Source organism: Dichotomopilus funicola (assembly GCF_033296635.1).
Source record: "Dichotomopilus funicola strain CBS 141.50 unplaced genomic scaffold C8A04scaffold_23, whole genome shotgun sequence".
Lineage (NCBI taxonomy): Eukaryota > Fungi > Ascomycota > Sordariomycetes > Sordariales > Chaetomiaceae > Dichotomopilus > Dichotomopilus funicola.
Window position 1 is genome coordinate 1 of NW_026944044.1, and position 223,794 is coordinate 223,794.

The window sequence follows — 223,794 nt, forward strand, 5'->3', positions numbered from 1 at the left end:
TGTTGAGGGTGGATGAAGAAGGACGCGTTATGCCAAGACTTTAGTGTCCCGCTCGCTGATATGTCCCGCTCGCTGATAAAGTACGTTAATCCTAGCCCTCCTTGAAAAAGGCCGAGGAGTCAGCCTTCTTTTTGTAGTGGGGCTAGGTTTTTTTGAGCTAACCATCGAGCCAGCCCACTTTTTACAGCAGGGCCAGGTTTTTTTAAGAGAGCCTTCAATCTAGAAATTGAAGATTGAATTGAAGATTGAATTACTTTCAGCAGCTTATAGGCAATATAGAAGTTAATGTGCAGCACTGCTCGGCTGGAGGTGATGCAATGCGATCGGGCGGTTGGTGGGGAGAAGAGAACAGTGGCGGTGCAGGATTGAGGTACATTCGATTTTGAAATTGTCTTTGCAATGCAATGGCTTGGAAAAAAAATGAATCTAACGTGAGTGTAGTAGGGCGATAACGGTTTTGACGGGATTCATTGACTGAACCTCTGTACCTGGTTACTAGGAAACATTTATCTATTAGCTTGTCGCTATCAAACTTCTTAGTTAACCCTATATTTTGCTTACTCACTTAGATATATACTACCTCAACTCTTACTTTTTTTCTTTTGATTTAATATACCAGGTGTGACGAATCGTCTCTCAACCACACTCTGAAAGGGTTCACTGAAAGTATGACGTAAGGGTTGTGACTCGGCGAAGCCAAAAGGTTCACAACAAGATAGGGATCTGGTCTCAATGTTCACGGCGCAGTGCAAGTGGCAATGAACAAGTTGTAACTATTGCTTACTGAGGAAGTCCCAGACTCCCTCAACGAGTGACTAGCTGACTATCGATATACTTGACAACTTCTTTGTTCCTGATGTCCCTTTGTTCCTGGATCTCGTGGCTCTCATCGAGATCCCGTCGAGCCTGTTGGCTCTCAACCTTTCTTTATCGATCCTGGTGTTGGCTCTCGTGGATCTCGAAGAGATCCCATCGAGCCTCTCCTGATTGGCTACAAGATGGTTGGTTGGCAGTGCATCCCGCGCCCCACCTGCATGTGCCACGGGCCGCCTTCCGCGGCCCAGTCCGTAACAATTGCTTACTGGAGAGCTCCTAGAGTCCTCTAGAATGAGTGACTATATACTGCTTGTCTAGAGAATATCCTGAAGTACCTTGTACCGTGATCGTAGTGATCTCACTGCGATTCCTGCGATCATTGTTCGGTGTTGCTGGTGAGCGCAGTGATCGCACCGCGACTCTTGCGATCACCTCTGTGCTTGTTCCTGATTGGTCTATGCCAGTGGGTCCGTGCGTCAGACTTGTGTGTTGGCTGTCGCCCGCGTCAGCTTGTGACAATAACTAAGAGTAGAGAGATATAATGCTAGGTTTTTACCTTGACGATTTCCTATACGATTGGGGTCGACTCTAGGTCTGAAACCGTGCGCTGGCTGTGCCTATGCCGAGTCATCAAAGCAGTCATCCAAGCAATCTTGAATCTACTCCTTTCTTTTAAAAACTCGAAAACCCACGATGCGAGTCCCAGAGCCCCGACGCAACCCCCCAAGTTCGAGTTTACGATAGAATACCAAGAACCAACAGAAACGGACCCGCAATGCCAGTCTGCTTCACCTGCCGAACGGTGCTCCGACGCCAGATCGACGTCCTCCGAACATTGCGACAACGCCGACCACAGTCGACCAAGAACGATCTAGTCGGCAACTCGAAAGGCGGAGAACAGGTCCCGACGCCGAACAATGTCCCGACGCTCAACTTCTGGCAAAGGCTGGGGCCGTTTACCAGAGTCGCCCAGGCGTATGCCCGCGCGCAGCGCAAAAGGCCCTACGTGACACAGATCTGCACCTCGCTGTTCATCTACCTATGTTCTGACAGTACGTTCGCCCTCCATGGAGTCTCGGGGGCGTTACGCGAACAATTCCACGGTTCGAGAGTTCTAGGACACTGACAGGTCGCAGTTTCGGCGCAGAGTATGGGGGGGAAGGACTACGATCCCACACGAACCGGTCGTTCATTGCTCATCGGCTCAATATCGTCGATTCCGAGCTACCACTGGTAAGCGATATAATACACTCGTTTAGGGACCGATTATCCTGAGAACTAACCGACCCTCTTTACGCAGGTTCGTCTGGCTTTCCGAAAACTTCAACTACCAATCCCGCCTATTATCGCTCGCAACGAAGGTCGTCGTCAACCAGATCTGCTTCACCCCGACGTTCAACACATACTTCTTTGGCATGCAAGCCTTCTTGTCCGGCGCGACGCTTCCCGAGACGTGGGAGCGCATCACCAAGACCGTCCCAGTCAGCTGTCTCAATTCGTGTAAGCTATGGCCGGCTGTCACGGCATTTATGTTCGCCTTCGTCCCCCTCGAGTATCGGCCGCTATTTGGCGGGGGGATTGCCGTTGGGTGGCAGACGTATCTCAACTATCTCAACCGTCGCGCCGAGCAAAGCATGGAAAGGCAAGCGCGGGAATTGGAGGATACCCTTGTAGAGGAAGTCACGGCTTCAACCTAATGGCGCTCAGTTTTGCTAGATTTTAGACGAGCAGGTTTGCGATAGACTCTGGTTAGCGATTGCGATTTTGGTAGATGGTTCCCGCGTGGGATGACGTTCATGGAAAGTTATAAGATTCTTTCTATAGAGCTAGAATGGAAGAATGGGCCCCAAGTTGGCTTGGCATTCCCGCTCACTTTGTGAGCGCACTCAGTTGTTCCTGGCATCGCTCTTTCCTGTTGTGGCTTCAGGTTCGACATGGCTGCAGTTGCCTGTTGATTACAAGGACTCCGTTTTGTTACTATTAATTCAAGATGGAACGCCCCAAATACTTGAGGAAAGAGCAACCAACCGTGCTCCAGGCAAACTTTCATTTAGCCCAAGTACGGATCCGGTCAGTGCCCTCTCTTCCTGTCCTCCTGTCCCTCGTTCACCTACCTACCTTAGAGACACTCTACAATGGCAAATATTTGGACCCAACAAGTCCTACCGGGTTGCGTTCAACTCTTGTTCGACTTTTTGCACTTTCTTTTTCTTTGCGCCATTATCGCTATCTCACACCGTCCCGAAACCCCGGACATCGTGGGACCGCTTAGGGATCTCGTGCGAGAGATCGGGGAGAGCATGCAATCGATCAGGGAGGGATCACAATCGCTCATCAGGGTCGGTGAAGCTGTGCACCGTGTGGCCGAGCGCAGCGTCAAGTTCGAGGTTGCTGTTGCAGCCCTCGCTATCGTCTTGGGGTCCCGTAACTCTCCACAACCTCCGGCAGGGCCTTAAAGGCGCCACAGTTTTTGAGAGGTCGGGAGGCGCGTTTGTCTCCGTTCATCACGGCCTCGGGCCGGCACACACCGCGGGGCCAATTTTACAGGGGTATTGCCCCACCAACGCCTTTCTTGCGGCTGAAGGTCTGCACAGCTCAAACCTTAAACTCTGCGCCAATTCCACAATTTACACCACACGACAAATCACGACCACATCCTCCCCGGAGCCATTGTTTGCTGGCTGCCCCCGGCTGCCGGTCCTAACATGGCGGGTTCATATCTCAGGGCCCGAAGCAGCCTCGCAAGCGCTGTGCGGCCCTTTACGCGCCCACAACCGCGACTCCAAAGCCGTGTCCCACAGCGATTCGCCTCGACGACTTCCTCAACAAAACGTCCTCCGTCTACAACCCGCAACGTCTTAGCCACAACCCTTCTGGGGACGACCGCTGTGCTCGCATACTACTATGGAACCGACACCCGCGCGTCCTTCCATCAATGGCTTGTCCCGCCCCTGATTCGCGTGTTCTTTCCCGATGCCGAGGACGCCCATCACGCCGGCACCGCGGCCCTCAAAACCCTCTACTCATTCGGCCTCCACCCCCGCGAGCGGCCCTCCCCAGCCGACGGCGATATTAGCCCCACGCCAGGGTCCAATCCCCTTGCGGTTACCGTCTTCGGCACCACCTTGGTCAACCCCATCGGCATCTCCGCGGGCCTTGACAAAGACGCCGAGATCCCGGATCCCCTTTTTGCGCTCGGGCCGGGCGTTGTCGAGGTTGGCGGGTGCACTCCCTTCCCACAAGACGGTAACCCTCGGCCTCGCGTGTTCCGCATCCCTGCCATCGATGGCCTGATCAACCGCTACGGGCTCAACTCGCGCGGCGCAGACGCTATGGCTGCCCGTCTACGCGAGCGCCTGCGAACATTCGGCCGGGGCCTAGGGTTAACGGAGCACGAGATTCTGGCGGAAGAGAGCGGTGTCCCGACGGGTAGTCTGCAGCCCGGCCGCCTGCTGTGCGTACAGATTGCTAAGAACAAGAAGACGGACGAGAAGGACATGAACGCCGTCATCCAAGACCACGTGTATTGCGTGGAGCGGCTAGCGCCTTACGCCGACGTGTTGGTGGTCAACGTTAGCAGTCCTAACACGCCTGGACTGCGAGACCTCCAGGCAGCCGAACCCCTGGCACGACTCCTCGGGGCTGTGGTAGAAACGGCACAACAAACCCGCCGTCACGTAAAACCCCGCGTGATGGTCAAGGTCTCGCCAGACGAAGATGACGACACCCAAATGGAAGGCGTGGTGCAAGCCGTGTGGTCGAGCGGGGTGGACGGAGTCATTGTGGGCAACACCACGCGGCGAAGGACGGGACTTGTCAAGCAAGGTGTAAAGCTGAGCGGCCAGGAACAGAACACGTTGATCGAGGACGGTGGGTTCTCCGGCCCAGCCATGTTTGACCGCACGCTCAGCCTTGTTGGGAGATACCGCAAGATGCTGGACAGCTACTCGCTAAAGACGGCTGCCGTGGGGGATGGGTCCTCGTCACAAAAGGTTATCTTTGCGACCGGGGGTATCACCAACGGGGAACAGGTACTGAAGGTGTTGAATGCGGGTGCGAGCGTGGCAATGGTCTACACTGGGCTTGTGTATGGGGGCTCGGGCACAATTACGCGGATTAAGAAGGAGATGCGGGAGAAGCTCGCGGTAAAGGAGACATGATATGTAAGTGGTGTGATACCAATGTTGCTATTCTTTACAAAAGGGGGGGCTTCATGGTTCGAGGGAGATGAAAAAAGGTGCGCCAGAACCATGGTCGCGGTTCATCAACAGGGATATGGCGTTTGTTCATTTTCCACCAGTGCGAGGGTACTAGACCTGAGTAAGCCCTTTGGGTTGCTTAGGTGCTTCAATCAAACGGTTGAACCCCGACAGTGTGTTTGAGCCAAGCTATGTGAGACTAATTTTTGTGCGACCTCGGATATGTAATTATGCTGCCAACGATCACTCCTCCGATGCGCCTTGTCCTGCACATGACCATTTCAGTGCTTCTAACCATGGCGTCCGGAGCCCTCACTTGCAATATTCCCAAACTCTAGCACGTAAACACGGCCGGGCCGGGGATAGTGTACGCGGTAGCTATAAGTTCATACGTCAACATCTGGATCCTTACACCTGACTCCGAACAGCCAAAAGGAAGGAATAAGCAGAGTAAAAGAAGTAAAAGACTCACCCTTATAGGCATCATACGTAATACCCGCATCACTCCCCTTATACGCGCCAGGGAAGGATACCAACGACGAGGGGACCGTCGATCCCCCGCCCGTGACCTCCAGCTGGTGGCAGCCTGGGTAGAACTGGGCGCCGGGGTATTCGTAGGCGGAGTGCAGCGCGATGATCTCGTGGCGGACTAGGTAGTAGCCGGGCTTCAGGCAGGAAGGGATGGTGTAGGTGTAGGCTGAGGGGGCGGTCATGAGGGGGGTCTTGGGGGTGTTAGTGATTTGGTTTTTTAGTATTGAGGGTTAAGGGGGTAAAGGGGCTAGAAGCGTGAAAGGGAAGGGTAGGGGGAACGTACGTCGGCCCAGGTGTTGGAGGTACCGTCACGGCCGCCTTCTTTGACCTTGAACCAGACCGCTCTAGATAGAAGATAACACCGTGTTAGCAACCACAGAAACAGAAATACAAAAACGATACATAAGAAAGGCAAAAAAACATACGCCTCCCCAGGCGACCAGTCCTGACATCCCCCGTCAGGACACCGCGCCATATACGTCAGCACGGGACCAACGTGACTCTCGGGCCACAGAGTCCAGTTGAGCGTCACGTCGGACCCGGCGGCCGCAGGTGCGTGCAGTGCGGCTGGCTCCGCGCCTTGGTTGCATTGCACGTCGATTGAGTCGACGTCGACCATGGGGCCGTTGCCGGGGATCGAGCGGGAGATGCGGTCGGGCTGGACAGAGGTTAGTATTGTGAATAACTATGGGGGTGGGTTGATTTGGGGGTTACCTTGTCATCGCCCATGTAGGGGTCTACGTAGGGCTATTTGACAAACGGGTGTGGATGGTTAGTGATGGAGTTAAGTTACTAGCGTGGAAGTTGATTGCGGGTGTCCCTGATGCCGCTGTGTAGGCAAACCAGCAGGTCGGTAGCGAGTGGTTAGAAACGAACCTGGTAAAACTATAACCGTTGTGTTAATATCGGACCTGCAGTGACACGGGACGAGCCGGTCGGAAACGGAGAAGCATACCTGGTAGTTCTTCCCGCCAATGACGGCGGAATCAACATAGCCGTGGGCAGCCACGAGAGTGGCCGAGGCCAGGATGGTTGCGATGGTCTTCATGGTGAGTATCAACTTAGATGTGTTGCTTAGGGGTTTGCTTAACCAACGTGAAAACAAGTCGTCTCGTCTTTAAATATCAAACTCGCTTTCGGTTCTGCAAGCGTATTTATATTTATCTCCTGGTATACACGTTTACCCTGGCCTGCTAAGCCATTTGATCTTGATCCCCCGAGGGCCCGAAAACCCGATTCCATGTCTTGGAGGGCGGAACGTCGCGGCCCCGGGTTCTCCATTCGCGGATTGTCTCCGTAAACCCTGCTCGCAGTCTTCGGGAATATTTCCCGATCCCCGCAACGCAACTCCTTTTCAACTGCATACTGCAACATCCGCATGCCCGAATGCTCTCCCGGACGAGGGTTGCTGTAACAGGCAAGTCATCCTCACGGGGTCTAAACTTCAAAGCCACAAGGGCGCGCGTGGTCTTGACTTCTGGGGAACGTGTGATCAGCGAACCCCCAGAAAATCAAAAAGAAATAAAAAGAACCGCCAAATTTCTGGCACATGGGATTTGGGAGCCGCACTAAACAGCATGGAGCATCTGGTTCCGAAGTCCCTTCGAAACCGGGTTGCTCTGTGGGGGTTGACCCACCAATTGACGGTGAATATGGCCTGGTTAGAGACTTGGCGGTTTCGAAGCTCGGTCGGTCGAGGGCCGAGATGAATTCAAAAAGAGACAGTAGAGTTGGGGAGAGTAAAACAGATGATCCGGAATTTAGTGATTGAAATGGTAGCAAAGTTGGAAAAGGTGCGAACAAACGCGGAGGCAATAAAAGGTGAAGCAAGTTGGTTGAACCCGCAAAATGGACCTCGATATTCCATTGACAAACTTGCAAGTCCGATCCTCCACTTTGAGATGTTAACTCTAACCCGATGCCATCTTATCTTCGATTCCCCAAAGCAACTAGAATTAGATCGACAAACTTGACCTCGAATTTCGAAAACATAACCCCATCCATCTCCCATTGTTGCTGCAGGAAGACGGGCCCAGTTTCTCGCCGTTCGTGTAGTACCCCTCCAAGTCTGCCTAATTTTGGTAAGAGGGTTAATTATAGTACATTCAAATATGTTATCTTCCAACACTACTACTGACGGGGACCGTTCCTCTCAGCTGATCGCGCTCAGTCTCTGAGTCTCACGTTAAGTAGTTCAGTTATTTGCGACGTATCCCCAGCCGAGATCCAACGCAGTACATTTCCAAGTGATTAACGATGATGTATATTCAAATGGGAGATCTAAATAAACCAGGCTTCATATCCAAAATTCCACCCAAGGAAACCATTCCCTTGCCCAATATTTATGTGAGTGGGGAGCCCAACCAACATGAGATAGAACAAAACACCAACCGACCCTCCAAGCCGCTCATCAAATGAACCCCAACTCCCCTGGAACCTTCCACATCCCCAACACCCCCGGATACCACGCGGACTCATGACGAGGTTAGATAGACTTACCATGCAACCTCCCCACACTCTCCGGCGTCAATGCCGCTTTATGTCTCCTCGTAGCCAAAATATCCTCCCTAAACAACCACCCCAACGCCATCGTAGCGCCCGGCCCAAGCAACACTGCACTCACCAATCCCAGCCCGACCACCTTAAACCACCCTTCCCGCAACATGCCCGCGGCGCTCAGATCCCAGAACAAGTACGCCAACCACACCAGAGATGAACCGAATCCGCCCGCCCAGTCCCACCGCAGGAACTGGTCCGCGAACGCAAACAGGTCCGGTGCGCTCTGCGGAAGGCCCGAGGGAATCATCGCCTGGAACCCGAAGCTGGCCAGCGTCCACCACCACACGCCGGCAGACGCGATGCCAGCCACGCGCAGGTAGTATTTCATGACGGGGATGTCCTTGCGGAGGTTGTGCAGCTTGTCTTGGTCCATCGTGTCCTTGAAGAGGAGAGCCGAGAAGACCTTCTTTCCGAGGGCCATCCAGATCGGGTATAGCTGCCAGACAAAGAGGATTGATTGGCGGAAGGTGAAGTCAGGCCAGACGAGCATGGCGTAGACCGGGAAAAGATAAAAGAGGGCTACGGCGGGAAGCGAGGCGAAACTGGTGCGGGTGTTGGTCAGGCGCTGGTCGAGGGCGGCGTACTTCTCGATGGGGGAGATGACGTAGTGCAGGAAACACCAGATTGGGGCTATGAGGCCGATGCCGAAAAGTTGACCCAGGAGAGCGAAGAGAGCAGGCCTAGGTCTAGTGTTAGTAAGGAATCTGAAAGGAGAACACGAAAAAGGGGGGAGAAAGAGAATGTCGGGCTTACCATTCCAGAATGGTGAGCATATTCGCCCGCCTGGCTGCCTCAAAGTACCAGATAGTCAACAGCACCATGCCGTCGGTCAGGAACGAAATCACCTGCTGCCGGGCACCCGCATCGATGTCATAGAGAGCCGAGAAGAAAAAGGTGTTGACCAAGGCCACAAAGTCGTCAAACCCCTTGAGACCATAAAACGACCTAATCACGGGAATCTCAACATTAGAATCGGGCAGCTTCAACACCCCGCCATCGCGCAGGGCAGCGGCCCATTCCAAGGCCGGTTCAACGTTCATAATAATAAACGCGGCAACACAGATACCCAGGAGGGACAGCGCCAGCACGGCGCGCTTGAGCCGGCTCTCGCGCATCCCGTCGCCTTGGGTAGGGTTGAAAGGCGTGGTGGAGGTGAGCGAAGCCATGGGAAGCGGGAGGTAATCGAGTTTGACGGCGCCGATGATGGTGTTAATCATGAGGTCGGGGACGAATTCCGAGAAATGAGGCAGCAGGAAGGTCACAAACCACCGGTTCAGGCCGTGCATGTTCTGCGCACGGGCGAGGAAACCGGACGCGTCGACTACGGCGTTCGCACGGTTCTCCCGCTCCTTTTGGTATGCAACCAGCATGGTCTCAACCTGTTCGAGACTCGGCAAGGGCCGTTGGCGATCACGCGTCAAGTCAGCGAGCTGCTTGATGCCGTTGGCGAGTGAGGCCACGCTCTCGATCGCGGCATTGCCGCCAACACCAAGATTGGGAGTCGATTTATGGATGCTGTCGCCAGCACACACGATCCGGCCCCAGTGCCAGAGCCGGAACTTGGCCTCTTCGACAGCGACCAAACGGGCCGTCACAGTCTTCTCCCAAAGGTCAGGCAGGGTCAGCGGGTGCTCCCCGCCGATCAGCACAATGTCGCTGTGCCGCTTCACAAAGTCGTCCGCATCGGCCTGAGTGTACCGCGGGATGTCATCGAGGTGATATGTACGAGGGAGACGCTCTTGGGCGAACCAGTAGACTTTTCCGCCTTCGGAAGCGATGGTGAGCGCGCAACGGCCAGGGCTGTACGAAGTGTTCGCATCGCCGGCCTTAATGGCGGGGTGGTCAACGCCGTGACAGATGCCAAAGAGACAGTTGTACTCGGCGATCATACCTGCCGGTGCAGATGTGTAAGCTGACCTGAAACATGGAAGAACGACAGGTTCCCGTCTATGCACTAAAGGCATCTGAAAATGCAGTAGAATCACTACTTACACTTGCGGTCTGCCTCCACGAGCTTAGGCTGCGTGGGCTCGGCCAGCTCCCAGATCTTGCTGCGGGTCTTGCTGAAAACGCCGTCGGCACCTACGAGCAGATGCCCGGAGTAGCTGGTGCCGTCTGCACAGCGGACCTGCACACCGTCGGCATCCTGCTGGATATCAACGATATTCTTGTTTACGTGGAGCTTGCTCGGGTCCTTGAGAGTCTCGTGGAGCACACGGAGTAAGTTCTGGCGCTCACCCCATCCGGGAGGGTATCCGGTCCTAGAAAGCGAGTTAATCCTGTGAAGCCATAGTGTCTTTAAGAAATCATCTCAACCCTGAATATTCCGGGATCAAACGTACCGGGCATCGAGAAGCTGGGGGCTACGGTCCGGCTTGCTTATGGGATTCCCCTTGCCGTCTCGGTTCTGGAACACACGAAGAACTTCCTACAATCGGGGGCGGTTTAGAGTTTATCTTTTTTGGGTACAATCCTGGGCCAGTCTCACCGTGAGTTTGTTGACGTTTTCCCACGCGCCAAGTTGGTCGAGAATCTACTGCGCTGTTAGGCAAGCTGGAACAGAGACAAGCGATGGCAACATGAAATAAAAGGCGGGGACAGTGGGAAAAGGGCATAAGAAGGAGGCCTCACCCGTGCACCGTTCGGGAATATCCCAATGGAGGCCCCAACCTGGGGCGCAATCTCGTCACGTCGTTCCAGCAGGACATAGTCAACATTGGCTTGCTACAACATACAGTCGACGATTAACAACACAATTCATGCAGGTTTTTTTCGTCTTTTGAGACAGGATCTTCGCACACAAAAGACGCGGCATTACAGACGCGCGTCTATGGAACAGAAGATGGCCCAGTTGTGATGAGCTGGAAAAAAAAATCCCGAAATCGGTCGCACCTCGAGGGCATTCGCCAGCGTCAGCCCAGCAACACCTCCGCCGGCGATCACGACGCGGAAGCCGTCGCTTGCGTCCCCACTCATGATGTACAGGTCGCGTCTGTTTTCTTCGTCTTGGCTGCGTTCCTTTGGACCCGAGGGAACGGGTCGACCGCCCAACAGATTAGCGCCGGTGCAACGCGTTTACGTCAGACGCGCGCGGACGCAAGGTTCGTATGCAACGGTGTCGTTATTGAACCCCCAATTGATCGATCGCGGGGGCGTTATGCGCGTGTGGGTGGGTGGAAACTCGAAGCGGGGTGCAATGGTGGAAGGGGGTAGGACGCGATGATTTTCGGAGTTGAGTGTGTTTGGGTCCAAAGCCGCGCGGGTTGGGGGGAGGGGAGGTTGAAATGCAGGCACAAATCTGGAAGTCCCAACAGGCAGCAAAAAATGCAAGCGAGCCGGGGAAGCGACGATGGGAAGACGCCCCCCTGTGAGCCGGGGCGGACAGGGCTTAAAAACTGCGAATCTGATGACACGCGTCAATAAGACCCGGCGAGAAGAACGTGGGAATGCCGGGACTTCCAGTCAGCTTTGGGATCATGATTGACCAATCCCAATCCTACCCAGAATCGGCCGAATTGTCGCAAGCGAGCGAGTGCGAGCAAAGTTGCGAGGAAGTCAGCCAAGCAGCGGGAGCCACGCAGGGCTGATGGGGTCTGTGCAGGCCTTGCTTGGTCGGGTATCTCGCTGAGTGCTCCTCGGACTCGCAGGCGCCCCGAACCGCGGAGTGGTTCGCTGGGCCGATTGCTACCTACACATAAACAGCGATGAAATGCAAGGGGCGCGGTGCGAGCTGCATTCTGCCGGGATACACCTTGAACAGCAAGATCCAAGCTAGATCTAGGGATAATGCTATGGTAACTGGAGGGTACTAGAACAATACTAACTTTATGGCTATGCCATCGTCAATGCAGTTTTGGAATCCTGAGGGAGGCTAGCGACCACCATACTGTGTGCTCCGTGATGTCGGAATGTCGGCGCTCCGAGAGGAAGAACCAGTCCAATGGAGCGAGCACCGAGTCCACCAACCTTCCGACGCGGGTCAGGGGTCAGGTGCGTGCCGCGACCGGAGAAGACGACGGTATGACTTTCCGCTAGGTCAGCCCACTCCGGAAGCTATCTACCCAGACGGCGCGGACGCTATGCCCCAGACACCGGGTTCGGAAAACCACGGCTGCCTTGATCAACGTGACTCCGAAGGCCGGGGCCCGGGACAAGTCGAAGCGAAATCATTCAACATTGTAAATCTACCGAATTATCAAGATAGACGTTGAAGAGCCACCTATGTACAGCCGGGTCGGCTGCAAAAGCCCCATTCCCAGGCCAGTGACATGACAGGGATACTTCCGAATCCAAAAGATCGAGGGAGGAAAAACTTCCGAAAGAGGCAAGTGGGCTCGCAGCCTGAAGTCCCTGAACAATGACATGTAAATGAGCTATACGTCACGCAGCAAAATCATGTCGCAAGGGATGGTGATTTCGAGGTATTCTTCAAGATATTTTTTACGGCGGACTATTCTGGGCCTCATGATTGGTCCTTGGAGTCTCTTCCGATGAATGGCCCTGGAAGCACCAAACCCGGGTCCCTCCGGCGTAATTATCAGTGGTAAAAAAATATCAGATTCCAAGCCCCGTTAACTTGAGAAATTTTGCAATGGGCGTTCGCGTTGTCTGAAAGGGATGGCTAGCTGCTGACAGGTCATGATGATGTTCACGCCAGAACTGTAGTAGCAAATGAAGATTAGGTAGATCAAAATGGAGCTTACTTCCCTTAGACTTGTTAGGCGCCCGATTTGTGGAAGAAAGGGAGGACTGCCGGGGCAGTTTCTCATTGGCACGAAGTCTCGGTCCTGTATGAGCCCTCGGGGGACTCGCTTCCCGCATCAAGCCAACCAAGTTAGGAAATTGGGATAAATGGCGGCCACGTCGGCCTGAAAGGCTGCATAGATTCGCATTCTGGATTCTGATTTTTGTGCGCATTCCACGAGGGAAGAAACAAATGGAATCCCTGGAAAGGCCGGAACGTGGTAAAGCTTGGAAGGCAAAGGGGGGCGATAGGGATGGGGAACTCGGGGGGGGTGGCCAGAGTGGGCCGCCGTGCCTAGCATAAAAGAGCGAAAACAATGGGGGCCATGGAGCTACTTTATGCGGAGAGGGATTTGGGTTTTTTTTTGGGGGGGGGGCAGTGAAAGACTGCTGGGAACCGACAAGAATCCCACAGCGCGGGCTCCGGCTGCCGACATGGTGAGCGGGGCAATCCAGGACTCGGTTATGCCGTGAAAGATATTTACAATGAATACAATTATCCTGGACACTGGGGTGAGACTATAGGGGATGACCGGTATTGCTTAAGGGACGGACGTGACCATTAAATACGACGAGGAGATGGAGATCGCGTGCGGTGGTCAGTCGTAGAAGCATTTTCCTGATCCCTATCACTTAATTCGACCCGAAACTCTGGACTCCAAGCATTTGCTCTGTCCATTGCCAGCCACCCTTGTCCACGGCAACGGCGCTTCTCCCCGGCCCTCGCCCCGCTGTGCCCTTGACCCCGTGACAATCTTACGCTCTATCCTCCTCTCATTCTCGAACCCCAACGTCCAAAACCACGCCCCCGCGTCGCGTGGCACGACGGCCGACGGCCTCCACCCCGTGCTAAACGGAGCCGACACATCATTGAAATCAACCAACCGACCCCCGCGCCAATTGTCCGGCTTATACGCCTCCATCACAAACCCTATGGCGTAGAAAAAGTCCAGATGCCCTTGGCCGACGGCGAGATCCTGCGGCGTATCTGGTACCAGCTCGTATACGAGTGCCCAGTGCTATTTGACGTCCGTGTCGACGTAGTCTAAGACAGGGGAGGGGGGGGGGGGGGCTGATGGGGGGGTTGGCGTCCCGGTGTACAGTCGTCCAGCCATAGCATTCCGTAAGCGCGGGGACGGGTGGCATCGGTATAGGGTTATCGGGTAGTAGGGTTTGGAGTGGCGAGTTACGGGCTTCGTCGCTGAAGCTACGTAGGTTGGCGACGATGTCATGCACGGTTTTTGGCCGTCGTAGGATAGGAAGCGGCCGGTCTACGTCGGCGGTGGTGATGAGCCACTTGAGCTTCTCCAGCAGGGCGACATTGTGGCATTCGTCCTCGAACGGCCACTCGTCCTGGATGAAGCCGTCGCCGTTGGGCCGGGGGCGAGGTTCGGGGCGCCGTGCCCGCCAGAACTGGAACTTGTCAGTGTCGGGGTTCGGTGGGCAGGAGAGGGGGAGGCTTGCAATTTTGAGGGCTACCGGGTCACCGACGCCGATGGTGACTTTGAATACGAGCCCTGCTATTCCGTGGCCGAGATAATTGAGCCATGTAATCTCGGCGCCGTGTCTCGGGAACCGCCGCAGTTTCGGTTTCCTCAAGTCGCGCCAGGCCGAGGACGGCGCGCCTTCTTGAATCTCATTTTCAACGGGTGGCAAGTCCGCAGAGTTTATGTTCTCAAACGCCAAGCTCGCCATGCTGGCAAATGAAGGGGGTTTACCTAGGTACCTATGTTGCTATGTAAACATGGAGATATGGCATGAGGGTAGTGGAGCACGCAAATGCCAGTGGAGTGCAGTCATCGTGATGTATATGTGGGGCGTCTTCCTCTTTCACACGGCAACGCTTAAACCATGCGCTCCCGCATATATTTTCGTTTGTTTCTCTTTACACTACTAGAACAACAGTTGAATGCATCTCTAGTTTGCATCACCAACCTCTGCACCGTTGCATCAAGCCTATTTCGGAAGGGTGGTTGAATTGCTGCATCAGGTACACCATCACATTCGTCGCGGCTGGTGCCCTTGGGCGCGTCAACTGATAGGCTCTGATGTTGATCTTCGCCCACCCAAACCATTATAACCATGCAATTAAAACAGGTGTTTGCACCGCCTCCCAGATCCGACGACGATGGCACACGATCCAGCACCCATGGTAATCTAAACCCGAAGCTGGTCCACTTCCGCCACCCTGCCTATCCCGACGCGGAACCGGACCTGTTACGTTTTAGCGCCCTCGACGGCGGGGACGGTTCCGACGGTATCGACTACGATCTCGCTCTCACATCATGTTGCATTGTGACCGGAAACACATCTGCAACGGGATGGCTGGCGGTCAGGGTTTCCTCGAGCGATGACGATAAACCGTTGTTCCATCGCGTCGACCGCCCAGGAGACGGCATCCTCCGCCATCTCGAATATCACTTTTGCGTCGGCGAGCTCGACCCGACGACTTGCAAGTGTTGCCTCCCTATTCTACGCCCATCTAGCGATGGTTAGAGTCAACAGGCTAACCTTTTCCCGCAGACAAGTACCCTGTAGTCCCGTCTTTCGACCACTGGCGACTCCCGCACGGCCAACTCCCATCGCCGTGGAAAGATCTTCGACTTGATTCATCTACAACACACCCACATGTCCATTTCAAGTGCAAGGTCGCTGCACTGGCTCGCGACAGCACGTGCCGCATTTCGGGATACTGCGATGCTGTAGTGGCCGCGCACCTTATACCTTTGAATAACGGGCAGTGGTTCCAGTCCAATAGGATGCAACAGTACTGCTCTCTCCCTGCAGACCTCCACCCTATCAACGACGAAGGAACCTTGTCCTCCTTCGCCGTGACCTCCACCACCTCCTTGATACGCGCCGCTTCACCTTTGTGGCCAAGTCGGTCTTCGCCCAGCCGTTATCGTCACCCGCTGCCTGCATGCCCACCGCCCAGCTCGCCCTCCACGTCATGCTTCCCTCGGGGTCCGACCAACTCCCAGGCCTGTATCACAACCGCGCGCTCCAAGAACCAGTTCGGGGCATCGCGGTCGAGTTCCTGTTCGCGCGTTTCGCGTGGACCCTCTTCACCGACGAACACATGCCCTTCCTCAAAGGATTTGTCGAGCACACTGTGCTGCTATACAACCTGAGCGAGGACCGGGTTGAAGAGGAGAAGTTGCATAGCGCCGAGATCCGTATGCAAGCCAAGCTGTTCGGGTCCTACTCGTCCAGCCGCAGCGTCAGCCCCCGGAAGCGGCCACGGTCGTCCCAGCCGTCGTCGTCCCAGCCGTCGTCGTCTGAGCACCGGCTGCCGCAAACGGATGCCGAGGCCTCCGAGACCGGGAGTTGCGGTGTGCCGCCCTTTAAACTACGGCGGTCGACCGACGGCGGCAGTGACGCCGAGGATTGGGACGATATAACCGAGGCCCCGAGGCTGGGTGGGCCATAGTCGTCCCGCTCCAGGGTCTCAAAACTCCGCTTTCTGCGCCGTCCCAGAGTCCACGGCTCCTCACTCCGCCCATCGCCATCGCTATGTCCATCGCCATCACTATATCCACCGCCATCGCTGGCGACGTCGGATGCTACTAGTGTTGCTCCTCCGCACAGCGAGCTGCCTCAGCAGGAGCTGCCGTTTTCTAACCGGTATGTCAGTGGTGGGCCGCCTGAGCCTTGTAGTAAGCGACCACGACGCAGTTTATAATAAACAAGAAGCGTCAATATCGAGCAAGGAAAAGGTCATGCAAAAAGAGGTTTTCTTAACTTTTTCCTCTATAACCCTCTTCACATGGTATACCATAGTGAAGTATACTAGGTTAAGATTCATGACGACAAGGCAAACGTCATGAAAAGCAAAAAGATTAATGACGATGAACAACTAATTATAAAAAAGGTCAAGAAAAGGGGAAGGAAAATGAATGATATGAAAGTAGGAAGAGAGAAAAGTGAGAAAGATCTTTCCCATTTCTCCGATTTCCTCCTTACCCAAACACGAACTTACTGAATAAAAAACAACGCCGGGAAACAATGCCGAAAATAAAACATGTAAAATAATGCTTAACTGCCTATCTACCTTCAGACCACCTTCCAGAGTCTCCCCAAACCCAAGCCATCACTCACCCCTTTCCAGATCAAGCTTTGCCACCCTTCTCCATCTTCACACCCCCCTCCTCACCCTCCCCCCGACCCCTCTTCTTCTGCTCCCTCTCCAAGCCCCCAAGCCACACCTCTAACTTCTTCATCTCCCCCTTCGGCAACCCCCGTTTCCACCCCGCCTGATAATCTACCACCCCCAACTGAACACCCTCGCCCCCGGCACGCTCCGTAACCGACGTAGCAAGAGCCATCACCAGCTGTGCGACATCTTGGGTCCTGACTCTGACGCTGCCGCTATTATTCGTCCCGACCTGCTGAGTTTCACTCTCCTCCCAGCTAAACGTCTGGGTGGTATTGCTTTTGCTATCACCACCACTGGTACCAGGCACAGTCTCAGGAAGCGTCACATCAAACCTCACCCAAGCCGCAGGCAGTGCGTCAGCTATGGCCTGTTTCCACGCTTCAGTGACGGGGGGAGATATCCAAGACTGCGCAGACACAATCGGACTTGTTCTTGTTGTCGGTATCACAGGGACAGGCTTTGCGGCAGGCATTGTAGACGGCACGTTTAGCTAGCGGCGCAAGAAGGGCGAGACGGATGGGTGGGAGGACGGGTTGCTGTGACTGTTGGGAGGATGAGGACGAGGATGGTGTTGCTTTTGTTGTTGACTTGGGTGAGCGGCCGAGCGAGGTGAGTTGTTGAGCGTTGGTGATGTGTTTCGTGTCTTGTGGGTCGGGGACGTTGAATAAGACCCATTGCCGGCACTGGAACACAGATTGTGGGAGGTTGTCGGGTTCTTGCGGCATTGTGGTGTTGTGGTATGAGTAATTACTGGAATGGTATGGGTGGATGTTGGAATGAGTGGGAGAAGAGAGGGATGGTTACCTTGGGGGTAATTTTTCTTTAAATAGGTAGTCAGAGACGATGCAATGGTAGTTACGTGGATGTTGCGTGTTGATTCCTTAGTTAGGTAGGTAGTGATTCAAAGGGAGAGAAAGCAATCCCCGTCAAGGGTAACCTCACGTTAAAGGGGCAAAAGGTCCTTGTTTTTCTCATTTGTGACTTGTGTTTGCTGAAAAAGCTATGAACGAACGTAAACAAGCGACGACTACCCAGGCTAGCCAAGTATCCAAAAAGCTTTGAAGAAATCCTATCTTTTATCTCAACGCTCCCAGGCCTAGCAAGGCGCTCGACTACTGCAACAGTCTTCCCACCCCGCTCCCATTACCATTACGTTGATACCCCACTCGATTTTCTTCCCATTTCCCAGATTCCCTTCCCCGAGACTCACGCAGATCACATCCGCCCCTCCGCTCGATCTCACGCAAGCTCAACGATCCCCCAGCCATCCTTGAACCCCTCCCGGGCCACCTCATAGCAAACGCCAGCCGGGACTGTAGAGTGGCCTTCCACTCCTCCGAAAACCCCCCCAACTTATCGTCATCCTCCCCCCCATACACCACCTCAAAATGCAGCTCCCTGCACCGTCCCACCCGCTCCATCCGCGTTCTCACGTCCGTCGTGATGTCCACGACCCACTGCAAAATCTCCCGCGGGCTCAGCTCAAACCCCTTCTCGAAGTGCCACCCATAATCCCGACATCTCTCCGCCGCCGGCCCCGGATCGGCAATTACCGAATGGGCGCGGGGAAAGGATAGATCAAAAATCATGTGTCCGACCAGCGGGGCGTGGGCGGCGAGGGCTTGGCGCCATTTTCCACCGATGGCGGAGAAGGAGTATGGGTGGTCTGGGTTGAGAAAGGGGTGTGAGTAGTCCGGATCGACAAAGGACCGTGAGTATCCCTTGCCGAGGGGTAGGATGCTGTTGGTTGGGGTGAGGATCGTGAAGGGGGCGAGGGGGTAGAGGAGGGATAGTTGGAGGGCGATGGGGGGTTGTGGGCATGGTGGTGGTGGTGGTGGCGTCATTTTGGAGGAGTTGTCGTTGACAGCTCGCTCGCCTGCGAGGGGGTGGAGAAGGGAGTTGGTGATGCCGTCGATGGGGGCGACCGCGGGGAGCTCGAGCTGGGCGGGACTCGAGATTAGCTGTAGTATGTCGGTGGGATCCATTTTGAAGAGATGTTTGTGGTTGTAGTGGGTGAGATTGGTGGTGAGATAGATGGCTGGACTTGTTTGGTAGTTAAATAAATATGGATGGGAGTGAAGAGATGCAACGAAAGATGGAGGACCTGCCAATTCTAAGAAGGTTGCTATTGCCTTAAATACAGCGGCATAACAAGAAAGAACGGCTTGGATGCACAGATAGGTGTGGTTACCGCACCTAGATGATGTGTAAACATGTAAGTATTACTTGGGTGAGGTTACCTACTCATAGTGATGCACCGTGACGTTTTTATGCGCTCTATTGGTGAGTTAGGACGTCAGTCAGTACACGAATCACTAGCATCACACCTGTCCGTTCCTGATATGGCTGTTCAATGAACAATTTTGTGTCTATCTACAACCGTCTAATCCTCCACGCTACTCATCACTGACACCATCTATCCATCATCCAATTCGGCACCCCCCTCTGAACTTCGTGCCGAGCGTCACTAAGGCCCCCTAGTTCTTAATCTCAAAAGCCAACACCCGCTCACTAACAGCCGCAGCCTTAGACCCCTTCTTAAAGGCCGCATCCAGCTCAGCCACAACCACGCTCGGCACGCCAGCCGAGATGTTGAACTCACGGTGAGCGCCCAGGGCGTCATCCCAGAGGCCGATGCGGTCGGCATACGCAACTTCCTCGTAAGCCGGCTTCAGGGGCCCGCTGAGGTCGCGCTTGCCGAACTTGTACCACATGCCACCCGACAGCGGTTCGTCGTTGCAGTTGACGCACTGCGTGGGGTCGCCGCCGCCGGAGTTGCAGGAGACAGAGCATTGGCCGGTCGGGCCGGTAAAAGCGGCGACCTAACAGGGGGTTGTTGATTAGCTTTGTGTGTAATTTCTAAGGGGGAAATAGGGGGAAGGGAAATCGGTTAAGAACTCACCACAGCCGGCACGCCCTCGGTGATGAGGCTGGTACCCTCAACGGAGTAGATCGGGCTGTCGTACACGCAGCACTTGTCGGCAACGATGTCGGAGCAGGAGGCATACGACTGGCCGTGGTCGCAGTTGTCCTCGAAGATGCTGTAGAACAGGTTGATGTTGACCGCGTTGGCGAGGGGCAGGAGGCCCAGGGCGGTAGTGGCGATGGTGCGGAACTGCATTTTCGGACGTTTGGCTGAGACCGGAGGTGTTGTTGGTGGTGTTGACTTGATGCTGAAGACTGGATGAAGCTGTTGGTGTTGAGATGAAGCGGTTTGAGGGCTCTCATCGTCCTCTTAATATAGGCCTCGACGGCCCCGTTGTCTTTCCGCCCTTATCCGGCTGACGCCGCTACTGGCGCCGCTAACAGCCGGACATGGCGATGTCGGTGACTCTGTGGTTGGGTTTGGACTTGGCGGTCCGCTGAATACGCTCGCTGCGGAGTGTCCGGACTCCGGACCGAGAATGTTGCCATCTTGACACCAGGTGACAACCTACACTATGTCAAAGGAACGGTGAAAAAAATCAGCTAGTCACCAGCCGACGGTAGATACGCGCAACATGGTTGAGTCCTTGAACTGGTCCCGGTGCTCACCCATTCATGTTGTTGCTTACTGTGTCCCTGGTAGTGAGTCCGCTCGAATGAACGACGATCAACGTTTTCCCAGACCTACTACGCTCTCTAGCCCGTGTAACGAAATCGCGTATACGCAGTACCATGTCAATGTGATGCACCCACCAATCGCAGAATCCCGCCTTTATGCTGACTCATTTGAGCGCGAATACGCAGTCGCTGGGATGGGCTCATGCAAGGTCACAGGTCTCGGACGTAAGATACAAGGGTTAGGTAATGACGCGCAGGTCAGAGTCGTCAGGGGCACAACGAAGATATCTGTACCTACATCACATCATGAGAGCGTATTTCAAGTCTGACAAGTCTGGCCAAACATTTAGCAACGCACATGTCAATCTTTTCAAGGACCCTTGGACCCTTCCTTCCAGAAGCAGTAATTAGATTAGTCATCAGATTGTTGGGACATCGGAATTGTTGATCTTATCTGAGGAACAGCTTCACAGCCCATCATTCTCACCCCAATTCACGATCCTCTTCAACCTCAATTAAGGCTCCAAATTCTCCAACCCAGCCCCAATCCCCTCACAAATCACTTCGTGTCCCTCGCCCAATCCCACCTGCTTCCCACCCCACTGCAACACCCTCATCGTCGGCTCGTCCTCCTCCACAGCCTTCCACTCCCCAACCCTCTCCACCTCCTCCAGCGTCTCCTGATACGCCGGCCCACGCGCACGCAACCAGTCCGCACGCGGATTCGGATCCCCCCACCGCGCAAACGCCGCCCAGTGGTCAACGACCAACTTCATGAACGTCGCGTCGAGGCCATCGCGCTCCGGCATGCCCGCGCGCAGCACCGTGCCGAAGACATACACCTGCTCACCAGCATGGCACTTGTAGTACTCGTCGTGGGTCGGGTCGCCGTAGGGGTATTCGGAGGTGGTGGAGTTGTCGCGGATCGGCGGGTCGCACCAGGGCTGGGTGTAGCCGCGCGGGGAGTAGGTGCGGTTGAACTCGAAGAAGTAGGTTTGTTGGAAGGCGTGGTGCTTGGCTGCGGAGTAGGCTTTGGCGTAGGTGTTGCAGGTGAAGAGCCAGTGAGTGGAGAGGTGGACGGTTGCGTCGAAGATGGTTGCTGGGGAGGCGGTTTCGTTGAAGAGGGAGAGGGGGAAGCCCGGTAAGGGGTGGTCGTTGGAGATGTTGAGGTAGTCGTGGGTGGAGATGTTGGCCACGACGCCGAAGACTGCGGCCGCGACCGCGTCGATGTATTCGATGAAGGTCACGTTGTCCGGAGGGTAGGCTGCCGGGGGAAAGTAAACGCCGGTCTCGTCGCGGTTCACGCCAAGGAGGACGGATACATCGGTTGCGAGGCTGTCTGCGCTTGAGTTGACGACCAGTCGGTGGTTGGTAAGGTAGGTGCCGTCCACCACGAAGCCGCTGATATGTTGTTAGAAAGCGAGTCAAGGAAAGTAAGGGGGGAAGAAGAACAAGGATAAGAAAAAAAGGCAGGACACATACTTGGCGTTTGTCGGTAGCGAGACGAGGTCAAACCCGCTCAGCTTGCTCAAGCACTCGATCTCGTCCTCGGCGTCCTCGCACCCCGCGTCCTTCAGCACCTTCTTGGTCGCCACCTCATAGTTGTGCTCGAGAGTATCATAGTACGGCAACCCGATCCCCCCCGCAGGATCCGCCCCGGGCCACCCATCCGGCGACGACTGCAGCGCGGCCCGCTTGAACAACCCCTTCGCCTTGGCCACGCCCAGCAAGATGTGCGTGCTCGCAGCGCCGGCGGACTCGCCAAACACCGTGACCTGCTCCGGATCTCCGCCAAAGTACCGGATGTACTTGTTCACCCACTCCAGCGCCGCCACCATGTCGGAGAGCGCGTAGTTGCCGTTGTGCACACCGTCGTTGAAGTTGAGGAACCCGATCGACCCGACGCGGTAATTGACCGATACCACGACTACATCGCCGCGCGCCGCGAGGTTGGTACCGTCGGTGTTGGTGTTCTTACCTGACCCGGACGTGAACCCGCCGCCGTAGATATACAGCATCACGGGCTTCAGCTTCGTGGTGCCTTCTTGCTTCTTGCCCATCAACCCTTTCTCCCCAGGGCCAGACGGTGGGAGATACGGCGTCCACACGTTCGCGAACAAACAGTCCTCACTGCTCCCACTCGTCACCTCCCCAATCGGCTGCGAACAGTCCGCGCCGGCCTTCGTCGCATTCACCACCTCGCCTTTCTTGCCCCCATCAAAATCCGCCACATGCGAGTACGTAAACCGCGCCGGCGTGTCGGCAAACCGGATCCCGCGAAATTTCCACACGTGATAGTCACGATACCCCGTCAGCACCTTGCTGCCTACCGTCTGCTGCACATGCCACGTCGCCGCGTTGTCATCCAGGGAGGAGCTCGACACGGGCGCGGTGTGCGAGCAGAGGATCGGCAGGTGTTTCGCGCAGTCGACATCGTCGTGGACCTTGCCCGCGCCGTCAACCGCGCGGCAAGTTGCATGCCGTTTATCGCAAGACCCGGCGGTCGATGAGGCGATCCAGTACAGCTGGTCCTCGGGAAAGACGTCCTGGTAGGTTTGGTAGTTGAGAGCGCTTTGAAGGACAGACTTGAAGTCGGTCGTGTCTGGATTCCAGGGGACTTCGGACAGGCGTGTGCAGCTGTCGCTGCCGGCTTGGAAAGGGCCTGGGTGGTTGACGAGGATCGCGCCCGATCCGTCGTTTTCGGCGCCTGTGATTTGCGTTGTTGTCAGTTCGTGTGTTCGCTCGGGAATTCATCTCTGCGCCATGAAGGCTTTGGACCTTATACTCACCGCTCAGATCAGTCCCGGCCAAAATAGTCACGTCGCCCGCATTGTACAATTCCTCCTTCGCCGAAACTCCAACGCCCAAGACCGCCCCAGCCACGAGGGCCGAGAGACATCCAAAGTGACCCAGAGCCATTGCAGCTTCACAATTACCTACAGAAGCTCAGGAGAGGTAAGGCCAAGCGAGAGAACATTAAAAGAAAGCAAAGGACGGGATTGTCGTCGTATTTAATCACAGCTTCCCCTCGCGTACCCTGCGTAGTGTAGCATTCCTCGCTTCCAAAAAGTTCCCCCAGACTTCCCCAATCGTTCGATGGCTGCAGAACTGCAGGACTGCAGGACTCCAAAAAGTACCCTGCTTTCCCCTCGCTTCCTTCGGCGCGCCTAGGTTACATGGCGGCGCCCAGAAAATAATCCTCCCGAGCCTGCCGTGGCGGTGCGCAAAAGCTAAAGCGTGCAAGCGTTGCACTTTTGATATTAGCCGGGAACGGGTTCCTGGGTTCCGTGTCATTGGCGTTGACCTTTTTGGGGTTCGGCTAGGCGGACTCTTGGGAATTTGGTGGCAGGGGGTCTGGATCGATGGGCTGGATCTTGGATCATATGACTGCACTATTGTCTGGAAGGATCGCGAAAAGGACGTTCTTTAGTTGTCGAAGGATTGGGTCTATATAGCTTCGTACCACTTCATGTATGCGCGGCTCGGCCGTCACTCGGACGAGGTGCATCCCATTCTGAGAATGGAAAGCTTAGCGTGGTTACTTCCCCCAATAGCTCGTTACGCTAGGTTAACACTGTTTTCAAGTTTTCAACTGACAACAGGCCGTAACGGGATTAGGGGACGAATTGAAATTACTTTACACCGATTAATACACCGGCCGGCGTTGCTCAGGGTGCCGAAACCGGAACTGATAATTTCCAAAGGGGAATTCGGGAGACTGTAGAGTACTTTGGCCGGCCTCGAAAGCAGCTTATTCCACACAACGGAAACTTTCAGCCCCCTCTGTCGGAAATCTGCTCAAGAGGATTAAAAATTGATTACGTTACCCCCTTGACTCCGTCATAGGTGACAAGTCCTCTAGAAGAACAGCTTTTTGTTGTACATACCCCGAAGTTGAGCTCGGCAATATCCATGTTACCCCAGTAGTGTGTGACCCTGAGCCGCTGCTGAGCGAGGAACCATTGCGTGAGTGTAGCCGGAAAGTTTAACTGTATCATATAGTCAAGTATGGCACCAGCCAATGGATGGTTAGTGAAACATCCTCGATGTTATTCCGCGTTTAAGTTGAGGTTGTAAGTGTCTTCTTGCTTTTTTCTTTATGCAGAAGAGTTTGGCATTTATATACATTTTCCCATGCAACATCTTGTCCTACGCCCAGCTAGTTCCCTCTGCCAAACTATCAATCATTCAGTTTCCGGGAACGCCTCGGCCGCGCGCTGCGGGAGTCTCGGTGTATTGACGCCACTCATCCCTGCAGGCCTCGCAGAGCTTGACGCCACCAAATTCGTTGATCGTGCTAGCGCCGTAGTTCCGTCTGTACTCGCACTTGTCGCACTCCCGCTTAACATCCTGTTGAAGGGGCTCAGCTAGCCCCGGGTAGAGTAAGTAGCTTTCTCTGGAAATGACGTTGTCAAACCTGGCCTACTGCTCGTCAAAGGTTTCCCTAGCGTCAACTCGGTACCCTACAAATCCATGAAATTAGTGAGGTCCACAGGCTAAGAATAGAGGAGCAATGGAAGTAAGTACTCACAGAGTTTGTAGTACTCCCGTGCGTCATTCACCACTTCCTCCGTCTCGGGACGTCCAAGCTCCATCCCATTCTCAACATAACGATACCGCCGCATGGTCATATGCATTGGCCCTCCAAAGAACCGAACGTGATTCAGAGCCACAAGATGGCGGGGTGATTTTCCCCAAGCGGAATCAATCGACCAGAGGACCTCCCTCGCCCGTCCGTAGGTATTGACTTGCAGCTTCGGGTCGAGGTAAGCAAACGTGTTGTGTATCTCTCCCTCAGAGCGGTGTTTGAAGAAGGCGACGGCGTCGTACAGCGTTACGCAGATTTCACTCAGCACTTGGAGCTGCGCCTCGTCGAACCATACGTCGTCGGTATCGTTCGAAGAGAGCGCCGCGGCGAGTCCGAAGCGAATGAGGGCGTCGCCGTCGCGGGCGCGGAACCAAATTCTGGGTGAATGGACGAGATGGTTCACGTACCGGCGGAAGAGCTCATCATCTCATCTGGTGCATTTATTCTCTCATGTTAGCCGACGAAACCATTTTACCTGCTGCGCTGGGTAAGGACGAAGCCTACCTTCCTGATGACTTGGCAGAAGTGATCACCAAATACGTGCGGTACTCACGTTTGCTCTCATCGGCCCCCGGTCGGTTTATGCGTATGGTATCGAGAAGCTCGTCGACATCGTAGCCGAGGATCTTGTTCGTCGCCGTGATATCGGTGAGCTCGCCGTTGTATTCGGAGATGATGCCGATTGCCGACAGACGAACATAACAGCAAAACCGCGTCCAGTTCGTGTACTGGGGGATCACGACCCTGCTGTACTCCCATGCTGTGTTCAGCACTTCCTCTCTCATTCGTTGACTCAGACCGGGTATGTTGATGAGGTCAATTGAGAATTCCTTGGGGAAAAACCAGGTGTCCTGGTGTCTCTGCTTTGGCGTGGGGGTCCCTTGGTGCTCAGCGGAGTCATGAACCCTAGGGACAGACGCTACGCCGTTAGCATTCATGGCTGTATCGAAGCGATGGAGTTGATCTTTAGAATTATACAGCAAAGTGGCTTGATCTAACAACGAAATCCATGAGAGATCATCGATTTCTTAAAGTTACTTATACAAGTAAACGTGGTCCGGGCCAAATGCTCCGTGATGGCGGTATTCCCGGTGACCCGGTGACTCGGTCTCACCTCGACACTTCGGAGTTACAACCAAGTCAAACATCCTCCCCTTCAGCCAGCCTCAAACCCACACCGCTTCCAATCAGTGCAACTTCAACCCACTACATCTCCATCAACCTTTACCCAAATCACCCCTTTTTCTATATGTGACCTTGGCTAATGTACGATGGGTTCTACCGATCAAGATTTTCAAGATACGGTTGTACGGGACCGTCCCGGCTGCTCCTCGATCCGAAAAACCTGCCAAGGAATTCGGCATATACGACCCACACATGTCCGATCCAGAGCCACCTTGAAGATCACCAAACCCGCTTAATTGGCGCCTAATCGCTTCGGATCCTGAGGTATCTCGGGATCTCGGTCACAGCTCTCGGCGCTTGGGTCGTGGGTCACATGTATTATGTACCCCTACACTGACGAATCCCACCGATCACATCATACGGGCACCAACAGCGCTAGCTGGTCCCAGGTTAGGTACTTGGCGTAAGTTGGGGGGTTGTGTCACCGAAAATTGGTGCAATACGGGTATCGGATCGCGTGAGGCTTAAGTAGGGCATCGAGTGAGAAGGAGGGTATCGAGGTTTAAGGCAAGCATCGGGTTGCAAGGTAACGTCTAGGTAGTAACCAATAGTAAAAGCAGGCTATGATCTAGAGATAGCTAACAACTACCAACCTTCGCTTCATACCTACTAGGGTAGGTCGGAGGCAGTGGCAGCCAGGAATACTTTGACCACGGCCGCCTCTGGCTGTAAGTCTAGCACCTACAGTCGTCGCTGGTGATCGATGCATTAACTCCCAGCCAGCGTGCTCTCAGTGGCAGATCCATATTAGAACTGGAAAGCCCCTTATTCAGATTGATCGATCAAACTAGCCAATCTATGGGAGAAAATAATTCCGATTTCTCTTACAGTCTTCCTTCTGAAAGTTGAAACCTCCAGCACGTGCCCAAGCCTTTGATCAAACCAGTCACCCGAGCACCAAAGCCCCGAAATGGCCGACCAGGACTCTGTGAGGTCCCTGGTCCAATGTGTTGTTACACTGGGTATACATTGCCATTCTTGGAACATAGAGCGACGGACTTCACGGAGAATCTATTGGCAGATACCTGGGGCGTAAGCTGAGGTTCTTCCTTGCTGGGACTCGTAGCTCGTCGTAGACAATTGTAATAGATATCTCGTGCTTTGAGACGACATCTCGGGACCCCCGCCGCTGGATATATTTACATTCAGCATGTCAGTCAACGCCGTCAGACAAAACTCTATGATTCACGCACAATGACTGCTGCTGCAGGACACCTTGAGCCATCTTTGCCACAGCCTTCCATACAGGCCCGTATCTTTGACAGCCTTTGGAATCGAACTTGCAAATCGTCCAATGATCTGAATCAGCCACACCGACGGCAACTTCATTTGGTACGTTCAATCGAGCCGATTCTTGGTCGACGACCTGTCATGTGTCAGCTGCGGCCGAGTTTGCGTTTGTTTGCCCGAAATCGCTTACCAGAGAATTTCCCGTCTTTTCTGTCTCATAAAAGGTTCGAATGCGTAAATGAACGGCCCTCCGGACGAAGGCGTTGGAAATCTCGCTCCTCTCGATCGAGTCTCTCTTGAGAGCGTCGAGGAACCTGGTATTGCCCGCCAGACCCAGCGAGGTGTGTTTGCCGACGCGGGCGGGAAAGCTTGCCCACATCGCGAGGTTTGCGCCACGGTGTGGAACCGCGAAGAACACAATCCCTCGAATATTCTCGAGCAAATCTCTGTACATGTCGTCCCTCTCCCATGCGAGAATCATGAGCTAGAACTGATTAGAGAGTATTACTACCAGGAGTGCGTATGCTTTACCTTTTTTACCACCAAGCCTCCAAGGCCGTGAGCCAGGAATATTATGGGTCTCTGTTGCTCATAGCTTTGCATCCTCTTGCCGTCCAGTCTGTCGAGTAGCATCATGGACTGGTCACTGATGCCTCCCACCGACTTGGTGAAGGTGGTATTGGCATTGTACCCGAAGGACATGATCCTTGGACGTATCTCCAACTCACGAAGCTGGGCTGGGAGGAAGTCCCTGAGCCATACTTGGCCGTTATCGTGCTGCCATGTCCGAATCCAATGGCCACCCAGGCCGTGCACTGCAACAATGCTGTGTGGCAGAGGTTAGTCATGATTCGTGGGGCCAAGAAGCAAGGGGCCTAACTCTATATTGTAATTTTCTGATGATAATTCTTTGTCAAGAACGAAAAGACCCGACCGCTCTGAAGCCTTTAATTACACGATCTGATTAGACCCAAACAATAACTAGTAGGATTCGGTTTACAACGTACCTCGGGTGGTTGGTTCATATCTCCATTCCCTTCGTCTGCCATGACTTCCGAGTCTCGACCTTGAGATCGGATGCTACCAAACTCGATCTAGAATAAAACTGTCCCTCACTTGGCTCAGAAACAAGATATCTTGGGTGCAAAATGGGAGGGAACCGAGTATCCTCTGATGGTGGTGATGGTGGCCGTGTTGTGATCAAAGTGCTGAGCGGTCTGCCCATCTGATGCAGACCCCGGCCAGGCCTCCAGGGTGTGTTTCAAGGCTGCAAACCACAGCCATGGAACCTCAATCCCCCACGCCCCATATTTTCGTCCCGTCGAAATGAAAGCCCACGATTGAGTTAACCCTGTGTTCGATACCCGGTTAGGGTTAGGGTTATAGGTTTTCCTCTTCTATAGTTAGTACTCTCGAGCCCCCTTACATACATTCCTAAACAATACCCTTTTCTTTTTGTTATCACTTTTTGAGGGCAGCGTTACACACACTGTTGGGCTCCCGGTCCGTATTATGGGGTTCGCGAACCCTCAGGGGCTTGAGGTTCTGTAAACTAATATTAGCTACCTACCTACGTAAAGAGCCTTGGTTCAACCCCGCAGTCGATGCAGAAGAAGCAGAGCACTGCCTATCAGTGCTACCATGCATCTAACCGACGCGTGCATGGTTCCAGCTCGGCTCCAATGGGGGACGCCACCACAGCACAGGTGAGGCAGACGGGCTGCACTACCTACGTTACCTAGCATGCCCAGCAGACCCAGCAAGGCCAGAACGAAGCTTCGACGGTCGACCGCAGTTAGTTCGCCCCTGACGTTTTCATTGGGGGGGTAAACAAAGTAGAATGGACGACGCCTTTTTGGCGTCCGTCGGTCGCCGCCTCCGTTTACAGTCCTTCCGGAGTTAATTACAGTCCCTCCGGAGCCGGCAGGGGCCCCGATTAGAAAACACGAATGGGTTTTGGGCCACCAAAACCTCGGGCGAGCTCTGGCTCGGGCTCGCTGAGTCATCAATTGGGGTTGTCAAGCCACTCCTTCTAGGCGGCGCGTCAACGCAATTGACCAACGACAACGAAAGAGGATTTTCTTTAACTACTCGCTCATGGAGCGCTCCTGAATCTTCCTAAACCTCGGTACATACCTGGCTTGACCAAGATCGCCGAGGTCATTAGTGACCATGTTCCTAGCCACGGTACCTCCCAACCACCTCCGCAGCGAAAGCATTTCTGGCGACGACTCAATTGTTCGGAATTTTCGAATATCTGCGTTGCTGGCTCCATCGACTTAGATCTCCAGCCGGAAAACACCATGCCGCTTCTCCAATTACCGCCCGAGATTCTCCTTCACATCCTCCGCTACCTCGGCTCTCAATTTTTCGCTCATGATACGCGACGCTTAACGATTTCCCGGGGCTGGTACCACTTAGCATGGACAGTCTTTCTTCGAGACGTGCGCCTCACGCCTGAATCACTGGAGACATTTACTCAAAACGACTTAATCCTCCAACGAAGTTCCCCGCACATGGTTAGCGTAGACATCAGTCTGCCTTTGCGTCCTAAACGGGACCTTTCCCCGTCGCCGCCAGCGGATGACGACGAAATTGACGGCCCTTTTCTCCACCTGGATTCCTCCTTGGCCAAATTCGCTACCATTCTACCGGGATGTTCAGGCATTCGATCGCTCAACATTCACACTCACGTCTATATCTCTCCCGAACACTTTGGAAACGTGGCATCCCTGAACGCCCTACGCGTGACTAACCTTCTTTCTCCGCCACATCTCACATCCCTGGATCTTGATACCGCTGCCTGCCGCCTGGAATCACAACCCGACAGCAACGTTCACGTTTGCAACGTCATAAGTGCCTTACTTCCTTCTTTGCGGCGTCTACGCTGCAGAATGGAACACATCTGTGAAGAGATCTTGCAACTTCCATCGGCCGGCTCAGCTACCCTCGAGGAAGTTATTATTAACATGAGCATATTCCGATACCACGACGACGACATCATCGCGTCTCGATTTTCAAAATCGTGCGGCGCTGCTGTGAGAGCCGTTACGAGCCTAAGAATTGCCCTAGAAACCCAGGCAGTAACGTTAGCCGCTCGGATCCCGAATCCTCGAATGGTGAGAATTATCTCACATAAGGGGCCCTTCCTTGAGGTCTATGCCTTTGACGCAATTACGAAGACACGGCTTCAATTGGAAAATAATCTGGAGTGGGATGCAGACGGGGAACTGCTAGACGAGGGCAATGAGACCGAGGACAGCGAGAGTGACCTGTTTGCGGATGACTCTCCAATCGAACCTGTGTTTAACCCCTATTCTTGAATATATTTACTTCTGATGGTCAAGGGTCCCGTTCAACGGATGGCTTTCAAGATATACTCGGACGGTGTTCGAGCGATGAAACATGGAGGAGCGAGAACTATGATTGCTTACCCACAACAGTCCAGGACACTTGGCCATGGCACCGACTAACACAATTCCGTCTCCCCATACGCATCAACCAGTTGCGTCCACGAAACATGGATTCCGTAAATCAACTTGGCCACCATCCGGCCGTCCCAAAGTGCCCGATATGGTCGGCTATATGTGCACCGATGTGTGATCTCCGCGCGCCTAGTGCCGAAGAGATCCGAGAAGGTCGACTGCGGGATCTGTTCACCCTCATCACCCTGCCTTGAGTTTTCCAGCAGGCGTAACTGTTCGCGTACAAGTTCCCTGAAGGCAACGATGCTGGTATTCACTTCGGCTAGGCCAGCCGGAAAGGTGATGAATTCAGGAGACACAGCCAAGCGCTCGAGCGGGACGGTTTGCGCCCCGCTCCAGTCGATGACGCCTGTCAGATTGTAGTCGTCGTCAAACAGTATATCACCGTAGTGCAGGTCAAGATGACAGAGAGGGAAGGGTCCCCTCAAACGCGGTTCGATAATGATGTGAGACACCGCGGTTTTCAGCACCCAGCAAGCTGCCAGCCATTCCTTGTCCTGGTAATGGCTCTGTAGTGCCTGCCTGTTATCCTCTTGTCGTTCAGCATAGAACCACTAGAGGGAGGTTTTGGGAGCCGCCTCGTCGAGACTGAGGGGGATAACTTCCACCGGTCCATTCCCATCGTCACCGCTCCAAAGCCGGCCAAGTCGTTCAAATGCCAGCCGCGCGTGGAGCTGGAACAAAACTCCTGCCAACTGCTTGGCCACTTTTGGGAGATGCTCAAGAGGTACTTGCTTCGCAATCGGCCCCCCTAGGATTCGGCCGGGAAGGGCCTCCATGAGGACGTAAGGGTACCCAACCTCGTTAGACGGGGAAACATCGTATGCGTGAACGGTGGGCACGGGGATTGTCGTCCGTTCCTTGATCACTCGCATGGTTGTGATGTCGCTCAATAAATCCGCGGTATTGTCCTCGGCCTCAGATGCATCGATGGTGACATGTTGGATCCTTGCAATCCAGTAGACAGAATCTGAGAATGCGACCTCAAATATGACGTTATTGAATCCATGCGCAAAAGCGGAGGGATCGATTATGCAGGTGAGGTTGGAATCTGTTATTGCCTTGTCTTGGAGACGGGCTGCGAGAGCGACCTTTTCGAGGTGCCGGAAGTTTGCACGAGAGAGAACGGCTTGGATCTGATCGTCAAGTACCCCAGGCTGCAGCGCGCTGGATCCAAGCCAATGGGCACTTGGGCGTTCGTTTGGCATGATGTTTTCATTGATAAACCGTATTCTGAGGGTGAGCAGAGTGGTTCGGCCGCAGTCAGTTGTCTCAAGGAGTCGGAATGGAGCACAGAAGATCAAATAAGGAGGTCTGCTTCGGTGGACTCCGGGTGAGCGTGACGCGACCCACCTGACGTTGTTGGAACTCTGTCACGAACGCAACTCGGGCGTTGGTATGTTCTATTGGCTGGAACCACCAAGTTGTTGGCGCCGCCGAACAGCACCCACAACAGCCAACATCCAACACCGTCACACCACAACGCGGTCACTGTAGTGAGGAACGCGTTTGGATTGCGTTGTGATATCGTCGTGTCTTGCATCGATAACGAACTCTTTGCATAATGTCGCTTGCATTTTCCACGGTCTAGACGAAGGTGGTCAGGCCATGATGTTTTGATTCTACAGGTATCTGTTGGCCTTCAGAAACAGTCAGCCGATTCTGAGAGCAAAACACCACAAAATGCACCTAAGGAACTATCATCTTGACGAGTCGCCTACCTCCTCCCAAACATAGATCGAACGTTTCTCTGGGTTTCTCTGGCTTGAGGCATCTTGCGTCCAGAAGCGCGGCCACAGGATAATCATCGACTGCCCGGGATAGAAGGATGTTATTAAATAAGGTGAGCCAAGTAGTTAGTTGCATTTTTCAGACTCCAATACGTACCCTATCAGCCGGAGGTGAGTTTATCGGTCAACGGGCATCAGCTCCGGCTTGTATATTCACGTCCTCACCGATGGTAACCACACTACGAGGCAATTCCTCTACTATCGCTTCGTTCGGAGCTACACGAATGGCCCCATAGCCAGCTTTCAAAACGTTCACTAATCATTGAGTAGCTCGGTCCCCGTACTCTTCTTGATTCTTGTCCCACCTATTCATACTTCTTAGTTAACGTCCGCTAACGTTGACGTTAAAGCTAACATGGTCAAAAGGAAGGATGGATGTCTCAAGTTGTTCGCGCCGCAGAGTGCCAACTTCTCGGCCTAGCGGCACAAAGATGTCCCGGAAACTAGACGAACTTGATGCTCGCAGTGAAGGAGATTCGGCAAAGCGAACTCGTTCAAACTTTAATTACCCCCACCGTCGTTGGGCAGCCCCCCCGTCGCGACGTTCAAAATAGGGTAGTGTTGATTCCAGACCACGTTGTTCTGTCTCACATGGTTATCAGGGATTCGACGCTAACGTGAGCACAGGCGGATAACAGGTCGGTTTACGGGCGACCAGGGGAGGCCTTCCTTGGGGTTCAGGGAAGGGCGATCTTTTGTTCCATGTTGAAACGGCTGCGAAGGGGATGATAGCTGAATGGCAGTGCGACAAAAGGCGGAACGCAATGCGGAATGCAATGTTGATTGAAGAGAGCGTAACGGCTTTAGAGTTGGGAAAAGTTGCGCGCAACACTAGAAACGGAAAAGATTCGAGGGTCGACCTGGAGTTAAATCATCCCCAACTAGTGGACACCTCAACCACCTAGCAAACTCATGTAACTTGAACTCAGCTCTTCTTCCTTTTCGTCAAGAGATGCATTAGGTAGAAACTCGAGTGGAGAGCACGAGTTGACGAGCATGTCGAAATGTCGATGGGGTCCGGCCGGGACTCGGGTTCCGTTCTGGGTTGCCAAGGCCGTTGGCCAAGGCCGTCGTCCGCCCAAATCGGGTTTCCCTTTGCCCGGGCGCTCAGGGGTTGGGGGTGAGAGAAGGGCCGGAATTCGCCCACCACGCTAGCAAAATTTCCCCTGGTGTTCCTCTCTACCTGCGCCCTGTGACGCCTTTCCTTCTTTCCCTTCAGGAAGGAAGGTCAACGGCGATTTCCGGTCGCACGGCCTTTTTGTGAGTGCGAATTGGTGATTTCGGTCGGGTCTGTGGCGCGCGGGAGCTAAGGGTTGGTGGCTTGCCAATTTTTGGACACACGAGCTCTTCGTGGTGGTGAGACCTCTTCGTGGTTCGGAAATTCTTTGGCGGGAGAATTTGACAACATTGACAGCGTTAAGGTGACACCATTCCACTGCGTGACAACCCCCGATAATCCGGAGCGGGCCGCCGATCCTCAGTGGAGCTCCAAACCGAAATCAGCGGCTCGTGTTTACTCGTGTCAACCCTGGAGTGCGCAGTTGAGGGCATCTGGAAGCGCCGAGTGGAAGGCGCGACCCTGGCCTAGCAGCACGGCGAACTTGCCTGGAAAGGCCAAACGGTGGCCCAAGCTCTGCGGGGTCGGCCATTATTCTTTCCCAATCCCAATTCCTGCGCACTTCCTAGTGTACAACGTTAACTTGGGCTTGTCCTGGCACCGCATTTTTCATGGTTCGAGGTGGTTCGTTCACGATGCCCACAGTGGCCAAAGGCAGGCTAGTTTAGCTTGCGGACCTGCATCGACCTCGGGCGGTCGACCGGAGCTTTAGCCTAAAACATCTTATGCCGTTGGCGATCCTGCGCAGGCTGGTTTCCCACGATTCCGTTGTTCCAACTGGTCCGGGCCGTGATGGACCACGGCTGGTGCACGCGAGCTGCTGTTCCAACGTGCAGCTTCCGGACATGCTCGGCTTGGTGTTGGTGGCTGTGGGTGGAATTCGTCCCTTTTCGGTAGAGTTTCTTTTCTTCTTCCCTTGAGCCGCACATGTAACGCTGCAGTGCAGCTTCAAAGTTGTTTTCGAAAGGGCTCCATCGTTCCCGTCGCCCCTCTCGCGATCTTCCCATTGCCCCCTTTGTGCTCCACTGCCCGAGATAGGGGGCAAAAACGGCCACCGAACCACGCAATCACAGCGCAAGATAGAGAAGAAGGTTTTCCACGACCGCTCTACACTAGCCCCTTAGCCGGCACGTGGCCAAGGTCAATCCAAGTTCCGACTTGATATCCCGAGACTACCCTACCTTACTTGCCTAACCCCGAACCTTATGACCCTTCTGGCCGGTGGTGACCTTATGTCAAACTAAAACCGCCCCGATCCCCTCCATTCCGGTTTCCGATCTGTTCACCTTGTAACTCTTGCCGTCATTACTCTTTTCCTACGAAATAATCAATCCCCACGATCCTCACTCAGACAACCCGAGCATTGTCGGCCACTATCAGCCACCTGTCTCACTTTCCCCGGATCCGCGCCCCCTCGCCGTTAGCTCGCTCATTCGCCGAGGACATCTTTTCCCGCTGGGAACCCCGGCCTGTATATCTATCTGCAGCACCGCGAAGGATCATGTCGAGGTAGCCACCTCATTGGATCGGTCTTGGCACGAAGTACAACTACATCCACTCATACACACATTGAAGGAGTCCTTCATCAACAACTACAACACACAAAATATGGGCCAAAAACAGTCGGCTGTTGAGGTATTCCTTCCCTTCACCTCCCACACCTCTCCTCCACTCCCAAACTAACCACCCCCAGGCCACCTTCTTCTGCCCCACAACCAATAACTCACTTGCCGACCCCCTAGCTCCCTGCACCCACTGCGAAGCCCTCCACGACATCATCTGGCAATCCGTCTACATCTGCCCCAACACAGGCTACCGCATCGACCGCGACCGGGCGCCCTCAGCCGCCCGCCCAGACCGTGAATGCCCTTCCTGTTTCCAGAGCCACCAGCCGGCGACGAAGAGGGTGTATATCTGCCCTGTGACGGGGGCCACGATCCCCCATCCGCGGGATACGGGCGGGAAGTGTGAGAAGTGTGGGAGGAGTCATGAGGATAATTCGACGCCTGTGGGGAGTAGGGAGGCGGTGGGGAGTATGGGGAGTTTGAGGAGTGGGAGGAGTGGGAGGAGTTGAGGGGCGTTTTGTGATCTTTGAGGAAAAGGCGGGGGGTGGGAGCAAAGGGGGTTTTGACGGGGGAATGGGGAAATGGGAGGCAAAGGAAAGGAGGAGGTAATAATTCTGGTGTTTGGTGGATGAGACTTGCGTGGAAAGGCGCTACTTAGTGGTGACGAGGGGTCATGCTGCGAGTTCACTAGGAGGTCGGCATCGGGTTGGAACTTTGGTTTATGCAAGTGATGCCCCGAAATGAGGAAGGCGACTGGGAAGTACGAGGGGGGAGTTCACAGGCGAACCTTTTACTCTCGAAAAGCCATGGGTTGGTGCACCGGGACCGGCCGAGAGCGGAGCGGGACTGGATCTTTTCGGGACAACGGTTGATGATACCCTTTGAGCATTATCATAATTACAGACTAGCAAGGAGCATAGCCAGGCAATGGAAATCTACGTTTTAATTAATTCTTGGGGCTGTCGTTTCAGCAGTTACGGTGAAGGTTGCAAATCGCTGCGTGTCATGCGATGGGACAGGGTTAAGAGGGCCCGAGGCGGGTAGAATTCCTCTCACCTGAAAAAGAACTTCCCACACCTTCCTTCCCTCCACCAACACACCACACCATATAAGCCCGCTTCTCACTCCTCCAGTCACCAGCTCCTCCTAATAGAGATCGAACCACCGGGTTCAGCTCAGCGGCATTGGGAGGAGGGTCTCGCCAACCCGTCGTAAATCGAAGTGGCCCCGGGTTCGATTCCCGGGGCCAGCGAAGAAAAATCTTTCACCGGACAGATTTTCGTAACCACCAACCGCTATCCCTCCGGATGGGGATAGGCGCTTGATGTGTGAGCTTTTTGTGGTTTTTTTTCTTTCTCTCCCAATTTCCTTGCTTTTGTAGCCAATCGATTTGCTCTCCTTTGTTGGGGAAAGATTGTGCCTGCGATGGGATTAAGTGCTGTAGGTTAATGGAAATGGTAGTCGGCATGGGAGTTTGGTCATTTTGACGACAGTTAGACTTAATTACTGACTTAGGCGATGTTGTTCAGACGTAGTAACGTCGATTCAGCGCAACTCCGCCGCCCAACTTTCATCTCGACTTCACGCAGGTCCAGAATCCAAGTTCCTTGATTCCCGAAGTAGTGTTAATTAAATATTACTTCAAGCCACTGCGGTTGGGAAACACGGGCCTGAGGTTATTAGCCTGTCGGGCCGCTTTCTGTGCGCCGCAACCAACTCACCGAGAACACGGGAACGTTTGCAGCCTCCAAATTGCCCCCTCGCAGGATCTTGTTTACCCAGAAATTGCGGCTGCCAACCAATACTCCCGCTGCCATGGTTGGCTTGCATGTCATGCATCCCTCACAACTCACTGTTAATATCCTCACTCAACACCACGGGTTCTCAGCCGCTTCACATGGGAACTGTCAAGGACTTAAAACGCAGATCGAGACTTACTTGGGAACGATTGACAGGTTGTAAATGCATGTTTGCAGTTCGAGCGGAAGGAATCATAGTCCGAAAGTGATTAAGGCCCGCCCCATGATGTCTGACGGCGATCACCTAACTGTCAGACATGGGTTGCCGTTCAACTTGGTTGAGCCGTTCATGGAGAGGGTGGTAAACTCAGGGCGATCATCCCGTAGCTTGGAAACCTGGAATCCGTGTACGGGGTATATATCACTTTACAAGCGATCATAACACAGCCCGGACCTCCTCATCTTCTCATGCCCCTGACCAACTGCTCCTGAGCGCACCATGATTTTCCCCGAACACCATCAAACCATGGCCACTTCCCTACTCACCAACATCCTCTTCCTCCTCGCGATATCCCACCCAGTCACCGCAGCCTGCACGCGCACCGTAACCGCCGCAGAAGGCGACACCTGTGCCACTCTCGCCTCCCAAGCCGGCATCACAGTCACCGAGTTCCTCAAGCAAAACCCCGACGTCAAAACCTGTTCCTCCCTCGTCCCCGGAACAGAGTACTGCGTCGAAGGCACCGTTGATGACACCACCACCTCTACCGGAATACCCACCGCCACGGCGACAGACGGAGGTTCGCCGGCGCCGTCTGATCCTCTGGAAGTTAGTAAAGACGGGAACTGTGGGGATGGGTTTACCTGTGAAGGGTCGACGTATGGGAATTGTTGTTCGGTGAATGGGTATTGTGGGAGTTCGGCGGATTACTGTGGGGAGGGGTGTCAGGTTGGGTTTGGAACTTGTGGTGATGATGGGGGGGAAGATCCCCCGACTGGGTCGGTGACTATCACTGTTACTGAGACTCAAACGGAGACGGAGACTACGACTATTATTAGCACTACTGCTCCGGGGTCGATACCCGCCACTGCGACTGCGACCGAGACAGAAACGGAAACAGAAACACAGACAGCAACGGTGACGGAAACAGAAACGGACACCATACCTGGAACAGCCACAGAAACCAGCACTGCCATCATCACCAGTATCCGCACCAGTACCAGCGTGGCAACAATCACCAGTATCGATACGATCACGGACATCGTCACATCCACAGAAGTAGTTACGTCGGGTTGTGAGACTGAGCCACCGACACAAACGACGTCTAGTCCGCCCGAGGAAACGACTACGCCACCGGCAACAGGACCGTCGTTGCCTTTGACGCCGGATGATTGTCAGTTGTTATTATTCTCAGATACCTAGACCGTGTGGTTGATTCGGAAGGTTGCTGACTAGTGATACATGAGTAATTGTCCAGGCGCGAATCTTGATGTGATTGGTAGCACAGACACTTGCGAGACGATGGCATCACGAAATGGGATCTCGGTGCAGGAGTTGTAAGTAAGGGGCCGATTTTACTGTTTGCTTGCTTCTCGTCATTACACACCTTCTCGGATCCTTATGGCCATTTCCTTGACAGCTTTCTGCTTTTTTATTCTTCCCCTCAGTTAAACTTCCCTGTATCTCAATCAACTAATAAACCAAACCCAAACAGCTATGATCTCAACCCGGCAGTTTCGGGCAGTGGACTCGACCTGGGCGACCTCTGCTCACCAGATCTCATTGACCTGGTGTTGATTGGGCTATGCAAGATTGGCTGTGATTCGTTATGGCAGGGGTATTCTGCGTGTGTTGGAAAGTGAAGTCATAGTTGTGCTAGTGACGGGGTAAGTCGGGAAGCCAGGGGCTCAGGGGTCAAATGTTGGAGTTGGTCAATATTGAATTTTGTGTTTTACCACTTTGCCTCGATAAACCCGCTATCATGCACATTAGGGCACAGTACGATGAGGCTGTGTACTGGAATCTTCACGGAAGTTTATCAAACCGTTGGGCATTTATCCAGACGCGAAATGAATCGTGTTACCGTCTAGCTGACACTCAACATACAACACTTGGACTAATACATCCACTCGAGACACGCCACTAAGTCAAGCCTTCGTCACGTACACCTCCAGCCCAGACTGAACCACAAAGAACGACGCATTCTCCGTCAACGGACGGCCCGGGTGCACCAGCTCAAACCGATAATCACGCAACAATCTCGGGACAACCTTGTTGATCTCCAGCAGCGCCAGGTTACGGCCAAGACACAAGTGACTCCCCCCACCAAACTAGTTATTCCCCCGTCGTTAGCAGCTTGAATGGGATACTGAGGGTAAGGGAGGGGACAAAAAACAAGACGCTGGAACTAACTTACGTGCACCATATACCTCTCCATCCTCTTCGCCCGCTCCTCACTTTCCAACCACCGCTCCGGCCGAAACTCGCCCGCATCCACCCCAAACGTCTCCCTATCCCGATGCACCACCCACCCGTTACACGCGACCGACGTGCCACCCGGGAAGAATTCCCCGTCCAACTCGGCGCCCTCGGGTGGGACGAGCCGGGTCATGTTGAGCCCCACAGCCGGTCGCAGGCGCATAGCTTCTTTGAGACAGGCTTGGAGGTAGGGCAGACCCTGTGACTGGGTCCAGGTCAAGTTACCCGTAGCCGGGATGGTGCCTGTGGTTACGGCGGTTTGGATCTCGTGGGTTAGGGCTTGGTAGATCTGGGGGGAAGAGAAGATGTGCCAGAAGAAGGATTGCATGGTCGAGGCTGTCGAGTCAGAGCCGGCGAAGCTGGAGCGTATTATTAGTTTTGGCTGTTCAGATTCTCCATGGAATGGGTGACAATGATGAGATGGGTGAGATGAAACTAATGACTTACATCGCACCATGAGCCACAGCAAAGACATCCCCCTCCCCAAACTTCTGCGGATCCTTCAAATGGCCCAAAATCAAACTCGCCATCAAATCCCTTCTCCCATCCCCCGTCCTCAACAACCCCCCATCACTATCCTTTCCAAACGGCTGCCTCCTCACCAACTCCTCCCGCGCCATCCTCGTGATCAGCGCATTCTTGTTACTCAACCACGGCACCAACCGCCACAACGGGTTCCTCCGCAGCAGGTAATCCAACTCCGGAATCTGGCCCACGAGCCCATTATACGTCTGCGACTGATCAATCGCCCGGATCGCCCCGTCCACATCGCGTCCTTCACGGAGGAACCCAAATGTCCGGCTGAAGCCTACTTCGCCGAGCACATCAAACGCGAAATAGTGCAGGTATTCCCCGAGGTTGAACACCGCCCGCCTCTTTTGTTGCCCAGGAAGACCTCCCTGAGATCCCGGAGAAGAAATATACCCCTCCTTAATCTTCCCCATCAACACATCGACCGTATCATCAATAAACGGACTCAACTGCTGCATCGCCGCCATCGCATACGGCCCATTCGCCACCCGTTTCTTCACCGCATGCACATCCTCCCTGGTCTCGGTAAAAATATCCGGATTCTCCGGCGGCGGGAACACCCAATAAAACGGCGTTTTCACAAACCCTTTCCCCGCGCTCAGCAGCACGCGTGCGGCCTCGGGAGAGGACACGGATACCTCGTTCGGGGCGATGCGGATGACCCGGCTGTTGTATTTCCGGTGGAGCGCGATGTAGTGGTGGTGGCTGCGGCCGGAGGCCGTGGAGGCTGCTTTCCAGAGGCGGGTGATGGAGGCGAGGGCTGGGCCGGGGTATTTGCGGAGGGGGGAGAGGTAGCGGCGGAGGAGGGCGCGGAGAAGGAGGGTGGTGAGGAGGAGGAGGGGCCAGTGGGTTGTTAGGAGGGTGAGGGTGAGGGTGAAGAGGGATTGGGAGTTGGCGGCGGTTAGGGGGTTGGTGGTGGTTGGGGTTGTTTTGGTTTGTCCGAGGACGCCCATGGTGGGCAACAGCTAGGTAGGTATGTTTGTGTTTGTGTTTTGGGTTACTGCTTGTGTCGGTGTTGATGATGTATGGTGAGGTGTGTCACAGTTGTTGTTCGTCTAGACAACCGAGAGCGTTGGAGCTTGGTGAAGCCTATGATAAGGGATTGAGCCCAAAGCCCGAGACACAACTGTAGAAGATGGCCACGTTCAGGAGATGACAAGTTATACCGGCCGAAGATCGGGCTGAAAGCATGTTGGGGTCTGCCCCGCGGTTCTTAAAGCAGCGGACGAACCCCAAAGACCATGTACCCTCCACAATGATCAATCTCCCGATTCAGCTTTCACTCGCAACACCCCGATAACAGCGACGCACGCTACACGGCTGACCAATCCAGGCTTCGTACATACATACCCGGGCTACATCTGCCGGCTCAGTCCGGGCGGGCGTATGCCAAGGCGCGGCTAGACATCCCAGTGGTTGGACGACGACGGATGGATGATCAGAAGCACCAATCCACACAGTTCGGGTGGTAGCCTGCCAGCGTGTGATCAGAGGATCGAAAGATGGTGACAGAATTGCATCCGATGCGGGCCTGATTTGATGGTGAGCTTTAGCGAGGATCAACCCCAATCGCACAGTATGCCTCCAAGGGCTAGATGTCGAGATAAGGTATGGAAAGACAGGAAACGTCATCGTCAAAATAACCTTGTTGGCTGTTGATGCGCTGTTATCACCAAACAACTCTCCTTTACCCGCTGAGTCTTGTGAACATTAAAGTCCCGTTGCCACGGAATGATTAAAATGACCGAGACTCCATACTTCTCCAAGAGAAGCGAACAAGCAAGCTACCAAGCTACCTGAACCAGGTCCCCGCGCGGCTCGGTACATAATCAACTGTCAATGAAAATGAACCGACAAGGGAAAGCCCATTAGGCTCGGAGAATATTCCCGTGCCTGTCAGATCAAATGCGACTGCGGGGATCCGGAAACGGGATGTGCGGGTTATGTATGTGGTCCCTTTCGGCAATTGTTCGTCCACCCCCAGACTCGGAAGGTTATGGGGGTATCGAGTGGCGCATCTTCAGTTACATGTATGCAGGATCCAACTTGATGTTCCATAACTGCGTTTGAGAAGTCTGTGGGAACTCCTGTTGAAGAAGTATTTCTGAACATGGGAGTCTGTCTTATACTTCGTAATTGACATATTCCCTAAAATGTAGGTCTCACGACACACAGTCTTTAACTGTTTTTGATGAATATTACCCCAAGGATGATTCCGGATGTTGGAAGACGGTACCCGATTGAGCGGAAGACTTTCCCCACGCCCATGCTGCTCCTTCTCCGTGCACGGTGTGGGGTCAGCTGGGGAACAGAGGAACTCGACCTAAGACAAGAAAAATATCCCGAAGGTCTCCAAGAAATAAACGCAGAATTAATTGACAGTGGAATGGATCTAATCTAGCACGATGTAGGCCCCAAAATACCATCTTCAGAATACACACCACTTGGCAACAAGAACTGCTTGTCCACGTGACTGCCGGCTTGCCTTTTTCCTCTGTTCCAGACTCCAAAACTCCAAGCATGATGCAAAGATGAAGACCGTCGCCTAACAGCACGACGGTCCCAACCCTGTCTCCATATGTAATATCCCTCCGGTAGTCTTCAAGGTGTAATATTATCTTCAAGCCTCAACCTTGCGCGCCGCCGCCTTCTTCTGCTTCTTCAACTTCGCCTTGCGCTCCGCAATCTCCTTGTCCAATTTGTCGTCATTGCTCTCCGGCACCGCCTTCTTCGCCTTCTTCGTCGGCCGGTCCTCCTTCACAAGCACCTTCTCCGTCTCGTCCGCCGCCACCGGCTCTGACTCTCCACCCAGTGACTTGCGCTTCCGCCCAACGTTGGGTTTCTCTCCAATCGCCTTCTGGTTCTTCCCCGGAAGCGCACTGCCCGGCTGCTGACCCTCGGCCACTACCTTGGAATCATCCAGCCACAACTCATCCGTCTGGTACACGGGCAGCGCAGCCGTGGAGGGGCCCTTGATGTACACGTTGCGCACGTTCTGCCACTTCTGCGGGACAAACCGCTCGACCAGTTCACGCGCCACGGTATCGACATTCTCCGCAATCTTTTCCGGTTCCCAGCTAGCATACCCAACCTTAACAGCCGTGTTGGTCGTCGGACTGAGATGCACCAGCGCAGCGCCAATCGCCTTCTCCACCTCCGCCACGATCTGCGGGATCGGCCGGGCATTGACATTTTCCACCGGGTCGCGCTTCGCCTTCTTGCCCTTGGGCGCCGGCACCCGCTTGCCGTCGACTTTATCCCGCGCCGCCATCAGGACCACGGGGATCGGCCGCTTGACGGTCGTCTTGTAGAAGCTCTTGCCGAGAGCCTTGGGGAGGCGGTTGATGATGCGGTCGTCGGCGAGGAAAACGTCGTGTTCGGCGAATAGCTTGCGCTGCGCCTCGTAGGCCTTGAATTTGGCCCGGAGATGGCTGATGTCGATTACCCGCCCGATCTTGGCCCGTAGCTCCTCCGGGAACTCGTCAGCTACCGCATTCTTGTACCACCGCTGGGGGTCGGCTGTTATTAGGCAGACGCTAAGCTCTTCGCCGGTGTTGAGGGGGTTATGAAGCACAATTTTCCCTGGCTGTAGGCCTGGTGGTTGTCAGCGCATTGTCCTGGTTAAACAAACGATCGACAGCGGGGCGCAAGGAGGAAACGTGTTCCGGCGAGACTCAATTGCTCGAAATTGAACGTACGATGCGAGTCATGGATGTGCTTCTTGGTAGTAAGAGTAAGCCAGATGGGTGTCTCAGCAATTGTGGACTCCTCGGTCGCGAGCAGGTTCTGCTTGCCGTCTTCACGAGGTTCCGCGGCGGACTTCTTGATGTGCGCAACAAGCGCTTTGCTAGCTTTGAGCGTCTGATCCGGGTTAAACGGGATCGAGGCGTCAGCCGTCGTCGCCAGTGCTGTTGACTTTGCCATTGCTGCCCGTGTCTGTTGGTTGTGTGTTGACGACTTGTCCCCGTTTGACGATGTCGATGGGCCGGCGCAAACCAAGATCACAAGTCGGCGGCTATTTTTTGGCTTGGGCGTCCGTCCAAGAAATTTTGGGCTTATCCGGATAACGTGTTTTTCCGGGTAGGCGATAAGGCAGGACCCCTGTCACTTACTGGAAGCGGAAGGTGGGGCTCCATCCAGATGCCCGATCGTTACAACAACACCGCCTTTGTCTGTCCCAACAGCATGAACTTGGTTTGCGTCGTCAAATAAGAAAGGGACACACCAACTTATGAGATTATCCACGGAACCATCCACAGTATTCTCAAACAATTCATTTGATACACCATCAATATAGCAATATGAACATCAGAAGTACCCTCCCGTCTCAATTCGTCCCAGGTATCATCTTTCCGTTCCGTCATCCTTTTCGGTTGTCCTCCATGTCTTGAGCTAGCTAGCCTTCCTCCCACCCGACTCCTGGAAAGACACCCACCCCGGGGAATACGACCAAACGGAAAAAAAAAGAGGAAAGAATTGTACAGACAAACGTACGCCTTGCGCTATGCACCTCCTCCCAAAGCAAACAACCAGCGGATAGAGAGGCTCAGGGGGGTGCGCCAGATTAGTGGAGGGGGCAAGTGACATGCCTCTCATCCAACGAAAAATGTCCGACGGGGACAAAGGTCCCTCCGAGCGTAGCGCCAAGCTAAGCAGACGCAGAGAAATATTAAATAGAAATATACATCCGGTGAGTGAAGCAGAGAAGGGCCACTGATGACGGGTTGAGCTGTGATGATCAGGGAGTCTTGGGGCGCTTCCAATAATATTGCTGCAGACACCGGGTTATTAGCCACCAAGGAACTTTCTAGGAACAATGTTGGAAACCGATCGACGCAACTTACCTTGTGCTGCTTCCGGCAGTTCCTCAAGCTCGGCTTACGGAGTCCATCAGTCACCGCCAGACGTCGGTTCTCATCCGTGTCCAACTCGGGAGTGTAGTAATATTCACTCTCAAGCGGCTTGCCCGCCGCGTCCTTGCCCTGACGCCGAATGATACCCACACAAGGAGTTGACTCGATAATGAGGCGCAGCTGGTCCTTGTTAACCGCCTTACGCTCCTCGGTCGGCAGGTTGTTCAGGATGCTAGTCAGTGGCGTCGACGACAAACGCGAGAAGGCGAGCTGGTTGACCAGATGGTTGGTGATGGCAGAGATCACCTCGGCGCTGAGGCCGGTCAACGAAGCAGTGGGCGGCTCTGGCTGAGCACCGGCCACGGAATTGCCGTCCGCCAGACCCAGAGGGGACGGGGCGGGAAGCGGGGACGATTCGAGGACGCCGGCTAGAGCGGTGCGAGCAGTGGAAGCCTTCCGAGGGGTGGCTGCAGCGAACGATGGGAGCCGACCGGGGATGCTCGGACCGAATGGGCCGAACGAGTGCATGACGGGATCGTTCTCCCCATCCGGGTCGTTCTCGTCTTCGGACTGCGGGTCGCTCAGGTCACTGGAAAAGCTCTCGGCCACCTGGGTCATAAAGCTGGCAGCCGCCATCGACTTGTGCGGCTGTGGCGACTTCTCATCCGCGCTCGCGTCCTCATAGATCTGTACCGGCACATCGTCCTCTTCATCACCCCGCGGCATCAAACTGTCAAGGCTGGCGTTCGAGGTTGAAAGATTGGCGGGCGTGGGAGATTCTGGGCTGCCGAGACGCGCAATCCGCCTCAGCGGACTACCGTGCAGCTCGGAGTCCGCCCTTACGGCCCTACGCGGAGACTCGTCCCATGTGGAGTCGCTCAGATGGCCCGACACATCTTGATCCTTCTGCAGGCGCGGCCATCGCACACACACCCTAGCGTCCTGAACATCAACCATGAGCTCAGCACCCTCCGTCTCCGACGTGAACGAATCGCCCTTGGCCAATTCCCATGTCTGCCCCTGGCAGTGCAACTTCAACCCGTTCCAACCATTGCAAATGATCTCAATCTTGTTGGGCTCCAGTGGGTTAGTCGCCGCGACATATCGGGCCTTGACGTGGACTCTGCTGATCAAACGGTTGGCCGAAAGTTGGTAATGGGACGAGCTGCTGGAACGGCCCATCAGGACCTGCTCGCCGTTCTCCTTAAGCTCGACGGACGGGACGCTGGAAAGGGGGGCCCGTTCTGAGAGAGTCGATTGTCTTCGTTGGGGAGCAGGCCGCGATTTAGGGCGCGGCGGGCTGGACGAGAAGATGGTGCTCGAAGGAACCGGAGTCGGATACTTGAGGAAGGCTTGCGAGCCTGCATGTCTCTTGGACGGCCGAGGAAGACCCGGTGACGAGGACAGAGGTTCGAAAGCTGGGAGAAGTGAGGGGGCAGGACGCTTGACACCCGCCACGATCGGCAGCGCGGGCTCCATCGCCCTGGTGTTTGAGGATGGGGAAGAGTCCATATTGCTGTCTTTTCACACCTTGATCATGACAATTGCCGCTTAACTGGATGCTAAAGAGGCCGCTAAAACTTTGAGGGGTGCACGTCGATAGTGTCGGCGCGGTGGTCACGTCGAAACGCGTCAAATACCACCTTCTGAGCTCGAAACGACGAAACCCGCGCTTTACGTGTGAGGCTCAGAAGTGCCGATGGAGGTAGAACAGAAGCTCAAACTTGAAGAAGTTACAATGCGTGACCTAAGGAAGAAGGAAAAAGATTGGGTGGTTAAGTTCTGGGCGGAGGTGGTCACGTCGGAAGAGACCTTGGGTGTGTGCCGGGGTGGTGGGGATTTTGGCATTTAAAGATGTGGTCGTGTCTGCGGGACCGTGCCGTGGCCGAGCCTGTTGCAGACGCGATTTTGTTAAGGAGGGCTGTTTCTGACGCGTTTTGGCGTGTCCAGGCCCACTGGGCAGCGCGTCTTCCTGCTGCAGCTGTGGGGTTTACAGCGTAAAATACCGTTTTTACAGCTCCACGCGACACCCAGCCGCCAGAATTTCACGTTCTTCATGTTTAACCCTAACCCTTGGGTTACACTTAGTTCCAACACGCGAGGGCAACCCCGGACTTTCCCATCTCGATAAACGCGCCGGGCTCGTCCAATGACGCCGAAGGGGGGCGATGCCGTTTCTGCAGCAATCTATCTCGCACTCCTTTCGTGGAAGTTATGAAGACTGCATCAGCAAACCCAAAACCATACAACCCAGATCCCGGATGGTAGAAATCTAGATGGCTCGGCCTCCGCCGACTACAACTCATGGATCCCTTGGGGAGATCAGTTCCTCCGCGGAGCTGTTCAACTCTCACCACCAAAGTTTCGTCGCCACCTGCCGCGGCCTCCGCGGTTTGGCCCCGATCTTGACATTTTAGCTGAAGTCTCGCTGTCAAACATATTCCAAGTGCCTCCAGACGGCAAACATATGTGTCTTATTCGCCATGATGGAACGGAACGCTTTGACAGCTCGCCCCTCAACTCAAGCTGAGGTAGGGAACCCGTTCCGATCTAGACCATCATGACTCGGCTTCTAGGGAGAGGCCACGCTGCGCACCATCTGTCGTCACACGGGCCTCATCCGCTGCCTCCGCTCCGTCCTCCGCTCATTCTCTCCGGTTGACTACCATAAAAAGCCCTCCTACCTTTACCCAATGCCATTCCAGCCTTTCGAGTAATAGAGTCGTATTAAAAAGGAAACTTCATCTTCAGCCGTTGCGCTTTTGCTTCATTGCCCCAAAACGCCTCTACGGGCCGCCCAATAGCTTCCGGAGGTCAAATCGCCGCCGTTGTGCTCTCGCCGTCCTGCCGCGACCACCACCCCTCTCCAACACATTGTCAACGGCAACAGCAACAACAGCAACAACCCTCTCCCACCCATTTCAACTCCAGCTTCCCGAGTCACACTCCCTGTCATGTGCACCTCTTGGAACGAGTTAGCCACCTGTGGCCGACACTGCGCTATCCGCGGCGTCCGTTTCGACCCCTGTGATATCAGGCAACGACCAGGCGGGGCACCTTGCCGGAAGCTCGAAATACGCTCCTTCAAGGGGACGAAGGTCTGCCGCTGCAGAGAGGGGTACCCCCCGGACAAGAGCATGCCTGCAGGCGTGATCAAGACCATCCCACTCCCAAGTCTTGTGAGAGACCAGGGAAGAAGTTTGATTAGTACACAGCGAGATAGTGTGAGTTTGCCACTCTTTGCTGCGGCGCGGATGTTACTTTCTTTTGAGTGATTTTAATCTTTAAGACAGTTGCTAACGAGGTGTTTGTGTGCTCGTAGGGCAAGTTCCTGGAACCTAGCAGGAGCAAGAGTAGTTCGATGGACGGCCGGTCGGTGCATAAGGAGGGTCCATTGAAACGCTTAGTTCGAGGGCATAAAGGATAGCTCGATTATAAGAGAAGATTTGTTGCTACAGGATTCTTCCAGGTTCCTATGTGGCCAATAGCTCGAAGCAAAGTTCCGTCGTTGCATGTCGGGCCAAAGTCTATTGGGGAAATTATCTCCTATCAAAGAATAAACCATCGTCAACATCGAAATGCTCCATACGTGTAAAAGGGGGCATCATGATTGTTCTGTGTCCACGACCCAACGCCTGAGTCCAGCTCAACTCCTCTATCAACCCACGGCCGGCGCCGATATTCGTCCCCTGGTGAGGCCACGCCGGATCGGTTTCCCTCCCCCAGCAAGCCTTCAACCTTTCATCAACCTGCTCGTTTCAACCCATTTATTTTTTGTCGCCCTTGCAAAAGTTGTTCTTAACCTTCTTTTTCTTCCGCTTCAACTCGCCGCAGTTCTTGTCCGGCGATGCAAGCCTCTCCTTACAATATTTTACCTTGGCCCCAACCTCAGTCGTGTGCCCACGACTACAGTTGGCGCAGATGTAGTCATAAAAGGTGCACATGGTTACGGTTGGAGATAGTCTGCCCCTCCATTAGTCGTTAACATAGTCGTGATGGGTGGTGTCTCGAACAACAAGGCGTCGAATAGTTGGTAAGTGTCAAATGAGGAGGGTGGGTAGATGGTCTTCACTTACTTTTGGGCTTCCTAGGGGTATGCTCGGACTGTCAGAACAGGTAAAGCTCTTCAAGGATGGAATCACCGAGGGTGGAATGACAAGCAAGTGCGAAGTTCCAAGAGCCAAGATTTTATAACGACGAGACGAGGTTGCTCGATTTATCACCTTCATGCCAACCTCCTCGATGGACTTCATCCGATTGTGATTCTTCAGTCCTAGCCTCTGTCGTGGGTTGCCCCCACCTCACATTTGGCCAGGCCAAGGGTCTTCAAAACCGACCTTGTTGTTGCTCCAAGACATTTGGGAGTTTAGATATCACACTAGGAACGGCTCAGATAGTTCACCGCTTCTAGAGCCATCACACGAAAATATCATCGAACCTCCAAAACATACCTCCAGCAATGTCCTCATAGTAGACCTCAAGAAAGGAAAATGGATTATGAGTGCGCATCTGATGTCCGATTTGGTCGGTAAGCAGCAACAAGGGCAACAACCTGGGCCAGAGGGCGCAGTTTGGGCCGGCCGATTTTATATGCGAGTCTGACGCTCTGCCCGACGCATGATTCACAATCTTTTCTCGGAACCGAATCAGCGCAGCCCAAGCATCTAGGACATCTCGGGAAGCTAGTTAATCCCAAAGCGCAACAACACCGGGAACAGGACCAAAAGTGCTGTTGATGTGTCCTCGTGGAAGGTGATGAGGAGGGTGGCGGTGTGTTAAGCATGTACTCTAGTTAATAACAGTTTTGGCTGCTGGAGTAGGTACCGTACTATCGCTTACACACAGTAAGCGCTAAAGCTCCGCAGTCTCGCTGAACAACGTAGTGGTTCCATGGCAGGCCGTAGGTATACTATGTACGAGGCCGATTAGAGCCTGGAAATGGCCAGATTGCAGTGCGAAGCTGCCGTCGCCTCGGTTCACAGAATGTCCGGAAAGAAGACAACGGGAACCGGCACACCCGCGAATTTCTCGTCCCACTTCCGAGGAGAATATATCCGTCGAATTGAACATGCTTTGCCGAAGAAAAGACAAGGAGGAATAATTGAAGAAAACATGTACACTACATACAAACCCCTGATTTAGGACACATCGAATGTGCCGTTGCAACCGAGTCTCGATCAGCACAATACTCCTATTTTCCGCATGGCACGCCGGCAATGCTGTTTCCAACAGATATTACGACTCCAGAGTTCCATTAATTACGGGAACAACGTTCCTTGTAGAAAGGCTTCAATTTGCGCACGCTCTTTGGCTGCATGATAACCATGGGAACCTTCAACAACGCCAACTAGAACTAGTACCTGACCAGATCAACGGCTCCCCAACTCTGTTGAACATCAAGTCCGAGAAACAGATATATCCACCCATCTGACAAATATCCCATAGACCCAACCTAGGTCGTGTTTCTCGCGGCCATACCCCCAAACCGTTGACAAATAATAACCCAGGACGCCTTTGCGGCCCAAATCCACCAGCCCAGAACGATCCCTCACGCCTAGTCCCATATGACAGAATAGTTGTGGCGCTATAAAGAAAAAAAAGAAAAAGGGAAACGAAATGCAGGACGACGTGGTACTGTACACCCGAGTCATGTGCATCACTCATCAAAGATCCTGGTCACCGCCGTCATCCTCAACAACCGTCGCTGGGCGCGGGTCCGAACGGCCACGGCGCAAGTTGAACGGTCCGAAGAAGTCGCCAAATGCCTCCTTCAACAACTCAGTTGAGAGCTGCATGTGGTCGCCAGGCGCGGTGCGGAACTTGAGCCCACCCTTGCGGTCGAGCGTGCGCAGGCCAATCCAGTCCTCCGAGTACAACTTGCGCGCGCGCAGCGGAGTGCTTTCGGTGCCGTTGACTTCCTCAAACCAGGCAGTCTCCTTGGGGATCACCGTGGTGTCGTCTTCGAACATGTACATGACAAAGTTGTCAAGCTGAGCGAGGTTCTTCTTGTACTCGGGGTTCTTGTCGGGACGCTCGTTGTTGATGTCGGCGAGAAAGTTGGAGTGCTCGAGGTACTGCTCGTATTCCTCCGGGTTGCGGTAGTACTGCGCCGGCACAAGCGAGCTCTGGACTCGGTCACTCCAGGCATCCCCGCGCAGAACGGCCATGGCGAAGCGGCATATCCAGTCGGTCGGGGCGCATTCGCGGAAACTGGTGATCCCGTTGTGCTGCGAGCCGAAAGTAATCAAACTACGCACCGGAGGGTTGTTGCAGCGCTCGACGTATGCGCGGAGGAACTGGCCGCCTTGGGAAAAACCAACGGCGTCGATTGCGGGAGCGGTTGAGAGGATCGGGTGTGAGGCGAGGTCGGAACAGACTTTGTCGACTTGCTCGGTCACGTTTCCAACGAAGGAGAGGTAGCGGTCGCGGGAACCATCCTCATCCATGCGGATGGGGTACACGAGGGTCCCGGAATTAACTTCGTCAATGATCTCGGCGACATCGCGCATTCCATCGGCATTGAAGGCGTCGCCCAGGCCTAGGGGAGGCAAGAAATTAGTGGGTGTTAATTCCTGAGCTGCCCGAAGAATGTGTTCTTACCATGCCAGACAACCACCGGGAGCGGAGTATCGTCGTCGTCGTCGTCGCCACCCTCGAAGCGGCGCTCGAGGGGTTTCGCAATCGAGGCCACGATAAGCGACCCGAAAACGAGTCGGCGCAACTGGGTAGCGATCGCCATTTGATATTTGTTGAGAATTCAATACAGACAGAGGAGTTCGTAAACGTAACTTAAGGCAAACGAATTAACGAAAAATGGCTGATAGTTCCAACTTCTTGTATGACGATACTTCGGTGCTCGGAGACTGTGGTGTGGGAGGTTTCGTTTCAGGAAGCTGGAAAGGTTGCCTGCCGGAGCGGCTGAGGCGTCATGTCACAACCGAGCTCCCCACCTCCATGTACGCTATCATTGGCTGAAATTGCCCCACAAGGCGCGTCCCAAGTGCTCTTTCTCGCAACATCTCTCGAAGGCAAGCTTGCTTGACACGTTCCCTTTCCCAAGGCCGTTCCTAGCGGAATTTGCCAACAATAGCAAATGCAGGTATTGACCCCTCGCGAAGGTAAGGCGATTTCGCACTACGCAAAATACCGGGCGTCATGATGATATTAGGTTTAAAAATTATGTTTCAAGACGGGGCTGAGATCTTTCTGTGATTATAATTTACCTTCTGAAGCTCGACTACGACAGGCAGTCTCCAGTCATATTCTATAACAAAACATTGCCAGCTAACTCATCTTGCGGGTTTCCCGTATTTTGATCTTAGGCATTGCTCCGACCCTGAACAGAGTCTTGCAGGAAAGACGGCCCGCAAGGGACTTTTGCCTTGATTCTGGTTAGGCTGTTGTGAGATCGAGCAACCTCACCGGTGACAATACCCATAGGGTTTAAAAGGAGAGGACGAACATCGTACACCGAGTCAGCCACTGGGTCCACATTATCGCAGGTCCCGCGACAAAACCACAGACGTTCCCGGTCGCAAGTACCTCGCTCGCAAACAGCGGAGTATTGCCGTTGACCGCCGCTCCGCCCAGGTATTAACCCTATGCCAGCATTAGGGGCAGGGACAAGCCTCCATAGCAATGGCCGTTTGGCCAAACATTGCGATACTGAAGATAAACAACCCGGGATGAGTAGATAACCCACGTATTGTTCGTAGATAGTTCCTGTAAGCGCAAGAAACGTGTTCGTTAAATTTCCTTCCTCAAGCTAGTTTCTTCTGTCTCTCCTCTTCGCGCAACACACGTTCCAAATGCTTCATCCCTATCATACGGTACATGACCACATCCAACACCCACTCACCCAGCCAAGTCGAGAACCACGCCTTGCCCGCCCACCCACCAGCCCAGAACCAATCCGGCCGTCCAAACCACGAGCGCAACACCAAGGGCCACTCAGGCGCCAACGCCTTCGCCACCAGTTTCCGGGCATACTCATCCGTACCAACCGTCGCGTTATTCTGCGAGAACGTCAACCGGCGCTCAAAAACATCCTTGACGCGCTGGTAGATGCTGTTCTCAGGCAGCGTGCGATGCGTTTTGCTCGCGATCTGGCTGCGCACCGTACCCGTCATGGCAACCATGACGCGGACGCCAAACGGCTTGAGTTCGAGGCGCAATGTGCGCGAGTAGGCGGTGACGGCGCCCTTAGTGGCACAGTAGGCGGAACCGAAGACGTAGGGGGTGATGGCAGCTAGGGAGGCGATGTTGATGATCAAGCCCTTTGCGGCGATCAGTTGGTCGGAGAAGGCTGCGCACATGGCCATCACGCCGAACACATTGGTCTCGAAGGTCTCGCGCACGTCCGGAATGGAGAGGTCAGTCGCGGGGTGGGTGTGAGTACGGCCGCTGGAGTTAAGCGTGAGTTGTAATGTTTACTGAGAAGGTGGGGTTGAGGTGATTGGAGGGGGTGGGCATACGCGTTGTTGACGAGAAAGTCTAGCTTTCCGCCAGTGATCCCAGCCACTTCTTCATGGCACGCCTTGATACTCTCCTCCTTGGTGACGTCGAGGGTGAGGGTGGTCATGCCGAGGGCAGCCATCTCGGTGAGGACAGCTGGGTTGCGAGCCGTGGCGATGACATGGACGCCTGTGAAAGTTTATTAGCAACGGAGGCCAAAGCTAGGAGAAATGAAACTCACCCTTGGTGTGGAACGCCAAACAAATGGCATGACCAATTCCGCCCGGTGTACAGCTAAAGAGGAAAGAAGCTCGTGTTAATATCAAGCGCTAATCGGCGATGACCTGACAGGCGCAATAGGAGACAGACGTACCCGGTAATAAGCGCGGTCTTCTGGCCTGGTTTCGGGCCCATCTCGATTTCAAGTTAAATGACTCGAAAATGCGAAGAAAACGAGTAAAAATGTAGAAGGGCTTGAAACTCAACAAGGCGCCCTTTAGATACTGTCTGTTCAACTTGATGTTGGCAAAGGGCGGGAAAGATTCGAGTGACGTTCGAAGTCTAGCACCCCACCTCAAATTCACATGCCTCGGCTCTTGATTGGCATCCCCCTCATGTTACACGAGTAGACCCCGTCTACTCTGCTTACAAAATAACTACGGGACTCGAACTATTTGGAATGGTACCTGGGGATCTCGAATCTTGTTCCTTTTTACGTCGAATCTTCATTTAATGGAAGTCTGGGCCGCGCTTGGCCCTATCTCCAGCATTGGGTGTCATCAACCACACTGTCGAAGAAAAGGCACCTAAGCCTTGGCAGCAATGAGGCACGTAAGGGTTAGGGTTACTTTTCAGATAAGCGAGTTCCCCCCCAAGAGCTGGGCTTCATGCGTCCGTTGTTTCCCAATTCAGAACGATGATACAAACGACGCGCAACACAGATATCCGCGGTTTTGTGTCACATCCCCAAAAGTAAACGGGGCATTGCCCTCCCAAAAAATACAGGACGCGTCTTCGGCTCTGTTGGTTCCCGGCTGGCCTTTTTTAGTTCGCAACCCACCATCTTTTTTTCTTCCTCTATTCCCGCCCCGGATCACCACCCGCCCGAAATCCCAGGTGTTGGTGATGGTGTGACGAAGAGCTCCGGCCGGTTGGCGCATTGTGGATACCTACCTACCCGGGAAACTCAGCTGCGTGGAGGTGGGACGGGTGAAGGTGGTGATAGGGTTGGATAGGAGCTGCAGAGCTGCCGGAAAGCTGCCTTTCCAAGCCTCACCTCGCCTCGCCTCACCTCGCCAAGAAGGATGATGCTGCTCAGCCCACCCCCACCACCACCGAACATGCGATCTCACTCCATTCCCAGGGAGGGCCGGAAAAGGCCATTTCCGCCGATACTCCACGGGCAGACGGGTTCCTGGCATGGCCGTGCAGAAGCGGAAAGACAAGAATTCCGGCGCATGATTGGTGTTCATCTCGTGATTTTCTGCCCCATTCAGCGGACATCACAGCCGCACCGCGCGGCAGAGGTAACTCATGTGGTTGGGGTGGTTGTGTTGGTGACGGTTTGAAACTTTTGACGGCTGATCTACTCGCAATTCTTCTACCCCTCTCGGCATCTTTGCGGCACCGCGATGAGGAGGATCAAAACTCACCGAGATAGGTAGGTCGTTGGAGCAGGCGGACGGGTGGTTAGGTGGGAGGGTGCGCGCAATTGAGGTTCGAATGGTTCGTGAGCGTATGCATGAGTTTCCAGGTTGCCGGGAAGAATTCCAGATTCAAGTGGGTTGCAAGCAGGCCAGTTGCAGTGGAGTTGACAGGGGCCTGCAGACGCACTATTGTATTCGTAACGGTAAAGGCCCACAAGCTCTAACCATGCTTCAGTTTCAATTCGAAGTTGAATCGACTCAACCTGACTGTCGGGTGTTGTAAAACCGCTTATCACCCCGTTGAAATATGAAGTTTGTTTCTTTTTGACCAGTCCCGCAAGACATCTCACCCGCTGCAGCGGGATGCGGAACATCGGGGATAAACCACGAGTTGGGCCGGACTGTTGGCAACCGGCAGCGGAGTCCAGCGCAGGACAGGGGCACTCCGCTGCGCTGTGCTGTTTTTGGACCTGTCGAAGGTTGTGATACACTGTGCCGCAGGTGCTCAGTGTTCCTTCAACCCCAGGTCCCAACCAAGTCCAATGAGAATACACCTCAGGGCTCTGCGGGTCTGCAGGCATCAATTGACGAGCAACGGCGAGCCCAGGCCGTCGTTTTTCTTTCTCTGTTTTGTTGCCCTTTGGAGGTCGGGCCGTTCTAGTTTCGTTAACGAGAAGAAGCGCGGGACATACGCCGGGCCAACAAGATACGATCAAGGAGGGTGGGGGAGAGTAAAAAGGACGGGCGAGATCCAATGCGCCTTGCATCAACCCCGCCTCATGAGCATTGAACGGGCTCAACAACATCCGGATTTTTTGAGTGCTAAGTTTCAATTTGTGGCATTTGCTTTGCCTCTCCCAAGAGGAAGGATGATGATGACGATGACGGCGATGAGAGTGTGCGCTGCCGCAAAATAAAGTAAATGCATTAAGTGTATCGAATCCCAATGGCCGGCTGTGCTGTTCGTAGAGCACGGCGTATTGCAATAAAGATCTAACATGCCCTGGGGGCCACTTACACAAGATCGAGTTTCTGACACGATGCGATCTGCCCCCATACGGTTCTTCCATTCTGGAACTCCCCCAACCAGCCGACTGACTGACCGGGGGGTTGGTTCGCTGCGGTGTCCCTCGTTCATCGGCGTTCGCCCGCTTGGCGAGATGTCAGCTCCAACTGCAGTCGGCGGCGGCACGGCACCGCTCGCAGCACTCACCTCCATATTTACGCCTCCCTGTCCCACTTCTTCCTGGCTCCTGACGACCACCCGGTCGTTTTCGCAGTACCCACCATTCCCAACAGCTGGCCCCGCGTGGTGCGGCCCACCCTCGTGGAGGACCAACATCGCCGGAGCTGGCTTCCATTACTACTCCCCCGCCATCTGCCCATACGGCTTTGTCGTCGGTCCCGATTGCGGTATCACCAAGACCCGGACGGACGAAGGGTTTCCGACGATCGCGCCAGGAGAGACGGCCGTGTATTGCGTGCCTAGCGGCTTGACCTGTACCACCGACCTCACTGACTACCGCGGGGGCGTATGGGGTGTCGCGACTGCTACTGTATCGTCCAGCACAACCACATACACCCTCGGGCCAGCCATTCAGATTCGATGGGCTAGCACAGACCTGTCTGTACTTGAGACGCATCCCCTTACACCAGGTCTCGGGCCTCAACCTCCTCCTAGGACAGATTCACCCGAGACACAGTCCACTACCACCGCCACCGCCGCCATCATCCCCGTGATGGGAGAAACCACCACCTCCTCCGGTCCGGCCACCCAAACCACCGGGAACGTAGGGACTCGAGCCGGGCCAGCGGCAGATGGAGGGGCCGAGCCGAAAAGCTCGGCCACGCCAACCGACTTTGACGACTACTCGAACTCGTTCACACATATCTTTGAGAGCATAGGGCCGACCGGAAACACTCAGCCCACCAATTCGGCTGACGACAACACCAGCGGCGGCATTGGCTCGCTCAATCGGACCAACAGTATCATCGTGATCGTCGTGGTAACCGTGGTCGCAGGCATCATCCTCTGGATCGGCGCCTTTCTGCTCGTTCGACGGTACAAGAAAAAAGCCGCACAACGCAACGGTAACCGCTCCCCGCGCTCGACCAAGGAAGGATACGAAACCAGCCTCGAAAATGGCTACCGCGATCGGCCCCAGCGCCGACACACGCGAGCGGAATCCGGAGCGCCACGATCTCTCGTAAGTCCCGTGTCAGAGCTAGACGCGGCACCCTCCCCACCCCTCATCTCGCCCGCGATCGGGAGCACCCCCAACCCAGCCGAGCTTGAAGGCGACGTCAGCCTCCAGCCACCGCCCAAGACGTGGGTGCATCAGCGACTCTGGCCACGCAGCCCGTCTCAGCAACACCTACTTCACTCTGCAGCCGCCGCGCCCTTGTCCTCGCCACGGTCGACACAATCGACCTCGACCCGGTCGGCGCGCCGCACGGTACGCGAGTCGTTTGGCGAAAAAGTCAACGATCCCGCCGCGGCGCTGGGCAGGTTGCGGATCCCGATCCCGTTGTCCATCGGGCGGCCGTCGCCGACGTCGGCTAGCCCGAGCGCGCGTAGCTTCTGGAGGATGCCATCGCGCAGTCCGCGGCATCCAACGGCTGCTGCGGGTATAAGTACGCCGCCGAGCACGGCTGGATTGACGGGTTTGCCGGGCGCTGTTGCAGCTGCGAGATTGAGCGCGCAATTGCCTGGTACTGGGACGTCGCCGAGACCGAGTCCAGGGCTTCCGAAGAGCCGGCGGAATAGTGTGGCCAACGCTCGTGCATCGAGGGCGAGCACACCGGGGCGGGGGAAGCCCGGGTGGCAAGGCGATTCCGAGGGCGCGCAGGTGTGATGCGACGCGGTGATGCGACAACGGGAAGGGGTCTGGAGAGGGAGCGAAGGTGGTGAAAGTTGATGGATGATGGATGTTGGAGGGTGACAGCACGATTTGCCCCTCTCTCTGCGCGATTGGTGGTGTAACCCGGGCGGGCTTGGCGCTAAATTACAGGGCATGGTTGAGTGCCCCGCAGCCGGCCAGAACACTCGACACCGGGCGTTCATGCGCGATGAGATCTTTGATATTGTCCCGTCGTCGACATCATCATCAAGTCTTATCGCCCGAGACGGGACAGCTATTCAGCCTGAGATCCCCTCCAATGGATTTAAGCCTGCCCCTCGCCGTTACTTGGGTGTATCAACCCCAACAACCGCACCTTCCACCTCTTCAAACGAAGCAACCCGCACTGCTACCTTATACACCAACGCCGAGCACTTATACAAACCTGGAATCCACACAACACCAACCTAAATTCTCCCTTTTAAATCATCACCTACCATCACCTACCATCACCATGCCCTCTCACCAATCCACCCGCCCAGGCGACGCCATGGCCGATCTCGCCAACTCACTCCTCCACTCTCCCAAAGACACCCGCTCCCCCACTGCCACTCAACAAACCACCACCTCCCAAAGCTCCTCTACCTCTTCTCAAGATAACAACAACACCAAATCCGCCGACCGCGGAATGTCCAGCACAAACAACTGGAAACCCGCCCTCGACCGGCGTCAGAGCTGGGACGCCCAGGAGTACAAACACGATGTGTTGTCTCGGCAGTATGGCCTGGGAGAAGGTGGTGAGAGACAACAGCGGGAGGGCGCTGAGGGAGGGGTGAGGAAGAGGTTTAGTGAGGTGTAAACGCCTATCCCACCCCACCTCTACCAGACGTCTCCTTGCAAAAGGGACCTCTTTTCATTTTTGTGTTTTTATCTTTATTGTTCGTTCCTGTTGTTTCGCTACGTCGTTTCTTACGCTTCTTGCTTGTTTTATTTTCACTTCTTTCTCCAATGTATTATTTCCTAGAGCTTTTTACACCCTTACCTACACCTCATCCCACACCAACGTTTCTTAAACAACTCTCGTCACACCGACCCATGTCATACTTTGCTGCAGGGCAAATTTCTCTCATTTCCAGAATCCTTTTTTCTTTCTCCAAAGATACTTCTCCAAAGATACCACACCATACATACCACATCTGTGCATTGGCGGATGGACGATGCAACTTCGATTTTCCATATGTTGGGTTAAGTCTACCTACGCTAAGGATAGCGATTTCATACGTTAGGCACATGGATACAGGATGGAAGGGTTACGGAACACGGATACTGTCCTTGAGGACCGGGTCAAAATAGGACAGAGGGGGCAGGAGTCTTGGTGGATAAATACGATCTTTACTATGATACCACAGAATGAGAGAAACACAATTAGCTGCTCAATACAGAGTCCCGGCCGGAATCGATTTCGGTCGAGCTGAGTAAAACAAGTATCAAATTCACACACCATAGGAGCTTAAGACGGTGCAAGTCAAGGTTAGTTGTCATATTGGCTAGTACTCCACACCCTACTCGCTCGGAGAAAAGCTACTTGAGGAAGAGTACCCAGGAGCCACCAGAAACGCGAACTCAACACGGAACAACTTGGGGTACCTAGAAAAAAAGAAACCGAAGCCAAATGCTCCTACCAGCCCCATCCGGGTATGAATGTCCCATATGCTCCCGTCGTGCAATCTGATTCGGGCCGTCATGTGTGAAAACGAGAGTGTGACGCCAGAATACCTCCTGTCCGGAACCTGAGTCGAAAAAGAAAGAACGCCATCCTCCAAATCCTTGATGTGTGAACCATGTGAGGGGAAACAAAACGAAAGTGAAAAGCAAGAACAACCCTGGGGGTGTCATGACGCCATGTCCCAACCGACCGAACCGACCGAATGTCCGTAATGAAAAAGACTCCGCTGCAATGGTACCTTCGTATACGCCCACCGTTGAACTCCGAACCGTTACCGTAGAACAAGCCCAAAAAGGAATCAGGACAGACTCAAGGAAAATAGGAAAATGAAGAGGCAAAATAGGAAAAACACAAGCCGCCGTCACCGAGTGAAACCCGAGACCTTAGAAACCCTTTGGCCCTTTCCCGTCCGCACCCCCGTTGCGAAAGTACTCACTGACCACTCCAACCGAGTACGCACTTCCCGCCAGCCCAGCCGCCCCGATCGCCACTTTCTTGGGGAAGCTGATCTTGCTCTTCTTGTTCTTTACATTAGCAGCCGAAGCACTCTCCGTCCGCGAAGTATTCTGTCGCAGACTGGCCGGTGCAGCCTGCACGTCGTCGGTGTTGCTTGTCCCTGGGAGGTTATAGTTCACAAACCCCGTAGGACTCGCAAACCGACTGGCCGCAACGGTGTAGTTACCACCCGTCATGTCGATTGGGTTGACTGCTGCACCGGCCGCGGCTCCTGAATCTTCGACTGATGTGTTCTCAGATCCCGGCACCGCATCGCGCACCTTGCGGAAAATGAGGACATCCCCGCTTCCGGCCACAATTTCGAAACCTTGCGCTTGGAGCGGCGCAAAGTGTGAAAAGAACTTGGCTGGGTGGGAAATTCGGAGGAGAATGTCAGCAAGGGAGAGCGGTGCGCTGGTGTCAGCGACGACGGACGTGGTCTCGGCAGACTCGATGCGTTGCATGGTAGGATCCCAGGCGAGAACTTTGTAGATGGATGGTTCTTGGGGCGAAGAAACAGATGAGGAGGGGGGAGTGGTAGTCGGTGACGTGATTTCAGTGACCCGCTCAAGAGCAGATTGTACGGTACCAGACGACGTCTCTTTTTGTTCCGAAGACAAGAGAGTTGCGTCCAAGTTGGCATCGGTGGTCCCGGCGGTCCACGATTTGGTGAAGTCCTCGGGGAAATCCCGTACATAGTTGCCAGTCAGACCGCCCTGCGGTTGGCCACTGCTGCTGCCGGCCTTGATGCTGTCGTCAGAGCTTGCGCCTGAGACATCACCGGATTCAACTGCAGCGCGGGCCATCAACTCGTCCACCTGCTGGCGGAACGCCGACTTTTCCTCGGCAAGAGTCTCAACATTTTCAACAGGGTCAATCTTTTCTGGGGCATGGTCAGTGGTTTTGCTGGACCGTGCCTCGTCAGGCAGCGGCCGGGTTTCTGCGTCCTCGTAGGTGAAGGCCTCGTGGTTAGCCAGGTCTTGGGTCTCGTCGGTGACGGCGGTGTATTTGCCATCAGGCTCGGGGCTGCGAATGGGTCCTTGAGAAGTCTTAGTGTCGGCCGGCTTAACGGGGGGTTCGTTCGTTGGAGCGTACTTTCCATCCGGCTCATGGCTGCGGAACACTTTGTAGGTAGCAAGCTCACTCAAGGCGGGCTTCTGCTGGACATAGGCAGCGGCATACTTGCCGTCGGGCTCATGGCTGCGGAACGCCCGAGCATACTTGGAGAGCTCGCTCGCGTCGGGCTTCTCTTGCACATAGCTTGCGGCGTACTTGCCATCGGGTTCATGGCTACGAAACGCGCGAGCGTACGACGAGAGCTCCTTTGCATCCGGCTTCTCCTCGACGTAGGCGGCAGCATACTTGCCATCAGGCTCGTGGCTGCGGAACGCTTTGTATCCCGCAAGTTCTTTCGGATCGGGCTTCGCTTGCACATATGCGGCCGCGTACTTGCCATCAGGTTCGTGACTGCGGAACGCGCCGTATTTGGACAGTTCCGCCTTCTTGGGCTTCTCCTGCACGTAAGAGAGCGCGTACAGGCCATCAGGCTCGTGGGCAAGGAAGGGCTTGCGGTATTTGGCAAGTTCAGCCGCGTCGTATTGGTAGGGCTGAACGTGGTTCAGTGCAGCGTAGAGGCCGTCGGGCTCGTGCGCCATGACGGGCTGGCTGTAGAACTCAATCTCGGCCGCGTCTGGGGCGTCTGTGTAGGCTGCCGCAAACATGCTGGTTGGTTCATGGGTGCGCATCGCGAGGTGCTTGCCGAGATCCTGATTCTTCGGGGCAGATTCCATCTCGCGCTTGTACTTGCCATCGGGCTCATGGCTCCGGAAAGCGGTGTACTTGTTCAACTCCTTGGGGTCGACAGGAGCTTCGGCCTCGCCCATTGCCTTGTACTTGCCGTCCGGTTCATGGCTGCGGACGGGTCCATACTTCTTCAGTTCCTCAGGGTCGACCGTCTCTTCGGGCTGTTCTTTGTACTTGCCATCAGGCTCATGGCTGCGGACCGGCTTGTACTTTTTGAGCTCCTCGGGGTCCACAGTGGTCTCCGGCTGCTCCTTGTACTTGCCGTCGGGCTCGTGACTCCGGACCGGCTTGTACTTGCTGAGCTCCTCGGGGTCAGCGGGAGGGTCGGACGCTAGCTTGTACTTGCCATCGGGCTCATGCGCCCGAACAGCACCGTACTTGCTGAGTTCTTCCGCGTTGGCCGGAGGCTCGGGCAAGTCTTTGTATTTGCCATCAGGCTCGTGCGCTCGCACGGCGCCATATTTGCTGAGTTCCTCAGGGTTCGCCACAGTCTCCTCTTGAGCCTTGTACTTGCCATCCGGTTCGTGGGCCCGGAAAGCGCCGTACTTGCCAAGGTCGGTGTATTCTTCAATCGCAGGCTCTGGACGCTGCGCTGTCTTGGAGAGGCGAAGGGCGGCATACCCGGCGGCTGAGGTAGCGGATGCGGAGGTGATGGCGTCGCTACGGTGCCATCGAACCTCTTTGTGCTCCCAGCTAAGGGTGTCCTGGAAGCTCGAGTCCGGCTTGCCGTAGTGGTTGACAATCGGTGACTGCTCGGAACTCGCCCAGAGATGGTCCAAGTCGTACTTCTTGAGTTCCGCTTCTGTTGGCGGGCCATGGGAGAAGAATGGGGTTTGTGTCTGCTCGCCGACTTTGGGCACCCTGCGGTTCGTGATTGGGTCGATGGACGAGTCGACATCGCTGGCTGATTGGGTGGATTTGACGTTTTCCCTAGGCGACTGGAATTGCTTGTTACCGAATAGGAGGTGTTCAAGTGGAGCTCTCTCCACGTCTTCGATGTTCCGGCCGGGGCGAATACCAGTCGGGTTATCTGGGGTCTTTTTCGGGGAGGCATCGGTGTTAATGAAGCGACCCGCGGCCTGGCTCGGTTGGCGGCCAGAAGACCAGTAATTGCCGGCGACCTTCTTCACAACGTTTTTGGCGCCTTCGGCCAACGACGTCTTGTACAAGTTCTCGCAGTACTTGTACCCACGAGAGTGATGGCGGGCGTAGACGTAGGGCTCGAAGTAGGAAGACAGACGACCAAACTTGTAAGTCCGGATCTGCTGGCAGGAATGTTGAGGGATGGCACCAGTCCCAGCGGAGCTGAGCAGGGCCGGGTTGATTGGTTTGGAACCGCGCCCGCGGCGGGCGAAGTTGGAGGCGACGGTCAATGACATGGTGATAAAGGCGTTAAGTGGGCGGGCTAGAGCGCTGGTGGCATGCTATTGGTGATGCGGTAGACTACCTGGGGGTCTGCACCGTCGTCGTTAGTGGGAAATGATAAAATGCAAACGCCCGCGAAAAAAATCCTGATGCATCCGAGTCATCAATGGAAGTGCCGCCTAGTTATGCAGTTATGCAACCATGGCATCAGGCATTATCGCACGTTCTACACGTGGGAATCGATCATCCGTGAGGCGACTTACATGAACGAAGCCTCTATTGGCCCGGGCCGACGTCATGGAGGAGCGTGCGCTCGAAAAGGATGGAGATGGGAGGAGTGAAGAATAGGTGTGATACAGGTGTGGAAACCCGCTCAAAAACGACGATTGTTGGAGTAGAGCTGTGGGAAGTATTTTGGAGGTTTGGGCGGGAAGGACCATGGTCTTAAAACGGGCAGCAACAGCGTTTCGAGGGGAGAAAGCGGCCGAGGACGACCGATCGTGGGACCTTCAGGCTGGAGATGCCATGCCTGGAGATGATCGACTCCCCGCGCATGCAGTGGGCCGTGTGTGGACGCTCGCTGGCAGGGCCGTTTTTGCCGGTCACTGTTTCTGATTCGACGGTTGCGGCTAACACGGCCTGCTTGACCCGGCGGCTTGTGGACCCCTTTGGGCCAGCAGCCACTGACGTCGCAGAGCAGCAACAAGGAAACCTGCGGGGTTGCGCCGAAACCCTGGCTGCTTCGGGCGGGGACCATCGCTTTCACAGGCCCGCGAGGGAGGCTCACGATAGCATCGTTTCGGGTCAAACTGGTCACAACGTGTCCGCCCACGCAGGCCTTGATCAACGACGCCAAAATGGTGCTATCAGACCGAGAGGAAACCCTGAGGGCTCTATTTTCTGCGCTGTTTCCCAAGCCTGCTTTTTTCTGCTTGCGATCCCAGCAACACCGTGTTCATTCCCATTTGCGCACCACACGCGACACAACCTACCCGCCGTTTAGACGCTGCGCCGGTACCCCACCCAGCGATAGGGGAGCACAAACCGCCAGTCATACACAGAAGCATTTCATGTTGGAACGCCTCTTGTTGCTTCCTCCTGAAGAATTGAATGAAGCTTATCCGTCCTCTTTTTGTTTCCGCTTCCTCCGCCCCAAGGCTCGCTTCCCGTCAGAGCATCATGAAAGAAGCGGGTGAGGCCAAGACAGTGAATGCAAGCCGCTCACCCTGGCCTTTGATTTCGCCAGGGGCAGCAGCCGGCGCCCCACCTATGATGTCATTTTGATTGCGCCCCCAAGCCGACGACGATCGATTCTCACTTCCTCAGTCCAAATGTGCTCGGCCCGGGATTCTCCGGTCGTCGATCTTTGGTGAGCTGCTCTTCCTGCTCTGTGGCCGGCCACCGAAGCTGACCGATTCCCCGATTGTTTCGGATTGTGGCCGTTTTGGCCCATCCGCTGCGCAGCGTACATGGTAGTTACCATTCATGTGGGGGGCATACCGAAGTCCCTGTTAACGCAGCAAAGCCATCGCTTTTCTTCAACGCCCATGTGCCATCGTGTTTATTCATAAAGCCACGTGTGGTTTGTGCGCTTTTCCATTTCGAGTTTCGCCCGCCTGTTTGTGCCCCGCATCACGTGTGTGGGGCTCTTGGGCTGTTTTGGGAGGATTTTGCCCTGCCCCGCCAAAAATGCGTTTCCGGATCAGTCACGCCGGGACGCAGGGAGCTTGTTGCGGGAGCTCAGGCTACCGTCTCAACGGCAAGGCTGAATGGAGGCATCCGCCAGGCTACCGTGAAGCTTTTATTTTCTATTTTGAAGAGCATCCGGATTGCTAATAGCCACACGATAACAAAGCCTGGACAATTCCAGTCCTTAATTGCATCAATGCTGACAGGTTTCCCACCTGTTTGTGGGTGCTCTCTTTCTGTTGACGATACCGAGCTTGTATGCTCACTCGGATGACCTCGACTCTAGAACTCACCTTCGAGTCCCGATCGTTCACGTCCACCCGAATACCTAGGCGGCTCGAAGCTACGACTCGCTGGTCGCCATGTTTCCAGGGAGTAAAAAGGGTGGGCGCGGAGCTGGGTTCGGCGGTTTCTCAAGCTCGTCCACAACACTGTCATATCTAACTCCTCCGCCCGACTTTTCTTCGGTCCCTCAGGAGGTGGTTGTACCCTTCAAGAACTTGCTGAAGAAGGATAGTACAACGAAGGAAAAAGCGCTCCAAGAAATCGTTGCATATGTTCAGAGTGTTGGGTCCAAGGGCCAGATGGTAGAAGATCAAGTCATCGACATATATGTTCGTGAATGCCAGCATGGTAGATTCATACTATGGCTCGTTAACTAGAATCTAGGTTGAACTCTACCCTCGCCTATCGATCGACGACTCTGCGCGCGTCCGAGAACTCTCCCACCAACTCTTATTCGATCTCTTGAACACGGCGAAGAAGCGACTAGCCAAGAAACTGCCGACGTTTGTGGGACCATGGCTAGCTGGGACATTTGACCGCGATAAGCGGGTGTCACGCGTTGCTTCGGATGCGCTAGCTTCGTTCTTGCCGACGCCCGAGAAAGAGGAGGCTTTTTGGAAAGCAGTACAGGCAAAGGCTCTGGAATTTGCAACGGAAGCCATTCATGAAACACCGGGGACTCTGAGTGACGAACGATCCACCACAAAAGAGGACTTGGACGCAAAGTACTATCGGGTGGTTGGCGCCAGCGTTTCGTTAGCGCTAAATTTGATCCGAAAAGGCGATGTTGAAACGCTTCACGATGGATTAACGAATTACCTCGCGGTGGATGCACTATGGACTATACCAAAGGCAGAGGATTCCTTCGTCAGGAGGGCGTTTTACCAGTTCATCGTTGCCGTTCTCGAGACGGACTCCGAGTTGCTTCAACCACGGCTGCAATCCGCTGGGAAATCCCTGGTTGCAGACAGCATAAAGAAAAGCCAAACCGGATCAGCGGTGGACCTGTTGGGGGCGTTGACTGCTCTGACCAGTCGCTTTCCACAAGTATGGGGAACCCAGAAACACCCACTGCAGCGCCTACAACAGTTCGTCTCCCAAGGCTCGCAAGGTGGTGCGGAAGAGTACTGGCGGTCATTGGATCAGCTCCTTCGATCCATTCCGGAAAAGACGCCTTCACCTGAGGTTGTGGCCTCCTTTCTGAGCTCCATGCGCAAAGGAATTGTGGACAGACTCGAGACCCGAGGCAGCCGACAGCAAGCATTTCGATCCTATTCCCAAGTACTCCATAGCTTTCTCGCCCATTCCCCGATATCTACTACCTTTCTCGAGGAGAATCTGTCCAACCTTACACGGCAATACCTCCACCCGGTTTCCGATACATCCCTACCATCACTACAGCGCCCGGAACCCATTGCCGAGGCATGGATGGTTGTGGCTCGACACTCCGATGACGAAACGCAAGGAGCGGTCTCCAACGAATGGCAGAAGTTGGGAGACGAGTTCGTCTCTCGCATGTCCAACTCGTTGCCCGAGGTGTCAGAAGGCTACAGGAAATCACAGCTGGCTATTGCTTCTGAAGGGGAACGTTGGTTTCCCCTAGCAGCGGCCATCCTTTCACGGGACGATGGAAACATTGCGTCATTTGTGCATGCGATGAAAACTTCATCCGGTACTGTTTTGAACGGTGCTGCGGACCTGTTGGCCAGGAGGAACTTCAAGCCCTTTGGTGCAGCCTCGGTTGTTCAGTCTGCGTTCCGGCACTGCCCTCGCCTGTGTGCTGACAATAATCTCCTACCGTCCCTTCTTCCACCCGACGATGGCGAGGTTTATGACAAGCTCACTGCTTCACCGTCCTTGCCATACATTGTTTCGGACCTCTGCAACGTATTGGGGGAAAAAGAGCCTCAATTTGGCAAGACGTGGGAGTCACTCGCAGTAGCAGCTCTCAAGATTCCAGACCCATCTTCTGCGATATCTGCCGTTCGGGTGCTGATTGGTGTCCCTTCTGTAGCACCCTATGCTCAGCAGCTCGCCTCGCTCCAAAGCTTCCTGGTGGCCGCCTGGAAGGAGTTTGCCAATACTGAAGATCACCCCGCTCTGCGCGACCTTTGTGACGCCACTCTATCCTATGACGCCCTAACCAAAGAGTCTCTTGAAGCCGTCGCGACCGTTATCATTTCAGCACTTGAGGATCCGGACACCACGACGCCCGCTCTCGTTGCTCTCGAGGTGATCGTGAAGAAACGGCCCGATCTTCTTCCAGCAAACGAGGACTTGCACGTGCGCCTGGTCACCAGTCTCCTTTCCCTGACTGAACTTTCGGACGCTGGACTCTCAAGCAAGGCTCAGAGTTTAAGAACTCTCGTTGACCAGCAACCCACCGGACAAAATCCCGTCGCGAGGATACTCGAGAATCATCTCGGCGAAGCACGTACGGCCTCACTTGAGGTTGATACTCTTGTTCAGCAGGCGCTAGCGGCTATCCAAACTGGGGATGTTCCAGTGGAGGATATTTTCCCCAGTTCCACGGTGTGGATGGAAGAGCTATCGTGCTTTCTCGCCCACGCGCCAAATCCATCGCTTGCGCTGACAAGTAGCATGGGAGGCACCTACTTTCTTGTCCAGGGGAGTCCAGGGGCCAAACCGCCGTCACCCACCAGGGATAGCAGCGGGCGTTCAATACCAGCGAGGATGGCATTGTTCACCGCCAAGCTTCTCTCGTCTGGTGTTCAACTGTCGTCTCTGCCATCCGAGTTTCAGTTGGAGCTTGTCTATCTACTTTCCTTGACGGAGTCGCTAGTCGGCGACCAACTAGCCCTCGCCCACAGCGGCGGCTTGTGGAGTGACGGCCTTGCGTCCGAGGCAGATTCCCAAGAGTTCTGCGAACTTAGCTCGGCGGCCGTTCGGACAATCGTGACAGAATGCGGGAACTGGGCAGATTGGAGCATGTCTGGCGAATCTCTTGTTGAACGCCTTATCAACTTCATGCTGCACCAGTCTGTTGGCTTCAGCCCTGCTGCGTTCTATACCGCAAAGGCTTTGAGTTCACTTCTGCAGCTTCTTGTTCAAATCCACGGGGCCGCGCCAACCGTTCTCGAAGACTGGTTAGTCAAACTAGGTGTCACTAGGGCTACACCTAAGACTACCCTCCTAACGGCCGCGTTCCTTACCGGGTTTGGTGAACTCCTCGCTTCTTCCAAAGCGACCGCGATGCTGTGTGCTCGGCTGATTAGTGAGATCCCGGGCTTCCGCGGCATTTCGGACCAGGAAGCCAAGGCTCTCCCATCGTTGGTCCTGTTGAACCTCTGCCTTGATGTTTATGACGTCGGTGCGGTCCCGGTCGAGCCGCGGAAGCAGGTCCTTGCGCTCCAGCAGTTCACCAGATGGGTCGACTCCCCAGAAAACGTGGGCTATCAGGCAGCTGCCGAGACTTGCAAGGCCATCACCCGGGTCTTGCCGTCCACCAAGGCAACATATGGGGAGTATTGGGAGCAGGCCGTTGAATACTGCATTTGGCTATGGAAACGGGCGCCTGAGGATCGGCCCGACCACCGGCTTCCGTACCTCTATGCCTCCTTGAAGCTAATGCACGCGCTTCACGCGACAGAGGAACCGAGTGATGATCTCGAGGAAGCTCTAGCCAACCATCGGGCGGCCGAGACCGATGGACTGCTCTCATTACTTGGTGTATCCCATGAAGGCGCCGCAAGCCAGCCCAGTCGCCTTGTCGACGCACTCCTGGCCCGTGCCATCACCAAGCTGTCAGATGTGCGGTTGGATGACCTCGGCGATGTCTACGAGTCTGTGGCCTCGGACTCGCGCGAGATCCAGAGGGCAGCGTTCGGGTTGTTACACCACGCACTGCCCGCCGCGCAGGAGGATATCAACCTCGCGGTGATAATGGACAAGAAAGGTGGGCGCGCCCTAACCACTAGCTAATGTTGTCTTATTGATGCTAACATTCACTAGCTGCTAACCTTCCGGACGAGCTGCTGTCTCTACTCCTAAATGCTCCGAACCCAGACGATTACACGGATGAGGATCTAGCACAATTCCCAGTCACCATCCGTTCATACTTGTTGGCGTGGCATCTCGTGTTCGATGCCTACAGCAAGGCATCCTTCCGCGTCCGCAGCGACTATACCGACAACCTCAAGGGCGGTCAGCACCTCGATCCCCTACTCCGGTTCCTTTCCGATGTCCTCGGCCATGCTCTCGCGCGGGCGCTGGATTTGGACAAGGAAGGTTTCACATCGGAGCACATCCGCTCTTACAGCATCGACCTCGCCGACTCGGAGCCAGCAGAGCGTGATATGAACTGGCTGTTGATCCACCTTTTCTACCTGATCCTCAAATACATCCCTGGCCTCTTCAAAATGTGGTACCTAAACTGCCCGTCCAAGCAAACCAAAAACACCATCCAGTCGTGGATGCAACGTTTCTTCTCGCCCCTCATCATCACGGACGCGCTTAACGAGGTGGTCGAGTGGGCGTCCAAACAGGAGGCAGGCGACGGCGACACGGAAGAGGTCATTGTAAGAGTCAGCAAGATGTCCCGCGAGATCACTGCTGGGTATCCGGTTGATGATGATGCCGCTACGATCTCCCTTCACGTTCCCAAGTCCTACCCGCTTGATCCGGTCGACGTGACCAGCGTCAAGCGAGTCGCCGTGAAGGAAGACAAGTGGCAGTCCTGGCTCAAGGCTACGAAGGCCGTCATCATGTTTGGTGTAAGTGCCCCTGTCTTTGTTCCTCTGTAAATGACCACGCCATGCTGACCGCTTCGCATACAGAACTGTAGTCTTGTCGACGGACTGATGGCCTTCCGCCGCAACATCTCCCTCGCACTCAAGGGCCAGGAGGAGTGTGCCATTTGCTACTCGATCATCGCTCAGGACAAGACACTACCGGACAAGAAGTGTGGCACCTGCAACCACTTCTTCCACCGTGTCTGTCTGTACAAGTGGTTCCAGAACAGCGGGCGAAACACTTGCCCGCTGTGCCGGAATGCGATCGATTACCTGGGGTCAGATACGAAGAGGCGGCGGCCGGAGCATGAGTAGCCGGGGACGTATGGATAGAGGGTTTTGGGCATGGCGGGTCCCAGTTCATTATTGTATAGTTACAAATAAAGCACACTAGATACCGGGCTCACAGCCTTGTTACTGTGTGAATCTGTTGATCTCCTTCTTTCTTGTTCCCGCATCTCGCTGAGTAACACATCTGAGTTCCGCCACTGACCACACCCCCCGTCCTTAATATTTGCCCTGCACAAACCAAGAAAAATTGACTTTTCTTTTGGTGGAGAGCCCAAATTCCCGAGCAACAACGACATCGAAAAATTAGAAACCCGGACCCGACTTCCACCCTCTTCCATATTGTATTGCCGTCCAAGTCACCACTCGACTCCATGCAACACAATGAAGCGCAAAAGATCCCAATCCAGCCAGAGCCAACACGAAAGTGTGCGGGTTGACCACTCTCAGTCTACAGTCCTCAACTGGATCACCCGTCACCGAATTGACCTGACCAAAAAGCCGAACCAGCGGGACATTATGCCGCGGCAGTACGTCTGGATATCCTTGCCTGGGGTTCCTACCTACGAAGGGAAGAAGGGCGAGGAGCAGAGAAAGGATAAGGTTCAGGAGGGGGGTGAGGATTATTATGAAGATTGGGGCGATGATGAGGGCGATGAAGGAGAGGAACAAGATGTCTACGAAGAGGATGTCCGTGGAGTAGATGTTCGCGGAGAAGATGACGACGACGAAGACTACGAATACGTCGGAGACGACGAAGAAGACGAAGACGACAACGTATACGAAGACATCGACGAAGACGAAGTCAACTATGTAGTCAACTACGAAGACAACAACGAAAACGACGAAGAGGACGAGGACTACAACGAAGACGAAGACGAAAACGGCAATGAAGATGACGGCGAAGACGAAAACAGCGACGACAACGAAGCGCAGCAACGCGGAAAAAAGCCCGACCACAACAGCACCAAACCCTCTGGCCCGGTCCAGGTTTACGATCTCCCCCGACCCGAAAACGCGGCCCAGCCGGCGGACATCACCCAGGTCCACCGTCGCCTCGTCAGTACCTACCTCCGCGTCTTCCTGCTGTCCACGCCCAACACACCATACCTGCGATGGGAGTTCTGCTTACCCCAGCACGATCACTCGGTGCTCATCCAGCTGTGGACACTCCTCCGGTTAGACAAGGGCTTACTCGAAGAATTTGCAGACCAGTCGTTTGAGAAGACCTGGCAGGTGAGGCAGCCCGTGTTTGTGGAAAGATATAATGGGTTGTATTTTGGGAAGTGGGCGCATGAGTTGTCTACGGCGCCGAGGAAGGCGACGGCATTGTTTGTTCAGATGTTTGGAGTTTTGTACGTGTGCAGTTCCTTACTACTAATTATTCGTGGTTTGTTGATGCAGTTGCTAACACAAGTCATCTACCTCCCCATTAGGAACCTCAACCCCTGCCGCTGCTGCGATGAGAACTACCGACGAGCTACCACAACGCTACGTTTTTACAAAAACGGACAGGGCGAAAACAAGTCGCTCCACGTCACGTGGCCGTTTTTCGGCTGCGTATCCTATGAATCGGCCGACAACGGTCGTTGTGGGAACTGCTGGTGGTTGGGCAGGCGGTGCTCGTGGACTGACGTGAATGAGGGACACCCCCAGTGGGACGCCAAAGCGAAGGGAGACAGAGATGAACCAAAGGTTGCGGATAAGTTGCAGGGTGGTGAGATGTCGCGGCTTGTGCCGATGATGTTTGATGGTGCGTTCGAACGTATGTAGAGATGGCGTGGAGCAGGCGTGGACTTTGTAAGGACTTAGTTGGTGAGATACACCTGAAATGGTTCTAGCTATGTAAAATACCCCTTTGTTAGATAAACTACCTGCTCTTGTTTCAGGCATCAAGGCGATATTTTGTCGTTGTGTGGTAGTCAAGATCGTTTTACAAACGAAGGGCGAGAGTGTCCTCGCAGGCTTCACTGATCCATCCCCTACACCTCCGAAAAGAAGAAGAAAAAAAGCACAAAGCAGGAACCAGTTGTGTTTCCACTAGGCCATGGCACAAGGATTAAGAATCATGACGCATGCCGGATATTCGACCATTCTAGCCCATCTAGCAGCCTTGAGAATTCAACAACTTAACAACAAAGAAGAGCCTAGGCTCAAACGAGTCAGCATGGGGGTGGCAAGCAATATATACCAGCCCAAGGAAGCACTCAAACCCGGCATTCCGGTTTCCAACCCAACCCCCTCGCGATGCATAAACTGTCAAACACGGCGCGCTTCAACGCATTGTCCAAGGCATCTCATACCCTGCCGTCTCAAAACCCTCTTTTTGCGGATCCCAAGGGGGTGGAAACTCGAGCTCAACTCTGCCGCTGGGTGGAGTCTTGGCATCCTCAAGTTGCCGTTTTAGGCAAGATCCCCACGCACAGGCGCCCTTTTGCTGCTGTGGGCCGCCGTGGACTGCCGTGTAAGTGATGGGGTTACCCCTGAAACCCAGGCGCGATGAAACTCGCAGCGCAACAAGTGTCCCGGAAAGCTGGAACACCTTCGACTTCGATACTTCACAGCCCCTCGGTTAGAACCCTGCTGGGCTCAACGGTTGCGATGTGATGTCAAGTACTTGGCCTGCTGCTTTGTTTTTGGTTTTCAGGCTCTATGCGCGGTCGATCAGACGAGACAAGCAGGTCTTGACTTTTTTCGCTTCCTCTCTTTCTCACTCACTCTCTTCGGCGTTTCCCCCGTGTTGGGTGTTTTCCTTCCCTTTCTTCCCTTTCCCACCTTTAGCCAGGTCAAGATGCCTTCGACCTGAAAGGCTTTTCGCACTTTGGCAACGGCCAACCCTTTTCTGCTATTTTGTTCACTTATCACTTTTAATCATCCTTCGTTATCAAGTTCGCGACGATGCTGGTCATCCGCGTTCTTTGGCTGCAGGCCGCCCTGGTGGCAGCCCAGCTCCTTGATTTAGGAGGAGGAGGAGGAGATGCCGGCGGTGACGATACCAAGACGTCGGCCGTTGAAGGAAGCCGCCCAGCAGAGACGACCGCCGCGGGAGGAGGAGGTCTGCTGGGTGGGATAGTCGGTGGTGTGGCCGATGCCGCAAGTGACATATTGGACCCCGTCGTCGGACCAACCGGATTGTTGGGCGAAAATGATGCTTCAGCGGCCGCACCTACTTCCGCGGAAGCTGAAAACCCTCCAGCTGCGACCTCCACCGAGAAAGCCGCCGATCCAGAGCCCACACCGGCGCAGAGCGAGGACACCGCAGCCCCAGCGACAACCCCAGAGCCTGAACCCAAGCCTACTTCGACGGCCGCAGCGGAGCCAACTCTAGAGCCGACATCTCGGGAACCACCAGCCCAAGAAACTGAGAAGGCACCGCCGGCAGACGACCAACAGCAACAGTCTACCCCAACGGCCAACCCAGCTCCGGCGGAAGAGACGGCTGCACCGCCGGCAACATCGGCAGCGGAAGCCCCAGTGCCGACATCCGGCAACAACAACAATAACGACAACGGTAACAACGGCAACAATGGAAATAACGGAAACAACAACAACGGCAACAACGGTAACAGCGGCAACAACAACAACGCCGGCGTAGTCCCACTCCCCATCCCGGCCGCTTCCACAGCCGCTGTCTCCTCAGCCGCAGCAGCACCAGCCAAGCCTACGTCCCAGGCAAACCAACAAGCCAGCTCTGTCCGTCCCGTATCCACCCTCGTGACCTCAGCCGGCCGAACCTTCGTCTCCGTGTTCGTCCCACCCTCGCCCACCGGCGGCCGCCTAGGCGCCATCAACAACCAAGAAGGCAACAACGCGGCCGCCGGGCCTTCCTCCAACACGGGAACCGACACCTTCCAGCAGTTCCCCTCGTCATCCGCCGCGTCGGATACCGACAACAGCAACAACAACGGCGGTGACCCAGCTAACACAGACACCACCAACCCCAACGACACGTTGCAAGACAGCAGCGGCAACGCCATTGCCAACCCACTCACCCCGAACAACGGCGCCGGAGCCGGAAACGGCATCGGCTCCGATACCTCAGCCACATCCATGCCCCTGCAAACCAAGATCGGCATCGGCGTCGGCATTGGCGCCGGCGCGGTCGTGCTAGCCGTGATTACCACGCTGATCCTCTGGAAGCGACGGATGAGACGCCGTCGGCACGGTGGATCGTCGTCTGCGGCCATGACCGGGGATAGCGAGCACGGGTTAGGTGGTAGGGCGGGCACGCCGGAGGAAAAGGCCAAGATGGATTTTGAGAGTGAGCATGATGTGGCGTTTGATTTCGGGGGATTTTTTAGGCAGAGGAGTGCTGCGGCTGCTGTTGGGGCTGGGGCTGCGGGGAGGAAGGGTTCGGCGGGTAGTGCTGGTGGTGGTGGTAGTGTTGCTCATTCGCCGAATCCTTCTTCTGTGACTTCTGTGACGGGGGAGATGGTCGGGTCGCCTGTGGGAGGGTCGCCAGTGGCCGGGCCGGCGAAGAAGTTGGCGGTTGTCAACGGTGATGATGATCGGTTGCCTGCTTTTGAGTTGCCGCAGCCGCAGCAAGCCCAGCCACGACAGATCATTGCGGAGCTTGACGGAGGTGAGGTTCCGCAGTATCGTGGGGTTCTTGGTGTCGGGCGGTAGAAGGGTTGGGTGTGGGCGTTCGATTATTTGGTTCTCCTGAACCGGTCTACTACGCCACGAATATAGGTAAGGTGGAGGGATAAACGGAAAGCAGAGCGGGTTGGAATGAGTTTGACAACAAACGTTATTGACGGGACATGGTGGGAGGCAGAATTTATGCCGTGACGGAGAGTAACACTGTATTTCTTTCTTGTCAGCCATTCATCGATATTTAATTCTGTACGAATCTCAGTTTGGAAACTTGCATGCATTTTCAGAAAACAGACACCCCACCTTCAAGTGCCACACGCCCTCAACACTGCCTCTCGTACCGCCTGGTCTATTCCATCGTTGGCAGCTAGAAACTTCTCCGCCTCCTTCCCTATCGCCTCTCGCGGAACATCCCCAAGCCTAGACATCTGCCCCTTTGTCCCACCCAACAGCCAGTTGCGGTTCGAAAGCCACGCAGCAAGACCCTCGGTAAAGCACGCTTCAATGATGAGATACTGCCAGCTGACATCCGGGTCCGAATGCACATGCCTCATGACCTGGGCCAACGACCCACGCTCGGGATGGTCATGGCCGGCGATAAGTGAGGCAAGATGCATCCGGACCAAGTGTCGGTCGACAATGAGGCTTGGGGATGGGTGCAGATACTGCACAGCAAAGGTCGATAAATCTATATCACTCGGGAGTTGGGACACTGGCTCGATGGGCGAGTCCGGTTCGGTGGCCAAGAATCGTGGTAACCGAAAGGCTAGTTGTAGCGGGAGGATCCTGGCAGACGTCCAACCGATAAGACTAAAACTGTCAGCTTCGTCATCACGCCCGGTAAGTAATTTAAAGAGCCGTACAAGACTTACCCTGTGATGTTGTAGTCCGAGTCCACGATAATGTTACGGGCAGCGAGATCCTCATGTGAGATGGCGTAGATGGGGGGCTCGAACTCAAGGCTCCTATGGACCGCATGCTGCAGCAATGCACGGTGCTCGAGACAGTCGATAATAGTAATGGAAGGCTCTTTACCATCCACAACGCGCATAATCTTCCGATCTACAGTTTGACATAAGCACTCGTAAGTTGAAGATCCCACGGCTACAGATAGCACGAGTATTAGCCCAGGGAAACATAATAATTAGTGGTCAAAAGCTACATACATGCAACTTTGGTACATTCGGCCAACTCTAACTGGATATTGACCACTTGACGCATAATCTTTTCTCTGCACTGAGGCTCTGACGGTGATGTATCGGTCCACTCAAGAGCTGTGCCAGGAATCCAGCTGAGCACCAGGTAAGGGGCCTTGATTGGATTGTTATGCCCAACATCGTGATGTATGAGTTTGGGAGACCTTTGAAAACCAGATTCGTGGAGCACGGTAAACGTCGTCGCTTGTGATTGCGCAAGGGATGCCACCGAGTCAGCCGTCGAACTCGTGTCATCTTGGGCGAAAACATGAAATGCCCAGGCGACCTCATCGGGAAATCTCAAGGCGTATATCAGAGAGCCGCCCCCCATAAATGGCCTCACGTCGGTACCGAAACAAAGACTTGGCCAAGTTCTATCGTTACGGAGGGCTGAGGCGAGCGCTAAGATATCACCAGGCGAGTAGGACGAAGGCGACATGGTAATGCGGGCCGTCTGTGTTGATTAATTTTACCTGGGTAGTTAATTGCCCACAAACCTCTCGGTCACATCGGTCGCATAACGATCCGTTTAAGATCCCATAGAAACGAGAGATCAGATGAGCAATAAAAACATATTGGCGCTTGGATTCAATAACGCCACCAGAAGCAGAAGTATCTGAATTTCAATGTAAAAAATGGCGAAAAGGAAGAACCGTAGATTTGGCGAAACATGTTGGGAAAAACTAAGTTCATCGCCGATCGAGCAGGAACAAAAACAGCGCTTAAACAACGGTTACATTTTGCCTAGAGCCCCCGCTCTTCCATCGTCGTGGGCTCGACCGGCATCCATTGGGTTGATGCCCGAACGATGGTGGGCGATTTCAGATCGGGGGATCGAAATCGAGATTTGGGGGAGCTTCGAGAACGGAAGCGATCAGTTCAAACAGCAAGAACAGCTGCCGAGCCAGAGCTGCCAAGTGGCTTCAGCTGTCACTCGCGTAAATTATTGATTGGCCAAGGTCCTGATAGCAATCTGCCACGTGAAGAATGCTCAAACCACCGTGCGGAAAATTAGTTGACTTTCCCCTTTCAACATCACAGACAGTCCACGTCGCGCTCCTTGCCCATTGCACTTACAGCTTACACGCGCGCATCCAAAACGGGAATTCAGGATTCAAAGGACGATCCCGGGCTAAGATGTCTCAACCAGACCATCGGCTGCAAATGCAGCAGATGCAATACACGATGCACGCGGTGCCTCAACAACAACACCAACAGCAAACACGGCCAGCCCAGGGTGCGCGTCGCTCTCAAATGCAGCAGCAGCCGTCACAACACCAAGCCCAATATCAACAACCATCGCAAGTGCCCACCCAGCAACAGCAACAACAGCCTCAACAGCAACAGCCCCAGCAACAACAACAAATGGTTCCACAACAACATCAACAACCCCAACAGCAACAGCAACAGCAGGAACAACAGCCGCGCCCCAACTTCCAAATGGCCCTGCAACCCCCGCCTCAGGACCGACTGTACAACACCTGGGACGACCTGCGCGAGGACGTCAAGTCCTTCACCCGGGCCCAGGGCTACGCCATGGTCGTAATCTCATCTCTCAACCGGGACGCCAACGGCCAGTACCGGCGCTACAACATGTGCTGTTCCAAAGGCGGCAAAACCTACGCCTCTCACAGCCGGGGCCTCCGCACCACCCGGTCAACCAAAACCGGCTGCCCCATGCGCCTCAAAGCAATCCAAGAAAAAGCCTACCCCTTCAACGACAAATGGCACGTGATCGTGCAATGCGGCGAGCACAACCACGAGCCCTTCACCGGCGGATCGGGCGCCCCCGTGCCGGCCCAGTTTCGCAAGATCGAGAACGACGGCATGCGCTGGCTGATGATTATGCAGCGCGAGGCGCAATGCAACCTGCGGCAGCTGACTATTGGTCTGCGCATCTCCTTTGGCGACAAGTACCAGTATGTCAAGAAGAGCGACGTCCGCAACCAACTGGCCAAGATCAAGCGCGAGGAGGACCGTAAGGCCGCTGCTGAGGCTGCTGCCCTGGGCTTGCCTGCCGATGCTACGTACACTATCTTGCCGCAGGCGCACTTGCCGCCGCCTCCGCCTGCGCCGGAACAGCCGATTGAGCGGATGCCCCAGCTGCCGCCGGATATGCAGGTGCCTGATCCGGATTTGGAGTCGGATGATGATATTGATGAGATGTGAGGGGAGTTGGGAGTTGTAAGATTGTTAAGCTATGCGTTGTTGCCACGGCCTAGATGTATAGGCCCAAGGGCTTTAACCGTGTACGGAGTGGGGGTGAAGATTGTCCTGTTGTTGACAAGGCCGCCGTCTTGAAGTTACGTTTTGAGCCGTCTTATTTGTTCTAAAAGTTACTTCTTAATACACAAGGTGCGCGTCAGCAGGCGTTGGCATCAACGGTTACTTTTCTGACTTCCTTGGGTGGCTAGGCTGGGGCTTTTACTTCGGGCATGATCTGATGTTACCGGAAATGGTCCGTGGCGTAATGTAGTGCGTACTCGAGTCAACCCACGTAAAGAATGAATCAAGTTGTTTCGAAATGAATCAAGGAAAAAGCCTTGGTAATGGATGCCCACTACGTCCCAAATACCTAAGGCTAGTAGGATACGTCAGTTAGCGAATGTAGGCAAGGAAAATAAGAAAAGATAAGCCACAAGCAGAGGTATAGTAAAGACGACCCGAGAAACCGTAACCCAAGAGACACCCGATATCCAACACCAACAAGAGGAACGCTCCCCAACCGCCCCCAACCCAACACAAGTTAACCGCTGCCAACCCAGGCCGCAACAGGGAGACAACCAAGTCCCCTCTTCTTTTCTTCTTAACGGTCCATCACAAGGAAAGGTGTTAACCATCAATACCAACTCCTCCGACATCCCCCTTCCCCCCATCCAACCTCCCATCTAAGAATTAATACCCTCCCCCTATCCCCTCCTCGCCCTCCTCCTCATCCACCTCCAACCCCTTTCACCCCATCCATACCAACCACCGCCACCCGACCACCCGTCCCCCTCCCCTCACAGCTCTTCGCATGCCGCTTACGGTTATCCTTGCGCATCAACCGCCCACACAACTCACACGCCACCTCCTCGGCCCAGTACGCCCGGTTGGCGCGTGCTTCGGGGAGGTCGGAGTGGGCGGCGCGTACGTGTCGCGCCAGCCCCTTGAACTGGGCGGCGCCCTTGAAGCTGGTACAGAAGGGGCATTTGTCTGGGCGCGTGTGGTTGCGCATGTGTTTCCTGTTGTGTTTGAAAGAGCAGTGGTTAGTTATTTTGTGCTTTAACGCTGGCTTGGAATTTTATATGGGCTTTTGAGGGTCGTGGTTTAGGAAAGGGGGTTTGGTTAAGAAAAGGGGTAGCTAGAGGAACTGGGTATGGTGCGTCGGGATTTGTAGAACATGGTCAGGGGTAAATGTGCCAAACCAAAAGCATAACATACCGAAGCTTGCATTCAAGAAGAAAAACCTTCTTCTTGCTCTTGCAACCGGGATATGTGCAGCGGAACTCCTTCGGGCGGGTAGTTGGGGAGTGGTCGCTCTCCTGGGCAGAAATGGGTGTCTCCGGGGGACCCGGCTCGGGCGTAGAAATCGTAGGAGCCACAGAACTAGGACTCAAAGGATCGGCGAAGGAAGTAGTCGAATAATCAGAAGGCGGAGGCGTCATGATGCCGGCGCTCGCAGAAAAAGGCGAAGAAAAAGACTGTGAGGAGCTGTCGGAGTTGTCGACATCGTTGAAATCGCCAAAAGGAAGGAAATCCTGGGTGAGGCCAACAGCCCCGCCGGGCGCTTGTTGCTGCTCGAGCACAAGCTGAGAGAAGTCGTCTGCAAAGGAAGGGCTGGCTGGAGCAGGCTCAAAACTCGTGAAACTGCTGAAATTGCTGCTTTCCAGAGCACTACCGGGCATACTGCCATGCGTGTTGGGAGGACCCTATAGGGTCCAGGCGTAACAGCCCTGACGGGGAGCTACACACGCAACGGCTTCATGAGCGGAAATGTCTGGGACACAGCTGCTTGGGCCATCAAAACTAGTGGACGCAAATTCGAGCGAGTTGGTGGGTTCGCCACCACTGAACAAGAGCGCTTGTTGGTGGTCAAAGACCGAAAAGTCCTCGAGGAGCGGGATTTGCGGCCAGTCAGCGCTCGAGTCAGAGGTGGGAAGGTCCATTCCACGTCGTTCTGCGGCGTCGGGCGTGGGTGTCTGGAGTCTCAACTGCTGCGGGTTGACCGTGAGACTGTCCTCAGTGCCGTAGGCCGCAGTGCAGTTAAATTGATGGGTCTCCGACAAATCCGACACTTGGCTGGGTTGCGCAAGGCCAGGTGCGCTGTCGGTATAAAACCACATCGGGGGACCCAGACCCTCCACCTCCCCGTAAGACGGCGCGGGACCAATCCCGGTACCATCGTTCCCATCGTCGTCCCTCTGCCACATCGACCCCCGCGCATCTGACGGGCTGCTTTTCGCTCCTCCGTCAGCTTTGCCCGTGATCCCGCCGTCGGGAAGCCGGTAGGTGATCTGTTGGGCTTGACTTACATGGGGAGTTCCATGACCTCGGGTACCTAGCTGGCTAGGACTCTGCGATAGAGCCCGCGAGACACCAGGTGACGAAGCGAGGGCCAGTCAAACCGGGATCCCGGGGGGCCGGTTCCCAATTCGGGTCGAGACAAACTAGCTAATCTTTCTCCACTCAGAGGGTGAACACCAGATCGCCGCCGGTGCGACGACGGTTCTCGTGGGACTTGTGAACGTGAACGCCGAAGGGGCTGGATGGAGCAAGGGGGGCCAAGAAGCAACCGAGCAAGCGAACAAGGGCGGGCAAGCAGCTCGGGCGTGCGGCGAGAGGACACACGCACTGGCCACAGCGGCAATTCTCACCCTAATATCCTAGACCCGTTCGAGTGTCGTGCGGTGGTGTCCAGTCCGCAGACGGGCACGGGAAGGGGTGCCGCTGGGGAGAGATGCGGCAGATGCCTTGAGGTTCGCGGACAACCTCCCACAAACACCAGCAGGCGAAGCAGTAAAGGGTTGCCAAGAGCTGTAGTGAGGCCTGCCATACCCGCTTTTTGAGGACTACCATCGTCCGCCCAACACAAGGGTCCCATTGGTTGATGAGACCCTCACCCCCCCTTTCGTCACCAACCAGAGCTCGGAGGCTGTCAAGGTGGGCCGCGAGGCAGTCTGGCTGGGCTCTTCAAAAACCGAAACATGCCGTCTGTTGGAACACGTTGGAACTGGAAAGACGTTGAGTCTGCCTCCCGTTTGGTTTGAGGACGTTATCGGGGGCTGATCCAGCATGGCCGGCCGCAGTTTATTCGAAAGCCTCGTCTGCCTCTTTGGCTGATCCGCTGGCCGTGTAACCAGTCATGCATTCGAGAGGCTTATTTGGGCAGAAGCCAAACACGGAGGCAGTCGGACTATGATGTCGAAAAGGGTGGGCCTCTGTTTGAAAGATGGTTTCTTATAAACCCGCCTCGCGAGTCGATATCCATGGGTGAGGGGAACCCTAGGGTCCGCAACCTTGGTCCTTTCTCAATTCGACTCTCAAGGTTCAATCAAACCCCTCAGATAGCGCGGCAGCTAAGCGCAATTTTCCCCGCTTTGGCGCTTCCACTCCCAGCTTCGACCAATTCACGTCCGCGACGATGTCGGCGACAAATGACGCCGACGGGTTCGACCCAGCTTTCTTATCACCGAGCTTGCGAAAACGATTTTATGAGCCAATCATCTTGCTGGATGTTCTGGGGTCCATCTACAGGAACAATGTCGTCGATGCACCGGACCTTGAAAGCGACTGGGGCAAACCCCAGCAGCAACAGTACTTTGTTTTCCTAAACAAACTGGCTCAGATTTGCGACAGCCAAAAGGGAGATTTGGGCAAAACCTGTACCGCCATCGTGATCCTCGACTCCGGTACCCTCGAATACCGCTTGGCGTCCAATCGGCGGGATGAGCACGAACTAAACACGGCCCGGGACTACCTGAAAGGCATTCTCAATGACCTTCGAAACGTTTCCGATTCCGAAATCAACCAGGCCAAGGCGAAGAGAGCCATCTTCTCCAAGATTCTGCAGAAAGTTCTTGCGTTCAACCGCCCCCGCCTGGAACATTACCTCAGGAAGCTGCTCTCTAAGTTACAGTTTTGCATTGATTATGCTGCCGACGACGAAGCCGAAGAAGGTAGGCAAAATCGAGCCCCATAAAGGTTGCTGTTGACCCCCCGATTTGAGAATGACATGTTGACTTGCCGCTTTGAATAATAGGCGGTCATGTTAGTCAGGCGCTCGAGCAACTGCGGCCACGCATTGAGGCAGCATTGACTTCCCTCCCATCGAGGGGTGATGAGTGTAAGTCCTGGGACCCGGGTTGAAACCGCGATATGAAGTCACCGTGCATCTCGAGAGAGGCTTTTCCTGACAGAGACCTAGTTGCCCGGCACGTCGAACCCCTGCTGCGCACCATCAACAAATCTTACGGATCCCCCCTCGATGGCTACATGAAGCGGAGACCCCAAGACGCAGATAGCCCCTGGAACGATGTCCGCCACGCGCTAGGTCGACTCCTGTCATACTTCATCGCCATCAGGGTTATCATTGTTGCGCGCTCGAATTGGCCACGGCTCTTTGAGGACTTCGAAGTCACCACCATCCCTTCTACCGAGCCACTGGACGACCCGCCTGATGTCCGACGCACCGCAAAGGGCATACTGCAGCGCATGTCCAATAAGAGCAACCTCGAGTTGTACATGTCTCACGCAAAGACGCTGGAAGATCAAAGCATCAACAAACTCATCTCCAAGCGTGTGCGCCCCGACCGATTCCAGCCAATTGTACACGCCGAGACCAATCTGTTAGCCTCGGTGTTGAGATCGCAGGCGATGCCAGATCGTGATGGGCCGCTTCGCTTCTTCAACCAGGCCGAATTCGGCATGTACATTGGGGCATCGAAGCCGAGCTGCAAACTGTGTAAGCTATACTTCGATGCACATCCGTCCGGAGTAAAGTGTCGCGACACGCACGGCAACCTGTACCCCAATTGGCGAGCACCTGACCTGGACGGTGCCCGTTTCGAAAAGGACCGGAATCAAATCCTCGAACGCATGGTCAAAGACATGCGGAATCAGGTCGACAGCGCCCTTCACAGCCATTCCTACCCCGGTCGCCGAAACGACTCCCGTGACACGCCGACAAACCCGTTATCGGATACGGTAATGGAGGTCCACTTCTTCAGCGAGATTGACGACGTGGCCAGTCGAATGGGAAACTTGAGCGTGGCATCAGTACGAGCAGGTAGCGGAACTAGCAGTGTCAGCGGACTTCTCAGAGCTCAGGCCCAGGGCCTCGACTCGGCGTCGACAACAGGGCAAGCCGACGACGACCACGATGGCTCTCGTGAGACGACACCCCAACCAGTGACCCCGAAGCGCGGGGTGGCCGTGGACAACGTTGATGGCGATAGCGATGAGGAGGAGGATGATGATGATGATGACGACGACGACGATGACGATGACCCCGACAACGAAAAGGGCGGCGCGCTGCTCTAGGTGTGATACTAGCACATGGTGATGGAAGTATCTTGCGATTTTTTTCGACTTGTCCCCGTCGCGAGACAGGCAGGTGGCACCCTATGTAATATAAATCAGTTTTTGGAAATTCCTACCAAGGAAGGAGCATTCCCCGCCCAACAATTCCAGCTGATAAGTGATCCTACTGTTGCAAGTGAAGTATTGAATGAACCATGGGTGTCACCCAAACCCCCTTTCAAACATCTGGTCTAATTGTCTAATTAATTAGTTGGTATCTTATTTGTGGCCCTGTCGCAAGCCAACTTGGGAATTACCCAACCGACCTTCACATCCCATTCGGCCGCCTACTTCCCATGGCCCAACGCATCGACCACTTGCCGCAACCACCACACGTGTATTCTGATATCATTCGTCAGCTCCGGGTGGAAGCTGGTCCCAAAGACATTCCCCTGCCTCACGGCGACGATATCTCCTTTCTCTGCTTCCCCTCCCTGCTCCAGCCGTGCTTGTTGTCCCTCTGCCCGGAACACACCCAGAACCTCCACCTTCGATCCTTTTGACCCATCAACCTCTCCCTCAGTAATGATCTTCTCCACGATAGGTGCCCGGATAAACACCGCTCTGAACGGGTCGTCTTTCCCACTGTCTCCGAGGAAGCTCAAATCCAACCCGGCCACAAAGCTCTGCATCTGCGTGCCGTAACGGTTGCGGAGCACCCGAACGTTCAGACCCCCTATCAGTTCCTGTCCGCCCTGCTTCGTTGCCGCTGCTTCCTCTGCTAACATGACCAAACCGGCGCAAGTACCCCAGACCGGTTTGTGTTGGACCCTATTGTACCCCGCGAGTCAGCATTGTATTCAACCGTCGCAAGAGGAGAAAGGTGCGAGGGCGTGGAAGAAGTAATTAGAAAATGTTTATGGAACATACTTGACAAACGTTCGCAGCGGCTCGAGCAAGCCTAGTCTGCTGGCGACAATGGCCATGGTAGTGGATTCGCCGCCGGGTAGTATGAGGGCATCGCATTGGGCGAGCTGTGGTGGTGTGCGCACCTCATTGAAGGTGAATTGGAGGTTATCGGCGGACTGGATATGGGCAGAAGCCTTGCGGAGGAGGTTGAGATGCTCGACAACGCCGCCTTGGAGGGCGAGCACTCCAACGGCAATGGGTTTGTTGACCATCGTGGGCTTCCGGGGGGGAAGTAGTGGGGAGGTGTGTTTGCGTGTGTGCAAGATGCAGGAAGTTCCAAGATCAGGAGGGCCGTTGGCGTTTGCAGGGCCTCCCTTATCGTGTGCCGGGATAGATAACAGCGTGGGTGTCCGTCAAGGTGTTGCCTGCGGGTTCACCAAAACAGTCACACAAGCTGTTGGTGGTCGATGGTCATCACGGCCGCCGTTCGTCGGGATCTCAGGGCAGGAATGTCACTCGGAATCTTGCGGCTACGGGCGGCATAATGACCAATTGAATGATAAAATGCCTCGCCACGGAATGTGTTTTGCAACGACATCGGCGCGCCCGGGCGGGAAAGCGGTTAACGAAGAGGAGAAAAATACGCGTTTGCCCCGCGGTTTCGAAATTCACACTGTGCTTAACCCCTCCAACGTTGCAGCAGCAGTGGAAATAAAGTTAGGACCGGCTAGGGTCTTTGTGATCGCCCCGATAGCACACCTTCCCCAAAGGTGTGACTGAGTGAAGGAACGGCTTACTGCCGGCTGATCCGGCGGTCTTGTTAAGGGCGTCCAAAATAACCTTGGAGAGGTGATGAGAGAGATAACCCGGTCCCGAGTCCAGGTGCAATTAATTGTATAGCTATGGATCGGAATTGAGAACCCATCCCTCAATGGCGCAACCCGCGGCCCCCCGCCATCGCAGAGAAAAGCAAACCCCCCTGCCACACCTCCATGCCCGCGGACCACGGGCTCTCGTCTTCTGAAGTTGTGCTTGCCGAGCCGCCAAGCGTCAGCCCTCGCCGCCGTTCCTGGTGAAGCTCCGGTTCGGAGGCGGGGCGCGCGCAGGGGTGATCCCACTGAACACCGGGGTTTAAGATCGCACCGTGAGAGAAATACTGTGCAATTGCCCCTCCATCTCATTCCACATCTGTGAGAATCTTCGAGGGGGCCAACCAAATGACTGACTCACGCAATTCCCTTTCAGATGTGAATGGATTTAGTCATATCCAGACTTCTGGATCAATACTTCTCCGGGACCTTAGTTCTCTGCTCCATCTCACATCCCCGCGATACCCCAGACGACCTCACCCTTGAGAAGCCAGAAAACATTAAAACTCCAAGTTTCTCCAGTCATTCTTAGCAAAAAAACGTCAGTTTTGCCTATCAGAGGGAATAGAAGAGAAAACTGACCAAAGCAAAAAAGAAATCAGCAAAAATGGCCACCAACCTTCACCCTACCACAAACGGCACCACCAACGATGACTTCACTGTCAAGGCCGGTCTCGCCCAGATGCTGAAGGGCGGCGTGATTATGGACGTCACAACCGCCGCCGAGGCCCGCATCGCCGAGGAGGCCGGTGCCGTCGCTGTCATGGCTCTGGAGCGGATCCCGTCCGACATCCGCAAGATGGGTGGCGTGGCGCGCATGTCGAACCCCGAGATGATCCAGGACATCCAAAAGGCCGTGACCATTCCCGTTATGGCCAAGGCCCGCATCGGCCATGTGGTCGAGTGCCAGATCCTCGAGGCCCTCGACGTGGACTACATCGACGAGAGCGAGGTGCTCACCCCGGCTGACGACCAATTCCACGTCCAGAAGTCTGACTTCAAGATCCCCTTTGTCTGCGGCTGCCGCAACCTCGGCGAGGCCCTCCGCCGCATCAAGGAAGGCGCCGCCATGATCCGCACCAAGGGCGAGGCCGGAACCGGCGACATTGTCGAGGCCGTCAAGCACATCCGCACCGTCAACGCCGACATTGCCCGCGCCAAGGCCGCTCTCGCCGCCGGCGGAGACCTGGCCATCTCCGCCCTCGCCCGTGAGATCGGCGCCGATGTCGCCCTACTCAAGCAGACCGCCGAGCTTGGTCGTCTCCCCGTTGTCAACTTTGCTGCTGGGGGAGTGGCTACCCCAGCCGACGCCGCACTGATGATGCACCTTGGCTGTGACGGTGTGTTCGTTGGCAGCGGCATCTTCAAGGACGCCGAGACACCTGAGCATGCGGCTAAGCGTGCCCGTGCTATCGTCAAGGCTACCGCCCAGTACACTGACGGGAAGGCGCTTATAGCGGCCAGCATCGAGCACGGCGAGGCTATGCGGGGTATTAGCAACGCTGGCCTCAAGCCCGAGGAGAAGATGGCTGGTCGGGGTTGGTAAGGGCTGCACGAAGAGTTGGGCAATGGAGTTGAGTCGGTTGTCATTTGCCAGAAGGGGACCAGGCGTTATTTTCTGGGGTTATAAAAACTGGAGGCTTGCTTGAAACCATTCACCACGGGTAGCATAGGCGCTTTTATAAAGATCGAGCCTTAGAGATACGACGAGTTCCTGTTCCACACAGAACTCTGTCTCGGCTGGCAACACCGTTTACGGACACAACTGCTTGTTTTCTCGATTTCTTGCGGATGATTTGATGAATTGTATACCACGATCCAAGTGTACCTATTTTCCCAATCGTGTTTCGGCCCGGAGTACATTCGAGGCTAACCCATGATAATAACTCGATGCCACCCGCCCACGGACGCCTCGCATTTAACGCCAATAATTCGCAGGTCTGGTGCCAGATTCGACGGCACGCCGGTCATCATTCTCCCCGCGAAGTCACGAAATCGATCTGGCCGTCACCTGTCTGGCCAAGCTCTCCGTCCTTTCCGAAGCCCCGTCGCTTCGTAACCACGGGTAAGGGCCGCTGTTGTACCCTTCTCCAACATCCTCATTCGTATCGGGCCCCCTTCTGTTCCCAACCGGTAATACTTCCTTCCCAGCACCTTCTCCTATCGACCGCTGTCGATGATGGATGCCCCCCGACGTAACACCCCCTGTGCCGTGATACGCAACCCCTGAACCCGTCTGGCGCCCAGGTACGTCCCTGTCCCCGGCCACAGGCCCCATCTCGATAATAGCATCAGTCCCAGTTGTCAAGTGCGCCTCTTGTCGCCCCGAATACAACGGCCGTGTCGGCCTCGAGCCGATCGTGGGCGGGGAATGGTGATTGTTGGCACCAGAACTAGTTCCTTCCCCGGAGCTCGCATCGAGGCTCCGCAGGGCGAAGAAGTTTGGGAAAATCTTAGCGGCGAGCGGTTTTAGGGTCATGGCGCAGGAGACGGCGATGGCGGTGTGTACTTCGATGGCAGTCCAGTAGGTCAAGGAGCTGCTTGCGTGGGTGAAGTCCGGGTTGACGTGGCTCTTGGCGTCGATGAGGATGACGAGGCGGATTAGAGAAACGAGGCAGACACTGGTTGATGGAAAGTGGTGTTAGTTTAGTTGTGAACGGGTGCTTCCTCTGAAATCTGTGGGCACTTACAAAAATCCGACCGCGAAAATGCACATCACGATGAGCTTTTGACGCTGCGGAAGTTTAAGGGGCAGAACGATTGGGACGGGAAGGAGAAAAATTAACACGTCGGTTACAATGATGATGCTGATGGAGCCGATGCGTTAGTGTTGTTTTCGGCAACAGAGCTTTTTATGGGAGGAAGGGGAGACGAACTATGTATTTACCCACCATGTCTTGTCATTATGGCAAAACGTAGGCACGATGGATAAATCCCAAGTTGCTTGTAGCGGGATGCAGAAGGTGAGTGTGATGGAGACGGCCCATAGGTTGGTTATCACGACAAAAATGAGGACGGCGTAACAAGCTCGGCGGGCCCATGTAAGGGTAAAGATGTTGAGATAGAGCAGGCAGATGGAAACCTTGGTCAAGCCCATAGAGAGGACATAGAAGAGCAGTGAGAACCACCATCCCTGTTTCCGTGACAATGGTTAGCCATGTTATCGGGCTGAGTAGAACAAGTACTATCTAATAGCGGGATTTGGGTCTACCTCCATCCGGTGAGGCCAATGAGCCCAGAAGTCTATGTCGTCTATGTCATAGGTGTGTCGGCCAAGGTCATATCGAACCTCTTGTGTAGGGTGAGTAAGTATCTCGATTTGCAAAGGGAGTCGAGTAAATAACTACAGGGCAAAAGCTCACGCTGAACATAGCTGCCGCACATTCCTGCAGCCGCTAACTATCCGCCAAAGGGTTAGAATATCGAGCTGTATGTACCTGCGGGTGTGAAATGGCCTACGAGTGACAATAAGATACACCAATCGGCTGCCCCCAGCTTATGAACGATCTTCACCCGCGTCCAGAACCTCATCATCACGAAGATGGAGGCAATCGTCCAAGTCGTCCATGTTGCTACCAGAATGTTGGGACCGGTGTTGTCGTGGGGCAAGCTAGCCGCCGAAGAACCATGGTCGGGCCCTCCTGGCGCTGCTGGACTCATGAGGATTGGTGTGGCATCGGGACTTTAATGTTTTGCTTAGAACCCGCCTTCCACCTTGATTTGGTTGGCGGCCGCCTTTGCCGTCAGTAAATGTCGGTGGAAAAGGGGGAACCGTGACCAAGGCGGCATTGGGCTGCCGTGTGGTGGCCGTCGTGGGGTGTCGCCGATGTGGTCTGATAGTGCTTGACAGCCGCGCGTGGTCGTTTCAACGTTAAATGAACAATACGTGCTCGAGAGCAAGCCCTCAAAAGAAGAAAATCCCAGGACCGGGCGATCCGGTGGGTACTATGTAGAGCGGTCGTTGGGGAATCTCGCATGGGACGATGACCTCGCATTCGAGTCCCCAGTCGGTGTGGCTGTCGGATGCTCATCCGGTGTGCTCCACTTCGGAATAGCTGCATCAAGTGGCTCACATCGCGTAACAGACCGGCCCGGAAAGGTCTTAACTCCCTTTTGAGGGATACCTGATCGAGATTTGGGACCGCGCAGCAATTGCTTTGTTGCTCTCCCATTCCATTCGGCTAACCGAGGTTTGGTGGGCGTGCATCTCTCTACATATCATCTTTTGAAAACACGGCGGAGCTGTTTCTCAAAGTTCGACACCCCATTCTTGTAAGGAGTCCCGCCGCGCAACGTGACATCCCATGACGAAACAATTGCAGGGCAGTGATGGTCTTGGCCGCCTTGTTGCCGGCGAGCCAAGCCATCGTCGCGGTTTCTTTTTTGGACAACGCCGCGGGAACAAGGCGGGGGGGCGCGTGGGAGATCATTTGGTTTCGGCGATCTCCCTCTGAAGCGGAGGGGTCTTATTGATAGGATTTGGGGGAACCGGTGAAAGAGCCCACAATGCATCGGGCCTGATTCGGTTTGACCTTGCCTCCTTGGGGCTTCGTCTCGGAGTTTTCTTAGCCGGGCGTCTTTTGTTGCGCACCGTGAGGTCATCGTGTTCGTGTCACACCCTTTTCTCAGCAGCTTCTCCAGCGGAATGCCATCTCGGGCCGTCGCACTAGCGTTGCAGCCGTCAACGTCCGTCCATCAGGATATTGGGTCCTTGGCACGGTTCCGGGCCCGGCGTTAACTCGTTCGTTAGTTAGCGCACATGTCTCGGGCAATGAACCTCCCTTTGTGGACGCTGAAACCCTAAAACAGTCACATCGAGGGATTGTGAGAAGCTTCACACCAACCAAGCGGTGTTTTGTGGTGTTGATATTTTCCGGCGTCTCGCGCTTGGCGGGCAATTGCCCCTTACCACGCCTCGATTGAAGCGAGGATGGCGTTGCGTGAATTCCATCTCGGAGCTTGGCTAGTGTAGACATCTCGTCGGTCCGGCATCAACTGCAAGACAGAACCACCTAGTGTGGAGGTTCATTGCCCGGCTGAACTTTATCCGAGACGCGGTCGCGGTTTTGTAGCGTGACTCCCGTCCCGCTCCAGCATTTGTTGCAAGCCCCACTAAAATTTCCAGCGCCGCGGGGCATTTGCAGGTCGCTCTGATCCCGCTTTGACTGGTAACTAACATTGACAAAAGCTGTGCAGCTTGACAACCTGAAAATAAACCTCCCTCAAGAGACTGATTTCAGCGAGTTGTTAAAAGTTGTTCAAGTAATAACTTTGCCCCCTACTGGCGTTTACTTTTGCGTCAATTGCGTCAATTGGAACAGTTAACCGATACCACGGCCGATACCATGTCGGCAAACCCTCGAGGCCCTTCAGACGACGACGACCCCATCGTTGCAAAATACTCCGTCTTCGTCAAACCCTCCCTCACCGAGCACCGGAATCTTGTTGTGCTACAATATGTAAACAAGACCGCCCAAGATCCGGCTCAGGTACGCGTGCCGCGCATCGCCGAGCTGCGTATGAAACCAAGCACCGGGATGTACGAGGTCGACATACCACTGGACACGACCGAAGCATACGACAAGAACAAGGGCGTAGCGTGGGGCACATCACTTCAGAAGTCAATGGAGGCCAAGAAAGGAGGCAGTCTGGGCTTAGCGGGGGGCTTCAACATTGTGCCGACTTCGTCCACTGCCCGCGGCCGTCGAGGGGTTGCCGGCCATAACGACGACGAAGGGCCATTGACCTGGGCTGAGGCGACGAGACAAGACAAGGTCCTACGCACACAAACATTTGGAGGCGGACAGAGTGCAGAGGAGGAGAATACCCGCCATATGATTGGTGTTTTTCAAGGGAGTAAGTCAGCGGGCCTCTCGCTTTCATCCACCCGCCCAACTTTACTAACCGAATAACCTTTCCCACCCAGAAAACCTCCACCTCACCCCTGTCTCCTCAACCATCCACCTCCGCCCCGTCCCACACCACATCGACGCTTCCACCGAGCAAGAACGCCTCTCCCGCGCACCCACAGCAGCGGCGGCCGCTGCCGCCGCCGCCGCCGCCAATGGAGCTGACAAACCGGGTGCCTCTGCCGGCCGAGCCATCCACATGACCATTAAATCCGCTATGGATGCTGACGGCGGCGTCGCGACGGAAACCATGGCCGACCGCCTGCGCAACGTGCAGACCGAGACCTGGCAGCGCATGGAGTGGGTGCATGATGAGGCCGAGATGGCCTGGGAGGCGTACAACGAGTGCCTGTTGCTTCGGTCGACAGGCGGTGATGCTGCCGGTTCATCTGAAACGGGGCCAGCTGGGAAGGGCAAGGAGGTAGCCGGTGCTGGTACTAGTGGTGTTCAAGAGAGAGCCACAGGAAACAGCCTCGATGAAAGCAGCGCGGCGGATTTGGTGGACAAGGTGTCCAGGCTGCGGACAGACTGGGAAGAGCAGGAACTGCTACAGGCTGTCAGCAAAGCGGGTTCTGCTGCCGGCGAAAAGGGCGGTCGCAATGACGAGAAGTCGGTGGGCGTGAAAGGCGAGACGGCAGCCGGGCGGGTACAGCCAGCGTCGGAGGCACAGAGAGTGTCGAGTGAGCGCCCAGGAAGAGCCACCGGAGCGAATGCCCCCACAGCGAGTTCCGCTGGCCCAAGGAAGTCGACACGAAGGGGTGCGACGAAGGGCACGGCGATGGAGATAGACTAGCCGGCAACTATGGCTTGCAAAGGGAAGTGTCAAAGCCGGCATCGCTCAGTGTTTAGCACATTGTCATATCAGTAATTAAAGCAAACACAAATCCTATGCTATAATGGCGGCTGTCATTTGACGAATCTTGCTGCTATTTCGCGCACAATGTTGTACGCTGAAAATCATTGTGTCCATTTTTGCTATGTGCCCGTATATCGACGGGTAAACCAGAAACGATGTAAGCCATATATCTCATGCACCTCGGTATCTCTGCCAGCTGTCCCCTAGTGTCTGCGTCCTTTACCCATCAATGAGGGTTCCACCCATAAATATGTTCATAATACATCACCAGCCATCTTTCCATGTGCCTTCAATGTAATTATAATTTTATCGCCCGCTTGCTTTTTGATGCGACCCCCGTAATCATCCACCGCCCTTTACTGGAGCAATTCCACATCTAGGCCGATCGAGCGCATGAACAAATTGACGTTCTGGAGGCGCTGAGCGGCGAGATCCTGGGGAAGTGTCTTGGACAGGGCGACGGTATCCATCACGCGGTCCTTGACGGCCAGAACAAGCCTCTGCTGTTGGTCAGGGCTGGCGCCAATACCAAGAGCGGCGAGAAGTTGCCAGACGTAAATGTCGTCGCTGGTTGTGACAGGGCCGGGGAAGGTGTGTGGGAGCGAAGGCTCGATGAGATCAAAGAACTGGGTGTGAGTCACGTCCCTAGAAAGCTGTCAATAAAGCGGTGGTCGCGGCTGGGATGGGGGGAGGGGGGCTCACCAAGAGTGCCATGCTTGTTCGCTGCCGCCACCACCATGCTTGATAATCTCGGCCCGGCTCAAGATCATGGTGAGCATAGAAGCACCAACTCGGCTCTTGGCAATCACATCGACATTGCGGCTGCAGACCAATCCCAGCATGCCGGCCACAAGGTCCAGATCAAGCTCGTTCAGGATGTTAAACAGAGTAGACATGACTGCGACTATGAAGAGCTCGACGTTCTCACGCATAGCTGCATTCGGTTGCGGGGAATCCGGCGTCACTTGGGCGCCGCGTACGACGTCCAAGCTATCCAAGTTGACGAGAATGAGAGTCAAGATTGTTGTCCGCTGCTCGTGGGTGAGATGACGCGAGACACGCTGCATCGCCTTCATACCCTTGGTGTATGACAACAGAATAATGAAGGGGTGGACCACACCGTTGTCGGGATGGTCGTGGATCCGGAGGCTTTCCCAGAGCTGGTTGTTGAGAATTTGCGCTTCGCTGTTCCAGGCGACGAAAGTTTGGATGGCTTCGGTGTCCGCATCGTTGGCGGGGGGCGGGGGCATAACCCTGTCGTGGTCCTCCATCTTCATCAGAGTGGTGTAGATGCTTTCAATGGAGCGGAGGTCGCTCTTCCTGTCGCCCACATGGTCGATGTGCCTGTGGGCACTGCTGGGGCGGTGGGCCTCGGTAGGGTTCTCTGCCCGCTTGATATTCAACAGCGGCTTTGGGGTCTTAGCATTGCTAAAGGAAATCTTGCCCAGGCTACCTTCAATCACAAGCTGCTTGTTCTTGGGCTTGTTCTTGGCAGCCTCTACAGCTCGCTGGACCTGTTGCTCCATGCGCTGCATGTGATTCTCTGGGCCGCGGTGGTGACGGCGCATGCCACCCTGGCGGCTACCAGTCTGGTAAAGATACGTCTGGGCAAAATTGTTGAGTGGTTGGTTGGGGTTCTGGCGTTGGCTACCCTGGATCTGGCTGTGGACTTGGTAGTAAAAGTCTTCAGTTAAGGACTCATCAGTGCCATGCTCGTTAGGATTGCCGGTGGCGGCCACGAGTTGTTGAAGCTGGATCCTGGTCACAAAGCTCTTGTCCTGGGGAGTCATGATACCGTTATCGCGGGACATGAGAAAGATCTTGTGGTTGCGCTTGGCTCGTTTCGCTTCCTGGTCCAAGTAGGCCGCTTTCTCTTCCTCGTTGAGCTGAGACAATTGTGACGGGTGGGTGATAATTTGCGGCTGTTGCGAGAAGGAGCCCTGCTGCCTGTGAATCGGATGTCCTGGGTAGCTTCCGTGAGGAGACTGTTGGTGCATCCCGACCCTCGCGGCGTCTCCCGAAAGGCGGTTGGGGTTTTGCAAAATCTGAGTAGGGTGGATAGGCCCCGATGGCTGTTGCCGCGCGTGGGCGGCAGGTTGAGTCGGAGGTTGCGGGGAAGCAGCTGGTTTCGACGTGGGCCGTTGAAGAATGGTGATGGGATGACCATGCCCAGCAGGAGCGCCTTGATCATGTCCAGTAGTATCAGCGTGTTGGGCGGGCTGGCCATGTTGAGCGAACTGGTACGCCTGATCGTAATGCATCGGAGGCACTTGGGTTTGGGAGCCCGAAGGGACAGCAGCCACCGGCGGCGCCGGGGAGGGCGTGGCCTGCTGTGAGGTCTTCTTAGCCTGAGCCCTCATCTGTGCCTCCACCTCCTCCAAGCTGAGGATCTTTCGAGCTGGAGCAGCCGCCATAGGTGCCGGTGAGGCAGAAGGAACAGCCGCTTGCGTCTGCTTCTTGGGTGCCACGCCCCAGAGGGCCGCGTCGACCTGAAGCTCAGCAACGGGCTCGCTGCTATACTTCTCATAACCGGTGCGAGCCGGCTTGGAGGGCGGCAACTGGGAGTAGTGCCCATAGGAAGATGATCCGGGCGCGTGGTGCTGGAAAGCAGCGGGCGCGGCGGCCTGGGGCACCGTTTGTGAGGACCGGGCCGTGGGTTGCTGGCGAGTAAAACGGACATGCTCCTCTTCAATGGCGTTCGCGACCTTGGCGGTAGTATTGAAGAAATCGAAATCTTTGCCAACGGGCTTGGACTCGAAAACCGTGGTGTCGCCAAACGTATCGTCATTGAACGCGTCGCCAGTTTCGTCTAGTTGGTCGCCCAAGCCGTCGTATGTGTCCTCGAACTCTAGAGCATCGCCTTCATCCTCGCGATTCGAGAGCCCGGCAAACGGATTGTGAGCTTGCGAGAAGCCCGTCGCCGCCGGGTTATGGCGACTGGTGTCGAAGCCAAAAAACGACATGATTACGGATTTGTCTCAGCCGTTGTGTTGTGTACGGATGCGTTACTTCTCAACTTGTCAGCCGAAATTTTGTCGACAATTTCTTGCCGCAAAGTAGCTGCGGCTCGTGGTTTCTGTGGGAAGGAGGGGCGGGGTGGCGCCGCAGGCGCGCGGGTCCCAAATGGTGGGAAAAGATTTTGTACTGACAATGCGGTGCGTAAAAATATTAAAACAGCTGAGTTGATTAATGGGCATAGTGATTTGGCCCAAGGTTGTTTCGCAGTGCGGGCGGGTATGCGATTGAATGCGGGGAACGCCGAGGCCAACACGCACAGAATATTGATAGAATGGAAAGGCGACTTCGGAGCCACGGTACAGAGTATCGTGCAATGCGTTTTCACTGGTAAAGATATAGCAAAGCAAAGGGCCGCGTAAACGCTAAAGCGGCGGCCCAAATGAGGCCGGCTTTGAAGCTGAAGGTTTGGGGAATGGGTCGGGCTCGCCGGCGTGAAACCGAAGCTCGCTCAAGTCGTTCGGAGTGGTGCAAAGGGACGAATAATCCGACAGACCAATCGGCGTGTGTACTGAGGACGAGGCCGACATTGATGGGTGTGAGGCGCACGGACAACCCCATACAAATTAATGTCATTTGAGGCCGCCTTAACAGTACCTCAGAAATGTATTTCTGTACCTCGCCAATCCTCCACTTTAACTAGGATTCTTCACGATCTAATGTGACCGCTGCTTCAACTCCATGGGCAATGGGTATAGAGCTAATTCTAGGACCTGTGATTGTTGTGGAAGCTGACTGCTGAACGGCCCCGGACTTTAATGATGAAGCTGAAAATGGGTACTTGCTCTGAGGAGGATGGCCATGGTGCCTTTATTTGCAGCACCTGAGAGGACAACAACCAAGGATTGAACACCATTACTTCGTAGAGATCAACAATATCCTTCATTTTCTCAGCATCGCCATGACTACTATGCCTGACTTGGAAAATATAATTCAATGGAAGTGGTTGGTAACCGGGCATCCGGTCAACTTGAGTCGTCATTGTGTAGGTGGCCTTGGGTTCCCGTTCTCGTTTACCAGCAGCAAAATATTAACTAGTCCCAGTGGTAACCTGAACGTTGGGTACCCACATTCGAACGCAGTTGGAGACCAAACCGCGGGACCCGCACCGACCTAACCCAGTACTGGGAATTTGGCCGCTTTGGGGGACGGCCCCTGAGTGATGAGATCAAAGGTGGAACGATAACGTTAGATAGGTCGTCAAAATGAAGTCGGATGGTCGCATGCAAAAAGTTGCAGAATGCATTGTCTGTTCATGATCCCTTCTGACGCAAAGGATGATAAAGGATTGACCACCAGCCCTTTGAAATGGTCGTGCTGAACAAGTCTAGGCTATGGCCCATCCATATTCGGCATGCGAACTTATCGCTCCATGCGCGCGGCCATTCCGCACTTCCATACGCTGGGGCAGTGGGAGGGGGATGGGCCTAAAACACGGGCGTCCGTAATACGAGCTTGTCCCATGGCTGACGTATGCGACAAAGTCCCACCCTAATTTGTCTCACTCTCGAATAGCCTTGTGGGCTGTTAATCTGGTACAAAGTTCGCCAAGTCGAAACCACTGGGCGCTGTGCCCCAAATCCAAGGATCATTCAGCAAGTTCCTTCAGCGACAACCCGGCGACCAACCGTTGCACTGCCCGCGGCTGGCCATTTCTCGACTTCTCGAACTTTGACGGACGTTCCGCCCTGCAGGAACATTTGTTCCCAAACCCCGACGGTTTTTCAACTTATAGCACGACTAAGGGAGATTGGTTGTTGCAAAGTCGACCGGAGAATGAATTCGGAGATCCGGTCTTGAGCCCCCCACCATTACCTTTGCTGCCGACTTTTGGTCTCGGTGGCCTGCCACAAACTCGATTCGCCCTTGTGGCGCCCAAAACTTGCGACGGAAGGTTGAACAGGCCGACTTCCTGGGCCACGCTGGCATCTCGTCTTCAACCACCAAACATTTTGCATCATGGCCGCCGGGAGCGCGCGCTATGTGCGCTACATTTTAGTGGCCTTTTTCGTAAGTTTTCGCCCCTCACGCTTCCAGGTTTTGCGCATCGTGATGTTTTGAACTGTGTTCCTGATCCCACCTAACGGATTCCTTAGATCCTAGCAGTGTTTTACTTCGTGTCAAACTCGACGGATGTCACCACACCTCTCAGGACCCATCTTCCGGGGGTAAACAAACCAGCCGATGGCGGCGGCAACAACGGCGGCGGCAGCAGCGAGGCGAGCGAGCCGAAACCGCCAGCATCGAACGACGTCAAAGCCAAGATTAACTACGACCCTGCCCAGTTTCCTATGGCAATGACGCCTAATGACCCGGGCTGGAATGACCTTGCGGGCATCAGGGACGGTCCGCGAATGAATGCTACGTTTGTTACCTTGGCTCGGAATTCAGACGTATGGGAAATTGCGAAATCCATTCGACAAGTCGAAGATCGCTTCAACCGCCGGTACAACTACGATTGGGTCTTCCTGAACGACAAGCCGTTCGACGACAACTTCAAGAGGGTTACCACCTCTCTCGTTTCCGGCAAGACGCACTATGGCCTGATTCCCGAAGAGCACTGGTCCTTCCCGGAATGGATTGACCAGGACAAGGCAGCGAAGGTCCGGCAGGACATGAAGGAGGCCAAAATTATTTACGGCGACAGCATTAGCTACCGTCACATGTGCCGCTTTGAATCCGGGTTCTTCTTCCGTCAGGAGCTCATGCTGAACTACGAGTACTACTGGCGCGTTGAACCGAGTGTTGAGCTCTATTGCGACGTCCATTACGACCCCTTCCGCGTCATGGCTGAGAACAACAAGAAATACAGCTTCACCATCAGTTTGTACGAGTATTACGAAACCATTCCAACGCTGTGGGACAGCGTCAAGAAGTTTATGAAGAATCACCCAGAGCACATCGCTGCGGACAACTCGATGGGGTTCCTCAGTGATGATGGTGGCGAGACCTACAACAAATGCCATTTTGTACGTCCTTCCACCCTATACTCCTTTTTACTACCCTTGACCCAGAACTACGTTTCTAACAATCAATGCAGTGGTCCAACTTTGAGATTGGCAATCTCAACTGGCTCCGATCCAAAGCCTACACGGATTTCTTTAACAGCTTGGACCGTGATGGGGGTTTCTTTTACGAGCGTTGGGGCGATGCTCCCGTCCACTCCATTGCGGCCGGGCTGATGCTGCCGAAGGACGAAATCCACTTCTTCAACGACATTGCGTATTACCATGTACCGTTTACGCACTGTCCGACGGGCGAGAAGCTGCGCACCGAGCTCAAGTGCCATTGTGACCCTGGTGAGAACTTCGACTGGGCTGGATATTCTTGTAAGTCTTGGACTCCGTTTCTCGCCTTGGTCAATAAATATGCTGATTTGATCCATCATAGGCACCTCCAAATATTTCGAAATCAACAATCTTGAGAAGCCCGAGGGATGGGATACGGAGGGCAAAGACTGATCGGGGAAACAGTAACCAACTTTAAGGGGAAGCTAAGGGATTATATGTCGCGTTTTATGCGTTTGCAAGCTTCTCGGTCATCTCATCCTTATCGGAAATGTGATTTCCTTGCTGCTTCGTGGAATTTGGGGTTTAAAGGGCAACATACACGAAATCTTTTTCACTATGGGTTAAGGAGGGCGTCACGGGACTACAACTGAATATTAGACACTTCGGTATTCATTTCGGGCAGGTAGCGGACGGGGCGGTCTAAGTTGCTGATTTCGGGTACTTCGAGCGAGGTTGATCCCGCAGGCTGCTTTTTACCTTGTCGCACATCTTTTCTATCAATGTCCCAATGCTGATGATCGTAGTAAGCTAGTGGTGGTTGTACACGTGTTTACCTGCAGTTATTGATCGTTTTCAGACGACTTAGACTTTGACTTTGCTCTAACGCTAATACCACTGGCCGCTTCAGGTTTAAAAGTATGAATGAATCACCACTAGGAGAACAAGAACGAGAGAAGGGCCACGGTTCAAGTTTTTGTCTGAAAGCTACAAGAATATGGTACAAAACCGCTCATTGGTGGCGGCCGGTAGTCACAGAAGCGCTGGCGCGTGGTCTATCAGATATCTCTCTATTCTGTCCCTCAACGCCGTTGTTATGAAACCGATCCTTACTCGCACAGCCACTCAGCGTCTTAGCCAACAGAAGCCTTCTTTGGCTTCTTTGTCCCGTATTTACTCCGGCTAGTCATCCGGCTACCAACACCACCCTATATTGCTCAGGTCAGCTTCCACATCCCTGCCCCTAACGGACCTCGTCTGCAGGGCCGGGTTGCAACTCACCAGGTCCAATGCTCCGCGCACCAAGTGGTAACGCACACCGGGGCAATCTTGACTCCGCCCGCCACGCACTAGCACGACACTGTGCTGTTGGATGTTGTGACCTTCCCCGGGGATGTATGCCGTGATGACCTTGCCGGTAGACAGGCGCACACGTGCCGTCTTTCGTTCACCCGAATTGGGCTTCTTGGGCTTGGTAATTCCCACCTTGACACAAACACCCTTAAGCGCGGGGGCGTTTATTGCTGACAATGCTGGGGAGACAGCGTGGCGAGCTCGTTGTTCCTTCCGACAACCCTAAATGGAGCGAAGAGAAGCGAGTTAGAGGTCAATTTTTTGATGGTAGAGTCCCGTTTCGTCGCGCGACTTATTCTACTGTGAATCGGGTGGAAAGCAAGGCGTACTCGGATTACTTGGTTGAGAGTCGCGCTCTGTGATGGAGTCGTCGAGAACTTTCGGGAGATGGGAATCCCGGGGGCGGCGGGCTTTGGGATTGTTGGCCGTAGTGCTGGCCGCAGCACTAAATCGCGGAAGAAATTTGTTGCCATGGCGCGCTTCGGTTCCTCGCACACAACGGTGCCTTATCCCACATTCAGGAGTTTGTCGTCGCCGTTTGCGTCCCGGCGCCGAGACGTTGAAATCGAGGTTTGGACCCGCAACCCACAAGAATTGGGTGGGGCAGCTTTACTTTTTATATCACGTGTATCACCACGTGAATTGGGCGGCAATTGTCGGGTTAGTGGAGACCGGCCTCAGCTTGTCTCTTTGTCAAAGCCGGTCACATGGCTTTGTTTTGCCCCTCCATCCCCTGCCCCGACGCGGCAACCCAGTGTGGGGAAGCTTGTCGCAGGCCGGAGCGGAGTGGGTCGGTAACCTCGGCTCCCCTCCGGGGGCCGTCGAAAAGCGCGGGAATGGCCCTTTTTCTTCTCTTGCGATGTCTGCTTCACCTCTGTCAACCACGTAACGGAAGTTTTTGGCCCATTTGTTACCCATAAACTCGTCCCAAGTTGTATTGGCTAGCTTTCTACTGCCAAGTTCCAACCTATACACATAGACAACGATCCCAACCAACGACCCCGCCGAGACTCCGTCGACCGTTACTTTCAAGATGAAGTCGTTTGTGAGAGCTCTCCGTCCCGCGGTGCGGAGGAGCCAGACCGTTATCGCTCCCCAGATACGACGTCCGTTTCTCGCGCAGTGGTGAGTTGACGCTCGGGCAAGGAAATAGGACGATGGCAAGGGCTCACGCAGCTCTCATACAACGTAGACATGCTAACCAACGGCTTGGCTTGTTGGCTTTCTAGTGCCCGTCCTCTCTCCACAACTGCACCACGCCGAGACGCCAGCCTAGCCGATGTTGCCCCAACGCCTATCACACACTTCTCCGAAGTCGAGACGGCCATGGCCGAGACCGTACAAAAGTTCGCAACCGACGTGATCCTGCCCAAGGTGCGCGACATGGATGAGGCCGAGCAGATGGACTCTACGGTCGTAGAACAGCTTTTTGAGCAGGGCTTGATGGGCGTGGAGATTCCTGAGGAGTATGGCGGCGCCGGCATGAACTTCACGGCCGCTATCGTTGGCATCGAGGAGCTGGCCCGTGTGGACCCCTCCGTATCCGTCATGGTCGACGTGCACAACACCCTCGTCAACACGGCAGTGATCAAGTGGGGCAGCCAAGCACTGAAGAAGAAGTATCTCCCCCGCCTTGCCACCAACACCGTGGGCTCGTTCTGTTTGTCGGAGCCCGTCAGCGGGTCCGACGCATTTGCCCTCGCGACCAAGGCCACTGAAACAGAAAATGGGTTTAAGATCAACGGGGGCAAGATGTGGATCACCAACAGCATGGAGGCGGAATTCTTCATTGTGTTTGCCAACCTTGACCCAAGCAAGGGTTACAAGGGCATCACGGCCTTCGTGGTGGACAAGGGCACTAAGGGCTTTAGCATCGCTAAGAAAGAAAAGAAGCTGGGTATCAAGGCCAGCAGCACGTGTGTACTCAACTTTGACGATGTCGAGGTACCCAAAGAGAATCTGCTTGGCGAGCGGGGCCAGGGTTACAAGTACGCTATCTCGCTGCTGAACGAGGGCCGCATCGGTATCGGCGCGCAAATGACGGGTCTTGCGCTCGGCGCGTGGGAGAACGCGGTCAAGTACGTCTGGAACGACCGCAAGCAGTTTGGTCAGCTCGTCGGCGAATTTCAGGGGATGCAACACCAAATTGCCCAGTCGTACACCGAGATTGCCGCAGCCCGTGCCCTCGTGTACAATGCCGCCCGCAAGAAGGAGGCAGGCGAGAACTTCGTCATGGATGCTGCTATGGCAAAGCTATACGCCTCACAGGTTGCTGGCCGTGTAAGCGGTCTGGCGGTAGAGTGGATGGGCGGCATGGGCTTCGTCCGTGAGGGCCTGGCAGAGAAATTCTGGCGCGACAGCAAGATTGGTGCCATTTACGAGGGGACGAGCAACATCCAGTAAGTACTATGCCTTCTTGTGATGAATTTAGGGAAGACACTAACGATTTAAAGACTCAATACCATTGCCAAGACGCTACAAAAGGAATACACTGCTTGATCTGGGTGCATGAAACACAGATTTATTTTTTCTGACACGGAGTTGGGCATGGCGAGAGGAACTAAACCGGCTATTTGGATAGGTTCTTTTTCATAGATCACAAAGAGCAATGTTTCAGTCTTAAAATCCTTTTTTTGCTTCCCTATATCTCGGCTTATTTCTGACGCTGATAGTTGCTCGGTTTATTAAACTCCGGCAATCCTGGTTGTTTGGCCGCTTCGGTTTAAACCCGGCCGGTCCGGGCAATCTTGTTGAGGGAATCGGAGCTTTAAGCACAGTGATCTCCGTGAGGGTAAGCTGAGATCGCAGCACACTGCTCAAGGCGCATTCTTTCGGCCTGGAACCCGGGCCGAGGGTTTTTGCGTCGTTGTCTTTAATTTTTTTTAAAAAAAGAAACGCTTATGAGAGTGGCTTCACAGTAAACCGGGGCCAAAGAGTGGGGAAAGTCCTAAGAAGATGAGCGCAGTCCTACGTCTAATGGGATTCGAGGGATTAGACAACAGAAACGCTTCTTCAAGACAAACTGTGAGACAAACAGGCCCGGAAAGCGGGGAGGGACATCGAATAGGGCCAGCCTTTGCTCATGCATGACATGGATCGGCCGCGACTCTGCCGTTATTGTGTCCGTCAAGCGTGGGCAATAGTTAACTCGTGTCGCCTCGCCCAAACACCAGGCTGTAATTGACAATTACGGTAAGGTACCTCTTGTATCGGTTAGGTAACATTGTGACGTGGTGTTGTTCGCCCGGTTCCCGTCCTTCACATTACCACCTGCATACAGTTGCCCGCACGGAGCTCGCGCATCAGGCAAGACAGTGTTGAGTTGGAGATTTTGAAGTGAGTGACCATGCGAAAAGTAGCGTATCTCATCCGGCTTTCTCCGCGGTCATTGGGATTGCCCGGGCCACCAAAATGTCCAAATGTCTGTGCACTTGACTGCTCCGCATCGCTGGTTCATGAGAGAGCACGAGAGTTTGCGACTCACAAATTACCCCGCAGACCATAACGCACACCCCGGCCCTCGCAAGTCCTTGCCATTGAGTTTGGTAACATCCAAACCCAACCGCCTCATTCAACGCAGCAAAAAACTGGAAAAAAGGTTCTCCGGTGGAGGTGGAGGCTAAAACTAAGCGTATACCCACCTCGATCACAACGGGATAATGCCCAACGCTCCATTTGCAGGTTGTGTGTTGCTCTCGGTTGTTTGTGTTGCTGCCCTCTTGTTTTAAGACCCAGTTCCTGGTGAGTTCAGTCATGCATACCCTGTCCCGCTGTTGTGGTCCTCCAAGGCAGCAACCCCAGCAGCAGCAAAGCATCCCCCACCCAACCTAGCCGCTGCATCTCAAAGCAACTGACTTCCAAGTCCGAATAGGGCGCTGGATCAAACTTCCTTATCGAACCATCCCCGCCCTCCACTACGAAACTAAGGTACCGCGGCCCCTCCCCATCCGCATCGGCGAGGGCTGTGAGCAACATTTGCGAAACACAAAACCCCGCCATAATTCGTCGCTGACGACATCCCGCGGCTGCTTGCAACACTCCGCGAGCAACTGCACCACCTATCGCTATTACCCACTCTCGCGCGACCCATATCTCGCCCGGTCTGACACGCGAGCAGCGTGTTTTCTACTCCCGAATTCGCCAGGAGGCGGGAGAAAAAGGAGCACAGCGAAAGCAAATAGAGAAACCAAGCTCCTCTCCTCAACCGACAACCCCACCCGTTCCTCTGCGCCCCGTTGCGCAGCCCAACCGCCAACATGAACAACGACGAGAAAATCTTGGATATCACCAAGAAGATTGAGCGCGAGAAGGCTTTGATCAACGCTGCGAATTTGATGCGTCAGCAGACCAACAATGAGGCCGTCCGATCCAAACTCGATACCCAAATGCGTGAGGGGCGCCGCAATCTCGAATTTTTCGAGGAGAGGCTCCGCGAGCTGCAAATGCGCCGTCTCGGGAACTCCGTCGACAACATGTCTCTGGGCGGTTCGACACTTGGGTCATTCAAGAGCGGAGAGCATGGCGGTAATGAGGGCGGACCGCCCGCGCCCCCGCCAAAAGACGCCTATGGACAGTTTAGCCAGGGCGATCTGATGCCGCCGCGGGGACCATTCCCCGGCCAGCCTCCGAACTCGGGAATACCGAAAACTCGCCCAAACTTCACAAAGCTCGGTATGGAGCATGATAAAGGTCCCAAACGTAACACTCAAGCTAATGTGGCCATGCCTAGACCTTATCAAATTCGACACGCCGTACCTTGGCCCCCGTATTCAGCTTATGCTCTCGCAGATTCAGTTTAAGCTCAATGTTGAGGAACAATACCTCAAGGGTATTGAGAAGATGGTGCAACTTTATCAGATGGAGGGCGATAAAAAGAGCCGAGCCGATGCTGCCGCCCGTCGGATCGAGAGCGGCCAGAAGATTGTGCTGCTCAAGCAGGCTTTGAAGAGATACGAAGAGTTGCACATCGATATGGACGCCGACTCACCAGATGGTAATGTTCTCAACAGAACGCAATCCCGTTGTTAATTTGCTAATTTGAAGTCAATAGATGACAGCATCAACTTACCGAACTTGAGAAAGCCGCTGACAGGTCAGCTTTCGGTCCGGATCCTGTCCGTCAAGGACGTTGACCATGCGCCACTCAGCCGATTTTCGCGTGCCCCCGAGACGTTTGTGACCATCAAAGTTGAAGACAACGTGGTGGCCAGAACCAGAGCGTCACGTAACGACCGATGGGAAACTGAATTCCACAACATCTTTGTCGACAAGGCCAACGAGGTGGAGCTGACAGTTTACGACAAACCTGGCGAGCATGCCTTGCCTATTGGGTTCCTGTGGGTGAGGATCTCCGATATCGTGGAGGAGCTCCGCCGAAAAAGGATCGAAGCGGAAACGAACAGCACTGGGTGGGTGTCCGCCGACCGTTTGGGCACAGGAGGCCCTGGTGGCCCTCCGCCACAGTTTCCTCTGGGCGCGCAAAGCCCCCAGTTTTCCGGACCGCCAACTTCCCCAGGGCAGCAGATGCCACCCTTTGCTCCCCAACCGCCGCCTAATGTTCCTGCCGTGTCCCAGCCGATCGATGCCTGGTTCAACCTGGAGCCGACGGGACAGGTCCAGTTGAGCCTTAACTTCGTCAAGGAGAACAAAGTGGCTGGGCAAATGGATGCTGGTCTTAACCGCAAGGGTGCCGTCCGTCAGCGTAAGGAGGAAGTACACGAAATGTACGGCCACAAATTCGTCCAGCGCCAATTCTACAACATCATGCGCTGCGCGCTTTGCGGCGACTTCCTCAAGTACTCAGCCGGCATGCAGTGTGAGGACTGCAAGTACACATGCCACACTAAGTGCTACACCAGTGTCGTCACCAAGTGTATTAGCAAGAGCAATGCTGAGACGGATCCCGACGAGGAGAAGATCAACCATCGCATTCCCCACCGTTTCCAGCCCTTCTCGAACCTTACGGCCAACTGGTGCTGCCACTGCGGCTATATGCTTCCCATTGGTAGCAAGAAGAACTCTAGAAAGTGTGCCGGTATGTCAATGATCCGTGTTTCTTCTTTTCCTCGAGATACCTTACCCCACAATACTAACGATATCTCTCAGAATGTGCCCTTACCGCACACGCGGCTTGCGTGCACCTCGTTCCTGATTTCTGCGGCATGTCAATGGCTGTAGCAAACCAAATTTTAGAAGGCATCAGGTCGACAAAGAAGACCCGCCAAGAAAAGGCGTCTTCCATGAGCGAGAGAAATCTAAGAGCTGGAAGCAAAGCCACCACGAGTAGTGGTCAATCGGCCGCATCATACTCGCCGTCCCATCATAGCTCTCAGGTCGCTTCTCCCGAGGCTACCGAGGCGGCCAAACTGATGTACAACCAAACCTCTCCACAGCGTCCCGGGTCTGACAGGCCTTCGACGTCCTCTACTACGGCTTCAGCGGCGGCTGCAGCAGCCATGTCCCCCAAGCAAGCATCTTCTCCACAGCAGGTGGGCCAGATTCCCGATTTCGGTCCAGGGCACTACGGAGCTCCGGAAGGCTATGGGCGGCCTGCGCAACAGCAGGAACCTCAATATGGCGCTCCGCCGCAACAGCAACTTCCGTACGGCCAACCGCAGCAACGGAAATATAACCCGGCAGACTACGCCAATATTGGTGTTCATCCAGGGCAGCCGCCCGCACAAGCTCGCCCGACGCAGCAACAGGTTGCGCAGCAACAATATGCCCAACAACAACAGATGTACCAGCAGCAGCAGCAGCAGCAACAACAACAGCAGCAGCAGCAGCAGCAACAGCAACCGCCGCAGCAACAACTTCAGCCAGCGGCGGTGCCGAAACCTCAAGCTGGCACTGAACCGGTCGACTCACAGGTATCTGTTGTTTCCGGGATACCGGCCCCGACCAAGAAGCCGCTTCCATCCGCCACCGATCCCGGAACGGGTCAGCGTATTGGTCTCGACCACTTCAACTTCCTTGCTGTTCTGGGCAAGGGTAACTTTGGTAAGGTCATGCTTGCGGAAACCAAGCGCTCTCGGCGACTGTATGCCATCAAGGTGCTCAAGAAAGAGTTCATTATCGAAAACGACGAAGTTGAAAGCATTAAGTCGGAGAAGCGCGTCTTCTTGATCGCTAACCGGGAGCGCCATCCGTTCTTGACGAACCTCCATGCGTGCTTCCAGACAGAAACACGCGTCTACTTCGTCATGGAGTACATCAGCGGTGGTGACCTGATGCTACATATTCAGCGTGGGCAGTTTGGTACCAAACGTGCCCAGTTTTACGCCGCCGAGGTGTGCCTGGCACTCAAGTACTTCCACGAGAACGGCGTCATCTACCGTGATCTGAAGCTCGACAATATTCTCCTGACGCTCGATGGCCACCTTAAGATCGCCGATTACGGTCTATGCAAGGAGGACATGTGGTACGGCTCGACCACCAGCACCTTCTGCGGCACGCCAGAGTTCATGGCTCCCGAGGTACGTATTGAGACGAAAATGTTGCCCACGCTCGACGGAAGGTCAAAATATCACTAACCAAGCTCTTTACAGATTCTGCTCGACAAGAAATACGGTCGTGCCGTCGACTGGTGGGCCTTTGGTGTCTTAATCTACCAGATGCTCCTGCAGCAATCTCCATTCCGTGGCGAGGATGAGGACGAGATCTACGACGCCATCTTGGCCGACGAGCCGCTGTACCCGATCCACATGCCCCGTGACAGCGTCTCGATCCTGCAGAAGCTGCTCACGCGTGAGCCGGACCAACGCCTGGGGAGCGGGCCGACTGATGCTCAAGAGGTCATGTCCCAGCCCTTCTTCCGCAACATCAACTGGGATGATATCTACCATAAGCGGGTCGCACCGCCGTTCCAGCCGCAGATCAAGAGTGCGACGGATACGAGCAACTTTGATAGCGAGTTCACGAGTGTCACACCGGTGTTGACGCCGGTGCAGTCCGGTAAGTCTTTTTGTTTTCTTTTCTTTCTTTGCTCCTCGTCTGCCGTGCTGGTTGAAAAATGTCGGGATACCCGCTAATACGTTTACTTGTTGTAGTGCTCTCCCAAGCAATGCAGGAAGAGTTCCGTGGCTTCTCATACACGGCGGATTTCGAGTAGTGTGGCACGAGTAGACGAGGTTTTGGGTGTGTCTGAGTCCAAACACGGTCAAAAACGTGCGTTCAGTTTATATTTAGCCCTCGACCCAGTGACGCCCGATTTGGGGGCGCAACAGAGGCGGAAGCTGGCCAGAAGACCGGGACGTTGCCTTACTTTTCAGCCTTGCTTGCGGGTGTGATGAAAAAGATAGTTTTGAAGCATTTTCGACCGGTCAGTGGATGTACATGAGCGGTCGACGGGGTAAAGCATGGACGGAGACATGAAGTTTATTTACGAACTTCCTGTTTCGTCTTATATTTTTCTCCTTTTTCTCTTGTACTGTGTGTGGCATGCCGCGGGGGAGACGACGGCTGGGCAATACCAACCTGAATGTTTTGATTTGTGGTGGGCCGCTTCCTTTACCTAGGGTATACGTAATGCAAAGAATACGTTCGAGATTTAGTCTCAGTTCGGTCCGAGTTCGGTTTGAGTTCACGTTCACAATTCGGTGCCTCAAGGTAGCGATAGAAGTCTGTTTTATCAACTTCAGTCATGGTGTTGAAGATCTATCTAACTGCAGCCGAACTCAACTGGCCTTTTTTCCCAGAGTGCCTAGATACTTTTACAAGTCTACAAAAGTTCAAATATGCAGGTAATATATACAAGTAGCGCGCTGCACGCTATGCTGAGCTGAGGGTCTGACGATAGAAAAGATGGATGGATGCAAGACCTCACAGATTCCTAAACAAGGAAACAGTCAAGATCAACGCCACGGTAGCGCCCGCTGCCGCCCCCTGAACAGCGATGAGCGTCGCATCTCGCATCCGCAGGTCTATCCTGCGGTCACTGGACAAATCCAGCGCAGCCTCCCGAATCAACTCCGGTTCCTCCCAGAACTCGTGGAGAGTTTCCTTCCAGTTCTTCCTCGGCCAGGTAAACCGGCCAGTTTCAGCAGGTGCGGGAGCCGAGGAGACGCCACTCTGCGCGGCCGCCGCAGTAGTAGCTTCCGCCGTCGACGCCGTGGCTTGCTCCCGCGCCAGCCTCGCCTCCCGTTCCCGCTGATCCTGTTGCCGTTCCCGCTCCCGCGCCTGCTCCCACTCCTTCAACCCGCTCGCCTCCAGCGCGGTGCGCACCTCGCCCAGCTCCCGCCGCACTTCCTCCAGCGCCCGCTTCTCGCTCTCCGCCACACCGTTAATCAGCCTCCGTCGGCGCCACGGCTCGGCAACAAACTGCAGCACGAGGAAAAGCAAGACATTAACGCCCATCAGACCCCACGTACCCCACGTCGACTGCCGTCGGATCCGGTCACTCCAGATCTGCTCTTCATGGTACCGCTTCAGGATCCCCGCATTGAGCCCTGCGCCCAGGCGTGACTCGTCCGACTCAGCCTCCGTCAACTCCGCCGCCGCCGCCGCCACGCGGGTCTCCAGCTCGTGGTCGGAGCGGTACAGCGTGGTGAAGCGCTCCAGATCGGCCGGGTTCCAGGTATCCTTCCGGGCCAGTAGGGCGGTGACTTCGCGCTGGGTGGAAGCGCGGTGGGAGGTCAGGGACTTGTAGTCGTGGCGGGCGGTGCGGAGACGTTGTTGGGCGGCGGCTAGGTCGACTTCGAGCTGGCTGTTTTGGCGTTTGATCTCTTCGATGGCGGAGTAGCCGGTTAGGTCGTTGATCTTTTGGGTGGCGTTGAGGGCACGGGATTGGAGGTTGTCCATGAAGGTGCTGAAGCCGGCGGAGGCGGGGTGACGGTGGGTTTCGGAGAAGGAAGGGAGGGAGGGGTCGTCTTGGGCAGGTGGTTTTGGTGCTTCTTCTTGTTGTTGTTGTCGTGGCGGGGGGGGTTTGGTATCCGGCTCGGTTGGTGGTTTTGGCTCGGGGGAGGGCTTCGTGGGGGTTGGGGTTCCGTTGGACGGAGGGGCGGAAGGTTGCGGGTCAGGTTTGGGCCGTGACCGTTCTGGACGTTGCCCTAGTGGGGGTGGAAGCGGGGATGATGATGATGGTGTTGAATGCGGAACATCTTTCGTAACATTCGACGCGGGTTCTGGTTTATTGACTTCTTCCCGTCTCTGTTCATTCTGTTCTTTCTGTTCTGGAAGCGGGGACGAGGGCGAGGGCGGTTGTCGTGGGGGAGGAGGGGTGGTCGAAAAGAGCCGCAACCGGTTGAAGCCGGACCGAGGGTCGTTCACGATGCGGCACCGCAGACATGTTGGAGGGCGGGCGAGGAAAGGTTTCGGCGTCCCTACGGCGGCCAATTGATCGAAAATTGGAAGCCGGCGCATAGGGCGCGCAGCCAGGCGCAAAGCTGTGTGGGCGGACATGGGACAGGACGGTGCGCCCGGCGGGCTAAGGCGGGGGAGGGTTGGGCTTCGGTCGAGGTCGGACGAAGTTGGGAGAATGCTCAGGGAAGAAGCCCGCTCGGCCCGCATGGCGCTCCCTCACCGCCCGCCACCAAACAACGTTCACTTAACCCTAACCCTTACTTACGTCTTGTTTACCGTGTAAAGGGGGGAAGAAGAATTCGAGAGAGTTCAACTGTACAACCTACAAATAAGAAGGGGTTGAAACCGCATAGTTAGTAATAGTCAAAATATATATTCAATATGGATGGATAGGCTGTATTTATAAAATACCCTAGCTTCGGCGGTCTATGTAGTCGACGAGCAGTTTTAACTGGATAACATCACAAACTGTTTAATATTTACTCGGGGATCTTAGAAATAACCAGGTCCGGAATCATTGGGTTGCACACCCAATTGAGGCGCCGGTGGCTTTATTACTAGATCATATATTAAGGAGGTTTAGATCCCACTAATTAATGTTTACTTTACATCCACCTTGATCCTTTGGTTAGATGTCTACGACGAATTCGTCCCGTCCCAAACATTTCAGTGAGTTCGAAGTCCGATACCTAGAGACATCGAATCCGTAAAGTCACTATATCAGCGGGGAAAGGGAAAATCTCAGGAGTCCCGGGGCACGGATATACCCAGTCACAGCACCACCGTTACATGTTTTAAACATCGGAGGAAGGAAAATGGTTGATGCATTACTGAGAGAATATCATGAGCACAGATCAAAGACACTAGGTAAGCATCGTCACTGCCAGTAGAGTGACTATTAAGAATGAATCACACCTATCTGCCAGTCTTTTTCTTTATTTCATGGGGAGTTATTTATCGTATGTCATACCTCCCGCACCAAGCCTGGTTGGAGAATCAATCCGAGGTTCCAAGGTGTCGTATGGTTCCGATGACTTACGGAGTTGCCGTTTCCGGCAACTGCGCAACCTCGGCCGTATCGCACCAACACCGCACACGCAAAGAATTGATAATCAAGCTTGATGGACGTATGCAAGAAGTCACGAGCCAGCCATGACCGTGGTGATTTAATCACATTATAATCACATTGAGATGGCTTTTCCTACAAGAGCACATGCAGGAGGCGTGCCACCTCTTTCGAAGGCTTCCAATCTTCTGTTCAAAAGTTGTGCCGGACCGACACGATACGACAACAAGTCATAGATAACAACTTTTGTGCTCGGTATTTTCTATTCCCTTTGTTTGGAACTGGCCGGGGGTTCTGACGCTTAGAAGTCCTCACCGACGCTGGATCTATCAAATCATGGAAAGTAGAGAGCGTTTAAAGAATGGGTATGCTTCATCTCTGCCTTTACTATGTCTTGCTGGCCTCACAGCGGGACTTAACGACGTCCCCCACATTGCTGCTGCCAGTGTTGTAACGTCGATAGAGAGGTAACTCTAATTATACTTCCACTGATGCTTGTCTCCTCCTCCATGCCTGCTGACTAGAACTAGTGACACACTCGGTACGATACGCACCACTGTTCCCTTCCTTCTCGGAACGATCCTCGCCGTCGCCTTTCTCAACCCCCTTCCTCGAGCCTATCAATACCGCCCTTCCACCCAGCTCTCACTATCAAATCTTCTCATTGCCTTGGTTCACACCTCAAAGCTGTTCTTCCCGCAGCTATGGGATTTGAGCGACGCTTTTACTATCATGGAACATATGTTGTTAGGTATTAGCAAGGTCTTGAACCTGGCGTTCGCCTTTGCTTTGTGTCACGGTGGGACAGCATCAATCAACGTCACATACGCAGCCACGGCTTTAGGCGTAGCCTTCCGGATAACCACGTTGGGGCTCGAAAAAGGGGGATTTGTCTCCCCGGTAATCAGCAACTGGTTCTTGGTTATAACACCACTCCTCTCGGCCACTGGCCTCGTTTTATCCACCACAAGACTCCAGGATACAGACAGAGACGGGGAACGCGAAGCCCATAACCACTCAAAACAAATCACCAAGGGCGGACTCGACCGCGGAAACATACATCACTGCCATCCTTTACCGTCGCCACCCACAACTGACTTTACCAACCCCCTGCCCGCCGTTTTCACACTCGCCCACCAGGCGACCGTACCCCTGATCATCTCGCTCTTACGTCAGTCGTTCACTCCGGTCTCCCAACACACAGTTGCTGACAACCCACCAACCGACGAGATACCCACCCTCCGTGTGTTAATCGCCGCCTCTCTATGGATTGGTCTCGCCTTTGGTTATGCTCTTGCTCCTGTATTGTCGTTGTCCGTCAGAGGAGGGAGGTATCGCGGTGCTGGGAATGTTCAGCGTCAGGGAGGGGAGAGGCTGCGTGAAAGCGGGAGTGTGGATGAGTGGGGATGGCCTCGACCGTTAACGATCGCTTTTGGCGTCATCTTCTGTATGCTCACGCTATCTCCGGCTTCACTTTGGACGTCGTATCTCACGGGTTGGAAGGATAATGCCGTGAGGGTCCCCACACTGGTCATCAGCGGGCTGGTTGGGATAATGGTGGGGTTACTTTACCCCTCGGCTGGTTCGTCTATGGCTGGAGTGGTTAATAATGGGATGTTAATGCCGGAGCAACATGATTTGGGGTCGGCTGGGGTTATCGTCACGTTTAGGACGGCGGGTGCTGTGTTTGGGCTCATGGTGGTGCAGTTGGCTGAGTGTCTGGATGTCCCAATCTTGCTGCGGTTGGCTGTCGCCGCCTCGTGTTGGGGAATGGTGGTGTGCTAGCGGGCGTTGATGACGAGCGATGGCCTAGGGGCGGCTTCTCTTTGTTAAGTATCCGTTCTTGAATAGTGGGAGGGCGTCAGGAGAAATGAAGCGATCTGCGCGCGGTGAAAGTTCTCAAATTGCCAAAGTTCTCTCTATCGTCTATCGCTCTATTTTCGTGACGTAGGCCCTATTCCAACGGACCTGCGTGGGTATCCTTATCTACTTCCTGCCCGTGGCGGCCTCCTTGACCGTCAACTTGCCGGCCACGATTTCCTTGACCGTGTTGTGGATGTCAGAGAAATCGTTGAAGGTGGTGAATACAACTTCCTCCTTCTCGCAGTAGGTGACAAGATCTAGTTGAGGGTCAGTTTGAGAGCCTTCGTTAAGAAAGAATAGAGAACATACCGCGACCGGACTTCGCGAACAACAAATCAGTCTCCTTAGCGGCCGAAAGGTCAGAAACACCATCACCGGCATAGAAGAGAACCGGCCTCTCCTCGGCCGGGAGCCGAGCGTAGGGGCGGATCTCGAGAGACTTATCGTGGCCGAAGCCGCTACAAAGATGTCAGTAAACTGGTCATCAGTTGTAGCCATAACACCCCATAAACAAGACCTTACCTGTCGTCATGGAAGACAATTTGCCACCCGCCTTCCTCGTTGATGCTCTTCCCGTCCCGCGGCGCAACATCGTTGCTCACAATCTGCAGCGTGTCCACGGCCTCCTCGCCAAGCAGATGAGCAAGCAAGGCACGAATGACAGGAGTCATGCCACCGCTGAGCACAACAATGGGCACATTGTTCTCGCTAGCCCACTCGAAGAAGGCTTTGAAGCCTGGGTCGAGGGTGATGTTCTGACGGAGGATGTCGATACACTCGTTGAAGGGAGTCTTGACGCTGTCGAGCATGTCCCGGAACGAGTCGCGGAAGTCGCGGCGGCCGTACAAGACGTCGGCGTTGCCCTCCTTGCGCAAGGCGGTCCCGAATCCGAGGTTGTCGGTCATGTAGTCATTGCTGTCTTGGACAGTGATAGTGCCGTCAAAGTCGGTAAAAAAGATGAACTTGGGGTTCGTCTTGAGCGCCGGAAGCGCAATGGGCAATGCTGATCCCATCTTGCCTGTTCTGTGAAGTTACGGAGGTGAGAGGGGTTGTGAGGTGAGTAAGTCCGGCAGGCGTGAGGTGGTAAGTGACCGTCAAGAGTCTGAGTTGAGGGTTGAATGTGAATAAGGGCCACGGGTGGGGTAGCAGAGACGAAATACACTTCTACTCGCAGATTTAGGCGGGTCGCGTCAGAGTCAGTTCTCTTTGTTCTCTAACAATACTGCGAAATCCGCTTGGCGTATGAGCAGACACGCTCGTGGGCGAAGGAGAGAGGGCGAACACGGCGTTCGGCCCCGCTACGAGTCCTGCACTGCGCGGCCGATCAATACTGACCGCACGTTTCGGCACCCGCTGAGCCGATTTGAGGGGCGTTTTGCAGCGGGGTCCCGGCGAGGATTGCGGCCGGTGTCGGCAGGGAGCGCCGGCTCGCAATGAGAACTAGTAGAACGAGGTCACGGTCGACATCTTTATTAAGCGCGGAACCTTGGTGCCGTAGCGTTTTCTCCGATTGATCATTGAGGTGCCGCGCTCCTGTAAAATATACGGACAGGACGCCTTATGTTCTCCCCACATAATGCCCCCTGATTAGAGCTGCGTTCATCTGTACAGTCCCTAAGGCACCTTGGCTGCTTTCTTGCTGCACACCCGCTAGATTGCGGACCAGATACATGCAGTCCCTGAGGTGGGCTTCTATCGCGTGGGGTGAATTTGCCCCACCACGGAAACTTTAAATTTCAAGCACTTCTTCTAGTGGGGTGAAATCTAGCTCTGCAAGCTTCGAGACTTTTCGAACCACCCGCGTTGCCGCCAGCAATACCTCGCACTCGAGATAGCTATGGGTAAACCAAGACGAGCCGCTGTTCTTGCGGCCGCACAGGAGTCGACCACGCCCCCCGACGAGTTGACTGAGACCCAATTCGTCGCGCGAATCGTCAGGGCCGAGGGCAACAGCCTCTACACTTGCGAGCTGCCCAACGGCAAGACCGCCACCTTAGAACTCGAGCCAAAGTTCCGTAACACCATCTTTGTCAGGCGCGGCGGATATGTGTTGGTGGACCTCGCGTCAGCAGAGGAACGATTAAAGACCAGCAAGGTCATGGGTGAAATCATCAACATCGTGCGCGACGAGAAGGCGTGGCGTAAGCAGCCGTACTGGTAGGTTGGCCCTCTTTAGCCGTGGATCAGGCGGTGGCTGACCGTGATGTTTGATGTATGCAGGCCGAAGAACTTCGTCAAAAACACGTTCGGCGAAGACGAGGACGACAATTCGACCGTTGGTAAACTGCCACCTAGTGACTCAGACGAGGAGTGATCTACTGCGTAGGTGTGCTGGGTCGATTGCAAGAATTGGATCAGCAGCCGACACGCATTATTCACATTATCGCTTGGCCGCCTCGTCCTTAGCTGCACCCCTCTTCGGCCCCGCGTCATCGCGAGTACCGTGCCAAATGAAGGCCACCGTAACAGCGAGAACTCCCACGACAACGCCTGAGCTCACCGACGTGCTCGGGTACACGTTCCACGCCCATTCCTGGGCCGCCCAGAGGGCGTATAGCAGGACGGGGTGAGCGCCGCTGCGCCAAAGAAGGAACGGGGTCGACCAGGCGAGATAGGCGTAGAATTGGTAGTGGAGAGACCGCGCAAAGAGGAGGCCGATGACGTTGGAGGATAGAATAATCGTCATAATAAACCGAGGCGTGATATCCCGGGCAACCACGCGCTGTTCCTGTTCCGTGAAGGGAGATTTGCCGAGGGTCATGGGGATCGCCAATTGTGTCAACGACTTGTTCGCGGGTTTCAGCCACCGGCTAGTCAAGAACACCGCCAGGACCACAACGTGCAGGCCCAAGAGCGCCAGTGAAAACCAGCGGCTGAGAAACACATCTTCGCCCACAAATCGCCAGTTGACCGTCCACTTGAAGAAAAACTGCCTCGACAGCTCAAACGCACGGCTCAAGTAACCCCAAGGGTTCTTCGACAAAAACGGCACAGCAGTAAGGACCTGCACCAGCCCCATTGTCACCGCAAGCCGTAAACTCGTCGCAAACCCCGCACCGAACAGTAGGACCACACCCGCAGCCGGCAATACCAACAGCAGCGACATCTTAACACCTAGTCCCAATGTATATGCCAATGCCCCGGCCGTCCATGACTTCCGCTGCCAGAAGAACACCGCCGCCCACAGAAACAACGCCGCAAAGCAGTCGTTAAAACACCTTAGCACAAACACACTATGCAGTCGCTTCGACAGCACCAACAGTGGAAGGACATATGGCGGCACGCCTGCCTTCCGGTAGCAGGCCATGACCACGGCCAAAGCAGTCATATAAACACCGGCAAACAATCGTTGTGCCAGCAGGATGTTGAGGCCCTCATCGGTGAGGTGGTAGAGCGCACGGTAGACAAGGACGTGCGCAGCTGGGTAGACTAAGGGGCCGGTGTCGCCGCGGATGAGAGGGTAATCGCGTTCCCCCGAGACAATTTGCCCGATCTGCTGCATGTAGGCTTTCCAGTCGATTTCGGTGTCTTTCAGGGAGCGAGAGGTTAGTTTCTCGAGGGTGTGGATATGGGGAAGCTAGGTGTGCATACAGGGTATCTTCCAGATAATTACGGCGCACAGCAGCGCGTCGGCGAGGAAGAGTAGGGGAGGGATGAGGCTGGAGAGCGCATGGCGACCGTTGAGGATGTCGAAGACAAAGTGGGTTGCGCGGGCCGCAATTGGGGGGTCTGGGTTCGTCATGATGTCGCCGTCGACATCGAGCGTGGCCGCTCGAGAATCGAGATGTTACGACAAGAGTTTGGGCTTTGTGTTGAGGACGCGTTGCCATTGGGAGTCGCTCCGGCAGCGTGGCTCTCAGGCTTCGGGGTGTGAATGGGCCGTGCACCGCCTGGAATACGCTAAAGATTCAGCGCACAGTTACTCCTGTAAATTACCGGACGGCGGTTCCTTTCGAATTTTTTCCCATGGCCGCTTACATGTCAGAACCCCTTCCACTTTCCATCTCCAATTTGAGCGTGGTCGTCAGCATGCTTCGATTACCTAGGTACATGTACATAAGCTGCGAACTTTTCTCCGATGTCATAACCTCCATATCAGAGCTTTGATTCCCTCTTTCGCCTCTCGACAACTTCGTCCACCAGCTCGACCACCCTCTCCGCACATCCATAGCTCCCCTGATAACCCCATCCGGCGTGTCCATAATTATGTACCACCCACGTCCTACCAATCTTCTCCTTCTCAAGCCTCACTCCGCCCTCTCTCCAGGGCCGTAACCCAACTCCATGCCGGATCACATCCAACGCCTCGATGCCCTTACCCCCGGTCAACTCCGGATGCACTTCCACCGCTCGCTTCATAATCCGTATCGCGATATTCGGATCCGGATTCGCCTCCCAGTTACCCTTCATGTAGGTACCGCCCAACACTGTGCCGCCGCCCGCAGCCCGCTGCATGATGTACAGGATTTCCTCCTCGCCATCATCAGTCCCGCTCGCTGTCGGCATCAAGCCACCCGCCTGGTTGCGCACCACGACAATCTGGCCCCGCGCTGGTATCACTTTGGCGTCCATCACCCCGCCCAAACGGCATGCTAACAACCCGGACGCATTCACCACCACATCCGCCTTTCCGCCCTCGCCGTGAGCCGACATCCCTGCGGCCTCGTTCACATGGTTCAGCGTAGCTCGTTTGAACTTGACGCCTAGTTTCACGCATTGGCCGACAAGCCAGGAGAGGTATACAGGGGTGTTGATGCAGACAGAAGTAAACTCGCAGGCCGAGTGGATCCCGGACGGCAGTTCACTCGCGGGGAGTTCGCGGAAGTCATCCATGAGGTCGGCATACCAGGGGGATTGCTGGAAGAGCCCGTCCGAGAGCGCGACCTTTAACCCAGAGGAAACGTCGGCCTGCCGGCGTAGCACGCGGGCAGCTAGGGGTGGTGTCAGTCCCGGGCCTCACTCAACGCAGAAGGAGTGAGTCAAGGAGAAGGGGTTGACTGACTCTGAAAGTGTAGCCCCGCTTCCGGAACCTCGGCCGCCAGCCGGCGGAGTTCGGGCCAAGTGCGTCGTTCCCAGCGGCTGTCTTTTTCAGAGTTCATTCTACCGGGTAAACATCCATTAGTTAATGACACGCGGATCGCTTCCATAGCCATTGAAGGTAGTAGCTTACGGCAGGACGTTGGCGCCAGCCCATGGAGAGGTGTACTCGATGTCATAGTCGCCAGGCATGTGCTTGGCAATGACAGTCACATTGTTTCCCTCTTCCTTCGCCAGGAGCAGAGCACAGGTGAGACCGCTCACACCAGCACTGTTGAGGGGTTAGCAACGGCCTTGAGATCACGGGGCGCAGAGCGATGGGCGTGCCGGTGCTTTGTTTGCTTACCCCAGAACCACTATGTTTGGCATCTTGACCTCGGCCTGCTCTAAAAAAACGTAATGATTTAAGGAGCTGTCGGGTAACAGGTGGGGGGAAATGGGGAGTCCCTAAAATGGACCGCCGAGGGAATTATATAGGACAGGAATTGGTCAGAGATAACAGCTGGCGGTTGTCAACAGAGAAGAAATGGGTCAACTCGTCCTCGAATTACACCGAAGACTAGGGGGCTCGGCGTTGAGTTATTGGCGGAGGTCACCCCGCACACCGCTGCCGACAGCAGCCGCACAGCCCTTGATCAGAAACAGCCTTCTTTCTGCTCTCCAAGATACAACTTTTACCTCGTTTATTGTGCTGATTGCTCCTGTTACCCTATGTTTTGAGGATCCTCTTCGATGAAGTCAAGTGCTTTGAGAGAGACTAAGTCGCCTAACGAGCCGCCTTATGGAGGATAGGAGGGGTGAAGCTCCCTGGGCCCACAGCCTTCACTTTCAGGGCGTAAAGCCGTTTATTAGATAACGGGACTCCGAAATGGTTTCCGGGATTGAGTACGTTACATGACACCGGAGAGTCAACGACAAAACGTTTGTGCCACGAGGATTGAGAGAAAGGTACGAAGTTACATTCACACATTGATAAACCTCATATCAGCAACTTGTAGTATCCTCATTTCAAGGGCCGCTGGTCTAGTGGTATGATTCTCGCTTAGGGTTCACCCTACAGCTTCTGTTGCGAGAGGTCCCGGGTTCAATCCCCGGGTGGCCCCCATTTTTTCCCCTTTCAACTATCCTCATCCATCCCTCTTTACCTGTATTTTTGCTTCGACGCATTTGACATGGGGAACCGTTATCTGAGTCGTATCATTTACTACATTGTTCAATGGCCAGGATAATTGCACGTTACGCCCCTGTTGCCTGCTTTATTTACTTTTCTTAACTCCGACATTCGTATCTTCGTCAGGCACCGTGAGCTAACAAGCACGATTTTAACGCGTGTTTTTCCAAGGGAGCCTTGCGGCGTCTGAGAATACCCTTTTCTAAACAGCGGACCCGAAATAAAGGATGTTTTGATCTCACTTGTTAAAAGTGCCAGGCAATTAATTGTATGACGCTGGACTTGCTTGCGCCACCAGGGTAAATTGGAATATTGAGTTGTTTGACCTGACTGTATTTCCGTTTTGGTATCGACAATGAAAATGAATGCCTGCACAAAAACCTTGCTATCCTCCTCTATAATTAGCAGCCGCATACCGACTGGCGATGTAAGCCCCATCCATTATAGTCTTTACGCCGACTTCGGCTCCTCGGTGTTCTCAGTCTCGCTCTCGTTCTTGCTTTCGTTGTCGGCAGCTGGTGCAGCAGCGGACACAGCAGCCTCTTCCGGGTTATACTTCTTAATAAGGTTCAGTACCCGGGCGGGGTTGGCACCGACGAACTCGTCCACCTTCTCGCCGTTCTCAAAGAAAAAGAAGGTCGGCATAGCGCGGATTCCGAGTTCTTGGGCAAGGTCGGGGAGCTGGTCAACATCGAACTTGGCAAAGAGCGTCTTGTCTTTGAACTCGGGGTTTTCGGACCAACTGTGTGATGACGCGGTGTTAGTCTGCTTGTAACCATAACGATTTGGGGGTGGGGTAGTGGTGGTGAGCGGGGAGGATGTGGGTGGGAGGACGAACTTGGCCATCTGGGGCGCAATAGCCCTGCAAGGACCGCACCATGTCGCGAAGGCGTCGAGGATGACGACCGGGTTCTTCTGAATCGTCTCTTTGAACTGCTCGTGCCTGCAACAGAAAACGTATTAGCCCGTGTCTACAGGTGTAGGGGTAAAAGGTAGCACCAAGTGAATGTCCGGGGCCCCCCATCAATAGCTGAGAGGAACTAGGAGAAGGACAAGGCGGGACTTACGAAGTAATGTTGAAGATGGCCATCTTGGGCGAGCTGGCTGTGAACTGTCTCGTGGTGTTTCTTGTCACTGTTGGTGGAATTCCTCGAAAGGTCCTGAAGGCGGGGCGAAGTAGTCTGGTATTCATTGGGAGCGTGGGATGTTTGCGCCGGGCGGAAGTGAGGGTTTATGAGGGCCGATTCTGCAGAGGTCGCGGGGTGGATTCCAGCGAATGATGTAATCCAGGGCCCTCAGATTTGTCACTGGGCCGATGGCGCGACCCACGGTTCTTCCGACTTCATGAACCAACGAGACCGCATGTGGAAACCTCGATTACACAACGAGGTAGTGTAAATGCACGTCGATCTGGGTGACAAGTCAAGCTATATTCGGACTCAAAATTTACGTATAGAAACAAGATAATCTGATTCCTTCCCCAGTATTTTCTTCTCCGGCTTTCGTTGATATTCCCCACCTCCAACCCGCCGATTTAAACCCTAACCCCGCTCCCCTGATGCTTGCCTCATGTGCGCGTTTCGCTTTCCTCGACGGTCTCAATCCCGTATACACAACCCCGAAACGCCGAGGGATCAGTAATCTGTACCTAATCCTCAACCAACCATTTCACGGCTCACCAATGTTATCACGTTCTTGATGACCAATTTTGACAGTCTTTTCGTTTCACAGGCCCCTGGGTAAAATCGGCACAAAAGTCTTGAACACGACTAGACGGGATCTAACTAGCACCAACTCAAGTTAAGTAAACACCACATTCTCGCAGGCCTCCCCACTATCACACTTCTCATACAAACTCAAACGCGCATCACCGCCGCAAATCTCACCCTCGTCACCCGTGCACCGGAAGTTGCAGCCCTCCAGGCTAGCCAGTGTTGTCGCGGGCCAGCGCGTCGCGACCACTGCCTTACCACACCAGCACTCGCGGCTCCATTCGGTGCCCGCGTACTTGAACCCGCCCGCCGTACAAAACGCCGCGCACGCGGCATTGGTGTTGGTATCTGTCGACGTGGACGCGTCGGGGAGTGTGCGGAAAGCGCCGTCAGTCGTCCAGCGTTCCTCGGGCGCGCAGCCGACGAAACGGAAGCCGGAGGAGGTGAGGTCAACGAACGGAGCGCTGCTGGGGGTACTAGTTGCGGTGGAAGTCCTGGTGGAGGTCGTTGTGGTGGAAGTTGCTGGGATAGTGGAGGTGGAGAGTGTGGTGCTGGTTTGAGGAGGGAGGTCGGTCGTGGGAATCACCACGAGAGTGACTTTGATGCACTCGCGGTTGGGGTCGACCACTGGCTATGGGGTTAATACGGCTTCTTTTGGTGGAAGGATCAACAAGGGAGGCAAGGGGAGCGCATACGTGTGTTGCCCGGCGGGTAGTACCGGAACTCGTGGCTCTCTTCAAATGAAGAACGAACACAGATGTGGCCGCCCGTGGGCTGATCTTGCCAGGTCACGAACCGAAGCTCAATCTGAAGCGCGTCTGTGTCTGGGTTGCAGGCGTAGGTCGGCTTGAAGATGGCTCGTGGGTCACCTCGGCCAGTCATGAACATCTTCGTGGTGTGGTCGATCTCCGAGAACTTGGTAACTTATGTGAGCTGGCCATTGTACTACGACTAGACCCGGAACGGGTGGGAACAGAACACACCTCCCCACCGATCACGGCGCGCACCCCATCCGGGACATGGTTGATGACGCCGTCGACAAGCGTCAGGTCGTAGGTAGGCACACCGACGGGCCCGATGAAGAGATGACGATCACCGCCACCAGCTTCAAACAGGTTCATATACTTGTTGTGGACTTCAGGCCGGGTGGCATTCTGGACCTGAGCTCGGAACGGGTACGCAATGTTGTTATCAAGAGGGTCTGTTGGGATGGTGCAAGCTGAAGCCGTAACAGCGCTGGCAAGCAGCGCCGGGATGATCTTGCGATTCATGATGCTGGCGTTACCGAAATGACAACTCGAAGTCGCGCGAGAGAGGGTATATTTTAAAAGTCTCCCGCGAGCGTTGAACCACCGAACCAACCGGCCGCGCTCTTTATAGCTTCATTCCCCCTCCCTCGCTTTCCGCCCCATGGGTCCAACGCATCCTGCGTCCGAAAACAAACCATCACGGATCCATCGAAAAAAAGGTTTCACTGCAGCCTCCCAATATTCCCTTACCCCCCGGGCGCGGGCCGCCCAGGCTCGGCCCAGAACCGAGCTGAAGCGGCAGGTTCGATCGCGCCCAGTGCCTCACTGGCTGCTAGTTGTCGCCCAAGAACTTGGCTCCCACCCTGCTAACGAGCTTCCGGAAATATGGTTAGCTTGGGGGTGACGGTGGCTTCCACAATGCCGCAGGGCTGGAAACTTTTTCCGCCGTTTGCTTGCGGTTGCTTCTCTTAAAAACTCCGGTATACGAATATACTATGACTTCATAGTATGCCTCTTTTTTTAGCAGCCGAGAGCTCTCGTCGAAAACGTTATCAACACCCACCGTTTTCGGCCACGAACTCGAGACTCGACGCAGAAAATCGCAGGAACGTGCAGCGTCGCACAGGCAACTTCCGCCCAGACAGCACACATCAGCCGCACCTTGGTCCTCGTATCCATGACCGTCTCGGGTGATCGGCGTATATTTTGCCGGATTCGTCCGGTATGCAGGAAGCTGCAGAATGTTCTTTGGCAGCAGGGCTCCAGGGGTTTGAGTCTGGGCCCTGAGACAAAGGCCGCCGCGCAATGCTCGCCTGTTGGGGCGCGCAAACGGTGGCTACTGGGGGGTTGGGGGTGAGAAATACCCGCTGAAAAAGGAAAGTACATTCCTACGAAAAAGTCGCGGGAAAGAAGAGGTAACATCCATATGGGCTACTAAGAAGAAACAATCGCGGGAGGGGAGGCGGGAAAAACCGAGTATCTTCCTGCAAAAAGACGAGAAGTTTTGATCCTTAGTTATTCTTCATCTTTTCACGGCCGTCTTCCCGGCGCTGATGAAAGAAGAGTGCCCTCAGAGATACACCTCCTACATGGCAAATTAAGCCTCGTTGGATGGAATAATCTAGAGTATTATAGGTATTGTATAAAATCACACCGAAACTAAACTTATGGGAAACAACTCATCCCCGTTCGAACTGAAAGTTACATGATTAAATGGAAACCCGATGTCCTTTGAGGTCTACCGGACAACTTCGGTTTTTCGCAGGCCAAGCTAGTCACATATTCTACAACTAGGAGAAGGTAGAAGATGAAGGCTTGGGTTTGGTGCTTTGCCTCCCAACGTTTGGTCTCTCTCACCAGGCTTGAATTTCCCCAGTATACGCGACAAACTTCCCACCCCACTTCTCTCTCGTTGCTGTCGTCAACACCTTGAACAATCCGTTAATGGAATCCTCTAGCTCAACCCAAGGCTCGCTAAACCCGAAGTTCCCGAACACCTCGGCGGCCCGCCAGCCCATGTCGGTCTTGGTCCATCCCGGGTCGAGGATAATGCTAGTGAGCCACTCGTCTTCGCCGTGGATACGCACGCCGTACCAATTGAGCATGCACTTGGAGCCAGCATATGAGGCGCTGGGAACGGGAGGTTGATTGCTATGAGTAATAGCCAAGGCCTAAGTCAGCATATCTCTTCGAGTTTCAAGACCTCTCTCCATCTTTCACCGTTCTAGAAGCAAGATCGACGGCCAAACTTACCCTAGCGAGCCCCCAGACGACCCCATGGGAGCGAAAATCGGGTTCTTAGACTTTTGGAGCAAGTCTCGCGTTGCCTGGTACAGAGCAATGACACCCAACACATTCACCCTCACATGCTCCTCAATGACAGCCAGCTTCACATCCTTGACCAGCGGCCAGTCACGCGAGATGCCTGCGTTTGCGACCACTGTGTCCAGATGGTCAACACCGTGCTTGGACTGGAGCTCGTCGACGACAGCTGCTGCGCTCGCTTCTTCACCCGCATCATACCGGATCGTGATGAGCGTGCTCCCGGTCCCGCGGGTGAGGTTGGCTAGGGACTGGGAAGTGGGGTGCTCGGGATTGCGCACGGCGGCTATGACGGTCTGGTGTCCTGGTTAAGATATGAAGTGGGCATTTGTTTACCGTTAACGCGACTGTCTACTCACGTGGTGTGGTTGGGCTAGGAATCGGCCGACTAGACCTTCCCCAATACCCCGGTTGCCGCCAGTGATGAGGACGACGGTGGAAGTCATGTTGTCGATTGTATGTTGAACGCGGCGGGGGGAAGAAAGCAGTTGTGAGAAGTCGAGGGCCGATGGGAATGATGAGAAGAACGGCCGGCGCCTTAATGGGGTAAATGGTATGTTATTTATACATCCCTCAACCGGAATTCAGGCATATGAGGGGTTTGGTCCAGGGCGAGAGGTTCAACGACGTAATGCCGGCCAAACATCATCCGTCACGGTTGGGGTTGTACTTGCCATACCTCCCTCATCTACTTACTACATTTCGGTTCACTTGATTCGGCGACAAGCTTCAGGCATGCTGACAAACGGGTTCGGACTTGGGTGGCTCGGACTCTCTTCAATCCCGACATGAAAATGGTTGAGTTGGTGAGGTTATCACCCCCACCTACAAGCTACGCTCCTGGTTAAACCTTGAGCCCCAACACAATTCACCCTGGTTTGTTTCGTTGGGTCTTGAGTCCACCACATGAGAACTAAAATCCGAATTATTTACAGGCAAACCACTGCCTTCCATTTGGTGAGCTTGATGTGTGAGTATTGATGAGAAAAGGACAGAAAAGAGGTTATCATCAAATCTTCCGCCTCCTATGAATCATCACACACATCTTCACATCATCCTACAGACTTAATTACTCCTCTCTCCATCTCACAAACTCGGTCTCCAAATGCTTTTTCAACTCTGCGAATTTATTCCCAAACACTCTCCCACACCTCCAGCACACCAACTCCCGTCCTAAGTTGGCATTCTGATACCTTGTCTCACGGCGTGCGTCGTCTGCGGCCAGCGGCTGGTCGGCAAGCGGCACAAGAAATGGGGTCGTGAAACTGTTGTAGTGCTTGCGATGGCGCATCCGGTCCGAGTGCATGTCTCGCGACACGATATGCACGTGTAGATGGGCCATCGATGGGTGCGCGTGTGTGCCAACTAGGATCTCGCTTTCATAGTCCCGGCCCGGGGGTAGCGGGAGCTCCTCGATGGGTTTTGCCTCGCCGGTGTCGTCGTCGCCGGCGCTGACGTCATTCAGATGGTTCAACGCCGCGTCACGGGCCCGGTTGGTGGCTGAGAAGGACCCTAATCGGCGGGAGAGTTCGGCGGTGGCCAGGCGTACACCGACGGCGGCCTCCTCGCGCATCATAGCTAGGAACTCCTTGTCCATAAAGGCTGTGTGCGGGTGGAGGAGGTAATGCGCGGGGGAGCGCGGGAGCAGGAGAAGATGCACTGTTGCCTTGGGGAAAGCGTCCTTGATCAGGACTGTGTTGGTTGTCACGCGGAGAACCTCGTTCGGGAAGCGTTCGGGATGGTCGATGTACTCGACTAGAGCACCGCGCCAACGGCCGCGGATGACTTGGGAGGCCTTGTTCGCGAGAGATTGGGGTTGTTGTGATACTGGAGCTTTTGGTTTCGGCGCCATCAACTCAGTGAAAGCGTTCCGCGTTGAAGCTGTCTTTGATTTTGAAGGTGGATTTTCCGTTGATGTCGAATTCTCTGATTTCGCCTGTGCTGGATGGTATGTTTTAGGGCTCAATGTCTCGGGCTGGACCTCCTCGTCCATGTCGTCCGCTGAATCTGCCATGCTGGGGAACTTGTTACAGAACTTGCTTTGACGAGAAATCAATGCGAGTAAACGCGCGCGGTATAATTTTGATCGAGCTGTTGTATTCGTTATCATTAAAGAAAATGCACCGACTTTTGTTTGTGTCGCTCGTTTCCGGGTCGTTTGTGAGTTGGGAAACCTGGGATTGAAAAGTCCAAGTTTGGAGGTTCGAGCGGCAGCCTAGAACCCGCCAGTGTAATGACACACCAGTGCCTAGCGATCGGGCACTTGCACCCGGTCAACTCACTCTTGGTTTCAGCACTTCCACATTTTATCACTTCAATGGAGTTGACAGTCGAGGATTGAGGTGGCGTCGAAACCTTTACATTTTACACCAAGAGAATCATTTACCCAACTAATTCCCCCAGGGAAAAAATTGGTTTATCTTCGAAACTATGTCTTTCCACTTCAGATTCAATGTACATACACCTTGCCTGATATCGACCTTACCAGTTCTCCTATAATTTATTCCACCTTCAAAATTTTCTTCACATACTGAATTTGCGCAGCCGTGAGACCTCTCTGAGCGCCTTGCACAGTCATAAACTCCATAAATGCCTTCCTTTGATCCATCGGTACCGCACCGCTTACCTCCCACACACGTGTCGCAAACTCGCTGTTGAGAAGCCACATAATATCCCCAAAATCGTTGGACTCGCCGCCGCCACGGGATGTGAAGGCGGCCATCTTAGCTTTGAGGAGGTGCTTGACGTCGAGGAGGCGGTACTTCCGAGGACCGCGTTCAGTTTGGCCATCGACCTCCTCGGAGGCATCGAGAACGTTCTTCGGGGCACCGAGTGATGCTTAGTAGTGGAGGAAGGCGGTATGTCAACATTTTGATAGACTCTGGCTGACAGTTTACATGAGAGACCTGAAAAGTACACACCTTCACTGATCAAGTCCACGCACACCGGGACTTCGGCCAACCCAGCGTGAAACTGTCCGCCAACACGGACAAAAACCCGCATGACACCTGATACCGGGCCTTGGGGAATTCGTACTCTAGACGGCCGAGGATCAAAAAAAGATCAGCAACTCGTCCGTTCAATCGCAAAATGATCATCAGTCAAGCATCAAAAGGGCCGTTTCCATCTTACCGAGGGTCAGTAACCAGCGCCGCCCGCAGCTTCTGCATCGTGGTGGCCACCGCTAGATCTACGTCTAGCGTCAACCGCGGGCTGCCACGCAGCCGCAGCGAGAACCCTCCCATCAAGGCATAGTCGATTTCATGGCTGGACAGAAGCTGAATGATGTAATCCGCACCATACACAATATGGCCCGCCGTGGCCTTGCGGCTTTGTTTCTCGAGAACATGGAGCTGCTGATGGGTGTATGAGCTGGGCGTGTCGACCGACGATGGTGTGGTTGGCACGTTGGGACCACGGGGCTGGAGAGTAGGGGCTCTCCTGTTCGGAAGGGTCTGTAATGTTGGGGCTGTACCGCGTCTTGCGGCGGCTGATGTTGAAGCGGATGTGGTAGCGCGTGATGAGGAAGTTGATGCTGCACTAGAGGCTGTGGGTAGAGTCGAAGCTGTAGTTGTTGTAGTGTTAGTCGTGGTAGACTTTTGGACGGCAGCTTTAGATGTTGTCTCAATTTTTGTAGTCGCGGTAGCAGATGTATTATTGGTCTGGGTTGTCGCCGTTGTTCGGGTTCGGGTGGTTTGTGCTGGTTGTCTGTCTTGATCATCCGTGGACGCTGCTTTCTTCGCCGTTGATTTAGTTTTTGGCAGCGGGTCTTCCGTAGACGGCTTCTTTTTCACGGTGACCTTTACTTTTGGCTGTTCCTCTTCTGGAGTTGACTCCCTGGATTTGGATTTCTTAGATTTAACTGTCGACATCGTGTCTTCTAGCCCCGACGGGAAGGTTATGAACAACTATTGAAATGTTAACGTGCACCCTAACTTTTCTCATGGTGTTTTACCTATCTCGTTGTCTCAAGACGGGTATGTATCACTGACCTACCGGTCACTCTTCAGATAGTGTTTCGATAGTTGACTTAGTTCACGATTCTGTCGGCTGTTCTTAACGTATAACTTATCCGCCTTGAACTGATAAGCCCAGTCGAACTGTAAACCGATGATTTGTACCACACTATTGCCGATGACCGGTATAAATGAGAGGCGAGAGATCCCTAAACCGGAAGGATAATATCACCCGCGATATGATGGCGAGGTTAGTAGTCTACACCTAAGTGGATGTATACAAATATAAGATGTAGTAATTTGGTGAAGTTATTGACGTCTCTTATTCACAACAGCTAGATACGACGCTGATGGGACGGCCATTATATTCCCCATTGGCCGTCCGCATCGGCTAAGTCCGTGGTCGGCTTAGAATCCTTAATGTTCCAAGTTCCAGCATACAGTAATGGCCTTAGACAAGACCCCGCCGCGGATTTAAGCTTTGGTTGTTATGTTGGAAGAAAACCATACAGTCGGTAATTTGCAAGTTCTTGTCAGCGTGGTGCTGACATCAAATCCTTTGTGGCCGAGACAAAAAAGCGGTAATCATCACGGTCTTCGGCCGTCAGACCAATAATCCATTTTTTTCTCCCGTGACCCTCAGGTTCCCCGGTAACTACCCACATTGTTGTCACGTAGTTCATCACCCGTTTCCAGATTCTTAACACACGAGGGGCGCGGTGGATGAGAAGGATCCGGCCTGGACCAAAACTGGGACTTGGCGGCCATGCAGCTCAACCCAGAGGATGATGACAGTGGGGCGAGGGCCGCTGACTTGTTGGTTTCGATTAGCGCGATGCTGCTTGGAGAGGGTGCTGATATTTGCTATCATTGTATCCCATCCCAACCCCGGCTTTTGAAACGCTCGCCCGCCGAGAACTTTCTAGTTCCTGGGCCCCAGTCTAAGTCAACCTTGAATCCATGATCCATCCACCATCATGGAACCCTTTACCACCCATGACTTAGAGAAATGGCGAGAACAATGGAATACCGAGATGTCTCATCTGCCCAAAGATTTGCAACAGCCGTTCCCAGATCCAAGCCAGTTCAAAACCGCAACTCATATGCGTAACATCATTGAACTCCTCGAACAACACGACATCGCTTGCTGCATCGTTGGTATCAAGGCTCTGTGTTATTACGGCGCTGGAAGACTTTGCGAGGTACGAATGAAGCGTTAGCTCGTCCCAGCTAGAACTCGTTTGTAGGCCAATGATTAACAACATTTTGTTTCCATGAAGACCATTGAATTCTGTGTTCCCACCCAACAACTCGAAGCGGCCAACTCCATTTTCTCCAACGGCCCGGCAAGTCAAAACTACACACCATGGCGAGGATTCAACCCCGTTGCGGAAGCTAGACTTCGTTGCTCTCTCTATCACACCTTCCCTCGCTACCGTCTCAATTCAGAAGATGATGGCGCTCTCTTTGACTTCTACCTCGTTCCCTCCGTCGACTGGCGATTTGAATGCATCCCCGAGAACTTCGAGTACAGCGCCCAGTGCCGGTTACCCTACCCGAAGCTCCAACTTTTTGCTCAGTCCCTCCTAGAGAGACAAAATATGAGCGACATCCAAGACCTAGTTGACGGCATGGACCTCACCGAAGAATGGGGCAACGAACACCTTTTCGGCAACGAAACTAGCCCTGGCGCAAAAGATGACTACGCCCATTGGGTATCCAACAAGAACGCACAAATCCGCGCTGCCTTGCCCGACGCGGTCAAAAACGATCCACTGACCACTATCTTGGGCACCTCACTGTACGAGCTTGGAGATGGTCCGATTAATTTCCGCGAGAACTTCAACCACCTCGCCCGGACGCGGCAAGAACGGATTGGACCGGAATACCCACCGGGTACCTTTGTTACGAAGTTTAGAGCGAAAGGGTCGCCGGATCCGAGGACGGAAATCAGATTTGACGTGTAGCGGGAGAAAGATAATCCATGATAAAGGCAATAGTTACATAATTACCGCCATAACTCGACACGTGAAACGTTGCTTATTAAAATTGACTGCGGAGATTATTGAGTCGTGCAAGTAGACAGTAATTATAGTCTACACATATTCTATTAAACCCTTTACATCTTTAAGTGATGAAGAAAAACGTCGGGGATCAGTAAAGTTCGTTATGGCCTTCCGACCCTCGGGTTATGCACGTTTCTATGTATTTTAAGCCCTCCAAACCCCTTCATACCCGAGTCAGTCCAGTCATATCGGCCATTCTCCCCATCACACCATGTTAAAGGACCAAAGGAAAAACAACCGCCCATCGAGGCCACCGGCCGCGAGTACTAGCTCCCATCCCTTGGTATCAACCCATAACGCGCCAAGGAAACGGAAAGGGAAAACAGCCTGCCCAGATCATTGCCCTCTCGTGATAAACGTAAAGGCCATTAAAGAGGGGGAAAAACACAAGAATACAAAGGGAAAACAAAAGAGACGATCTGGGCGGTAGTAATGGAGGTGAACGGATCCGTGGGCAAAGGGGCACGTGGGTAATTATATCCCACCCCGGTGCCCCATGACCAAAAGTTGATCGATGTCTGATTCGGATTCAAGAGAGGATAGGGTAGGCTTGTGGCTGATCTTAGAGACTGGGTGTGTTTGTGATGTTTTGACCTTTTTTTTCCTTTTTTTTTTCTTTTTTTTTTTGGCCCGGGTGTTAGGCCGAGAAGGATAGGAAATGGAGTGTAATGAGCGAATGAAGGTCGGTTTGAATGCCCGTTGGCGGGCTAAAAGTTGTTAGGAAATGTGCAAACGAGTGTCAAGTCTCAGGATCGATCAGCCAACAAAACCCCCCTTCCATATCAGATTTCCTTTCCATGGTCGTTCACTTCGTTGCCGGAGCCCATTATGCATCCATTCCGGAGTGCAAGGTTGCCGTCTTCGCGTCGACTGAGGAACGAGGCGAAATTGAGAGCAGCCGTGCGCTCCCGGCGCTGATGCGCCGAGCGTGCGCCTTCCCATAGTCGATGCTTGTCGCCCGCTGAAGCCCAACATTGTCGCTGGCGTCGCTCTCGCCCTCTGTGCCCTCTACACCTTCTTCATCAAACGATCGGAGCAAGCCCTCACGACTCTTGATTCGATCGAAAGCCTGAGAGCGTACAACTGTGGGTTGCTGACCTTCGACGCTGCCCCAGTGGGGCACTTCTTCGCCCCAGTCACTCGATGGTCGGGCCTCTCCAGTAGATTTACGATTTAACGCGGAGCGGTCGCCGTGTGGAGGGGCAAGGCGCGAAAGGTAGTCATCGTTGGCGATGTACACATCGTCGTTGGGATTCTCGCTAATCGGAAGATTGCTGTGGTCCGACTCGGGAGTTCGACGGGATGATTGCAAACTAGGTCCGTGCTCCATGATCCCCGAGGACTTGCGCTTCTTTCCTAGTCCGCCACCGAACCACGATCCCTCAGAATCGATAGAGGCTAGCGACATCGCTTGGGGCTCGGGAGAAATTCCCGGGCCAGTCGTGTGGCTCAGGGTGGATGGTGTCTGCTGCATTCTATCTTCGGAAGGCGACTCAGAGATATGCGAGTCGTGTTTCGGTCTGAATGTCGATGGTGACGATGCTGCCGTTTCTGCAACCGGGGGAATGTCGGTGCGGATTACCGCGGGGGCCGGATGGGTTTCGGCTTCCGGCGACTGTACACGGGATGCTGGAGGGGAGATGGGGAACTCTGGAAGATCCTCACGGAAGCGTGACATAGTTCTCTTGGGGACCCCGGCTCCAAGATGAAGCGGAGTCGGGGTTATGGTAAGTGCGGGAGTTGGGCTTGTTTGCATCGAATCCCGAGAGGTATTGGAGAATGAGGGCGGGCCTCTTGAGTGCCGTCTTCTTTTGCTAGCCCATCTGAACAAAGAGGTCCACGCCCGCGGGCTTTTGGTAATACTTCCATCCAAGGGTTTTGATGGTTGTTCCGACCAGTCCGTCCTGGTCGTGGATTGTTGCGGGGACTTGGATCGTGAGAACTTCCGGCGTAACGACCCCTTAGATACAGGGGTCGCCAAAACTGGGGTGTCCTCGTTAATGTCGGGCAGGGTTTCCAACGGCGGTAACGGGTGGCTGTCGACTCGGTGGAATGTAGCCACAGGGCCTGGTCGGTCGGTCGCTTCGCACGGTTCCAAGTTGTCGCCGTCGAGCTCCGCCGACTCGCCGTTGTATTCCGGTGAAGGGGTATTTCGGATTCTCGAGGATGTGACAACGGCAGAAGCTGGGTCAACGCCGAGGCCGGCAGTTTCCCGACCGAAAACCCCGCGTTCAAGGTTCGGGGGCGACTCTCGTCCATGCTTAATCGCCTCAGCCTCTACGGCTTTCTGCTTCTCGGCGCGCCTCGCAAGCCTTTGTTCTAATTTCTCTTGTTCCAGCTGCTTTCTCCGGGCCCGTCGTCGTTGATCCCGCTCCATCAACTCACGCAAGTCGCTGGCACTGAGGTCGTCGGCAAGGTTGTCGACCCGCTTGTGCGCCTTCAACGTTGCCTCGGGGATTGGTTCAGTTAACCTCGTCTGGAATTGAGACGGGCTTCGGGCTACACCTGTGCTTCCCTGTACATGGGGTCCGGCTCGCGGGTTGGTCGTGTAGCGCAATGTTGGCCGTGGCGAAAGAGATTCGAAGGCGGAAACCTTATACGAGATGTAATCTGAATCCGAGGAAAGGGCAGAATCGATGGATTCGGCGAGCGGTAACGAGATATCTGATGACCGATTGTACCTCTCGAGCTCAGAACCCTTGACATCGCCGCCGCCGAACCCAGGTCGGTACCGTTTCGTATCTTTTCTCATCGGCCGGCCAGCCGTCCAATCTTCAGCAGCGGGGCGAACGGGTGCGAAAGCGCTCATTGCCTTGATCTCGGCTTCACGTTGACGATCATCCCTCCGGCGTTTCTTGCTCGACAGCTTCCGCAACGGGCGGTCCCCATCCTTCTTGCCATGAAGCGTCGGAACTCGCCACAGCATGTTGTCTCTCACGGCGTCCACGCCATATTCATCAATTCGGGTGTCGTTCCCAGCGTCTGGCATTGGTGTGTCTCCGTCACGCTGCCCCCCAATAATCCGTTTCCTTCCAACCTGTACGGAATCCTCGCGCCCAGGGGAGAAGCTGTATGCGCGAGGCCGCCGGTAGAGTTTGTTTGATCCCGTTCGTTGTCTTTTGCTCGATTGCCGTTCTGGTGCGTGGCCGTTGGGGTTGACGGCGATGGCTGGTGCGGTTTGGGTTCGGGAAGTCAGAAATTCGGCGACACCACCTGTCGCGCCGCGCTCATCGTTGTCGGTGGTGGTAGCCCGGCCGCGTTTTCGGCGGGTGCCGCGCCGAAACGGCCACAATGGCATTATGGCACTGGCGATGGCGGTATCACAGGCGCTGGAATGTCGAATCTGTTGTGCCGTAGTTAAGGGCGTTGTAATGACTGAAGCAATCGGTGCTTGGCGTGAAACGGCGGATATTCATTCTGAATGTAACCAGAGGAGGAACGCATCGACGAAAGTTGGTCCGCGACTTTCAGTTTCGGTGGAAAGAGCGGAAGTTTCTATAGCATGCTTCACGCGACCGTGGTGTTGAGAGCTACACGCCAAAACTGTCCTGCTTCTGTCTGCTCAAGTCGAGGAGGGTCGAAGGTGGCGAAATGCGGCGAGCAAGCGACAGGCCGAGTCGAGAGGAGTTGAGCGCTTGGTGGTCTTGGGGGCGAAACTAAGGCAGTTGATGAATCCAGGCGAATCGGACCCTGGATCTGTCGAGCGGGGGAGGGGTTCTCTGAATGCGCCTCGCCAGAAAAGCTAAGATCACCAAAGTGCTCGTTGCCAGTGGGGGGAATGTCTGAGATGGATGTCTCAGAGAAGGGCCCACGTAATAGTTATTTGAAGGCCTGTGCAGCAAGCAAACCCTTGGAAGAAATGGGAAGTCGATTTTGCAAGGGAGCAAGCAAGGTACCCGGCCTTTCCCTGGTCGAGACCCCCTGCTCTCCGGGATAAAAACGGAGTCCGGCAGTTTGCTCCAAAATGTGCTTTCAAACGGAGGACACTCAGAGCCTCAAAGAATTGTTCACCGCGGAACGATCGAAACCGACTTGGAGCCGGCTGCCGTAACTCGGTACGTACTCCTATCCGTAATCGTTGCCAAATGAGGACAAGCACATTCCGTTCTGCCTCCCGTTTCCTGAGCCAGCCACAGTTGAAACAGTGGGGTCGATGATGCTTCACCCCTGGTCGAATCAAGTCCTGCACATTCTCGGGTTTGCCCCACCCAACGGCTTTCGATTTGCCGCTCAGCCCAGTTCAGGTTGTCACCCTCCCATGCAACGCAACGACCCTGTTCGCAAGAGGCTCGACCGATCTTCCGATGTAAAAGTTTTGCGCCAGCCCGAAAGCCGAGAAGCCAGCAAAAGCTCCAGGCGCATGACCACGATGAAGAATGGGCTAGTGTGTGTGGTTTCAACACTGGATGACAAGAAGTGTCAAGTGTCCTGCTTCGATGTGCATTGGCTTTGCGCTATTTTCCTAGGCACATGGTTTCGCAATGCTCGTATCCGCCCCATTCGCCAGCGACTGAATGGGCTGCTGCACGGGAGCCAGACGAGGGATGAGAAGGGGGTCGGCGGGCCCAAACTCCTCGTTCGAGGGGGTCTTCGTGAGAGCCGGGGGAGCGAACGAACCATTTCATCGCGAAGGCCGTCGTGCTCCTCTCACGTCCAAAAGCTGCCCTTCCGCCAGGGATTAATACTGGTTACCTTTGTCGTAGATAGGTATCGGCCGGAAAGGGAGCTGCAGGGATTTCAATTTGAGCACGCATTGAATCCTTCGTCCATCCAAGTGGCTCAAAACCCAAGTCTTCTCCTAGAGACAGGCACAATTTAGGTTGGACTCCTGCACTTGCTTCGACTCCTCGTTTGACACGTGTTTGCGCGCGCTGAAGCCGATAACCCATCCCCATTGCCCCGTTGCAGCCCGTGCATTTCGCCGTAGGTAGCCAAGTTTCGACGGGTTCGATCCGTCTGGACGACGGTGTCCAACTTCCATGCCCCCCACACCATTAACTTTTCTCCAAGTTTGACGAAGGACACAAAGTTTTGAGAAGAGTAGAGGGCCGCATAAAGAGAAAATTGGCAGTGTGATTCGAGATATTTAACTCGGTAGGCTGCTCCCCATTTTCCTACAGCCCGTGTACGAAGAGTGTAATGGCGATGACGAGGTGTCAATGCACCCGGCTGGGCAGAAACTCTCCTCAGAGAGATCCTAAACCTTGTTTTGCTGACTCGACGGATGATCTGCATCCATTTTTGTCCCTTCCATGGCCAAACCGTCGTCCTCGTCGTCGTCCTCGTCGTCGTCGGGCCCAAAGCAGCAATGTTCCAGGTTTGGTAAGCCCAGTTCGAATCCCTGACCCCGGGAGTGGCCCGGACGGTCCGGCTCGTGCCACAACCGTTGAGCTTGGAAGCTCAAAGCGGACAAGCCACAACACCCGATCGTCAGCGGGACTCTGTTCCTCTCGATGACGAAAATCTTAATGACGCCTACGTCTGCTAACGGGGGGCAGGTATTCCTCGGAGTTTCGATCGCAGCATCACTCACAAAGCCTCTTCGCTTCTCAACTGAGCCCAGTTGATGTCGTGCTTGTGGCACGCCTGCGCCATCCCCAGGAGGTATAATAGGCTTAAATTATTTTGTTTGCCTGCGCTGCGGAGCCTCGTACGCCATCCGCCCGCAGCAGAGGAGTAAGTGCCGGCATCATGCTGTACCTTTCTTCTAGAGGCCATCTGTTTCCAAAAACGAGAAAAGTTGGGATTTCCGTGGTACAAGGCAGGAGACACAGCAGGTAGGGTCCGACAACATGGAGCATGTGCAAGCACGAACAACGGGTTTAACGCACGGCTCTAGCTAGAAAACGGTGGGTTCGGCCGAGTTCAATAAAGGCGGAAGCACACACGATGGCTAGGTATGGCGTAGATGGTTTTAATTTGCGTGTGAGTCGATGCGCTATACGCTTTAAACCCCAGGCTTAGGATCGTAAGGGTGTGGTCATCCGGGCCGTCCAGTCAGCAGTTATTCTTCAACCATCCCACCTTTTTAACTCCATCTGCTGCAACATAATGCGGGAGGGGGTAAAGAAAAGAAATACGATCGGAATTATCATTATTGAGGTCCCGGGCGTCAGGCAAAACGTGAGAAATGGGAGGTTGAAGCATGTTCCTATGCTTGCCGCATTGTGTCAATGTGCTTGGTGCGGAGAGTAAACACACCCTTAGAGTGGATTCCTTCGTCGAGTTCATGTCGCGGCCTGCGGATGTTTTTCAGCTTGGATGTCACGCAGCGGACAAACCAAAATATGCAAATAGCGGGACTTTGATCGACGCCAAGCAATGCCTGTTTCTCGAGCAACCCACCCCACCATTGTCAACATCGCACACTCCAAAGTCTGGTCGCATTTACCGACCACACCACGCGACACGACCAACACCGAACCATTTCAGTCGCAAATTTTGTCCACGAGAGGCCATACACGATGTCCTATAACCCACGAATGTCCATCATGCCGCCGGCGCAGCAACAGTCGCGGTCGCGCAAGAAGGAGGAGGAAGCGGCCTACGCGAACATGCGACTCCCTGATCGCGAAATTGTCGGCTGCATCAACGAACTCGGCATCCCGTTCACCCTCGCCGACCTCCAGAAGCCGAATCCAATACAAGTGCAGATGATTTTCGAGTGGTTCGGCGAGCTACTTATGAACAAAACACGACAGACGGTAGATCCTGCTATGCGCGCAGCAGCCGAAGACCTCTGTGGTGACTTCGGTGACTCGCTGATGCCGCCCGATACGCGCAATCTGATGGGATTCTTTGTGGCTCTGCGCCGCCTAATGCTGGACTGCGGCGTCAACGACTTCAATTTCCTAGATCTGTACAAGCCGACCCATGACCGCCTTGTCAAGATCTTTAGTTATGTGATCAACTTCGTGCGCTTCCGCGAGAGTCAAACGAGCGTCATCGACGAGCATTGCAACCGCGCCGAGAACGCCAAAGCGCGTATTGAGCAGTTGTATGCCGAGAATCAAAGCATGGAAGCGCAGTTGGATGAGATGCGCGCCAATCGAAGGCAGATGGAGGCTCTGGTGGCGGAAAAGACGCGACGCAACGAGGACCTCAAGAAGAAGTTGTTAGATCTTCGGCGCAACCAGGAGAAAGTGGCCGCGCGGTTGGAGGAGGCGAAAACAAAGAAGGGAGAGCTTGCGGTCGAATTGGAAGAAAAGACGGCCACAAAACTAGCGTTTAAGCAAGACAGTGCCAAACTACGCCCATACACACTACAGAGCCCCTCGGGCCTGCAATCTAGCCTCACGGAACTCAGCAATACGCTCACAAACGACAAGTCTCACATCGACTCCCTTGATCGCCGCGCTCGTGCGCTACAAACATCCACCGACTCCTTCGCAGTTGTATGCACCGACGTGGCGTCGTGTATCAAGCTTCTAGAGGAGATCGCTGTGGAGCTATCCAAGGAGGAGGAAGACAACGCCAAGAACGCAAAACAACGAGATGCGCTTACGGAGCGTGGTGCTAACGTTCGCGAGGTCGAACGAACCGAGGCACTGCTACAGCGACAATTGTCTAAGTGGATCGAGCGGACGGAGACGCTGCGGGCCCAGAGCCAGGACAAGGCACAGCGGGCCAAAGAAAAGATGGAGGAGCTACGGGATATCCACAAGACGCTCAATGAAGAACGGTCTGAGAAGGGCAAGGATATTGAGCGGAGGAGGGTGCGGATCGAGCAGATTGAGAAGAAGGTTTGTTGTCACTGCATGGGTAGCCCTGAAGGTGCGCTGGTTTCTGACATAATTACAGATGCTCGATCTTAAAGAAAACATCGAAAACGAAGTTCACGCCGCGCACGACGAATACCTCAAGATGGAGGCTCATATCAAGCTATATATCACCGAGATGGAGCAAGCTGTTTGAGCGGCGTCTCATGATCATTTTCCTATGTCGAAATAACGTTGTCATAACATTTGTTATTGGGTAATACGGCCGGTTTGGGATTTTCACACATGGATACCACGGTGGGACAAGCGGGTTTTGGCGTTGGAAGGGGCGTTGAGACTGATTTGGCATAGGGGCTTGTTATCGACCAAAAGAGGGACATGTCGGATCAATCACGAACACAAATACAGTTGTCCAAGGACTACATCCTCCTACTGCAGCCATTCAAATGACCGCCGGCCGCCTCGCTTTACCATCACATACTCACCTAAGCATCTAGGAATCTCCCACATGGCTACTGTCCCATGGCCCCTCCCGAAAGCGAAACCACCTCCCCAGCACCCTCCGCACATCGACAGTCTTCTCCGCCCACCCCGTTCTCCCTTTGCCATCCCTTTCCCCCACGGCACCGCCTGCTCTTCTCTCGAGGCCACCCAAAACAGGGACCCGCTCTGTCAACAACACCTTCATCCTTCCCGCGCTTGGACTCGGCGACATGCCACTCTCCACTGCTATTGCATCCTCCACATCTACACCTTCCTGGCCCTTATCACCCTCCTCCTTTTCCACCCCAGATTTCTTTAATGACCCTACCAACCCCTTCCCGGTTTCCACGCCCCGTTCCTCAATAACCACAACGCCAATCCCTTCCCTTCGACCCGCTTCCACCAGTACCGCGCTGCTTGCGCCAAGGCCTTGGATAGACCACTCGCTGGTATGCCGGTGCAAAGCGATGAAGTTATAAATGAGAAGATGCGGACCGTTCTGAGGGGAGGAACTGGTCCCTGGTGCCCGCGCTGCAGTGGGAGTACGGCCGGAATTTGCTAGGGGAGGGGGTGGTACGACCTTGTTCGTACGCTTCTGGGTAGCAGAGGAGGTAGCAGGGGGGACGCTTAAGGAAAAGACGGAGAGGAAGGCTCGCAAGTGTGATACGGTCGGGATGAACACGGTGCGTATGTGGCGGGTCGTGTAGAGTTGTGCGAGGTGGGGTATCAGGAGGGGGTGTGGTTCCGCGGCGGCTAAGGTTTGGTCTCCTTCTGCTTCTTCTTCTCGCTTTGGCCTTGTTTCTGCCACGTTTGGTGTTTCTGGGGACACCGATGGGGGCACAGCAACACGGCGTGAGAGGGGCTCAGTGCCGGTGTCTAAGGCGGTATGTGACGAGGTAGTGGGCTGTTTCGCAACTGTAGGCCCATGTGGTTTGCCTGTGATGCGCTGTTGTTGATGTTGCAAAAGGTCGTGGGACAGAGAGGCCAGAAAATCGGCCTTGTTACCACAGATTATGAGAGTTGTTGGGTAGCTGCATTTGTCGATGATAAATTGGAGCAGTTCTGATGGTAAAGCAGGGGAAAGGAAGAGGGGTTCCATAAGTACGAATAGTTTGGGTAACTTGACAAAAGGGCCTGGTGAGACAACAGGGGGATCGTGGAGAAGTGTAACTCTTCTTATTCTTGTCCTTTTTCGAGTTGATTGGGGTTACATCTGTATGCAATGCTCTCCATGTCTGCATGCACGAGAAACGCTGGCTGCATTCCGGATCTGGTCCTCGACTTCAAGCTCCAAGAAGTTGCCGATCGATCGAGGCATTCGCACCGGACCGACCCGCCCCCAGTATCTGCCCCGCTTGCCCGTTTGTGGGGGTTAGTTGCATAAGTACACTATTACAGATCCGCACAGTACCCCGCCGCCGCTTGGCAGAGAGCTCCCAGCGCAGCTCACGTCACTGCTCGGCGGCCCTGTCAGGCAATCACCCACATGAGGTCCCTGAAAGGTCCCTAGCATTTGCGAACAACCAGACGACGCAAGCTCGACGGAGCTCCCAACCGCGCAACGCTAAGCGCGCGACATGGAGTCGATAGCGAGGATCTCGACACTGCTCGAGAATGGTGTGTACCTCACCACGCCGAAGTTCACCTCATTTCAAACTAACCGCGCCCCTCTGCAGCCCGGGAACTCACCCTCGACGCTGCCTCGGCTGCTCGGAGCTCACGCAGCACATCCCGACCGCTCGACCGCAATCAAGTCAAGAAGTTGTTGGATAGCCGCAATGATCGAGAGGTCCTCGACGGGTTGCGGCGCGTCATCTCAGTGGGTTGACCTCCTCTGGGCCTACTCGTGTCTCTGCTGTTTCGGCTGACATCAACTGTTAGATGATGTACCGCAACCAAAAAACACTACCCCTATTCTCCTCCGTCGTGAAGAACGTTGCGTCACCGAACCTCGAGATCAAAAAACTCGTTTACATCTACCTCATCCACCATGCCGAAGAGGAACCCGACCTTGCCCTCTTGTCCATCAACACTATTCAAAAGTCCCTGTCTGACACGAACCCCCAAGTACGGGCGCTAGCCCTGCGGACTATGTCCGGTATCCGAGTTCCTGTCATCAGTCAAATCGTATCTCTCGCGATCCGAAAGGGGGCTGGCGATATGAGCCCCTACGTTCGACGGGCCGCAGCCCTGGCTATCCCGAAGTGCTACCGACTCGATCCCTCGCAGCGACCGCAACTACTCGAGTATCTAGCGACCCTACTTGGAGACAAACAGTACTACGTGGCGGGCGCAGCGGTGACGGCATTTATGACTATTTGCCCGGACAGAATCGACATGATACACAAGCACTACCGAAGTCTAGTCAAGATGGTGGTGGACATGGACGAGTGGAGTCAGTTGACGACCTTGCGTCTGATGTCCATCTACGCACGGAAATGTTTTCCACGGAGGACAAGACTGACGGGAAGCAAAGAGAAAACGAACAGTCTTCAAGACTTTTATGGCGAGGGGACCGGGGACGGTTCTGGAGGCGGGGAGCCAGTGGTTGTCCTGGACCCCGACTTGGAACTGCTTCTCAATAGCATCAAGCCTCTTCTACAATCACGCAACTCAGGCGTCGTTGTGGCGGTTGCAAAATGCTACTCCACTATCGGGACACCAGCCTACATGAAAACAGCAATCGGCCCCCTGATTGCTCTTCTCCGTGGCGCCCAAGATATTCAACAAGTGGCTCTGTTCAACATTGTCTCCATTTGCTTGACTTGCCCAGCGGACTTTGTTAAATACGCTACCCACTTTCTCGTCCGTGCAACCGACTCGCAACCAGTCTGGGAGCTCAAACTGGAGATGCTCACGCTCATCTTCCCTCACGCCCCAACCCATATCAAGAGCCTTATTCTCAACGAATTGGAACACTTCAGTCGGGGTTCAGATAAGACACTAGTGCGTGAGGCTGTTAGATCGATTGGACGTTGCGCACAAACAGACAGTGATACCGCCCCAAGATGCCTACGTCTCCTACTTGGCCAGATCACGAGCCTGGACGGTACCCTAGCGGCCGAGAGTTTGACCGTCATCCGCCATCTTATCCAACAAGATCCGACCGCACACGTTGCTACCGTTGTTCGGCTTGCCAAGAATCTCGACTCGGCCACGGACCCCCAAGCACGCGCCACTATTATCTGGCTTGTTGGGGAGTTCTCAGGTCTCAATGGAGAGGACAACATCGCCGCTGATGTCCTTCGCATTCTTATCAAGGACTTCGCCTCTGAATCTGAGCTCGCCAAACGCCAGATCGTCCTTCTCGGTGCCAAGGTTTACTTACACTACCTCAACCGGCAAATCGAGGAATCTCAATCGCAATCTGAGCATCAGCCTGAATCCCAAACTGAACTCCTATCCGAGGGACAGGAACCCTTCCAATCACCCACCACTGCCCGCGGCCCCAAGCTTCTCGAAGAAGATGACCACCCGCTCGCCAAACTCTGGCGATACCTCCTGCTCCTCGTACGATACGATACATCCTACGACCTCCGCGACCGTACCCGCCTGTACAAATCCCTACTATCAGTGCCCCAACTCGCCACGCTAATGCTCCTCGCCCCGAAGCCGGCTCCACAAGCTCCCAGCCCATCCGAAACAAGAAAGGGATACACCCTAGGTTCTGCAGCGCTGGTGCTCGCTGGAGGTGGCGGCTTGCACGGACTGCGAGGGTATGAGGACTTGCCAGGATGGGTAGAGGATGGGAAGGAACCGGATCCGAGCCTGAGAGATGTGGAGGGGGCTGGGCCAGCAGAGAGGTATGGTGAAAAGAGGGTGGTGCCTGCCGCGGAGGCGTTGGATGCTGCTGCGGCCGCTTCGAGGTCTGGGTCTGGCGCTAGGTCGTCACCTGCTACGGTTGGAGGTGGGATAGGAACCCGGCATGCAAATGGGTTGGGAGAGAAGACGTTGGATGATTGGTTAGCGGAAGAGGAGGCGGAGAGTGAGGAAGAGGAAGATGAGGAGGAGGAAGAGGATGACGAAGAGGAGGAAGAGGAGGAATCTGGGGAAGAGGAAGAAGAAGAAAGTGAAGAAGAAGAAGAAGATGATGATGGTGATGATGACGACGATGATGAGGAAGAAGAGAGCGATGAGGAGTCGGAAGAGGATGCCAGGCTTATGCGTCCTTCATGACCAGCAAGTTGACGATTTAAATATAAAGGACAAGAAATGCCAAAGTAATTCCACCTGACTGACAAGTCCCCCTCGCCCTCCATGTTTGCGTATCATTGCTGCTTTCGACGATCAGTTGGCGAGGGACAACCCCTTGATCGACACTTGAGACTTTCTCAATGCTGACTTGAGAGAAAAAAGTCATGGCAGCTCGAAGGAAGAAAACACCGCACTTCATTAACTTTTTGAATGAACGATATGTGTCTAAGCAGATTGCTTCGCTTATGTACTTCGAGCCTACACAATAAGGGCTATCCGAACAATGCTGCCCCGTTCTGTAAACCGGGAGCGTATCTCCTAATCCTAATCCCGCGCTATTAAACCCCAGAACTTCGATTTTCGTTCAAAACGCCTGTCTATCGAGTGATCCTTCCTTCGATACTTGTGTAAAATGCTGGGTGCGGTGTAAGAAGCTGTATTATGTACCCGCTAAGCGCCGAAAACAGATGACACCTAAAAGACTTGGATCACCATCGCCGACTACAAACTCCATGTTAATTATCAAATATAGATGTGCCAGAGAGGAAGAATGTGCTTACCCAAACGCCGCCGCCACCTTGGGCCGCTTGATGGGTCGTTTCGGCGCTGGCTTCGGCTTCGGTGCCAATTTTGACTCTGGTTCGGGGGAATCCCTCGAGAGCCCCAACAAACCCGCCTCCAGAGCCGTGAGCGGCGATTCACTCCGACTGCGGTTACTCCTTTCCGGGGTTGATACTCGACTGCGGCCACGCACAGGGCTATTATACCGACTCCGGCTCCGGCTGCCGCTCGGGCTCCGAGATCGAGACGGCGATCTACGCTTCCGGCGTGGTCGGTCCGCCCCCTGACGACCTCGCTTCTCGTCCTGATACCGGGAAGTGCTTCTATCGAGGGATTGCCCGCTATGGTAGCCGCTGTCGTGGCGCTGGTCTGCATAACTCATTCTCTCGTCTCGTGGTGGAGGGGAGTATTTTCCGTCGTTGTATGCTCCAGAATTCCGGCGCTCATTCGTGTTTCGCAGGCTCGTTTCACCCGCTTGTGGTGACCAGGGATCACCCTCCAAATTGAACTGCACCGGAGACCGACTGCGACGAGGAGGGGACACGGGTCGGTCATGGCTGTCATATGGCGTGTCTTTCTGTTGCTGAGACCACCGACGGCTCCGTTTGGGATCTCTCCCGTCTTTGCTGGGCTCTGAGTTGACGTCCAATGATCGTTTTCGAGGCCGTCTCCCGTTTCTATCATATTCGCTGTTCCGAGCATGACTCGAATCACGCTGTTGACGGCCTTGTGACCGGCGAGGCTGGGACTGGTCGTTGTGATTATTTGTCCGTCTTTGTTCCAGCGAGACCCTCCTTGCATTGACCGCGGATTGGTCAATCTTGAACTTGGGCGGCATTTTGAGCGCCGAGGGCGAAGGGGGCGGATCTGAGGCATCGTAACTGAAGTATTGGTGTTCGTAGCCGGAGAAAGAACGGCTGACCATCCCCGAGAAGTGCTTGAATACGGGGTCATCTTTGAGCGTAGCCCAAGAGGGATGCTCTCGGATCGACCGCACAAATTCCTTCTGGTTATCTTCGCGGAACCAATCCGACTTGACGCAAGTGGCATTATAAGCTGGCGGTATCGTCGGGTCTTCGTTGTATTCGGCTCGAAGAGGGATCCCCACGGGATCCGCTGGGGTTGTCTGGATCTCTGGGAACACCAGCTTGAGTTCTTCTTCTGTTTGGCGATCTAGCTTGCCCTCTTGATCCGCCTCTGGGTCGCTCGTGGCTTTCTTCGGCCGCTCTGAATTCTTGATCGGTTCGGCATTGGCGTCCACTTTTGGCTTAACTTCCTCACCTCGCCTAGAGTTTCCCTCGCGGTCCTGACGCCCTCGTCGCTCATTGCGCGACTTGCCTTTTCCATGCCGCTCACCACGCCTCTCACCATGCCGCTCGTTGTGCCGCTCGCCGTATCGCTCGCCATGCCGGTCGTTCACATCTCGGTTCTGTTCACGCTGCTGGTGGGAGCGTTTCGAGCCGTTGTTCTTTTGGTGCTTCCCGCGATGAGTCCCTAGCGGCGTTTGGTTGGCAGACGGTGGAGGCGGATGAGCCGGCCCAGCTGCGGGTGGCGGAGTCCAGCCGGGTGGTGGAGCGTACTGAGGAGTAGGAGGGGGGTAGGGATGTGGCTGGCCTGGAGGAGTGTACTGGTACGCACCCGGGGGTGGCGGCGGTGCAGGCGGGTAATGCGGGATATAAGACGCCCCTGCCGGTGGTGGTGGTGGCAGTGGTGGTGGTGATGGTCCATATTGATGCGGAGGATACGTGCCTGGGGGGTACGAAGATGGAGCTGGGACCGGAGGTGGAGTTGCCGCAGGCGGAGGGGGGGCGCCATTGGGGTAGTAGTTTGGGGCAGGCGGGTATGGCGGCGGATAGGAAAGTTCCTGCCGATAAGGAGCTTGGTGAGGATAGTGAGGTGCCGGCGGCGGCGGCGGAGGAGGTGGTGGTGGTGGTCCTGGGTACTGGCCATATTGCGGCGGCGGAGGGGGATGTTGGTATGTTCCCGGATAGGGGTTTGGCGGGTAGCTAGGTTGTGTGTAGCTGTGGGCTGGAGGGCCTGGGGGCGGAGGTGGAGGAAGGCCAGGAGGGTACGAAGGGGGTGGAGGAGTACCATACGGGACGTGATGCGTGGGCTGGGCCGAAGGGGGCGGGTGGTAGTGAGTTACAATGGGGCCTTTCTTCTCCTTCGATGAGCTGACCCGTCGCTCATGACTGCCATGTTCCTTACGCTCTTGCCATTGTTGTAGACCCCTGCCATGAGTTAGACGGCCGAAAACGCAGGCACAGAGTGAGTGGCAGAGTCTTTGCAGACGCTCTATAACTTACACGGGCACATCTCGGGTGGGCTCTGGGCATGCAAAGGCCCAATGGCCCTTGATGCCGCAGTTATAGCAACTCGGCTCTTGGGCAGTAGCTGACTGGCCCGGGGCTTTTGACTCCATGGCGGTTGGAAGACGGAAGCCAAGGGAAACGGCGAGTTATGAATGATATGGGGTGAAGGTATGTCAGAAGCACCCAGAAAGTAAACTCGAAAAATAAACCTCGAGTTGACGAGCGTCGTGTCGCATCAGCAGCGAGATGGCGGCGATGACCTTGATGGAGACGTTGAAACAGGAAGCCAGGTAAGCGACACTGGGTGGGCCGGCAATTGGTCTATGGGGACCCTGTGTCGGTCGTTGTATGAGTGCCAGCCCACGATCGTAAAAGCAGGGCTCTCATCCAACACCAGTGAGTGTCGTGAAGATATCAAAAGACCCCTGCTTCGAACCGACGAACCGGAGCCGGGCCGCGTCGGCGATTGACAAAGAGGCGCGACCCGTTTTCGGCCCAGCAAGAGCGAGCGATTGGAAGATTCCGACGACAAACCCGCCTGCACTTCGAGTCCTCCGCTTCTAGGGTCGAGGAGATGAACGCTATTGTAACATATGGGCGGGAGATGACGGGGCGGAATAAAGAAACGGAACTCGGCCTCGGACGGTGTGGTCGCGTGGTGAAGGCCTGAACGGGTGAGGTGAAGGGTGGATCGGTCAGATCTCAGTTGAGCCCAAAATTCGGGTTGAGATTCCGCCGGTCGTTCAGCCGCGATCAGAATGTCGCTGCGGCTTGATGCGGGGCCAGCCGCCCCGGAAGTCACGTGAATAAAGAAAGCAAAATGCCCATTGTCCATTGTCCTTATCAACTGCATTCTATTCAACAATGGGCGTTGGTGTCAGGTTGGGACTTTGACACCATCAATCCACAGGGGTACCAAGAAATTACAATACCAGCCCGAGGATCCAACCGCTACGATAGCAAGGCATGAATAACACAGACAACAAGGGTACTAGACACCCCAATCGAATACGTTCCTCAGGCGACAAAAGTATGTAGACAGAGTGTGCCCGTGGAAGATCAAGATCCTACACGCCACTGTGAAGTGCAAGAAACAGATGGAAATCCGCCCATACGTGATGTTCTAAAAAGAATATCAAACTGAAGGACGCTCATAACGCGGTGGCAGAGAAATGAATCCAGCGAGCCAATGCAACAAGGAGAAAACGCCACCAAAGCCCAGCCAGGTACGACGAGGTTTCGGCCTGATGTGAAGCGACGACTAGCGTCCTCGATGGAACCGACGCCTAATTCGGCGTCTTGAACGGGGGTGCTATAAGGAATACCAGAACGAAACCGAGGAGAGGGGAGGAAACTGCCTCTGGTCGGATCTCAACACTGCGATCACAAACCGAAACGAGGCTAGAAACGAGGTAGTTACCACTCCAGAGCCTTGTGGGAGTAGCTGGGGCCGACAGCCACAGACTTTTCATCCCTGCACATATCTTGATTTGGGAAGAGAAATCCACAAAGTCAAGCGGCGGGCTCTTCGTGCAAATGTCGACGGAACAAAGGGTGGCAGAAATGGGAAGATGAGGGAGAAACTGTCGAGAGGCGGCAAAGTGGGAAGAGCGCTGCTTTTGAGCCTTCCCATTCCATGTGGGGAACTTCAAGCACGTGCGGCGCGTGTGCCGGCGCTTGGCGGAGGCCCCCTCGAAAAAGGCGGCAGACCAGGTCCCGCCCTGGATAACTTACTTTGCTACAAAAGTGAAAAAAGACAAAAAGAAAAAACCAAAAAAAAAATTGAAAGAAGACAAAAAAGAATAAATCAATCAAAATTTACCAAGATTTGATCGAATGTTAATGGATTGGACTTGATCTATCTGTTTGAGTGTGCCGCTTTTTTTGGCCACAGCGAGGCCCCTCAGTGGAAGAATCGCCTGCCGAAGTTAGTCCGGCCCAACCACAAGGGATTGAAGCGTTGAAAGCAACGCTGCAGAGCGACAGCCAGGCCGACTCGACAGGACGGGAGTGCTGACCAGGAGCGCGCCCCTCGACGACCACCACCCAGGCTCTCCGTCCGCCAACCACCCGTCGAGGCTTACCATCCTTCGATCTCCTCCTTAGCCTGACATCAAGGAAAATATCACTTTTATTCGACCGATGCTGTAATGCCCGCTAAGACAACAGTGCCAGGCCCTTTTTACTCTATGTGACGCCCAACCCTGGCGAATATGTTGATTCGCAGACTTCCACTCCCCACCGTTGGCATCGCTCAAACCGGGAGTCGCAGTCCTCCCCTTTGCGGATCTTGATCATATCTACCCACTCTTTCTTTCCTTCCACCACGTCTAACTACTTTCAAAGATGCCGGGCCTCCCTTGTGAGTAGCCCCAGGGGCATCTGCGCAACCGCGCCCCGCGCCGCTCATGCGCCGGAAGCAGACGAGCATAGCTGACACCTTTTGGCCTAGCTTCCGTGGACCTTGACGAGTGCATCTCTCGCCTCTATAAAAAAGAGCTTCTTGCAGAATCAGTAATCGAAGCGATATGCGCCAAGACAAAGGAGCTGTTGATGCGCGAGAGCAATGTCGTCCACGTTCGCGCGCCTGTCACTGTCGTGGGCGATATCCACGGGCAGTTTTACGATTTAATAGAAATATTCAAGATCGGCGGCTGGTGTCCGGACACCAATTATTTATTTCTCGGTTAGTAACTTTGTTTGGCTCGAAGACAAATTCATCCCAAATCCTTGGAAACCCCAAATTAATAACGGCTTTTCTCCAGGCGACTATGTCGACCGAGGCATGTTCAGCGTCGAAACCATTTCCCTCCTCGTCTGTCTTAAGTTGAGATACCCAAACCGCGTACATCTGATTCGGGGGAACCACGAGTCACGGGGCGTTACCCAATCATACGGCTTTTATACCGAGTGCTCTCGCAAATATGGGAATGCCAATGTCTGGCACTACTTTACGGATATGTTCGACTTTTTGACTCTGAGCGTGGTTATCAACGACCAAATCTTCTGTGTCCATGGAGGTATGGTCACCTTCATCCCTCCCTCTCCCACTGTATTCCCGGGGCCAAACTAACCCAGCTCTCCCCTTACAGGCCTCTCACCCTCCATCCACTCCATCGATCAGATCAAAATCATCGACCGCTTCCGTGAGATTCCACACGAAGGCCCCATGGCCGATTTAGTCTGGTCAGACCCAGACCCAGAGCGCGATGAGTTCTCCCTTTCGCCCCGCGGCGCAGGTTATACGTTCGGGGCGCAAGTCGTGAAGAAATTCCTCGCGGTCAACAACATGAACCATATTTTGCGCGCGCATCAACTCTGTCAGGAAGGCTTCCAGGTGCTGTACGACGATCGGCTGAGCACAGTATGGAGCGCCCCGAATTACTGCTACCGCTGTGGAAACATGGCTAGCGTCCTCGAAGTCAGTGACACAGGCGAGCGCTTCTTCAACGTGTTTTCCGCGGCGCCCGAGAATGACCAAGTCAAGGACGCGCAGATGAACGGAGGTGGCGGGGATAAGGGTAATGATCCAGGCGCGTTGCCGGACTACTTCTTGTAGGTGGTTACCTATCTGGGTGGCTCGGCCCGAGACGAAACCGTGACGGAAGCGATCTTTAGCCAGGTATGGAGAAGGCAACCATATAATAGAAGCGGTGCAAATTGTTGGAGTTAGATGGGTGTTTGTTCCAGTTCTTGGAACCATAGATTATGATACCAAAACATGTCTCCAATTTTGATTTCTCTCTTTGAATCCCATTCACCTAGAATCTGCACCGTATGCCACCGCACTACCTCCATCTATCATCTCTCCTACAGCACTAGTTTTGCTCGAAATTTTGATAAACTAGCTATGGTAAATGTGTGACTTCAAAGAACGCACGCCACATGCCGAGCTTTACGAAATCACTAGAATCGAGGCTAATCGGGACCTTCCGGGCCCATAGCAAACACGGGTAATTTCGGGTTACTTGGGTAGTTTCGCGGCCCATTAAGCTGTAACTACTTAGCCCAACCTCGATTTCCCTGTCCCTATTCCTTGTCTGGCTTTTACATTTATGACGCCCAGAAATACATTACTGACAACGGCAACACAACTTCTCCCCATTGATCTCTATCCCCAAGACCCAACGAAGGTCCCTCTTTTGAGACCCATTCCTCCCAGCTGCTTTCCCTCAAGACCTAGGTATCTGATAGAAAGACCGGAAACTCGGACCAGACTGAACATGCGTCTGCGAAAAGATGCCAGGGTACAACTGGCCGCGGCCTCTTTTCGCAGGTTGGCCGCATATGTCGGTTGGGACCAGGATGTTGCACGCGGAGGAAATGGCGGGTAGTGGATAGGTCCAAGGGCTTGATCACCAGTCCTTGTCGATCTCAAAGGCCCAGTCGAACTCCAAATGGGTCTTCTTGTCGTCGTCGACAAAGCTAGAGCTGGCGGTGTAGCTTCCACGGGCGGCCCAGCCTGAGGGGGCGGTCTCCTCTTGGACTAGAAAATCGGTTTAGTCAGTCTCGGTAAATCAAGTTAAAAGTAACATGTTTGTTAGCCGGGCGTAGTTACATTTCTTGCTGTAGATGGGTTGTTTGGCGGTGTTGGGAGCATAACTGCCCTAGACAAGATGTTAACGAATTATCTTGAGTTTTTCTCTTTGTCTCTTCCGACGTGTCATGTTGCGAGTTAACTTACAATCATTTCGCTAGACTTGCCAACACGGATGCCCTTGCGCTTGACGGCCTGGACGTAGTGCAGACCGCTGAGAATCTCGTGCTGGACCTTGAACTGGGCGGTCATGGTGAAGCTGGCACCTTCCTTGATCTTGAACGGATGCTTCTTGAGGGTCTCAACACTGCCCGGGGCAGAGAGGTCAATGACGACGGGGGCTCGGCCAGGGGAATCCATGGTGAGCGACTGGATGATGCACACACGCGGGTCATTGGGGTCCGAAAGGTCGTCGGCAGCCAGGCCGAGCGACTCCTTGTAGCGCTGGAGGGACTCGTCGCCCTCATCTGACACGCAACCGCTGTTAGTGCCATTCGAATCTTCTTCCTCGTCCCCATCGTCCTTGGGGACGTTGAATGGGTAGGGTGAGCGGCAGCGGGGCGGCCCGGCGGACCGGGTGCCACCCTGTGACGCGGCATTGGCCCTGAAAGCCACCATGTCGGGCTCAATGAAGCTGATCTTGCGGCCGGAACTCATGGTGTTTCAAGCCTGGTAACCCGGTTCCGTGCAGTTGGACGGCGGTTGCGGGGCAGCGGGGACAAGGATGTGAAGACGAGGGTAAAGAATGTGATAGGTGATAGGTGCGCCAGTTCAAAGGAGTGTGTTCACGATCTGATATCGCGTGGTTGGCTTAAGGGCAGAACAGAGGATGAAGAAAAAGAGGCAAGGAGAAGAAGATGGGCAGGCAGGAATTGGTTTGCAGCCAAGTGTGGCAGGAAAGCTAGGCCGTGCTTTGGAAAAAAAAATGAACAACGCTTCCCGATAAGAAGAACGCATTGTGACTTGGGATGAAGTTGTGATAACCCTCCACCGGAGGGAAGGAGGGCAAGCGAGAAAGAGTGCGCATCACCGGCCATTTCCTGCTACATCGTCTCTAATCACCAGGCGGACCACGCAGCACTTGTCTGACCGCAATCGGCGCAAGGTCCTATTTCTGACGGCGATAAACCCTTAAAAAGACAGAGATGGACAGAGAGAAAGAAATTTGTAGCAAGGTTTGGTTCTGTAACTTACCCATTTTCTGGTATTCAGCCAAGGTCTGCTTGGGTTGGGAGAGCTTGTAGCCGGCCGTGTTCTCCGGCAGCATATCATCTTCTTGAGGGGCCATCGTGGGCGGTATTGGATCGGTACAGTGCCGTTGATTCTAGAAGCAGAACACTCAAAGTTGAAATTAGGGTTGCTGATGGCGACCGCAGGTGACAACACGAGGGATGAAGCTTATTTATTTGGGCGGTGATGGGCGATGAGGGGTGGTTAATGGAGGGGTCTTTGGGCCATCACCCCCTGGCCAACCAGCGGCGCGGTTGGTGGGGTTCTGGCCGGGCCGGCCCACCCTTGATTCAGTCTCGGCTGTGCATCATTGGACCGTCGCAGATCTGGAACATCGCCAGCGAAAAGGGGGAGCTTGAGCAGAGCGGTGTTCGCCAACGCTGGCCCCAGCGGCGAGACACTTGTGAACTTCCCTCTCCCAGCCCCCGCCGCCCCAAGGCCCGCTCAAACAGTCGGTCGCCGACTTTGAAACAGACGAATGGGCATCTTCAACGTTCCCAACTCCAAACTTCCAGGGTCCGATCGGTGTGTTTAGACTCTGAGAACTGGGCCGAAAGTCGACCGCAACGTGTGCAAAAGGCGGCCCCTCAAGTAGTGTGGTGATGGTAACAAAGCTGCATCATTCAGGGAATAAGGTCTGATATTCGCCGCGGAGGGCTTACTCTGGGGGCTCTAGAAAAGGTTGTGAGCACGCACTATTCATACAACCAGTATACATAGTAACTAGTACGCGCACGGCAATATCCTTGATATTCGCGGTGTCTCTCGACGGGAGAAAATCCGGGACAACAACCGGACCTGCGAGGGTCGGGGTTCGGTTTTAGGCCTTCCTCCTCGTTTGGTGGCGGACCGTCTCCAGGTGGGCACAGAGGAACCCGAATTGGTTCACCGCTGATTTCCAAAAGAGGTTTGTTGTTCGAGGAAAGCGAACCTATCCGGGACGACTGTTTTTCCGTCCTCAAAGGGAGCTGGGCTTCCATCCATGTTGCGGATACATGAACCAAGCTTTTCAGGAACCAGGACAACCCTCGACAAGTGAGCATGGGAACGGCCATGGAAACACATGTTCCCCGGACTGCATTCGTACTGCACCCGACTATAACGAGAGGGAGCGCCGACAAGGCTTGGGGACCACCGAACCCGAGGCCCCCCTTGATGGTGGGAAGACGTGGCAGCCAAAGCACCACCAGGCCGGCCAGCTGGTGCCCAATCAACAGACAAATACAGCACACAGTAGGAACGTCGGGAGAAGTGACGGATGGTCGTCCGCCGCGGAGCGCGGCTAACGGGAAGCAAACTTGGAACCGTGAGTTCACCAGCTGGACCATCGGAAACAACATTGTCTGTATCAAACTTGGCGTTGCAGCCCCGGAAACTAACGTTAAGTGTGCGGGAGACGGTGCTCCATTCACGACCCAAGAACAACCTGAGTTCCTTCTGGCAGTTGTGATCTGCCCCCGCCCCCTTCCCTTGAAGAAGCCAGCCTGCGGGTGACAGCCTGACGGGTCCTGAACTTTCCCCCTTCTTTGGAGGTGTGGAGCAGAAAATGATGAGCTTCGCTGCCCAATCGGTGGCTCGCGGCCGACCACCCCGCTGACAGTTGTGGTCCGTGCCCTTCCGCCCAACACGCGAGCGAGCTGGGGACCCAGCGTTCCCCACAACTCGAGTCGCGCGCGTTGCTGAGCTCCTCATTGGGACACCAGGGCCCCTACCACGGAAGCCCCAGATTCCTTCTCTCAATCTGTCAACCCCCCAGAACAGATTGCAGATTGCGCCCTCGCCCCAGGACAAAATCATCAATCGCATCGCGAGTTTTGCGGGCATCGGTGTCGCCTGCGCTGCTGTTGTAACTTTCTATCGTTCGTCTTCCACACGACGCATATTTATCTAAGACTTATTACATCACTCTTTTGCCCTCCGCTGCGCTTTTCACGGCCATTGCTCGCGACAACGACCTAGCACGAAGGCCCCTGCGGCTCTGCGCAAAAGATTTCTCTCGTCGCGCTCCCCCTCGCGAGAAATCTTCCCAAGAACGCGTTTTTCGAAGCAATCGATTCGCGCAACCGGATTCCGTTTCAAAAACCCCCATCATATAAAATAAATTATCGTCAATCACCATGGCGCCGACCAGATTACTCCCAGAACGCCACAACCCTCTTTTGACTGAGGATGTGCCGAGTCGTACGTTGCAGTTACCCCATCATGTCGTCACAGGCTGCCCCGGAAATCCAACTTGAATTAACTGACCTCTTGCAATAGATAGTGAGCTAGTTAGCCGCCGTCGCCTTGGGCAGACTCAGTTGACAGCGCGTATGGTTACTGCCGTTCCTGCCACGGAGCTTGACACGTCGGCTCTCGGCGCGTTCGACTATGCGCACCTGCGCGCTCCGCTGCCCAAAGGCATCGTGTCTGGCATCTTTAAATCATCACCCCCGAGCTACTTCTTGATGCGCCGCAGCCAGGATGGCTTCGTGTCGGCCACCGGCATGTTCAAGGCCACATTCCCGTATGCGGCGCAAGAGGAAGAAGAGGCAGAGCGGAAATACATCAAGTCGCTCTCCTCGACGAGCCACGAAGAGACGGCCGGCAACGTCTGGATTCCGCCTGAGCAGGCTCTCCTCCTTGCTGAGGAGTACAAGATTGTGCCATGGGTCCTCGCATTGCTCGACCCGGCCGACATCGCGCCCACTGCCAACACAGACAGCGGCCCGCCCAAGAACATCAGTGCGCCGCCCAAGTTCTTCTCCGGCCAGCCGACCCTTGTACCGCCCACCCCCCGTCGCAGCCGCCGCTCCGCGAGCCCGACCAAGTCTGTCGCCAGCAAGCGCGCAACCGCTAGCCCACGGAAGCGCCGCACAGCGCCATCCCAGGCGTCTGTCGTGACCGAAAGCTTCACAAGCACCACCGATTCCCTTGCGCCCACTCTCGTCAACGGCGAAACCCCGTACGAATCGCAGGTGTCGACTGTTTCTACCTCAAGGATCACCAAGATTGGTGAGACGTCCGAGGCTGACCTCAAGATTGAGTCGATCGAGAAAGAGCCCGCCGTCGTCCTCGCGCCTGTCGAGGAGGAGCCAAAGATCAAGGTTCACATCGACCAGGACCTCAAGCTAGACAAGGATGGCGAGGAAGTAAAACACACCAAGGTCGAAGTAGAGGTGCCTCTTCTCGGAGAACTCCCGTCGCCGGACGATGCCGCCAAGATGGTTGCTGATGCCAAGGCTATGGTTGAAGCTGCTGTCAAGGCAGAGAACGAAGCCAACGCTGGTGCGGCTTCGAGCAGCAAGGGCAAGCGGAAAGCCGACGACATCGCTCAGGATGAAGACGGCGAAGAGAATACGGAGGAGGCCGCTGAGCCCCCCAGGGCCAAGAAGGTCAAGACGGAGGCCGAGATTCGCAAAGAGAAGATTCGGAAGCGGGCTTACTTTGGCCTTACCGCCACGGTTGCTGTCGGAGCTATTGGGTAAGTGGATTTATTGACCCAACCTTCTCCTGGGAGCGATTCAGGAACCAAGATGTTGACGTTTTGTTTGCAGCGCACTCGTCCCGATACTTACGCCGTATGTTATGAACGTTCTATAATCACTTGACGATACTCGTCGTGTCACCTTCCGGACGATGACGGTCATAACTGGCTATGTGCTCGGAGGGCCCGCGGCTTCCCCGGTTTTTACCCTCACCAGTCTTGAGAAAACAGCATCGGTATGGGATGGGTGGATTTTTCCCAATTTTGCACATGCTTTTTGTGTTTTATTCTTATATTTTTGTCCCTTTTCCATGCACATACCCCTCACGGTGGCGCCCCGCGGCGTTGCCGCTATCCAGACATACAGAGAAGGAAACATCAGCAACAGGCGGGGTGCTGAAAATGAAGAAGAGCCTCTCTCGTTGAAGGAAAACTCGAAGTCGGCTAACGGTAGTTATTATTTCTTGTCACATCGAGGATTGGCGTGTCGGGATAGTGAGAGATGTGGTTCGGGGGTTGGGGAACGGGCAGGGCGTTTCCGGTGATCAGATAATCCCAAATTATCCCCTTTGTAATGAACGGATCTGGGTCTTGCCAATCTTGAATGGCGACTTTTCAAGTTGTAATGCATCTCTAAACTACAAACGAAACATACTGTGATGCCATGACTGCCTCTTCGGATAGGTCGCTCATTCCTTCCACCACATGGCTATGAACGCAATTTAGGGTTAGGGATGGTAAATTACAACCTGACATGGTCTTTTTTCCCGTCTCGGGACAGCGCGTGAGCCCGGCAAGCCACCAAGCCCAATTAGGCTCATTTCCCTCGCCCACAAAACCCTTTCTTTTCCTCCTGCCGTTTGGCTCTCGTTTTCCCTTCCTCTCTTTTTTTTCTTGCCCGAACGGAAGGCTTTTCTTTACCACTGTGTTTCCGATGGAAACCAAACCTACTTTATACCCCCCTTAGTTTCCGGGGAACAAGGAAGAAGGGACGGGAGCTCCCGCCCCATCCCTCCGCAAAGTTCTTTCCACCCAATTTGTTTTTTACCCAATTGTGTCCTTGAGTGGATGATTATCATGCTCTCCGCATGCGTCCCTCGTCCGGTGACCCGCGGGGTGGTCCTTGTTTGGTCCCGCTACGCCCGGCAATGTGCGGCTTTCGGGGGAATCCCTCGGTAAACCCACCCCGCCCGCTTTCTGTCCCCCAGATCCCCAGATCCGGGTCGACAGCGCCAATGCCTTAGTGTCCTGCCGTGCGGCTCATCATCTTGACACCGATCACCGGGGGTAATAACCACTGCATTGGCAACAAGCACGATCGAACGAAACATGAAGAGCGCTGCCAGACTGTGTCAGAATGTTTACCGGCCGCGGCTGTGCAGGGCGTTCTCGTCCTCACCGCGGCGGCTGGATAACTATGCCTTCATTGGCTTAGGTCAGATGGTATGTTCATGTCGCCAGTTCAAGAATTCTTACGTAGAGTTAGGCTAATTGTATGTCGTGTTTGTGCTGTAGGGATACCAGATGGCACGCAACCTTCAAGCCAAGCTACCACCAACTGACACCGTCCGTGTGTTTGACATCAACAAGGCCGCTGTGGATAAATTGGTGCATGAGATGAAAACGCAGCAGGCCGGTGGTGCGGTTGGCGTAGCAGCTACGGATGCTGGCAATGCGGCTAAAGATGCGGTATGTTTTGAGCCTTTCTCTCTGTTTTTTTCTTCCCATGCTATGCTTTCTTTCGCTCGGTCGGTTTTTATGATGAGTTTGTTTAATCAATGACTCTGTTCTAAGTTGGGCCGGCTTGCCGACCTTCTCATGATTCTTGTTATACAACAAAAGCCAATCCTCTGAGAAACCACCGAGTGTCATGTCAAGTGTGGATGAGATGAGTGGTGAGAACTCTGAACTGACCGACCTCGGTAGGACACAGTAATCACCTGCCTACCGGAGCCGAAGCACGTCAAGGCAACATATGGTGATATTCTCTCCACGGTTGCCAAGTCGCAAAACGGACAGCCTTCCCCTCGGTCACAGCCGCGGTTATTCATCGACTGCTCGACGATTGATCCTACCTCGTCGCGCGCGGTCGCCGAGACCGTTTCTGCCGCGTTCCCTGGCGGTAGTGGCCACTTTGTCGACGCTCCCATGTCAGGCGGCGTTGTCGGGGCCACGGCGGGAACCCTCACCTTCATGCTCGGGGCGCAAGAGAACCTCTTCCCCCGGATCGAGCCGATCCTTCTACGGATGGGCAAACGCGTCCTTCATTGCGGGCCTCAGGGCGCGGGGCTCTCTGCCAAGCTCGCCAACAATTACCTCCTCGCGATCGAAAACATTGCGACCGCGGAAGCCATGAATCTCGGCGTCAAGTGGGGTCTTGACCCCAAGGTCCTCGCCAGTGTGATTAATGTCAGTACGGGCAAATGTTGGCCAAGCGAGGTCAACAACCCCGTACCGGGCGTGGTCGAAGCTGCGCCGGCGGGTCGGGACTACGCGGGCGGGTTTGGCATCGGCTTGATGAGGAAGGACCTACGGCTCGCGATACTCGCGGCCAAGGAGGCGGGCGCTGAGCTACCCTTGGCAGAGAAGGCATCGCGTGTGTATGAGGACGCCGAGGCGGAAGAAAGGTGTAAAGGCCGTGACTTTTCTGTCGTGTACCGGTGGTTGGGCGGGAAGGAGTAAGGTAGAGGCGCGCCTCACTAGCATTTAAATACATACTGCATCTCTGCAATATTTTCCATGTGCCGCGCCTCACACTCGCCTCAACCCTCCCGTCCCGTGTGCCGTTATCTGGGGAGGATGGACTGTACCAGGTCCTCTCCCCCTCTCCATCCACACCCTGCCGGTCGAGCACGCAAATGCAACCTTTCTCGGCGGGCAGGCCGCGATTGGTGGCTTTGTGTGGGCGCTCCTCAAAAGCCGTTACAGTTTTCCCTGTGCGCGTAGCATTGCATTTCGGATTTCCGAGACCGAGCAAATCGCTTGTGAAAAGTTCCCCAGTCCTACAAGTACGACCGCGCACCACATTGTTAGATGAGAGCAATTGATTTGATGAGGGGGCTCGGGGGGCACTGGGGGGTTCTCTTTCGCTGTTTTCTTTCCCGGCCATGCGCGCTGCGTCGGAGCATATCCTAAGAGCCAGGGGCAGTGAGTGATTCATGTAAGTGGAATTTGCGAACAACGGCACAAACAAAAACCTGCAGCACCTACGGATACATATGGTAACCCGTTCCTCTGTCGTTGCTCACCACGCGCTCTTCTCTCTGTCTGCGGGAGTTGGTGGTAGTTGTTTGTTATCTGTATTTGCCAACCGGTAAACTTGGTACAACCCTGGGGTGTGTGCTTATTCGGGATCGGATGCGGCAAAACGACGTTGCAACCTCCCACACACCTGGGCTTCCTCACCTTTCGGGCTTCTCGGAACCCGTCCTCTTGGAATCGAATCATTGTCCGTCGCCGAGATGGATTGACGGATGACATGTGTCGTTGTCAATGGGAACTTTTCGGATGACTGGTCGAGAGAGAAGTCTTGTCGTTCTTTTTCTTTCTTCTAGCTAATGCGGGAGGGCTTGGCGGGAGTTACATTGGATCGGGGATGACTTGAACTCTGCATCCTGTGGTGTGGGAGATGGATGCTAGGCCCTGTTGGCGTTGCATTGTGATAAACGGAAAGAAGGCGAAGTTTTCCGTGATGGGAGGAAGCAAGGGAGGAGGATGCCGGCGTTAAGAACCGGCTTGTGACCCCCCGCCATGGGGGACTGGGGGTGATTTTGTTCTTGTCGGCATTCGAATTCTCCAAGTAGTGTTTTTGGTTGTTTCTTCCGTTTCCCAGTTTGATCAGTTCTGTACTCACATCCGAGTCAGAACTCGTCCGACGACACACACGCCGCTTGCGGTCGGTCTGTTCTGGGGTTAAAACGGTGTCCTTTTGAACTCCGCCAAAGGACCAGTTCAACGATCCCGACATCAGAAGGCAAGAAACCGACAAAATGGGCATCGACCCGTCCATGTTCCCACCGGACTGGGACCAGGACGATATCGAAGACGCACTCGCCAATCACTACTACACTTGCACACAAGTCACCACCGATTGCCCCGTTGAGAACACTACTCTGGGATACTATCCAAACCGTGGGATCAACATTTTCTTTACTATTGGGTTTGCGTTTGCGACGGCGGCCGCGTTGAGTTTGGGAATCAAGAAAAGGACGTGGAGCTACTCGGGATTTATCGCGGCTGGGTGCGCGCTGGAACTCGCCGGTGGGTGGTGTTATTTTCTCCTATCCTCCCCAACGGCATCCCCAGCAATATGGGGACCAGAAGGATAAAGTGGACGGCAGGGCTAGACGCCTTTCTCACCGTGACGGGAGATGGGAACAAACAGTCGCAAAGGCTAACCAACACCAGGCTACGGTGCCCGTATTCCGCTGACTGACAACCCGTGGAACAACCATGCCTTCGAGACCCAGATCGTCGCTATCATCCTCGCCCCGACCCTTCTCTGCATCTCCGTCTACCTCACCCTCAAACATGTCTGCCTGGCTCTTAACCCGGCCTTGTCACGTGTCCGGCCTCGCCTGTACCCATTCATCTTCGTGCCCATGGACGTCTCTTGCCTCCTGGTCCAAGCTATTGGCGGATCGTTGGCTGCCAGCGGAGCGCGGACCAACTACGTGATGACACAGCACGGGAACAGATGTATTATTGCCGGTATTGTATTGCAAGTGGTGGTGTTGGGATTCTTTGGGATCACCGCGGGGGATTACTTGGTCAGGGTCAAGAAGTGGTGAGTCTTTTGGTTCATTCAGAGAAGGGATTTCTTTAGGCTTGATGGAAGACCACAGCAGACTGACAGGCTGAATAGGGTCAACTCACCCGAGGCCACCCCAGAGGCGCTCGCCATCTGGAAGGACAAGAAGTTCCGCCTGTTCGTGTATGCCGTTGGGGGAGCCTACACTGGTATCCTCATCCGGTGTATCTACCGGTAAGAATAGCTCCTTGTTCAACAAATCAGGGGGGATGCTAACGGGCTCACAGTATCGCCGAAATGGCTGGCGGTTGGGGCAACTATATCATGCAGGACGAACCCTCGTTTGTGGTGCTAGAAGGATTGTAAGCCTACCTACACTCCCTCCCTTTTCCTATTTGCCATTATCTCTCCCGAACAACGTACTCACTGAATCCAAAGCATGGTTCTTATCGCCGGCGTCCTCCTCGCAATTTCCAATCCCGGTTATTTGTTTCCACAAATGGCCGCCAACAAGTCCGCTTCCAACACAACCGACGATAGCGCCCAGAGCGCTGACAACGGTGATGCTGAGAAGCAGGCGCAGCCGGAGGGTCTTGGAACCCGCCGTCAAACGACGAGTGGGGATGAGTCCGCTTTTAGTGAAGGGTAGCTAAAAGAGCGGGCCCCGTCATCAGCGGTTGCAGTCAAGGGGAGTGAGACCGCTTAAAAGGCGACTTTGGCCTGGTTGGGAGATTTGATTGGGGGGTAAAACAAAAGGAAACACAAGCCCCAGACTCCACGATGTTCTAGGATAGGATTTAGGAAACGGATTTGTCGGCAATACTGACACTTGGATAAAACTCCTTTATTCCGTAATAGTTGACCCTTTGTTTCCCAGATGCTCAGGGGCATAGAGTTGGTCAAGTCCCACAATAATATCTATTCTTGTCTGGCGTTTTTCACCAAGCCATTTCATGCCTTGATGATATTTGACACCAGGGCCACTGACTACACGCATTGGGGTGTGAACAGGTATTGCTAACCTAGGTACCCTTAGGTCATACCATACCTCCATTTTCCACATTCTAGGGCTACTTAGATACTATCACTCAATGTTGGGACGAAAGGAAACACTGTAAGTTCATACTCCGTACTAACTAGATGGCACCAGAATTTGCATACCAATGTGAAACAGCTGGGCACATCTTTATATGATTATATCACACCTTTTTAATCATAGAGTGTTCCTACGTTATCAGGCGTGCTCAGCATCCGCCCTGGGATGGGGACACACGAACGCGAGAACACCATGCGCGAGTGGAGTCCCGATAGCGCCAGATTCGACGTCCTGGTGTTGAACTCCTCTATCTCTAGTTCAGGATTGAACTGTCATCTGTGCTGCTCGACCGGCATAGCCATCGGGTTTGTCAGGAACGCAGTGACACACGTGCAGATCATGGGTCAACGTCTTTTTTTTCTTGGTATTCTGGAGATTCCTGAAAATTTTACATTGTGATCTTTGTGTATATTATCCGAAATAAAACAAGAGAGAAAGAGGCAGGACAGAAATCAAAATGGGACAGAAGACAAGAGAACTCTTAGATGTCGCCGTTCGATTCGCACCCTTTCAAGGCTCGAGCAGGATCTCATCACACATGGCCCTTCCTTGGACAGTGACGTCTGAGCATTGTCGGATTTAGGTGTTTTGTTAAATATGGGTTTCATAGTTTCTCTTTGTTGACGCTGACAACTTGGTGCGTTATTGTGAATTTAGATATCTACAACAACAAACACAGAAACTCACGGAAGTATCATTTTGTCGCATCTCCAGCCGCATAACTAGCCGCATACCGCATCGCGACTAAGGGGTGATAGGGTTCACAACTATTTCTTGGGCCCACGAGGAAGCCATTATGGAAAACACAAACACAAAACCACGAAAGCCACGAGCATCAGTCACCTCAAACAGCCCACCACCCATTCTCTCAACCACAAACAACGCTCGGAACAGATTCACAGCAACACGCAGTCACTGACAGAATGCAAGTCTTTTCCGCCTTTGTTCAACGTATTTCGCAACGAGGGTTTGAACGCTAACATTTCCACCCTCATTAGGCCGAAAGTTTCGATCAGGCACCTTCTTTGCTGTTGGCGATGCCCCAGAGACAGCCATCACGACGCTGACCCCAACGCCAGTGATCGTGCTAATAGCAGCGAAATACCCAACCCCGCCGCTACCGTGAACACCATCACCGCGAGCGCCACAGCCAACAGTACTGCTGGCTTGACTCACACCAGCAACACAACCAACGCTAGAGTCCCTCCTCAGGGGCCCGTTCCCGGCCCCCTACCCGGAATCCGCCCTCACTTCTCAACCGAACAATTCCATCGGCAGTTCTGGTCCGCCCAGCCCGATCCCCGTGGCCCGCTGCCGGCTGATCTGCTCCCGCTTATCTACCACAGCAACAGCACGGGCAGCCACATCGCAGCCCCTTACCACCACTTCTCTCGCCGCGACCATCACCGCCCTCATGCTCATCACACTGGCGCACAGGACCAGCACGCTGGAATGCACCGCCGCGTTCGGTCCGCGAACATCGCCAACCATATCCCGGTCCAGCCGCCCACGATGCTGCACCGACGCAGCGGGGACCGGGATCCCGCTGCGGGGTCGGCCGTGACTTCGCCCCAGCTTCGCAATGTGCAAAATACTCGTCGAACCCACGTCCCCAACCGCTCACTTCCGTCAAGGGGCCGACCGAGCCAGCACGGTCTGATTGCCGATAGTTGGTCCAGGGAGGAGGGCTGCTCTGACGGCAGGCGTCTTCATGCTGAGGAGAATGGGGGCGGGAGCAGGGAAGAGGACAAGAGTTGTGAGGACAAGGATGAGGAGCGACATGCGACGGAACAGGTGGGGACTGGAGACTTTGGGGCTGTTGCTGAGACTGGGAAGGTTAGGGAAGAAGAGGTGAAATATGAGGAGCGGGATGAAGATGGGACGGGAGGAGAGCTTACAGATTAGAACGTTGAAGATGTGATTAGGGAAGGAAGTTCCGAGCGGGGGAAGTCTAAGGATACTTTAGGGGGTAGTGGAGAGGAGAGAGTTGGAGACAGACAGATCATAGTCGCCGTGAGGGGGCTTCACAAACTAGGAAAGGTCAAGATACCTGACCAAAAAATAGACTACAAGACTACGAAAGATGACGGGAACGGGTGGAAAGCCCGTTGGTGTTACAAGATTAAGGTAATAATACGGTGAACTAATATCGGACTAACGGCATTTGGAGAATTCGAGAACCGGTCATGAGACGGGATTCAATACGCTCTTCTTGCTGTAGGTGCTGGTTTCCTCCTTCTAGTCTCATTTATTTTACTTTAAATTACCTGAACCTTATAACATCACCGCATACCTAGTATGCGGCGCTACTGCATGTCATGCTCAACAAATCGTGTTGCGTTGTTTTCAAAAAAATTAGTATCACACTCCAAATACTTTGTATTTTCAATTTGCCAATAATTAAACGGTGGGAAGTACCAGATATGCATTCTCTCCCTGTCAAGTCGAGATTGAGGGATTGGCACCAGATGTCCCGCGGAATAAGAATGCTGGGACCGTGCAATTGCCAACGCAACAACATGGATGACATCCCCGATTGGGTGCCTTTTTCAACAATTTCGGTCGGGTTCTAGTGTACTTCATATGCCTCGCTTATTTCCAACCTCCCCTTTTTCTAGTTTGTCCAACATACGAAGTACCCTGTACTCCGTACCTCTTAGCCGATGGCTTGGCTCCTGGGCTTCCCAAATCCTCACCGATACTGGACAGCCCTTATGACTTTGGCTTCTCGATCAAAATTTCAGAACCTGTAACTATCTATTTCGAACCGATGGAAAGGGATTGGTTGGCTGCTGGTGGCTTCGTTTGGGATGGCTTCAAGTACCTCTTCACCGCTCCTTTTTACCTTGATCAAGAAGAGAGATTCCGGTATTTTTGTGATAAACTGGGGTATCCGCCTTTTTGACTGATCCTGTCAACGCCCTTTCTTGCATGAGATCGATGCACGATGGAAGATCGGAATCCCCCCTGAGTGTTTTGGTTTTGCCGTTTTAGGTGGTAGTCCCGGCAATGAGCCGTGTGGGTGGGAGGTTGCTCAGGGCACTTGTTGAGGAATGCTTGAATGGTGATTGGCTAGTCCCCTTTAACTCAGGGCGGTTTCTGGCCCGAGCTCCCGCGTCAGGCCGGATTCACCGCCAAGCATCTCTCGGCTCGATCGCTGCCCGACCCCGGCCCGCCTCGATTCCCACACGGACCACTGCAGCTGGGGAGTTCCCCATTCTCGCTGGCCACTCCCTGGCTTCCAGGTTGTTGTTGGCAGCTTCCCGCTCCGGGCACCCCACGGTTGCGCTCCACGATCCGGCGACTCTCACTGGAGCTGACGCTTCTTGCCAACCTCGTGCATTTCGGTCACCTTCGCTTCATGGACGGGTGGTAGTTTTTTTACTTCTTTTTTTCTCACTCTTTTTCTAGCTTTTCGGCTTTCCTCCCAACCTTGCGTGCCGTCCTTTTGCATCGCACTCAACAAACGACGGTTCGACCGTTCCTGCCCGTCGCCGAGCCAAGTCCCCTCTCCCCCCCGGCCCCGGTTCCGTTTGTTTGTTTCCCCCACCAAAAAACAGCGACACCGTTGTCGCAGGCTGCTGTGCGCATCCCACGAGAATCTCGCGACTACCCGACCGCGTGCCTTACATTCCTCCCGATCTCAACGTCAGCTACAAGCCCTACTAGCTGCCCGATCGAACGCCCACCGCCGCACCGGCCGAACCCGTCTCACCGTCTTCTTGACGATTATACCTGCTCCGACGAGGCTGTTGATCCGCGCCGCTGACCTTTCCCCTCTATCTGATTACCCCGCCACTTGGACACCTTCGACAAGTTAGGCCACACAACACACGTGCGAGCTCCGACGACTCGCCACGACCGCGAATTGCATTTTCCGGTGCACCTTTGTCCTATCGCAATGATTACGATCAATTGAATCGACCACCATGGTTCGAGTCACGGAGGAGTTGGCGATTTCGCCAGAACATGTCACTCTCTACTACGCATGCGACCCCCTGTTGGGCCACCTCCCCATCCTCATCTTCCACGGACCTTCGACCACCGCCAACTATACGCACAATAGCTCGCGGATACAGGTCCATATTTACAGCCCGGCCGGCTACCAGTCCTTTCCGCGCATCACCGTCTCGCCCAACTCGCCATTTTACAGCGTCGTTTCGCACCTCCCGCGGGAGTTCCAAGGGGATGAGATTTGCAGGGGCTTGGCCTTCGGCCTTTTCAAATATTTTACTGAGCTGCCCGAGGTAGTCAAGAATCATTTGAAGAACCAATACCCCGTCACCCGAGCTCGACGACCAGGATCGGCCCCCGCGCTCTTCGGTGAGCAACATGCTGCCGACCTCGCCAAAGCCGCTGTCCAGGGCGACAACACAGCCGATGCGATCGGGACATTAGAATATGCATTACGGACACAGCACTTGAGTGGCGTCGATATCGACCTTGTCATGCCACCCGGTTCTATTGTGCCCCTGGAGAATGCCGATTTCGACGAGATGTTTGAGGATGAGGACGATCTGATGGACCCCACGTTACGACAATACGCCGGGTACGCCCCCTTGGTAAAGCTGTTCGGAGAGCCTTCGTTCCTCCCGACTTCTAAGCTACGACGAGCACCCTCACGTCCGACCTCACTCAACCGCAGCAAATCGTTCTCGAAAAATCAAAAGGTGGAACTACGCATGATGATGGGCGAATTGGTCGATACGGAGGAACGTTACGTGGCGAAGCTCAATGAGCTTGTCAACAATATCGCCCAGGACTTTCGTCAGAAGGCAAAGGAGCGCCCAGCTAGCAGCACAAGCCCGTGTGAGGAGGATTTGGAGAAGCTGTTCCCCAAATCGGCGGATAGCATTCTCGAGCACAACTCGGCATTTATGAAAGAGCTTAGGCGAATCATGGACGAGACCGAAGACGACGCCGTGCGGGACATCGAAGTCCCATTCCCCGGCGCCAGGCTGGGTGGTGCCAGCAAGCTCCGGGACCCCAGCGGTGCTGTGGCCATGGCGAAAGCCTTTTTGGAGTGGTTTCCTAAATTTACCGATTGTTATCAGGACTATATCCGTGCCAGCCAGAATTTCCCTCAGCTTCTCAATACGTTTCTCGACAGCCAATCGACTTTCCGGCAACGGGTCGTTCAGACGGGCGAGCAGACTATCCGTTCGCTGCTCATTGAACCTGTGCAGAGGCTTCCTCGGTATAGCTTATTCATCGACCAGATTGTCGCCTGCTTACCGATGACCCATCCGGCACTGCAGCTCCTTTTACGCTCGAGGGATATTATCACGAATATCTGTTCCATGGATGACCCGCTCCCGGACAAGCCTCATGTCACAAACCGTCTTCGTTCTATGGTTGAAAGCTGGCCGGCGGATCTTGAGCCTCAGGGACGTCTAATCTCAGCTGTTGACTTTGTCGAGCTCGCCGCGCCGTATGTTTCTCTATCAGACAATCAAGACGTGCCGGACCGATGGGGCATTCTTCTTTTGTTCTCGGACTGTCTTGCCATCCTTCAGAAGAGGGCAAGTTCGGGGCTCACAGGCCGAGACTTTCTCCGCGAGATCGACAAACCATCACCCGCCGGCTTACTCGCCTCCATGACGAATGCCGCCGGGGGCCAGGGAACTTGGGAATTCTCGTTCGCAGGTTGGCACCATCTTGCAGATGTTCGTTTTACGGAGTCATCGGACAATCAGCTTATTTGGATGACCTCCACTCAGGAGCTGAAGGGAGCCCCAACGGGTGAGCATTTCACTAGCAAGGCCATTACTTCTCGGTGTTTCCTTCTCCAGGAACATTACGAAGGGAGGGCCAACAAATGCACGGAGGAGGTTCTCAGAGCTCGCATCGAGGGCCGCTTTTCGGAGAAGGAGAGGGAAGACCCTACTTGGACACTTCGGTCCGTCAGGATGCAAGATAACAATTTTGCCCTGCACGCCGCTGTCTTTCAGGAGGGCGCTCAGCAGCTTATTGAGGGCCGCCGCGAACCGGCACCGATTCGTATCGTGCTGGACAACGACAAAGGTACCAAGGGAGCGCCTGTCGGCCATTACGGTGTTGAAGTTGTCGTCGAGGTGAGAACCGCTGCAGACATGCGGAGGATTTCGATGAACACGTTGGGGTTGAACGGGAGGAGATTTACGGACGACGTCGCGCTGGAAGACTTTCTTCCCACCCTATCACGGAGGATAGTCCAGTTACTCAGCTCCCAGTTCAGCGTCGCAAACCTACGGCTTGCTCCTGCCCTGGTCTCGTACTACACCAAAATATTGCGCGCCATGAACGTCTCGGCCAAGGTTGAGAAGAACACCCGATCGTTCCTGTCGTCTTCACCGGTCAAGATGCTCTCGAACCTTTTGGTCGGATCCACTCCATCATCGAGCTCCACGTCTGTCGACAATGTGGGTATAAACGGGTCAAGGCACAAGCGGACGCGCTCCAACAGCACGAGAGATGCGGGCGTGATGACAGGGTCAATCAATGACAGGGAGATCCCTCGCCTAACGGTGAACATAGAAGAAGAAGAGCCGCCAGAAAACCCATTGGTCCGCCTCGAACAAACCTTTACTGGGTATGTGGCAAATATGCAGGCGCGGAAGGGCTACTTCATTGGGCGTACTTTGCTCAACCGGTCTATGGCGGACGAGCTTCAAATCAACGATCTCTACAACCGTTTGATTGAGTTTCCTTACGATCTGGAATCAGCGTCCGAGTTGGGGACAGAAGTCATTTTTGCGGCGTTCGAGAAGTTTATCCGCATCGCCTGGCGCGAGCAAATTGGGCCAGTCATGACCATGCAGCACCTCAACGCCCTGCAAGTACGGGCCTCCAAAAAGGTTGTGGGAGACTTTGCCGATTTTGTCCGCTTTCTCTTCAGCGATATGGCTCCCCAGAATCGCCGGGCTTTCACTGCGATTATGAAGCTCCTTGCCGACCTGCTGGACGGCTGCAGCAACGATGGCGATAGGGGTGCCCTGACGCTCGCTTTCGCGGAACTACTCATAGATGAAGGGAACCCATCGGATTACATCAATCTATTGGATCGCATTGTGGAGGATTGCGACCGCATCTTTGAGAAGGCGGATGCTCCGGACCCGACCGGGTTGCTTAGCACGTTCCCCTATGAGTCGCTGACGCCTAGCAACCGGAGCCAAAAGTCTTTCACGGGATCCATGACTTCCAACACCTCATCGCTTCGCCGGAAGTTCGGCTTTGATACACTTTTGCGGCAGAACAGCAGGACAGAGAGTGACCGCCCATCCGTTTGGCGCTCACTAAGCAAGCACAACAAACACGCTAGCATCGACAACGGTAGTCTTTCTAAGGCGAGTAGGTCAAAATCGGTAGATATGGGCGCCAATTACACACTCCCGAATCGTCTGCGCCGCCCCGGCTCTCGGGATCGACCGCCAGTGGCAGGTGCATTTGATGATATTGGGCATCGCCCAGCGAGCTCACACCGGCTCGAAACCATTGGTGAGCCGGAGGTTGTCGAGACTAGCGGTGAAACCAAGTCTCTCAAGAAGAAGCGGCGGAGCTCACTCTCTGACCTCAAGTCCCTCATGGCGTCCGCAAACCTGGAGGAGGAGGAAGAACCACCCCTGATGCCCCTGAGCGTCAACACGCAACAAACGGCTGAAAAGTTCAACTCAGCCCCACGCGGCCCGTCGCCTTCCAAAATCCCCATCAGCCCAACATCCCAGCTACAACAAAGCTTCCGTTCCTCGAAACAAAAAGAAAACACCGCCGACCTTTTCCAACCACCTACAGACCCCCCTGAAGACATTGAGAAGCCCACCCCGTCGAGACCGCGTGCTAAAACCATGACTATCTCACAAATTCCGACTCTCAAACCGCCCTCGTCGCGCATCCCCGCACCCCCAATACCCGAATCACCCACTCGCCCATCAAGTAGCCCGGGCAAGTCAAGCAGCGCTGCCACAGCTACCACTGGCCAAAAGCTCCGCCTCCAGTCCCCTCAGAAACTCCGCGAGCGCCTCCAAACGGAAAAGAAAGCTGTCGACGAAGTCGACTCGGCCCTCCGGTCCGAACTCTCCCGCATCACCGAGGACATGGCGCGCGTCAACTCGGGCGCCCTCCCCCGCTCCAACACCAGTGACATCCGCAAGCTTTCGGCCGCCGTCAAGGCCCTGGAAGAGCGTGTGCCGGAAGTCTTGCACGAACTGGACGTGCGCCACGCGCTCATGCAACAAGATATGGATGCCACGCTCAAGGCGACAGAGGCCAAAGTCAAAGCGATCGACCAGCTGTATAAGGAGGCTACGGCGGAGAATGAGCTGCTGTATGAGAAGTTCAATTCGGAGCTCGGCAAGATTGTGAAGGCCGTCAAGGGCAAGGGGAGGGAGGACAAAGAGGAGTTGGTGGTGAAATTGAGGGAGTCGAGTGATGAGGCGGCCAGAGCGAAGAAGGAGAATGCGAGGTTGAGAAGGGAGATGGTTAGCTTGAGGATGTTGTTGAAAGGAGCCACCACACCTGGGAGTAGTGTGAGCAATGCTGTTGGTGGTGGTGGTGGTGGTAGCGGGAGTGGCGGAAACGGCCTCGTGAATGGGGGAAGTAGTATAGGGAGTGGTGGGGAAGGGAATTAGGTGATCGTTGGCGTGCTTGGGTGGGGATTGTTTGGCTGGAATCTTTTGAGGCGTTGAGCCATGGATTGGGCGGTTTGTCGCTTCATGTTGGTTGGGTCGGGACAGGGCAGGACAGGGCAGGTCGGTTGGTTCGATTCGATTCGGCTTGTTAAAGGATATTATGGATGGATGCTGTTCCGATATTGGCGGATTCATGGTGGGTGGGGGGTCTATGGTTGACGGCTTATGGTTGACGTCTGATGGTTGATGGTTAATGAGTTTTGTGTTTGGTTTACGGCCTTGTCTATCTCCGGAAAATGGGGCGGCAGACAGACCAGTGTATGGTATCAAAACGTTCAGCCTTTGATGGTTATGATGTTTAAACTTGCATAGCTACAGCATGGATGCTGGCATGATTCCAGTTTTTTTTTTCACCCGCTTTGCATCATGCGTCTGGGGTATTTGTTTACTTTACACAATGCTTTCTCGACTGTGGGTATCATAGATGCTGAAATAAAATCCTTTCGTGGAGATAGGAGGGTTTAAACGGGCTGCGTCGACCCAGGAGTCCCTGTTTCCTGCTCTAGCGCTGCCGCTTTCTTCCTTAGGGTCTCTTTTACCTTGCTCTCCTCTACCCAGCACTCGAAGAACAACGGCCCGGCCTCCACAGTCCGGACTGGCCGGGTTCGGACTTCACGTAGCCCATCTTTCGCCTTGCTCTGGGGTTGGAGATTTGGTTCTGATGGGATCCATGCTTGGGGGTGCTGTGTGGCGTGTTAAGGAAGAGAACTTTAACGGGAGTCAAGAAAAAAGGTGCTTCGAGGGACAAAAGCGACACTTACCCCGATCGGTGCTCTCCCTTCCTCACCCAACTCCACCGCCACAGTAAACGTACACCCATCCACGGCTGCCTTCCCATCCCCCCCGTTCCCACTACCATTCCTACCACCATCACCACGAACAGCCGGCAAAACCGGCCCCATCCCCTCAGCCACACTCGCCATCCTCCTCAGCGCCCCACGCAATTGCTCGTCCAAATCCGGCCACTGCAGCGTCGGGTTGAGCGGGTCCTCAGCCAGGTGCCGCTCACGGGCTTCTTCGTGTCGTGAGTCGCGCGCCAGCACGCGGGCAAAGTCCTGCATGGCGCGGGCGGTGTCGGCTGTGGTGGGGTTGGGGTTGGTAGAGTCGAGGACGGGCCAGGCGGGGAAGTGGGAGGTGTCGATTAGCCAGCGCTCGAGGACTGTGCCGGGGGGTGGGTAGGGGTTGGTTTGGTTCTTGGGTTTGGTTTTGTCCTCCTCATTGGCCTTGGGGGTGCGGGTTCGAGGCTGGGAGGGGGTGAATGGGGAAGGGGATGAAGTTGGATGATGATGAGAGGACAGTGGGGTGATGGGTTCTGGGGGGGAGTGGATGACGATGGCGACGCGGGAGACGTGGCCGGAGGAGAGCTGGGCGCTCACCGCTTCGACGGCGTCGCGGATCCAGGCGCAGACTTTGGGATGGCGGTTTTGGTGGACGGGGAGGTTGAAGGCTTTGGTGGAGAGGAAGGTTGAGGGGGGGTAGATTCCGCGGTAGTAGAGGATGTTGTGGATGGCGACGGTGAGGAAGGAGTTGAAGGAGGTGAGGAGGATGTGGGCGTGGTCGAGGGAGAGGGAGTCCTCCTCCGGGTCGAATTCTGGTTCTAATGACATTATCGTGGTTTATGGTGAGATTGTATGAAACATTGATGGACAGACAAGGCAACAGAGGAGTTGCAGGCTGCACCTCGTTGAGGTTTCAGTAACGTACGTGTAACTATCCTGTATGTTACGCGTAGTGTATTGTTCTCTCCAAATTTGGCGGGCATTGTCACGTGTTGCCAAGGATTCCAAGTTCACAATACGGAGTACGGAGTAAACAAGCGACAATAAGACTACACAGTAAAGAGGATCCTTATAATGACATTGAGAAGGCCATTAAAGTGGCGGCTCGCAACGTAAATTGACAGAAACAGACTTGGATTTAACCCGAAATAAAATTGGTAAGAAGATGGATAATTGGCGGAACAGACCTTGGGCGGGAAAATAATATATTTGGACAGTTGCCATTAGACACCACCGTAATAGACCTCCAGTGGGAAGGAGCTCCCCAGACAATGCCTAGTCGGTCAGGTACGCGCCTGTGTCGGCCATTGACTCAACGCGGTTGCCCCCTCTCAACCATAGCCATGGAGCGCACCTCGATCACGTCGTTACCATCGGAGCTCCTTTGTCAAATAATCCATCACCTACTCACAGTTGAGGCATTCGGCTCCGTCGCAGCTCTCGGCCAATGCGGCCGTCGACTGTATAACTGCGCGCTGCCTCTCTTGTACAAGGATGTGAGCCGTGTCCACCCACCTGTCGGCCAAAATGCCCTGATTTGGGCTGCTGAAAACGACGAAATCGACACCTTGACGGCGCTGCTTGAGTACGGAGTCGATCCCAACGCTCGATTCCGGTCCAGTCTCCCAGAATGCGCCCGCCAGGGGGTCTTCTCTGCCCAAAACCTTGGCCGCCGCTTGTTGCCGAGGCAAGATCGCCATCTCATCGCGGCCTTGTACCAAACTGAGATAGTTTATCACCGAAGAAATCTAGGCTGGGCGTATGATTCTTGTTTTCAAGAATGTACGTAGTTTGGTTCTCGCCTCTCCGTATTGCAATAGGGAGGATATTGGGAGAGGAACGTATAGAAGCACTAACATCGGCTTAAGGGTACATGGCCGTTGCGGCTGGGAATATCCCCAACTTTCATCCCTCCTGGGCACCTGACGAAGAGAAAGTGACCTCACTAATCGAGGACTCAACATTTGGTTGTTGTGAACTCAGCGATGGCCCTGCAAAACTCATTCCACCTCAATATTCGTGGACTGCGTTCCATGTGGCTGCAAAGCGAGGGAACCAACGGGCGATCCAAGTTCTGCTTGACTACGGCGCCGAGATCGAGTTGAGGTGTAGGGGCCTTTGCGATTGTCTCGTTCCAGTAGCCCCCCTCGAACGGGCGCCGCCGTCCTTTACCGCCTTACATATTGCTGTCTGCTCTGGGCATGGCGACACCACGCGCCTACTCTTGGGACGTGGCGCTAATGCCATGCTTGCGGGTCAAATGAAGCATGGTGTCTCTTCTCTCCATGCTCGGCCTGACGACGCAATTCCTGCTCTCCACAGTGCCGCCTTGCGAGGCAATGTTGCCATGTGCGAAATTCTGCTCGACCACCAGACTCAACGGGGATCTCTAGACGTTGGTACTGTTGTCGGATGGTGTGATGCGCGGCAACGGCATGCCATCGATTACGCCGTTGCTGCCGAGCATGCACGAACAACAGGGGTTTGGCTTCTCGCACGGGAGGACAACCCTCTTCATCAACTCACCCGCCTCGACCGCGACTTTTTCGCACCTCTCCACCTTCTCTGCCGCGAAGGGAAGTACCGTGACGCTTTGTGCTTACTCGACAGTCTCGGTAACAACAACGGACACGGAGATGCATACACCTTAGCTCTCCAGTTGTGCTTTGTACGGTCACCATCCCCACCAATGCCATTCAACACCGTCCAAACATCACTCCGGCATTACCTTGCAGAATATACCGAGCTACTTGTGTCCGGGGAACATAAGCCTCATTTGGAAGACGGCGAGGAGGCGCTTATCTGTCTAGTCCAACGCCTCCTGGACCTGGGAGCCGATCCTAGTACCGTCATGCATCGCGAAGGGTGGGTGGACTATGCGTGGGGTCAGTCGGCTCTTCACCTAGCAGCCGGACGCGGGGAAGTTAAAGCACTAGCCACTATGCTCGACTTTGGAGCACCTCTCGAGCGTTATGTTATACGCCCGATGTTGTCGGGCCATCCGAATAACCAGACGCCCCTGGGTGCCGCCCTCCTGCCCCCGGACGGATCACCCACCGTACAAGACTCCCGGAAATACTTGGAGATAACTCTGTCCCTTCTTGAACGGGGCGCCTCGCTTCAAAAGGCTCTCGGCCCTTGGCAACGGCCAGGCCCGAGGGTCGTCCTTTGGCCTCTCTTTTGCACCCACGAGCGCACTCGCAAACCCTGGTACAATTCGGATTCCTTTGACTTATTTGAGCGAATATTGGCGCTGGCAGCGGCACAGCATGGGAAGGAGCCCGAAGACTGGGCCGCGGATGTCTTGTATTTATCCATCATGTGTGGACGACCGAACGGGAATCTCTGTAAATGGTACGTAACGCCTGGTAGCTTCGAGCTTTCCCCATCTATTTCCTCCTCCCTCTCCACTCTTCTCTCAGCCCTACATTAGTGATTCTCGTGATTGCAAACGTGTTAACAGTTGTTGTACCTCCCAAGGCTGGTTCAGCGTTTTGGTGTTGTGCCCTCTGATTTCCCATCCAAGTCTTTGGCACGGATGTCTCCTGTCAACTATGAGAAAAGGCAGTACAATGAGCCGGGCATGATGGACTGGTTACTAGAAACTCTACCTGAGACTGCACTCAATTACGAACTTAAATCAGTCGATCAGGTTAGGGGCCTAGCTGGTATATATGCGGATCGCTGGCAATTCCACGCCGCCAAAGCTCTGGTCGAGCGAGGATGGGTGGACAGGGTCCCCGTGATCCAAGACGGCCAGGGACCGCAGGCTACGCAATCTGACATGGTGCTGTTTCGGATTCGGTCCATCCTTCACCCGCCTTGCGTAAGCCGACCTTGTTCGAAGACCGGCAACGACGGTGCTGTCGAGCTGGTCCGGGCCATTCTGGCTCGGGCGGCGACACTGTCGGCTGGCGATCGGGCCTGGGTCATGACGTTGAGAGGGGTACCGGCGGTCAGCCGGTTGATTCGGGTAGCCGCTCATTCAGTTCCAAAACGTGGCCGTAATGAGGCTATGGAAATGTTACGACTTCTTTTGAAGGAGCGTGCTGTTCCTCTCTACGGTGTACAAGGAAGATTTCACGGCGAGTTTCCAACACACGGGTCCAGGCCTCTTGCTTCTGTTTACCCGGTTCCCGTTGCGGTAGAGTGTGGGGATCCTGAGGTGCTGGAACTGATCTTCAACGAGACACCGCCCGCAACATCCGAGGAAATTCAGGATATTTTAGCTATGGCGCTCGACGCTAGCCCAGACTTGGCCAACCCAGTCATTCTCCAGGTTATTCTCGAACACCCCCTTACCAACCTCGCCGCCCTCATCGTGAGGACGGACACTCCCAACAATAATGGCGTCAGCGGCGACATACCGCCCCTCTATTACCTCCTTAAAAGCTTCTACAACAGACGCATCGCCCCTTGGCAGGGGCACGAAGGGCAACGGTCCGACCATGCCTGCGATTGTGGGTTTCTCGGCAGAGACAAGCGTCTCGTGCGATGTGTCGCCTTGTTAGTCCAACACGGGGCTTCTTGGACACAGCCTAGTGAGCCGTCGGGCGAGACGGCTCTGGATGTGCTTGCCGCGATACTGGATACTGAGGGCCACACCACGCGGAACGGGGACTTGGATGTCTATTTTCGCGACCTTCTTTCTATTAGCAACATGTGTGTGCTGAAGAAACATGTAATTTTGGACTGGAGGGGTGCTGACGCGGTCGGGAGGGTGCGCAGCGCGGGGTTTAATCCCGTTGAGTTTGCTGAGCTCGAGGTCCCAGCGAGGTGGTGATAGGTGGCCTAACCGTTATGTGTTGTTTCTGGGAACACGGAAAAGGGATGAGAGCTGAGAAAAAGGAACGGCTAGCGGGCAAAGCCAGTGGTGAAAGAAAGAAACCGGCCACCTTCGTGAACTTCTCTGCCTGGGTGTCACCAACGTGGCGGTTTGAATAGCAAGTGGTGACTAATTGGCTTTATGGAGCGGAGCGTATTGCATAGTATCTGGCTGCTGATGTTGGCAAAAGCTAGATCTGCTTCAACGTGGCCAAGTATTGTGCGTGGTATATGTATCGCTGAGGAAGCCTGCCCCTTCGATGATGTTTCTGTGGTTACAATCCTCCATACAATACCCACCACGGATGCTCCGAAGGACATGCCCAACGACAACGAAGGGATGCCATCATCGGCGTCTCCTGATGTGATTTGCGCCGAACTTCTCAAAGTGCTCAGCCGGCTCGAAGTTGAGCAACCCATGATATGGTGAGTATATGCCCCCCCTATCTACCTCCCTTGTTCCCTTTTTCTTCTTTCCTCTCCTTTTGTGGCTGTTCTAACTCGCCGCCCGTTCAACAGCCAAAACACTTGCCTCTGCCCCCATTTCTTTCTTTTTCAGCATTATCTTCTCCCCCTCTGGGACTGGGGCGTCACCAAGATCGTCTGCCTCAACCTCGGTTCTCTCCGTCATGTCCAACCTAACGGCGGACCATTCCCCATCCCCTTATCACCACCCACCTACACCCCAATCTCCCCCAATCTCAACAACCCAGCCCCTAACACCCCTTCCCCCCGAACCCACACCCACACTCACACCCGCACCCGCACCCGCGGCCTGACCACCGCCCACGCCCTAGCCCGCTACACCTACCGCGAAGCCATCCGCAACCAACACGAGCTGGACTACGGCAACAAACCCCAAGCCGACGACGGCACCCCCGCCGCCAACCGCCGCGTAGCCCTCCGTCGCCAAAACGCACTCGAAGCAACCCTCCTCCGTCCACGCGCACGGTTCAATGCCCGTCCGTTGGACTTGCTTGATCCGCTGCAGACTATGCTGCGGCATGTGGCTGCGCTGGAGGTGGCGTCGACGTTGAAGTTGTTTGGGTGTTCGAGGGGGGTGGAGCATGGGTTGGTGAGGGAGTATTTGAAGAAGACGGGGTTGGTTAGGGATTGGTGTTTGGCTGGGATGGGGATGGGGGTTGAGGATGGGTGTGTTGTTCCCAGGGACAGCAACGTTGAAGGGGGAAAAGAAGAGCTGGGAACGGTGGAGGAGAAACGAGCAGCGATCGAGAAGAAGCTGAAAAAGTTGCCGGCTACCGCGGGGTATGGTGGTGACGGGGATATGGTGGATGTGCCGGTGTATTTTTGGGATGGGGAATCTTACACGGAGGAAGACCGGGAAGCGCTCCGTCGGTTGGCCGGGGTTTTGAAACTCGGCCACTTGCCGCTTGTGGAGGTGGTAGAGGGTGGGTTGGAAGAGGTGTGGAAGGTTGTGGATGAGAAGACGTTGGTGTATACGGTTGGGGTAGGGTCTGGATCTGTGAGGATGGAGGAGATGCTTGCGAGGGGGGTGAAACCTGTGGCGTTGGTGTGGGGGGATGTGAATCGGTGTGGCATTTTCTTTTTTTGTTTTTTTGATGTTGATTTCTTCTTCTTTTCCCTTCCTTGGCTTATTCCTTCCCCCCATCCCATGATTGGGGTTGGTTATGATATGCTAACGCGGTAGTAGTGATGGGTTTAACGATGATGATAGGACTCGGCTGGACGACTACCTGGGGTTTGGCCTCGACAAACGGACTGCTCCACACACCATTGGGCATTCACATATTTACATCCGCAAAGATGCCATCGAGGAAACGGCAAAGCGGCAGATCCTCCCACCGTACCCCGTTAATTTCCCAGCGGAGTACGCGTATATCCCGAGACGTGAGGACTGGTACCTTTATGAAGCCCCGAAACTAGGGACGACTCGGGGGCAGCTTTTCCCGGACAAGAAAAACAAGGCTGTTGGGAAGGGCGAAGATAAGTGACCAAGCCTTAGGAGAGAGATAAGCGATGCATTCTTGGGCTGCAGTTAATTACAGCGATGAGTGTGAGATTTATGACGGGCCATGGTTAAGGCTGTTCTTAACTCTATTTTAGATAGCGCTTCCGGATTTAAATAGCAAGCGGTCAGCTAATTTGCAAGATACTCGTACTGGACCCCTTATTCGTACTTGCGTGTAAGTGTGAAGTCCGGAGCTTGATGGAACCCCACTCGGCTTCAGGGCCTCTGTAGCCCCACCCGCCCATAGGGCTGAAGCTGCTCCGGATGCTCCCCGATCGTACGTCACCAGGAAGCAACCTTAAAGCAACCAGCTTGCCCCGCCTTTACAAACCGCGAACCTCTCCTGTTGGAAATCCAGACCGGCTACTTTCAAGCCTCTTCCGACACACCAGTGTTTTGCCAGAGCAATCTTCACTCGCCATCGGTATCCGTGAGCAATTATCGAACACTCGACACGATGACGCCATCTGAACCCCTCGGCCCCGCCATGGTGCTGCAGGGCGTTGCTGATGCTCTACCCACCCATGCCGAGGGTGACACCACCTCGCATCTCAGCAGCTCTCTCGACTGCGTCGCCATCTTTGTCCACGCCTGCTTGGTAAATCTGGGGTTTCGCTTGCTGGGCTTTCACGAAGATAAAAATATTGGTGTGTTTGGATTCTGGAATCCATCATTATCACCTATATAGTCAAGTCCCCGCTAACAGCAGTCCGTAACCCCAGAATTACAATGCGCCAGTCTCGCCCCCCGTCTGCCTTCGGAGTGGAACAACTCGCTCAGCTCCCACGGTTTCGTCTACGCACATAACCAGTCTGCCATGCGCTTTGTGATCCACGTCGACCGGCTGGGTGGCAAGATCGAGATCCGCGGCTTGGCCACTGGCGACGAGCGCATCGCTCGCTTCGATATCACGGCTCGCGATTTTGTCTCCTCTTCTGCTCTTCCACTACGTATCCCCAAGTCGGACAGCGGCGAAGAACAGCGCGGCGAGCTTGTCCAGAAGCTCAGCTCCCTCTTCATTTCAGAGGAACGCATCCGAGGTATGTCCCCTTCCTCCTTGTATGAGTTAGTAGGCCGTTTGTACATGTATTTACTAACCAACCAACTCCCTCCAGACCTCGCCTCCCTCGTCAAAATCTCTCTCATCCAACGCCTCCTCCCCTCCCTCAACAAAGAAGGCTACACCGAAACCCGTCCCGAGCCCGCCCCCCGCCGTATCTCCCCTCCTCGCCCAGGCAACGGTAACAACCCCCCCAACGAACCCTCCTACCTCCCCCCACCAGCCGCTCCCCACCCTTACCCAGCTCCCGACCCCCTCGCCTTACCCCCGCGCCATCCCATCCCAACCGCCGACTTCCCCCCTCCCGATTTCGAAGACGAATACGAAGTCAACCGTCCCCCGCGTGGCCCCGGCCACGGTCAGGGAGGTGCCGGGTTCGGCAGCATCGGACACGACGACTTATACCCCGCCGGTTTGGGCCCGCATGATCCCATTCGTGGATCGTTTACACCTGGGGGTGGGATCGGGCCGGGGGGGTTGAGACGGCCAGGCGGTGGTGGAGGAGGTTTTGGGGGGATGCACCCTACGTTTGACGATCCGTTGTTTCGGGGTCCTGGGGGGAGAGGAGGAAGAGGTGGGGGCGATGGGGATGGAGATGGAGATGATACGTTTGGGGGGCAGATACCCCCTGGTGCGAGGTGGGATCCGTTGGGGCCTGGGGGTCAGCCGAGGTTTGGAGGGGGTGGTCGGGGACGGGGCTTTGGTGGGGGGTTTGGAGGGTTTGGGAGTGGGGATATCATTTGATCTTTTGATTTCGAGGTAATGGGGAACTGTCCGTGGTGGAGCGGGAGGATGGGGAATTCGTTTGTGGGAGATTGATGGTGGTAAACACCGCCGTTGTTAATAAGCTTAGTTTTTGGGGTGTAGGATTAGGTACATCGGATAAGGGGGAGTAAATGACTTGCTCGGGTTATTGAGTTGAAGAGAATGAATAAGAAGTTGAGCACGCAAGATGGCCAGCATAATTAACTCGTACATCACATCACATCACACACATGGAAGCGTAAAGAAGTAGCTGGGTAGCCTCCTTGTATGTATGTACTGCGCTTGTGCATCACTATATAAAATTTCTCGCTTTCTCTTTGCCTACAAGTGTAAGGGGTATGTAGGTAGTGAGGCCTCTCACGGCAATGTTCAACTTGATTCCACGCCCCTCGCCCGGTCAAAAACTTCCCTTTCTGTATCTCAGCCTGCTTGATACATGTACTCTTCGTGTCCTCCCAGGCAGCAGTCCCTTGAAAGCCCCTGCCGACATGCCCATATGTTCTTTCCCCTTAAGCTATGTGCCCGCTCCGTCTTACGCAGACCGCTGTAGCCAAGACCATTCAGAAACCGAGTGGGAGCCCAACAGGCCCGCAAATGCCATACCGCGCCAATGGTGGCCAAGAAAGCTGTATACATCACACAAACAACCAGGTTTTGCACAATAGAACTGTCTCTCTCTCTCTCACACACACCTGTTACCATAGTAACTTGATGCTGGCTCTGGGGGGTTTCCGCCACTCCCTAGCCGTGACCAGATAGCGCGGCAGTCTGAGGTCCGGAAGTTTCCTATACAACACAGCGTGCTACTACTGCGCCGCCTCTTTGACCTTGCGTTTCTCGTCGTCGGTCAGCATCCCACACCAGTTCTGGAACTCCGCAATATTCTCGCCGTCGGCACGCATGAAGAACTCGATGAGGTAGGCTTGTGTCTCGTCGTCGCGCTGCCGCATGTTACCGCCTTCGATCCAGCCCATCAGGTCGGCTTTGGTGCTGCCCAGTGCCAGGTCCAATGTGTCGTCTGGCTCATCCTCCCACCCGTCATTATCGGCTTCGTCGTCTTCTTCGGCGAGGTCGGTGGCCGCGGCCGCGGCGACGTTGGCGGCGGCTTGGAGACCGGACGCGGAAACGAGTTCTTCGATGAGGACTTTGAGGATCTTGAGTGGGGCTGGAATGATGGTGTACGTGTCCGGATCTAGGTGGGAATTTATTAGCCACTGGAAAAAAAGAAGTTTCAACGGCTTGTGAGACTCACTGAGCTTAGCTCTTGACCGAGTCATGATCCTATCTGTGTTGGCAATGATCAAGTCGCCCTTGACCATCGTCTGAGCTAGACGGGAATCGTTGAGAGAGTAGAGCTTAGAGAGAGCGATGACGCTAAGCCAGTGGTTAGTACATGAACAGCCAAGGAAAAAAAAACATGGGAACTTACTTTTGGCGAATCTCGTCATACCCAGCAAAGTTGACCGAGTTCTCGAGCCATTTGCCGAGGACGACCTGCAGGCCCACTTGCCTGTTGATTTGGATGTCGCTGAGAAAGTTGACCACATCTTGCGCGCCCACGAGCGACAGACGAGCAAAAACCAGAATCAACGATTGAATGAACGGAGCCGCTTCGGCGGTCTCGAGCCGCGTGGCAACTGCCTGAAGAAGCTGAGGCAAGAAGGGGCCAAGCCTCTCATGTCCAGCCTTTTCTACTAACTCCGCAGCCAAACCTCCCACTTCAGAAGCCGCAGTATCCTCAATGTCCGGGCCGAGAAGACGGTCAATAATACGCAGGCACACCTCAAGACCAGACCGGCCGTTTTCGTCCTGCCAGCTGAAGACCTGCTTATGGTCGTGCATGAGAATGTACTTAACCGCCTCTGCGCCGGGGCGAAGGATATCGCCTTCAGCCGACGTCATGAGAAGATGGTGGAGTTTGGGTAACGTGGCGGCGACAAAGCCATCCGGGAGTGGCTCAGACCCATGCTGAAGAAGGAGTGACAACAGTTCGGCGGCCAGCTTAGAGACGTTATTAGTGGGAATTGCCCGGTAAGAGGATGAAGAAGACTTACGGTAACAAGCGGTTCGTCCTGGGTGAGGTTGGCAACGTCGAAGGTACCAGTGATGGACGGCAAAACTTTGGCGCAGAGCGCAGCATAGAGACGTGGGTGTTCCATATCCTTGAGCGGCCCCTCGTTGTCCTTGAAAGTCCTCGCAATGTCCTCAAAGGTATCACAAACAAGAAGGTCAACATGGAAGATGGCCGCACCGTGCTTCGCAATCAGGAACAGTAGGTCAACCGCCTTGCTGTCCGGCTGGATAGCGATCCTGGTGTCCATGCTGATAGTGGCACGCAGAGTCTCCAAGAGGGTGACGAGCAGGTCGTCCGCGTCTTCAAGGTCGCTCAGATCCTTGGATTCCAGGAGACGCTGGATGGCCAGTATTATGGGTACTTGACGGTCCACGGGAGCTCCACCCTTGATAAAACCTTCGACTGCCTTGACACTGGCGGCTTGCACAAGTTCAGATTCATCCCTAGTGATCGAATCGATGACATTATCGAGTAGGCCAACGGCGGGTTGGTAAACCGGTGCCAGTGCGCCGGCAGCGAGATAGCCGCGGGCACGGAGCATTGGCTCGTCTTGTCTGTTGATAGCGTATGTGACGAGCTCAAGGTAGGCATTTGCGATTTCGGGCGGCACCGCTTTCTCACAGTCCTGGAAATCATTGAGAATAGCGTTAAACAGGTACAAGGCAGCTTCACGCTTCTGCCAGCTCGAGCCCTCTGCTGAAAATAGGGCCTTGGTGTAAGCAAATAGACCCTCGAGCGCGGCCTTGTCGAGCCACTCCCCAAGCTTAATGAGAAGATCGCTGCTGGCCGTCCTCGCGGTGTAGTTGGACGAGACAGCAGTTTCGTCGGCGAGGTATAGTGAGATATCAATGTCCCACAGCCCTTCTTCTTCCTGCGTGATCTGCGAGTACGACACCAGTAGGCCCATAAGATCCAACACCCAGGGGGTATCGTGAACAGCACCGCGCGACTTGATCTCAGCCTCGAGTTGCTTCTGGACCGGCGGCGCACGGATACATTGGTTGAGGAAATCCAGCTCGTCCAGCACAAGGAAGTCAAGAGTAAATGGAAGCCCATCCAGATCCTCGAGTCGGCTCTGGGCGTCAGAGTCGATAAATAGAGATTGGTGCGATGGTGCCAACCGAGAGAGCTCTTCCCAAGTGGTAGTAAACAGGGAAAGACTCTGTGGGAGAAGAAGGGTAGGGAAAACGGTCCGGATCTTGATCAGGGTTTTGACTGCTTGATCTTTTAGTATGATCGGGCCTGGACGGATGGTCGGCTCCGCGCCCGAGCTCTCGACCGGCGGTGGGAGCGGTGTTTTGATGACTTGTTCCAAGAATGGTAACCATCCGCTGAGGACTTCTTCGGCAAATGTTTTGACCTCCTTCTTATGGTCGTCCTTTACGATATCCATCAGGTCAAAGCAACTGCGGAAAACAAGAACTGCCAAACTGCGGTGTGTCTCTTTCCGGTTCTCGTTGAGAGCAACGTCATAGCAGGACTTGATGATATCCCGAGCCACACCAAAGAACTGCTCATCGGTCAGACTCTCCTCGACCAAATCCTGCAGGATCCGTAATGCCCCATGGAGTTGTGCATCGGTTCCGGAAGGCATGACACCAAGGACAGAGGGGAGAAGGGCGGGCCATCGGTGAGGGAAATCGGCTATGGCAATCTTGGAGACGACATAACTAGGTAACAGCTTGTTAGTCTCCTCTTTGTTTACTGTTAATGTTCGAGAGCCGTCGCTCTAACTTGCACGGTGTACCCACCTTGCGGCAACCTTGACTTTGCGCTCATCCTCGGGGCTTAACACCAATTCGAGGATCGCATTCCGCAGGTACTCCTTTGTTGAGTCGTCCACCGGGACGCTCTCACCGTCGTCCGGTGCCCATTTTTTCTCAACAAACTTTCGGAGAGTGGTCAAGGCCGACTGGCGGATATGAACGGGGGCGCCCGTGTGCGCTCCAATGCGGGCTAGTGACAAGGGGTACTCGGGATTCTGCTGGGCGTGCAGGAGGTCGAGCTCGGCTTGTTTGCGGGGGCCGTCGTTTTTGTCGTGGGTGTTTGCGAGCAGCTGCGCGAGGTGCTCATCCATCTTGCTGGCCGAAGCGAATTGCCTGTCGGGGCTGTATTTCCAGGTGACAAGTCAGCTATAATTATGTGCCGGCTCCCTAATAAACGAGGCCGCAAGGCAATTCCGCGGGGTTAGGTAGGGTTGGTAAGAGAATGTTGTGTTGCAAAGAAAGACTTGGATAGACTCGGGAACCCGCCGAATACAAACGGCGGTGATGTGGGGTGTGAGACACGGCCAGGCCTGTGCGATCAATCAGCTTTTGTTTAAGACGCGTAGTGGGCGTGCACTGCGCGGGGTAGTGCTGGGGTGGGCCAGCAACAAAGCCATCAGGGTCACGGCAGCGGGGCATCGTGATGAATAAGTGGGGCAAATTGCAGCGGGCTCAGGCGGTTCGCGGCAGCCACCCCTGACGCTCTTTTCATGGACGAACTTCATACCTATCAAAACATCGACCCTTAAAAGTCTAAAAATGGATCTTTGAAGCCGAGACAAGTAAGGACACAATCCGACCCTGAAATAATGCCTAGTCAACCAAATTCTGGGATCCCGCTCTCTCATCTGCCCAACGAGGCAGGATATAAGCTCCTTGAACTCCCTCCAGAACTCCTTGAGCTTTTCGAAGGCCAGGACCCACCTCGGTACGTTGGCCCTGTTCAGTGTAAAAGAAACCTTTAAGACACATACCAACGGGAGGTATGTAATACCCTCGTTGGTCTTCACCTCCTATCATTTTGTTTAACCCCCCCTCGTCCTCCCTTCATTGTCTAACCTACCCCGACCCCACCAGCTTAACCCTCCACCCCTCAACATCAGCCGCCCTTCTCAAGACCCCCCTCAAGACTTACTCTCTCCGCCAAAAAAACACCTCCAACGCCCTCATCCTCTTGGCACCCACTACTACTACTACTACTACTACCGGTATCCCGACCTCTGCCGCCCCGGATACCGACAGCAATGATGGCGCAGACAAGGACCCAAGCCCCATAGCACGAGCCGGTATTAGCACCATTGCCACGGTTCACGAGACGGTCGAATTAGTTCCAGAAGCTGAGGCGGCGGCGGCACCCGCAGCTAAGGCAAGGGGGCGATGGCATGAAAAGTTTGGTCGGGGCCGTTAGCTTTTCGGGATGTGTTCAAGGCGGCGGGGGCTAGTCGACATGGCCATGAGAGGATTTGATCCCTCCGAACCCGGTGCTCCTAATCAATGCCTTGTTAACACTATGCCCCTTCCTCCCAAACATCCAAGTTTATGTCCAGCTTTTACGGTTACCAAAAAAACCACGGCGAGTCAACAATTTAACGTCCCCCGTGATCGGTTCTGCGGAACCCAACGCGCTTATTACTCAATACAGTGCCTATAAACATCTAATTCATGGGATGATACAGGCCCAGTGACCAGTTTGAAGAGTCTCTCCGCTAGACTACGAGCTTCTTCCTGCTCAGACTCGCCCATGCATCCATTCATATCGGCCCCGCCGGTTCAACGTCATCCCTACCGCACATCCTCTGTGTCTTGCCCCAAGTACCCTCCCAGAGCATTTCTCGTGATCTGATTCCTGCCCTTGTGTACCCTCCAAGCCGCATACCATCCCAACTCCTGTATGCAGTGGATCCAACGAAGAGCAAAGGGGCGGGAACAACAGGAGAAATCAAAACCAAATACCATCGCAAGCACGGTTAACCCCCAAGCCCAAATTCTGTAAAAACCTCAAAGCAATGACCAGGAACAGACACCCTAAGAGTTCAGGTTTCGACCTCAGGGCACCCTAGGCCCCCACGGTCTTCCAAACACAGGCGGGTTCCGGTTACCCGTAGAGCCAGGCACTGGATGGTAGTGCCGGGCCGCAGGCGCAGGTACCTGCCCGACCTGGCCACCCTGAACTGCGGGTTGATTAGCCTGCCAGTGCGGCCCTAGTTGACCAGCTTGCATAGCATGTGGCTGATTCTGCACAACGGCGTTTCCTTGTGCGTGGGGAAACGGGTTGACTGCTGTATGCGCGTGAAGCATGTTACCGCCAATATGGCCACCGTTAGTATGATGGTACTCTGCTAGTTGTATTGACCGGTGAAACTCAGCTAGAAAATCCCGGGGTCGTTGTGGGGGAGGGAGTAGTGGCTGAACCCCCGGCTGTGCAGCTTGGAAAGGCTGCCCAGCGATATTGTTCCTCGCGGGAGGGACGCGCTGAGCAGGTTGGGCCGGGCATGCAGCTGGTGGTGCTGGAGGTTGGACAATATGTGGTTTCTGTGGCGGTGGTGGTTGTCTCGCTTGTTGTTGTTGTCTCGCCTGGAGTCGTTGTTGTGCTTGGAGTTGTTGTCTCGCGTGATATTGTTGTCTCGCTTGTTGTCTCTGCTGAGCTTGGACATTTTGCTGCACTCCTCCTACCTGGTTTTGGTAGTTGCCAACCCCTTGGAAATGGACAATTTGAGGTACACCGTTTGGGGGATTTGCTTGCTGCCCGTTACCTCCTATTGAAATAAAGTAAGTCCACCAGTTCCAAGAGCAAAAAGAGACTTTCTTCTTAATGAAGAGGGTTTCAACGTACCCGGTGCAACCCAACCCGGTGCAACCCAACCCGGTGCAACCCAACCCGGCGGTACCTGTGGCGGGAAGACGTGGCCAGGCACTACTGCCGCGGGGTTGGCGGCTTTGCGGCGTGCATCATCCTGAAGGACCTTGTCGGAGAAGTTTATTTGGAGCAATTCTGCTGCGAGCTCTGGATTCTGTTCTGCGGCCTTCTGGCGGGCGGACTCCTCGGCTGCGCGGACTTCGCTCTGATGGCGTTGTTCTACACTGTCAAATAATGGACAGTTGCCCTTCTTGCCGCCCCGTCTGGAGTCGTCAAAGTGACTGTAGTCACAGGATTGTGAACAGACATAGCACTGGACGTTGTAGCATCCGCCACGGGTGCAGGTCATCTTGTTACAACCATTTTCCTTGATGAAAGGTGTGCTGCCTACAGTGATTTAGAGTCAGCAAAGGGTGACGTGGGTGAATGATCAGCGGATCAAATACTCACATTTGTTGCACTTGCGGATGAGAGCAGCAGACATAGCCTCCTCAATGGCCCGCCGAGCTGAGTGTCCGTTCTCTCTCGCAGCCTCCTGGCAAGTCTTGGGGATATGTGTTTCCAATCGACAATGTCGGCAGCTGACCTGGAGACACTCCGCATTCTCGCACCGAAATTCCTTGTTTTGTTCGACCGGTGGGTACTCGGCAGCGTACCGGCAGAACGGGCAGGTTTCAAGGTTTTCAATACCTGCTAGTCGAAGAGCTTCCTCCTGTTCGATCAAATCCAAGGCTGTGCTCAGCTTGTCATCCAGAAATATCTCCTTCTGATCTTTAGCAAATCCGCCCTCGCACCCATCCATGGACATACAAGCAAGTTTATGCTTGGAAAGGCCAACAACATGTTCGGCCATTTGCTTTGCGCAGGCTCGACAGAACCAGTGGACAGTACTGGCATCACAGTGCACCATGCGGTTAAGGGGCAATTCGTCAAAGCAGCAGCCACAGTCTGCCACGGTACCTTCAGCCTTGGCTTGGGCTAAGTTCTTTTCCTCCTCTTCCGCTTTCAATCTCTCCTCTAGCTCTTTTGTCTCCCGTGCGCGTGTCCTGGCCTCACAAGCTGTGCGGACGGCAGTAAGAGTGGCTAGAGCGTCTATCTCCGCTGGATGTGCTCTCAGGCGCAGATCATATTCGACGTTAGGAAGCTTCACGATTCCAGGGGGGACTTTCTTGGTTCTGGCCGGTGCGACTGCTGGGTTCCAATTGGCTTCATCGAGGGCCAGGTATGTGGTGTAGACCCGGTAATCATTTTCCTTGAAGGCATTGTCGACGTCCTCGGCGTATCTCTGCGGAAATGCAGCTTTAAGAAGCATCCGACTGTAACATTAAGAGGATCAGACGCGGCACGCAAGACCAATCGGAACACATCAAGGGCCACTTCGGAATACGTACGCTGCCTTCAAATAGGAATTGAAATATCCACGGCCTTTGTCGGCGGGCCGAGGCTCGGCGTTGGCGAACTGTGGTTGCACGTTCGTCTCTTCCGTGTCTTCCTCATCAGGCCGCTTTCGCTTCAGGGGGCTCGGTCGCTTCGGATAGGGCCGCCCCTTTTCCTGTTCATCGAGAATGTCGCTAATAACGTCTTGTGAGCGGCCCCCATGTTTCAAGGCCTGATCTTGCAGAAATTTCGGGCAGATGTCGGGAAAGCAGTGCAGAACAGTCTCCTCGCACGACGGAGGCTCTTCGTCCTGTGCAACTAGAGGTCGTATCACACCTGGGTCTGCTCCATAACCTGAAACAGGCTGTGATTCCCTGCACTTAGATATTAGTATGCTAATATGCCTCTGACATCGGTCTAGGTATTTCTCAAGGCAAGTAGATTGAGTGGGTGAGGTCTAGTCATGTGAAGTATGCTCGGACAAGTGTGTTGAAATCTAACGTCGTGTTTGTATGGAGTACCAGGAAGCCGAGGAAGCGGACGGGTAGGCTTCTCTACCCCGGTGTTTCGATGGGCGATGCCCCATCGGGATGATTGATGACCCAACTTTGCTTCCCGGGACTTTCCACCCTCAGGAAGTCGGCTGCCCTGGCTAAACAATGAAAGTGTAGAGATGCAAGAGCGGGGTTCAGAGGGGACAGGGGGGCTGGGAATGACCTACGGCTGAGGATAGAAGTTTTTGTCGACGGCCACAAAATCGTGAAGGTCGTCCAAGTCCAACTCGTCGAAATCCGGGTCAGCATTGGTTGTTAGTGCTTGGGGAGGCGAGATCTCTTGGAGTGATGGCGACGACGGAGGGGAAGGCGAGTCAGAAATGACTACAACCTCATGGTGAACCATGGCAAGGCGGGTTGGCGCGAGAAGTCGGGTGGCTGCGCGGAGGGAGGGAGGCCAAGCTGCGATCAGAGATCGGAGTTTGTAGTCCAAGAAGACGGGTGACTGCTAATCACAGTGATTTTGTTTTGATATGGGTTTCGGGATGAATCCTCAAGAAGAAGAGCTCATAGTTGGTGGAAATGAGGTATGGATGGAGCTCCTCAGAAGCGCCGATGTGGGTTTTGAGGCGAGGGCCACAGAGAAGTATCTTTGGTTGGGAAGTTGGACGAAGCATCAATCTGTTGCTGAGGACAACATTAAAGCAAGTGCTTGCCCCTATGGGTAGCTTAAATTCCGAGGCGCCAGAAGGGTTAAATATGATCTTGCCGTGCATGAGATTTTCCACCATATGTGAACTCTAGTAATGTATGAATGAGGAAGTTCACTAACATCTCTGCAGCAGGGCGACGGCGACGGCGGCTGCAAAGCTGGGGGGATTTCGTTGTCAACCCCAGGCCTCCCGCGAAGGCAGGAAGCAAACTTGGGAATTTCTGAACTGAGCCTGAGGGCTCATTCAAAGAGGCACGTGCAGGCCTGTTCCATTCATGGAACCTACCGCCTGATTGATGGACATGAACAAAGGATGGGAAAGAACTCGAGAGCTGTTCACGAGGTCAGGAGGGCTCCAATAATGCACGGACCATGTACGATGATTGAAATTGCCTGATCAAGTAAGTTAACGTGGGGCATTAAGATTGAACTCACATTCTTGTAACAAATGTTGGTCATGACCAACAACACAATCCCATAATTACATCGGGTTAACGCCGGTTATTGTGATACTCAATGAGTAAAGAACAAACACATGTCTGGACCATCCTTTGAATGGGGGGTGGAATAGTTATATGTTGTCACTGAAATTCGGAGGTATGTACATACAGTAACTTGTACGAAGTACAGTACCACGAACTATTTTGCTTGCTGTTTCTTTCGACCACCGCTTGGGTGCGCCACAACACCATGCTGCCTTCACCAAGCTTAGCGGCGTGGTGTGGGTTTTCGGGCTGTTTGTCATGTATTCCGACATGTCTAGGCCTCGAATGTGACACTAGGAGCAGCTTCACCATGGTCAACCTCCAATGTGTCAGCTTGTTCTCCGCCGTCCTCCCCGTCTTCATCCGCGACAGGGAAGAAGCCAGAGGTCATATGTGACGTCTGTTCGCCCTCATCCTCGTAGTCCTCAGACAAAAACCCACCACCCATCTCCTCCTCTGCTCCGGCCGCTGCATCATCATACTCACCCCTACCGCCCTCATGCCCAAATACGTCCACATCTTCCTGCACTTGTCCGTAATCTTGCTCGATTCTCTCCACAATTCGCAACCCCATTATGAACTTCCTCCACATACCCAGCGCCGCCTTCCTCCTCTTCTCGTCCTCCTTTCTCAGTTTCTCGGCCTCATCCTTCGCTAGCTCCTCCATCACCCGATCATGATGCTCCTCCGCGACGACAACCCCTTGAATTACCGGAACGGCCATGCGATGACCAAACTCGAAATCCACCACAGCCTCCGCAAAGTCAATACCCAGCCTCTTCGCAACACGCATCGCGCCGCGGTAGGGCACGTGCACGGCGCCCTCGGGACACATGTGTTGGACAAACAGGTCAATGTTACCGTACTCGTTCTTGGGGATTATCCCATTCTTGATCGGCGGCGGGATGATCCAATCAGTCTGGTCGAAACTGTACAAGCCCTGAAGAACCTTCTCACCCGTGACGGCCTCGACCTCCGCAATCTCGCGCCGTCGATTCGTAGTTGCTGCACGGTAGGGAACCCGTTTTAAGGCCATTTCGCCCGGTTTTGGTGCCCGGCCTTGTTTGTGCCAAGTTTCGGCGCTCTTGACTTGGACCACGTCCTTGCGAGCATAGACGGGCTCTTCTTCGGTGGCTTTCCCCTTGTTTCGAAATGTTCTCACGGAAACGGCGGTAGGTAGAAGGGCTTCTTCGCGTTTGAGATGGCGGGCCAGGACGAAATCCTTGGACTGCTTGTAATACTGAAGAGTTTCCTCGCCCTCTTTCACTTCCTTCTTTTCCATCACAGCAGGCTTGAGATCCGTCATGGTTTCCAAGTCGTCAGCTTCCGTAAAAGGGCATCTCTCGCCGCCACGACTATACCCTCTCATGACAGATTTGAACCAGTCGAACTGGTCATACCGCTTAACTTTGCCGTGGTGGTTGTAAACTGGGACTTTCTCGATGGGGATGCGCATTCCTTTGGTGCGCCCTGGGAGAGTCTGACGTTTCAGATAGCGGACCGTGACATCTTTAGCCGTTCCGTCTTGGGAGTGCCCAACAATGTAAGCCATAACCTGCTTGGCCTTGTCCGCTTTCCCGCCCCGTGGTTCCAGTGACTCAATGAGCTCTCGATTCGTACCAATTACCGCCTTAACAATGGCATCGACTGGAAGATATTTCTTCGTCACCGGGGACAACACCTCAGTCCAGTAGTGAGGAAACTCCAGGTCAGCATCATGCACCTTCCCCCGTTGTTGTGGTGCCTGTGGGACTTGGATTGCGAGGTCCTCGTCGCTGTCGTCAAGGGCCAACTCGGAATCATCCCCATCCTCTATTGCCGTCCTGGCAACCTTGCCCGGCCCTCGAGCGGGAACAGTGTCTTCCAACCTTCCTGCCTTTTCAGCCGCCTTCGCAGTGGCCCTGTCATTTCCGGTGACCTGCCCATAGTTGAACTCTGCCTTCTCGGGGTCCGCTTCTTCCAATTTATTCCACCCAAAGCCCAATGGCTGGAGGTTGCCTACCAGGCGAGCCTCCAAGCCTAGTGCTCTGAGCAGACCCGTGAACAGCTGAGCTCCAACGTCCCGGCTGCCGGCACATTCTTGCGCACAGCGTCGAAATTCGTCAATGTCCTGGATACGTTCTCCATATCTCTCCTTCTCATGACTGTTTTGCTTACTAGCCTTTGTTAGACGGTCGAGCCGCTCGAGCGGCATGTATCCCCACTTTCGTAGGCCTGGAGCTGTGACGCGGAAACGTTGCTTCCACCAGGCAGAAAGATACTTCATCAGCCGAAAAAGGGGATCGCAGTGACTCAAATCCGCAGCGCCCTGTTCTAGGCGTTGGGAAGCTTTGGTCCACTCGCGAGATTTCCGAGCTACGGCCTTTCCCTTTCCTTTGATATTACTCTTTGTCTCCCGGTTCATCTCTGCCTTCGCTGGTGGTACCAGCCCGCTGCTCAACCTCCACCTGTCAACCTCAGCCCAAAGTTTCGGCGGGAGGTGCGACAGCAGAATCCCTTGAAGAAGGGGATCACAGAGCCACGAGTTTCGGATGGCGTTATGCCAAAGCAAAAGCTGCACATGTACGCAATGCGTGGATATTCGTGTGCGGCGCTCAAGCTTTGACGGCCCCTTCCTTCCTAAAGCATTTGCGAGTGAGATCCTCGTGTCCCGGATCAGGGTCAACTCGAGGTCACCGGTAGGCGTTGGAACATGAGCGAAGCTGGTCTGCGGGGCTTCAACGTCTTCAAAGACAACGTCCTCGTCCTCGTCCTCGTCCTCATCCTCGTCCACGGCGCTGTCGTCTTCGCCACCGCCGTTGAAAGGTACTTGAACCTTTTGTCGTTTTGCGGCGGGGACATCCTCAAAGTCGGCGTCGGACAACGAGCTCAGCGAGCTTTCGTCATCGTCGCTATCGGCTATTTCCAAGGCCGATGGCTGTCTCCGCCCGGAGGACCTCGGTGTGGAGGTCGCATCGAGGTCATCAAAAAGGGTCGACTTTCGCGGGGGTGCTACTAGGGTTGTTTCAGGGCCGTACTGCTGCTTCCCCTTTCCTTCATCCAAAAGTTGTGATGCTTCTCCACGCGTCCGTTTTCGTGGGACGTAGGGAGGCATGTCGAGTTCGGGAATCGACGTGGTGTGGCATCGTCAAGGAAACATGTAAATGTTTCTCAGGTTGTGAAATCGGGTCGCTTCCTGGGTGCAGCTCATTCGGGTGGCGCGCCTTTGGACGCGACTTTACCCTAACCCTGAACCGGGCCAGGCTCCAGCCCAGCGCCAAGCCTCTAACTAAACGGCCAAGCCCCAGTGGCCGCCTGCCTCTAGCCTGGATCTCGAGCCACTAGTACTTTGTAATCCCTGCCAACCTGCCGGGAGCCTTCGAGATCATTCTGAGCCACGACACTCGGAGCGCAGAGCAGGCAACAAGCCGCTTCGTCGTCAGCTTCAGCAGTTTCCGCCCTTCGCTTGGTCAGCCAGGTCAGTTTATTAACCCCGGTGGCGGGTTTGGTATCGCGCGATCGTTTCTCCCCGGCGAGTCTTTCTTTTATTTATCCCGCCGTTGAAGATACAGCCCATCGCAAACATGGCCTCTCCAGATCCCAACAGCGACGAAACTTCGTACATCAAGATGTCCGCCGCCGCCGTCGATGACCGGGGCACCGACGCCACCCTAACTGGCTCTCACTGCCAGTACAGCTATTGCAACCAACTCGACTTCCTTCCTTTCCGCTGCCAAAGCTGCGACAAGACGTTCTGTCTCGACCACCGCACCGAAGACGGCCACGCATGTACCAATCCGGGTGCTTGGGCAGCGCGCAAGCGCGAAGCTGAGCTAGCCAAACACTCGGCGGGTGAAGGTCGGCGCATGCGCGATCTGATAGCTCAAAAGCCATGCGCCGACGACAATTGCAAGACAACCATAGGCACTGCACTCATTCCTGGTGTGCATTGCACAAATTGCAACCGCGATTACTGCCTTAAACATCGGCTTCCCGAGGACCATGCCTGTAGCAGCAAGCCACCAATTGGGGCGCGGGCTGTCAGCGCCGCTCATGCGGCGGTCGTCGCCAACAATGCCAAAAGTGCGCTCGAGCGGTTCCGCCTCTGGGGCCAAGCGAAGAAGGAACAGGCCAAGATCTCCTTCGCGTCACCGGCTGCGAAACCAAAACTGGCGCAGATGGTGGCCGTGAACAACCTCAAGAAAACGGCGAAGGGGGACGCTAAGATTGCACCGGAGAAAAGGATATACCTATATGTTGAAGCCGAGGCAGCAACGGCCAAGGCGAAAATCCCCAAAGGCGAATTCTTCTATTCCCAGGACTGGGTGGTAGGAAAGATGCTTGATACCGCGGCAAGGAGCCTCCAGGTGCAGAACATCAACAACCAGTCAAATTCTGAAGAGGACCGGTTACGAGTGTTTCACGTGGAAGGGGGCAGGCTCCTAGAGTTCGGCGAGAAGCTTGGACAGGTGTTGCAGAGTGGGAATACGGTGGTGCTTCTCAGAGGAGTCGGGCCACCGCCTGACTTAATCGAGGCCTAGCTTCAAGTGCATCTTTTGGGTTATTTCTGGCTTGACACAGCATGTGCGATGAGCATCGGCGTTTGACTTGGTGTACATACCTGCTAGGTTCGCCTCGTTGGCATAGCATAGCATAGCATGGAATCATTCATTGACAGATTTAATTGTTTACATTCTTGCGAGTGGGGTAGGTTGGAGTGTTCCTTCAAACGGTCGTCTAGGTCTAGCGCATAGCAAGTGGGAATACAACGACACAGCGCGACAATCATCAGTCGCCCCCAGTGTCATGTCCACGAGTTTCACTCGGTCTTGGTCTTGGGCCGCTCACTAAGCTGCCTCTCTCTCCCGATTTGCGTCGTGCTACCGACCGCCTCCGGCCCACCATACGTCGCAAACCCCTTGTGGAACACCCATTCAACCGCATTTTCGACCGGCTTGTCAAAAAGCGCTGGCAGGAATGGTACCACGGCCAAACCCAACCCGATAGGGCCCCAAGTACGCACCTTCGCGTTCTTGACATCCTTCATCGCCCGTCCACTATAGCGTACCACGCTATGAATCGTGAATGCTGGCAACCCCATGCTGGCCACACTCTGGAAAATGCCACGCTGCAGCATTACCGTCCTGTAGTCTTCCAGCGGCGTGACCGTCCCTGGCGCCGTCGGCTTCTTTATCTCGCCTCCCACATCCGACACACCCAGTATCTGCTGCTGGCGGGCCGTTAACTCCAACTGCGGGTTTAAGACGCGCTGGTTGTGCAGGTACGCCTTGTAGCCTTCATAGCTGACGTCCCCAAGAATGTATGCCCATGAGACGCCGTAAGCGCCGCGGACGAGCCATGGGTGAGCCACTGGGCGGAAAGATTCTCCAATATCCGAGGTGTAGGCAACATAGCGGTGGGCGGAAAGAAGGATGGTGCGAGCGCGGGCAGCATAGGCGGCGTAACGAAGGTTGGAGTCGGTGGAAGGGGGAGCACTGTTTGAAAAGCGCGCGAGAGGTATTTAGTAGATGTTGAGGAAGTGCCTAGGCTCGGGTGACTTACTAGCCCTCAACGAGCTCATCAAAGAAGTTTTCGTCCTTGTCTGTCTTGTCCATAATTTTTTGAAGTTTCGGCGGCAACTTTTCACGGTCTGGTAGCGCCTTGGGATCGACCCCCGAAGCGGCGCTTTTTGAACCGTTTGGCGCATTTTGCCCAGCCTGGGGCTGGGAGGTTGTTGGGGTGCCCGTAGGCTTGTCCGGGCTTCCACCAAACGGCCACATAGTTAATGAGTTGAAGGATGGCTTGTGTAAATCGACGTTGAATTCAGCACTAGCTCTTATTTTTTGCGGTTCCGGCGGCACCCCGCGAACTGGGCGTGGCTCGGGAACAATCGGAATTGGGAGTTCTCGGAAAAGCCGTCCCTCAAAGTGAGTCAAATACCACAGTGATATGAATCAAGAAACGATGCCCCTAAATTCAGGCGCAGCTACACTATTTTCGAGGAAAAGGAAAACGACTGAAGTCGAGGTCAAGCTTCATCTTGCCGAAAGCTATGAGTGACGTCGTTTACTTGCGATTTCCCCACTGTTGCGAGAAGCAACCCGGTGGGGCCAAGGCCCCAAATCTGCAGGGCCAACTTCGTCCGTGCCCATCGGCCCGCCTCAGGCCCCGGCAAATTCTCGGGTGTTCAGAAATGGAGTCCAACAACATGCGACGTTTTTAGAGCTTTTGTTCGCCGATTCATTCCGTACCTTGAGTTGCTTTCTTCGAACCCCCCACCACCACATCGCCAACTCTTCCTCTCGGCCCACAAGCGCCACCATGGTTCAAACCTACAAGATTTTCGGCGCCAACATCGGCTCGCACTACGTCAGTTCCCCAATCCCAATTGACTCGTTTCCTCTCATGGAGCAGCATGAGTCTGCAACTCGTCCCTCCACGGCCCCATTCGTAGGCATTGGCTAATACTCCGTATAACAGCTGGCGATGGGCGTCCTCGGCACCATGTTCGCTGGCTCTTATCTGGCTTTGGGTGGCAGCAAGGCGAAGCCCGCTACTCCCCCAATCAACGCCGCCAGCTCCGACGAAGCCGACTTCATTAAGTACGTCCAGCTCCCGGTGTAAATTCTCCCGGCCGACATGACCGTATATCTAACACATCATTAGGAACTTTATCGACCAGGCCGAAGCGGACGAGAAGAAGAACGCGCCCGCAAAACATTAGGTTATGTGTCACGAACGATGAACCAGGACACCGGACGGATTAGGCTCTAGCCTATGTGTGTATAGCCGTAATTCAAAGGGGTCATTATGACCGGAACCCTTCCTCTCATGCACTCAGCTAGCCATTTAGCGATTGCTGTTTTTGATCTCCTGTGGTCTTGCGTGGCGATTTCGGAAACATGGACAGGGGTGCATAATCAACACACACGACGGTGTTGTTACGGAGTGAAGCAAATGCCAACGAGAGACGGGCACCCAAATGAGAAAGCTAGGCGACCTTCAATTTAATTGAATCAAACAGATAACTAACCCCATGGGTATCTAGCCTGCCGTAACGCCAACAATTATCGAGAGCTGCCCACGCCTGTCTAGTCATACCGTGCATCTCTCTCAAATACACGATCCTTCGGCTTCAGCCTGTCCATATACTTTTTGTCCATTTCCTCCTGCATTTCCTCAACTTGTCGCTGTGTTTCTTCGAGCTACGCTCAAACATAAACATTAGCATTTGTAACCATGACAGTGTACTAATCGTACCCGGCAAGATAAACGGCACTGCTTACCATCCTCTTTTGCTCGTCGCTAAGCATTGGCGTCAGTATCTTAAGGATTACGTTGTTCCACAGCTTGTTCTCTTGTATCTCCGTCTCCAACTGGTGACGGACCGCGCGCATCCAGCCGTCGCTGTCTTGGGCGTCTTGAACAGCCATCACACTGTCGCATGCACCGTGCGCAAGTCGTCATCGAGTTTCCTCAGAGCCGCGGCGTTGAGAAAGTGCATGTCGCTACTGGTTTTGGAAGCAATTGCCGCGAAGGCTAAGTCTTGCGCCTTCTTGGCACTCCGACTCATGTCACAGATCATGTCCTGGACAGTAGACGGCGGCATGTTTGCCAATGGGTTTGTGGTGAGACCAAGCGAGACGCTCCAGGTTGTGGCAACGTCGACGGAGGAATTCTGTCTAGGTCAGCCGAATGTCCGGTACACTGAAAAAAAGAACATGATGGAGGGAAACAAGGAGCTTGCTGAGCTGTGATTTTCTTTCTGGGAGAGAAAAGGGCAACAAAAGAACATGATGAAGCCAAAGAACATGAAAGGTAATAAGTAAAATGGGGAAAGAAACAGATAGGAAAGAATTGGGAAGGAAAGAAGAGGACAAGTTGGAAGAAGAAAGGAGAGCAAAATTACCTGCTGGCGCAACGCAAGGTTGCGGAACAAATGGCCGTCAGTACCTGAAGTCTGCATCCGTCAGCGGGCGAACCAACTGGTAAGTCTCATCAAGTTGTCACGCAAGGAATGTCATATCTGGCACCGCTCCTTCCGAGAGTGAAAGCTTTCGGCCCCCAAACCCAACCTTCGGCGCTAATCCGGATCCCACCATAGGCCCATTACGGCGACGGGGACATTGAAAATCGCGCTGCTTGACAAGAGCAGACAACAAGAGCGGCCGCCAGCCACGGAACCCTACCCGTGGAACAATGCAAAGGAGTATGTATCGGTACCATCCTGGGAAAACGCACTACAACGCGCGTCGAGGTTGGCCCCAACGACAGCACTAGCGCGAGCCACGGTACACATCAAGGGCAAGTGAATCTTAAGCTACCGTCCGGCGATGAGATCCAGGCAGAGCAGGCTCGGGCACCCAAGAGCGTTTGTCGGCCGAAAAAAATAGGAGTGTAAAATTACATCCCAGGAGGTTTTTTGCTCTTGCGAGAATCTGACAAACGGGGGCTGACAACAAAATGCGGATGCGGAAGTGACTTACCGACGAACCCTGCTGAGGGTTGACGCCGCCCATGGCGGCGTCCTCGTTGTGCTGCTGAAAATCCATAGCAGCGAAAATCCATAGCAGCGGGGCGAACGTGTGGTGGTTGTGGTTGTGTGTTGTGTGGAAGAAAAAAACAGGAAGAGGTTCATGGGCGGGATGAGGAGAATTTATAGTTGGAAGAAGGGGCCTGTGCACGTCTGCATTTTTGCTACAGCCCGCATCTGGCTGTTCCTCAGTATTTGCGGAGCATTCTCTAGTTGTGAAGTTTATTGTTCCTATTGTTCTAAATAGATGAATAGTAAGGCAGGCAGGCGCAAAATTTGGCCCCACCCCGCCGGCGCGCCCGGTGTGTGAGCTCCCGGGGAAAAAACCCACGCGACAAACTCAAAAATGGAGGAAGGAACAAAAAAGCTGTGGTGACCCAAATCGTGTCTCAGTTTTTTCCCTTACCACATCTACCAAAACTCCAACGTTTCTTCTCAAACCAGGCTATTTAAAATGTCGCGCAACAGGAATATGAAATCGAAAAAACAGCGGCACGGGCGCCGAAATCCGGACAGCTCCACCTCCGGAGACGCCAAGCCCGCTTTCCCGGGTCCGGCCAGATCCGCCCCAGGGCCGGAGATACCACTCAAGCCCACCGAAAAACCAACCCCAACCATGAGTCTTATCCAGCGAGCGCCTCACCAGCAACGCAAGCTCAAGAACAAAGTTTGGTTACTGGAGGCGAAGGTAGCGCATTTCCAGAGATGCGAGAGACACTTGGCAAAAGCTCTTACCCAGCTCGATGCTGCAAGGACTCAGATTGGGGAGCTCAACGCAGCCATGCAATACCTCCTGAGCAAATCCTCCCATAATGATCGGTATTTCGACAAGATACTTAACTACGGGGATCTTTTTTCCCTCGTCCCTAATCTATTTCGTATACTCTTTTTACGGTTACTGACTAGATAAACACAGGACTGGGGTAAATCATTCAAGTGGTCACGTTCAAAATGGCAGTGTCCAGTTCAATGGGTAGAGTGACTGGCCGTGTTCCGGAGTTGAGGGTATCGAGACAGAAAAAAAAAGGGTGTTAACACCAGATCCGGGCGGTAGAGGGTCGTCGGTCACAGTGGCAATGGATCAGGACGCTCGCATGGATAAAACGGAGGACAATTCAGGGCGATGGATTTTAGGTTGAGACATTATTCGAGGACGTTTTCCTCTATTCCTACACCTTCCTCTTTGCTTACCCGGGGCCGCGAAACATACAAAAAGAGTAAACAAGTTACCAGAACCTCTCGTGATAAAACAGAAGGGTTTATCGATGTCCACTAAGACGGCGCCATGGCGCGGCCGTAGGGTACACTAAAATACTGATGCGGGGTATTAGTAATTAGTTAGGTACTTCGTCGACCAGTTGGTTTGGGCGTGATCAGTGCAAGTGCGAGGCCTTTGTTTGTTGAAGCCCCCAGAACAAGAAAAAGTGCTTAACATACAAAATAAAACATGGCTAGGAAACTCATAGCTAAGGAGTCCGCCTAATTTGGCAAATATTACGGCGGAGATTGGAGAGAAACTATAATCATCCTGGAAGGGAAGATGGGAGGCCAAGGGAAGTCTTGAATCACGTGGGGAGATCGCGCATTAAAGTGGGTTCAATGGGAATTTGTTAAGGAAGCGTCACATTGGTCCTCCGACTTCGGGTTTGCTCGAGACCGAAACCAGAGTTATCCGCACTTCCATGCACATAAGCCGCTGGGCAGAGCTGAGCCGCTGACTTCGGAGCTTCCCTCGAGAGCTTGATTTATTGACGTCCTGGGCCCCAAACTGGATTTTTTTTCGGTGTTGGGAAACATAATGGGTCGACGAACGCCTCTTCAATGACCCTTTTTGCCGACGCCCTCAAGAATTTTCTCGCATCTAGGGCGGCTATCTCCGGGTTTCCTTTCCCTCTCAACGTCTTGGTGATTCGATAAGCGTTATACCTGGTTGCAAGATTGTCTAGCGTTATATTTCGACGAGCCGTTTCGACTTGAGATTCAAGACGTCGATAAAATGAAGGATAGCGGGGTGGGAGGGCTCGAGGGCCCTCGATCCCGATCGCAACTCCCATTAAACACGATGAAGGCCTCGCAATTGGCGGCGGCAGCGCCGGCCACATCAAGACTTTTCCCGGCATCAACGGTCGCCCCTTCGCCCGGGTCTGACGAGACTGTGGCCAAGCCATGGAACACTAAGAACTTAGGCCTCCGGCTCGGCACAGATTTAGCCAGTGCGGCTACCGCCGCAGTGATGGTGGCCCCTGTGATATCTATCATTGACCGGTAAGTCAACAACCCTTGTCGATCCCGGCACTTCTCCCCAACTGACTTTTCTCCCTCTTTGCAGTTCGATAATGGAGAATGCCTCCGGCCGGCGCTCCCTTTTCGACTCCTTCAAGTCCTCTTTCAAGACCCTTCTCCGCAGCCCGCATCGGGTCATTTTGTCCAAGCCGTTTGCCCTGATTTTCGCGGTCTACGGCGGCACTTACCTAACGGCAAACACCCTCGATACCGCAACCTCAACCACCCGGGCTCTGCCCGCGACGCATGTCACCTCGGGAACAGCCAAATTTGCCGCTTCCTCAGCCGCCAACATTGGCGTGTGCATCTACAAGGACCAGGTTTTTGTCAAGCTCTTCGGCCCGCCGGGCGTCACCCCGCGTCCCGTCACCTTGCCGAGCTACGCCCTTTTCGCGATTCGCGACTGCCTGACCATTTTTGCGTCTTTCAACGTACCGCCGCTACTGGGTCCAGCACTATCGGGCCGCCTTGGCCCTGAGATCCAGCGCTACGTCTCTGGGCAGACCATGGCCCAGTTCGCGGCCCCTGCCATGGTCCAATTAGCCAGCACTCCTGTACACCTGTGGGGATTGGATATCTACAACCGACCCACGGTGACATGTTGGAGGGACAGGTGGGCGGTTGTAAGGAAAAACTGGGCCGTCAGTACAGCCGCGAGGATATGCAGGATTGTGCCGGCCTTCGGCGTTGGTGGCGTGGTCAACTACAAGATGAGACGAGGACTGATGGAGAAGCTGGTTTGAAAGGAAGCTGTGTGGTCAGGGATATCCGCCGATATTTGTGTCTTTGTCTGGTATATTTCTTGATCTTTGCCGTATTTCCCTCTTGTGATCCTGGGCAGCATTTTCCGGATAGCGGGCGTTTGTTTCGGGTTGGGTTGTTACTGGATGTAGCAGATTAGTAGCACATCGGCGGCGTCTAGGGCGTTAGTACCACGGCGGAACTAGAACGGCAGCTTCTCATTAGATCATTTAGAGGGCTGGTTACCATGTATAATGACGAGACGGGAATGGGTTTGTTTCTTTCCAGATTTGTGTTTCGATATTAGTGTGGTACTTTACTAGCAACACCAACGCCACTCCACCTTCCATACCAACATAATTGCTAAGCCGCGGGTGCTTCCCTCGGTCTTGAGGTGTTTTACAGAAACCCACTCTCCCGCAGGGCTCGAATAAATCCATCCTGCTTTGACTCCGGGGCGTGGTATCCCTGCCCTTCGCCCGTGTCGATGAAGTTCTCCCAGAACTTTAACCCTTCAATACCTTCCTCGCGACACAATACACCCCTCTCCTCGGCCATCTCTAGTTCCTCTTCTGCCACGCCAATACTCCAACCAAATCTCTCGGCAACATCTCTCGCCGTAACCCCTCGTCCAAATTGATGCCAATCCCAAGGTACCTCTTTTTCCGGTGGAAATTCGTGCAGATCCTTTAACCAACCTAGCAGCGCTTTAATAGTCGTCTCATCGGTACGGTCACGACCTTGCACTACCTTCACACCAGACTTAAAGGTCCGTAGCCGCACGGGTAGGCCCAACCCTCCCCAGAGCGTAGCAGCCTTTTCAAAGTCTGCCGGGCTGACCAGCTCGACACCGCCACGCGCGCGATTGAACACGGCCCACAGGTCCACCAGAGACATGATCCCACCCGCCTTGCGCAACACGCCCCGTCGGTCATCAGTCAAAAACTCGGCCAACGTCCTTGCCAGCTCGGACAGATACAACGAGTCGCTCCCACCGGCACCGCTGCTGCTGCCGACGATATCTTTGGTAGCAACTAACCCGAGCTGATGCACCGAGTCAGCTAACAGAGCATTTTCGCTAGCGCTGGCGCCCGATACACCGGGTGCGCCGCGAACTTGCCGCGCAAAGGTGTCGGCGAGTGCGACGATCTCTTTGGCCGAGGCCATTAACGCCTCGAGGTCCTCGAAGGCGGTCCCAATCATCAGCTCGTTATTCTTGCGCACTGCCTGACTGTGGTGCTCCAGACCGGCAATGCCAGCAATTTTAGGGCGTCCTTGAGAGGATGACCCTGGAGGTGGGGGGGCGGTGTCATTGCTACTCTGAGGACCGTTCCCGCCGTGGGTGACCTTTGGGATAGGCGGCGCACCTTGCAGGAGCCATTTGCGTTGGGTCATGGACCCCTTGAGACGCTCGTAAAATATCTTTTCACCCCCGCCACGAAAGGAAATTTTAACACTTTCGGGATTCTCTAAACCTAGAGAGACCGCCGGATCGGGGGACGCTGCGTGGGGTCGGGTGTGTCGTGCAAGGTCCGTGGGTAGGTCGTGAGATATCAATGGTCCACCGCATATCTCGCAAGACAAAAGGGAGGGGTGGTTGAGGAAGGTACATCGAGGGCATTGGAAGGATGCGTCGGGGTCAGAACTGCGCGGCGGGGCATCGTGGGCAGGACGTAGCAGTGATTGTCCCGACGCTGGGCCGGGCCGTGATGGGAGCGGAGTTTGTAGCGTTTGACTACTCGATTGCCTGCCGGTTGCACCAGATATGGCTGCTTTTAAGACATAGGTCAGAGTTGGTTTGATGCCGCATGCAAGGCACGAGGGCAGAGGCGTGTGGATGTTGGCGGTTGTCGGATCGAAGTTAGACGGGACAGGATTCGAGAAGCTGCAAATGGTGCACACCCATGTTGCCGTGTTTGTCGAAGTCGGTTCCGATAAGCGTGGTGGCCCGTCATGGCGGACTGCAGGAGAAGAAGATCGATTTCTGGAAGGAGAAGACGATAGGCCAGGAGACCGAGCCTGAAGCGAGGCGCGTTTTGTTGGTTTGGGTACAAGTGTGATTTTGGCCGATGATTTAAGAAAACCTCCCTAGAAGTATCAGGTTAGCACACCATTCACAAACATGATCCTGTGACTCTTACGTAGAACTCAAACCGCTCCACGCTTTTGAGCTCCAAAGCGACCGAGTGCTTCCGAGGTTCAGCTTTATCGACATAGCATATCCGATGCGACGTTAAATATATTTGGCCATTTTGGTGACTAGGAAGTTTGAACTTCCTAAACACAACTTTTGTAAGCATATCGGCGATCGTAAAACAACCCATATCATGACGCTTGACTCAAAACTCACCCCTCATAGAGCCCCACATTGTCTTGGACAAAGAGAAGGTCTTCATCCGTCAGATACTCGGGACGCAAAGCGGTCGTCAACTCGATATGCTTTAAGAACATCCGTCATACTCGGGCGCGGACGGTCCCAAAATTTCAAAGGAAACTGCACGGGGTTGGGATGTTCATCAGCCGGCAGGTTGGAAGTACACACAAGGTCAGAAAACAACAAAGTTGGCACACGTTCCCTGAGATATCAAGGTGATATATGCATATATATCTTTTAATGCATAGCTAGCTGATAAAGGAATATCTATCGCAAGTGGCGGAGGATCAGCCCCCGCACAGGCCTCAGGCGCACACCCCTTCATTCCAGGTTGCGAACTTCGAGTTCCGTTTTCCCCTGACACACTTCATCCATGATTGCCTTTCGCATCAATCAAACATCGGCGCGACCTACTTTTTAAAACTCGCAACAGGATCTGATTCAGATATTTTCGTCTTTGCGACTCACTGATTGATTCTTTTCACATTTCTCTCCACCTCGACCACCCATGGACACAGCCAACATGATGCCAACCTGGCCAACTGTTCCGCCGTCGGGCGCACCTCCAACCCCCGGCTACGCGACTTCGTACTCTGGTAAGTGTACTACCTCTTCCTGTGAATATTACACAACATTGTACCGCTTTATAGGTTGCATCGCAACGGCAATAGCTAACAGATTCCTTGTCGGCTAGCCCCTGCCTTTACCCCAGTTCAAGTCCGACAATCTTTCGGCCAGTCCTATTCCACCCCGCAACCTCCCTATCCCGCCGGGCCTACCTACGGCTCTTCTCATTCTTCCCCGACGAGCGCAGCTAATATCCCCCCGAACGTGACCCCCGCGCCGACTGTCGCCCAGGAGCAGGCCAAGACAAAGATCGACTGGCCAGACTCGGTTCGCCGATATGTTCAACGTGCATTTGTTCCTGCCAACCTTGATTCCAATGTCTCTAGACCTGAAATGGAAGCCAAGTTGAAGGAGACCATAACCCAGGCGAACGAGAAGGGCGTCATGTACAGCCTCGACTGGGATGCTATGCCCCTTCCTCAGCAAATGATACGTGAAGAACGTGCAAGGACATTGCTCCCTCTTCACTCCAAAACAGAAACTCAGACTTCGGCAACTAGCACGAAGAAAAGGAAGTCTTGGGACCTGAACGACGCAGCGACAGCCGGCTCAAGCTCCGGGACTCCCCCTTGGCGGGTTGGTGCCAACAGACTCGAGGACCGCGTGACGTTCTCGCCCGACACACGCCAACCTGGCGACGATCCTTTCAAGAATACCACCAGTAAGTTTAGCAGGGCAGACAAGCGCCAAAAACGCCATGAGGGAGAGTACAAGACTTTCCGTGAGGACACACCACCCCCAAGCGATGGCCCGGTTGTCGGGACCTGCCAGGATTTGGAGAAGCGCTACCTTCGTCTGACCGCCGCGCCTAAACCTTCGCAAGTTCGCCCCCCACAAGTCCTGCGTCAAACCCTGGAGTTACTCAAGAAGAGGTGGAAGAAGGATCAAAACTACTCGTACATCTGCGACCAGTTTAAGTCCATGCGGCAAGATTTGACTGTGCAACGTGTCCGCGATGATTTCACGGTTGAGGTCTACGAAATTCACGCCCGGATTGCGCTCGAGAAGGGGGACCTCGGTGAGTATAACCAGTGCCAGAGCCAGCTCAAGGGGCTGTACCGTCTGGGACTGAAGGGCAAGGCGAACGAATTCAAAGCCTACAGGATTTTGTATTACATTCACACAGCAAACCGCGCGGAGCTGAATAACGCTCTGGCAGATCTAACAGCAGCAGAAAAGAAAGACAAGGCGATCAAGCACGCTCTCGATGTGCGTTCTGCGCTAGCGTTGGGCAACTACCACCGGTTCTTCCAGCTCTACAATGACACGCCTAACATGGGCGCATATCTCATGGATATGTTTGTTGGTCGGGAGCGTCTCGCTGCTTTGTGCAATTTCTGCAAGGGGTATGTTGCCATCTACCGTTTTCCTGCCGAGTCAAATGATATTTTGCTAACGTTTATGATTCAGGTATAAACCTGACGTGCCGCTACGCTTCATCACAGAAGAACTCTATTTTGAGTCCGATATCGAGGCCGCGCAGTTCATTCTCGACCATGGCGGCCAGGATCTCCTGCAGGATCGTGACGGCACCATTGTCTTCCTGTCTGGGAAGGCTGGGCAGCGATTTGAAGCCGCTCGCGCCAAAGCGTTTTCCCGAGTCGACATTAAGGGTCAAATTTGACCCAAGTCTCGGGTGATTGCGTACACTCCGTTTTCCCGATCAGCATCAACCACCCTTCTACTCTTGTTCTCTCATTTGCGTAATTCCTTTCTTTTTTTGCTCAATCCGGCTTGCTAGTCAAGTCAACATCGCGCCCCGCCCGACTCTTCGGAACAGAACCCTTAGAGGTGTGGAGAACGCTAGCAAAGATACTACGTGCAATTCGCGGCACCACTAAGCCTCTGGGCTCTCCTATTTTTTTGGCCACCGAATGTTTCTCGTGCGATTCTCCGTGCGGGGTGACTCCCGCGCCACAGCCCAACCTGATATGGTATTACGATTGATACCATCAGAACCATCCACCAAGTTAGTTGTCTTGGGACGGGACGGATGACATTAGCCGCAGGGCTCTTTACCTTCCATGCGACGCGACGGAGGCGTGCCTAATTCAGCAGGTTTGCCCTCCTTGCGAGCTAATACCCGTGTGGGAACGCGGTTGGATCAGTTGTTCGACACGAACCCTTGGTGCATCATTTTGGCGGCGTTTTAGGGACGGCAGGTTGCGGGTTTGCAAGGAGTTAGGGTCTGGAGGAAACCTGGCTGCAATTAGACTTCCCTTGCGTATGTACACGTACCTTAGTTTAGTTTAATCCACATGTTGGCCTTGCGGCATTGTAATATGCGGCAATTCATCCTTGCGCGGTCCCAATCCCCTGGCGCACAAAGCGGATGTGCGCCGTGAGGTTCTCATATGCAGTGTGGGTGCCTTCCCTGGTCAGCGACGGTGTATCTTCTCTTACGCGGCCTATATTGGATCTCCATGCTAAACGTCCGTCTCGTCGAACGTTCAATGATCACGGATTGGGACACTCTTACAGGACCGCAGCCACTTGAAATTAGTAAGGGCCGGTGGCAATAAATCCCTGTGCTCGCTTCTTTGTTTCGGTTTCCCTTCTGGGACGCAGGTGACGTCCCACACAACCCAACCACACTCGCTTTCTCAGCTTGCGGAATATCGAGAGTTGTATCTTTACCTCTACGACTGCCTTAGTCTACTTACTTTACTGCGGAAGAGAAGGCATAACAAACATTCTGACCCCTCGCCCCCTTCACCTCAAGTTGTTCTTCCGGCAGCTTTGCTCCCTTGGGCCTCGTTTACATTTTGACGTGTTATCCGAAGCATTAACGGCGTCTACAAATGTGCAGGCGCCAGCCGATTCAAAAAAGACATGCCAGCCGGACTGCACCGTTGGGTGGTTTGTTTCAGACCTCCGTTTCAAATTCTCTGGGTGGGTTGTTATCGGGAGGGGTACGAGCCGAGCACAAAGCGGCGAAGCAGCGAAGGGGTGGGAGGGCATGAACTTCGTGATTTGGAATTTGCGATCTTTTATCTTTCCTGTAGGGGACGGCAGGCTGCTTGGCTCGGTGGACCTAACAACCCGATGGTATTGTAGCCCAGTGGGTTTGGTGGGGGGATGCTTCAATGCCCTTGACGCTTTTGAAGAGGATATGCGACAGGGTTATGGCCTTGAGACCCTTGCCCCCACGAGGGACCCGACTCATTGACCCCACAAGGACTTTTTGAGACACCACGTCATCGCGGACTGGGAGTTACCGTAACTTTATCTTATGGTGTACACTATTTGGCTCTATAATCGTACATAGCCTGATATGCACATTTAGAAATCCAGAATTGGAGGCGAAGTTGAAGCCGTATGTAACGTTAGCCGACGGTATGAAGAAAGTGTGATATTCACCCACAAAAACCCCGCTGCCGTCCCATTGCGGCGTGGCCAGTCGAGGTTCTCGATCCTAACCCCGCTCTAATTTCTTCGGGTACATTTGGGATCATCCTTGACAGGTCAAGGTTCCGGTGCTGGCTGGGGTGGACGGTGTGATCAAAGCATCGCTTCAAGAGATGAACAGCTCTGAGCGATCGAAGAATTATATCGGAGTTTCTCAAATAGTGTGTGCGGTACACTAGAACGCCCGGACCCCGAAGGATGGAGTGGGCAACGACCTCGATGGCCCGATGGCACGGTCAAGCCTTATCCACTGCAGCAGATGGGCTGCGCGAGCACCCAACCGAGCGAGTGATGCATGCCGTACCCACCGGACACGATCGCATAGAAGAACAGAAAAAGTATGGGCATGTGCCGCTCGGTGACACAAGCTTGTGACGTCCAGCTTGGCATTTTCAAGTCCCTTTTGCCATGCAGATGCGTGTTCGAGAACATGGCGATCGTCTGGACCGATGTGGCTGGCACTGCACAATCCAGTGGCCTCTCCCCTCCTCAACGAATAAAACCAGAGGGATGGCTGTCCTTTACTGGTTCATCATAGATCAGAAACTCCGTTCTGAGCGTCGCTCGCGGGAACTTGGGGTGGTCAACGGGACCGTTCATCGGGATCAACGAAAAATGAGCCTTTTCAGTGTGCAAGGGAGGGGAACAATGGAAAGCCGACACCTTGGTTTGCCAGTAATTTACTTCCCAAAAAGGGCGGGGAGCCGATTCTCCTGGTGTACGAAGGACCAAAACGAGTCTTGTAGGCCGCACTCGGATTGCATCCCGGGGTCCTGAGGCCAGACGGCACCACGGCGAAAAGGTAATGCGGTACTTCACACTCTTGCTTGCTGGAAAACTGTCCACATTTATTTCCAGTACTTACTGTGTAGTGGGATCAATTTGGAGGTATCCGAAAGGCAAAGCATTGGTTGAGTGCGGATCTTGCACCCTGCAAGATGCTGCGACCCGTGTGCACGAACCTTTAGGTTTCGGGGAAGACGAGATGACATTGGTGAAGGTGGCGCGGTAAATTCACCAATGGTCGAGGCCGGTGGTTTGCGACGACGAAATAGGCTTCGGCCTTCGCTCGGCCAAGGCAGATTGGTCAGGTTAATCTTTGAATTGGCCGTGTCGGACATAGCCAACATGGAACGGCATTGCCGACAGAAGCTCCCGTCGGGTTGTGAGGGAAGGAAAGGAGAAGAAACACCCACGACAATTTTTTTCTGCCTCTTCGTTAATCCAACCGAAAGCCAGTGGTTCGTTCGTGGGTGAGAACCTAAATTTTTATCGCGTAACTGGAGGGTGTCGCACAGGATTGCTCAGAGCCCACACGATGGGCAACCCATGAGACGGGACTCGAGAGACGGGAATTCGGAGTGATGACTGGACCGGGCTTTCTTTCCCTGTCCCACTTGCCCCTGTCGGGCGGACCGCACACGCATTCCTTCTGCATGGGTGCATGAAAAGAAATCACATCTGCCCCAAGAGAGAGGTTGCAACTCGTTTTGCAGGCAGTGACATCAGCTGCACGTGAGATCTGGGATGATGAACGATCTTCACGCCAGCCCGACGCTAAAGGGGAAATACATCTCATGTTAGGCCGGGAGGAGGGGGACAGGAACGCCAATTAAGGGCGCTGCATGCAAATTAAAAAAAATCGAAGGAGGCTCCGGCTGTGAGAGGAGGAAAACAGACCTTGATGGTCACGACAATGTGCCCAAATGCCCAGTCGCCTGCCTCCGACCTGAGAGCAACACCCTTGTTGGACAGTCGCTGAATTTAACCCGCACCCAACCCGGCAGCGTGTGTTAACCCTGCCCCACGTAAGAGTCTTGACCCTCCTGGACTCATGCTTCACAGGCACCCCTGACCCTGGCCTTGTCCCAGGCCCGCCGCTCGTTCCATTCCATCCCCCTTTAAGAAATACTTGGTCGCTCGGGCCTGCCCCCGGTTGCCTCTTCCCCGCCGCCCACATTCAGGTTCTGCGCAAACCCGCCGTCGGGCTCTGGTGATCAACTTTCTCCTTCCTTTGCGACAACAAACCGACGACGACTCGTCTTCAGGTATTCACGTTGCGCCGCCCGGTGAAGACAAAGACATAGCCCGCTGAGCGTTGAGAATCGAATTTGGACACGCCTGCAACAAAGGCAAACAACACTTGGAGCGGGGAAGAAGTGCACTGCAGGGCCACAGAGAAACAAAACCAACCACGCACAGCCCCAACGAAGCTCCCACCATTACCTCCTTCGAATTGGCCCACGCATCATAAGCGCCCACGGAGCCGTCGAAAAGCGAAGCCAGAAATTTCCAAGACGATACCACCACATCGCACTCTCATCGTACCAACGTTCTTCAACGAAAAAAGTCGCCTGAAGAGAAAGAACACTTGACGCTGCCGCGATTCTCGGCAAACCTGAGACCTGGGCGGCTCGACAAGTCACACTGATTCAGAGACCACCCGGTAGTTTGGTGTGACGCAGCAAAGTATCGGCCGAAGCGAACAGCCCACCACCGGCCCCTCTCGTGTGTTCATTCTGCGCTGCCATTTTTTCTCGAGTCCACAGCCAACGCTGCCTGAGGGCCCGCATCCTGCATCATGAAGGTACGTCATTCCGGCTGGCTGCTGGTGCCGCCAACAAATATCCCTCCCTTTCCAAATTTGCGAAGTCCTCACTGGGCCGCCGAGAGGGTCCGGGCAGCGCCAGCTGCGCTGCCGTTGCGGCCTGCCCAACCCGATCGCCCCCTCCACGGCGCCCTCATCAATCGCGCGACGCACGCTGCTGCGCGCTTTGCTCCTCGTCACCCGTCTCTTTCAGTTCATCATATTTGTTATGATTAAGCGCAAGGGCATTCGCCGTAAACGACGAGAGATATCTCCCCATGGCTCAAGACTTGGTTCGCCCGCTAACAACCATGCGTGTTTTCAAGGCCTTACGGATAGGAAGGAGGTCGATAAAAAGTGAGGAGAAGGGCAAGCAGCATATCAGTATCCCGCAGAAAACCGATGTTGCGATTGTTCCCCCCAAAAAGGTACGTCACATCCATCATGGAGCGATACTCAACCCGAAAGCCTTGCTTCGCGCTCAAGCGAATACAGTAGCTGACCGCATTGGGACCACATAGGTTATTCGTGCCCTTCACGATTACACGGCGCAAGACAAGGAGAGAGAACTCAGTTTTTCTAAAGGCGACTTTTTCCATGTCATTGGGCGCGAAAATGATACAGATTGGTACGAGGCGTGTAACCCCGCTCTGCCTCTCGCCCGGGGTCTGGTCCCCGTAAGCTACTTCCAAGCACTGGGGCGCAACGAGCGCGACAGCGGCCAGTCTCAGCCTGATAGCTCGCTGTCCGCGAAACACCCCGACCATGATTCGGGTTATGGCGAAGCGCCAACCACATCCCCGCCTGTATCTGCTGGACATCGGAACTCGAAGTCAGGCGGCAGGTCGGGAGCTATGGTCTACGGCGTCGTCATTTACGATTTCCATGCGGAACGGGGCGACGAGCTGGATGCTAAAGCGGGCGAAGCCATCATTGTGATTGCGCAATCCAACCCCGAGTGGTTTGTAGCAAAGCCTATTGGGAGGCTCGGGGGTCCCGGTCTTATTCCCGTTTCCTTCATCGAAATCCGCGATATGGCGTCTAACACACCCGTCGCGAACCCCCATGAAGCGGTGCGGAAAGCGGGCATACCGAAGGTGGAGGAGTGGAAAAAAATGGCCGCGGACTACAAGAACTCCAGCATCACCCTGGGAAAATTTGAGACTGGCGCCCAACCGCAGTCCATGGAGCAGGGAATGGAACGCATGAGCATCCAGCAATCCAACGGGCGTGCTAGCTTGGGGCCGGGTGCCAACGCGGTAGGTGTTTCTCTATATGTTTCCCTGTCACGTCTGCGGGACGTTGTCTGACAAATTTATCCAACAGCAACAGCAGCAGCAGCAGCAGCAGCAGCAGCAACAACAGCAGCAGCAGCAGCAACAGCAACAGCAAACTCAACAGCAAGCGTACAATGTACAAACCCCGGTCCCGCAAGATCAGCCGTCTAACTCGCCAGGTTCACAACTGCTTGCGCCCGTCTCCGCTCGGATTCCCAGGTATTGTTTCGCCGAGGACAAGTACTGGTTCGTTATCGAGGCTGAGCTCGAGGATGGCCGGACATGGGAACTGGCACGATACTACGAAGACTTCTACGACTTCCAAATCGCTCTCCTGACTGAATTTCCAGACGAAGCCGGGACCTCTGGGATGAATCAACGGACACTTCCCTACATGCCCGGCCCCGTTAATTACGTGACCGACGCCATCACAGAGGGACGTCGGCACAACCTTGACGGGTACGTCAAGAACCTTCTTGCGCAACCTCCATATATCGCCCGGTGCAACCTAGTCAAGCAGTTTTTTGCCCCGAGGGAGGGCGATTATGAAATTGACCCAACTGCGCTCGAGGATGAGTACCGTCTGTCAGCTGGACCCCGACCTGACTCACCCGGTGAGGGTACCTCCCGCCAATCCTCTCAACCAGGCTACGGCGGCCTTCCGACCGGACGCCAGCCTGGCCACAACCAGCAGCAACCGCAGCAACAGCCGCAGCAGCAACCAGCCATGTCCCGCCAAGTCTCCTCTCTCTCCCAGCCCTCGCAGAGCTCTCTCTCGCCTGGAATCCAGACATTGGGCTCGACGATGAAGGTTAAACTGAGCTTCAACGGTGATATTATCGCGATCAAAGTACCGGCAGACGTGTCGTTCGAGACCCTCTACGACAAAGTCGTTGACCGGCTCAAGATCCCTCCAGGCGAAGAGCCCCAGCTTAGCTACAAGGACGAAGCGACAGGGGATAAGCCGCCGTTGATGAGCAATAACGATTTAGATCTGGCGCTGCAAAGGAACGAGAAGCTGCTGTTGTATGTGGAATAATGGGAGTCGCATGAGGAGTTCAGGCGGGGCGAGGGAGTTGGCATGGGAGGATTTATTCGAACGGGGCGGGCTATGGATGCGTATCAGTGAAATCTGCGGACTGGTGGGTTTTGTTTCCGGGGTTCTTTCTTTAACCCTTCGTGCTTCTCGTTTTTGTGGTTTGTGAAGTACCCTGGTGTGCCATTTTTTTGTTGTTGTCAAAGTATACCCGACTTTGTCTTTTGGTGGTTTCTAGCTGGGCTTCTTTTTTTCATCCGGTCTTCCTCATTGGGATCGGGCGACCGATATATTTTGTTATGATTCGTGGGGGGTTATGTTGACAAGAGATTATGGCCTGTGAGCCGGGCGGAAGAAACGCATAACGGCGAATTAAGTTAGGAATGAATGCGGTGGAAATGGCTGATGGATGATGGGTGGATGACTTGATCGCGAGATAGAGGGGATAGTTGGAATGTGTATCTGAATGCGAGTGTGGGCTAATTTGGCGGACTGGAATGATCAAAACTGGGCTGAATGGGGCAGATGTCGAGCGCCCTGCTGAGTTTAAATAATTCGTCCGACTTAAATTGAGGAAAGGTGTTTGTTGATCTTTTCGGCTTTATTGACTGGTGAAGAGAAAGAAGGGAATAGTAATCCGTTGGTCAAGTTATTCATGTAAACAATCATGGCTCATAAACGCAATGTCAATCCCGCATATCGGATATTTTCTGCATGCTTTATCTTATTACAGATACATACAACCAACAAATACCATGCTTTCTTGTTGAGCATACCTTGCCCTAACCTAGCTAGGGACATGAAATAGTATACGCAGTCGAAGAGTCAACCCATCCAAGACATCAGGAACCACGCCGTTTTGTCTAGGTTTGCGGATGTAAGAGACGACCAGACCAGCCCCTACAACCAGAAACAAGCAAACAGGCACACCCGGAACTGTCAAGCAGGCCGGCCTCTTGCCGCCCAACCCGTTCGCCACCCATTCCGCCCAGCCAGAGCGCCAAAGCGCCAAAACCATAAAACGACGAGAATATAAAGGTCGAAGAAAACAGTACATGACACATTACTTCGAAAAGCCCATAAGCCTTTCTTCCGAAAATTACCCCCCTCCTGTTACGAATTGGCGCCCAACCAGCTCAGATGTTGTCACCAATTTATTCAATAAGCCTAAGCCATATCAGCTTGCTAGGGACGGGACGTCAAACGCGGCCCTCTCAGACGATAACATGCGTTGACAAGTGCTCGACCGCCTCCTTGATAGTCCTCAACATGCGCTGGTTTACACAGAACGGGCAACGCACCGGCCGGTCCGTAATCGAGACTGGCCCGCCGCTTGGTATCGGCGTCAATGTGAGGTCCTCCCCGCCTGGCCCCGTGCTCCCACCCGCTGACGAACCTCCCGCGCCCTGCGGTGTGGGTGGAACAAAGCGCGGGCCAGCTGCTCCCTGCCCACCCGCGGCACTGCCGCTACTAGGTGGGGGTCCGACGCTGGCGCGCGCGGCACTGACGGGCGTAGAGATCGCGTTGACAGCAGCGGCGGCGGCGGCGGCTTGATGCGCGTAGGCCTGGCCAGCGAGGCTTCCGAGAGAAGGTAGGCCGTGGTCCGGACGGTCACGCGCGGCGCGTTCGGCGGCGGCCTGTGCCTCGGCGTCGGCCTCTTCTTGTTGCAGGGCGCGCAGTGCATTTTGCAGGACAACTTCGGGGTCCTCGTCGGCATAGATGGTGGTATCGCCGTTTGGAGGTTGGGCGGTCGATCCATTGGTGCCGAGTTGGCTGGGAGAGTGAGGTGGTTGTTGGTGTGGGTGTTGCGGGGTGGCTGAACCTTGGGGGTTGTCGATGCGGCGGACAATCTCGTCGCGCACTCGGGCGCAGATGGCGAGGGAAGCTTCAACGCCGACAACCCGCTGGACAGCATCGCGGATGGCGGCGGGGGATACGTCCGGAGTGATGTTCATGAAGCGCGGGACGGCGTCGACGAGGTAGGGGACATCGTCGGCAGCATTTTGTACGGAGCCGTGACGGCGCTGGCGGCGGATCAACAAGCCGTAGCGCTTCTTGAAGCGGTGAATCCAGCCAGGAGAAAACTCGGGGGCGCTCTCGTCCTTGTAGCGCGGTAGTTGGGTGAAGATGTTCTTGGCCTTTTCGGCTAACTCCTCGTTGGATGGGTGGCGGCCGCTATTGACCATTTGCTGGTGCCAAAGCAGGACAAGCTTCTCGACGTCGGGCCAATTGCCGAAGCGCAGGCGCGAGCCGGAGAGCTGAGTATCGCCATCAAGGCGGGCGTATTTGGGCGACAACGAGTGCGACACGGTCGATTGGGAGATGGTCTGGTTATACTCGGCATGGAACCAGTCGATGCATGCCTTGTGGCTCGGTCGCACGGGTTGCGAGCCTGCCCAGCGCCGCAACGCACGCCGTTGGTCGAGTGTCAAAGAGTGCCGTTCTTTGGACGGCGTCGTCGCGGCCTCGGGCGCGACTTCGGCCGACATGGCGGGCGGCGCGATGCGGGACTGGCGATGCTTGGCGGAGGAATTGCCCCGGATTGGGAATCGGGTATTACTGGCAATTGCGATTACAGTTCGCGATTTGCGATTTGCGATTGTAAGGCAGTGCGCGTTTACCTAGTGAGGTAGATAATCGGGTATGTGGGAAATCGATGGGCTGATGATCGTTGTAAGGAGGCGGTGGGCCGAGTCGAGGAAAAGCGCTCGAAAAGTGGGAAGTCGAAGCCGGTTGTGCGGAGGTTCAGCTGGCAAATGAGTGAGCACCAGCTGCCAGCACTCGGAGCCTCTTCGCCTTGGCATTGCAGGCGCTCTCAACATTGCATCAACCTCGGCCCCACCTGCTTCGACGCACCTCATTACCTGCATCGAGGTTACACTCGTGGATCGTTCATGCATCCCGCATCCGAGACAGTATCATACATTATAATACACTATAAATTGTTCCTACAGATGCATTCTCGACCCATTCCTCTTGATGTGATCACTAATTAGACTTCTTACTCGTCCCACCCATCATATTCTGCACCGTACCTCCAATCCCCCCTTCAGGAGTGAACTGCCTGCCAATTATACCCTCCTTATCCAGAGGCCCGCCGACTTTTTGCGCAGCTCCGCCTAAGGCGCCCTCAGCTATTCGATTGTCAATCCTCAAACTTCAGTAAAACGGCCAAAAATGAGCGGGTCAAGTATGTGTTGAGCACTAACGAGTGAACTGTTTCCCGACCTTGCCGTGCTCGTCGAACAACGCGGGCTTATCTTTCCCAAGGTGGGCATTGGCGGGCGTCTGCGTGGCTGAAGCTTTGCCACTGGTTGTCTGAGGCCCGGCGTGGGAGTTCTGGGGGTTGGTTCTCGTGGAGGGATTCATGATACCTGGTATTCGCGAGATCTTGGAAGGCAAGACAACTTAAGATAAAAGCTAGGTTAGTTATTGTTTTTTGATAGTAATAAACTAATAAACAAAGAGGCGCACGGGGGACGCAGAAGTCTATCCTATAGTTTATAGTACACAATGCGCATTGAAGCGTCATCGATCTACTGGTTATGGTGATGTCATGTTAGGAACCCCCGGAATCGAGTTGTTTCTCCGCCAACGCCGGCCTGCGGGTTTCGTAACCTTCATGCGGACAATAATGGCGGGGGAAATCACAGAAGGCAGCAAATTGAGTAACGGCCGGAATATATAACCCGAGGTCGCTTTTAGAGTTGGATGGATCGATAAGGGGGATCGGACACTCACTCATTCCAAGGCTTAAACTCGCGGGTGCCAGGTGGAAAGGAAACCGAAGTAAACTCGGGGAAGTCATTACAAAAGTTACTGAGGCCTAACGATGGGTGCCCCCGCCTGCGACGCACCCGACGCTGGATCTATGTGCCATCAGGGCAGACTTTGTACATGAAATATAAACACCACAGCATCTAATTCCCACTCGTTCCGAGCCGTGCAGTTTGTACCAGCTTTGACCTTGAACAACCCGTGCGGCCCAACAGCAAATTCTGGCTCTTCGCCTATCTTCGCCTTGACCTTGCCGGAGGCCACAGCGCACAGCCGCGTAGTGTCAAGCTCGGCATCCAAAGCGAGAGCTTGCCCTTTTACGATGGTGTTGACACGGAAGGCTATGCCATCGTCGACAGGAATAGCAGAACTAGATGTGGCGGAGAGGAAAAGCTTGGAGTATGCGATTGCTGTTTCGTGTTTGAGGTTAGATCGGCTGGGTAAAATGATGGAGGTAGCGGGGAGCGAACGCCAAGGTAGGATAATTGGGAGAGTAAAGACAGCTGGGGACTTACCTTCTGACCCGGCAGTGGTTGTTCCCATGATGCGGCCAGGTGCAACCTCCCAGTCCTCCATCCTTGTGTGCATGTCCAAGTTGTCGTTGGGGTGTTGAAACGTTCCTGGCGCAAGGGGCGCTGGGGATGCCACCGTGCCGCCGATTGACCGGCCTTCACGTCGTCCACGCCTAGCGGCGTTCGCTAAAGCTCGGCTTGGTGGCACATACGGGGGCACGTACCCTTCCACTACGGTACAGTGCAACTTGTGGCCCCCATACAAACAATTCGCACAGCAGGGATAGCGTTTCCTCGCTTCGTCGTGGGCTGCTGCCGCCATATATATGCACCCCTTAAATGGCCCTTTACCCATCAGACACCTTTTGCAAGTCTCTCCGGGCTCGGCTTCGTCCCCAGTGATCTGGATTAACATGGCAGCGACGTCTCGGGGTTGACTCTCCTCGAATCTCTTGGCCCGGTGGTGGGTGTTATATGGGACATCTCGTTGTTTCGGGAGCTTGAGAAGGTGCTTCACCACGCTGTTCCCGGGGATTTCTGTCGTCGAGGCGACGTGTTCCTTAACGTAGGCCCACAGCTCTGCTGTTGTGTCCTTAGCTCGAAAATCTCTAGACCGACCACGTCTGACGTCGAACTGGGTTGCCGCCGCAAGATGTTGGCGCAGCCGCGGTTGAACGAGAGGGGTTTGAGAGGTCAATATATCATTTGAAACCACGATGGGAGGAGCTTGGATCAGGATCTTGCCCCCATTTCCAAGGGCGGAGGCCCTGTCCCCGCCGTAGGTGCCTTTGACAGTGAGCGTCCCATCGCGGTTGTCGTTGAACAAGGCACCCCAATGGGTCCGCTAGAAACAATGCTGTCAGTTGATGAACAGGGGACACCAAATCCAAATCTAAGAAGTAGCCTCCGTACCTCAAAATGGAAGCCCAAAAACCGGAGTTGGGAGTGCGTCATCCGGCAGTCGCGCACAGGGCACACCCATTTCATGTTGGGATACGTTGTGTCAAACTGATATCCCGCAGGAAGCAGGCATCCATAGGCGGTTATGAGATTCCCATGTTCATCTGGACCATATCAGTTAGCGTCCAGAGCGTTTTTCGGTGGGGGGGGGGGAGAGGGGTGGGTTCCTCGTAGCCCTCACCTGGCCATTTAGTATACGGCCTCCCAGGCTCTGCCTCGTACAGTCCCGTTGGGATGTTACCTGTCATAGGCGTGGTCGACCCCAAACCTGAGGGAGCTTCACTCGAAGCAGCGCTTCCTCCTGACGCTTCCTCCTTCTCATCGTCTTCAAGCTCAGCCAGCGCCTCTGCACTGTCCACGTCCATCATGTCCACATCCGCGGGGCCACCGTCTTGGGGCAAGGGTCTACGTGTCGCCCCCCAGAACCTATGTGAGCATTTAGATTGACGAAAATGGTAAAAGCAGTTCCCGCAGGAAATGATGGCGCTGCGAGCGGCGTTGTCCGCCCGAGAGGAAATCATGACGCAAGACCGGAAGGGGCCCTGACTGGTACTGCATCGCTCGCACGGCTGCGGCGCAGCCTCCCCAGTCACTTGTACGATCAGCGCCGAGATGTCCCTGGGATGGGTGTCGTTGTACGGGTGGTTGGATAGCCATGCCGTGTTCCAATCCAAGTCGCGGACTCGTGGTAACGGTAGCAGTTGCCTGACCCACCCTATAGTCGGAATGTTGGGCCCCTTGTGTTTGACAAGAAACGGTTCAAGATATCCCCAGAGGGCTGAAGGATCGCCTTCTGAAGCTGGCCCCTGCTCCACGGCAGGGACATCTGTAGATATGGGTGTATCGACATCCACGGTATTCGCTGGCAGACTGGATCCGCTGTTGTCGTGCCCATCCGGCAGCCCCTTACGATACTGGGGCGCGATGGGAAATGAGGCCGCTACGGGTGGGGGATCCAAGGGATCGGCTGGCCCCTTGGAAGCGACTATAGGACCCCCCGACTCACGTGGCGGGTCCCGTACCGAAAATGTCCCATCTTCATTGTCGTGAAATCGGACACCTCTATGCGCACGCTGCATCATGTGAGCTTGTAGTATTAACTGCGCTTTTTTAGTGAGATGACTTACATTAAAGTGTCCACCAAGTTTAATAAGCGCTGGAAAAGCCCTGCGGCACGTTCTAAGCGGGCATATCCACGGGTGGCCAGGAATCTCTGCCGAGAATTGATATCCCTCGGGAAGAAGGGCACCGTAAGTTCCTTGTAGAACCCCATTGACATCTAGATGTGTAAGTCCCCAAAGCGCGAGTGATCCTAGGGGAATAGTTGGAACCAACCTTTCCATTTCGAGTACGAATGGCCTAGAGGGACCATCTTCTCTTCCATTCCCATCTCTCCCGGATCTGCGCTAACATGCTCACGTGCTTGTATATCAGTGGGTGTGGCCGAGGGAGCCCCCTGACTTCCGACGCCATTGTTGCCAGCATGCTTCTCCTCGTCGCCTCCGCCCCTTGCACTTTCGCCCTTGCCAAGAACACCAGACAGAGTTTCGGGAGTCGGCGCGGGCGGTTCAAAATCCATGTTCTCAGTGTCAAGTGGGCCATAATCTGATCCATCCGATGACTCTGACTCCGAGTCCGAAAAGCTAGAATCTGACGCGCTCAAAGATTGGCGCTGCTCCTGAGCCGTTGGTTCCCCAACCTGGCTTGCACCAGGGCCATTGGGTTGGGGCAATGGGTACTTCGGTGGGTAAACAGGGGTCTCTTTAAAGCTAGAGGCTTTGTTGACGCCCGAGTTAGCCAGTTTTGCCTCCTCTTCTTTCCTACGACGCATAGTTTCGATACGCTTCTTGTGTACATGATCCATGCGCCCGGAGGCCCATCGTTCTGTGCACATTGTAACCCTAATTAGTTTTGACTTCCTCATGATCTCGTTTCGTTTCACCGGGTAGGGGATACTGTTGAACTTGATACCTTTCAAGGCACGGCTAGTAGCCTCACGCCTCTGCTCGTCGGTTGCATACTTCGTCTTGCGGACGCTATCGGTCGCAGGATACGTTTTCGAAGGGGTAGCGGAAAAGGGCACGGTGGGAGTGGAGGGAATCTTGGGAGGCAAGATATCGCTGACGATTCTGACTGGGGATGGCTCCGTATATGGACCACGGGAGGTCGCCGGAGTGGGGGGTTTGCTTGTAGATGGACTATGCAATGGGGTGTCCAGAGGAAGTGTCGTGTGCCCAGTCCGTTTCATAGTAAAAACTGGTCTGGGTTTGGGTTGCATGCTGGCCGCTTGGCTAACATTGCCGTTCATGGCCCCCAGGATGCGATGCTCAACTACAGAATCCACTACCTTTGATGGGCCCGGGTCCGGCTTGGGCAATTGACCGCTGGGGTCCGCCATATCGGAAGCGCTTCCCTTGCTGAAACCTAAAGCGCGGCTGTCGAGATGAACTTGGTACTTTTCTTAGCTTACGTTCCCTAGGTAAATAATCGCGTTGCGCGCTCATATAGCGTGAACTCGTTTTGTCCAGCATTTCGAACTTAACGCGTTTTAGGTATGTGCACGTACCTAAGTCATGAACTGTAATTCACTGTGCGATGATTAGAGCCAATTATAATCCTCTAAAGTACGCCAGAGATCGACCGGTTGGTGCATTATCATTCGGACATAAGTCAAAGACTCCAGAATGGCAATTTAAGGTGATTTGGCAAAGGGGACGAACAAATTGCCCAAACGCGAGGTCGCTCCATGTACAGCTGGGAGTGGGGCCGATTAGTGGTACGTGCGCCAAGATACAAAGGGACGACCCAATACACACATGTATGTGCCTTCCTCCTGTTGGGCACAACGATACCTATTGTACAAAGTACCTCTGTGTATGTACAGACGACACAGTAGTATATGAATTGCCAAGTGTTAATTCACACTTTGTACATACCATGTCCCATTTTACATTTAACAGGGATATGACCGATGAATCCCATCCAACAGCGTCTCAAGGGTCATCTCAGAATCTCAAAAGACGTCTGTCAGTTGTCAGTTCAACTTGTCACCGCTTGAAGTCAACCTGATTCCAAATTCTGAAAGCTCCCCCACTCCACCCATGACTCTAACAATGCCTGAGAAACTCGCTACTCAAGACGAAGGCGTTTCCGCGCTTCTCGCATTTGTGTTTTCCGGCGCGATTGGGTCACCCGAGGGAAAAGGGGTAAGCTATGCCCTAGCTGAAGCTACGGCAACCTCCTTCTCCTGGGTCGCGGCGTTAGAAGACATGGATGGGCCCCCCGTCCCTATCGATCGGTACCTCATCACGTTCAACAGGCTACACAGGGAGATCCTTGCCCCAAAACCCATCGTGCTCTCGAATAGAGAACTTGCAGATGCTGTGCTCGCAGCAACAGGCCAACATTTGGCCTCATCAGCCCGGTTCACAGACGGCGCGCTGAGCATCTCGTACAAAATCACTGTCCAAGAGCACTCAGACATCGCGTACATACTTCAGCTGTGCCACCATGGCCGGGTCGCCTCCATGGACTCACTAATAAGGCTGATCTCGACGACGGCTAGCCCTCAGATCTTGCTGGTGCCGGCGGTATATCCAATCCCCGGTGAGATGGAGCGACAAGAAATGTCTGGGATGGGCAGGCAAATCACGCAATTCATCCCAGGGGTCATCGCCTCATCAGTCTACCCGCAGTTGTCGCACAAGGAAAAGCTCGTCTTTGTGCAAAAAAATGGCCCGAGCATTCCAAGCATGTTGGAAACTCAAGCTTCCAAGGCCTTGTCTCATCGGCGAGGTGAATGCCTCTCAGGCCGAGGACGGCAAAATCACTCTTCAGATCGGACCGGATCGGCACCACGGGCTGGGCGGCCCCTTCAGTTCCGTACGCGAGTATCTTGGAGCGTACATCAGGTCCTCGCTCGACGCCCTCAAAAAGCAACAAGGGATCGAAGAATACAAAGCCCAGTTTCTCAACCGCACCGAGGCCTTTCTCAACACCCGTCTCGACACCGCCATCCCCAGCATCGTGGAAGACATCCCCGTCGTAGCAACCCACGCAGACATGGGCCCGCACAACGTCATTGTATCGGAGCACATGACTACTGACATCCGAGCTATCATCGACTGGGAGTTTTGTGTCCAGCGCGCCCTACGCCTCGCAGCATCGCATCATCGAAATGCTGTTTCGCAAACCTGCCGACAACGGCTTCGGCGCGGAATACGAGGGCGCGTCCGAGCTCCGGGCGGCGTTCTGGGGTGCGATTCCGGATTGGGAACGGTGGAACCAGAGCGAGGCGACGCGGGTGTTTCTGGAGTGGTTCAGGTTTGGCCTTTTCATGAAACCGGAGTGGAGGCCGAGTGATTTGACTGGGGAGGAGAAAGGTGATTTTTGGCGAGAGAATATCCGGGCTGTTGAGGATATCCTGACCAAGTATTCGATCGGTGATGGAGCTCAGCGGAGTGACTGATGCCTGACACCGGCACAGATTTCAAAACGTACCTACTTAGCTGCCTTGGGGCTCTTTCAACTCTCTCCGTTGCTGATTTCAGAGTAAACTGCAGCAGTTCGAGGCCATGGGCAGTGAAGAGATCCCCTAGAGGGCAAATTCCGGGCCATGCATTTCACGATCTTGCTGGGGGCCAATTTGGCGTAATACATCCTCTAGTCATGCCCGCCCTTCTTTGCTGTCATCCATTCCCTTCCCGATCTTCCTCCACTCGAACCGCTCCCACCGCACCCCTTGTTTGCCACCGTTTTTACCACCGCCGTTAACCTCGATGTCAAAGGAAAAGGTGACCTGCCCCGAGGCACTGGTTCTGCTCCGCTGCCGCTGTAGCCAGTGAGGACCTCGACGACGTAGAGGCTGTCCGCGCTAGTTGCACTGCAGAGATGGAAAGACTTCAACTGACTCTACTGGGCATAATTGGATGCTCATCAAGGCCGGTAATGCGTGGGGCTGCGAGGCAATTGCCGTGTACATTGAGCCCAACTGCTAAACTTTGGGGTTGACCTGCCGATCGTTATCCATATCTTCATCTAAAAGGACTGATTTTTGTCCACGTCTTAGGGCCAGGGACTGAGGGGCTTGTGTAGACTCTTGCCGTCCGTGTTAGATTCTTGCCCTTCGACGTCGGTCGATGTTGTCGATTCCTTGATGGCGCAAGATGCTGGATGCGAACTCCGTCGTCTCATGCCTTGAAAAAATGAAGGTCTAGGAAGGTATCGTAATTAATACATCGAGCCCAGCAGACGGCGAAGTGTCTTTATGACGCTTTCTTCCGAGGCTTGGCTCCTCATTCATTTCAGAAGAAATCTGCTTGGTGCTCGTTGTAGTGGTTTATCTAGGTACGGAGACTGATTCATTGGCTGCATATGCTGCAGTAGTCATGGTATAACGGAACCATATATGTACCTGTTACATGTTGTAGGGAATGTATGTTCGTGTGTGTTCTAGAAGATAATTTAGGTAGGCTCGGACCTTAGGTGACAGAGCCCCAGAGCAGGTTGAAATCCTAGCACCCGCTGATACACTCGGATGTCTTGGTTGACACTGTTACAATATCTGCCATATTATCCTTCTATCGTCCCCGTCGGTTGTTAGAGACGCCGGTAGAAGTTAGAACGAGTAATGAGTCATCTCTAAGTTTGACCCTTATGATTCAATTAAAGATTGAGCGCCGTAGTAAGTAAGGGATGAAAAACTTGTCGATTGTCTTGCATTTTCGCCAACCCAAAACACCGAAAGTCCCATGATAATATAGCCCATCTAAAACCCAATAGTAACTGCCCACCAAGCTTGCCCTTCTATCCAAAATTACATGTACAAACTCCCAAGACGTTCTTGCTTGCCAGACTGTCTTGGACAAATTTTAATATCGAGACTCCCCATAGGAAACCATCCCCATCCAAGCGACGTTCTAAGCTAGCTACCAGCCACCCGATCTCACAACCAGACCACACGTCCAGCACATGCTGCTCGCTGCTTGCCCTGACCCCCGAAGCCGACGGAAGGACCCATAGTGCCGTGCCGTTCTCGTTGTCGATCTATCGTTGCCACGCCGCCTGTAGGTGGAAGTTCGAACCAGGCGGCGAGATGGGAGATTGCGGCGGCGGCGGGCTTCAATCAAGAGGCCGCCCTTTTCGCCCGCCTTCTTGACGGCTTTGCAAGGGTCCATCCGTCTTCGGTCCCGGCCGTCGATGGGGGACAGGGGCGGGAGCAGGAGCAGGGGCGGCTGCGGCAAGCCTCCTGAGGCCGTCGTCCCAGGAGGTACACTCAGCAGCCATGTGCTGGCGAAGATCCTCCAGACTCTCCGGATGCACGGTGAGCACGGTCCGCGACCCTGTGAAGACGCACAGAGCCGTGATGGGTACCGCCCAGACGCTCTGGATGTACACCCAGCTGGAGTTATTCTTGGGCATGGTCTGTCCCGGTTGGAGACGAAGAAACGGGCGGGTGTCGTCGGCCCGCTCAGTCCCCACGAACGATCGGAAGTCGACCTGGCGTTTGCTTTGATGCTGTCTTTGGCACCAGGGCGGCCTCCGACCGTTTCGCTCCCAGCTGTATGCTGAGACCGGGGTGATCAACACGTGGGTTGAGTCCTCCGAGAGCCGCTTAAGGACGATCACTGGGTCTGAGCACAATCAGTTAGGACTTTACTCAAGCAGCAATTGGTGCCGGGGCAGACATGAAGTACTTACGACCGGTAGCACGCCAAGGAATGTATCCTGCGCGATTCCCTTTATTCCCCTGCCGAGAGATGAGCTCTTCGAAGTCCTTCGAGCTCATGTTCTCGCTTTGGGCTGAACAGGTATCATGGTTAGTCAAGACAACGCGGGCTAGACCAAGATATGCTAACGCCACTCACTGAGAAACGCGATGTCGCCTTCGAGCCACTGAGGGCAGGCACCGGGAGGGGATGGTCGCGACGTGGATGCTTGTCCTGCCATGGCTATTGTGGACAGGACAAGCGCGGGCGAGGGGAGGGAGGGGGGAGGGGGGGCGCCGGTGGAGGGCGAGGCAAAGGGAGGGAGAAGCGAAGGGAGGGAGAGGAGCTCTAACTCAGACGATTAGGACTGAGATTGGAACTGGGTTGATGGATGGATACTGAATAGGGCCTATGAAGACGGCGAGAGGGCAGCGTATTTATACAGGAGGAGGAAAACCTTATAGCGATGGGCATGCGAACCTTTCCTTATATTCTCACCCGCCACGGGGAATCCAGAGGAAGCAGTCACCGGTATAAGGTTCAGCAAGCGCGACCCCCTTGCGGTCGATCATTTTCTAGAACGCAGGAACGACGGATCTAGCTCATGCTAACCTTAGGTAGGTATGAACGTCAGGTTACAGTTTAAGATGTGAGTTATGCATGTCTTCAGAACCAGCTAGAAACAGACGTGCATGGACACTTTAAAATCATCGTTCATAAAACTAGGGAATGCTGAAGAGTTTCCGCAGCTTGTTTTACACCAAGGGCATAGCAGCTTTCCAAAGTTTATTTAGGTTCATGATTCCGAGACACTCGCTGGAGTTCTTGAAAATAGGCGAAGACCGCGCCTGCGCAGTAAACACAATAGAAAGTTATAGCTTGGATATCTGAGTC

The 223,794-nt window shown here is 54.4% G+C and overlaps 77 protein-coding genes and 1 non-coding gene across 78 annotated transcripts; 37 read left to right on the forward strand and 41 right to left on the reverse strand.

The window, feature by feature from the left end:
• Positions 1 to 1,591: 1,591 nt before the first annotated feature.
• Positions 1,592 to 4,976, forward strand: C8A04DRAFT_36481 (uncharacterized protein; the record flags this gene model as incomplete). Its single annotated transcript, XM_062783541.1, has 5 exons — positions 1,592 to 1,868; positions 1,953 to 2,049; positions 2,117 to 2,486; position 3,155; positions 3,484 to 4,976. 5 exons carry the CDS (start codon positions 1,592 to 1,594, stop codon positions 4,974 to 4,976), a joined length of 2,238 nt encoding a protein of 745 aa, XP_062637843.1.
• A 373-nt stretch (positions 4,977 to 5,349) lies between these two features.
• On the reverse strand, positions 5,350 to 6,594 carry C8A04DRAFT_27659 (glycoside hydrolase; the record flags this gene model as incomplete). The annotated part of the gene is made up of 7 exons (XM_062780363.1): positions 5,350 to 5,393; positions 5,488 to 5,737; positions 5,830 to 5,890; positions 5,972 to 6,204; positions 6,261 to 6,293; positions 6,423 to 6,431; positions 6,502 to 6,594. The coding sequence occupies 7 exons, from the start codon at positions 6,592 to 6,594 to the stop codon at positions 5,350 to 5,352; spliced, it is 723 nt and encodes a 240-aa protein (XP_062637844.1).
• Positions 6,595 to 8,031: 1,437 nt separating this feature from the next.
• On the reverse strand, positions 8,032 to 11,081 carry C8A04DRAFT_27660 (uncharacterized protein; the record flags this gene model as incomplete). Its single annotated transcript, XM_062780364.1, has 7 exons — positions 8,032 to 8,785; positions 8,859 to 9,996; positions 10,098 to 10,366; positions 10,448 to 10,533; positions 10,594 to 10,638; positions 10,737 to 10,829; positions 10,998 to 11,081. 7 exons carry the CDS (start codon positions 11,079 to 11,081, stop codon positions 8,032 to 8,034), a joined length of 2,469 nt encoding a protein of 822 aa, XP_062637845.1.
• A 2,396-nt stretch (positions 11,082 to 13,477) lies between these two features.
• C8A04DRAFT_27661 (uncharacterized protein) lies at positions 13,478 to 14,543 on the reverse strand (the record flags this gene model as incomplete). The annotated part of the gene is made up of 2 exons (XM_062780365.1): positions 13,478 to 13,867; positions 13,950 to 14,543. 2 exons carry the CDS (start codon positions 14,541 to 14,543, stop codon positions 13,478 to 13,480), a joined length of 984 nt encoding a protein of 327 aa, XP_062637846.1.
• A 387-nt stretch (positions 14,544 to 14,930) lies between these two features.
• C8A04DRAFT_27662 (uncharacterized protein) lies at positions 14,931 to 16,278 on the forward strand (the record flags this gene model as incomplete). The annotated part of the gene is made up of 3 exons (XM_062780366.1): positions 14,931 to 15,300; positions 15,372 to 15,522; positions 15,636 to 16,278. The coding sequence occupies 3 exons, from the start codon at positions 14,931 to 14,933 to the stop codon at positions 16,276 to 16,278; spliced, it is 1,164 nt and encodes a 387-aa protein (XP_062637847.1).
• A 679-nt stretch (positions 16,279 to 16,957) lies between these two features.
• C8A04DRAFT_27663 (uncharacterized protein) lies at positions 16,958 to 17,729 on the reverse strand (the record flags this gene model as incomplete). Its single annotated transcript, XM_062780367.1, has 2 exons — positions 16,958 to 17,371; positions 17,421 to 17,729. The coding sequence occupies 2 exons, from the start codon at positions 17,727 to 17,729 to the stop codon at positions 16,958 to 16,960; spliced, it is 723 nt and encodes a 240-aa protein (XP_062637848.1).
• A 387-nt stretch (positions 17,730 to 18,116) lies between these two features.
• C8A04DRAFT_27664 (uncharacterized protein) lies at positions 18,117 to 18,989 on the reverse strand (the record flags this gene model as incomplete). The annotated part of the gene is made up of 1 exon (XM_062780368.1): positions 18,117 to 18,989. The coding sequence occupies one exon, from the start codon at positions 18,987 to 18,989 to the stop codon at positions 18,117 to 18,119; it is 873 nt and encodes a 290-aa protein (XP_062637849.1).
• A 492-nt stretch (positions 18,990 to 19,481) lies between these two features.
• Positions 19,482 to 20,125, reverse strand: C8A04DRAFT_27665 (uncharacterized protein; the record flags this gene model as incomplete). The annotated part of the gene is made up of 2 exons (XM_062780369.1): positions 19,482 to 19,826; positions 19,907 to 20,125. 2 exons carry the CDS (start codon positions 20,123 to 20,125, stop codon positions 19,482 to 19,484), a joined length of 564 nt encoding a protein of 187 aa, XP_062637850.1.
• Positions 20,126 to 21,062: 937 nt separating this feature from the next.
• Positions 21,063 to 23,466, reverse strand: C8A04DRAFT_27666 (uncharacterized protein; the record flags this gene model as incomplete). The annotated part of the gene is made up of 3 exons (XM_062780370.1): positions 21,063 to 21,948; positions 22,030 to 23,254; positions 23,337 to 23,466. The coding sequence occupies 3 exons, from the start codon at positions 23,464 to 23,466 to the stop codon at positions 21,063 to 21,065; spliced, it is 2,241 nt and encodes a 746-aa protein (XP_062637851.1).
• A 1,269-nt stretch (positions 23,467 to 24,735) lies between these two features.
• Positions 24,736 to 26,073, reverse strand: C8A04DRAFT_36487 (uncharacterized protein; the record flags this gene model as incomplete). Its single annotated transcript, XM_062783542.1, has 4 exons — positions 24,736 to 24,969; positions 25,003 to 25,010; positions 25,079 to 25,561; positions 25,689 to 26,073. The coding sequence occupies 4 exons, from the start codon at positions 26,071 to 26,073 to the stop codon at positions 24,736 to 24,738; spliced, it is 1,110 nt and encodes a 369-aa protein (XP_062637852.1).
• Positions 26,074 to 27,473: 1,400 nt separating this feature from the next.
• On the reverse strand, positions 27,474 to 28,375 carry C8A04DRAFT_11422 (uncharacterized protein; the record flags this gene model as incomplete). The annotated part of the gene is made up of 3 exons (XM_062776969.1): positions 27,474 to 27,686; positions 27,741 to 28,011; positions 28,062 to 28,375. Coding segments are annotated over 3 exons (798 nt in total), but the record flags the coding sequence as incomplete, so codon positions are not given.
• A 1,478-nt stretch (positions 28,376 to 29,853) lies between these two features.
• Positions 29,854 to 30,873, forward strand: C8A04DRAFT_11409 (uncharacterized protein; the record flags this gene model as incomplete). Its single annotated transcript, XM_062776964.1, has 1 exon — positions 29,854 to 30,873. One exon carries the CDS (start codon positions 29,854 to 29,856, stop codon positions 30,871 to 30,873), a length of 1,020 nt encoding a protein of 339 aa, XP_062637854.1.
• Positions 30,874 to 31,019: 146 nt separating this feature from the next.
• Positions 31,020 to 32,243, reverse strand: C8A04DRAFT_36488 (kinase-like protein; the record flags this gene model as incomplete). Its single annotated transcript, XM_062783543.1, has 2 exons — positions 31,020 to 31,589; positions 31,638 to 32,243. The coding sequence occupies 2 exons, from the start codon at positions 32,241 to 32,243 to the stop codon at positions 31,020 to 31,022; spliced, it is 1,176 nt and encodes a 391-aa protein (XP_062637855.1).
• Positions 32,244 to 35,550: 3,307 nt separating this feature from the next.
• On the forward strand, positions 35,551 to 36,016 carry C8A04DRAFT_27669 (uncharacterized protein; the record flags this gene model as incomplete). The annotated part of the gene is made up of 2 exons (XM_062780371.1): positions 35,551 to 35,577; positions 35,636 to 36,016. The coding sequence occupies 2 exons, from the start codon at positions 35,551 to 35,553 to the stop codon at positions 36,014 to 36,016; spliced, it is 408 nt and encodes a 135-aa protein (XP_062637856.1).
• A 1,756-nt stretch (positions 36,017 to 37,772) lies between these two features.
• On the forward strand, positions 37,773 to 38,807 carry C8A04DRAFT_27670 (carbohydrate-binding module family 18 protein; the record flags this gene model as incomplete). The annotated part of the gene is made up of 2 exons (XM_062780372.1): positions 37,773 to 38,640; positions 38,725 to 38,807. The coding sequence occupies 2 exons, from the start codon at positions 37,773 to 37,775 to the stop codon at positions 38,805 to 38,807; spliced, it is 951 nt and encodes a 316-aa protein (XP_062637857.1).
• A 587-nt stretch (positions 38,808 to 39,394) lies between these two features.
• Positions 39,395 to 41,209, reverse strand: C8A04DRAFT_27671 (Pisatin demethylase; the record flags this gene model as incomplete). Its single annotated transcript, XM_062780373.1, has 3 exons — positions 39,395 to 39,577; positions 39,664 to 40,084; positions 40,173 to 41,209. The coding sequence occupies 3 exons, from the start codon at positions 41,207 to 41,209 to the stop codon at positions 39,395 to 39,397; spliced, it is 1,641 nt and encodes a 546-aa protein (XP_062637858.1).
• Positions 41,210 to 42,876: 1,667 nt separating this feature from the next.
• Positions 42,877 to 44,180, reverse strand: C8A04DRAFT_11420 (ribosomal protein L1p/L10e family-domain-containing protein; the record flags this gene model as incomplete). The annotated part of the gene is made up of 2 exons (XM_062776967.1): positions 42,877 to 43,850; positions 43,955 to 44,180. 2 exons carry the CDS (start codon positions 44,178 to 44,180, stop codon positions 42,877 to 42,879), a joined length of 1,200 nt encoding a protein of 399 aa, XP_062637859.1.
• An 814-nt stretch (positions 44,181 to 44,994) lies between these two features.
• On the reverse strand, positions 44,995 to 46,621 carry C8A04DRAFT_11364 (uncharacterized protein; the record flags this gene model as incomplete). The annotated part of the gene is made up of 2 exons (XM_062776940.1): positions 44,995 to 45,027; positions 45,101 to 46,621. 2 exons carry the CDS (start codon positions 46,619 to 46,621, stop codon positions 44,995 to 44,997), a joined length of 1,554 nt encoding a protein of 517 aa, XP_062637860.1.
• A 4,151-nt stretch (positions 46,622 to 50,772) lies between these two features.
• On the reverse strand, positions 50,773 to 51,848 carry C8A04DRAFT_11391 (Alpha/Beta hydrolase protein; the record flags this gene model as incomplete). Its single annotated transcript, XM_062776954.1, has 2 exons — positions 50,773 to 51,647; positions 51,710 to 51,848. 2 exons carry the CDS (start codon positions 51,846 to 51,848, stop codon positions 50,773 to 50,775), a joined length of 1,014 nt encoding a protein of 337 aa, XP_062637861.1.
• A 1,021-nt stretch (positions 51,849 to 52,869) lies between these two features.
• On the reverse strand, positions 52,870 to 53,977 carry C8A04DRAFT_36494 (acylglycerone-phosphate reductase; the record flags this gene model as incomplete). Its single annotated transcript, XM_062783544.1, has 4 exons — positions 52,870 to 53,512; positions 53,584 to 53,752; positions 53,805 to 53,857; positions 53,937 to 53,977. 4 exons carry the CDS (start codon positions 53,975 to 53,977, stop codon positions 52,870 to 52,872), a joined length of 906 nt encoding a protein of 301 aa, XP_062637862.1.
• A 2,392-nt stretch (positions 53,978 to 56,369) lies between these two features.
• On the forward strand, positions 56,370 to 58,064 carry C8A04DRAFT_27676 (uncharacterized protein; the record flags this gene model as incomplete). The annotated part of the gene is made up of 1 exon (XM_062780374.1): positions 56,370 to 58,064. One exon carries the CDS (start codon positions 56,370 to 56,372, stop codon positions 58,062 to 58,064), a length of 1,695 nt encoding a protein of 564 aa, XP_062637863.1.
• Positions 58,065 to 58,563: 499 nt separating this feature from the next.
• Positions 58,564 to 58,908, forward strand: C8A04DRAFT_27677 (uncharacterized protein; the record flags this gene model as incomplete). The annotated part of the gene is made up of 1 exon (XM_062780375.1): positions 58,564 to 58,908. The coding sequence occupies one exon, from the start codon at positions 58,564 to 58,566 to the stop codon at positions 58,906 to 58,908; it is 345 nt and encodes a 114-aa protein (XP_062637864.1).
• A 1,250-nt stretch (positions 58,909 to 60,158) lies between these two features.
• On the reverse strand, positions 60,159 to 63,452 carry C8A04DRAFT_11375 (uncharacterized protein; the record flags this gene model as incomplete). Its single annotated transcript, XM_062776946.1, has 2 exons — positions 60,159 to 61,769; positions 61,929 to 63,452. The coding sequence occupies 2 exons, from the start codon at positions 63,450 to 63,452 to the stop codon at positions 60,159 to 60,161; spliced, it is 3,135 nt and encodes a 1,044-aa protein (XP_062637865.1).
• A 2,037-nt stretch (positions 63,453 to 65,489) lies between these two features.
• On the forward strand, positions 65,490 to 70,478 carry C8A04DRAFT_27679 (uncharacterized protein; the record flags this gene model as incomplete). The annotated part of the gene is made up of 4 exons (XM_062780376.1): positions 65,490 to 65,741; positions 65,797 to 69,328; positions 69,385 to 70,145; positions 70,209 to 70,478. The coding sequence occupies 4 exons, from the start codon at positions 65,490 to 65,492 to the stop codon at positions 70,476 to 70,478; spliced, it is 4,815 nt and encodes a 1,604-aa protein (XP_062637866.1).
• A 357-nt stretch (positions 70,479 to 70,835) lies between these two features.
• C8A04DRAFT_27680 (uncharacterized protein) lies at positions 70,836 to 72,224 on the forward strand (the record flags this gene model as incomplete). The annotated part of the gene is made up of 2 exons (XM_062780377.1): positions 70,836 to 71,806; positions 71,888 to 72,224. The coding sequence occupies 2 exons, from the start codon at positions 70,836 to 70,838 to the stop codon at positions 72,222 to 72,224; spliced, it is 1,308 nt and encodes a 435-aa protein (XP_062637867.1).
• Positions 72,225 to 73,349: 1,125 nt separating this feature from the next.
• Positions 73,350 to 75,077, forward strand: C8A04DRAFT_27681 (uncharacterized protein; the record flags this gene model as incomplete). Its single annotated transcript, XM_062780378.1, has 1 exon — positions 73,350 to 75,077. The coding sequence occupies one exon, from the start codon at positions 73,350 to 73,352 to the stop codon at positions 75,075 to 75,077; it is 1,728 nt and encodes a 575-aa protein (XP_062637868.1).
• A 275-nt stretch (positions 75,078 to 75,352) lies between these two features.
• On the reverse strand, positions 75,353 to 76,682 carry C8A04DRAFT_36498 (uncharacterized protein; the record flags this gene model as incomplete). Its single annotated transcript, XM_062783545.1, has 3 exons — positions 75,353 to 75,857; positions 75,920 to 76,151; positions 76,214 to 76,682. The coding sequence occupies 3 exons, from the start codon at positions 76,680 to 76,682 to the stop codon at positions 75,353 to 75,355; spliced, it is 1,206 nt and encodes a 401-aa protein (XP_062637869.1).
• Positions 76,683 to 77,380: 698 nt separating this feature from the next.
• On the forward strand, positions 77,381 to 78,412 carry C8A04DRAFT_27683 (uncharacterized protein; the record flags this gene model as incomplete). Its single annotated transcript, XM_062780379.1, has 1 exon — positions 77,381 to 78,412. The coding sequence occupies one exon, from the start codon at positions 77,381 to 77,383 to the stop codon at positions 78,410 to 78,412; it is 1,032 nt and encodes a 343-aa protein (XP_062637870.1).
• Positions 78,413 to 79,175: 763 nt separating this feature from the next.
• Positions 79,176 to 80,771, reverse strand: C8A04DRAFT_27684 (uncharacterized protein; the record flags this gene model as incomplete). Its single annotated transcript, XM_062780380.1, has 4 exons — positions 79,176 to 79,467; positions 79,667 to 80,131; positions 80,198 to 80,677; positions 80,758 to 80,771. 4 exons carry the CDS (start codon positions 80,769 to 80,771, stop codon positions 79,176 to 79,178), a joined length of 1,251 nt encoding a protein of 416 aa, XP_062637871.1.
• Positions 80,772 to 81,866: 1,095 nt separating this feature from the next.
• On the forward strand, positions 81,867 to 83,764 carry C8A04DRAFT_11377 (uncharacterized protein; the record flags this gene model as incomplete). The annotated part of the gene is made up of 4 exons (XM_062776947.1): positions 81,867 to 82,401; positions 82,485 to 82,568; positions 82,650 to 83,491; positions 83,558 to 83,764. 4 exons carry the CDS (start codon positions 81,867 to 81,869, stop codon positions 83,762 to 83,764), a joined length of 1,668 nt encoding a protein of 555 aa, XP_062637872.1.
• Positions 83,765 to 84,090: 326 nt separating this feature from the next.
• On the reverse strand, positions 84,091 to 84,924 carry C8A04DRAFT_27686 (PdxT/SNO family; the record flags this gene model as incomplete). The annotated part of the gene is made up of 2 exons (XM_062780381.1): positions 84,091 to 84,574; positions 84,674 to 84,924. The coding sequence occupies 2 exons, from the start codon at positions 84,922 to 84,924 to the stop codon at positions 84,091 to 84,093; spliced, it is 735 nt and encodes a 244-aa protein (XP_062637873.1).
• Positions 84,925 to 86,128: 1,204 nt separating this feature from the next.
• On the forward strand, positions 86,129 to 87,067 carry C8A04DRAFT_11384 (SOR/SNZ family-domain-containing protein; the record flags this gene model as incomplete). The annotated part of the gene is made up of 1 exon (XM_062776949.1): positions 86,129 to 87,067. One exon carries the CDS (start codon positions 86,129 to 86,131, stop codon positions 87,065 to 87,067), a length of 939 nt encoding a protein of 312 aa, XP_062637874.1.
• A 441-nt stretch (positions 87,068 to 87,508) lies between these two features.
• On the reverse strand, positions 87,509 to 89,181 carry C8A04DRAFT_11457 (uncharacterized protein; the record flags this gene model as incomplete). Its single annotated transcript, XM_062776984.1, has 6 exons — positions 87,509 to 88,142; positions 88,212 to 88,328; positions 88,398 to 88,654; positions 88,733 to 88,812; positions 88,884 to 88,920; positions 88,981 to 89,181. 6 exons carry the CDS (start codon positions 89,179 to 89,181, stop codon positions 87,509 to 87,511), a joined length of 1,326 nt encoding a protein of 441 aa, XP_062637875.1.
• Positions 89,182 to 90,866: 1,685 nt separating this feature from the next.
• Positions 90,867 to 92,223, forward strand: C8A04DRAFT_11392 (uncharacterized protein; the record flags this gene model as incomplete). The annotated part of the gene is made up of 3 exons (XM_062776955.1): positions 90,867 to 91,362; positions 91,448 to 92,049; positions 92,116 to 92,223. The coding sequence occupies 3 exons, from the start codon at positions 90,867 to 90,869 to the stop codon at positions 92,221 to 92,223; spliced, it is 1,206 nt and encodes a 401-aa protein (XP_062637876.1).
• A 419-nt stretch (positions 92,224 to 92,642) lies between these two features.
• On the reverse strand, positions 92,643 to 95,249 carry C8A04DRAFT_27690 (topoisomerase II-associated protein PAT1; the record flags this gene model as incomplete). Its single annotated transcript, XM_062780382.1, has 2 exons — positions 92,643 to 92,931; positions 92,989 to 95,249. The coding sequence occupies 2 exons, from the start codon at positions 95,247 to 95,249 to the stop codon at positions 92,643 to 92,645; spliced, it is 2,550 nt and encodes an 849-aa protein (XP_062637877.1).
• Positions 95,250 to 97,260: 2,011 nt separating this feature from the next.
• Positions 97,261 to 98,762, forward strand: C8A04DRAFT_11386 (nucleotide-diphospho-sugar transferase; the record flags this gene model as incomplete). Its single annotated transcript, XM_062776951.1, has 4 exons — positions 97,261 to 97,311; positions 97,398 to 98,270; positions 98,342 to 98,630; positions 98,692 to 98,762. The coding sequence occupies 4 exons, from the start codon at positions 97,261 to 97,263 to the stop codon at positions 98,760 to 98,762; spliced, it is 1,284 nt and encodes a 427-aa protein (XP_062637878.1).
• Positions 98,763 to 99,442: 680 nt separating this feature from the next.
• C8A04DRAFT_27692 (uncharacterized protein) lies at positions 99,443 to 100,135 on the reverse strand (the record flags this gene model as incomplete). The annotated part of the gene is made up of 3 exons (XM_062780383.1): positions 99,443 to 99,517; positions 99,591 to 99,884; positions 99,992 to 100,135. 3 exons carry the CDS (start codon positions 100,133 to 100,135, stop codon positions 99,443 to 99,445), a joined length of 513 nt encoding a protein of 170 aa, XP_062637879.1.
• Positions 100,136 to 100,695: 560 nt separating this feature from the next.
• Positions 100,696 to 102,161, forward strand: C8A04DRAFT_36508 (acyl-CoA dehydrogenase/oxidase; the record flags this gene model as incomplete). Its single annotated transcript, XM_062783546.1, has 3 exons — positions 100,696 to 100,787; positions 100,892 to 102,061; positions 102,116 to 102,161. The coding sequence occupies 3 exons, from the start codon at positions 100,696 to 100,698 to the stop codon at positions 102,159 to 102,161; spliced, it is 1,308 nt and encodes a 435-aa protein (XP_062637880.1).
• A 1,757-nt stretch (positions 102,162 to 103,918) lies between these two features.
• Positions 103,919 to 107,772, forward strand: C8A04DRAFT_11445 (uncharacterized protein; the record flags this gene model as incomplete). The annotated part of the gene is made up of 6 exons (XM_062776978.1): positions 103,919 to 104,333; positions 104,392 to 104,655; positions 104,713 to 105,696; positions 105,768 to 107,137; positions 107,210 to 107,615; positions 107,711 to 107,772. The coding sequence occupies 6 exons, from the start codon at positions 103,919 to 103,921 to the stop codon at positions 107,770 to 107,772; spliced, it is 3,501 nt and encodes a 1,166-aa protein (XP_062637881.1).
• Positions 107,773 to 108,482: 710 nt separating this feature from the next.
• C8A04DRAFT_36510 (Mdm33 family-domain-containing protein) lies at positions 108,483 to 110,060 on the reverse strand (the record flags this gene model as incomplete). Its single annotated transcript, XM_062783547.1, has 1 exon — positions 108,483 to 110,060. The coding sequence occupies one exon, from the start codon at positions 110,058 to 110,060 to the stop codon at positions 108,483 to 108,485; it is 1,578 nt and encodes a 525-aa protein (XP_062637882.1).
• A 2,953-nt stretch (positions 110,061 to 113,013) lies between these two features.
• C8A04DRAFT_27696 (HAD-like domain-containing protein) lies at positions 113,014 to 113,903 on the reverse strand (the record flags this gene model as incomplete). The annotated part of the gene is made up of 3 exons (XM_062780384.1): positions 113,014 to 113,147; positions 113,200 to 113,348; positions 113,413 to 113,903. The coding sequence occupies 3 exons, from the start codon at positions 113,901 to 113,903 to the stop codon at positions 113,014 to 113,016; spliced, it is 774 nt and encodes a 257-aa protein (XP_062637883.1).
• An 824-nt stretch (positions 113,904 to 114,727) lies between these two features.
• On the forward strand, positions 114,728 to 115,204 carry C8A04DRAFT_11388 (uncharacterized protein; the record flags this gene model as incomplete). Its single annotated transcript, XM_062776952.1, has 2 exons — positions 114,728 to 115,047; positions 115,111 to 115,204. 2 exons carry the CDS (start codon positions 114,728 to 114,730, stop codon positions 115,202 to 115,204), a joined length of 414 nt encoding a protein of 137 aa, XP_062637884.1.
• Positions 115,205 to 115,270: 66 nt separating this feature from the next.
• Positions 115,271 to 118,296, reverse strand: C8A04DRAFT_36513 (ALG3 protein-domain-containing protein; the record flags this gene model as incomplete). The annotated part of the gene is made up of 5 exons (XM_062783548.1): positions 115,271 to 116,443; positions 117,022 to 117,821; positions 117,893 to 117,990; positions 118,061 to 118,198; positions 118,274 to 118,296. 5 exons carry the CDS (start codon positions 118,294 to 118,296, stop codon positions 115,271 to 115,273), a joined length of 2,232 nt encoding a protein of 743 aa, XP_062637885.1.
• A 643-nt stretch (positions 118,297 to 118,939) lies between these two features.
• C8A04DRAFT_t60 lies at positions 118,940 to 119,030 on the forward strand. The gene has a single exon. It is a non-coding gene; the product is annotated as a tRNA-Pro (tRNA).
• Positions 119,031 to 119,548: 518 nt separating this feature from the next.
• C8A04DRAFT_36514 (thioredoxin-like protein) lies at positions 119,549 to 120,188 on the reverse strand (the record flags this gene model as incomplete). Its single annotated transcript, XM_062783549.1, has 3 exons — positions 119,549 to 119,840; positions 119,937 to 120,041; positions 120,166 to 120,188. The coding sequence occupies 3 exons, from the start codon at positions 120,186 to 120,188 to the stop codon at positions 119,549 to 119,551; spliced, it is 420 nt and encodes a 139-aa protein (XP_062637886.1).
• Positions 120,189 to 120,898: 710 nt separating this feature from the next.
• Positions 120,899 to 122,081, reverse strand: C8A04DRAFT_36515 (WSC domain-containing protein; the record flags this gene model as incomplete). The annotated part of the gene is made up of 3 exons (XM_062783550.1): positions 120,899 to 121,437; positions 121,506 to 121,716; positions 121,794 to 122,081. 3 exons carry the CDS (start codon positions 122,079 to 122,081, stop codon positions 120,899 to 120,901), a joined length of 1,038 nt encoding a protein of 345 aa, XP_062637887.1.
• Positions 122,082 to 123,412: 1,331 nt separating this feature from the next.
• Positions 123,413 to 124,327, reverse strand: C8A04DRAFT_36516 (uncharacterized protein; the record flags this gene model as incomplete). The annotated part of the gene is made up of 3 exons (XM_062783551.1): positions 123,413 to 123,710; positions 123,813 to 124,177; positions 124,241 to 124,327. 3 exons carry the CDS (start codon positions 124,325 to 124,327, stop codon positions 123,413 to 123,415), a joined length of 750 nt encoding a protein of 249 aa, XP_062637888.1.
• A 623-nt stretch (positions 124,328 to 124,950) lies between these two features.
• Positions 124,951 to 126,884, reverse strand: C8A04DRAFT_36517 (uncharacterized protein; the record flags this gene model as incomplete). The annotated part of the gene is made up of 3 exons (XM_062783552.1): positions 124,951 to 125,736; positions 126,454 to 126,719; positions 126,803 to 126,884. 3 exons carry the CDS (start codon positions 126,882 to 126,884, stop codon positions 124,951 to 124,953), a joined length of 1,134 nt encoding a protein of 377 aa, XP_062637889.1.
• A 1,930-nt stretch (positions 126,885 to 128,814) lies between these two features.
• On the forward strand, positions 128,815 to 129,804 carry C8A04DRAFT_36518 (uncharacterized protein; the record flags this gene model as incomplete). Its single annotated transcript, XM_062783553.1, has 2 exons — positions 128,815 to 129,039; positions 129,118 to 129,804. 2 exons carry the CDS (start codon positions 128,815 to 128,817, stop codon positions 129,802 to 129,804), a joined length of 912 nt encoding a protein of 303 aa, XP_062637890.1.
• Positions 129,805 to 130,729: 925 nt separating this feature from the next.
• C8A04DRAFT_36519 (uncharacterized protein) lies at positions 130,730 to 133,201 on the reverse strand (the record flags this gene model as incomplete). Its single annotated transcript, XM_062783554.1, has 2 exons — positions 130,730 to 133,071; positions 133,117 to 133,201. The coding sequence occupies 2 exons, from the start codon at positions 133,199 to 133,201 to the stop codon at positions 130,730 to 130,732; spliced, it is 2,427 nt and encodes an 808-aa protein (XP_062637891.1).
• Positions 133,202 to 136,367: 3,166 nt separating this feature from the next.
• On the forward strand, positions 136,368 to 137,817 carry C8A04DRAFT_36520 (Nuf2 family-domain-containing protein; the record flags this gene model as incomplete). Its single annotated transcript, XM_062783555.1, has 2 exons — positions 136,368 to 137,645; positions 137,704 to 137,817. 2 exons carry the CDS (start codon positions 136,368 to 136,370, stop codon positions 137,815 to 137,817), a joined length of 1,392 nt encoding a protein of 463 aa, XP_062637892.1.
• Positions 137,818 to 138,114: 297 nt separating this feature from the next.
• C8A04DRAFT_11406 (uncharacterized protein) lies at positions 138,115 to 139,203 on the reverse strand (the record flags this gene model as incomplete). The annotated part of the gene is made up of 2 exons (XM_062776962.1): positions 138,115 to 138,310; positions 138,428 to 139,203. 2 exons carry the CDS (start codon positions 139,201 to 139,203, stop codon positions 138,115 to 138,117), a joined length of 972 nt encoding a protein of 323 aa, XP_062637893.1.
• Positions 139,204 to 139,681: 478 nt separating this feature from the next.
• Positions 139,682 to 142,280, forward strand: C8A04DRAFT_27708 (AP-3 complex subunit beta-2; the record flags this gene model as incomplete). The annotated part of the gene is made up of 3 exons (XM_062780385.1): positions 139,682 to 139,721; positions 139,781 to 139,923; positions 139,986 to 142,280. 3 exons carry the CDS (start codon positions 139,682 to 139,684, stop codon positions 142,278 to 142,280), a joined length of 2,478 nt encoding a protein of 825 aa, XP_062637894.1.
• Positions 142,281 to 142,854: 574 nt separating this feature from the next.
• On the reverse strand, positions 142,855 to 145,281 carry C8A04DRAFT_11368 (uncharacterized protein; the record flags this gene model as incomplete). The annotated part of the gene is made up of 3 exons (XM_062776944.1): positions 142,855 to 144,131; positions 144,216 to 145,090; positions 145,166 to 145,281. 3 exons carry the CDS (start codon positions 145,279 to 145,281, stop codon positions 142,855 to 142,857), a joined length of 2,268 nt encoding a protein of 755 aa, XP_062637895.1.
• Positions 145,282 to 147,517: 2,236 nt separating this feature from the next.
• On the forward strand, positions 147,518 to 148,730 carry C8A04DRAFT_27710 (Metallo-dependent phosphatase-like protein; the record flags this gene model as incomplete). Its single annotated transcript, XM_062780386.1, has 4 exons — positions 147,518 to 147,533; positions 147,624 to 147,857; positions 147,937 to 148,191; positions 148,264 to 148,730. 4 exons carry the CDS (start codon positions 147,518 to 147,520, stop codon positions 148,728 to 148,730), a joined length of 972 nt encoding a protein of 323 aa, XP_062637896.1.
• Positions 148,731 to 149,526: 796 nt separating this feature from the next.
• C8A04DRAFT_11398 (immunoglobulin E-set) lies at positions 149,527 to 150,996 on the reverse strand (the record flags this gene model as incomplete). Its single annotated transcript, XM_062776957.1, has 4 exons — positions 149,527 to 149,657; positions 149,730 to 149,778; positions 149,856 to 150,347; positions 150,838 to 150,996. 4 exons carry the CDS (start codon positions 150,994 to 150,996, stop codon positions 149,527 to 149,529), a joined length of 831 nt encoding a protein of 276 aa, XP_062637897.1.
• Positions 150,997 to 153,055: 2,059 nt separating this feature from the next.
• Positions 153,056 to 154,520, forward strand: C8A04DRAFT_36526 (uncharacterized protein; the record flags this gene model as incomplete). The annotated part of the gene is made up of 3 exons (XM_062783556.1): positions 153,056 to 153,119; positions 153,198 to 154,401; positions 154,475 to 154,520. The coding sequence occupies 3 exons, from the start codon at positions 153,056 to 153,058 to the stop codon at positions 154,518 to 154,520; spliced, it is 1,314 nt and encodes a 437-aa protein (XP_062637898.1).
• A 1,213-nt stretch (positions 154,521 to 155,733) lies between these two features.
• Positions 155,734 to 157,086, forward strand: C8A04DRAFT_27713 (NAD binding domain of 6-phosphogluconate dehydrogenase-domain-containing protein; the record flags this gene model as incomplete). The annotated part of the gene is made up of 3 exons (XM_062780387.1): positions 155,734 to 155,847; positions 155,920 to 156,093; positions 156,331 to 157,086. The coding sequence occupies 3 exons, from the start codon at positions 155,734 to 155,736 to the stop codon at positions 157,084 to 157,086; spliced, it is 1,044 nt and encodes a 347-aa protein (XP_062637899.1).
• A 1,307-nt stretch (positions 157,087 to 158,393) lies between these two features.
• Positions 158,394 to 159,803, forward strand: C8A04DRAFT_36528 (RTA1 like protein-domain-containing protein; the record flags this gene model as incomplete). Its single annotated transcript, XM_062783557.1, has 5 exons — positions 158,394 to 158,664; positions 158,812 to 159,190; positions 159,269 to 159,388; positions 159,442 to 159,516; positions 159,593 to 159,803. The coding sequence occupies 5 exons, from the start codon at positions 158,394 to 158,396 to the stop codon at positions 159,801 to 159,803; spliced, it is 1,056 nt and encodes a 351-aa protein (XP_062637900.1).
• Positions 159,804 to 164,179: 4,376 nt separating this feature from the next.
• C8A04DRAFT_27715 (uncharacterized protein) lies at positions 164,180 to 168,856 on the forward strand (the record flags this gene model as incomplete). Its single annotated transcript, XM_062780388.1, has 1 exon — positions 164,180 to 168,856. The coding sequence occupies one exon, from the start codon at positions 164,180 to 164,182 to the stop codon at positions 168,854 to 168,856; it is 4,677 nt and encodes a 1,558-aa protein (XP_062637901.1).
• A 521-nt stretch (positions 168,857 to 169,377) lies between these two features.
• Positions 169,378 to 170,523, reverse strand: C8A04DRAFT_11454 (DNA polymerase zeta processivity subunit; the record flags this gene model as incomplete). Its single annotated transcript, XM_062776982.1, has 3 exons — positions 169,378 to 169,599; positions 169,678 to 169,746; positions 169,810 to 170,523. The coding sequence occupies 3 exons, from the start codon at positions 170,521 to 170,523 to the stop codon at positions 169,378 to 169,380; spliced, it is 1,005 nt and encodes a 334-aa protein (XP_062637902.1).
• A 1,519-nt stretch (positions 170,524 to 172,042) lies between these two features.
• On the forward strand, positions 172,043 to 174,478 carry C8A04DRAFT_27717 (uncharacterized protein; the record flags this gene model as incomplete). The annotated part of the gene is made up of 2 exons (XM_062780389.1): positions 172,043 to 173,049; positions 173,176 to 174,478. The coding sequence occupies 2 exons, from the start codon at positions 172,043 to 172,045 to the stop codon at positions 174,476 to 174,478; spliced, it is 2,310 nt and encodes a 769-aa protein (XP_062637903.1).
• A 360-nt stretch (positions 174,479 to 174,838) lies between these two features.
• On the forward strand, positions 174,839 to 176,492 carry C8A04DRAFT_11395 (uncharacterized protein; the record flags this gene model as incomplete). Its single annotated transcript, XM_062776956.1, has 5 exons — positions 174,839 to 174,945; positions 175,039 to 175,150; positions 175,358 to 175,678; positions 175,754 to 176,070; positions 176,189 to 176,492. 5 exons carry the CDS (start codon positions 174,839 to 174,841, stop codon positions 176,490 to 176,492), a joined length of 1,161 nt encoding a protein of 386 aa, XP_062637904.1.
• A 474-nt stretch (positions 176,493 to 176,966) lies between these two features.
• Positions 176,967 to 178,313, forward strand: C8A04DRAFT_27719 (PI31 proteasome regulator N-terminal-domain-containing protein; the record flags this gene model as incomplete). The annotated part of the gene is made up of 3 exons (XM_062780390.1): positions 176,967 to 177,156; positions 177,232 to 177,549; positions 177,625 to 178,313. The coding sequence occupies 3 exons, from the start codon at positions 176,967 to 176,969 to the stop codon at positions 178,311 to 178,313; spliced, it is 1,197 nt and encodes a 398-aa protein (XP_062637905.1).
• Positions 178,314 to 179,140: 827 nt separating this feature from the next.
• C8A04DRAFT_11399 (armadillo-type protein) lies at positions 179,141 to 182,485 on the reverse strand (the record flags this gene model as incomplete). Its single annotated transcript, XM_062776958.1, has 5 exons — positions 179,141 to 179,526; positions 179,587 to 179,708; positions 179,764 to 180,335; positions 180,389 to 182,078; positions 182,160 to 182,485. The coding sequence occupies 5 exons, from the start codon at positions 182,483 to 182,485 to the stop codon at positions 179,141 to 179,143; spliced, it is 3,096 nt and encodes a 1,031-aa protein (XP_062637906.1).
• A 498-nt stretch (positions 182,486 to 182,983) lies between these two features.
• C8A04DRAFT_27721 (uncharacterized protein) lies at positions 182,984 to 183,582 on the forward strand (the record flags this gene model as incomplete). Its single annotated transcript, XM_062780391.1, has 2 exons — positions 182,984 to 183,102; positions 183,252 to 183,582. The coding sequence occupies 2 exons, from the start codon at positions 182,984 to 182,986 to the stop codon at positions 183,580 to 183,582; spliced, it is 450 nt and encodes a 149-aa protein (XP_062637907.1).
• A 638-nt stretch (positions 183,583 to 184,220) lies between these two features.
• On the reverse strand, positions 184,221 to 191,193 carry C8A04DRAFT_36533 (uncharacterized protein; the record flags this gene model as incomplete). The annotated part of the gene is made up of 7 exons (XM_062783558.1): positions 184,221 to 184,847; positions 185,093 to 185,418; positions 185,482 to 186,347; positions 186,423 to 186,718; positions 187,162 to 187,286; positions 188,224 to 188,284; positions 188,392 to 191,193. 7 exons carry the CDS (start codon positions 191,191 to 191,193, stop codon positions 184,221 to 184,223), a joined length of 5,103 nt encoding a protein of 1,700 aa, XP_062637908.1.
• A 469-nt stretch (positions 191,194 to 191,662) lies between these two features.
• C8A04DRAFT_11451 (uncharacterized protein) lies at positions 191,663 to 192,619 on the forward strand (the record flags this gene model as incomplete). Its single annotated transcript, XM_062776980.1, has 1 exon — positions 191,663 to 192,619. The coding sequence occupies one exon, from the start codon at positions 191,663 to 191,665 to the stop codon at positions 192,617 to 192,619; it is 957 nt and encodes a 318-aa protein (XP_062637909.1).
• Positions 192,620 to 192,897: 278 nt separating this feature from the next.
• Positions 192,898 to 193,858, reverse strand: C8A04DRAFT_11385 (mitochondrial 18 KDa protein-domain-containing protein; the record flags this gene model as incomplete). Its single annotated transcript, XM_062776950.1, has 2 exons — positions 192,898 to 193,573; positions 193,641 to 193,858. The coding sequence occupies 2 exons, from the start codon at positions 193,856 to 193,858 to the stop codon at positions 192,898 to 192,900; spliced, it is 894 nt and encodes a 297-aa protein (XP_062637910.1).
• A 541-nt stretch (positions 193,859 to 194,399) lies between these two features.
• Positions 194,400 to 194,802, forward strand: C8A04DRAFT_27726 (uncharacterized protein; the record flags this gene model as incomplete). Its single annotated transcript, XM_062780392.1, has 3 exons — positions 194,400 to 194,447; positions 194,559 to 194,680; positions 194,745 to 194,802. The coding sequence occupies 3 exons, from the start codon at positions 194,400 to 194,402 to the stop codon at positions 194,800 to 194,802; spliced, it is 228 nt and encodes a 75-aa protein (XP_062637911.1).
• Positions 194,803 to 198,607: 3,805 nt separating this feature from the next.
• On the forward strand, positions 198,608 to 199,637 carry C8A04DRAFT_11450 (uncharacterized protein; the record flags this gene model as incomplete). Its single annotated transcript, XM_062776979.1, has 2 exons — positions 198,608 to 198,876; positions 198,941 to 199,637. 2 exons carry the CDS (start codon positions 198,608 to 198,610, stop codon positions 199,635 to 199,637), a joined length of 966 nt encoding a protein of 321 aa, XP_062637912.1.
• A 397-nt stretch (positions 199,638 to 200,034) lies between these two features.
• On the reverse strand, positions 200,035 to 202,086 carry C8A04DRAFT_36537 (vacuolar protein-sorting-associated protein 36; the record flags this gene model as incomplete). The annotated part of the gene is made up of 3 exons (XM_062783559.1): positions 200,035 to 201,723; positions 201,777 to 201,912; positions 201,986 to 202,086. The coding sequence occupies 3 exons, from the start codon at positions 202,084 to 202,086 to the stop codon at positions 200,035 to 200,037; spliced, it is 1,926 nt and encodes a 641-aa protein (XP_062637913.1).
• Positions 202,087 to 202,532: 446 nt separating this feature from the next.
• C8A04DRAFT_11428 (SAC3/GANP/Nin1/mts3/eIF-3 p25 family-domain-containing protein) lies at positions 202,533 to 204,260 on the forward strand (the record flags this gene model as incomplete). The annotated part of the gene is made up of 3 exons (XM_062776970.1): positions 202,533 to 202,605; positions 202,704 to 203,982; positions 204,047 to 204,260. The coding sequence occupies 3 exons, from the start codon at positions 202,533 to 202,535 to the stop codon at positions 204,258 to 204,260; spliced, it is 1,566 nt and encodes a 521-aa protein (XP_062637914.1).
• Positions 204,261 to 208,942: 4,682 nt separating this feature from the next.
• Positions 208,943 to 210,947, forward strand: C8A04DRAFT_11461 (uncharacterized protein; the record flags this gene model as incomplete). The annotated part of the gene is made up of 3 exons (XM_062776985.1): positions 208,943 to 209,059; positions 209,153 to 209,890; positions 210,021 to 210,947. The coding sequence occupies 3 exons, from the start codon at positions 208,943 to 208,945 to the stop codon at positions 210,945 to 210,947; spliced, it is 1,782 nt and encodes a 593-aa protein (XP_062637915.1).
• A 2,985-nt stretch (positions 210,948 to 213,932) lies between these two features.
• C8A04DRAFT_11352 (uncharacterized protein) lies at positions 213,933 to 214,313 on the reverse strand (the record flags this gene model as incomplete). Its single annotated transcript, XM_062776935.1, has 2 exons — positions 213,933 to 214,078; positions 214,154 to 214,313. 2 exons carry the CDS (start codon positions 214,311 to 214,313, stop codon positions 213,933 to 213,935), a joined length of 306 nt encoding a protein of 101 aa, XP_062637916.1.
• A 510-nt stretch (positions 214,314 to 214,823) lies between these two features.
• C8A04DRAFT_11366 (uncharacterized protein) lies at positions 214,824 to 218,441 on the reverse strand (the record flags this gene model as incomplete). The annotated part of the gene is made up of 10 exons (XM_062776942.1): positions 214,824 to 215,231; positions 215,370 to 215,419; positions 215,585 to 216,077; positions 216,146 to 216,297; positions 216,375 to 217,055; positions 217,104 to 217,266; positions 217,321 to 217,472; positions 217,529 to 217,679; positions 217,728 to 218,077; positions 218,165 to 218,441. 10 exons carry the CDS (start codon positions 218,439 to 218,441, stop codon positions 214,824 to 214,826), a joined length of 2,877 nt encoding a protein of 958 aa, XP_062637917.1.
• Positions 218,442 to 218,636: 195 nt separating this feature from the next.
• C8A04DRAFT_36543 (uncharacterized protein) lies at positions 218,637 to 220,661 on the forward strand (the record flags this gene model as incomplete). The annotated part of the gene is made up of 4 exons (XM_062783560.1): positions 218,637 to 218,645; positions 219,316 to 219,915; positions 219,962 to 220,276; positions 220,308 to 220,661. The coding sequence occupies 4 exons, from the start codon at positions 218,637 to 218,639 to the stop codon at positions 220,659 to 220,661; spliced, it is 1,278 nt and encodes a 425-aa protein (XP_062637918.1).
• A 1,652-nt stretch (positions 220,662 to 222,313) lies between these two features.
• On the reverse strand, positions 222,314 to 223,141 carry C8A04DRAFT_27735 (uncharacterized protein; the record flags this gene model as incomplete). The annotated part of the gene is made up of 3 exons (XM_062780393.1): positions 222,314 to 222,825; positions 222,893 to 222,994; positions 223,060 to 223,141. 3 exons carry the CDS (start codon positions 223,139 to 223,141, stop codon positions 222,314 to 222,316), a joined length of 696 nt encoding a protein of 231 aa, XP_062637919.1.
• Positions 223,142 to 223,794: the final 653 nt, after the last annotated feature.